At 37.7% G+C, this 238,197-nt stretch overlaps 3 protein-coding genes across 8 annotated transcripts; 2 read left to right on the top strand and 1 right to left on the bottom strand.

The window, feature by feature from the left end:
* The first annotated feature begins 6,108 nt into the window (after positions 1 to 6,108).
* LOC5574153 lies at positions 6,109 to 13,168 on the top strand. The gene is made up of 6 exons (XM_001655010.2): positions 6,109 to 6,264; positions 6,321 to 6,479; positions 6,534 to 6,621; positions 10,502 to 10,985; positions 11,045 to 11,219; positions 12,981 to 13,168. Exons 1-6 carry the CDS (start codon positions 6,147 to 6,149, stop codon positions 13,100 to 13,102), a joined length of 1,146 nt encoding a protein of 381 aa, XP_001655060.1. The 5' UTR covers positions 6,109 to 6,146; the 3' UTR covers positions 13,103 to 13,168.
* A 4,150-nt stretch (positions 13,169 to 17,318) lies between these two features.
* Positions 17,319 to 72,432, top strand: LOC5564093 (cubilin homolog). The gene is made up of 14 exons (XM_021842746.1): positions 17,319 to 17,503; positions 29,888 to 30,154; positions 30,214 to 30,901; positions 30,956 to 31,186; positions 40,800 to 41,195; positions 41,257 to 42,847; positions 42,906 to 44,303; positions 44,367 to 44,710; positions 44,770 to 45,130; positions 63,543 to 63,875; positions 63,933 to 64,117; positions 64,177 to 68,547; positions 68,605 to 68,691; positions 71,404 to 72,432. Exons 1-14 carry the CDS (start codon positions 17,430 to 17,432, stop codon positions 72,265 to 72,267), a joined length of 11,190 nt encoding a protein of 3,729 aa, XP_021698438.1. The 5' UTR covers positions 17,319 to 17,429; the 3' UTR covers positions 72,268 to 72,432.
* Positions 72,433 to 72,445: 13 nt separating this feature from the next.
* Positions 72,446 to 228,732, bottom strand: LOC5564094 (tetraspanin-18). 6 transcript variants are annotated; one of them, XM_021842748.1, is made up of 8 exons: positions 228,443 to 228,732; positions 220,630 to 220,740; positions 136,954 to 136,989; positions 98,291 to 98,451; positions 96,698 to 96,796; positions 80,673 to 80,801; positions 79,096 to 79,458; positions 72,446 to 73,008 (listed from the first exon to the last, which is right to left on the bottom strand). In XM_021842748.1, the coding sequence occupies exons 4-8, from the start codon at positions 98,354 to 98,356 to the stop codon at positions 72,856 to 72,858; spliced, it is 810 nt and encodes a 269-aa protein (XP_021698440.1). In that variant the 5' UTR covers positions 98,357 to 98,451; positions 136,954 to 136,989; positions 220,630 to 220,740; positions 228,443 to 228,732; the 3' UTR covers positions 72,446 to 72,855. The 6 variants fall into 6 exon arrangements, with proteins under 6 accessions (XP_021698440.1, XP_021698442.1, XP_021698443.1 ...); XM_021842750.1 differs by having other exon boundaries at positions 220,630 to 220,765; XM_021842751.1 differs by having other exon boundaries at positions 228,360 to 228,732.
* Between the last annotated feature and the right edge of the window lie 9,465 nt (positions 228,733 to 238,197).

Below are 238,197 nucleotides of genomic sequence, written 5' to 3' on the forward strand. Positions count from 1 at the left end.
AACAGTCTACCCAAATATGGGTAAAGTTTACCCATAATCGCCAAAAAGTGCACACACTCATTTTATGGGTAAAGTATGTTTACCCATAAATAGGTAAACTGACAAAACCCATATATGGGTATATCAGCACGGAAGCAATTATTTGAAAAATACGCAAAAATGAGTAGTTTAGTAGACTTTTTCACTCGCTTAATTGATTTTCATAATAATTTTAAAAATAATTCATTTTTTTTATTAACATACAAATCCAAACTTTATTCAGAAACAAAGCTAATAAGATGGACTAATATCACTGTCATCCAAAAGTTATAAAGTGTATCGTGACACATCGCATTTTAAATAAACTAAATCTGCCACCACCAAACGATTTTATACAGAAATGCCATTCTATGGAGTTGCTGTCTCCCAGTTTTGAAATTACAGCCATTTAGCAGGCCCGACATTTCCAGTTGTTTTGGCGCCGTGACGAAAAATATTGACAGCATATTTATATAAGTTATAAAACTGGAATTAAAAAATACATAGTTATAATTTCGGTTTCTGGCAAGGCTCTGTATATGACTGCATAAAACCTACTCACCTCCGACAGAAATCAATATTTTTCTTCAGGGTTTCAAATCAATTTATCTAAACTGCTTAAAAAAAGAAATTCTATGTTGTTTGTCGCACTATCTATGACTGTTCACAATTCAATTTTTCATCCAAATATGGGTAATCTCAATTACCCATATTTAGGTAAATCCACTTAAACAATAATATGGGTGAAATTTACCAATTTTTATTGGTATATTTTACTCATATTATACGTTTTATAACTAAAACTCATAAATGGGTAAATCAACTACCTATTTATGGGTAATCTGATCTTAGCGTGTAGGTCCATTGTATACAACAAAGCACATCGAGAATATTCTATGCAAGTACAATGGACCTTTGCATGGGTTCACTATTTGACGTTTTAGCGGTGCCGTGTTATTTACGTGACTATGGCAACGAGTGAATTCGGCACCGCTAAAACGTCAAATAGTGAACTCGTGCATCGGTCCATAGGGTAGAGGACTATAAATACAACATCATGTAATATACCAAGTCAGTCTGAAATAAACCGTGAATTCGAACGTATCTCTCTTCGTATTATCTATTCCCTACCGGATCGTATCCGCGGGAACAACACCTCTGAGAGTTAATTTCCTTCTCGGATTTTAATCTAGTTTTTTTTTTTTTCTGAATGAGCATCAGCATCTACTGCAGAATAAAGATTTTATTCTCCCGGATAGAATTCCTTCAAAGATTCAATTATTTTTCAAGGATAGCTTTGTAACCTTCTTTAACCTCTAATTTACCTTTCGTGGGATTCAAGAATGTTTTGAAGATACCCTTCTCAACTCCCAGTTTATTTATCGAGGAATTTTAGGTGGATTCTTTGTAGTATCTTAAGCACATATAACAAAGTATACTATGAGTAATACCTGAAAAGGAACTGCTCAATAAATTACTGTTTTCCATAGGAATTCTTTAAATAAATGTTTGAAATCCCAGCAACAATTCCATGAGGAATTTTTCAAGGATTTCCCAGGAGAACTTCAAAAGAATCTTTTAGAAGAAATTGTTAGAAAAAAAAACGCTATCTTTGCTAACGTCTAGCATCGTTTTGAGAAACTAATGCATGAAATTATAGATCATAAAGTAATTGCTGGATGGATCCGGAAAGCAACGACTGGAAAAATATTCAAAAGATATCCCTTTTGAAATTCCCACAAGCTTCTTTCAGGGTATGCATGGATGAATTTCTATGGGAATATTTAAAAATATAATAGGCAAATTCTTGCAAAAATGTTCGTAGTATTTTGAGATTTGAGAAATTCAAGAAAGAATACTTGAAAAATCTCTGACAAAGGAAATGCTCAAAGGAATCCTTTGTTGTACTCCAGGAATTTTTTTTTGAAGATTTCTTTGAAAATACGTCTCTAGTTCAGCCTGTCAAATGCTCTCAAGTAATTCCATAAACAAAATAAGTGGTATTTATGAAGGAATCTCTAAAAGACCTGTTTAGGAATATTCCTCGGAGTTATCTGTAATTACATTTCATCAGAATTTTTTTGAATTTTTTTTTCTTGATATGAATTTTTGGAAAGGTCTCCCTAGAAGAAGTTTTTGAAAACAATTCCCAGAGTAATTACAAGGAGCTATTTAAAATGAAATGTGTTATGGAAAAAATCAAGATATTTAATTGAATAACTAGCAGCTAGCAGAAGGTTTTAAAAAATGTTCGAGAATTTGTCGAATTTGTTGTTGTGTTAGTCAAGTCATATTTTTTCATATACAATCAATAATGTCTAGATGAATTTTTGTAGGATGTTTTAGATAATTTCCTTTATTCTCCTTCGTAAAAAAAAAACAAAAAAATCTTGGATAAATTCAAACAAAGCTCTTTGTAAGGTTATTTCTGTGAAATTATCTAATTTAAACTAAATACTCTCTGCAGAAGATTTGTTGACTATTCCATCATCCATCCTTTCTAAATGATTTTTTTTAATAACTGATAGCTTTATCACTTTCCGAATACGCCCTTGGAGATGGCTATTAAAATTGTTACTAGAATATACAATTCCGAGTGGAATATGTTAAGTCGGTGTACCAATAGCTGCACAGCTAACAGCAAATATTCGTATAAAATCGCCAGCGGAATTTTTTTTTGTGTCATCAAAAATATTTGTATCTTGGTTTTGCGAGAAAAATATAAAAACTACAAAAAACATTTTTATGTATTTAATATCGCTTGAGTCACTTTAAGAACACATACACCTATAGTAGCTCAATTTACGGTGTAGGCAAAACAAATTTCTAAATCGTGTTTTTACAAAACTTTAATTCATTTGTTCAATAAAAAAAAACAGTAGTTCGCCTATAGGGATAATAGGGCAAGGCAGCTTCAATTTTAATCAAAACTATTTATTTCGATCATATTTTGGACAAAATCGAGCTTTGAATCAATGGTCTTAAGACAAATAGTTACAGATCTTCATGTCAACAAATATTTTGCAACGATTTATAGCAAAACGGTTTTAAAAAGTCACTTGTGCAACTATATGGGATTATTCACTAAAGGTACACTAACTCTAACTAATTAATCAATTCTTTAATAAATACAACAACAAATCAAAAATAAAATTACATATAATGACGTTAAAGTAGGTTAGTACGGATTGCACGTCTAAGCGTGTTGTTGTTTTTTTCTATCTCCATGTAATTTTAAGATCAAATGGAATATTATGTGAAATGCCTCAATTCTTTTATGTGCAACTGAAACCCAATTTTAATGAATATATCATATTTTCAATACATTTAATGGTATATAACAATAAAAAATATAACATCTACCGAAAACTGAATATTACATATACTTTGCAATTGGATTAAATGAACAAATTGATGTGGAACTTGCGAAAAAGTTTCCCATCTAAACACAACGCTTTCTATATTCTAATGCCTAGCCGAGAGCGTACTATTTATTAGGCATTGCATATACAATAGAAAGCGTTGTGATTGGAAGGGCATCTAATTCTTCCTAAAGAGGTGCGCTTTGCGAAAGAGGACTACGTGATTATTGAGCTGAAATCGAATTCAGATTAACTTCTGCGTCCATGAGGGCTGGTCTCGCTATCTACTGAACAGGGAGTCGTGAGTTCGATTCTCACCGAGAAGACGTGTAACTTTTTCGTAAATTTCACATCAATTTGACCATTAAATTCAATTGCAAAGTATATTATATGTTTAGTTTTTCGGTTTTGTTAAAATTTCTACTCAGCTGAATAGCCGTAAAACCACGAATGATAGTTACAAAGAATAAAAGATATGGTAAATGAACAGGAAAAAAATAAATTTCGTTCTACAGAAAATCTATTGGAAAATGTGGTACTATTACAATAAAACCTATTTAAATGTTTTATATTTCATTGAAAAAAATATTAGAAATGCTATGAAAAATGATTCTTTTAGTAAAGATTATGTGATACAGGCCATTAACCCCTTAAAAACGTATATTGAACCATTTTCCCCTATTTTCATTGTGCGACTCTTCGCCCTTGGCAGAGACTTCCTAATTGTACGCGTGCCGAAGCAGTGAAAGTGTGAATTTGGAGTGCGTGTATAAACAAAAATCGGAAGAAATAAATTGCACAATATCTACAACGTGACTGAAATTTAATTGATCTCGAACGGGGAGATTTTTCGTCACGTCGTCTTTGAAATGTTGTAACAGTGTTTTTACGAAGCTCCGTTTGATAAGCTTTAATCTTGAAAATATCTCAAACGTGTAAATAAAGCTCATTTTTAATTTATAAGATTTAACCGTTGCATGAATAATGGTAAAGCTCATTGAAATTGATTCACTAGACAGGGCTATGAGTATAATTCTTTTACATTTCGGAATCCCAGCAGGCCACTGCGTTTTATCATGTCGATTTTGTGCGCTTTTTGAATAGCACCCAAGCCGTTTATTCTAGCGATATAGTTTGTTCGGAGTATTGCAACGCTCATTTCAAATCGACATCCAGCGGTGGTGGTAGAGCGCAGATAATATACGCGCAATTATCAAAATTCAAGTAGGCTCAAAATTCAAGTTATTACCAAATTTGCTAAATCTGAATCATTTGGAGATTTTTATTAGCATTTGATGGTTTATCAACATTTTCAGATAATCGCATTCCGTGGATTTTTCTTGCCTTTCCATACAATTTAACTATCAAATAAGTAAGCCTTATGAAACCGAAATTGACCGATAATTTCTTTACTTTAAGAAATAGGGGAAGGGGTGGTAAAATGAACACCATATGGATATCATTTTGTTTCTGATAAAAAAAGAGAAATTTGTATAGTTCTATCGCACAACGTCAAAAATAGGGTTTCAATTATAGCAACGACATGAATTCAGACTTAAATAGCTAAATTTTCACATATATTTATGGCTCCACTATGCACTATGTGGGTAAAATGAACAGCTGTTGGTGGTTAAATGAACATCATGCAAAAAACGTGAGCAAAACAAATATTTCTGAAAATTTTCATTGCATTACCGAAAATATATTTATTAATAATTAAAGAATTCTGAAGGTATCAGATTTGACATCATATCATAACGTTATTCACCTCACTAAAAAAACCTACAAAAATCAGAACTTAAAGTTACGTCAGTTCTAATTTTCAAACATGGTTTTCTAAAATCTTAGTTTTCGTTGATATTTTCATTTCAATTGATCTCCGTATCAACCCGAACACTCCCATTTATGCTCTAAATCGTCCGTGCATGATTAAAATTCATCGAAATTTGTTTTTCTTGGTAAACGCATGTTTTAAGATATCCAACAACTTTTTAGAAAACATGAAAAATGTAGAAATTTTAGTAAAAAGTTATGAACAATAATGATTTCCAACGAGATTTTTTCATACACTTTTGGCACATTTTGTTAAAAATATCATAACTCTCTAAAAAAATTATATGTTTTTCAAGTCCTATACATTTGAAAGTTGTGAAAATATCTTTTCTTACCTTTGAAATCGCTTTTTCGGTATGATCTTGAATTACTGATCTCCTAGCGTCGAAAGCCACTTAAAGGTTGAGAAATGCTTCTGTTTTTCACGCAATTAGTAACCAAGTATCAATTATCATACTTAGCTTTCGAAAATTAGGCGTAAAAAATGTGACAATGCAAATTACAGATATAAATAGGTGGTTTTAGGCATCTACAGAACGAAGAAAACGTGTAGATTTCCAGCCTTTAATAGAATGAATGAATCAATGGTTGTGAATGATCCTTATAAGTATGTTAATCGTATGGGAATTCCCATTTCATTCTTTTATTTTTGCTTAACGTACAGCCGGTTATTTAGCTGTTAAGGCGAAATTTATATTTCGGTACTAAACACACATTTCGAAACAATTGTTGACTCTTCATTGACCCGCATGGGTAACATTTGACGGGTTAAGCCTCAGCAAATTCGCGTTATCTTACAATTAACACAACCACGGATATTGCTTTCAAACTTTCACCCGACGGTAATCGTAAGTTTGATGAAAAGGCATTCATTCAGTTGTATGTTTCAGTTTGTCACAGTCACACAGTCAGTGTTTAGCATTTGAGGGAAATATGGAGAGTGTCCTGAAAAATCTGCTACTAGTGTTAGTCCTGAGAATTATCGTGTGTCTCGGTTTGGAAAGTGAAAATATTTCTAATAGAACATCCCCAAACCATCGACAAGGAAGAGGTATTCGGTTGTGATCGAAAATCAAGCTTGTTAAGTCCTACATTTGAATTTTACAGAATTTCCATTCTTCACAATTGGGCGTATTGCAAACACGCAGTGTACGGGAGTGAACGGTTTGTTGGGAACCTGTCAGGTTCGAGGTGAATGTGATGCTAACGGAGGAATTGCAATGGGGGCTTGCAGCACTTTAACCAGTCAAGCAGTTTGCTGCATTTGTAAGTGGAATGCGTTTTACTAGATTTCTGGTGTTAACGAATGATAATTTATAGTTAAGAGTACCTGTGGTGGTTCTGGATCGAACAATGTTACCTATTTCCAAAATAGCGGCTTTCCAAATCCGTACAATGGAGGTGGCAGGTAAGAACTGTAGAATTTAAAGACACAGCGTGACCAAAGTCTATATCCCTATCTACTTTTACTTTACTTTCGTAAGATTTTGATAAATAGGTTTATATATTATACGACAACTTTACTTCGTTAAATATTTTATTGGGTATTTTTACACTTTTAACTTATTGTTAGATTTGGCTTCTAGTTCGGGATGAAATCTGGTGAAGTGCAAATAGGGGAACTTACGTATTCTTGGCTGTCTAAGCCTATGTCGCGCTTCTTTTGTATTGCAGCCAAATTACATATTTGTTTGTTTACATTCATGCCCTACTCAATCATCTATCGATTCACACCGATAGACTTGTTGATATCTCTTTGGAAACGCTTTTACAACGCTGCGAACATATCTTGTCAGTGTGACTATTGTCGGCAGCTTCATTCTCTTCGGCAACTTTCTCATAAGCGCTGCAGGCGAATTTGTTCGGCAGCTCCAAATCAGTCGCATTTTGAAGCTTGTTCATTTGAATTGAGGACATCTCTAGTAACATTGTTTGTTCCGTCTCGGAAATCTCGTCAGCAAGAAGCTGACAGAGCAAAGTATCATCTGAATATTTTCATTGGTGTGTTTTGACATTAAAATACTGTGTATTTGGCGTTTGAAATTTGATTGCCGATAATAGTCGAATGATGCCGAATCCGTAAGTCTCCCTAACTGGGATTCCAAAAAAACTAAATTGTTTTTTTTTTGACATGACGTCTGCATTATTGGAATAGAGCCTGCTTCTTTACCTTTATGAGTACATGCACAGTTATTACAGTTAATTTGTATCGCGTACATGCAAGCCGGGTAAATGGTTTCCCGTAGCTTATGAAATTTCAACTTATTAGTTCTAACTGGTTCCTTACCGTAAACATTATAATGTGTGTTAATAGCTGGTAGCTTACATTTTAAAAAAGATAACCAGTTAGTTTAAATCCAGCAAGCTGCTGGTCTTCGTTTAGGCCAGTGTTTCTCCCCCTGACAACGTAGTTTCTGATCCAGGGGCGTGAAAGCTTGTAAAACTGATAGTAGGGTAAATGTTTCAATAGTGTAGGTACTAAGCACGAATCAACTTCATTTAACCGCTGAAAATTCAAAATGTGCCATAAATGTACATATTATTGTTGTAGCGGGAAGTAAAGGGCGAACACGAAATTATTGCGGCACAGAAAATGTCGTGCCAATTTTCTTATAATGTTTACATGAAAAAAAAAATCTGTGGTATAAATTACTATTTTAGCTGACTACGCCCATTCTTGAAACTACCATGGAATTCCGGATCAATTTACTATGTTTACGGCACATCCCACAAAATTACTGGTACATTTGACAGAAATAATTTACAACAATCTGATTTCGACTACAGACATGGTAAAATCAAGTGCATTTCTGGTCTGCTGAAAACTGCCGGTGCGTGCGCTTAAGTTAACCCCTTAAAATGGTAATTTTTACCGCACAATTTTTTTGCGTGTAGAATCAAACCAAAATTTTATGGTAGTTTTATGCATATATTTACTTCAAAAATCAAAAGAAAAGTTAATCGATGGAGCCTTGAGTGTAAAATTGAAGGCATTTTCGCTTGATGCCCTCCATCAATGTCTTTACAGTGTCATCCGGTACCAGTTTCTTAGTTTTTTTCCATTTTTTTAACATGTACTTCTCGTCTTTGATTGTCATCTTGCACTTCCGAAGTTCCCGCTTCATTATTGCCCAGTACTGCTCCACCGGGCGCAGCTCCGGACAGTTTGACGGATTCATGTCCTTTGGAACAAAATGGACAGAATTGGCCTCATACCACTCCAGGACACTTTTAGAATAGTGGCATGATGTCAAATCTAATATGATCGTAAAACCAGAAAATAATTTGAAAAAGTTAAATGTCAAAATGGTTTTACATTGTTGCTCTATTGCTACACATCTGCTTCATATCCCAGTAAATTCCCCATTTGTTTGAATTTGCAATATTGAAAAAAGCCCCATGGCTAACCTCGGAAGCATTTCTTGTCAGTACGGTTCGTATCTTCATATTTTCTACATTGTTCAACTACCCCTTTCAAATTTCCCTATAACTGCACAACTGAAAAAAAATGCTTGTCTTCTACGAAAGAAATGAGAAAACCATGAAGGGAACGGAATATTGAAACCAAAATAAATTTGGTTCTATAGGAAAAGTATACCAAGAGAAAAACCCATCCTGGTTACGCCTTTGGCATTAAAATTACATTATACACATATATTTATGTATGTTATAATCACTACCATAATAATAAATACTGAAAAACAAATCTTGTCATATTTTCGCTTAACTCCATAATATTATATACGAACAAAATTTCCCTTTTCAGAGCTCCTCCTGACTATACCACTGGTCTTTCCTTGTTAGAACGTAGAAGTCGAATGCTTATGTCGGAATTCAAACTGTCCAATAGGTTCAATAGCAAAAATAGATTCTCGTTAGTGTGAACCACAATTATGTTCAAACTTTCTTTTTCATAACGCTTACTGATAGAGGAAAGCAATCCAATTGAATGATAGCTAAAAGCTTAGATGATATAATTTAATGCTCGCAAGTGTTGAGGTTTTTCAATGGTGAATATCGTAATGATGTGATTTGGAACTAGCCTTTAGAACATTTTACGAATGGGTTTTATTCATTTATATTTGTACTTCCAGGAACGCGATAATTTTTTTTAGAAATATTTGTATTGCTCACGTTTTTTTTTCTATGGTGTTCATTTTACAAACAGTTGTTTCATTTTATCTGCATAGTACAGGTAAAATGGACATTTCCACATATTTTGAGAACGATAAAATATGTAAATATTTAGTTGTGTTGCGGCGTTAGATATCTATTCAAATTCATCGTTTCTATATTAGAAGCAAGATGGCATCCTTAAGATGTTCATTTCACCGCCCCTTTCCCTAATACTCCAAGTAAAGCATTTGTCAAATATATCAACTAAGAATGATAAACTACTTTTTGGAAGCTTCTTGATGAGCATGTAAGAAATCACATCTTCATTATTGGCTATCAAATTTTTGATATTTATTTTGAATTAATAGTTCAATAAATCATCCAAATCGATCTCCCAAAAAGTGCCGAAAACTGAGAATTGTTTCTTAATTCGACGCAATGAGACAAGGGGGAAACTAGGGCCCCAAGTAGCCGTAGCGGAAAACACGCAGCTACTTATTAAGCAACAATTAGTTGAGAGTCGTAGGTTTGAATCCCACCGGGTTGGAAATTTTCTCGACTTCCCAGGGCATATAGTATCTTCGTTGCACACGGTATATACATGAAAAAATGGTCTATTAACATAGAAAGTTCTCAGTGCTCATAAGAACACTAAACTGAGAAACAGGGTCTGTCCCAGTTGGGACGTAACGCCAGAAAGAAAAAGATAAAGAATGAGACCTAAATTAATATTGGGCGTAACTGTGGTGTGAGTTTTGGGGTTCATTACTTTTGGCTAATAGTAATTTGTTTTCAACTCTTTTTATTTATATTCTTTGGCTTTGAATCTTCAAGCCAGCTTCAATTTTGAGATTTTATCTTTAAAACATTAATTAATCAATTCAGCAATTCTTCGTGTTCTGTGATAGAATTTGTTAATGTTTCGAGAGTATTGCTATATCAAATTTCATTTGAGAAGAAATGTTTACCTAAGAATGATTCCTTTCGATGTTTGTTTTAAATGTATTCCAATCAGTTCCTTAATAATTGAAGGTATCGCTGATACGACAGAGAACCGCTTAGTAGCCTATTTTTCTTTCATTGTTGAATATGTCTTAATTATAATTATGTTTTTATAAGTTTTCATTTCCAGTGAATTAGAATTATTCTCTAAAATAACCTATTTTCGTCAGTTGCACATATACAGTGATTCCACCAGATAACACCATCTGCCAGCTACGAATCGATTTTGGAGCGTTCACAGTCTCACAACCGAACGCTGATGGACTATGTACGGTGGATAACATTCAGATAACTGGCGGCAGTGCTCGAATTCCGGTGATATGTGGCGACAATAATGGCCAGCACGTATATGTTCCATTTAGTGGCACCAACCCAATTCAAGTCAAGATTTCGACAACTGGATCGGTACCATTCAACAGAGTATGGAATCTGCAGTTGAGCTTGATCGCGTGTTCCAGTACCTACAAAGCGCCTGCAGGCTGTTTGCAATATTTCCTGGGCAGCAGCGGGAGTGTGCAGAGCTTTAACTATGGACGGGGAACTAATGCAGCTTTGAATGCGAATAGTATGACCGGTACACGACAAATGGCCAACCTCAATTATGGTATTTGTATCCGGAAAGGCGTCGGGATATGTTCAGTCACCTATAGAGTGGTGCGTATAAATACTTACAACATAATTTTGGAAAGATTTCCAACATTTTTTTCCAATAGCCTTCAGGGGACCCTTTCTCATTTACCGTATCGGGCGACGTAGGAACAACAACACCCGGTAGTGCTGCAGCCAGCATAGTAGGAAATGCATGTAATACGGACTATCTTATTATTCCAAATCCTACTGGCGTTACGACGGACAGGTTTTGTGGATTGGCCTTTCCGACGACAACAAGTATGTATCAAACTTATTACCAATGGATTTTTATTTAGTTAACACATACAGCAGGGTGGCCCATAATGATCAAACTACATACATACCTCAGAATCTACTGTGAAAGTTTGAGCGGAATCCGTCAATCCTAAGGAGTTGTAAGGCTAAATGAGCATGATTTTTTATGGAGAAAATGATTCAGGGAAAAAAGGTCAAACGAAAAAACGTAGAAAGGAAAATGGGTCGTAAAACAAAAGGTCGAAATTGATTTGCTAGCTGGTAAAGTTGTCCTACTTTAAGAAACAGATTTTCGACCTTTTGTTCTTTCGTTCGTGACTTGATGATTAACTTTTCCATAGAAAGTTTGGTCAATAATTTATTTTTAATCGCGAATTTATGAATTATTGTTTATAATTTTTCTAGTTTTATTTTTGAACATCCCTATCCTTTTTCATTTTTCTTAAATCCTCTTCTGGTTACTGATTTTGACAATTATAAAAATTTGGTTTTTAACTGTACTTTAGGGGGCGGACTTGGTGTAGTAGTTAGAACACACGCCTTTCAGGAACGAATCGAATCCTACCCCGAGATAGTCTTTTAACATTATCCCAAGAAATGACATTTAAGAGAAAAATAACCATCATCGTTTTTCAAATTTTCAAAACAAGTTTTCTCGCTCAAAATCGAAGCAGTTTTCATGATAATCTATCATTGCATTGCACTCACTATCTGTAATGCAATGATAGATTTACATGAGGATATCTTTAAATTTAAAAGATAAAACTGGTTTTTAGTTTTCGATGATTGCTGATGATTGAATGATGGATTCTTGAGCCTTAACGTTGCCAAAATATGATATTTTGTAATTCGGCTCTTGGCTGTTTTCAAAACCTTTAAGGTGAAGATAAATCGAAGCCAAACTTCAAATTTTCAAAAGCACGGATCTGAAGAACGAAACATCCGTTTAAGCTGAAAACTTAATCGATTGGTCACTAACTGGTGGTGACCAATCGATTTTCAGCTCAAACGGATGTTTCGTTCTCCAGATCCGTGCTCTTGAAAATTTGAACTTTGGCTTCGATTTATCTTCACCTTAAGAGCCAAAATATGAAGTCAAACTTTTGTGGCTGCAAAACTAGCTTCATTGTCAACAGAGTTGCTCGTTTCACTCTCTCTATGTGCATAAGAGTGGAAGCATTCCGCTCAAACATTCACAGTAGCTCCAAATGTACACAACATAGAGCGGTTTAAAATACTAAAAAAATCTAATATTCTATATCTTTCTTGAGAGTCGTTTATTGAGTACGTTATTGGGGAGAATAGAGGGGTTCATCAAAGCGTTACGATTCATACAAATGTTTTAAATGTTTCAGCATTGCCAATTTTTGCGCAACGTACTCGTAACTATCATTCTTCATAAAGATTGTTCTGGGGTTTATAACAATCTCTATGATCGGAATGAAAGTTTCGTAAAATTTGCAGCAAGTCTTTTGGGCCGCCATCAAATCCTCACCAAAAAGGTTGCAAATTTAACAGAACTCCAATTTTATGATGAGAATTATTAAAAAATAAAGGAGATTGAGTTTTCAAACTTTTTGGCAATTTGAACTGCTTCACCGTACATTAGGGTGATTCAACTATCAAAAGAGTTCTATAATATCATCTCTCACATCTTCATCTATGGTAAAAGTAGAGTCTTGATTTTTCAGCCATTTTGGTGAGGATTTTAAGGTGACTGGTACTTCATTCATTATACTTTTGCATTGTTTTATTCTTTTATAGGTAATACACCAGTTTTCGTTATGTATTATATCACCGATGGCAGCGACACAGCAGACGTAGGAAACAGAGGATTCAGTTTGCTGTATGCAACGACTGCATGTGCGGTAGCATCAGGGAAATAATTAATTAATGGCTATGATTGGAAGTTGAAGGACATGTATGGAAATGGATATGTTGAACATGATGACCAATAATAAACAAGAATTTTTAATTTTATATATGACTGTTTCTTTATTTATAGAACTATGACTTCCCTTTTATAATTTTGTGACCACCGCGATCGTTCTTGAAAAGTTTTAGTTGATATTTTAGATGCTAACTATCCATATAGTGAAAGATCCCTAAAATTATAAAATCCTAAATCATAGGATTTATTTATTCACTGTTGATACTACTCCATAGTATACTGAATATGTGGACCATGATCTGTTTCTAAGAACAAATGAAAATCATGAACTGTCGCATGCAGGCAACTAATAAAATCCAGGTGAAAAACGGTACTGACTCAATGGTACTGAATGGTCTTCCTCAAATATTTTCTTCTCAAAGAAAATCATGACAAAATCATGATATCTTTTGTAGTTGAAAACGAAAATTCCTTCTGCCATCGAAATCATTCTAAAGCTGGCGACAAATTGGCCAAAAATAGCTTTTTTTTTCGTAAATCGAGGGAGTCGAGAAAATTTCCAAACCTAAACGACCTCGACCAAACCTCGACTGATGGGAGCTTGGTCTTGCTAAATAGCTGCACGTTTGCCGCTACGACTAGTTTTGTTATTGGTTCGTTATTGTTATAGGAAAAATAAGTTATTCTTGAGTTTTATGTCACAGTAAGAAAAATGGGAGGCTCAAAAAGGCCCAAAATAAGAATACAGTGCCTTCCCGATTTTGGCAACACCCGCTTTTGTCTACCTCCGATTTTGGCAACACCCGTTTTTGGCAACAATTTCTTCCCGGTTTTGGCAACACATTGAAACATATTTTCAATTGATTATTAAGTACTGAAACCAAATATTGTGAGTTTAAACAAAATGAAAATAAGTCAAAATGAAAATGTTGGTGACCATTACGAGCTAAGAAAGCTAATGTTGAACGTACTTATGAGTAAAACGCATTCCTTTTAAAGTTATTGTTTAACGTATAGGAGAATTCTCATAAAGCAGGCAAGCTGTATAAATAATTGCTACATTATTTAAAAGGCATAATGAGCAATTCTCGCTGAAACCAGGCCGCCATCGGCACCCATCGTTAGAATTCCAATTTTATGTCACTGATCGCTAGTTTTCGATAAAACTTAAGGGTGGTTCTTTCTGTTTTCTCAAATTGGTGGACCCCTCGTACACCAGCTAGCTAAACAGTTTGCGAAAAAACCCATTTTTTGTTGAATCTTGGGTATTTCTTCACTGGATATGTCTCATATTTCGCTTGGAACACATAGCAAACTTAGTGGCATCGTATAGAGAAAGGACATAGCTTTCATTTAAACTTGAAAAAAATTTGGCGGCCATTTTGAATTTGGCCGCCATCTTGAATTTTGTTAGAGAAATCGATTTTTCACCAATAGCGCACCGCTAGTTTTGAATTCTGCGATCACCATCAGAAAGCTGAGGAAAAATTGCGTAAGATAGGCTACAAAATCTAGGTGAGCAAAGGTATTTACCCTATGATATGAACGATTTTCTAAATCATGTTTTACTATTTTGACGTATATGGCGAGTGCAATCAATGCAAACATAATTCTTTGTACAACAAAGAAACAAGTTTTCAAACGTTGGTGTATTATGATGAAGAATAGGAGTATTAATTTGAGTGAAAAAATCTGGCGGCCATCTTGGATTTTGACGCCATCTTGGTTTTAAGTAGTAGAATGAGTTTTCACCTTGTTAGCACTCAACATGTTGAATTTCAATGCTACCGTTACACTTATTCTTCTTCTTGTTCTTCTTTCTCCTCACGTTACGTCCCTACTGGAACAGAGCCAGCCCTTCAGCTTAACTAGTTTTAAAAACAAATTATCAAATAGGATTTTTTTAACGCTTATTTGCTACCTGAATGATTCTTCTGCATATCTTCGAGTTGTAAAATAGCATTATTTCTTTCATTTATTTGGTCTAAAACCATTGATACAAATGAACAATCAGTTGAACAGCTGAGATAAGATAAGAAAGATAGAATCTGATTGTTTTTAAACGGAGGCTTTATAATCCAACATGATGATCACTGAGATGGTAAAAAAACATGCAACTGCTAAAAACCAAGATGGCGTCGAAAGCCAAGATGGTCGCCAGTTTTTCTAACCTCGAAATTATACACCTGCCTTTCGGCATTACGTCCACATTAGAACAAAACCTGCTTCTCATCATTCAATTTCGCTATTTTTCACATGCATGTTGGGCGGTACTAAAAACGATACTTTATTACTTAGAAAATCAAGGATGTTTTTTGCTTCAAAATTTAAGACTTTCATTATAAATTAATGCACTTTTGTCAATGTTTTACGTTAGCACTACAGATATTACCACAAGGCTTACTAATGTCCCGACACGCAATCTATAAACTTCATAAAATTAACAACAATGCATAGGGTAAAAAAATGTTTGTTTAATACAATCAATGTTTTTTGACGGTTTTCATTTATTGAATTTATTTATTCATTATTACTGAATTCAAAGATATGTCGAAGAATTATTCTGTTGTCAGAAATCGCATTAAAAAGAAAATTTCTGTTTAATGACCTGGATTTATAACTAATAAAGCTGAGTATCAGGCTCGGTTCCAGTAGGGACGTAACGTCAGTAAAATGAAGAATAATAAGAAGAAGAGTACACGTTACCTTTTTTGATTGGTAGCCTCTAAATTCGACATGCTGAATGCTATCAAGGTGAAAAATTAATTCTACTACCTAAAATCAAGATGGCTTCAAAATCCAAGATGGCCGCCAGATTTTTTCACTAAAAATAATATTCTTATTCTTTACTCGACTCGAATAAAACACCAAAGGTTGAAAACTTGTTTCTTTGTTGTACAAAAAATGATGTTTGTATTGATTGCACTCGCCATATACGTCAAAATCGTATAACATGATTTAGAAAATCGTTCATTTGATTGGGTAAATACCATTGCTCACCTAGTTTCTGTAGCCTATCTTACGCAATTTTTACTCAGCTTTCTGATGGTGATCTCAGAATTCAAAACTAGCGGTGCGCTAATGGTGAAAAATCGATTTTTCTAACAAAATTCAAGATGGCCGCCAATTTTTTTTTCAAGTTTAAATGATAGCTATACCCTTTCTCTATACGATACCACTAAGTTTGCTATGTGTTCCAAGCAAAATATGAGACATATCCCGTGAAGAAATACCCAAGATTTATCAAAAAATGGGCTTTTTCGCAAACTGTTCAGCTAGCTGGCGTACGAGGGGTCCACCAATTTGAGAAAACAGAAAGGACCACCCTTAAGTTTTATCGAAAACTAGCGATCAGTGACATAAAATTGGAATTCCAACGATGGGTGCCGATGGCGGCCTGGTTTCAGCGAGAATTGCTCAATATTTTAATCTTTAAAATATTTTATTGAATAATTGATGAGTGATTTCTATAGGTAGTTTTGTAGTCATTTTAGTAACTGTTGTTGAGGAAAACATCAAGAAAGTTTGTTCATAACACTAGATGACAATTTGGGAAAATTGTTGAGAATGGGTTTTGAAGTAGTTCCGCGCTGTAGAACAGTCGCAAATCGTTACTGAAAGTTATACCACGCTTGTACTGTGTACAACAAGTGTGCTTTTCAGATTGTGCAAATAATCAGTACATGATGTTTCTGCTTTTGAATCAAAAGCTGAACTGGAGAAGGCTCCCAGACATTTTTCACATCATTCGTAGTAATTGCCATGCATTTTATGATACTTTTAGAGATTAGAATGATAAAAACATAAGCATTTCAAAATTCCCGAATTTGGCAACATCCCCATTTTGGCAACATAAAAATCGAGCCTTGTTGCCAAAATCGGTAAGACACTGTATTTAGATTACAGAAAACTTTCCCTTACTCGATATTTCGTATCTCGATATCGAGGTACCGAACCAAAGTAAAAGTTGGTTCGCATTTGCACTGGATTTTGTGTTCTGTTACTCGATATTTCGCTAGCTTGATGGTTCCTTCAATATCGAGTTATAAAGAGTTGACTGTAGTTGAAAGTTTTCTACTATGGTTTATTCATACTCAGTCGACTACTATCGAAAAAAGGGGTGTTTTGTCCAGACATCAAATGGGCGGCTCAAAAAATTGATAACACCAACAACCGGCAATGGGCTATATAAGCCAGCGAATTATCCTCTGGGAACTCAGTGAGCAAATTTCGGTTTTGGTTAAACACGCGCTTGAAATTCGGAGTGCACCATTATACAAGTTGCAGTTTCTCTTCAGTACAAGATGACCATGAACTGATGTATGATGAACAATATAGTGATTTTAGCAGTGATCCTTAGCCTTTTGGCTCAAGTGTTTTGTTACTTTGAGAATCAGTAAGTTTCTTTGGTAGGAAAAAGGGAAGACATTGTGCATTTGTGCTAAACCATTTCACGAAAAGGAAAATATGTACATACAGTGTAGTGTAACTTGACTAAAGTTGTTTAGGAAAATAAAAGTGGAACTAAGAAAACGATTATGCAAACATAATTCAGTGATATGTATGACTAATACAATATTTAGAGCAAAAAATCAAGAGTGAAATAATGAAATAGTAGTATTAATATTGATGTATGTTCAACGTCATTGTGTGCTTATTATTAAATTATGAATGTGGAAGGAAACCGAAACATAAGAACATGTTAGATTTTCAATTGGTTCTTAGGAAGCATCACGGTAGAGAGCAACATCCAGTGGTTCAGTGGAATATATACGTAAAGTTTTAGAGTACAACTAATTCGAAAATTATGTTGGATCGATTGTGATGGCATTTACCGGAATATTTCAGCTTCGCAGTTTCATATTATTTGAACAAATTATTTTATCTTGTCGTTGTTTTCATACCAGTTTTTAGTAATGATCATATTTTTTTTTAATAATTTTGTTTGTTATATATTCAAGTATAAATGAGTTGGATTCAGATAGAACATCTCAATAAAACAACTATTAGGACTTCTGTTAGAATGAGTTCTATTGTAGTATTTATTAGACGTTTTGATTTTTATTGCAAGGATTCTTCTGGAAATTTTTTCATAAATTCTCATTCACTTCCTGAATTTCTGCTGCATTTTTTTCGTGCTTCAAACTAACCCCCAGGAATATTTTAATGCACTCGAAGCTTGTTTTTAAAATTCTGACAACATTTATCAGTAATCAAATGAAGAACTCACTTATAAATGACAAAAACCATTGCTTTATCTAGCAGACAGGCATTTTTCGTCTGTGACTTACATACTTTTTCAGTGTCGAGTGCTCGACTTTGTGTGATTAGACGAGTTTTTCTGTGCAAGGGAGTTTTTTAATTTCTTACGGAGATACAGATTTTATTTATTTTCCACTTTTTGCTGCAGCAAATTTCCCAATTTTATTTGAAGAGATTCCTCTTGAGATGCTTGAAAAATTCCTTCCAACTGATATTTCTGAAGAATGTTCCAACAAATTGTTCAGGAATTTTTGCAGGAGAAGTTTTCGAACGGATTTCCAGAGGCAAAAAACCTTTGTGTGCTTTGAAAAGTTATATTTGCTGGGAACACAAATATACAAAAATATCTTTACGGTATATTCATAGGCATAGGCATAGAGTGAAATTTCTTGGAAGAACTTATATATTTCTGATTTCTGAGAAAATATGTAATATTCGTTTTTGTTTTTATTTTTTTTTGTGAAATTTTAGGATCCCATATCGTTGTAAATGGGTTTTGAAAATTTGGATTGAAATGATTCGTACCATACAATGGGACTACAGCGATCAGTGGATTAAACAATATTCAATCAACTATTGTTGTGTGCGTGAAAACCAAATTTTGTCTTTGTGAAAAATTAATTCAATTTCGTCGTGTACTTGTCATTTATTTGAATTATTGATTCGCTATGAATGTCCGTGTGAAACATAATGATGTAAAACATAAAGTCGGTGTTGTTATTTTACTAAATCGAGTATTGCTGAACACAATTTCGCCATATTTTTTGTATGTTTCTTTCAGCAAAGTAATCGAACCACTTGATAAATCAAAGAGCTTTTTTACGGAACAGCCTACATTTAGATGTATTCTAGTGATATTGAAAATTCATAAAAAAACATGAAACTTAACTAAAAATAATCACCAAGAAATTGGCACTAATATCTGGATTAACGAGGTAATAATAATTTTTGAAATAGATTTCAAATTATATAAAACTATTGATAGGTTATACTGATTAATTGTGACCATAAAATTATCAGTTTAAGTCACTGTTAAGTTCCCTTTATTTATTTTCCGAAAATTTGAAGGGAAAGTAAATTATTTTTCATCAAGGTTCAAGATTTTTCATCAATATGGTTCAAGATAAAATATTCAATTTTTTTTGTTACACAATTTATGTTTCGATTATTTTTTTGTATTTTCGGACGTTTTATGTACAGTTTCAAAGGCACACTATTCTACAAAATTGTTCGCTCAGTCGTCCGAATGAAAAAACAATAAAATTTCTGAACGATAATAGGTATGCCTTTTCAAAATATTTCCGATGCTGAATTGTTTTAGTTTAATCCTTAAATAGAGCAGCATATTCAATCAACGAAAGAATATCTTTACATATTGGAATCAAGTCTCGCGTTCAGTATCATAAGGGCGTAACTGCAATGATCGATTTCTCTTCATTGGTTTTCTCTTTAGCTAATTACTTGAACAGGCGACTGAGTTTGACTGCTATTTTCAATTCAAAAAAAGCTCGTCGTCCTCTGTCATGCTAAACCGTAAAATGTTACCGAAATCTATTGAACTTCGTGTACTAATCCAAAGAGAAAATCGACTAAGAGAAATCAATGACTGCAGATACGTCTATATGATACTAAACGCGAGAAGTGTTCGAAAAAAATAAAATAAAAAATATATAAAGATATAGGGTAATTCGCTAATTGTTGAACGCTACCCAAATGTTCAACGATCTGTAGAAACCATGTTAAAACAGGAAATTGAAACGTTTTCAAACAGTTTCAATAAATTATACAGATTATATTGTAAGTTAGCTGTACTACTGAACACAATAAATTTGATAAGCACATTAATTTCTGAAACAAAATATATATTGAAAATTTTTATCGGTAGGTGCAACGAAAATTTCAATTCTCTTAAAAAATAACTTAAGCTGCTATGAAATAAGCTTAAAAAATAACTTAGGCTGCTATGAAATAAGCTGTGTGGTAAAACATACTACGTATATTGGGTTAAGCACATATTCACGATATCAGTAAAAGTCTACTTTAGTTATTTGCTAAACATCCGTACAATTTACTCGTACCTATTAATTGCATAAAAACATTTTCAATTGCGCTTTCGTTTCACGTACATTTTCCATTTGTTGAACACTAGCATAACCTGAAAGTCTTGGTTTCATCAACAGTATTGCCAGATTTTTTCTTTTCGTACCAAACACCTATATTGAAATGGAATATTGCATTACACAATATAGTATTGTTTGTTTATTGCTTTAAATATCTGTTGAAGAATTATTAAAAAAAATCCTATAATGGTGTCTGTTGCAATGGTGAAAAACGCGATTCAGTAAAGTATAATTAATTGCATCCCTGGCTATATTCTGATTCTTTTTTTGAATTTCACTATCTTCACTATGGCATCAATGCCATCACCGTTTGTTTGTTTACATCATGATTGAAATTACGCATCGGCTGTCGATTTATCCGGAGTACCGTAAAATCGGGTGTAATTGATCAGTAGGGTGAAATTGATCATCGTATCACACGATTCTATTTATTCGTAATGGAGCACAAATATCAATGTAAGTTGCAGTAAATGAACGTTGCTTGTCGTAACTATTGTCGAATTGTGTGTTGTGAAGTTTTTTGCATTAAAGAATGTTTTTTACTATGAAAATAACGTAAAACTTCAAAATCATGCACGGTGCAGTATTGACAAACACCTATGAACTTCTATTAATAAGCAAGGATTTGAACATGGTATAAACCTGAAAGTTTGTGAGGATGCTTGAGATATATCCCCAAACCAGATTTCATCACCAAAACTCGTACCAATTAGCTCATATGGTTGAAATAATTGAATTTCTGTTAGATATCATTGAATTCCTTAGGAAATTGCATACATTTAGGCGTTTTCCGCGTTATTCTTGAAATTTAACTATTCGTTATTTATATAAATATTGCATTGTTAAGAATTTCACAAGCATATTCGGATTCAGGGAGCTCAAATTTATCATATAGAGTTGTTTTGGAAACTAACAATAATGGTATTGACAAGTGATCAATTTCACCCCGAAATGAGTTCCTCTGATTTTTTATTTTAGATGTATTTGTTAACACTTAAATGACATTTGTTAGAAAATTTCGGTACATAAGTCGATGAGGCTCACCTTCGTACTTGTTTTCCTGCATTTAGTTGTTTGGCATTGTTAACATTATAGAAAACAGACTAGAAGAACCGTGAAAAATGATCAATTTCACCCGAAATTACGGTATAACCTCAATTTCGCGATTGATGCTGTAATGTCGAAAATAATGTACATTAGGAGAAGCCGCTAAAGTCTATGGAGTGCCGAAGGGGACGATTCACTTCCGTTTCAGCCCAAAGTGGTCAGGGAAAAAGCTTCGCGGGCCTAACTCTGCCCTCACAACCGACGAGGAGCGCGAACTTGCAAATTTAATTAATGCGGGAGTAAAACGGTCAACATTTAGCGACAATCGTTCAACATTAGGATAAGATGGGTTATGTATGTGTTCAACAATTGGGTATAGAACTATCTTTTTAAATATATATTTTTTCAATTAAAAATGGACATTACAGTGCCAAAAATGCAACATAAATAATGTTAAACAATCGTCTACGATGATGAATGCTTTTTTAGCAACCTTTCTATCAGAATTTTCATGAAAATCAAATAACAAAATAACGTCTATCTTAACCGTTCAATATTTGGCGATTTACCCTAAGTACCGTAAAACGGGGTAACTTTGTAACAGAAAAACTATGAAGATAATCTGAATGTTTCTGCATTCTGATTTCAGGATTTTTAGTTTACATATTTTAAACAAGTACTGGTATCTTAGTTAATAATTATAGTTGAAAGATTTCGTAACGTTTTGTTTTGAATGTACCTATAATTTTTCATATAATCGAATGTCAATTTTCGGTATTGGAGTAACTTTGAAAAGGAGTCATGTACACATTATGTCACGCTACGAGGGGGGTCAAGCCAAGCATGACAAGGCTTACAAGGTTTACAAGGCGGAGGACTCATACAAAAAACGTGGCAAAGGGGGGGTTGAAATTAAGCGTGATATAATTTGTGTACCATCCCTAATGGGTAGATAAACAGATGAAAATCAATAACCAAACTTATTTTTGACATTATTGCAGTTGAAACTGGATTGGATAATTTTAATAAAGAACGTGAATTATTATAATTATTAATAGATGTACAGAATAATTGGGTCCTAAAATGTTTGGTAAAATCTTGTTTTTATTCAACAACACGAAAGAGCATGTTATTTCAACTACTTTAGCAATTTTTCCCGCTCAAATAACGGCTGTATCATGTTTAAACATTAATTTTAAAATTGGATCCATAAATGAACCTTGACACTTGAGATCATGTTTGACGTTCGCTTAGTCGACAAAAACACCACAGGGGTTTTAGTTTTAGGGTTTGTTCACAAATTTCATAACGCAAAAAATGGCCATTTTTGGCACCCACCCACCCCCTCGTAACGCGTTTTGTATGAATATTATCCAAATTTTGTATGAGCCGTAACATAACGAGGACACCCACCCACCCCCTTCAGCGTTATGAAATTTGTGAATGGGCCCTTAACACTGGGGTTGTTCCTATCTGACATTTCGGAAGGGACACGGAAGGGACATGTATAGACTTTTATAAAAGCTATGCCACGATTTCAATTATCACAACTTCTGAGTTGTGGCACTACCTGATAGCTACTCTTGATTTTCATAAATTCGGTTTAGCATTCAAGGTAATTATTTCATGTAAAAACAGATTTTTTAGGAAATGTTTCATGAACTGTTGAAGGGTTCTTCTTCAAACAATCGACTTTTTCCACGGCTATACAAAGCTACAGTTTTAATAAACTGTTTCATACATTCCAGATATGTTTTGTGTACCCAGTTTCTAATTCGTATTGAGGATACAAATTCTTATTTTAGAGAAAAAATGATCTTTTTGCAAGAGGGTTGCTAACTTCAAAGAAAATTGCCTACCTTCAGGCGTTTAATGTGGTGTAATCTGTAATTCACAACTTTCAATTAAAACATTACCCGATTTATCAATAAGTTGTAAGTTGTCTTTATTTTAGGAAACCTATCGCAGTAATTGATCAACTTCACCCCGGAATCAAAAACATCACTTTTTGATCTCCAAAAATTGTTTTTGTTATTACGAGAACAATTCATCCAAATTTCGTTTGTAGAATTCGTTAAACATTCAACCAGTACAGGTTTTTAAAATATTTGGTTGATAATACATGCATCCCACTAGGAATTATAGCACAGAATCGCTCAAAAGTGATCAACTTCCCCCCAGTTTACGGTACACAATTTATAGGAAAAATCACCTTCAAAAGTGTTTTCAATTAAAACATAATGATACATACCATTATAAGTTGATAATAATTCGAACATATTATAAATCAATCGTTTTGGGCCTATTAGTCAGTATATTTTGAGCAAAATCCAATGAACTCTGTGATGAATATAAAGCTTTGCATTCCTCTAGGCGTTTAACGTTATACAGAAATTTTTGACCTTGATTACACAAATGGTACAAATTTATAAAACTCCTTTTCGCTATGAGATTTTAGACCGAATTCATGTTCTATTATCATCAATAAGGTTATAAATATTTGGTGACGAACGTATTGAAACTTCATCAAATATTAATCGTAGAACAGATTTTTTGTGAGCGTTTCGAAAATGTTAAAAACGCATCAATTTTCAAAATTCGAATATGAAGGCTATGTTCTGAGAATGGCACTATGTTCTCGATTTCACCAAAAATAGCTCTGTCAAGAAGTGTCATACTAATAATCTTTTCTATTGTATTCAGTTTGCTTTACTGATCAACAACATTTATGTTACTTCGTTTAGTATGTTGTGGGTCCCGCACTATCAATAGATTACATTATTATAGATACTTCGTTTAACGGTAACGACAAAGTTACTTATCTATATTCGTTGAAACTATTGGACCTGTCAGCGTGACTGATTTATTCAGGATTTTGAACTGAGTTGCGATGATGAACAGGTGTCCCACGCAACAATTTAATTATAAAAAGTGCTCCGCGAGCAAAAATTTCTGTAAATCTCTGCACGGTGCCCCGACAGACCGTTATTATGAAAAAAAAAAGTTCATCAAATCTGAGAACAGGGTTTGACTCCTGAGGTTATTTTGCAGCTCTGTGCCAATTAAAAAAATCTTAGGATTAATCTCGAGAAATCTTGTTTTGAATTTTTTGACTTAAAAATTCAATGTAAAATTTAATTGTTCAATTTCAACTAAATTACATCTAAAATGAAAGTTGAAGTTGTATTTTGCATGCCTGATAGATAAGAACACAAAAAAAATGTTTGGTAAAACATACTTAAAATTTTATATAAACATCAATAAAACCAGTGTTTCATTCAATTTTGGTGAACTGTAGCTAAATTGCGACGCAGGCTTTGGAAAATTTAACGATCATTGACACACAAGCCATTATTTCATCCCATTTATTCGCCTGCATTCATACAACACGCGTGACATTTATCGTTCGTGGAAAATAACGAGCCTTGAACGAAAACAAGAAAGACACACACCACCCACTGCACAGTATTTCGATCGGCCGAAATCGTGAACTTAATTCTGTAGCACCTTTCAACGTGATTTTTTCGGAATGGTGTCTTCGGACGAAAATTCTCTAAAAATATAGCGCATATATTGACGGTAAATGTTAGTTCGCAACTTTGCCACGGGCGGCGCTGTGAAAATATTTTTTTCTTTAAATGACGATCTTTAAATATGATGTCTTCGGCAAAGTTGTAGATAATTCAAATACAAACAACTTTGCCAAAGACACCTAGTGTGTATTCAGCCGCATTTCCAAAATACGGGAGTATTTTATGAACGACCCCCTAAAACTATTTTTTCTCGTATATTTTGAAAATGTGAATTTTCCGGTAGCAACAATGTTCTACAAAATTGTGTAAACAGTCAAAATGAATCATTCTCTGGAAGACACCAGGTTTCTAAAGACCAAGGAAAAGCAGTTATAACCATTTAAGTGCAAAAATCAGTCATTTTTGGGGTCCGTGTATTTATTCGGGTGGCAGCTGGTGGCAGATGAAACCTAGTAGGGTTAAAAATACACCATTAGTAGTTGTAAATGTCGATAGTGTCATTAGTATCCACGAGTATCCCTTTTACTTAGAGGAAGTTTCATCAATGACTCTTATTACCCTGAAGTACTTAGTTATGTGATGGGTAGAGGGCTATGTGACTCCAAACTTCTTCTTTTTCTTCTCCTTGACACATTTTTCATTTTTATACACACACACACTCAATAGGTTACTTTATACTTTTATGAAGAAAGTTCTCAATTAGTCTTTACAAAATGACTCGCCATACAACTATTTTTCGCTTGCAGTTTTAGCTATTTTTCGTACATAGACACTATAGTAAGTGCAAGCTATGCAAATTTGGTGAAATATTCTGTTGAGAAAAGAATAAATCATTGAATCACTATTCTGTGAATCAAATCAGTGTTTAAATGTTAACGCAGTTCTTATGGCTGCGACACTCATTTACAAAATGATCTGATATTGAGGCACTTGCCTGATTTTGGATTTGAATTTGATACATCACTTAATTTGCTACTCACCGCATCGTTCTTGCACGTGTCATGTAGTAAACACTAGCCTGCTAGTTTATCTTTTTGGTCTTTTAGTGCTATTATTCGACCAATTAAGCGTGTCAGCTGTATAATGCTAGCACGCAGAGTTAATTAAAATGTTACTTGGGATGTATGAAAAAACGCAAAAATTTCAAGTGAAAAATAGTTGTAGGGCGAGTCATTTCGTAAAGCGTCTTTTCAGGAGATTGAGAACCTTCTTCAAAAATGTATTCGGAACCTATTGGTTGTGCGTAATGATGAAGAATGTGTCAAAAAGAAGAAAAAGAAGAAGTATGGAGCCACATAGCCCTCTACCCATCATATAACTAAGTACTACAGGGTAATAAGAGTCATTGATGAAACTTCCTCTAAGTAAAAGGGATACTCGTGGATACTAATGACACTATCGACATTTACAACTACGAATGATGTATTTTGAATCCTACTAGGTTTCATCTGCCACCAGCTGCCACCCGAATATATACACGGACCCCAAAAATGACTGATTTTTGCACTTAAACGGTTATAACTGCTTTTCCTTGATCTTTAGAAGACTAGTGTCTTCCAGAGAATGATTCATTTGACCTGTTTACATAATTTTGTAGAACATTGTTGCTACCGGAAACTTTGTATTTTCAAAATATCGAATAAAAACTAGTTTTAGGGGGTCGTTCATAAAATACTCCTGTATTTTGGAAATGCGGCTGAATACACACTAGGTGTCTTTGGCAAAGTTGTTTGTATTTGAATTATCTACAACTTTGCCGAAGACATCATATTTAAAGATCGTCATTTAAAAAAAAATATTTTCGCAGCGCCGCCCGTGGCAAAGTTGCGAACTAACATTTACCGCCAATATATGCGCTATATTTTTAGAAAATTTTCGTTCGAAGACACCATTCCGAAAAAATCACGTTTTAAGGTGCTACAGAATTAAGTTCACGATTTCGGCCGATCGAAATACTGTGCACTGTTTGGCGCCGATCACTGTGTGTCAGCACTTGTATCATTCGCTTACCCACCCTCATTCTGATCACGAAATAGAGGGGAATATTTTTCATTTTCTGTGCAATGTTTGCAACCAAAGGGGTGTTCGATGATCCAATAGGTTATAATTAACAAATAGATTGTTAACAAACATAGAGGTATCGTATAGAGAAAGCATATAGCTTTCATTTGAAGTTAAACACATTTTAATTCTGAGATCTGCATCAGAAAGCTGAGGAAAAATTGCGTAAGATAAGCTACAAAAACTAGGTGAGCAATGGTATTTACCCAATGAAATGAACGATTTTCTAAATCATGTTCTACGATTCTGACGTATATGGCGAGTGCAATCAATGCACACATTATTTTTTGTACAACAAAGAAACAACTTTTCAATCGTTGGTATGTTATTCGAGTCGAGTGAAGAATAAGAGAATTATTATGAGTGAAAAAATCTGGCGGCCATCTTGGATTTTGACGCCAACTTGGTTTCAAGTAGTAGGATTAATTTTTCACCTTGTGCTACACGGCGAAACACGTTTTTGTCTCAAGCACCGAAATTGCTGTTTAACTTGTTAAGGGATGCTGAATCCATTGCCGTTTTCAGAAATATCATAGCACATTTAGGTTTTGAGATATTGGCTGTTGAAAATGCTAAATATGACTATTTTAGCCAACTTGCATGCACGTTTGTCAGCTTAAATGGCCATTTATTTGCTAAATTTGCCACAGAATTCAAACTTCATGTGTATAACAATACTTATCAACAAAGTTCATAATGTGTGCGATGCTCAAAAATTACTTTTTGATGGTTTAGAAAATTATTGTATTTTGCCGTATAAGAGAGACGTAGAATTTTGCATGGAGTCTGCAAGCATAATGAAATAATCTATTAAATCTAAATTTAATCGTGAAATTTCAACCAAATTATTACTAAAATAAAAGTCAAAGTCTTATTTTGCTCAATGATTGCTCCAAAAATAACTTAATATTTTGCAGCAGGCTTTTGATTGATGATGCTTTCGTAATATAAGCCTTTTTTGAAAATAAAAAAAAGATAGTCGAATTTTCTAGAAAATGTCTAATAATCTTTGATTTTGATAACCTCCAAAAATCAATCGTTATAAACAATGTGCCGTCTTCGTGTGAAATTTAATTATTTTGATGGCTTTTTAATTATCACAATATTGTACAATTACTCTAACGATGACAGAAAACTGATTGCGATTTTATTAATCTATATAAATAAAAATGGAATATTGTTTGTATGTCACGAAATAACTTGGAAACGAGTCAATGGATTTACCTGATTCTTTCACAGTTAGATTCTTGAAGTGTTCCGACGTGTTTGTATGTTAAAAAATACTCCAAATATACCCCGAGAAAGTCGAAAAAATGAGAGTGAATATAACTGTCATTTTATATAAGACGTCACATGGAGTTTTTCAACAGCCTACTTGATGGCAAGACGAAGTTTGCCGGGACCACTCGTATGTAAATAAAAAAGATATTACATGTACAACGTATCCACTTTATAGAACAGTCCTTCTTCTTCTTTCTGGCGTTACATCCTCACTGGGACAGAGCCTGCTTCTCAGCTTAGTGTTCTTATGAGCACTTCCACAGTTATTAACTGAGAGCTTACTAAGCCAATGGCCATTTTTGCATGTGATTATCGTGTGGCAGGTACGATTATACTCTATGCCCTGGAAGGTCGAGAAAATTTCCAACCCGAAAAGATTCTCGACCGGTGGGATTCGAACCCACGACCCTCAGCTTGGTCATGCTGAATAGCTGCGCGTTTACCGCTACGGCTATCTGGGCCCCTTACGGTACTGCAATTCAAACAATAGATCCTGCAAACAAAAAAAATCAAAGGTCTTTTATGTATCTCAATGCCCATTAGAGTGATGCAAATTTTGAAATGTTTGCTCCCCTATGCTTAAACGATTTTAATTATGGTGAATAGCATCCTCCCAAAGTTTGAAGTGATTCAGAAGAAATTTGACTGTGCACACGCCATTTGAAGTTTATATGGAGATTACTATGGAAAACGCCAATCTTTTGTGTTCAGCCCTCTATCTCTTCATCATAATATTTTCTGGAAAAGTGAATAAATTTATCTAATGTGAAATCCTCCCAGCTACAACTTTGCCGAAGACCACTTTTAATCTGGACCTCAGGATAAATTGTTATTCATCATCATAAAGTTGGTTTGCATGTAGCATGCTTCACCAGCTGTTCGGCAGGCAACAGTGGTGCTCCTGGCGGGTAGAATAGATCAAAGTAATCCAGGCTACTATGTTCTACAGCAAAACAGCAGTGTTGCTCCGAAAGTAATTGAATGATCATCTCAGCATGATTTAGACTTTGTTATCAATAATACCAAATTATCCTTACGTCTCATTGAAATGTGGTCTTCGGCAAAGTTGTAGCTGGGAAGTTTTCACATGAGATGAGTGTGTTCACTTTTCCATAGATTATTATGACGAGCAGTTAGAGGACTGAACACAAAAAGTTTGCCTGCTCCATAGTAATTTCCATATAAATTTCAAATAGCGTGTGCACAACCAAATTTCTTCCGAATCACTTAAAATTTTGGGAGGATCATTTTCATCATAATTGACATCGTTTAAGCATAGGGGAGCAAAAACTTCAAAATTTGCATCAGTCTAATGCCCATACATTTCTGTAGGTGCCAAAGTTTTGTAAAACGTGCTCAGGATAGCTGAGGTATAGTGGGTTGGATTTAACGTTCCAACTGATTTTGGGGCTCAGTCCTCGGTATGTTGAAAAGCTAGAGGAATTATTTGAAACGCATCATCACATTATTTTTCAGGCCCAAACTTCTCTCCAACGATGGACATCTCATCATTGAATCGGCAGTGGATAGGAATATTACCGTGATATTGAAGGGCAACAGTTTCTTCAATGTTGGCGACGTAAGTCTAGGCAAGCTGATCCAAGGGCTGGCAAACGTATCATCTTCAACGGTGGTACCGCCCGATTCGAGCATTCCGGATGGGTCCAATCAACTTCAGTTCCTGATGAATGTTGTGAGTGGCCCTTACGGTCTACAGAAACGGGTTGCTCTGCTGGAGAATGGGTAGGTTGAAGAGATGAAGGATATATTACGGGATAGGTTTTATTTCAACGGTATTTCAGAACTAGAGATATGGGCGAGGGACGAGGCCGTGGAAGAATCAACAACATCAATCGACGTTTGACGGCACTTGAGCGGAAGGTAGGAAATTTAATGACGAAGCTGAAGGAGAACAACTGTAAAACAAGTCCTTGCCAAAATGGAGGAACATGCATCAATTTGTACGATTCTTTCATTTGCCTTTGTCCGAGGAACTGGGAGGGACCAACTTGTGCCACCGATGTCAACGAATGCTCTGAGTTTGTGGGAACCGATCTGGGTTGTCAAAATGGTGCAACATGTAAAAATACGCCAGGTGGTTATAGTTGCATTTGCGCTAGTGGATGGCAGGGAATTCATTGCAACAGTAAAACGAAGGACTGCATGTCGTCAGGCAGCGAACTGTGTGGACATGGAACGTGCGTTCAAACGAAGGAGGAACCAGGATATAAATGCATCTGTGATCAGGGATGGAAGAACAATGGTGTAACGCCGGCATGTTCAGTGGATGTAGACGAATGTGCAGAGTTTAAACCACACTGTTCAAAAGATCCGGAAGTCAGCTGTTTAAATCTACCGGGGTCATTTGCATGCGGAAGTTGCCCAGCAGGATACACCGGGAATGGGTTTTATTGTGTGGATATCGATGAGTGTCAAACGAATAACGGTGGGTGCAGTACATCTCCATCTGTGCCATGTATCAACTCGAGGGTATGGTTGACTATTTTCTTGAAGAATTATGTAATTAAGTCCGATTGATTTTAGGGCTCCTACAAATGTGGAAATTGTCCTCTAGGATACACAGGAGACGGAAAGACTTGTACGCTGAGAGGAAATCGTTGCACGCCAAGCCTTTGCCATCCTATGGCACGTTGTATGGATTTTGCCAGTGGAGTGGTATCATGCATATGTCCACCGGGTTATCAAGGCTCTGGATATGGACCCACGGGATGCATCAGAATGCCAATGAACCCATGTACATTCAATCCATGCAAGGTATGTTTTTAGGGTAATTTATAGATTATGTTCTGTTTTTTCAAAAAATTTATGAACTTCATAAATTCGTAATTTGCTTTTGACACTGTTCTAGCACTATTGGATTACTATGGTTGACTAATTTTTTGAAGGCCAATGATTTTTTTGGGAAGTGGTACTCCGGTCTCGAGTTATTCCGATGGTTCACTGGGTATGATCTCTCTATTTCGTCAATATTCAACCATCTAATTAGTATTTGGTTCAAAGTCAACTTGCTTTTATAGTTTCGACAGTACAGTTTTGTGAGAACTGAATTAGACAATTCTTTGCTGACGACTTTACGTTGTCTGTAGTGTACATAACCTCCGAATTTTGAGTAGTGTATTGTCCGTTGAATTTTATCCTAGCTCCTGTGGGGCGAGCGATGAAATCCAGATCAATAGTGTCCGGTTCGCAAATCTGTTAGAAAGTATCTGTTATCTGTGTAATTTAATTTCATATATTTAGTTAACATCTAAACAGATAACATTGAATCAATAATTTCACGCTACAATAAATACTCGATTTGTGGCCGCATCTCTTCATCCTCGGTCCTGCGCCACGCTCGCCAAATCGACGCGTATTTGATCCGCCCACCTAGCTCGCTGCGCTCAACGCCTTCTTGTTCCAACCGGATCCGACAAGAACACCATCTTTGCAGTGTCGCTGTCCGGCATTCTTGCAACATGCCCTGCCCATCGTATCCTTCTAGCTGGACACCTTCTGGATACTGGGTTCGCCGTAGAGTTGGGCGAGCTCGTGGTTCATCCTTCGCCGCCACACACCGTTTTCCTGCACACCGCCAACGATCGTCCTGAGCACCTAACGTTCGAAGACTCTCAGTGCTTGCAGGTCCTCCTCGAGCATCGTCCAAGTTTCATACCCGTAGAGGACTACCGGCCTCATGAGTGTTTTGTGCATGCGCATGCATTTCTTCACAAGCATCAGATTGCTTTGCGGTCTTCGGCAATGTTGTTCATCGTAGAAATACCTATCGAGATCAGTGTGCAGAATCTAAATTTTTCATATAACCGTGTCCCAGGCTAGTGTACAGGCTATCCACCATTTCACATGTTCGACCGACAATGTCCATATCTTCCGCGAAGCAAACAAGTTGACTGGATCTCGTAACAATCGTATCGCGGCTGTTGAGCCAGGCTTTAACACTTTCTAGCGCAATATTGAACAACAGGCACGAAAGCCCATCACCTTGCCGTAAACCCCAGAGGGATTTAAACAAACTGGAATGTTCGCCTGAAATCTTCACACCATTTTGCACATCTCCCACCGTTGCTCTTATCAATCTCGTGAGATTCCCGGAAAAGATGTTCCCGTCTACGCACTAGATACTATTGTATGCCGCCTTGAAATTGATGAAATGGTGATGCGTTGGGACCTGGTATTTACGACATTTTTGGAGGATTCGCCCCTCTTGCAGATGGGGCATATTAACCCTTCCTTCCTACCCGGCAGAACATGGAACGTTATAGACGAAACGGTAACAGCAAACCCGCCTCTTTCGGGAGAAGAAACGCCGCCTAGAGGACTCCGCGAGGAGATGAAAGAGCTGTGCCGGTCTCAACATACAAGTAAGTTCTATACGAAGCTCAACGCATCCCGCGACGGCATTGTGCTGCAGGACGAGATATGGAAACAGAACCGCTACGGGAGGAGGCGGCGTTTCTTCTCCCGAAAGAGGCGGGTTTGCTGTTGCCGTTTCGTCTATAACGTTCCATGTTCTGCCGGGTCCCTTGCTGCAACATGACCGCCCGCGCTGCATTCTTCTCCTCCAGAATCTACGTACATTCCTCGTCGAATCAATCGTTCCGTCGACTCCGTCGAAGTGCTGCGCGTATGCAGTTGTGACATCCGGTTGCTTAAGCTGCTATAGGTCATACCTGGGCAGTCGACGGTACCGTACGTTGTTAACGATGGAGGGCGCAATTTAACCATCACCAGATAGTGGTCAGAGTCGATGTTAGCACCACAATAGGTCCTGACGTCGATAATGTCAAAGAAGTGCCATCCATCAATCAGAACGTGGTCGATCTGTCATTCTGTAAGCTGTGGTGATCTCCAGGTGAGCGCTTAGAACTCCTATGATGATTTTGACGTCGTGGCTTGGGCAGCTGTCATACTAGCGTTAGAGGTGCGCGCTTAAACCGTCTTTATCATCATCAGTGCTTCCGTAGTGAGGGCTGTGCACATTTATTATGCTGTTGTTGAAGAACCGGCCTTTGATCCTCAACTTGCAACATGCGTTGCTTGATTTTTTACGACTGGCTTGCAGGGCCTGACACCAACCCCCTAGGTTTCCAGAGGACCATTAGCCCTAAATGTACGGACAGCCATATTGAAAAATTTAGCTTAAGGTGAAGATGAATCGAAGCCAAACCTCAAATCTTCAAGCGCACAAATCTGGAGAACCGAATATCCGTTTGAGCTGAAAACTTAATCGATTGGTTACCTTCAGCTTGTGACCAATCGATTGAGTTTTCAGCTCAAACGGATGTTAGGATCTCCAGATTTGTGCTCTTGAAAATTTGAGGTTTGGCTTCGATTCATCTTCACTTTAAAGCACTCGGACAATGATCAGCCGCCTCTGACATTAGGAACAGACGCTGTTGGAAGAAACTCCTATCATGGAGTACAGACGCTCCAGGTTTGCAGAAGCAAACCCCCGGTTCCCTGTCAGCATACGTCCAAAGCTCCCACCGGGATTGATTACCCGATCTTCCCTAAGGTTGCTCGTACCTCGGAAGGTACCGCGTCCCACAATCTTTCTAGTTCAATATACCACACCATATCTCTATTCCTATTCCTCAGCCGAATCGACCACCCGTGCGTTCATGTGGGGATAATAGACCTGTTCATATTTAAAAAAATGTCTGGAAATCTACCGGTCAAGCAGTATTCGGAATTCTCATGCTAAGAACAATGTCTGGTCAAATTTTCAGCTCATTTGATAAAGATTTCAGTATGCTTCAAGTTGAAAATGTGTTTTTGGGCTTATTTCAAGGTTTGAAAAATCATAACTAGCATGTGGAAAATCAAAACCACTTGCTATTAACACTATTTGAAAGCTAATTCTATTCTGTTAAAGTTTGTCGAACACGCCAACAAGATTAAATTGAGTTTTAACATTGTTTGATACAAATTTCTACTCCGCTGTACCCAGAAATTACAGTTTTCTCAATATACATGGTATATAAAACATGCATTGGTATTATTTTTTCAGGCCCTAGTCAACGGGAATCAAACATAATACATTTATGAATTCATTGACCATCAACAGATTACATGTTGCTAAAGGCAATAAATTACAATAAATGCCCAAAGATCGAGCACCGCATCGCAACCTGATGATAGTTAAATCATGCATGACACATGTATCGGAAACGAATGAATTGAACAAGTTAGCATTGCTTTTTCTTTCCGAGTGATGATTGTTTTGACCGCATTTCACTGATCATTTAGAACGATTTGAAAACAACCATCATCATCGACTGAGAAAAGGCAGTGCTAACGTGTTCATTTTTTGTATTCATTGAAGCTCACGGTGGTGCTCTTGGCTCACCCACAGTGGATTTACAAATGTGCTTCAAAATTACCTATTTTTTACAATTTATTTTCGTAAGATAAATGGTTACTTTGAACGGGATTGACTTTTAGATATGCATTGTCATCATGTCTGAAAATTAAAAATCCGAAATTTTCATGCAGGCATGCTGTTCAGTGAAAACAATTCCCGAAAAAAGAGATTTTCAAGAACCTCGAGATACAAACCTCAACCAAACTATGTTAAAACTTGCTCCAATCATAAAATTGTGTTCGGCAAAAGTTCGTAGAATTGGATAAACTACTATGTAGAAGTATTTTCGATAAATTTTGATGCTTCGTTCGGTAGTTATGATTTTTTAAAGCTTGAAAATAGCCCAAAAACACATAATTGATTTGAAGCACAACTAAATTTACTCTAAATTGAGTGAAATTTTGGCCAGAAGTTCATTTCGCAATGAAAAATCAAAGTATTGGTTGACTGGGGACTGAAAATATGAATAGGTCTAGGGGATATAGGTACAATAGTGTTGCGTTTTCTCACACAACTGCATTCAATGCCGGCAGATAGAGATATGGTGAGGGATAAGTGTGGTATATTGGACTAGAAAGATTGTGGGGCTTGGGGATGCTACAAAGGTCATTAACCAAATTCTTCAGTTTACCGTAGCGTAGCTGTAGTATAATTGGCAATGCGTCCGTAAGATCACGTTGAGGGTGACAGATTCAAATCCAACGATCGAGGGCATAGAGTATGTTTGTGCTTGCAACTCGACATACTTATGCAAAAATGATTAATTGACGAAGCTAACTCTCAGCTAATAACTTTGAAAGAGCGCGTGAGAAGCTGAAAAGCTGGCATTGTTACAGCAAGGATTTTTCTTTGTCGATTGACCATTTTTAAATATAGTGTAACAGGTACCAAGATACTCTCATCGTACGGTGCGATTCGAACCAAAGTCTGCTGCTTGGACACGTCATCAATATTAACCTTCTTTTCCCGAGTAGCCTAGATAGCCGCGTAGTGTCGGTAGCGGTTGTTTCAATTGGTCAAGAATTAACACTACGCACTGCCTGTTCCGGTGGTAAAAGTTCACCTCACAGGTGACACCTAATTTATGGTGTGATGTACCGTGTCGTGCCTAGTAATGAATGGTTTGGGGGGTCTAAATAAAACCTAACCGCTAACGGAGCCTGTGGAGTACCAGGGCGCCCTCTGCAGTTTTGTGCCCTTCTTGTGCTACCCGGAGCAATGGCGCAGGTGACCTTGTGTTTCTCCGAGATAATCGGCTGCCCTTCTTTAGTCTCTCATCTGAGGCTAAATAAGGGGGGAATATGAATATGTTGCTATTTAATTTAATTTATCACCTATATGATTTCACATTTTGCGTTTACACAGTGTATTCTGTGCTTTCTTGCCTTGGGCGACTCTCAATAGATACCAATCTGTTTTTTTCGCTGCTGGTCTTTTTCGTGCTGAGATTGCAAAAAGTTTAATCCTACCTAGTTTGGATAGAAGCTACGGTTAGGATAGCTCAGATCAATCTTCAGCATAAAAATGGTACAGCTCAAGTGGCGCTAGTTCAAGAACCTTTCGTAAGGGGTACTTTTATCTAGTTAACCTTGTGGTCCCAGTTTTTGCTACTTTCAGCAAACTTGAAATGGCAAACTCGCGCTCCATGCCCGCGTGTGTGTGCTCGTTAATAACGCAATCGTTGATACACTCATTTCTGAGTTAACTACCAGAGATGTATGTGCTATCACAATCGATGTTTCTGTTGGTGGCCTTAATAGGAAATACCGTAAAACGGGGTAACTTTGATAATGCGGGTAACTTTGATAGTGCGAGACCCCCAACATACCAAACGAAATAACGAAGTTTCTGTCAATTAGTTAAGAAAAACGAATGCAAAAGTAAAGAGTATTAATATGACACTTCATGTCAAAGCTGTTTTCGTTGAAATAAAGTGCATTTGAGAATTTTTATGCAAATATTAAAAATTTACAAGATTTTAGCATTTTTGCAACGCTTACAAACAATCTGTTCTACGACCACTATTTGATGGAGTCATAATGAGTTCGTCACTTACCCATGATAGCCTAGTTATAGTAAAACATGAATTCGGTCTCAAATCTCTTAGCGAAACCCATTTTTACAAACTGGGACCATTTTTGTAATCTAAGTCAGAAATTTCCATATAACGTTAAACGCCTAGAGGTATGCAACGCCCTATAAATGTTCCGTAATTCATTCAATCTTGTTCGATTTATACTCTATTATCAAAGTTACCCCAAAACAGAAAACCGACTTTCGATTATATGAAAAATAATATATCTATTCAGAATAAACCTTTTGGCAATCTATCAAGTGCAATCGATAGCTAGGATGTCAGTACTTGTTTTTAAAATATAAATTGTAATTCTTTGAAACAGCATGCATAAATATTGAAGTTTTCTTCAAAAAAAACTATCAAAGTTACCCCGTTTTACGGTACGGCTATTGTTTGGTATATTTACCACATGATGAACCATCCCCAACGGGTGATTTCAAATGAGTTATCGTACACTGCGTAACAAAAGGCCTTCCGCTGATTGTGGGCAGTGATGCCATGCTCATCACATCATCTGGTTCAGCTCAGATATCAATTCGAAAGGCTTCAGCCTGATGGAATACTTAAGTAGTACAGATCTTGGATTACTTAACATAGGTAATCGCCCAACCTTCATGGTATCTACTAGAGAAGAAGTGTTAGGCATAAAGCTCTGCTCGAATAGAATCAGTCACGAATTGACGAATTGGCTTGTATCAGATGAGGAATCATTATCTGATCATCGCTACATCTTTGTTGAACACTCAAATTTAATTGCGCAGACTTTGCGTTTTAGAAATCCCCGATCAACAAACTGGGAATTCTATATTGAATTGGTTGCGACCAAATTTCATGAATATTCTCCGTCCATTTAAAATCCAAGTGATTTGGATGATGCCGTTGATACTACAACATCCTACATTATGGAAGCTTTTGAAGAAGCATGTCCTCTGTGGTCTTTGAAGACTCTACAAGAGGGACCCCATGGTGGAATTCCGATCTGACTAAACTCAGGAAACAATGTAGAAGGAGTTGGAACCGCCGCCGTTCAGCTGGATCAGAGTCGTTCAAGTCGGCTCGCAAGGCTTACAAGAAGGCTCTTCGTTCTGCTGAACGATATGGCTGTAAAAACCTTTGTGCAAATGTTTCCAGTTTGAGTGAAGTCAGTCGGCTGAAGAACATCCTTGCAAAAACTAAGGATTTCCAAGTGAACCAAATTTGCTTACCTAATGGAGGTTTTACTTCTTCTGATGAAGAAGTTTTAGAATGTTTATTCAACACACACTTCCCCGGCTATGTGTGGGCATACCATCTACGGAAGAACCAAATGTCTTTTCATTTAGTTACGAGTCTCTGGCCTCGGCTCGCAGTATCGTATCTACTGAATCGATTCAATGGGCACTTAATAGTTTTGCTCCTTTCAAATCTCCAGGAGCGGATGGGATTTATCCTGCTCTGCTCCAAAAGGAATTCGAGTTTATCAAACATGTTTTGAAAAACCTACTTGTAAGCAGTTTTGCTTCCGGGTATATTCCCAGATCCTGGCGTGATATTACTGTAAAGTTTATCCCGAAAGGAGGACGTGCGTCGTATGAAGAAGCGAAGAGTTTTAAACCAATCAGTCTGACCTTTTTTTCTGAAATGTCTGGAACGCATTATCGATCATTACATCCGTCATGTTTATTTGGCAAACATGCCTTTTTATGTGAATCAACATGCTTATCAATCTGGAAATTCCACTGTGATTCTTTTACGCAAAGTTGTATACGATATCGAGAAAGCATTCGCTCAGTTGCTTGGATGTTTTCTTGAATATTGAGGGTGCCTTTGATAACGTGTCTTTCGATGCCATATTGGAAGTCACACGAAACCATGGGCTACCTCCAATGATTACCAATTGGATTCATCCATAGCTCAAAAACCAACACCTCTTCTCGAAATTGCGTCAAGCAGCGATTCGAAATTTGAATGTTTGCGGATACCCCCAAGGAGGAGTCTTGCCACCACTATTATGGAATCTCGTAGCAGATACGCTTTTGAGGCAACTCAATAAAAGTGGTTTTCCAACTTATGGATTTGCCGACGACTATCTAGCTTTGATAGTTGGTATGTGCATAAGCACCCTATTCGACCTGATGCAAAGTGCTCTTCAGGTAGTCGAGAGTTGGTGTCGCCAATATGGCCTTTCGGTTAACCCGAGTAAAACATCTATTGTTCTTTTTACGGTAAGACGAAACCACAATGGAATTCGACATTTACGTCTTTTTGGCACTGAGATTAATGTCAGGTAAAGTATGTCGGAGTCGTTCTAGATTCCAAACTTTCTTGGACACTTCACATTGATGTCAGAGTCAAAAAAGCTTGCATGGCCTTCGGTCAATGCCGACGAACCTTTGGTAAAACTTGGGAAATGGATTTACACAACAGTTGTTCGACCAATTTTGGCATATGGATGTCTTGTGTGGTGACAAAAGGGCCAAGTGAGAACAATCCAATCAAAATTGGACCATCTCCAAAGGATATGCTTGATGGCGATGTCTGGTGCGTTCTCTACAACTCCCACAGCAGTGGTCGGGGTCCTTTTCAACGTTGCGCCACTACACATTCATCTTAAACAAGAAACATTTTCTTGCCTATATCGTTTATGAGTACTGAATCTACTAGAGAAAAATCCAGTGAATCGTAGATCTACACACACTTCGTTGTTTCCACTTTTGGTGAATTGGGACAAAATGGTCCTTGCTCCAAGTGGTCTCACAATTGCTTGTAACTTTGCTTACAGGACATTTACCACACAATTCCTTTCACGGGAGGAATGGACGTCTGGCTATTTGGAAAGAAGTATATCAAACAATATAGTTTTGAATCATGAAGGTTGAGCTGGTGCAGGTGTATATTCTCGTAAGCTAAGGCTGAATCAGTTCACTCACTTAGTAGAAACCGCACCGTCTTTCAGGCGGAAATATTTGCTCTTATGTGTGGGGTGTAAAGGTAAAGTTATATACTTCTGTTCAGATAGTCAGGCTGCTATAAAAGCTCTTGCTTCGGTCAACTCAAGGTCGAAGCTTGTTATCGCATGTAGAACTCAAATTGAGGAACTGAATTCAGTCAACTCTGTAAACCTTGTATGGGTACCTGTCCATTCTTCCATCGCTGGAAATGAATTGGCTGATGAGCTAGCTCGCGATGGAGCATCGCATGACTTCATTGACCCTGAGCCGGCTATTTCAATTTCGAAGTGCTGGGTGAAGCTTCAGATAAACTCTTGGGCGGCAACTCAGCAAAAGCAATATTGGAATAGTTTGGAGTGGTGTCTTTAAACAAAATTGTGCATTACTGAGTAGCGAAGTATTTAACAAATCTGTCAAAGTAGGTCGTATCTCTCATCGGGTAGATGATGAAATAGGCTCAAATATGGCGATGGCACAAATCTCCCAACTAGTGGGGAACGTGCCTTTGGAGCCGGCCTTCTGATACCTGATAATCTTTTCGTTCATATGAATCAATAAAACCAGAGACGGGCAAAAAACCGTTTCCCTACGCTTCCATTTTTCCATCGTTATAGCACGCTTCTTTTACGCCTGATACAAAGGCAGTCAACTAACAAAGATCAAGTCTGTTTGCCAAAAAATATCCCTACCCAAAAAAAATATCCAAAAAATATCCCGGTTGAACTGGCGTGGATGCAGGGGTACATCCGGTTTACTGTTGGCCTGATTTAAATTCCCTTCTTTCTCATCATTAGTGTGCCTTCTGACGTGGCAGGTGCCATTGTTGCTAAAACAATGAAGATCATCAGCACTTACACACTGAAGGTGTCTGTGCAGCTGATCAGACGATACTGGAATAGTGACCGCGGGCGGCCAATCAAGCTCAAACTCATATATTTACAGATTCTCAAACTAGATTTTATCTCCGAGTTTTACTAAATATTTTTTCATTTACAGAACGGAGGCACCTGCACTGCAAATGGAAATAACTACACCTGTGCTTGCCCGCCAGGTACTGCACTACCGAACTGTGCCAGGCTAATATCTCCATGCGCTATCAATCCCTGTCAACACGGAGGAACCTGTACGCCTTTCATCGATCGATACGTGTGCAGCTGTCCGCCAGGTTACACGGGAATGCGCTGCCAGAGTGTACAACGGTCTTGCGGAGGTGTTCTGGATTCCTTAACTGGTGACTTAACATACCCGGTTGGCAACGGTACTTACAATCATAATGCAAGATGTGCATGGTTAATATTGACCAATCACACCAAGGTGCTGAACGTTACGTTCACGAAGTTTAACTTGGAAAACCCTCTGCAGAATAGGGAATGCAAATACGATTGGCTTCAAGTAAGTAATGCTTTTAACTCGTTGGTATCTATCAATAAATTTTTTTGTTGGAACTCCTTAGATTCACGATGGAAAAACATCAGCTGCGCATAACATCGGTAGATTCTGTGGTAACACTTTACCGAAAGGAGGAAATATCATGTCTACCCATAACTTCTTGTATCTCTGGTTCCGATCGGATAACAGTACAGCTCATGATGGGTTTTCTTTGCATTGGGATAGCATTGATCCTATATGCGGCGGGGAGCTGTCAGTAAAAAGTCACGGAGTAATAGCGTCTCCTGGTTCACCCGGGAAATATCCACCTAATCGGGATTGCAAGTGGTATTTGAGTGCACCGGCTGGCAAACGATTACAGTTCCATTTCTTCACGATGCAGTTGGAAGCCCATGACTCATGCGAGTATGACTTTGTCCAAATCAGTGATGGTTTACAGGAAGAAGCGCCTGTGCTGAAGAAGTATTGCAATACCTCACATCCAGAACCGTTGGTCACACCAGGTAATGAAGCAACGGTGTATTTCCACTCTGATGAGGATGGCACTGATTCCGGGTTCCAGATAAGCTTTTCCGTCATCGAAGGTATTCCGGGATGTGGCGGTGTTTTCACAAAGACAGAAGGCGAAATCAGTTCGCCAAGGCGTTATGAGGATAACAAGTACCCAAATAATTTGATCTGTGAATATCTGATCAACCTTCCAGAGGGAAGCCGCATCAATGTTCAGTTCAACAGGTTCCAATTAGAGAGCAGCGAAACATGCAAATTCGACTACGTGGAAATGTTTGATGGGAGAACTGTGGATGATCCATCTCTTGGCAAGTATTGCGGAGAGCGTTCACCATTACCTTTCCGTACTAGTTCAAATAATTTGTTGATAAAATTCCATACGGATTGGTCACATTCACAAGGTGGTTTCTCGCTCAACTATAAGCTATTGTGTGGGGGAGTCTATACAGATCCGAGCGTCGAGATAACTAGCCCAGGGTATCCGAAAACGTATGGCCTGAATCAAAGATGTGACTACGTAATCCAAGCCCCGCTTGGAAAGGCAATCATGTTGGATTTCCAGGACTTTGATGTTGAGGGAAATTCTTATCCAAACTGTGATTTGGATTTCGTTGAGATATACGACGGTATTGAGGCTACTAACACTTCCTTCATAGGACGTTACTGTAGTGCTAAAATCCCCCCAACTGCCATTTCGTCATTGAATGCGATGTTGATGCGGTTTGTATCGGACGCTTCTATTGGAGGCAAAGGATTCCGGGCCAACTTCACGTTCATCAACGTGACTTGTGGAGGGGTGATTACTTCGGAGGACGTTACGATAAGGCCGCCGACATTGGCGGATCAGGAGAGCTACATACCGGATGCTGAATGTCGGTGGGTCATTGTTGCTCCTAAGACGCATGCCATCCAGTTGACGTGGAATAGTTTTGAGTTGGAGAAGAGTAGTAACTGTGTGTATGACTATGTGGAAATTTACGACAACTCGTCAGTCTCGAAGCCGCTTGTGGGAAGGTATTGTGGAATGACAAAACCACCAGCTCTGACAAGCTCAGGAAACATTGTTACGATTATTTTCAAGAGTGATAGCTCCAGTTCAAAGGATGGGTTCAGCTTGTCGTTTTTATTCCGGGATGTATCAAAGTGTAAGTTTTGAATTGATTAAATGTTTCTTTTTCATTTGATATTAGATCTTTTTTACAGTATGTGATGGAAATTTCTTCACGTCAACTGGCGTTATCAAATCGCCCAATTATCCCCAAGATTACCCGGCCAACAAGATATGTGAATGGGTGATCACAGTACCAATTGGTCAGCAAATTGAGCTGAATGTGAAAAATTTTACCATGGAGAAGCATACTGCATGTCGTTTTGACGGGTTAGAAATTCGTAACGGAGGAACATCCAGTGCACCATTGATAGGAAAGTTTTGCGGAACAGATGACTTCAACGGAACAATCTCTTTCAGCAACAGGATGTACTTGAAGTTTTATTCAGACGCGTCACGTAATTATGGAGGATTTTACATTGAGTGGGATGGTACATCTACAGGATGTGGTGGTGTGCTCACTTCACCAAGAGGATCGATAATATCTCCTAACTATCCCGAATCCTATGGTAACAACGCACAATGTGGTTGGCGAATAACAGTCAGTGCTGGATCTGCGATTCATATAGTATTCATAGACATCGACATGGAAAGTGTACCCAACTGTCGGTATGATCATCTGGAAGTATTCGATGGTCGAGATGTAGCTGGCAAAAGTTTGGGCAAATTCTGTACAGTCGACACCGATCCGATTCAACTCAACACCGAGGACAATCATGCTTTCATAAAAATGAGAAGTGATGACACTAATCAAGGCAGAGGCTTCCACCTGAAATACAACATTCTCTGCAAACGAAACATCACTGGATTCGGCGGAGTTATTGAGTCTCCCAATTTCCCTGAAAAATACCCGGGCGGGTCAGAGTGCCTTTGGACCATATCCGTTCCACTCGGAAATAAGATCGATATTGAATTCTCTCATTTTGAATTGGAAAATGGCATGATCTTCAACAGTGATAAGACTCACGTTTGTCATTTTGATTATTTAGAAATCAGTGAACCAGATGATGAGCAGAATGTTCCGAAAAAGTATTGCAATCATATGCCCGCCAAAATGACATCAAAAGGATCGACTGTCCAAATTGGTTTCAAGTCGGATACTAGCGGCGAGAGCTTTGGGTTCCGGCTTGAATGGCAACTGAATGGTTGCGGAGGTGCTCTGACAAGGCCTTTTGGATCGTTCAACACTCCAAATTACCCGAATGAGTATCCCATTAACACGCATTGTCTCTGGACAATTTCTGTGTCTCCAGGAAGTGTGATAGAACTGACGGTTTCTAATTTTAATATGGAATCATCGAGTAACTGCCGATACGATGGGCTATCGATTTCAAATAGCGAAGATTTCAGTCAAGTAATTAGTACCTTCTGTCACACTCAGAAAGAACCGGTCAAACTAACAAGTGCAGGCCACAAATTGTATGTTAAGTTTTTCAGTGACCAAACTTACACATATAAAGGTTTTACTGCATATTACAAAACTGTTGCAGCTAGTAAGTGTTTTAAGACTGAGTCACGTAAAACATAGTTTACTTACAAAGTTATTATCCTTACAGAATGCGGTGGACTCCTGACAGCTCATCAAGGGTTCTTGTATTCTCCCAACTATCCGAAAAACTATCCTGGCAATCAGTCCTGCGAATGGATAATTCAAACTGAACCAGCTTACACGCTGCAGTTCAACCTGGAGGACATCGGTATTGTGAAAAGCCCAAATTGTACGCAGGATTATCTGCAGGTGTATGATGGTATGGCTCGTGACGAAAAAAAGCTTCTCATGAAGGTTTGCGATAGTGAGACCAATGTTACGTCCGTGGTATCTCTAAGTAATAAACTGCTGGTCACATTCACATCCGATGCAGCATTCGAAGCGAAAGGTTTTAGAGCCAATTACTCGATTGTAAGTTATATTTTTTTTCTTGGCTTTATTCAGTAACTTACATTTATTTTTAATATCAGAACTGTGGAGGCAGATTGAACGTAACGCAAAACGGGATAATTTCCTTGGAAAACACGTTCCGAATCAAATCGGAAAATTGCACATGGATTTTGGTGGCAGATCAACCGATGAGACACATAACTCTACAAGTGATGCACATGAACATAGTTGAAGTGGAAGGTGCTTGTTTGGCCAATTTGACGGTGCACGATGGTGAAGACATTTATGCACCGATAAGGTATACCGGGTGTGGAAGTAAAACTCCATCGGCCATTGTTAGCAACGGATACGCTTTGACAGTGCACATTACATCGGAAGACTTCAATCTGTACAATTTGCTGGGGATGCAGTTTGTCGCGAGTTATTCTATTTTGGATAATGGTACGTATGATTGTTTTTTAACGATTAAGTCCGATGAGAAACTTGTGTGTTGAGTAGAGTTACTGTGCACGTGCTGTAGCCTTAAGCTGTGATTACACAGTGCGTGCAATGCTTAGTTGTTTAGTGGGAATTATTCTTTCGCCATAGATTGATAAATAATAACATTGGTGTCGGAAAGCAGACTTCAAAGATTTCTCCACGATTTGTTTCGAACATTTCTCCAGGGATTCTACCTGAAATTCCTCCAAGATAATCTCGACAGACATACAGCGTTTTTTCCAGGGAATTTTGCAGAGATTCCTTCAAGAAGAACTTTCATTTGCAGCCCGATTTATTCAGACCGGCTCAGATGTGGCTCCAGGAGTACGTTAAACAATTCCTCAAGGAATTCTATTAGGAGTTCCTCCTGGATTTCACCAAGAATTATTCCAATGGTTCTCTAGCGAGGAGGAGCTCCTGCAGGAATTAATCCATCGATTCCGCTATAGATTGCTCCGACAATATTTTTATTGAGATTCATCCAAGAATTTCTTCAGCAGCTGGTACAGAGATTCCCCCATAGATTTTTTCCAAGGATTTTTCAGATATCTCTAGTTTTTTTCTGGAGATTACTCGAAAGATTCCTCTTGAAAAATCTCTGTAGAGATTCTTGCAAAGTTGCCACAACACATTTCTCCAGCAATTCCTACAGCTTCTTAGGATTATAAAAGATATTTCTCTAGAAATTCCTCCAGGGCTACTTGCAGGGAGGTTCCTAGGTAGCACTCTCGAAATTACTCCATGAATAATTCCGTAGATTTCTTCATGAATTCATGCAGGGATTGTTCCAAACATTGTTCCAGAAATTTAAGCCAGGATTTCTCCAACGATTATGCAAGTAATTACTTAACGAATTTCTCAATATTTTTCTTCATGAATTGTCACAGAAGAATTACTCCAAGGATTATCGAGGTACCTATTCCTTTAGGGATTCACCCAGAAATCTTTCGAGAGAATTGTTCTGAATATCCATTATTCCGAGGATTTCTCCAAGAATTCCTCTAGAAATTCCTCCGGAGGTGTCCCCATGAATTCTTCCATTTATTGCATCAGAAATAACCTCAAGAATTTATCTAGGGATTTCTCCCAGATATTTGATATTTTTTAAAGATTTTTTGGAGACAAATCTGGATAATTTCCTAAAAAATACCTGGATGGACTCTTGAGGCAATTCCCGTCTAGAGGAACCTCTAGAAAATAGTACTCTCGAAATTACTCCATGAATAAATCCGTAGATTTCTTCATGAATTCATGCAGGGATTGTTCCAAGCATTGTTCCAGAAATTTATGCCAGGATTTCTCCAACGATTATGCAAGTAATTACTTAACGAATTTCTCAATATTTTTCTTCATGAATTGTCACAGAAGAATTACTCCAAGGATTATCGAGGTACCTATTCCTTTAGGGATTCACCCAGAAATCTTTCGAGAGAATTGTTCTGAATATCCATTTTTCCGAGGATTCCTCCAAGAATTCCTCTAGAAATTCCTCCGGAGGTTTCCCCATGAATTCTTCCATTTATTGCATCAGAAATAACCTCAAGAATTTATTTAGGGAATTCTCCTAGATATTTGATAATTTTTAAAGATTTTTTGGAGATAAATCTGGATTATTTCCTTAAAAAATACCTGGATGGACTCTTGAGGCAATTCCCGTCTAGAGGAACCTCTAGAAAAAATATTCGAATCACTGGAGTAATTTATGAAGAAACCTTTGGAGATATTCCTGAAGAAATCTCACGACTTCTTTAATGCATTAGGTTTAAAAAAGTTTTTAAAGTGTTTGGTGGAATAGATACTCTTGTGGTAAAGAATTTCAGAAAGAGTTTCCGCAATAATTGGTACTGAAATACTTGTAATTTTGATAATTTTTATTAGTAGCACTTGTCAAGTGTTGCTTTTCATTTATTTACAATCGAAACAATACAAGAGAATTTTGATAACTTATTTGTAAGGAACTAAACGAGTTTTTAAAAATAAATCTTCGAGCTGTTCAGTGCAATACCTATAAATAATACTCATATAATATACATAATACTAATAATCAAGGCCCTATTATTATAATATCTATATCTAACAATCTTTCTACAAACTGTTTGTAGGTGATTGATGAATTATTACCCCTTGGATTATGAAGTAGACTACAACAAAAGTATTCCACTTTCTAGCTAGAACTCTAAATTTCTTGAATGGTAAGGTACAACTTAGGGTACAACAGTCACCACGCGTAGGAGGGTATTCTAATAAAAAAGTTTTTACTACAATTTCGTAAAATAAAATAGGGGTAGGTGTTATTACATATTAGATATAGAAACACCACACTCTTAAAAATAAAGAAAATTATCGTGGATGAAATTCTCGTTATTACTGAATGACACATGATGTAAGCGGTGAAACGTGCCCTTGAAGATGTACGAAACAAAAATGTAATTTTGAATCTATGACATTTGATCGAACGACATTTAGTCGAATGACGTTTGGTCGAAAATGTTTAATTGCAACAGAAAGCATATGGACAGAACAAGTAGTTGTATCTAAATAGTATGGAAATAAGGTATAACATTTGATCCGATTATCTTCGAGATTAGCAGTTTGCCACTAATACACAAAGGGATTGAAGAATTCAAAAATCAACCATTTTACCTACAATCTATACGCAGTTAGCGATTTTTTTTTTAATTTCATGGACCTTATTTTACCAACATATTAATCAACCTCTTGCGTTTTTGATGTGTCATGCTGCTTTTCATCCAGGCTTGTTCTGCGAGTCGAGATAAGCTGATTTTAAGGCTCAAGAATCGATCATTCAATCATCAAAAATGAAAACCCAGTTTTTTGTTCAAACTTTAAGATATCCTCATGAAAATCTATCACTGCATTATAGATAGCAAGTTCAATGCTTTCGGCTTTGAGCAAAAAAACTGGTTTTGAAAATTTGTAAAACAATGATGGTTATTTTCCTCTTAAATGGAAGCAAGCCGACTTTCGTCACCTCAGTCAATTCGACTTCCCTTACCCGGTACATAGAATAAGCACAATTTTCTTGTTTAATTTTTTTTTATCAAACTACACCTCATCGTATATATTCAAAGAACCTACCAAATCGTATATATTCAAAGATTCTACCACATCGTGGATCTTTCCGAGAATTCCTCTAGAAATTCTTCCAGAAATTCCAACGTGAATTCCTCCAGGAATTTCTTCGGAAATAATCCCAAAAATTTTTCCAGGGTTTCCTTCAAGCATTTTTCCAGAAACTACTTCCATGAAGATTGGAGAAATCCGTAGATAAATTCCTACAGAAATACTTGGAAAAAATCCAGGAACCTGTAGCAAAAATATTAAGAAATCCCTGTAGTATTTTATGGAGGAATTCCTAGAGGAAATTCTTTGAAAATATTTGGTCAAATCTCTGGAAAAATCCAAGGAGAATTTATTGCCGGAATTTTTGAAGGAATACCAGGAAAAATCTCTAGAGAAATTCTAGAAAGAAAAAACCCTTAGAACAACTTGTGGAGAAACCATAAAAAGGGTTTTCTGGAGTAATCTCTGGAGACGAAAAACAACATAAAACTTCGAGTCCTTGATAAAGGTCCAATAAGGACCAAAACGTTGGAGAAAGAAACCAAACAGTTGTTTTAAATTCTTAAAATAGACTGAAAAGCCAGAAATTTTTTCCAAAAGTAATCTCTAGAGAAATTCCTGAATCTCGGAAAATCTCGGAAGCATTGCCTGGATAAATTGCAGAAGAAGTCCTTGGAGACATATCTAGACTCATCTTTGTAGAAATCCCTGGGGAAATTGCCTTGAATAATTACTGTAGATGTTTTGCTGAAGAATGCTGTGTCTATATTTTTCTGCAAAAATCCCTTAACTTAAACTATTAACGATTTATCGCATCATCGTATTGATTGAATGGAGTCTGCAATCAAATTTATTACGGAATTATTTGACTGAACAATTTTAATGCTAACCAAAGCTCCAAAACATCAATACTTTGCATTTATATTATGAAATTATCTATTATCATCACAAAACTGCAGTTTTATTACAAAATTTGTAAAATATTTTGTCCAAGAAAATTATTCCGCTTTTGTCACGGTTCCGTTTTTGTCAACTGAAAATTGCCTATCGTGTTGATAAAAACGGAACATACCTGTACCTGCATTTTTCCTAGGGAATTTTTTCCAGAACAAATAGCAAATCCCTGTAAGTTTTCATTGAAGAAGCCAATTGCAGGATTCTCTGGAGGGATTCCTAAAATATCCTTTGAACATTTTTTGGAGGATCCTACGTAGAGATTTTTGTGAAGTAATCTCTGGAGAAATTTAAATAGAGGAATCTCTGGAAATATTCCTGTTGAAATTTCGATAAATTGCAGATGGAATCCATGCAGACATCTCTGGAGTAAACGAATAGGGCCCTATCGAAACTGATATTGAAATGCGGTTGCGATCGAAAGTTTTTTTTTTTTTAGAAGAATCGCTAGAGAAATTGTTGTAGAAATTCCTGATGATAGTCTGGGAGGAATCCCTGGTTATATCTATGAATAAATCTCTGAAGGAATTTGTGGAGTAATCGTTTGACACATCTCTGTAGAAAGCTCTGAGCAATTCGAAATCCTTGAAGGCATTCCTGGAGGAATCCCAGAAGGTTTTCTTTGAGCCCTAGCTGACCCAAACCCAAAACTGCAGTTGTGGTTGAGTTTTTGAAAAAAAGTAGAGTTAAAATATCTTTTTACTTTAAGTAAAATTTATGAATTATGATTCATGGAATGATACCAATTGATTTTATAATCAAAATTAAATAATTTGGCTGTTTTGAAAACAATTCCGGGTATCCTGATATAAAAAATGTATGTGTGATATTTGCCATGGCGTCTTTTTAAATCTGTATAAAATATCATGAATTTTGAGCTATCGTTTTATTTCAGTATAAGACGGTTTGAAAATGGTCACACCTTATAGAAACCGGTTGCGGAGTATTCCGGCTAAATCTAACTGTTGTAAGAGGACCACTCTTGATCCTTTTGTACATTTGAATAAATAATCATGAAACTTGATCCGTCGTATCATTGCGTATGAATTTTTTTGAATATGATAACTACCAGTTCCCTCTAAAATAAATTTCAGGTACCAGTGCGCCCATTAAAAAAAATATAAACAATCTTAATGTTTGTTGAAGTACCCTAATGAAAATTTGAAGGTACATATGTGTAGAGGAAACCATTAGGAAATTTCTGGAAACAATTCTGGAAGAAAATCTAAAGCAATGTCTGAAATAGTTTTTGAAAAAAAAAACCTGTAGACATTTTTAACGAAAACATTCAAAAAAAAAAAAAAAACTAAGAACTTCAAATTGTTCAGATATGAAATTATTTGGGGATTTTCTTGATAATTATAATCTGTTCTAGTAGTTGATTGTATAATTCATTTACATAAAAATATGAAAGTTTCCAGTAAGTAATTACTGGCTTCCTTCAAACATACTTTTTAATATTCCTTCTTAAGCAGATTTTTAAGGAAAAGATTTTTAAGGAAATTTCTTAAAATTTCCTTTGGATTTTTTTCCGGTATAACTGCAAGAAGCCATTCAGCATATTTTTCTCAGATTTCATTAGATTTAACTCAAAATTAAAAACAATCAAGGAAAATAAAATATAAAAACAATCTTGATGATTGCTGGTAGTTTTCAGGTAATTCACGACGAATCCCACCAGGACATTTTCTTTTAATTTCTTATACTGCCGTGAATCGCAAGTCAGTCCCATCTGCATTATCGTCAAAATTGAGTTGAGTTCAGTTTTCAACATATCTTTCAATGCTCTTTCAGCTGCACTAATGAGATAATATGATTTGTTCGGAAAAATTACGAATAAACAGCAAGTCAAATAGTCCCATAACGAAAAGTAACCGCATATCAGTCCCACCACAGATTTTCGCACCGTGTAACCCAAAAATGAACCGTCTTTTGATCATCTTTTTTAATTTTCTCGGAAGGATATCGTAGTGATAAGCAAATTGTGAAAGTTTCATCAAGATTTGAACAAGTTCAAATTCTCTAAAATTGTTTTAATATTCGTATGGAAAACGAGTTCAGAAACTTCACAGCCATTTTTTTCAATGCCTACTTTTTACAGATGGGACTGACTTGCGATTCACGGCAGTATAGTATTCATCTACGAGTTTCAGGAGTTCTAACAGATTTTTTCTTTGTATTTTCTCAAACAAAATCTAGGAGGATAACTCCAGAAATTTATTATGGGTCCTTCCTAAAAGACTTCTCCAACTCTGATTTATTCATCTAGGAATTTAAAACAAAAAAACATCTAATAATTATTAGGATTGGAAAAATTCATCTTTTATGTGCCAGGAAACATTGCTTGAGGAAACTCGAGAAACTGTTTAAAATCTTCAAAGATTGTATAGAATTATTTGTTGAGAAAGTGGTGAAAGAATTCCTGGAAGTACTAATGAAACGAAGAATTCCCCATAGGTTTCCACGAAAAAATTGTTGTTTTTTTCCGGGGAAATATATATTGAAAAATTTATAGAGTATTATTTTTGAATCAGAACAAATACTTTTTCAAACTTATGAAGAAGTGCTTCAAGGAAGTTTTCTTCATAATATCATAAAAAAAAATCTATATCAGCAATATTGATTCTCTATTCCAAATACAAATTACATTTTTGAACAGAAGCCTGATAAAGGTATTAAAATAATCGTAGAACAAAATCTTAAAGTAAAAGCTAGAAAAATTAAAAAATATACGAAAAATGTTTAATGAGTAATTTCTGAAGAAACGATTCCTGAATTCCTGAAAGATTGTCATAAATATGTAAATTCCCCAGTAAAACCTGGAAACGCTGATAAAATTGAGTAAGCAATCTGTATACGGTAATGGGAGGATATGTTGCAACATTGACGATGTCCTCAAGGAATTTCTATGAATCGTGAAGTTCTTGAGTTTCCGATGAAGTCTTATCCTTGTATTTCTATTGGGTGATTCCTAAAAACAATCCAGTACATTCTTGCATGGATCTTTGGAAGGATTTGTATTCATCTTATGATGGGAGAATTCCTCGAAAATACTCCTGGAAAGATGACTTATATATTCTTGAGAAATATTTTCAATTCATATCTGAAAATAAAGAAAGTTTAGTTGATGGAAATCGTTTATAATAATATACTTTAATAACAGCAACATCAGCAGTGACATTTTGCTACGACCATCAGATATGGAACCAAAGACTTGTTTGTTCGAACCGTGTAATGTGAGATTTTTTTTGGTGCGCCTCATTTTTCTGGAGATGTGTCTCACTGCGGTCTCATGTGCTCCATCACATGTGCTGTTTAAAATTCAGCGCAATAATTGATGTGATTACAAAAGATTTCAACGAGGATCGAAATTGTAACTCTTGGATCGCGAGTCTTCAACCATATCATGTAAGCCATCTAGACACCTGCATAATGAGACGAAACTAGTTGTAGAGGCTCATCGTTACTAAGCAGTTGTTTCACAACTTGGATACCGACGGCGAGCCGTATCGCCGAGTAGCGCATGAGACGAGTCTCCCCGAGAGCACATCACCTAGCGCGCGCTTTCAGAATTTTCGTGAGCCTCCGTTTAGCGCAGCACACTAGGATTCCGATGAGCTGAGAGTAGAGTTACATATTTCTCAGGAGCACATAAATGTACTGACGAGCCTCCAACCAAACCGTCTCTCGGCTCATCGGAATCCTAGTGTGCTGCGCTAGACGGAGGCTCACGAAAATTCTAAAAGCGCGCGCTAGGTGATGTGCTCTCGGGGAGACTCGTCTCATGCGCTGTTCGGCGCTACGGCTCGCCATCGGTATCCAAGTTGTGTAACAACTGCTTAGAAACGAAAAGCCTCTACAAGTATTTTCGCTTTATTATGCAGGTGTCTAGGTGACCTACATGATATGGTCGAAGACTCGCGATCCAAGAGTTACAATTTCGATCCTCATTGAAAACTTTTGTAATCACTTCAATTATTGCGCTAAATTATAAACAGCACATGTGACGGAGCGCATGAGACCGCAGTGAGACACATCTCAAGAAAAATGAGGCGCACCAAAAAAGGTCTCACAATGTACAGCGCTCCCGTGTGCTTGCAAGCAATGAGGCTCCTGCACCTAAGGCTACAGCACGTGCACAGTAACTCTAGCTGAGAGACGGTTTGGTTAGAGGCTCGTCAGTACATTTATGTGCTTCTGACAAATATGTAACTCTTGTGTTGAGTTTCAATCGTTAGATCGTTCTAAAATTTTAAATAATTTCCAGAAGGATTAAGAGTCAGGATCAAATTGTAAGATATCTTTTGTTGCGGGAGACGTTACGGCCGCTCACGCTTCAGCAAAATGCTCCACAGGGATGCTGCGGATCTGAATCTATGACAAAAGGTCGAAAGGACAGAAGGTCGAAAGACAAAAGGTCGAAAGGACAAAAGGTCAAAGAACAAAAATGAAGGAACAAAAGGTCGAAAATCTTTTTTCAAAGAAGGAAAAATTTCCCACCAAGCAAATCACTTTCGACTTTTTGTCCTTCCGACCTCTTGTCTTTCGACCTTTTGTCCTTTCGACGTTTTGTCTTTCGACCTTTTGAGTAGTGCTTGTGAGTTTACATGCAAAATTGATGTTTATACGAAACAAACATTAAAATTACTAAACTATTCCTATTTTTAGGTTAGAACTCATGCATTATTTCTATACATAATCTAACTATGATGAATTACAATTGAATTACATCTTAAACTATATCTTAACATACGAAACTGTAAGTAAACTTACATTCTAACGTTTGACTTAAGACTAAGACACAAAAATCGACTCAAACAGGTATACCGACTAGATAAATCACAGGACGGTATCAAGGACATAGACGTCGTGAAACTAGAGTTACTGATATGTGAGTACTGTTGAACATGATTTATAGTTTGGTACACGAAATCAAAATTTATTTTTTAGCTTTAAAGCGCTATGGGGCTCTGCACAAAAATCATTCTCTATCTTTCACTCTTATATAAAATAAGTAAACAGCAAGGCCAGTAAACGTCAAAACCCCATACAAAATCAAAACAGTGCAGAGGCCTTTTGCTAAAAATACTGTGACTCGTTTATTCTACGTCTTCCGCCGCGCCAACATTCTTTAAAGATTTCAACTCGTTGAGCCTGTGCTGCTGAGTCAACACCGATTGGTTCGTAGAGATAACGCAAAGGACGAATCCATGATTCCCACTACCACCCGGGCTGCGGCGAAAGCCAGTGCTGAAGGGCCTCAGTGCATTTGCGAGAAATGCAAAATCTCGAACCACGTAGCAAATATGGTAGCTTGCGATCGATGTCGTCGTTGGTACCATCGTACGTGTGCAGGGGTAACTGAGAGTCTCAACAGAAAGTGGAAATGCAAAGATTGCGTTTTGGTGGTGACTATCAGCGAAGCCTCGATTTTGGGAAGGACTAGCAGCACATCTCGTTCAACACGGGTTCAGTTGCAACTCATGCGACTTGAAGAGGAGAAAAAAGCTCAGGAGAAACTGATCCTTGAACAGCAGGAGCAGGGCCGGATTCGTTAAGAAAAGGCCCTGGCAGCGAAAGCTGCGCTAGATAAGAGGTATCTCGACGAGAAATATGCACTGTTGATCGCTGAGGCGGACGATGGAGAATCTAGCAGTCAAAGTAATCGTCGTAGTCGATTGAGCCGAAATTGTCAGGTTCAGGAATGGATCCAGGATGTCGATGAAGCGGTCGGAGGTGTTGAGAACGTCGAAGATTTCGGTTTGCATCGAGGTCAATGTGTCCGTTGGAGGAATGGTTGCGAAGTACACTGGAACAGTTCACAAAGTCCCATCGAATCCGTTGATTGTTGGAGTGAGTGAGGGAGAAGCACATCCTTCATCCAGACGTATACAACCAGTTTTAACACAATCAGTGTATACGCAGTCGATGATGGTATGTACAACCAATGCAGCCTCTATTCATACGACCGAAATTGGTTCCACGGCCGCATCTACCAACATTTTTGTTTGCAGAGCCAATATCAAGGCCAACAGCTGATCAATCACGTGATTCCCTACCAACAATAAGAGAATCACCACCTCGAGCGTTGGACAGCGTGCAGAGACGAGTCAGTTGCTTTCTACAACAAAACAACCACAAGCCCCCCGCACCTAGGTGCCGCCGCCTTCGCAGCCACCGCCGATATCGCAGTCGTCGATCAACCCATCAATCCAATCCAACGAGCAGATATCGAGCATGCAACTACCACCAACATCTCAAGCGTCGTTCTCTCAGACATCGTTCCAGCAGCACCCACATACACTCGCATGCCAACAAGCGGCGATGTGCGATGAATTAAAGAAACAATCGCAATTCCATCTGTATTGCGAGAATCAGTATCGTTTACCCCACAAACACAGCATTCGCACGAGTCGGAGATATCGCTACAACAAAGAGCAGAGCCGTATGTTACCCAGCTACAACAGATGCAATCCCAACAGGCAATGTGGGGACAATTTCAGCAACAATTGTCCGCCAGGCAGGAAGTTTAGTATTTTCCGGTAGTCCCGAGGAATGGCCTCTTTTTTGTGAGTAGTTACCGCAATTCCACTGCTATGTGTGGCTATTCTCAGTCCGAGAACTTGATGAGGCTACATAAATGCCTTAAAGGCAAAGCGTTAGAGACTGTTCGGAGTTGGTTAATTTCGGACTCGTTGTCCAGAATCTGGTTGGCTACCTCAAGGCTGTCAATAAACAAGCTGACCTCACCAATCCAACTCATCCAACTCTGCTGCAGGAGCTGGTGGATAAGTTGCCCCCACACATTCGTTTGGATTGGGCTTTGTATAAAAAGAACTTAGGACGAGTCGATTTGGGGACGTTTTGAGAATATATGAGCGCTATCACGTCGGCCGCAAGTGACGTAGCCCGCTTTACTGATTTTGACGGTGCTCATTCTGGTGGGCATGAAAAGCAGAGAAAGGAGATGGTGGTGATGAATGCTCATGTTTCTGTCGAACCGTGGAAATTCGACCAGAAGGCGAAGAAGACGAAAAACCAGGCTATGTCTGCCAGAGCATCAGGCATCGAATCAAGGTCTGTAACAAGTTCAAGTCCTTGCCCATCGAAGACCGTATGAAGGTGGTAGAAACTCACCAACTCTGCATGATTCAGTTGACAGTCTTTCTTCGTACTCAGCAGACGTGTTTACTTTGTATCGCGAGCTTTGTTTCGACTAAAATGAGTATTATCAGGAAAAATACTCTGGTAGTAGATTTGAGCGTTCTTCCAGCGAGACCTGAAGCTGGGAAGGTTCATCAATTTCTGGTTAACGAAATCAAGCTGCAACTTTCGGATGTGAAAAGTATACAGCTGCACAACACACGAAAGTGTGTATTTTTGGAAATGGTGAACAATGAGACCGCGCTGCGTTATGAAAAAGCGCACAATATAAAGCGCGTTTTTGTGTGGAACAACAAGGAATTCAAGATTCCTGTATACGTCGACAGTGAGGCAGTTACCGTGAGGGTACATGATCTCCCTCCTTCTGTACCTCTCAAAACCGTCGGCGATTTTATGGCCAAGTTTGGAGAAGTCATATCGATCCAAAGCGAGCGATGGAGACAGTATTTTCCGGGCATACCCAACGGGGTAAGAGTGCTGCAAATGCGACTAAGGGGCTCGATTCCGTCCTACATTAACATCGAGAACGAGGTCTGCTTCGTTGAGCACAAAAACCAGCAGAGGACATGCAAGTGGTGCTCCAGGGCGGTTCATCCCAAGCAGAAATGCTTGGAGGTAACCGCAGCTGAAAACGAAAAAACACCACATCAACCACTCCACAATCACCAACCGAAACCATGTTCTGCGACGCTGATTTCCCCCCGATCAGCAGTGACGGACTCGTCGAAATAATAAACTCACTTGATGATCCAGATACACACAACAACGAAGCATCAACCGAGTCAACACCGATAGTACTACCTACGGATGCAAAACAACCGACGATCAGGGTCGATGATGACGATGACAACGGGAGCGACTCTTCTTCACCATATGAATTAGGCGATTCTACCAGCAAGCGGAGGCTGTCAGCTCGGCGCAAGAAAGAGAGTAAAAAAATATGTGCAATTCAGGGTACGCAAATCAGTTGTGATCCCAAATAGTGTGTTTATTTTCATGTAAATGTATCATACGTATCGGCCCCGTTAAGCTTAATGGCGTTTGGGCCTACCAAATAAACGAATTAGAAAAAAAAAAACTCTGCATGATTTGTCTGATGCCGCATAGAAAGTGGTCCTGCAAATCAACACGCACCTGTGGAGTTGGCGATTGTACGAAGAGACATCATTCCTCGCTACACACAGGTCAACAAACCGCCTCCGACTGTTTTGGAACACGACAGAAATCCGAAGCCGTCATCAACATGCATCATCGAATTGAAAGCTCTACAATATTCCGTATAGTACCAGTTGTATTGTATGAAGGTTCATCGTCGACACTGATCGATAAGGAAGTTGCGGATTTGTTGAACCTCGAAGGCAAACTGCAACCATTGTGTTTGACTTGGACCTCGAAAGTTTCCCGTCACGAAGTTGGTTCCTGGGTGGTTTCACTGAGGATTTCGGAGCACCAAAGCAGCGAAAGTTTCCCTTCAATAGATGTTGATACCGTCAGTCAATTGGATCTTGGATTGGATGTGGACCCGAAACAGAAAATGATCGCCGATCAAAGCAGATTCTTCGACAAACGACAATCAAGCGTGCTGACGGTCATTATTAAACCGGATGTTGTGGCGGTACGATGTTGTGGAGTTGCCATCCAGCTATGGTATGGCTGAACGTCGCTTGCTCTGCCTAGAGTGAAAGCTGCGGTCTAACCCGGAACTACAGGCGGGCTTGGAAAAGCAGATTTCTGAATACCAGGCCAAAGGGTACGCTCACAAAGCAACGCCTTGGAAGTTGGCGGAAAGAGATCCGCACCGCACCTGGTACCCTCCACTTGGGGTAGTATCGAACCCTCGTAAGCCAGGGAAGATTCGCATCATTTGGGACGCAGTCGCAAAAGCGAATGGTGTGTCTCTAAATGACGTACTGATGAAAGGCCCGGACCTGCTAACATCGTTGCCGGCAATTATGTGTTGTTTACGGCATCGAGAAGTACAGCGCTTTCTCTACCGAAGTGATCTATCGAAAAAAACCGGTAATCTTTGTCATGACCCGATCTTCGGGTCGACTTGCTCACCCGGCTCCGCCAATTTCGTGAAGTAAACAAATATACTGGAATGGAAGGAAAAATTGCCAGAAGCTGCTGCAGCGGTGACTATGTGGACGATTACCTTGACAGTCGAGATATAGATACGGAAATGGCAATACTGGTTTCAGATGTGCGGAGGGTTCAGGCAGAGGCAGGTTTCGAATTACGAAATTGGCGTTCCAACTCTAAGAAGGTGTTGCAGGTCCTCGGAGAAGACGCAGCAATCTCGAGGAAGGTCTTCAGCATCGACAAGAAAAGTCAGGCAGAACGTGTCCTTGGAATGGCATGGTTACCACAAGAAGATGTATTTGTGTACTTTGTCAAGATACCAAATGGTGGTGAGTGCTCAGGATCGTCAAATGAGGTCACGAAGCGCAGTATTCTGAGGTTTGCCATGAGCGTCTTTGATCCACTTGGGTTGACATCAAACGTGCTCGTTCACGGGAAGGTGATAATCCAAGACCTTTGGAGAGCTCAAGTTGGTTGAGATGATGCTATTCCATAGAATATCCTGGAGAATTGGGACCGGTAGATCGAGTAGCTCATCAAATTAGATCACTTTAGGATTCCACGGTGCTATTTTTCCGGATACAATCCGGATACTTATCGGACGCTTCAGCTTCATGTTTTTGTGGATGCAAGTGAGTCTGCTTTCGCTTGTGTCGCCTACTTTCGCATCATAGATCACGGTCTGCAACGATGCACTTAAGTAGCTTCAAAGGCCAAGGTAGCTCCATTGAAGCCGCTGTCAATCCCCAGATTGGAGCTGCAAGCGGCAGTTATTGGGAGTCGATTGGCGAAATCCGTTGAAGGGTATCATACGCTACCTGTGAGCCGCAGATTTTTCTTGAGCGACTCTAAAACTGTTATATCCTGGATTGGCTCGGATGCACGGAAGTATCGCCAGTACGAATTGGCGAAATTTTGGACGAATCGGAGGCTGAAGAGTGGCGCTGGGTACCCACCAAGCTGAACGTTGTGGACGAGGCCACTAAATGGGGTAAAGGACCTGCCGCTGGTTCACGGGACCAAACTACCTCTTCTACCTGGAGAATGAATGGCCACAGCAACGGGTGACATTAGTTGATACGGAAGAAGAGATACGAATCGTACACGTACATCGCCCAAAGCTCATGAAATCTTTCATCGAGTATGATCGATTTTCCACGTGGGAACGAATGCTTTGAACCACTGCGTACGCGTATTCGTTTATGGTCCGTTACTTGGCTTTCGGCAAGCAAGGAGCTTCACAAGATAAACGAACGTTGAAGCAATAAGATTTATAGCGGGCGAAAAGGGCATTGTGGCGACTTTCTCAAGCAGAAAGGATGCAATGCCGTTGAAATTGCAGTTCTACAGAAAGGATCGACGGAAATCGATCGTCGAAACTTGAAAAAAGCAGCTCAAAAAGCAAATTATCGCCGTTTCTAGCTGACTACGGTTCGTATGGCAGTTAGGACTGAGGCATGGTACTGAAAAACTTTGCAGAAGACGCCATCTTTCTAGGAGGTCAGGCTAAAAATACATTACAAACATACATTAATGTCAATTCTGTTCATTACTATCGTAATAAATACTGAGACAAATCCTTTTGACAAATTTTCAATTGACTCAACATTATTATATTCGTACAAAGTCGACCCTTTCTGAGCCCCTCCTGGCTACACCACTGGTCCATCACCCGAAAGGCTTTGGGGTTTTTCATATTTCGACATGTAGAATCTAACATAAATAGTCCGGTTGAAAACCCCGTGTAACACCATCGTGACCTTCCCTTGTGAGCTATCCGCAAAACAAAAATTCAATGCTCACAAACGCCGCCTGGTGGCGTAATTCCGCATCAGAATGACCACCGCATGTTAGCCCTTGAGCTACTGAACAACTTTTCCGAAGACACCAACCTTCCAAAACATCAGAATCTAGAGATATCATATGTAACAAATTTTGCATTCCTATCCCTCATGATTGATATAGTGCAAGTTCTCAACTAAAATGATGATCCTCAACTCCTAAAGGTAGATCGTAATGAGTTCCGGAGCTCCGCCGAAGACAGCATTGTGTGATCTCTTAACGCATACGAGACATTCAACAACACCCTCAAACTGATAAAATTCCATAAGCAGGGTCTCCTATAACGCTCTAGTGTGTCTTATAGGAGTGCGCGTAATAGGAATGCCCGTTACAGGAATGCGTTCAATAGGAAACCTGGCTGTATTTCGAAGACCATCCGCGCTTTGTTTCATGGATGGCTGGCGTGTTGTTCCTTGATCGGGCTACTGGGCCGGGGACGGTTTGGGTTGCTGTCTGTTATGCTGGGATTTCTGCTTAATGAAATTCATCATTTGCTCAATTTTCTCATGTTTTTTCCTACTTTCTTCTTGCAATCTGGTCTTTCTGCAACATGGCTGCTTCCAGCTCCTTCAGATTTTTTTTTTCGAATTTATTTTGTTGTTTCGCTACCTGATCATAACTTAATCCAACTTGTAACTCTGCGCGTTTCCTTGCCTCTGGGAATAACACATTGTCACGGACTTATACTTTTATCACCTCGACTTCTTTTTTGTCCATCGGACATTGGCAGTTGGTTCGTCGGTTATCTTCCTTCCTGCAAAGTGGTATCTCGTCACATTCTTCACCGTTGAAGTTGTTTGAACAATTGGTGTGTTTCGGCCCTGGACATCGAATTCATGTGTGGCCTTAGCTGAAACAATTGTAGCATAGCACAATTACTTTGGATGAATCTAGTTTTAATGTATCATATCGAAAACCTTGAAAGTAAGATATGCCACTTTTAAGGTTTCGTTCAAAATCTAACTTTATGGTTGATGAACACTATTTATTGTGAATGTACGCTTCATGGGATATTTGAAACATAACAGAAACAAGATCAGAGTAAAAATCTGCGTAAGTAACCAGAAAAGATTTCCGCAAGTCAGTTTGAAGCAAATAAATTAGCTGCCAGTGATATGAAAAGGCAAATAGGCAGTTATGAAAGTATATTTACCTTACTGTTTTTTAACAGAACCCCCAAGGTTTCCAAAACTTTGGTTTTAAATTACGACTTTTTTCGTATATTTTTTTATTGTTTTATAATACAGACTTTCAACCCAGCTGGTTCATCTCTGATATGAACAATGTTGATGTTTTATACACCTTTGAATGATGATAGCACCACGTGCTTCATCCAGTCAATCATTACGATAAACAAAAATCATTTTTTAAGTTTGAATCCAGGTTCAAATATGTTTCAGTAATAAATGCAATATGTTTGTTATTAACTGTTAGAAAATTAAACAGCTCGTTGTCATAACCATTCAAAAAACGAGCATTCTAATTAAAAATATTTAAAAAAATGTTTGGATCCATTAGAGCAAGGTTATCCAATCAAAATTTAATTAGTTAATTTTACTCCAACTTGGACTGCTTCAGCCATAGTGGTGGTGCATCAATCATTTTATTCAATTGTTTAGTAAAAAAATCAAAATCAGAGAGATTTATATTACTAGAACTAGGTACATTTTCTGTTTGGATTTTCCGTTGAAGAGAAGGCGGAATATAAGTTACCTGCGGTGGCATAAGCATGGGTGTTTTCATTTGATTTGAAACAATTAGAACGGTCACCTGTAGGATGAAAATTTGAAGGAGAGGAACTGAAATTATCTGCGACAACATCGACATAGGCTTTTCTATTCGAAATTAATAGTATCGAACGGTTTCCCAACGGAAGATAATTAGCTTGTTAATGAGCATGATTATAATTTACCTGGTGGGTTTGATTAAGCAAGCGATCGTTAACTGAAAAATTTGAATTATTTATAGGAGATTCTGCCTAGGGAATTCCAGCTACGAAAAACGTTGCCGCTCATCTGCCTGCTTCGAGCCTCAATGATTCGTTGAAGGGCAATCCAAAAAGTTAGACTTAGGATTGCCCCCGCAATTTGCGCTTCCTTTTTTTTTGGTATCTTCTTCCATAGGACAGACATCCTTAACGTGAGAAGGTGCAATTAAATCATGCATTCAGCAACCATGCGGCAATGTTTGGTACCATGACCTCACTTTGGCACCGACGGAGTGGAGTTCTGGAAAATTTCTTCCAAGTTTCTGGAAATGTTCCCATGCCACACGAACATCGAACATCAGTCTTGTATTGCGGAGGCTCTAATATTATTTAGATTACTTTTGTTAAAATGAACTAAATAATATTCTTAAGAACTTTCTTTCTGACGAACGTCAGATTGGGTCTATTTTTTCAGAATGATTACTTGGACTGGAGAAAATCCAAGTAAATCATTTATTCCATTTTCGATCTCTTCAGGTAACTTCAAGTCCCTTGAGAGACCTTTCAAGACGGCCTTGAACAAACATTAAATTTTGTCGTCATAAGTATTTTTTGTGCGTCTTCTCTTCAAGATGCTTGAGAAGAAGTTCACGATCTTTCAGCGCTTCCTACAAAACGTTACAGTCTCCTTTCTTTGCAAACCTTGATTCTCCTAATGGAGTTCGAGATCTCCTGTCTAAATCCTCCATATTCGGAACAACTGACCACGATAGGCGGCGATCCTCACTTGAATCAAAGAGCCTGGGCTAGAGGCTGCTTCGATCTAGAAGAGCATCGAATTGATTGCTCATTTCGTTGCAATTATCAACATTAACCATTTCACCCTTGGAAGAAAGTGCGCATTCCAGAGAAACGTCCTTTCTTTCATTATTGCCACGTTTCGTCACAGTTTTTAATCCCGTTTTTTTTTTGGAAGGAAGTTGTGAATTCAGAGAGAAAGGGTGAATTTTTTTCGCGGTTGCAACCATGTTCAGTGAACAAAATAAAGACTGAAAAGAACATCTAAGAGGTGTTTTTCCAAGACGGTGTCCGGGAAGGACTACCGGGAAGGACTACGGGTCCAACGAAAAATCGAAAGGATCGTATAGGGATCAATAGGAGAAAAATAGTACTGAAAAGTTCTGTTTTTGTAGCACTGAGAAGCGCTGGTCTATTGCTTTAATTATGTTTTAAGAACTTCCAAAAGAAGGGAGAAAATTCACGTAGCCCAGCACGAGGTACGATGCGCACTGATCAAGCGTATTTCCTATTTTCTTCCAGCATGCGGCGGTGAGCTGACGTCCTTTTCCGGTGAATTCGCGTCGCCCCAGTATCCTAACATGTACCCAATGAATGTCGAATGCATCTGGACTGTGAAGGCATCCCCGGGAAATACGGTTCAGTTGTATTTCCGATCATTGGATTTGTTGCTGTCAGAGGACTGCAACGTAGATTACCTAGAAATTCGGGAAGCTTCCGGCAGCGGCAAGCTGATCGGTGATTTTTGTGGCCAAAATCTTCCGATGAACTTGACGTCGTCTAACAGCTTTTGGATTAAGTTCCAAACTGGCAATCAGGGCATAGCAAAGGGTTTCCTAGCTGAGTACTCGTACGGTAAGTGGTGGATGGTTGATCGATGGTGTTGAATTTTATTGGCGTTTGTAATTACAGACATGTTTAGCGAACTAAGCGGAAGCAGCGGAGTTGTTACATCTCCCATGTTCCCTCGAGATTATGCAAGGAATGAGGTACATACATGGAGAATTATGGTTGATATGGGGTCTGTTATCTCGATGAAGTTCGGCATTTTTGAAATCGATGCCAAATTTTTGGACACTTGCGAAGGCCAGTTAGAGGTATTCCAAAGCACGAGTCGTTGCTGTACTTGTAATAAATAAATTATTTTCATTTTCAGATCTACGATGGCTTCGACGACACTGCTGAGCCTTTGAAAGGAGAATTATGTGGGTTGACACCTCCGGAACCGTTCAAGTCCTCATCAAACGTGGTATTCATTCGTCTTGATCATTCGGATGCCAGTGGTCCTTCAAGGTTCTCATTGAGTTGGGAGCAAATCGGAAAACAAGATGAACCTGTAACAGTGAAGGACGCCGATGATTACTTCTGCGGAGGCCCCCATGTAGTTGTGCTGTCCAAAAACGCTTCATCGTTCAACCTAACGTCTCCAGGTTATCCCGTCGGATACCGAACGAATTTGAACTGTAGTTGGGTTTTCCAGCCAGAATTGTCTACAGACCACGCCTTTCTTCAGTTGACCTACGTGGATTTGGAAGAAACGGATGCCTGCCTTTCAGATTATTTGGAAATTTCCACATCCTCAGATATGTTTTCGTGGTCTAAGCCGGAAAGAATTTGTACTTTCGGATATCGCGTGAAATCCATGTTTCACGGGAAGCCTTTCCTGAAAGTAGAATTCCGATCGGATTACTATAGTAATCGGACAGGATTTACTGGAATCGCATCGCTCCGATGTGGTGGTGTCATGACGGAGTCGAATGGAGTGATCGAAATCCAACCAACGCAAATAAATGAAACAACCAGAATTATTGATTCGCAATGTATGTGGAATATAACGGTGCGTCCAGGCCGAACAATTGAATTCCAGTTTGAATCGATAAAGCTTCAGAAAACTGATGCTTGTGACTCTTCTGTGTCCATTAAAAATGGAATAGATGAATATTCTCCTCTATTGGGTTCATACTGCGGCAACGAAATCCCCGGAAAAGTGAACACCTCTAGCAATAGAGCGTTTGTTAAGTACAACTCTGGTCATATAACAACCAATCAATTCAGACTCACATATCGTGAAGTTGGTATGGAATGCGGAGGACGAATTAATTTACGAAAAAATAACTCGCCGCTAACAATTACCACACCCAACTTCCCGGAAATGCCTCATCCGCACAGTGAGTGCACTTGGACCATCATGGCTCCAGCTGGCGAGACTATCAAATACGAATTCAAGCCGTTTATGCTAAAATACTCACACAACTGTGTGAATGAATACGTTGAGGTTAGAGATGGTGGCACTACAAGTTCTAGTGTACTGTTGAAGGCTTGCACTCAGGACACAGTACCGTCAAGACTTACCACTTCCAATATGTTGCGAGTGCGGTACTTCACTGACAGTTCTGACCCTGGAAATGGCTTCAAGTTGAACGTATCAATAGCGAAGTGTGGTGGATCCATACATACTCGGAAAGGAACTGTCCAATCTAAAAACTACCCTGTCCTTGGTGGATACCCTGCCAAATCAGTATGCGAATATCTCATTTATGGAAGCATGAACACTGTCTTGAATTTAACCTTCGAGGACATAAACTTGCCGACTGCAGTGAACTGTTCTAGTGATAACTTGAAAATCTACAATGTCATACCTGGAGAGAATGTAACTGAGTTACTGATCGGAACATATTGTGGATCGCAGATTCCAACATCAGTCCTAACGTATGGAAATCAAGCTAAACTAGTATTCACCACATTTGCAATGCAGAGCAGTTATCGTGGCTTCAAAATCGCATTCAATTCCGTGGATGATCAGTGTGGAGGTGAAATCAATGCGGCCTCTGGGGATGTGACCAGCCCTGGGTATCCAGATGGAGGAGGACTGAGATTCAGACGATTCTGTGAGTGGAGAATCACCGTTCCAGAAGGTCGTCGAGTTAAAGTAGAGTTTGTAGACTTGGATCTGTCGACGGTCAGTGCCAGTTACATGCAGCGCATAGGGTTCTACCACGGATTTGACTATTCGGCACGGATACGGTTCGTCACGGGCGGTTCGTATAACAATAAACCGATACACTCCAGTAACAATAAGATGATGATAAACTTCTGGTCGAGGATTTCCTCCGATAACAGAGGGTTCAAGTTACACTTCAGCAGTGACGAGCCGTCTATGTGCGTTGGAAATTTAGATGGAAACGAAGGAATTATCGCCACTCCAATCAACCAGACAAGCTTTATGTGCGAGTATAGACGTTCAACGGGAGTATTCTCAGTGGGAGAAAATGGCAGGAAAACCGGTACAATGGCCCTGTACTTCAACGAAATGAAGGCCGGACTGTACAACAATGCATGCGCATTGAGCACCAGGGGTATATTTATCTTAAGGAACACAGTAGGAGGCGGCCAACCAGGAGTTTTGAAAAAGTATTGCGGAAATGGAACTAGCAGCGATTTGATTAGATCCCCATTCCCGGATATGTACATCTTAGCACGTCAAGGTTTATTCTTGGGCGAAGTGCAGTTCAAGTTGCGCTATCAAATCAACGAATGTGGCGGAATGTTTGGAAGTGAATTGAAGAATATCTCAAGTACTACCTTGGCAAGGAGTAATGGCCCGCTGGACTGTGCGTGGTATATCGATTACCCGGATAACACGTTGATCAGTATCGACTTTACTAGTTTCAGCTTGAATGATTCCTGCGAGAATGAGTACCTTTCCATTTACAACGGTCCCAACTCCAATAGTCCACTGTTGGGAAAATTCTGCAAAGGAATTGGTGTTGAATCGATCATCACACAGGGCCATTACGCATTCATAGAATACCACTCGGAGAAAGCCAATGCTAGGGGTGATTTTGAACTGAAGCTTGCTGAAATGACTTCCGGGTGCGGTGGAACTCTACATAAGAACTCAGACACGTTTGGTTCACCGAACGTAGGAGGTAAATATGCACCAAACATGGAATGCATATGGACGATTAGAGCGGACGTTGGGTATCACGTAGGAATAAGTTTCATTAACCGATTCAATCTGGAAAAGAGTGAAAACTGCTCTAAGGATTACATCGAGTTCTTTGATCGCATAAACGACAGTTGGACTAGCTTGGGACGCGTTTGTGGAAAGAATACGCCAAAAGGTTTCAATTCTACAGGATCACTGATGAGAGTGAAATTCAGGTCAGATTCCAGTGTGGAAGCCGACGGGTTCACCCTTAAGTGGGAGCAAAATTGTGGTGGAATTTATAACGTGGATGAAAATACGGGCGTCATGATGAGTCCAAACTATCCGATGAATTATGATCGAATGGTAACTTGTAACTATACGTTTGTAGCTAACGATCCGAACTCATACGTCAACTTGAACTTCCTGGACTTCGCTCTCGAGGACGGACCACAAACATCGATTTGCATTTATGATAACATAACCTTGTATAAGCCAATGGAATACCAGGTTCCAATTCAATGGGAAAAAGTCGGAACTTACTGTAAGAAAAACTCTCCTGGTCGGATGAGGTTCAAGAACAGAGTTGCTGTCATATTCCGATCGGATAGGTGGCTGGAATCGAGAGGATTCAAATTTGAGTACAAACTTGACAGTTGCGGAGGCTTAATCACACAATCCACTCGAATAGAAAGTCCTGATACTAGTGCAAAGGTTAATGGCTATGGAAACAGCTTATATTGTACATGGAATATAACAATTCCCGATGGTAAGAAGGTCATTGTACGATTTGAAGACGTTGAGCTTGAACACTCCGATGGATGCTATTTCGAAAGCATTGAAGTTTATAAAGGTCTTGAAAAGAAATCCGATCAAAAACTAGCGACACTTTGTGGGAATCTGACGGCGCATGCCCCGGCAATAAGCATCAAGGGAAATCACGGTGTTGTCTACTACAAGTCTGAGCAATTTGCTTCAAGCAATCATCATTTTTCAGCTTTGGTTTTGTTTGTAAATGACTGTGACCTACAGGTAAATCTTGAAAGAAATTCGCAACCTTATAACCTCAACATTCTGAACAACGATCCAACAATGCGGGACTGTCAGTACACGATCAAAGCTCCGACAGGATATGGTTTGCAGCTATCCTTCAAGAAATTCCTTCTGGGCTCCTCCCGGAATACTACGGATTGTTCGGGTAACTTTTTGGAGGCCCGTGATGGATCGGGTCCATTTGCCGATCTAATTGGAAGGTACTGTGGCTATGTGCTACCAGCGCCTGCAACGACATACAGTGAGTCATTATTCATGCGATTGGCGACCGATTCAACAGGACAAGGTTCTGGTTTCAATGCAACCGTATCTCTCGTGGAATCTCCTTGCGGTAGAAGCTATTACAATCTATCTGATGGTCAAGTGGAAATTTTGAAGAGTCCAAACTTTGGAAAAGGAAACTATCCACCAAACACCAAGTGTCTGTGGCTTCTGGAGGTTCCAGTTGGAAAAACGATCAATATCGAGTTCAATGATTTTAAACTGCAAAACTACAGTGATGATTTGGAAGTGTGTCGGGACAAACTGGAGCTTTTTGACGCAAGCGTATGTTTTAAATAATTGTTTTGCGGTAAAATGATACCTAATAATCTTATGTTGCAGGTGAAAGCGTTCATTTATGAGGGGTTAGGAGAAGATGTGGTGTTCCGAGGAAAATCGTCCCATGCACAGAAGTCTTCATTTTACCATGTAAGTATTTTAGTGGTGGTTTAGCCACACATTAGCACCCTTCGTGTGGTTATTCTAAATATTTGCATGAAACATAATAGTTACTGCGTAGGACGTGAACCCTTCAAATTGGAGAAAAAATGAGAGCTAATTCATTTTCTTGATAGAGTAACGAGTTTGGCTACCAGTATCAATGACTGACGAATAAGTCCCAGTCAGTTAGAGCCTAAAAAAAAAAAATAGGTGTATCTGTAGAATAAGTTACTCCGGCGTTTCTTCTAGTAATAATTTCACTATTTTTGCAGGCATTTCATCTGCGGATTCTTTGAAGATTCCTTCAGAAATTCTTGCAGATGTTTTTCCAGGAACAGGAGAGTCCCCGAAAAAAAAACTCAGTCCTTTTTCAGTGCGCATAGTACCTTCGTGCTGTGCAAAAACGAATTCTCCCTGCTCTTGGAAAAAACTTCTCTCTGCTTTCATAAAAACTGCCTAAAGCAATACAACAGTACTTTTAAGTACTATTTTTGTTCTACTATTGAACCCTTTACGATCCTAGTTTGGACCCGTGCCTTCGATTTTTCGTTGGACCCGCTAGCTGAAAGTGGAATAAAATCGAGGACAGCTGACCCTGTGAAGGCCCGGAAGGTGTTGGATTATTTCAAGCGTAATCCGAACCTTTCGATTCGCGACGCGGCTCTGAAGGCCAAGTGTTCCGCCTGGATCGTTCAGAGAACCATGAGACGAAATGGGCTCAGTGTATTCATGGTCCGGAAGGCACCGAACCGGCGTGATCAACAAAACACGGCGGCCAAATCCCGCGCAAGGAAGCTGTATTGAGAGTGGTTAACGAAACCGAAATGTGTGGTTATGGATGACGAAACCTACATCAAGACAAACGCAAAGCAGATACCGGGGCTAGAGTTCTACGTTGGAAGAAAGAAAGAAATTAACAAATTTGCCAAAAAAATACTTGCTGTGGCAGGCCATATACCAATGCGGTAAACTGTGTAAACCGTACATTACAACGGGTACCATCAACAACGAAATTTACCGCTTCGAGTGCCTCCAGAAGCGTCTGTTGCTTTTTGTGCGGTCTCACAAAGGCGAGACATTATTTTGGTCGGATCAGGCATCATACCATTACGCGCGATCGACATAGGATTGGTACAGAGACAATAACGTTGTTTTGGTACCAAAAACAGAGTTGCTTGTTGTCACTATTAACGCCTAAAATTTGCTGATTTGTACAGATCGACTGCGATACAATTCGAATCAATCTATATAACATCAACATCATGCTGTCTACTTTATCACAAGTGCATTGATTGCGATAAACTATGGATATCACTGATGGGTTAAGTCTAGCCTTAAACAAGGCCTTAAATTAAGCAGTTAAAATAGAAATTCATCAGTACGATATTTTTGACAGTGTTACAGATAGAATGAAATTATTTGTTGGTCACTGAAAAACAGTAGTAGTATGGATAATTACCACGTGATCACTCATTCCGCAGTGATTATGATCTAGAATGCGATGTCGCATCACTGCTGATGGTTGTCAAATCAAAGTGATATTGCTAGCTCGCAAGTGACAGTGATAGTTTTAGACCATCAGCCATCAGCTGATATGATTGATATTAAGCAACTCTGACTAAAAACCGCCAACCCCCAAATTCACCAGAAATTCGTCCGGTGGAAAGATTTTGGGCTATAATGAAGGCCAAAGTTCAAAAATGGTCCAAGGTGTTTGAAAACGAACTGGAATTGAAGAAAGCATGGATGAAAGTCACCAATAAGGTTGGCTCCATTGCACACAATACTGTAATGAGGGGTGTTAAGGGAAAGGTGCGGGCTTTCAGCGAAGGAAAGGACATTGAATAAAGTAATTATGTCGAAATATAATCCATATGTATTAGTTCATTCCCTGGAAGTTTCAATAAAATCCGACGTAAAATAAATTTTTGGCGAACACTTTTGCCTGGTGCATTTTTTTGAGTACAGGCCTTAATTCTACCAAACTACCGAGAAACCATTGCTTTGTGAGTATACTGTAGAAATATAAAACGATTAATCAAACAGATGAGCTAACTCATACATGATTTAAAAAAAAATTCAATCGTGAGTTATGAGAATATGAGATTGCCACAACACTGCTCCTGACAATACCCGTGGCTGAATTCTGAAGAATTTCACAATAATGTATGGTACTTTTTTGCCAGTTACGTTGGTATTTCTTGACAAAATCTTTGAATGATGATAATATATCTTCGAGCTGTTCTCTGGAATAACTTTCAGCAATGAAAACCGAATTTAATACTGTATTATTTATCTTCTCAAGAGTTAGCCCTAGTGGAATTAAATGCTATAGAACTAAATTTGGTTTTCATTTACTGATTTCAATGATATCTGGTATGTCTTTTTTTCCTAGACTCCAAACCTTTATGTGGGCTTCGTAGACATGCGATTAGTGTTACCAAGCTTTTAGTCGCATCGAGTCAAGAAGTGTGGGTGCGACTCCCGCTTCAGTCCTTCAGGAAAACTTGTCGTCAGGAACGTATTTCGACTGTGGCACTGGGCGTTGCATGCTAGTCCGTTGTCTAGTGTGGTGCTACCTTCAAAGAGCAAATCGTCCACTAGAAGCATTAACGTACCGTTTTTTTTGAATTTATTATGATGCAAAATGAAGCAAACTAGCTTAAAAAACTCTTATTGTTCAATTTTCAATCGTTCCAGGGTACGAGAAGTCCAAACTCTCATCACATATACTGCGGATCTGGAAGCCTCCCGGCCACCTATCATTCTCACTCGAGCAAACTCTACGTTAAGTTTGAGAGCAACGAACGCATAGAAGATAAAGGATTTCAGTTGTCCGTTCAGCAGAACAATTACTGTGCTCAGAACTATACTCGACTGCAAGGACGCATCAATAGCAATTATGTAGTGAGGAAAGAGCACTGCACTGTCACGATCCAGGTTCCGGAGAACTATACCATAGCGTTGTATTTTGCGATATTCTACACTCATGCTCCGGACTGTGAAAAGGAGGGCATTCGGATCTACGATGGCCTGGGAACGGACAAACAGCTGGAACTTCTGTGCAGTTATGCGACGCCGAATCCTGTGTTCTCGGAAAGTAATGCGTTGAGGATAGAAATTCCGGCTTCACAGGGAGAGCACGTTTCCACTATGATTGATGCTTCGTATGTGGCCACGGACCAAGGACGGGGATGTGGAGGAGAGATGTTCAACTATGGAGGAACATTCAGTAGTCCGTTGTACCCGAACAATAATCGCACCCGGAAGGAATGTGTTTGGACAGTGACGGTTCCCTTTAATATGCGTATTGCATTGAAGTTCGATGCTTTCGAAATGGGTAGTATTACTACATGTGGCACAGATTACGTTCAATTCATAGAAGTCAAAGGTGAAGAGAAAAGGGTTGTTCGGAAGCATTGTGGAGGAGAAAAACCATCGACTTATATTAGTGAAAATAATGTGATGCAAGTACTTTACAAGCAGACTCAGAACTTTGGAGGTACAGGATGGCTAGCAAAATATATGGCAGTTGAAAAGGGTGCTCTAGTGAATGACTGGTAGATACACGGTACCAATAGTATTAAATTATTTTATTTATTTCTACATATAAACAAAAAAAAAACATTTGATAATCGTAACTATAAAATCGAATATTCGAATTTATACTACACAACCTATCATAGAGTTTAGATAATGTCTCAATAAAGCATGATGTGTAAAAATCGACGTTTCAACTACACAAATTTTACTCGAAGCCGCTCAGCGAAACAAAAATAAAATCAAAACCGAAACTTTTCTTCGCCTCACGAAAACCTTACCGCTATGTTTGTGAATGACTGTCTCGAGTGTTTGCTTCGACCAGCGGTACCTATACTCTTATTTTAGTTGTGTAAAGTAAAAGTGCACTTGTACGTTCGATCACCTTCCACGCGGATCGAACATCAATTTCTTATCTAAATACACGATGGGAGTCTAATGATACACAGCTTTTGAACATAAAATTCCACGATACTTGGCTCCCGAGATTCAAATCTCTCTCTTCAGTTGTAGCTCGGAAATGTGTGAAGTTGCTCGATAGTCGAATGATTGCATCTTTTGGACCTCTGTTTTGTGATGTGCTCCTCGGAAATGACCCTGTACTGTACCGGTTTACAGTCTCATTCCTCGATACTTTTCGATTGATTTGCATAAACAGAATGATAGGAATATCGCCAACAGTTGCACCAAACCGACGCCGATGGCCACGATGATCACCAGATTCCGGTTGTACATTATCCAATCGATCAGTGCGTTGTAGCAGCCCTGGAAGAAACAAACAGATCGTTATTGTTGGTTCTGATTATGTTATCTTTTTTTAATGATTGTGCACGTTAAAATTGAAACACAAACTACAAAACTCCAAAAAATCATCTTACGGATATTCCGGATTATCCGCTGGAGAACCACGTTGTTTACTATCGAAGCCACGTATTCCACAACATGTAAGATACTATTCCTGCACTAAAAGGCACCTGTCTGAAAAGATTTGGGTCACTAGCCAACGAGTTCATTATAAAACCAGAGCTATTTGATCAGATTCTAGTGAAAAACAAGAGAATACAGACGTACCCACATCTCACAAAAATGGGGAGGGTTTTAGCGGGGTAGCACCAACGCTGAAAGCAAGTTTATCTATTTCCTTCTACTAAAAATCAAAAATTTCGAAAATCGGTTGTAGCATTGCTGAGAACGAGCATTATGAAATTTATAGTTTCATCCTGAAAATTTACAGTTAAAATTAACGTAATGCGACACCATTATTTTGGACCTAGTGTAACTTTTAGAAGAATGGTCCGATTTTAAATATTTTTTATGGAAACACGTATCTTGACAAGTAGGAAGAGAATCCAAAATATAAGAGTTCTATAAGAAGTATTTATTTTACAATGTCAACAATTAGGCAATTTTCGTAACGCGACACCATAATAATGTGACTATTTGAAAAAATACGTTTTCAAAGAACCAATAATTCGTTTGAAAAAATTAAACACACACATAACAATGTCATCTAATACCCTTCTAGTTAACGGAAGAGATAGACATATTACACTTGATAAACTATTATACAGGGCTTTTAAAAAAATGTTGTAAAATGTCTCAATTATAATAAATTATATAAACTTTATATAACTTTTCAGATATGTTTTTTACTGTATTTTCAATCAATTATGTTTTTTATACAATTCAACATATTGTCTTTCATGTTCTGCATAGTTTTTAAAATTTTTCAGAGTTTGAATTTTTGATATCTTGGCGTAGATGTGCGTGGAATGTGTCAGATGATATTGGGCAAAGTTCAAGCATGGGAACTTTCCAAAATGGCCATTCAAATTTTCATATTCTGGTTATAGATGGCAACACTGCTCGATCGTTATCAAAAGAGACAATTATATGGGGCAGATAACAATAAATTTTAAAGAGACGAAACCGAATGTTCATCAAAGTTGAACGAAGTGTTGCATGCTATACAGTCGGCCGAAGCACAAATGTTCATGTGGCTGGCAACACTGTTTAAAAACAATTAAGATAAGATCAAAACCATAAAACTTGTGCGGAATAGTAAAATAGAATGCTTAACAACAAAGCAATACTGTTTAATTTTAATCCAGTTTGAAAGGTTTAAAATTTTGTCGTACTTAGCAACACTGCTCAAGTAAAATTCTGCTACCAGGCAGTGCTAGTGTGCATGAAACTCTTGTTTTGCAGATATTTCAAGATTCTGATCACTTAGAATGATGGTGTCTTCGGCAAAGTTGTTCAGTAGCTCAAGGACTATCATTATTCTAGTCAACAGATTCGAGATTTTGTCACCAGGCGGTGCTAATGAGCACGATTTTTTTGTTTTGTGGATATCTCAGGATCCTGACCACTTAGAAAAATGTGGTCTCCGGAAAAAAAATGTTTATTTCATCCAAGAGGTTCAAGATTTTGCCACCAGGTGGCGCAAGTGAGCATAAAACTTTTTATTTTTGCAAATATCTTAAGTTCCTGACTACTTAGGAAGATGGCGCCTTTGGCAAACTTTTCCAATAAGTCAAGGGTTATCGTTGTTCGAGCCATGCAATTCAATAATTTGCCCCCAGACTGCACTAGTGAGTATGATTTTTGCCAAAAATCTCGAACCTCTTGACTGGAATAAACATTTTTTATGAAGACGCCATCTTTCTAAATAGTAAAGTTCACGAGATATTATCAAAATAAAAGTTTCCTGCTCACAAGTATCACCTAGTGTAAAAACCTCCGATCTCTGTGGTAGAATAATTGTAGATCTTGAGCTACTGGAAAGCTTTGCAAAAATGTCATCTCGGCAAAATCTAGAATTTTATGGCTCAAACAATGATATTTCTGCTGCTGAATAATTTTGCCGAAGGCGCCATATTCCTAAGCGGTCAGGATGCTGAGATAACCGCAAAACAAAAGATAATGCTTACTAACTCAACCTGGCGACAAAATCTCGAATCTCGAAATTATTCCTGAGATTTCCTCCAGGAGTTCTATCAGGAATTCTTCCGGAGATTCCACCAGACATTCATCTACGGATTCTATAAGAAATAACTTCATCAATTCCTACATGGATGCCTCGAGAGTTTCCTTCAGGAATACTCGCAGGGATTCACGAAAATCGCTACATAAATTATTCTTAGGGTTTTTCCAAATAATCCTCCAGGGATCTCCCTTGATTTTTTTCCAACAGCAATCTTCCGGGGATTCCTCCAAGAATTTCTCGAGAAATTCATACAGAGATTCGTCCATGAATTCTTCCAGGGATATCATCAAAAAGAATAGGGTTTCTTCTACGATTTTTTCTAGAGATTCCTCCAGGAAGTTTTCGAGAAATCCCTGAAGTAGTTTCTGGAGGGATACCTGAAGCAATCCCTAGAAAAAAAAATAGAGGAATCCCTGGAGGAATCCTTGGTTTGGTGAAGATGCATCGAAGACAAACCGCGAATTTTCAAGAGCACAAATCTAGAGAACCTGACAACCGTTCGCGCTTAAAATTCTTTCGATTGGTCACCACCAGCGAGTTGTCTGGTACTCTAGATTTGTGCTCTTGAAAATTTGTGGTTTGGCTTCGATGCCTTAACCTTCAACTCCTGAAAGAATTCCTGGAGAAATTCTTGCAGGAGCCAATAGAGGAGTTCCAGAGAAAATCGCTGGAGGAATTTTTAGAGAAATTCTTGGAACATCTAAAATGATTTCTGGCTACGCAGCCTTCATATTTTTAACGATTAATGAAGACTGCGAAGACAAAAAGCACATTTAATTTCATTCAAACAGCACAACAAACAGTCGATTCTCTACCAGCTCATCCCTTGGACAATTGTAGAAATTTTTGAGCCATGTAGAAATTTTTCTTGAGCAATCCTTGGAAAAATTCCTGAAGAAAAACTGAAGAAATCTCTGCAGGAATCCTGTAGAGTTTCCTAGAGAAATCCCTAAAACGTCTCTGGAGAAACTCCTATGGGAATCCCTGTAGGTGTCCTAGAAAGAATCATTGTAGCGGTTTTACTGGTGGAATCCGTAGAGAAACTCCTGAAAATGAACTCCGGTAGAGATTTTTCTGGAGAAATCCCTGCGATAATCCTTGGAGGAATTCATGCAGAAATTTCTGGTGAAATCCCAGGAGAAATCTCTGCAGGAATCCATAACAAGATTTTCCACAAGGAATTTATGTAGATATTTTTCTTATCCTTGGAGAAATTATTAGAACAATTTCCGAAGAAATTACTTTAGGAATTCATGGGACAATTTTTGGAGGAGTTTCAAAAGGAGCTCTTGGAGGAATCCTTCGAGGATTATTGGAGGCCAAGAATGAACCCCGGAGAAATTCCTGGGGAATATTTGGAGATTCCCTAAATAATTATCTAAAGAAATCCTTTGAGAGAGTCATGTAACGTTTTTCCAGGTGGTAACTCCTAGCAGAAATGCTTGAGGAATCTCTTGAAAGAAAGCTTGGAGGAATGGCTGATGAAATCCCTGGAGAAATTGCTGGTAGAATCCCAGGAGTGGTTCGTGGAGGAGTACCGGTAGGAATCCCTGGAGAAACTCTTAGTATAATTTCTGATGAAACTTTCCTGGGGAATCCCTGGAGGATAATGTGGATAAATCCTTGGAGAAAGTCGTGTAGCGATTTTTCTGGTGGTTCGCTGGGAGAATTTCCGAAAATTCCTTAAGGAATTCCTGGTAGAATATCTGGGGCGATCCGTGGAGGAATCCCATAACAAAATCTCCAGAATAATTCCTGGACGAATCTAGAGAAGACTACTTGTGGATATCTTTGTATGTATCCGTGGAGTAATCCTTGGAGGAAATTCTAGGTAAATATTTTGAATAATCCTAGAAGCGATTGTCCAAGTGTAACTCCTGGAGAAATTTCAGGGGAAAGCCTTCAAGATATCTCTGCAAAAATCCTTGTAGAGATTTTCCAGAAGAATCCTTGGAGAAGTATTTGGAAGATTTTCTAGTCGAATCTATGAACGAATACTATTAAAAATCGCTTGGAAAATCCATGGAGGAACCTCCGGAGCATTCCTCTAAGAATTTCTGAAACAGATCCTGGAAGAATCTTTGGAGAAATTCCTGGAAGAATCTCAGTAAAGATTTTATTGGAAGAATCTATGAAGGAATCACTGGATACAGAAACTCCTTGCAAAATCTTTTTTGCAGATACTTTCTTGAAGGAATCCCTTGTCAAATCCCTAGAGGAATCCCTGGAGGAATTTCTGGAGAAATTACTAAGATGTTTCTGGATCCCTATCGGAGCCGATCAGGAATGTTAAGGGCGGTTAAAAATTAAAAAAAGTTTGAAAATCCAATCTCCCATATCCTCCTTACTATCCTTACCATTAAAATAGTGTTCTGTAAAATTTTCAGTTTTCTAGGTGGTCATTTGAAGAATTAAAGTTGCCCAAAGACGATGTAGATTCAGATGGATATTACCATGGAGAAATTTTGAAAAATGTTCTACACTGTTTAGTAATGGAATATGAAATATGAAATATGAAACTCATTCTTCAAACCATCATACCGAAATATGCTGAAGGGAGCAATTCAATCCGACGGATAGGAGAAGAGATATTGCTATTATTTAGCTTCATATGGGATTATATCCCTATAAACATCTACAAAAATCCCAAACAAAATTAGCTCAAAAGGGATTTGTTTCTTCAGCAACATCTTTCATTAAGGTTTGAAAAAGGAGTTTTTGCAATTTTTCATCGTAATAGGTCTGTCATGAAACGGCCTACTTTCTTTCACTGAAATATGCAGTGCGGGAATAGTCATTATGCAACGCTTTTTCATCACGCAACTGTTGCATAATGAATCATAACACAACAATTTTTCAGAAATTGCAAAATAATTGTGAATGCATTCCGATATAATTTCTGATACCCTCGAGTGGTCTTCTACAGAATTGCAAAAAATGTTGTACGTAACTCGTTGCAGAACTCGATTTTTACAGCACTCGTAGTAATTATCGGCAAACCTCGTAGGATTAATTTACGAAAATCATCATTCTGCAACTTGTTGTATAAACTACATTTCACTATGGGATGATAAGTCTTTACTTACAAGACGATACTAATGTGTTTGGAACATTATTCTACATTTCTCCATAGTAATTTCCATACATTGTCTTTGGGTTACCTTTGAATCATCACCATTCCAGGCTGCTCGTAAAAAATTGAATGTGGAGGTGATAGGATTGCGAATCGCAGCATGGGATATTTGAAATGTAACAGAGACATGATCAGAATGAAAATCAGAGTGAGTAACCAGTTGACTACAACGCTGACTAGAGTTGGTAGAGTAAATCAATCGTAGGAGGGTTTCTAGAAGTGCAAATACAAGTAGAGCTATAAGGGTATTGAATTGAGAAGTATTCAGAAGAGCACTCGTCAAATAAAATTCTGCCGTTGGAATTGATTTGCCAATTATTCCATGAGCGATGTTTGGTATTAGAGTTGCCAATGACAAAACATGTTTACTTATTGCAAGTCGATTTCTGCAAGTCAGTTTGATGCAAATTTACTCGATGAAAACTGCATTAAAAAGACAAATCCCTGTATTTACCAAACAGTGTTTCAACAGAAACAACCAAAGTTTCAAAAACTATGGTTTCAAATGACGAAAACAGTTGACGTTCTCTACGCCTTTAAATGATGATAGCAACTCCTCCTGCATGCTCCATCCAATCAATCATTACGAGAAACAAAAAAGTTTGGATCTCTTTTGAGGTTTGGAACCAGCTTTCAAATTAGTAATAGTTTTTCTTTTGTTCTTGTATGTATTCTATTATTATGTGAAACCTCTATGCATTTCAAGATGACCAAATCCAAAGAATCTTACCTTCTTATAGTAGCTGTTGCTTTCCGAGGGTGAAACGGGACAATTTTTGTCCAATAGTTCGAACAGAGACGTCTGCATGCAGCACGCCTCCGGGATGAGCCGGTTGCCCTTGCTCTCGTTCCACTTGTCCGACAGATTAAAGTCCCGATAGTCATCGACCCCGCAGCAGTGCATCTCGGACATCAGATAGTTCCACATCAACGTGACAGCATCGGACTGGTTGCGATCGTTGCTCGAGTAGTATTTGGAAATGGTCGTCTGCAAGTAGTTTTTCGTTTCCGTCTTGGCGCTCTCCTTGTAGGCAGCCGCCAGGCCACAGGCTGTTACCTCTAGAATCAGTATCACTATCAGAAACAGTCCATACTAGAAGAAGAAGAAAATGAAGGAAAAGATACCACATGAGAAGATAAATACACCACATCGACATGTTACTCGAAATTCTGCAAGCTGAATTACATAACGAGCAGCATTTTCGGGTAGTTAACAGACGTTGCTCAAAACGGTTCCAACTCGGTGAGTTTGCTGTTTTTCTAGTGCTGCGTTGTGTGCCTCTGGTAGCTAGAGTTATTTTTCCAATAGATCCAATTTATATGATTTAGTTCAAATTTGTAAAATATAATAAGCCAAATTGTATGCATCTGTCTTTGTCAAATTTATTAATTTTAAAACTATTTCCCTCCTATTATTAATCTTATAAAAGTTTTATAAATCAGGGAGCTTCAATCTCATTCGTGGCTATTTAAAACGCATTTCGGGAAAGAATGCTATACCTTCAAGCATTAACCATGTCTGTGGTACTTACTTTTCAGATTCAGTTGGCGTAAAAACGCTCCAAGCACGTGCTTGCTCGAGAGCAATGTTTGTGAACAACTTGCATGCATGTCTCTTGCAACTCGAATTTGAATTGAGGGGAAAATGTAGCGATAAAATGCTCAGATTTGGACAAATAGACAAACGTGTACCGTGGCTTAGGTTCTCTGTTGCTGATGCCAGAGCTGACTTGGGAGATTGGGACAAATTTATTGGAGGAAACTATTTCTTAATAGCCAGTTTATGTTGCAACAAGTTGCACTACTTGTCACAATTGGAACCATTTATACTGCTTGGAATAATGAGCTTGTAGAATCTGTGCACGATAGATGTTCTCACTTATTTTTAGATTTGAGTAGTATTGTCTCAAATATTGTTTGGATTTAATTTGAAATGATGAACAGACGCACAAATGAGTTTGATTCTTGTAATTATACCAAAACATTTTGAGTTTCCAAAGCGAATATTGTAAAAATTGATTATGAAACTCAAATTTTTAACTCTAATTTTCTCTGTATGTGACTTCTGTTACCTAAAAAGTTTTCATATATTGGTCTAGATTCAATTTGTTTATATCTCTCTTTCTCCAACCTTATGGTTTCCTTTAGTTATTTTCTTATTATTCATATGAATAGTATTCATTACATTTTTCGCATTTTTATTTTTTTTATACGTTTAGTTTCCTTCATCTATAGCATCAACGTATTAGATTATTGATCTTTTATTAATTTCACATAACCCAAAATAATAAAAGAAGAAATACTCACCGTGGTCAGGAGGCACTGGCTTTCTCGTATCGCCCCGCAGTACCCGAGAAAGCTGAGGAAAAACATGATCGCACCGATGGCTATCAGGAAATACGCCAATTGTTCTATCACCGCTGGTTGCGTAAAGTGCTGAAACAGAAACAAGAAGTCAAAGATGTGGTCATGGCAATCAATGAAAATGAACAACTCCAGGGCAATGATGATGACGAAGCACGCGACATGATCGTTTGACATAGTTGATACATTTCGTAATCCGAACAAAGTGTGCAACCGTTTGTGGAGAAGCATCGAACAAGTGGCTGGTTTCGTCTGATTTTGAACTCACGTCTGTACATATTGCACTTGAGTGTCGTGGGTCGATGGCGTGAGGCATGATGTGTGATTGAGCGTGGTGGTTAGGGTGGTTCAAAATACAATCAAGTTTGAAAGTCACATCTCATATATACAATCATGACCAAAGAAAAAGGGCCCACTTGCTTGTAATCACGCAAATTGATGAAAATCTTTCGTCAAAACGGGACATATTTTCAGGCACATATAACACTAAAGCAATCGTGTTTAAATTTAGATTGCAATTAGATTAGAATTATTTTTGTACATTTAGGGTAGGTGTACCAGTTATGGACATAGTGGTTCCCTATTTTGCCATACGGGATTACTGGAATGTCTTCACATTTTGAAAGGTTTTTTTGTGTTCTAAAAGTAAGATTCAGTATATATCTTGGTGTTTAAACATTCAAAAATATTTGAAATGTGAAAGTTATAGAAATTTGACGTATGGCCAAATAGGGAACCTCTATGGCCATAACTGGTACACTTTCCCTATATTGTTTTTGAAAATTCTCATCGTAACAGGCTATTTTTCATCATGCCAAACTTCATGATACGGCCTACTTTCGTGCACTGAAGTATACAGTGCGGGAATAGTCATTACGCAACTGAAACAAGTGCTGTAATGATTCATTACGCAGCGGTTTCTCATTACGCAACTGTTTTGAATTGCATAAGGAAATCATTACTCAACAATTTCTCATAAATTATTAAATGATGGTGTATGAATTCCGATATAATTTCTGATACCCTCAAGTGGTCCTCTACAAAATTGCAAAAAATGTTGTACGTAATTTGTTGCAGAACTCGATTTTTACACCACTCGTCGTAATTATCCGACTCGTGCTGTAAAAACCATCATTCTGCAACTTGTTCCGTAAACTACTATTTTCTATTATTTAAAACCGATTCAGAAGTAAATTGTGCATTTTTACGATTTCATTACTCTGTGTTAATTCCGTTCTCGAATACAAGAGTTCAGTTTGTCAGGATTGATCAATTTATATCACTCTTATCATAATATGCGACTGGTTTGCCAAATGCCATGACCTGTGATGATGAAAAAATAAATTTCATAATCCAACATGGCCAGATAGATGACATTTATAGATGGACCCGGATGGATGCTGGAGTAGTCTCAAAGCAGCCATAAACAACGCAGCGGAAGGTGCCATTGGCTTCGTGGAAGCAAATCGACGAGGAGTGTCAGAGATTTTGGACGAGAAGAATGCTGCAGCAAGGCACTCGTCAAAACGTGGAACGATACAAACAGAAGCGAAGACAGCAAACCCATCTATTCCGGGATAAAAAGCGCCGCCTGAAGGAGTTGGAGTGCGAAGAGATGGAGCAGCTGTATCGTTCTCAAGAAACGCGTAAGTTCTGCAAGAAACTAAATGCATCCCGCAAAGGCTTTGTGCCGCGAGCCGAAATGTACCGGGATAAGGATGGAGGTATCTTGACGGACGAACGTGAGGTGATTGAAAGGTGGAAGCAGCACTATGATGAACACCAAAACGGCGCAGAGGAGGAAGATCACAATAGGTGAAGTTAAGGATGCTATCAAACAGCTCAAGAACAACAAAGCAGCTGGAAAGGATGGTATTGGAGCGGAACTTATCAAAATGGGCCCGGACAGGTTGGCCACTTGTCTGCACCGATTTATAGCCAGGATCTGGGATACAGAACAGCTACCGGAGGAGTGGAAGGAGGGAATAATATACCCAATATACAAAAAGGGTGACAAGTTAAAATTTGAGAACTATCGAGCGATCACCATTCTTAATGCAGCTTATAAAGTGCTTTCCCAGATCATTTTCCGTCGTCTATCGCCATTGGCAAGCAGATTTGTGGGAAGTTATCAAGCCGGTTTTGTGGACGGGCGATCGACGACATCTTTATGTTGCGGCAGATCCTCCAAAAGTGTCGCAAATATCAAGTCCCTACGCACCACCTATTGATCGATTTCAAAGCGGCCTATGATATCGACCGCGAAGAGCTATGGAAGATTATGGACGAGAATGGATTTCCCGGGAAACTGACTAGACTGATCAAAGCAACGATGGATAGTGTACAGTACAGTGTGAACATATCGGGTGCGTTATCGGACCCGTTTGAAACACGCAAAGGACTTCGACAAGGCGATGGGCTTCAACATGCGGGGCACGATCTTCAATAAATCCAACCAGTTCATCTGCTTTGCTGACGACGTGGACATTGTTGGAAGAACGTTCCAGGTGGTTTCTGAACAGTATACCAGGCTGAAACGTGAAGCAGATCGGGTTGGATTGAAGGTAAATACGTCGAAGACGAAATATCTGCTGGCTGGAGGAACCGAACGCGATAAAGCTCGCATAGGCAGACGCGTGACGATCGACAGGGATGAGTTCGAGGTGGTGGACGAATTTGTCTACCTCGGATCATTGATAACGTCGGGTAACAACTGCAGCAGAGAAATTCGACGACGTATCATTGCCGGAAGTTGTGCTTACTATGGACTCCACAAGACCTTGCGGTCTGGTAAACTTCACTTCCGTACTAAGTGTACCATGTTTAAGACGCTAATAAGGCCGGTAGTCCTCTACGGGCATGAGGCGTGGACAATGCTCGAAGAGGACCTGCAAGCGCTAGAAGTTTTTGAACGACGTGTGCTTAGGACGATCTTCGGCGGAGTATGTGAGCACGGCGTATGGAGGAGAAGAATGAACCACGAGCTTGCGCAACTCTACGGTGAACCCAGTATCACGAAAGTCGCCAAAGCTGAAAGGGTACGATGGGCGGGACACGTTGTGAGAATGCCGGACAACTATCCCGCATATATGGTGTTCACCTTAAATCCGGTCGGAACAAGACGAAGGGGAGCGCAACGAGCTAGGTGGTTTGACCAAGTGGAGCTGGATCTTGGAAGTGTGGGGCGATCGAGGAATTAGAGGTTAGCAGTTAGGTTTCTCGCCATTGCGGGATAGCGTGATCAAACGCGCTCTGCTCAGCACCAGTCGTTCAAGTGCACGTGTTAAAGCTCGCTCTTTCAAACTCTCTTCTGCTCTTCATCTCTGTAGTGTTGCCAAACGCTGAATGTATTTGAAAACTTGACTCTCGCCGTTTTATCTTACACTGACAGGAATAATGACCTAACTTTTATTCGTATACGCTAATTAATGTTTAACGCTATGTTTTTACATTGATTCAATTAATAGATTTTATTTATTCTTATATTCACACTTATTACTCCTACACTATGGACCCAGTTAGTTGGCGTAACATTGTGGCGCAGGTCATGTCTTGAAGGACGTAGAGCCAGCAAAAGTAAAGTAAGTAAGATGGACCCGGTTGTGCTACTTTTCTCCGAATGTCGGTTCCCCGAATAACCCACTTCCCCTAAAAGTTTTTGGCACTCTCATTTGTCGAAACTTTAAACATTAAAAGGTGGTGAACGTACTGGTCATCTGATATACATCTTTCTTTATTTGATTGTCGGTTCTTATGAGCTTTACCGTCCTCAGCATTTTTGGTAACATGTGTATAGTCGAGAATGACCAAATACGTCATTCTTTTGATTACTTATCATTCTTTCTGATTCACCATCCTGCCCATGAAAACTGTTATTGTACCTATTTGAACTGCTCTACTTTTCGGGGAAACGGGTCATTTGGGGAACTGGCGTTCGGGAAACCGACATTCGGAGAAACAACGTTTGTGGAAAAGTAGCACAATCATGGATCCATATGTCAACTGAACTGTTCATCTCTTTACGACTTTATCTGATTCTATCTCTTTACGACTTTATCTATTCTATCTATTTTAATCCCTTATTAGATTCGAAATGATACTGAGAAACATAAACGTATAATGATCCATTTGTCGGAAAATATAATTCATTAGCATCTCTGACGATTGTCCAACATTTCACCAAAAACCATTTCCCCGAATGTAATTTCCTCGAATGACGTTTTCCCGAATGAACTATTTCCCCAAAAACTATTTTCCCGAATGTACCATTTCCCCGAAAAAATCGTAATGTAATTGGTATACTGAAAGCTACTCATGATCCTGCTGTCAAAAACTATTTAACGTGCTAGCTGATGTTAGATTAGATAAAAATTGATTAATTTGTTATAAAATCCACGTGTTTTAAGTATAGATGTCCAATATAATGTGTCACGTGCATTTGGGTCAAAGCAACTTAGGTTTTTTGTGACATGATTGAAAATGATGAAAATGTAATAGGTTGACGTTGGATAACGTTAGCTTCTTCTATTTCCTGGCTTGAGACTTTGGTTGGCTTCGACTGAACAGGATAGAATAAAAAAGAGTAAGAAGAAGACCGAAAGGGGCGTTTCCCTTCGAATGACGAAAGTGGCGCGCAATGATGTCTGTGTTAGGAATACAGAAGAATAATTTGCTTTTCTTTTATTTATTTATTTTTTATTTATTTATTTATTGTGAAAATAATGTAACGTAAGACTTAAGTCTTTTTTAGTGTTACAAATAGAAGATTTTAGTAGAAACAAAGCGCCATGAAACTGTTGAAAAAATGCTATTCTTAAATATACAATACTACTATTTATATATATATACTACTTTTACAATTAAATTCTACTTGAAATGCTCTCTACATCCCCTCTTAAATGCCATTGACGAGTTTTCATTGGAAAGATGATTGGGTAGCGAATTCCAGTGCACTACACCTCGCACAAAAAATGTATTCCCATACTTCGTCGTATTGTATCTAGGCAGTATGAATTTTTTGTAACGGTTGCTTCTTGCTAATTTTAACTTGTTGTGTAGATAGTCGGGTTGTCCTGTGCTGGAAATTTTATGCAAAAGAAGACAACAGCGAAATTGACTAAAGTTCACTAAACGACATCCTATAAGTAAGTGTTGTAGCTGAGAAACGCTAGAATATCTATTTAAATTAAAAACATATCGCACGCATGCATTTAAAGCAACTTTAAGCTTGTTAAATGTAAGAACAGATATAGAATCAAGTAAAAAATCACATGACATGAAATAAGGAAGAATAAGACTTTTAAACAATTTTAACTTTGTAGTACTAGACAAAAATGTTGATGTTTTGAAAAGCATTCGTAAACAAGCATAAATTTTTCCGCATTGCGATATGGCATGGTTATCCCATTCAAAATTTGACTCAATGTGGAGGCCTAGGCTGGTTGCGGTATTAACAAAGTTTATAGTTTCATTGTTCAGTTTCAACTTAGGTTTCAAGAAGTTTTGGAAAGAGTTGTTTGAAATGAAAATAGCATTCGTTTTCTTAGCATTCAAAGTTAACCTATTTTTATGTGACCATTCATTGATACGCCGCAAGTCCTCATTAACATCTCGTGTAATTTTTTCAACAGAGTTTGCCAGGCATGCATAATACAGTTGAGCATCATCTGCAAAAAGATGAATTTCACATTTCTTCACTACTGTAGGAAGGTCGTTTATATAGAGAGAGAATAAAATAGGTCCTAATATAGAACCTTGGGGAATTCCTGATACTATTGAGACAAATTTTGATAAACTACCATTGCTATAAACTGCTTGCGATCTAGAGCTCAAATAAGAATTGATGAGATGAGTAGCATGATCCGAAAAAGCAAACATAGTTTTTAATTTGTAGCAGAGCATTGCATGAGAAACAGTATCAAATGCTTTTGAAAAATCCAAAAGAATTAACACCACCGGTCGTCCATTGTCAATCACTACTCCAATATCATCGATTATTTTCAGCATTGCAGTTTTCGTGCTGCGTTTTGATCGATAACCCGATTGAAATTGTGTTAGCAGATTGTGTCGATTTATATAATGACAAATATCAGATTTAATCACTTTTTCGAAAACTTTAGACAATGCGCATAGGATACTGATAGGCCTCAAATTATCCAAAGAGTTCAAATTAGATTTTTTCTTTATGGGTACAATTTTAGATTTCTTCCATTCATCTGGAAAAACGCTAGTGTTTATGATAAAATTAAATAAGTGTGTGATTGGCTCAATCAAAATTGGACAAATAGCTTTTAAGAATTTCATGGGCAACATGTCCAAGCCAAGTGCATTTGACTTTATTGAGTTCATAGCAAATATAACGTCAATTTCGCTTATTCTGCTGAAGTAAAATGGTTCGCGTTCAACAGAAACTGTTGCACTTTGAATGTTTATATCGGTAGTAGCAGCGTCCGTAAAATTATTTCGAAAAGAATTATTGATTTCGTCAGCAGAGAAATTACCAATGGTTTGAGTTTCTTTTGAATTAATTCCAAGTGTTTTAACATGCTTCCACAACTCTTTAGCTGAGAGGTTTTGATCAAACTTTGAATTAAAGTGAGTCTGTTTAGCTGCTCTTATAAGGTTATTAAAATAGTTGCGCGATGTCTTGAAAGCTAGTAAATCATTCGGGTTCCTAGAGCACTTCCACTTTTTATATAGCAAATCACGATCAATAATAGCTCTGCCAATAACAGGATTGAACCATGGATTGGAATTCTTTTGACTACGAAAAGTACGAATAGGAACAAACATATTGTGTAAATAAATTAATAAAGAGTTAAAAAATTCCAACTGTTCATTTGTGTCATTCGAACGATAGAATGATGCCCAATCTGCTGAATAAAAAGCATTTACAAGAGGATCAACTTGAATAGGAAAATAAAACATGCCTCGATATTTAACAAATTTTTCAATAGTTTAGTCATGAAAATCAATAATTTTCATTATTGGAGTCGATTTGTAGAAAGATTTCTAATCGATTGGTGCAAGAATCTTGAAAATCTATCCGGGCGTTAGTAAGTTATTAACAGTCTAACCACTTCTCGTGACTTAGGAATTTAGCTAATAATATTTCAATTTAAATTTTCCATTCATTTAGCAGTAGGCTGTTCTTTCGCATTGTTCGCATTTTTACGCAAATAAGTCTTATTCGACCAAACGTCCTCATGCCAGATGTCCACTAGGTTAAACGAAATTTCATTATAGTTAGTGAGTCCATTGATCCTTAGAATCTTCTTCGAGTCTTTTCCCCAGAAACTTGCTTCTTTATTGACAATGAATAACAGTTTTCCAGATTAAAATCTTTTTTATGTCTGAGATAGAAACAATTGAATGAATGCCGAATGTCAATTTTTCTGAAATGTCCTAAAATGGGTCATCTAGTCGAGAACGTCAAAAACAGTAAGTACCGTCAAGCTACCATTCACCGTGCATTTAAGAAAAATTTTCACTTCAAAAAATTATATAACTTTTCCAAATAATTTGATGCGTACTAGAATACCACTACGTAGCGTGCAATTATATAATAAATCAAGGAAAAATCTAAAACTAGTGATGCATAACAAAAAAATACTCAAAAATTATGTTTGAAAATGTCATGTTAAGGTCCCCTCGTACCGTTCTATGTCACCATTTACCGTGCACACTAGTGCACCATTCACCGTGCGTATAGTTTTCGTCTTGATTTAATTTTATATTTTGAAGAAACGTTGTTGATGGAGTAATTATGTTGCTAGTAGTGTGCGCACTCATTTTTAAGAGTATTCAAATCTTCATTTACAATAAAAACCATAAAAAGTTTAAAAATACGCTAAATAATTATTTTTTCATTAAAACCGTGATAGGAGGTTTGACTGTATTGTCCAAACCATTCCATATTCACTGTAAAACTAAATATGAAGTAGTTGAATGACGACATAACAATAAATCTAATAATAAATCTTCGAGCTGTTTAGTAGAATACCTATAAATCTAATATTACCGAATAATTTCATGCCTTTTACACTAATGCACGGTAATAGGAACCATATATATTGAAAAGGATCCATTCACCGTGCATTTGGATTTCGACTGAAATACAATAAAAATTTTAATTTGCATAAAATCTCATTGCTCATATGATGAAATACATCTTACTAATAGTATCCACAGTGAAAACTTGTTGAAATTTTGAAAATTTTCATACTCTATCGTTAAAATGAATAATGTGAATATTTGGCGTTTCTACTAAGAGTGTTGAAAAATCTCATTATCAAACAGAATTCACATGATTTTGACTACATAAACTAGGTTTTTCAAAATGTTTTGTGACAAGAACTACTTCATTTCATCAGTTTTATCTTATTTTGCTGACAAAAAAATGATTTGTGAAAATTGTATGAATATTCTGTAGGCATTTGTATATGTGCACGGTGAATGGTGGCCGCACGGTGACTGGTGACATAACGGTATGTCAATAATGAATACTTGAAATGCTTACAATCACTAATTATATAGAAAAAATGCCCATTGTAAAAAGAAATTAAAAGAAGATCGAAGGCATTTGAAGTAATAGCATATCAATACCAGAAAAAAACTAATTAAAGTTTCAGTAGCTCTGTTAGTTTTATTGACGTAGGGTAATTTACGTATTCTCGGCAGACTAAATCGATGCCGCCCTTCTTTTGTAATTTTCTCGGACATCAGCAGACAAATTCCGTGTTTGTCTGTTTACATTTATGCGTTGCTCAATCCTCAATCGATTCACGCCGACAAACTTGTCGAAATGCTTTTAGAATAGTTTTCACAACGCAGCAAACATCTCTTGTCAGTGTGACTAAATACTGTCGGCAGCCTCATTCTCTTCGGCAACTTTCCCATAAGATCTGCTGGTGAATCTCTTCGGCAGCTCCAAATCAGTCGCATTTTTAGGCGTGTTCATTTGAATTGATGGTATCTCTGGCGATATTGTTTGTTCAGTTTCGGAAATCTCAGCGGGAAGCGGACAGAACAAAGAATCATTTGAATGGTTTCATTGATGTGTTTTGGTAGAAAAATATTGTGTATTTGGCATTTGAAATTTGGTTGTCGATTACAGTCTAATGGTGCCGAAGCCGTCTCCCTATTAATCTATGAAGAACAGCATTCTATTAAAAGAAGGGCAGATTTCTGATGAAATCAGTGATTGTTACAAGCAGAACAATATTAGTACAGAAAAGCTTCAAAGAACTGTTTACGATGATGAAAGGGCGAGATTTGCTTTTAAATTTTTAACTTGTCTGATGTCAATTATTATAAGACCATATAAGACCATTATAAGGAAGAACAATCTATATTCTAAAGAAGGGATATTTATAAAATGGAAAACAAGCCTTTTTTACATCATCAATTGCATTCAAAAAAAAAAAAAATCTGCTTACGTTTCAGGAAACAAAAAACTACTATAATGCGGAAGTAATGATCGAATGACAGTCTGGACGCGGTGTGCTGAACTGTCAGATGCCGCTCAAATCAATTTAATCCATTTAGTTTTTAGTCACATCTTCAAATCTCAAAAACTGTTTTCCACCAGCCAAGCTTTATTTCATAATTCAGCCGTTGTCCATTCTGCCAGTTGTCATTGAGATAAATTATGTTCGAACAAACGACATTAGGCATTAGATTTGTTCATCTCTTGAATATTCTTTCAAAACCTAGCTTCTACATTTTATGCATTTTTATTACGATGCTTAGCATAATAAAATTCAAATACCGAACTTAATTTGTATAAAATATTTCTAAATGCATACCTGCCAGAAAATATTGCCATTGATTTCCTATCTGGTTATTCGAATCAAAATATTCATAAGAAAATCATTCGTTTGAAGCGATTATCAAACTGGTTGAATATTACACCAATTATTACACTATTACACCGATATTAAAAAAAATGTCTTTGTGAAAAGCTTCCGGTGAAACAATACATTCGGGGAAACAGTTCATTCGGGGAAATGTTTTCGGGAGAAAATCCTTCGGGAAAGAATCATAAATGGTTTTCGAGGAAAAGTCGGATAATCTATCTGACAGCTCATATACATATCAATATAGGATTCGGATAAAGTTTATCTAGATATATGATTTTGATTGTTCATTGTCTGGATTGATGAGCTCTTTTGTTCATTGGATTTGTGCTCTCGAAAATTTACAGGTGATGTTATTGCTGTTTGCGTTTGACGTGAAAAGCTTGTCGATTGAGGTTTAAAACGTGGTAACACAAAGTTATCAAAGGTACTAAGCAACCGATTAATATCAACGCCAACCTAGGAAAAAAAATGGATCTTTGAGTTCGGCTTCCTTGTGAAAAATCTTACCGCGTTTAGTGTTCCCCACATGTGATATGTATTTGTATTTCAAACGCACACAGCAATATTGTATCTTCCCTTTATGATATTATTATTGTAATTGTTATGGCAGATGATGAAACACAGTTTTTACGAGACCTATACAAAATTAGAAATATTTCACGTGTTTTACAATTTGAACTTTTGGTTGACTCATTCAAACACATTAATTAGTGCTTAAAAATATTTCACTACTGAAACTCGTTAATAATAGATTGTTAGCCATTACCTGGAACATAAAAAAAAGTTCTGTAGATTTTGTGTGACCTAATTTTGATTAAGGTTTTTGCGAAAGATTAGTAGACTTTATGTAGTACTTCAGCTAAAATCAGATTATAAATTAATAGACATATTTTCGACTATTAGTCAGATTAAATTGCTCTCTCCAGTGGCTTTTTTATAATTTCAGGGATTAGTTTTGAATTATAGATGAAAGTTTTTGATTTGTGCATGTAAACAAAACTACTGTGTATAGAACATTTTTTTTAATTTGTCCAAAGCAACTCCCTTGCAAAGGTTTGGATTTACTCCCTAAAAAACATATAAAAGTGTTTTGTCACTAATTCTGCGATTATACGTCTAATTGAAACTCTTTAGACGTGAACTCACAGATATATGGACAAAACACTTTTCTATTCTCTTGAGGGGGTGAACGCGAAATTTGGCACGGTAGTGTATACTTATAAAATTTGAACCACCCTAGTGTTTATTCGTCATATTTTTCGCCATATGCATGCATGCGATACATTCTTAAGTGACGAAGTTAAGCCGTTTCTCCACTAGCGCATATAGGCAGTTGGGAAGTAGTGTTTTATTTTGCCCAAGAACAGCAGCACAGCTCGTTATGTGGAGGATGTTGTGAATGTTCGCTTCTATAAACAACCAACAAAAAACATTCAATTAGAGAGCCGGTCTGTCTGTCGGAGTCGGAGCGCGTTTGTTACCATAATAAAACTATTCTTTTATTGACACACTTTACTGGTTCTAAAAGGCTGTGCCATTCTTATTCTTAAGTTATTGATGAAAGTTTCGTAATGAACTGTCGTATTTATAATTGAAAAGTGATTTTCTTGGCTGTAAAATATATATTTTCTTTCAATTTTATCGGTTTCATGAGAAGCGAATGCCACGGTGTGCCAGAAACCGTTATTAATAGAAAAAAATGTCCATGAATTCGGCACCTACCATTCGAAAGATATAGTATTCAAGCATCTTCTCCGTGAATTTGAAAATATTCTAACGAGGGAATCGAAAGTTATAGTGATTTGAAGGTTTTAAGCTATTTTGCAAGGGTATTCACATGCTTATAAATATTCCTCAACGGTGCATCATTATTAACTTGTAAACAAGCCAAGTAACCATCAACTTTGCATTAAGCATTCAAAACATGTGCTATCCAAGCATCTTCCCTGTAAATTTGATATCATAACGTCGAGAAAATCTGAAGTTACAGTGATTTGTATATTTACCATTATTTCTATGAAGTCTAAATTAGAGCTTTTTTATGGCTTTTTTATATTAGTGCACAGAATTTACAAATAAAACTGTCTACATGACTGACACTCGGCATTCAAAAGATGATTATTCAAGCCTCTTTGCAGCTAGTCTGAGAATACTTTATCTAGAGACAACACTACTAAAGTACTTTGAAGTTTTGGACCTATAATAAAGTAATTTTGAGTATTGAATTACCACGTTCAATGTTTTTACCACTACTAATTGCAACAAAATATTATCAATATGTTGATCAATCTGATTTCATAGCGTGATTGACCATTTATTGTTGCTTCTCCGTTATTACAAGAGCAACTATACATGCACAAGGAACCAACGGATGTTACTTAGGATTAGTCGCAGCACTCTCAGTGTGTAAGTAATGGAATTCTCATTCCTTGTACTAAGCAATACCGCGTCCTGCTGCGTCCGAATACATGTCAATTGGGGTTATGGAATAAGTATTTACGTGATACTATCTTTGAGGAAGCCGTTGGAATCCTCTGCACTTCCACGAGAAGTAAATGGGAGTTTGGAAAACTGGAAGTGGTTATATTACAGATTCGTCATGGTAAACAAAACGCTTAATTACAATAGTCCTTGGGATCATCACATCATTTTCACTGGTTATATCCTGTTATACCTATCTTAAAACATAATGAAGTCATCAACAACATGAATAAAATAACATAAATAGTAATCCTTTTATATGCACAAAACATGACTGATTCAATGGATAAGCGATACCTTCGATGACGAACTATTAAAAGATTTCGCATGATGCAAATCATGTAGCATCAATCCAAAAAGTAATCAAAAAAATATAAGGATTGTTGCTTTTACATAATTGGCAAAACAAGAAACAAAGGTAATTTCTACAATAAACTCCTACTAACTATTAATTGAACAAACACATATATAAACGTATCCCCTTCGCTGTCATGAACAAGATGTGAACCATCATATTTAACTTATTTAAAACACTAGCATAAAATGATCTCACTAGTTGATAATCCAACCTCGACTGAGCAACATGGTGCCACTTTCAAATTGTTCAGGTTCGCCAATATGCTTATTTGGGCCATAATGAAACACTGCCCCACAAAACGCGCAGAAATGAAACAAAATTTACAAAAACGAACCCATTTGCTTATGGTTTAACGAAACACTGCATTTCTTCACTGTAAGATATAAATTGAATGCAAATCTGTTAAGATAATATGTGTCGAAATTATTAAATGCGTGTTGCGAACACTATTTTAGACGATTGAAAAAAAATCTTAATGACTCCGAAACTTCAAAGTACTCTAGTTATGTTGTTTTTTGATAAAATAATCTCAAACTAACTTCGAAGATAATTGACTACTATATTTTTTGAATGCCGATGGTCAGTCCTATAGACATTTTAATTTGCAACTTACGGACACTTTCATAACAAAGGCATATAAATCAGCCCTAATTTAAACTTCATAGAAATAATCATAAAATACAAATCACTGTAACTTCAGATTTCCTTGACGAAATGATTTCAAATTTACAGAAAAGCTGCTTGGATATCACATGTTTTGAATGCTTAATGCAAAGCTGATGATAACTTGGCTGGTTTACAAGATAATAATGATGCACCGTTGGGAAATATTTATAAGCATGTGAATTTCCCTTCCAAAATAGCTCAAAACTTTCAAATCACTATAACTTTCGATTCCCTCGTTAGAATATTTTCAAATTCACGGAGAAGATGCTTGAATACTATATCTTTCGAATGGTAGGTGCCGAATTCATGGACATTTTTTTCTGTTAATAACGGTTTCTGGCACACCGTGAATGCATTTTCGTATTTTCACTGTGCCAGATGGTCTTGTTCTATGTGGAAGGGTGCAAGTTAGGCTCAGACGTTTGTCAATTTAAAATTTATGACAGCCGCTAGTTCTCTAGCACAAATGGACTTTATGCTTACCAAAGGTGAACAACATTTCCTCAGTGCTAGTCTGGCGTGGGTCAAACCAAGAGACCTGTTCCATTGTAATTCTTTTCCTTGATAGGCAACTTGCAGCGTTGGTTGGACGGGAGGTGTGGTTAGGGGTCAATTATGAGTGCTCTCTTTACCGTTTCATGCTTCTTAGGCAAAGTTCTTACTCCAAATATGCCCTTAGGGAGTTTGATTTTGATTGAATCGATGAAAACTTGTACATGGAACGAGCGACACAGAAAATCTGTAGGCTTGAAAATAGAACAGACTCAGAGAAAAAGCCTGTTTCATTATGTTGTTTTTTGCACCACTTCCGAAGTGTTGTCGTAAAGCACTGGTTGTGCAAAGAATGCAACCCGTAAACGACTTCAAATTTAAATTGCATGTTCATGATTAGATATGCAAATAGGGCATTTTGTAAGCCAGTTGAAAACGTGACATGAAAAAGTTCTTTGACCTACGGGTACATATATAGGGGAATTAACGTATTCTCAGCAGTTTGAGCGGATGCCCCAATTCCTTCGTAGTTTTCTCGGACATATGCACAAAAATTACATGTCTTTCTGCTTTCATTTAGGCGCTATTCAATCCTTAATCGATTCACACCAACAGAGTTTGTAGCGAACTTTTTAAAAACGTTTTTTCCAACGCTTAGAGCTTCTCAGGTCATTATTACTATTGCCGTCAGCCTCGTTTTCTTCGGCAGCATTCCCCATAAGAACTGATGGCAAATCCGTTCGGCATCTCCAAATCAGTCGCATTTTCAGGTGTATTCATATGAATCAATGACATCTCTTGCAAAATTTTTTGAAATTGAAATTTGAAATTTCATCAGGAAGAAGCTAATCGAACAAATAATCATCTGAATCATTGGTATGGTTTAATAGAAAAATACTGCGGGTTTGGCGTTTTAATTTGATTTTTCGATAATAGTTGAATGATGGCGAGGCCGTCAATTGCTCTACAAACTATGCGTAAGATTCTACTTAACGTTCAAAGATGTGTAATCGAAATCATAGTCATCATTGAAACTTCAACAGCAGTTATTCTGTTCAGTTATGGCGTGAAATTGTTAATTCAGTGCAATCTGTTTAGATGTTAACTAAATAAATGAAATTAATGTTTGTAAGGGAGTAAACACAATCTTTTGCACGGGAGAGTTTGTCCCAAAAATGAAATCTTGTTAACAACTCCCCATTTTCTCATTCTAACATGGCAAAGCAATAGTCTTTTTTTTGCTATTTCAAATTTACATCTAAAGTACATGCATTATAGTCAAATTTATTAGCAATAATTCGATGGAAGGGCCCAGATAGCCATAGAGGTAAACGCGCAGCTATTCAGCAAGAGCAAGCTGAGGGTCGTGGGTTCGAATCCCACCGGTCGAGGATCTTTTCGGGTTGGAAATTTTCTCGACTTCCCAGGGCATAGAGTATCTTCGTACCTGCCACACGATTATGCATGCAAAAATGGTCATTGGCATACATAGTAAGCTCACAGTTAATAACTGTGGAAGTGCTCATAGAAAACTAAGCTGAGAAGCAGGCTCTGTCCCAGTAGGGACGTAACGCCAGAAAGAAGAAGAAGAAGAAGAATTCGATGGAAATGTATTTTAGTTGCAAAAAGATGTTATTTGTAAAACTTGTAATAGCCCATTAGCAAACTGCCTACTTCATGGAACCTCCATCAACGCCAGTCAAAAACGTGATCAAGCTTTGCAAAAAAGGTGCAGCAATTATGCATAAATACGCAATAATTCAAACCAATGTATTGATCCATGTGTAAATTGTTGAAACAAATATGGATCTGTCGTACAATTTGCTCGACACCCCTACGCAGTGAACTATATACTGACTATATACATCGGTGACTGCTTTGAACCTTAATTGAACGCATCAGATGCAGTAACTGCTGTTGTCATCAACTCGTACTTACATAGTGTCTCCCACACATAGTGCTTGTAATCGATCGTATTGGGACGATTACCTCTAAAACCGTCCATTGAAATACTTTTATGATTATATTTAAATGAAATTTTTCAAACTATGGTCAAACGATGGTCGCCGTAATGAAGCTTCTGAACCCAAGATTCCCAACCTGGTACTTACCTCTAGCTGATCACTTTCAACCATTTTCAATAGCGCTATGAATGATGATTTGTCTGCCACGAGCCATATTCCCACACCTAGAACAATCGATCCGAGAACCTACGGGTGGAAGATATAGGGAAATTACTCATCGTGAACCTTGGATATCGTGAGTGCAAACCGTAGCTGCGGATGGGTCTCTTTGTCTATTTGCTTTTGGGTCAGTATCGCACCACGGTGTGTCTGAAATCAGTTTTAACGAAAAAAATGTCCACCGATTCGGCACAATTCTATATTTAATTTGAACATCAAAATATTTCAGCGAGGGAAACAAATGTGCTTGTGACTCATATTCCGAACAGTGGTAATTTCAAAGGTAAGAACTCATCTTGAATTTGGAAATGATTCTGAAGCTTCCTCCCTGGTATATTTCTAATGAGTTACATATAAATTCCAATGTTGAAACATTGGAAAAAATGTCAAATAGAATAATTAATAATTTTAGACAAAAATCGTTGCAATCTTCTATTGCCACGATTAATGCGTTATATATTTAGGACAAGTTAAGTTAAGTAAATTGAAAACTCTTTTTTTCTCATATAAGGAGGTGATACCAACTCACCTGTAAAAGATCTGAACTGCTACGGCAAATGAAATGCAATATGTTGTTAACCAAATGTTAGTAAAAGCTTAATTTTGTTTTACCAATTTAGGATGATAGTGTTGTCTAACACAGAACACCTAGATATAAGAAATGAAAGTAATGTTTGGAATGATACTAATAAAAAAAATAAAAAAGGTAAGAAATCATAAACTGACACTTATATTGAGCTATTCGGTAATCCAATCCGCATGGTTATTAAATTAATTAACTCATTACGCGTGGTAAAGATGGACAAATTATGGGTGAAATTATGAATTATGAAATTATAATTTAATAACCATGCGGATTGGATTACCGAATAGCTCAATATAAGTGTCAGTTTATATTAGAGTGTACTGCCTCTCTGTAGTAGTCATGTCGTCACTTGAGTGAGAACGACACGTTGATAGCCTTCCCACATCTTTACTCTTCCACAATACAGTTGTTGTGGAAGCGATGTAGGTACGATAGGCAAACAGTTTCAACACTAAACAAATCGCACTCGCTCGCTCCGCGTGTGTAGGAACATGAGATGGATGGATATTGGTTATGAAAGGGGTCCGCGTGGTCTGTAGGGATTTGAATTCTAAACTTGTAACCAACTCAGTTATTGGGTCACCAAGTGGCTCGGTAGCTTAGTTGGTAAAGCGCTCGTCTAGCATACAAGAGTCCTGGGTTCAAATCCCAGCCGAGCACGTGGATTTTTTTCATAATTTCACCCATAATTTGTCCATCTTTACCACGCGTAATGAGTTAATTAATTTAAGAAATCATATTTATACAATTTTGTAATGCAGGAAGGTGCTTGGTTATCATACCTTCTGAATGCTCAATGCCAATCAATGGGTGCCGAAATGGTAGAAATAACATTTTTTTCTTCGTCAAAATCATTTTCAGATACACCATGACACGCCTAAAAGGTCGTCATCTCGTCTCGAGTAAGAGTGAAGGATGCCGTGTCCGATACTTACGAAGAACACAAAATTGAACACTGATAGCAGCGTTTTAGCTATGCATGATTCACAGTCGCACCCCATGGTGCGGAAAAGTGGGCGGTTTTTCCGCTGCTGATGATGGCAATGCTGCTGCTATTCGCGGCACCGAGACGGCAGCAATGATGTTGCACTTTAATCTGTGAATGTGAAAAAGAAAAGCGAAAGGTTCATGATTAGAAACGATGAGCAATTAGTGGCCTTTGGCAGTGGGTTTCTAATTAATTAACGTGATCTAGAGATAAGAGATAAATTGAATTACAGTAGAAAAGGCAGCAAACATAAATGGCACCTTACGGAAGGTTTGGTGGATATTATATATATGTATATATATATGTAGTAGAAAAGGCAGCAAACATAAATGGCACCTTACGGAAGGTTTGGTATATAATATATATATGTATATATATATATATATATATATATATATATATATATATATATATATATATATATATATATATATATATATATATATATATATATATATATATATATATATATATATATATATATATATATATATATATATATATATATATATATATATATATATAGATATATGTTACATTTTTAAAGAATATCCTCAATTTTACGACTATAGTGCTACTTCAAAATTGCAAATATTATAAGTTGAGTTTGGAAAGCACTAGAAGTAATTTTTAAGTGTTTTTTTTCATAGAAGAGAGTATCTAAATAATATCCGAAACCATTGATCTTTTTTAATTCTTGTGTCTTCTATCCAACATGCCCATTAGGATACGGCTTATTCTTCTGAAGTAAAAATAAATAAACTAGTGTAATCAAAAGTTCGCCTGCTCTTCTGAATTCAAACACATAAAAAGAGAAACCTCAATGTTTGAGTCAATGTCCAAATGTCCAATGATATTTATTCTATCGCTTGTATTTTCTTGCGATGTGAAGTTGTACAATAGTTTGCTTCGCAACTTTATCGCTAGGATGCGCTAGAGAACATGCAAAATTGAGCATTTTAAGCATGTTCTATCTTGTATGTAGATTACATAGATAGTTCAAGTCTTCGACAAAGTTGTTCAATAGTGTAAAATTGAACATTTCAAGCAAGTTCTATCTCGTGATCCATATGAAATAGAAAGTTCAAGTCTTCAAGGTTATTCAGAATGTCAAGGACATCCGGAAAACAGGTAATTTGTTTCAAAATTTAGCCGCTAGGTAGGCAACCTGGAAATAGTTTTTCAATAGGATTAATTCAATAAATCTGTCATGCATTCATCATCATTCAATGTCGATAGTTCCAGTAATGATTTCTCCAGGAACTGTTGAAGATATTCCTTCAGAATAAAGTGGCCAGATGTGTCCCGGAAAAATCCGAGGCGCTATGGCAGACCTCATCCCCAGTGAAGCGCTGCCCATATTGGAGGTGCAATTCACATTCATATTCAATCTAAGGCATCTACTAAATACGAAATTAATTGGAATAAAAAGAATTAACGCTGTTCTGTCAGATTGAAAATTGCTCTGTCCTGGATAATCCGGGACGTCTGGTCACTTCACTCCAGAAACTTAAGACTCTTCTAGCAAAAAGAGTATTCAGGCATTGCTAGTCAAAACACATGGAGTTACTTCAATATTTTTCAAGAGCTTAAGCAAATATTCCTCCTTAAATTACTTGAGGGATGAATTTAAGATTGTTTCGAGTTTCTTCCAGAATTCATCAATCTTTTATCTTGAGATAATCTCCGTATATTTCTTCAGACATTGTTTTTTCTATGTTTTTTTTAAGATTCTGTCTAGAGTCGTCATGGATTCCACCACGAATTCCTTTCCTGAAGAATTTTTCAAGATTTTTCAAAATTTTATCAGAAAGTTCATCCTCTGATACTTCTGAGAACACTTTCAAGAGTTGATTCAATATTTCTTTCTTGAATTATGTCCTACAAAATAACTGCTGTTTCTTAATATTTCTCCAAGATCATACAATTCTTCCAAATATTGAGGCTTTTTCAGTAGTTCCTTTTGAAATTTCTTGAGGCATCTATCCAGAAATTCCATCAGAGATTTCTACATGAAGAAATTTTCATTTGGTAGCTTTTCCCAAAACGGAGTACCGTAAGGACACCATTCACCGCTCATTTAACAGCATTTCAACATGTTAAATTTTGTTAAAAATCGGCTGTTCGATATTTTTCACAACTTTCTGCACTAGACGCAAGATAAAACATTTGTTCTTGTGCGGGCTGTGCACCATAGTTAAACTTATGTTTACCCCCTAAAACAGCCTAAAATTATTTTTTATAAATAATCTACAATATAAAATCATATGAATTTCATTCCGATACAATCCATTTTGGTATACTAATACATGCTGATAACTTTTACAGCAAAAAATTGTTTAGATTTTTCAAAATAATTCAATGAGCGGTGAATGGAGCATGAACGATGAATGGCGTCCTAACGGTACTTGGTTTCAAACAAAGAAAGAGGTAGGCCGAGTGGTGTTGAGCATGAGCATGAGCAATCAGCATAGATGACCGTAAAATTCGTAGTTGCTACTCCGTGATTGACCAGAGTAATCGAAGTTGCACAGAGATGTAATGAATGGGACTAGCTTTCCATTCTCAATGTTCACAAATCGAGAGCTCAAATTTTAAAAGTCAAAAACGACGCCGGCCACGCAATTACGATCATCGGGGAAGGGAAAGAATGTTAGTTAGACAGCCATTGCTACTAGAGCCGGAAAATCTTCTGTATCTCCACAGTTGTTATGGAAAGGATATTGGGTTAGTGAGATAAGGAAAGAATCTGGGAGTCACCTATGATTGGTAATGCGATCGTATATTCACGCTAAACCGGATTCGCGATACTTCTCGATAAACGCTTTGTACGACTAACAAGTGTTAATCGCTCGCCCCCGCAGGAGCAAGCGACGTGATCAATAGATCAAATACTAAAACGCTAAAATAGGGCTTTATGAGGATGTGTTTAAGGCTGTTGGAAATTTTTGTATACCAATGCAAATGCTCCTAAGTGTTGTCACCGAAAGTCGTTTTAAATGTTAATTCAAAAGTGTGTTTAGATAATACTTTAAAATCTCATGAGATTGAATATTTAAAAACCTTATTTCCAAATAACAATAAAAATGATAAATAGTTCGGCTCATTCCTATTTCTATTTACCCATTCGGTCGCTATCTCTGGAGTGCACTGCTCTTCCGGCTGACGACAGATGGGTGGAACCTGTCGGCAGTCCAATTAGTAGCACCGCTGCCAACTAATTGCATCCCATCGTTCCTTTCCGTGATAGTTGTCTCTATTGAAAATTGTTTTTTTTTCTGTCCGGAAAGGCATCAACTCGATTGCAGTCGAGCAGATAGTTGATGGCTATTTTTCGTATCTTGAAACGTTGACACATTTTACACATCACCAGCGATATATAAAAGGTCGTGTAAAGACGATTTGCACAACAGATAATGTTGTGTTGTTTCATGTGAGCAATAGAGTGGAACAATTTCGAGGTAGATGTGTGGATCTTTTTAAATGAGATAACCGTTCGTCAAAACAATTGCATGTTGAAATTATAGTTGAAACACTTTATAGATTTTTTATAATGGTAGCTTGTGCAAGTTAGAACCAATATATTGCTGGGCAGTGCAAAGGCGCAGAGCTCTTAATTGGTAAATTGTTCTGATAATATTGACCATAGTTGAGGTTCGGTGACATCAAGGTTACTACATCGTATTCATCAGAAGTAGAGCGATTGCCGTTGATTTAAATGAGTAAGATCAAAGATCAACAAACACATCGTTGTGTATCCACTAAGTTATGATGACAAACTTTACGCAAGGGAGGTTGCATCCTTATCTCTTTAACTTAATTTGCTTGGTTATGCCATAAACTGCGCTCTACATGACTCACTAAGATAAGAAAGCAGTTTATGATGCCGATGGCTGATAGGGAGTCGATGCCGGTTGTGGACCCTTTGCGTATTATGGACCCCCTACAGAAAAACATAAAATTAACACTCAAAGCAACTTTATTCCTATGAAAATCCACCGGGGGAACTTCGATTACATTGTTAGTCAGCAGTTTCAGGCAAAATATTTGGTTTGAGACGCATAAATACAGATATTTGAACAGTTTTGTAAATGAAACCGCAATAGAGGGTCCATAATACGCATTTCCAGGTGGGTCCATAATAGGCTCGTCGGCAGCGAGCCGGATTACATGGGAATCAAATGGAGGGTCCATAATACGCAACGTCAAATTTGTAAACAATCCTATTATGGACCCCGGGAGGGTCCATAATAGGCATTCGGGCAACAGTTTTTCAAATGCATATTTCGCTGGAAAAATCAAATGATTTTGTATGTTTCATAGACGTACTATGAAGTAAAGACATTGAATTTGTTGTTAGGCTCCACAAAACGTATATGCGTTTGAAATATCATTGCGGGAGAGCGTCTAGAATGAATTTAAGCTACTAAGGGGTCCATTACTAGCATTGAAACCCTAGTTACCGCGCGCGCAGGAGGAAGTAGACTAAACGGATTGAGTTTTTTTTTCCTTTGGTGCTTTGCTTCAGCATTGCACGTGTGATCAAAATGTATGTAATCAGTTTGTTGTGCGCTGCATGAGAGCATGAGGGGCTGTGAATTTGAGCGGAGGTATTCAACAATTGCGCACATGATGAGCACAATTATGAGATTAATTTGATTAGGTGTTCATGGTACGTTTTAGTGAGAAAATTAAGTCGTTATCAAAAGCTTGGATGTTTGATACAAAGGAAATCATTAGTACGGTTTAATTGAAAATTCGACAAGTAAGAAAATTAATGATCAAGTTGTAGGCAATTCCCGCCTAAGGAATCTTGCTGTTATAAAGTTTTGATGTTTTGAAGTCCTCCCTGTCATTCTTTCATGACATTTGTAAACAACAATGCCAGTAAAAGTCAAAATCCCATACAATATCAAAACAGTGCAGAGGCCTATAGGGGCTCTGCAATGTTTTGATTTTGTATGGGACTTTGACGTTTACTGGCCTTCTTGTTTACAAATTTTATGGTAAAGTGAAAGAGAGATGATTATTTGTGTGCAGTGACACATAATGTTTGTCCATATGCCTATGTGGCCTAATAGTATGCTTGTACTGTTAGATTGTTAAGATTAGATCCAGACACGCTGTAACTGACATAAATCAGTTTGATTTTTTGGACCGCCCTAGTAAAAATTTTACTTTGGCGAAGCTGTTCATTGAGATAATTTTGACATTCATGCTCTATTATAAATGCAAATGGCGCTTTTCGTCACTTTATGAAAAATATAATAAAAAAATAACAATTATATTGCAATGAAAGTGTGTGAATATATTTTGCCATCTAGTTTACAAACTACTCATTTACAAAACAAGTAGACAACATTTGTTCGTAGGGGGTCCGTAGACTTGAGGTTACGCATTCGCTTCATAAGCGGATGGTCATGGGTTCGATTCCCAGCCCCTCCACAAGAAACCCGTCCAGCCACCAGAAGACGCCGCACGGAGGACCGTGCTTTGGGGAGCACATCGATCCTCCGTCAGTATCAGATGGTGACTGAGACAAACTGACCCTCTTGGAAGGCGGCTAGCCTCCAAACGATTCAGGAACACGGCAGAATAAAACCAGTGAAAGAGAAATGGACGGCTTATATGGAATTTGATTGCCTTTCAAAGAAACATAAGGATTGAAAAAATAATTCATATGTCATGCTAGTTTTTTGAACAACAACAAAGCGCGGTCCGCTGCAACACGTCATTTGAACGTCTCGTAAAATGACATATAAATATAGTTTTTGTCAATACGACTTTTTAAGGACATAATCTTTATTATCACCATAAAATAAGAGTGAGACTACGTGGAGCTCCATTGTTAAAAGAGTTATTAATGCGATCAAACTGAAATTTCGCGGCTTTGTCGTGGCTTTATACTTTTGATTATATTTTACTTAAAATAAAGGTGTTCCAAGCAAATATTATTCGAATGTTTAAATTTATCGCATTTCATTCAAATTAAATTATTTTTTTTAAGACATCGACACGTTAATACTTCCAGCAGACGATTTGCCCTTTAAGAAAGCACCACGCCTAGTGGCACAGTCGAAATACGTAACCGACAAAAAAAATTTCCGAACTGAAGCGGGAATCAAATCCACACTTCTTGACTCGATGCGGCCTAATGCTTCGTAACACTTACCGCACGAAGCCCACAAGCTAAAGCTGAAGCTGAAACCGATATAAAAAATATCATAAACAAAATGCAAAAATTTACAGCAATTGGGTCCTAAAATTTTTAATGAAATCTTGTTTTTATTTAATAACACGAAAGAGCATGTTACTGTAACTACTTTAGCAATTTTTCCCGCTCAAATAATGGCTATATCATGTTTAAACTTTAATTTAAAAATTTCGTCCATAAATGAACCTTGACACTTTTGATCATGTTTGACGTTCGATTAGTCGACAAAAACACCACAGGGGTTTTAGTTCGACCACTGGGATTGTTCCTATCTGACATTTCGTAAGGGACACGGAAAACAAAATACACTTAAAATTTGAGTTTAAGCCAAAGGATGTGACAAAACATAAAAAATGTTTTTTGGGCTTAAACCAACGGAAAACATTAGAAAATTGAGTAAACATGTGTTTTTGGCCTAAACTTAAGCGTTTGGCACTAAAATTGGGACAGGGCTTTAGGACCCTATTGTCATACAAATTTCGCTGCTTTTCTAAAGTCACAAAATCTCTAGGAGCTTCAGAGCCAAAGCGTTGCCTCGTAGCGTCCCTATTTTTTTTTTTCATAAAACAAGTTCACGTTAAACATACCTTAAAAATTCCAAATGGTTTCTTGTTGAAATTCTTTATAAACTCATCACCAAAATACTGAAGAAGCATCGTGCTTAAGCTTTACTTTTGGCTCATATTTGAAAATTAATGTACTGTTGATTAAACATTAACAAAAATGTTAAATTTGTATTTATACTGTCTGAGATTTATGCTGCCGTTATACGCATAACTGTCCCATGTTCCAAAATATGCAATCGAGAAAAACGCGTTTGAAGATTTTAACACATTTAGGCCTCGTATTGACCAGGTGTGTGGTAAATTCAATTCAAATCATTACAATAGTATAAAGAATAGTGTGTTCATTAGAGTCAAGAGTTTGGATTATGGAAATAAAGTAAATTTAGCTACGAAATTCAAAGTGGGACTGTTATGCCTAGAAATACGAGGTTTTTGGCAAATTTCTACGCATAACAGTCCCACTGAAAGTAGTGACTAATTATGTGCTAAGCATACTGCTGTAGATTACCGTTCTTACGTATATATTGTACCAAATGTAGAGGACGTATAACCTCAGGACTATGTTAAGGCATCTAATGAAGGCTCAAGTGACATGTGCCAAAAGGAGCCACGTGTGGGGAAGTGAAGAAATACGATTTTATAGTATGGGATGGAAAGCAAAGTTTTCTGGATGTGTGATAATGAGAAAATGTATGAGTTAGTGATAGAAAGAGTGGATGTGTAAGTTAGAAAGTTTCTTCTTCTTCTTTCTGGCGTTACGTCCCCACTGGGACAGAGGCTGCTACTCAGCTAAGTGTTCTATGAGCACTTCCACAGTTATTAACTGAGAGCTTACTATGCCAGTGACCATTTTTGCATGTGTATATCGTGTGGCAAGTACGAAGATACTCTATGCCCTGGAAAGTCGAGCAAATTTCCAACCCGAAAAGATCCTCGACCGGTGGGATTCGAACCCACGACCTTCAGCTTGGTCTTGCTGAATAGCTGCGCGTTTACCGCTACGGCTATGTGGGCCCCTTAAATTAGAGAGTTTATAAGATGTAATAAATTCCTATATCGACTCTTCCAGCAACAGGCTTGACAGAAACTCATCTGCGAATTCAAGGTTATTCTGCGGAATTATTATTTAACTCAAAATTCACGATACAAATCATCACACGATTTGACATTTCTTTGGACTTGGTTTGCAAAATCATGATATTTGATACATCGCAAATTAAGTTTAAGAACCGCCAACATATTTGCCACTTTCACCGAAGAACCAGTTATCCGTAATAACCCAGTATGTGGTCAGGTCATCTAAAACCTCTTGAACTATTCTTCATTTGATTTGCAAATTCATCATGTTTGATATGTCGCAAGTCTCAGATCCGCCAATATAATAGCCACTTTCTCTGGGGAACAGGGTATCCAAAACAACCTGGCATGTTATCAAGTCATCTAAGAACCTTTGGGTTACACTTCTTTAGCCTTGATATGGGAATTTATGAAGTTTAATGTTGCCAGTTAGGTTTCAGAACCGACAGTTTAGTGGCCCTTTTCCCCAGGGAACCGGGATTTCGGAACAATCCGACATGTGGTCAAGTCATTCAAATACATTTGAACCACCTTAAGACTTTATTTGATCCACCTTTGACATTGATATGTCGCAAGCCAGGTTTCAGATTCGCCAATATAATGGCTACTTCCACCAGTGAACCGGTATTCGGAACAACCCAGCATGTGACCAAGTCATCCAATGTCGGTCAAACTATTTTTATTTAGACTTCGTTTGCTAAATCATGAAGTTGGTTTGTCGCGAGCCAGCCACTCGAAATTAAAGTAGTTACTGATTCTTCAAGTGGGATTATTTCAGTACTTCCCGTGATGAATCCAAAGTAACGATAAATTTCTAATCGATGACCGAGCTTCCAAAAACTAGAAGAATTTTATGATTGATCCTGAAAATTCAACTGAAATTCATTGAAAAACGGATGGGAAATAATATTTTGATATTGAAATTTCAATCAAATTTGACGTCAGCCTCGCATGAATGATGAATGCATCCCGATAATTCGAACACTTAAAACGGGTTGTGTTCCACATGGGATGTAAAGCAGACATAAAAAAATGTTCAAAACGATTTTCCCAAACACCAGCTAATTCAAAACTGCTTACTGAATATTTTGCTCGAGTTCAACGCAGCGAATTGTATAGTGTGACAGTTATGCGTAGAAATACAGTAGTGGGACAGTTATGCGTGGAAATTCAACAATGGGACAAAATGACTTGGCTTGCTTTTCATTGAGTTTCCGAACAAAGTTAATTTTTGGTGGGTGTTTTCTAAAACTATACGTAAAAATAAACTGTTTAATGACAAAAAGTCAAAATGCACAAAAAGTAACATGGGACAATTTGCGTATAACGGCAGTATGTTAGTAATACATTTTTCCATAAAATGACATGAAAAAAAAACCTGCAGAAACGTGAGCAAATTTTAGAGGTATTCTTCTTCAGATTTTGCTCAATGTTGTTGGATTATTTTCGTCTTTGAAAAATTTGGAGACATTCTTCAGTTGAAACAGTTCAACTCTAATGAAATTCTCATCAAAAAATATTTGTTTCAGAAAATGAAAGCCTTTAAACATTTTTGGCATATATTCATAACAAATCTTAAAAAAATTAAATATAATTTTCGAATATTTTTTAAAAAGTTTGTCAAAATTAGTCCTTCTATTCCTTAATTTTCTTGAAGTTAAAGTTACAAATGACAATTTTAGAATGATTTTATTGAATTATTTGAATAATTTTAGATTTGTTTGTCAAACTCAGCCATTTTTATTCCATAATTAGTCAAAATTAATGCAAAACATTCAGGATTCTGAAGATAAACTTATCAGGACCTTTAGTAGGGGCCAAAGCAAAGCCATGCTGAAGGTGTCTGGGTTCGAATCCTGGTCGGTCCAGGATCTTTTCGTAATGGAAATTTTCTTGACTTCCCTGGGCATAGAGTATCATCGTACCTGTCACATGATATACGAATGCAAAAATGGCAACTTTGGCAAAGAAAGCTCTCAGTTAATAACTGTGGAAGTGCTCATAAGAACACTAAGCTGAGAAGCAGGCTCTGTCCCAGTGAGGACGTAAATGCCAAGAAGAAGAAGAAGACCCTTAGTTTTATCTACCGTCAGAAAATTCTTTGAAAACTGCGACCACCCGACTAGAGGCTTGTAACAAAAATATAATAAAATTTTATCAGAATATGATATGCATATCATATTATGATATAATTTTGTTGGGCTCCGTTATCCTCAGAACACATTATGTATAGCAAAAATATAACATAATGTGTTTTATTTCTCTTGAATATATTTTTGTTCATTATTAACAACTTTATAACGAAATTAAATACATACTTATGCATTATAATAATATACAATATTTGAATCTTTTTCTTTTAGACGATTATTTGATATTATAATGTATTCAATCCATTAAATTTGAGGTTTTGATTTGCAAAGCGAAATATATTTTATTGTGTGTCCTTGAACACCATTCTTCATTATTTTAACATATACACAAAATCTAAATCTATATCTTTGCTGATCAGATCATGTAATCTTTTGATAAATATTAACTACATGAAGATAAAAATGAGCTATGTTTCATTTGGGAAGAATGAATATAAATCTCTTGGATTTGCCAAACTATCAAAGCATTCACAAAATGTTTATATAAAAATGAAATTTTTCAATACTAGTTCAATACCTCCAGCAGTCCTCAATAGCTGTCGAATACCAAAATGAAGTATTTTTAATTGTTTTAAACATTTTTTTCAAATACCATTATTATACCAGAATGAGGTATCGATAACTGAACAATACCTCATTGTGGTTTGATACCAAAATATGGTTTGCATAAATTATTGGCGAGTTATTCTTTCCTCCTCGGGAAATCATACGTTTTACAGTCGAATGCAACAAGTACATATTATCCTTTGTTTGTAATGACAAATAATTTATCAAAAAGCTTGTAACAAAATGAGTTACCCCGTATATTAGATAGTATTATAAATTTGGTACTTTGTATCAAACATTATAGCATGGTTTGATATGTTTTTGATACAATTAAAACACATTTGGTTATGTTTATGTTACTATTCATAAAGTTTTTGTTATAATTTTAGTTATTTCAACAACATCCTGCATCAAGTTTGTTTGTTCCTATGCTCGAAAAAAACCTTATAACATAATAAAATGTGCTGATATAATTTTGTTATGTACCCTTAGTCGAGCAGTACTATTTCATGGTCAGTCAAGATTCTCCACAGAATAATATCCAGAATTCCATCAGAAATATACTGACTAGTATGCTATCCAAAAGATACTAAGTATTATGTTAATATCACGGTGGCAAAATCAAGTAGATGACATTATTGAAGAACATGACTTCGATAACTTTTATTGAGGTACATGACTCCGATATGTTTACGAAATGTTCACCATTTGAACTAAGATTTTGTATTTGGATGTTTGAAAAATATTTTGCCAGTAAAAATTTCCCCATGCATTTTTTTTTTGACACTGTTTGTTGCAAAACTGGTTGTTCTTGAATTTAGTATGAAATAATCTTTTAAGTTGAATAAATCCAATTTTCCCTGGCAAAATGTATTATAATTTTCGACATGTAAATTTTTCGTTGGGGTACTTATTTTCGCCGAAGAAAATCAGCGGTACATCCGATTTCGATATAGAAATGTGTCTACGATTTTTTAATAAGGGTGACTACGGCATGATATTTTCGACAGCTTTGATCTTTTCGTCATGGACCCAATAGACTCGAAATTTGTATTGAATTTCTTCGCATAAAACTTCACGCTCAAATCAATGTCAGAATTTTGGACATGCAAAAACTGTTCATTCAAAGAGTAAAAACTGCAAAAAATACACAAATTTCCCTATCTCTCCGATTGTGTGACAATTCTGTTCATAATACTGTGTTATCCTGCAGAGCAACAATCCTTGCTAATTTTGTGGAAAACTTGCTTAAGATAATGTAAGAAACTCTGCTCAAGACTGTGTAATTACAGTTTCCCTAGTTATGCAGTTTTTTTTCTCAGATTTCTTTAACCGTGTTTCAATAGATTTGTATTCAAGATTATTTGAATTTATTTTAAGGAATTTTTGAGTACAGAACTTGGTTTATTAGAAACTAGTGGTCCCGGCAAACATCATTTTGCCGTCAAGTAGGCTGTTGTAAAACGCCATGAAACGTTCCATACAAAATGACAGTTCCATCCACTCTCGTTTTTCCTACTCTCTCGTTGAATATCCTGAGCTTTTTATATACACAAACACGTCGGAGCACTTCAGGAACATAACTATGCAAGAATTTTCAGAATTCGATAGCCCGTTCTCTAGCCATTTCGTGACATACAAACACACTTCCATTTTTATTTATTAGAGAAGAAATACAGTTCAGTATGTTAAGCAGCCTAACAAATTAAGTGTATATCGTAATACTTATTTTTTGATAATTAAAAAAAAATATTGAAAAGAAAAAATGATAAGAATCTGGCAGCTTAACATACTCGTACGCAAAATTTGAAAAGAAAATTAAAAACCTTAGGTAAATTAAAATTTAATAAATGTTACGATTACCATTGATAATCTCAAAAACTTCTCTCTAGAATTTTCAAATAATGAATGCTGCAATCTTCTGAGATGCTTTTTACACATATTGGTAAATAAATTAGGAATGCTTTAAATTTTGCACTATGAAACTGGTACTTATTATATAAGTATTTTCCAAAATTTAGTTCAGTACGACTTTTTGATGCCCCCAATGGGTAGGCATCCTTGGTGGAATTCAACCTGGCCACGCTACGACACTGGGAAGCATATCCAGATCGTCCTGCTTAGACGCATTTGATCGATGACTAAGAAGCTTTTCTCAGATTCTTTACAAGCTTTGCCTAAAATCATAAAAAATGATGTTTTTAATACATCTTTGCAAAATCAAATGCTTCTTGACACCCTCAAGCGCATCAACCGAAATTTCCAAATTCAACCTCCTCTTCTCTCCCTCCATTATCTGACGTAGACCTCTGCGAGGTCATAAGTGTTTTAACGCGCTGTTGAAAATCAATATTCCCAAACTATATCAACGCTCTGTCTAATCTAATCACACATAGACCTTTGTAAGGACATTAATCTAAATTATGTTGTTGTATCAACGCCCTTGTGAATTTTGACCTTATCTTGAGTCTATTAACGCCCATTAGGACATCAATCTCAATTTCTTAACTGTATCAGCTATGTTGCTCTTTTCTCACGTAGATCTTTGCGAAGTCAAACATATATTAACAAACTGTTGGATATTAATAGAAATTTCTTCCTGTACCAGCGCCCCCTGATTGTCAATTCAAATTTTCTAGCTGAATCAACGCCTTGGTGAATTTTGATCTTATCTCACGTAGATTTTTGCGAAGTTTGCGTGCTAATGCTTTGTAGGACATCGACCTAGATTTTCTAGCTGTATCAACGTCCTGGAGTGATTTTAGCCAGTGTTGTGAAAAACTCAATTTCTCATAACTCACGCTTGATATATTTCATGCGTGAGTTATCAATCACGCAACTCAGCAGTCAAAAAATCATGGATGAGTTGACTCACCTTTTTGACTCATTGTCTCGTTTTCCACAGTTTACTCACACACGGCAATAATTTCTTGTTAGTCTGGTAAAATTATAGTAATCCTTTCTAACGTAAACAACAACATTCGTTTTTCACGAGTTTTTGCCGGGTTTTGCGACTGAATCTTTTTTTACGGTTTGAGTTGATTGAGTTGATTTTGCACCGAAATCTCAAGCGTGAGATTTGCGATGCAGATCTCTAATGAGTTTGCTCTCACGGGAGAGCGTATTGATTGAGATTTGAGTGTGAGTCTATCAACACTGATTTTAGCTTGTCTCACGTAGATATTTGCGAAGTCATGAGCATGTTATTGCCCTATTTGACTTCAATCAAAATTTCATAACTGTATCAACGGTTTGGAAAATTTTAGCCTAGATTTTCGCAAGGCCATGAGCATTTTAACGTCCTGCAGGATATAAATCTAATATTTTAGCTGTACCAGCGACCTGGAGTAATACGAACTAATCATAAGTAGATCTTTGCAAGGTCATAAGCATGTTAATGGTATATTTGACTTCAATCGAAGTTACCTAGCTGTATCAACCCCCTAGTAAATTCCGACCTTATCTCACGTAGATTTTTGCGAAGTCAATGGCATGTTAATGCCCTATAGGACGTTGATCTTAATTTTCTGGCTGTATAAGTGTAAGTGATTTGAACTTTGCGAAGTCATGAGTATGTTAACGTCCTATAGGATACGTATTAAATTTGTTTAGCTGTATTAGCGCTCTGCAATGAGTTGACCTTATCGGTCAGTAGTGTTTGTTCCGTTGAATCTGTTGCATGCTCCTTTGAGGGTGAGCGGCGGAATCCGGATCAATTGTGTCCAATTCGCGTTTTTCGGAAGAAAAAAACGAAAACAAAGTGTGCGAGTGAAAAAAAAAATCGACGCGTCAGTAGTGTTTGATCCGTTGAATCTGTTGCATGCTCCTTTGTGGGTGAGCGACGGAATCCGGATCGTGTCCGGTTCGCATAGTAACCGCACTATCGGTATCGATCATTCGTGTATATGTTCACGTATTCATTTAAAAATATATCTTTATCGTTTACCAAAACGAATCCTTTCCCATATCCAAACTCCCAGTGTTTTCTTGTGGAAGTGCAAACGACTCCTCGGCTTCCATAAAGCAAGTAACACGTCAACATTTCCCCCCCATTCCCAAATTTACCTGCATTCGGACGCAGCCGGCGCCGGTATTGTTTGTTATAATAATGAGAGCACCAGTACTTACACATTGAAGATGCTACTGATCCTGAGTAGCATCTGTTGGTTCCCTGTGTAAGTACAGCTGTTCTTGAAATAATGGAGTAGCAACTGCGGGCGGTCAATCATGCTCATGCTCTGCAATGAGTTGACCTTATCTCACGTAGGTCTTTAAGAGGTTATAAGCATTTTAGCGCCCTGTAGGACGTTAATCGAATGTTTCTGGCTATATCAATGCTCTTGTGAATTTTGACCTTATCCAACGTAGATTTGCGAAGTCATGAGCGTAAGACATCACATCTAATTATCTGACTGTTTAAGCGCTGTCAACCAACAGGGTTATCATAATCACTAGTTTGTCCGTCGAAATCTGCGATCTGCCCCTGTGTAAGCAAAGCAATTTTTTTTCGCTATGATAAGCATTCAACCATAGTGATCTACAACAATTGTGTCAGTATATCTGTTGAACTTCTCGAAGACTCAATGAACTTGGTTGAATCTTCTTCTTTTTTCTGGCTTTATGTTGCAACTGGGTCATTGCCAGTTTTCTACTCTTTTTTTGATTCATTTGAACTCTTCCACAGTTAACACCTGAGAGCTTGATTGAATATCGATAGTTTCTTGGATTCAGCAAGATCAAGCTGAGGGTCAAGGGTTCGAATCCCACCGGTCGAGGATCTTTTCGGGTTGGAAATTTTCTCGACTTCCTAGGGCATAAAGTATCATCGTACCTACACGATATACGCATGCAAAAATGGTCATTGGCATAGTAAGATCTCAGTTAATAACTGTGGAAGTGCTCATAAGAACACTAAGCTGAGAAGCAGGCTCTGTCTCAGTGGGGACGTAACGCCAGAAAGAAGAAGAAGACGAAGAAGAAGAAGAAGTTTCTTGGATTGCAAAAAAATGATACTATTTTTATGCTTTGCGTCTTCTATACTCCAGGACAGTGTGAATAACATAGAACATCGCATATAAAGTGTACCGTAACATTATATAGAGAAAACTACCATTATTATGGCAGTATATATTTTGTTCTAAAGTCTAAGATAATTTGAATGACCTACAACGGCCCAAAGAGATAAATAAACCTTTTACAATGCTTTTAATATTTTTCTTCACCGAATAGATGTACTGCTGTATTGTACATTAAATTTTCTAAACTACACGACAATTTGGGTAACATAGAACATCCCATATATGGACGAAGAACATATGTCACAAAATGTATATTGAGCTTCCCAAAGACTTAATCAACTTGTTCGAGTTCTTATCGACACATTTTATAGTGAAAATGTTAACTATTCCAACAGCAGATCTTACATTCTGAAACTCAAAAGAGTTTGGGTGATCTAGAGCCAGATAATCCTAAAATGTCGTTCAGCATACTAAACGAATATGCTGGTGTCCATATCATTATTTTCTCAAAAAACGGAAAACTCATAGTAACGATTACAAAACATAAATTCTGAACTTCAAGACAGTCTGCCAAAGAAAAAAATAAACTTTTATGGTAATTTCTATGTTATTGCGCAAAATCGACCATATTGCAACACCAATAACCAATAACCATCTAACCATGTTTAGAAAAGTCGCGCCGAAATGGAGACTACTAGGACATCCCCTGGTACCGAATAGCACCTAATACCGAACACCGTCGAGAAATTTAGAAATCAAGGTGCTATCAAGATGATGCATTAGTAGAAAAAAAAACTATTATGTAGAGTAGACTGGCCTAGCTCAGTGTGGGAGAAAAATAAAGTTGTATAATTTCACGGGGCACCCCAAAGATTGTTTCTTAGGGTTAGAGAAAGACTTCCTGAAAATTTCAGCTCATTTGGCCGTTCCATGAGCTGGTGCATTTGAATTGAAGGTTATATGGGATTTCCAGCTCAAACACATGGAAAACAGCACATCATCTACTCTTTGGTTCAGAAAAATTGTTGATCGCGTTCAGTTAAACCCAGAATGTCAAAAACACTACTTGACACCATAACGAACAATGTTGTAGAAGGTTGTATCATGATTAAAATTGATAAAGTTGGTGTTTTAACTATCTGAAGTAGATCTGCAATACTGCTATGTATTTCTTCAACATAGCATGATCGTTATCATTTGGCGCATCATAGCCACCTATGACGCTGGCCATGCTGCTGCGTAAGGCGCATGCATATATGTGGTTGTACGGGAGTGCTGATCTATGCCTACTTTCAACAACTGAAATGTTAATGAAAATGAACTTAAATCCAGATACAACCTTCTGCAATTATGTTCATTAGGGTATCAACTAGTGTTTTGTCATTCTGGGCTCAATTGAATGTGATTGACTAGTATATGGAACGAAACAGTGACCTAGGGTCAATTTTCAATATATTTGAAACGAATATCCTATACAAACATAGAATAGAATGCGCCAGCTGGGGGAGCAACCAAATGAGTTGAAATTTTGAGAGACCTTTTTTCTTACCCTAAGGCACATCTAAGGGGTGCCCCGTTGAGTTTTACAAGTTTTTTGTTCAAGGGTCAGTCTAATGTAGAGTAGTGGTTTGCGTAGTACGACACATTCTTGAAATATGCACGACTTTTACGAAAAAAAAAACAAAGAGATGTTTGAAAACCGATAAGAAGTTAACGTCTCGTCTTAAATTTGAACATAATTATAAATGTATTTCAATATGAAAAAGAAAAAAAACATGGATTTATTGGGGGTTGCGACTGGAAGTTGAAAACGTAAATTCTTGGTTGTCGGCTATCTCAGTCTTAATCAGCGAACGTTTTAATTTAATTTGCCCGACGTTTCGGCCATTTGTTGTGGCCTTTTTCAAGGAAAAAATGGCCTTTTTCAAGGACAAAAACGATAGACCATTTTTTCCTTGATAAAGGCCACAACAAATAGCCGAAACGTCGGTCAAAATAAATTGAAACGTTCGCTGATTAAGACTGAGATAGCCGACAACCAAGAATTTACGAAAAAAAAAAAACTAATGTGAATGTTGCATATGCATTGAATTGGCAGTAAAATACTATTCCTGGAGTACCTAAAAACATTCAATGAACTACAAATTTACAGAATTCAGGGCATTTCAAGATTGTGTCTTCAAAATGCAATGTTGAAATTCGTATTTATATTTTCAAATTTATTTTTGTACGCTACAATAATATTAATACTTATCAGAAAAAAAACAGTATTTTGGAATTATTAACTTAGCGGCTTAGGTGACCGGTACTGGGGGATCTCCCAGTATAATATCATTTAACAAAATGAATTGTAATTTTACTAAGAATCGATAAAAAATATCCTTTCATTCACATATTTTCCTTCAATCCTTTTGAAACATAAAGCATTTATTACAATCGCCACCAAACGGCATTGAGCTAGAATCCCGGATGTCAGTGGGCCATTTATTGGAAAAAGTCGTTTGATATCCACACCTGTAACATGCGACCGGTGCATATCATGATTTTAGCCGCTAATGCATCGCTGACGTGTCACCATTATCCCAACTGTGTCAATTCACATGCACTTCGTTGACACTGCAGCCCGCACCTACACTACGTGTGTGTCGCATCAAAGTGTGTCAACGGTAAATTTTTAATTTGCCTACCCACGGGAGCTTGCCTATACCATCCCATTCCACACATCTTTAGAGGAGCCTGGCATCGATGCTAGAGCAGTATAATTTATTCAATTATCTGTGCAGCAGCGAAAGGCTGCGCTGAACGGTGGCTCTATTCAACATCAATTGAAACTGAAAGTGCCACGGCCTTCTTTCGCCAAGGGACCGGTTAAAAGTTGGAACCCGCCAACTGACCATCGACGATGCATGCAAGCGATGAGGGGGGAGACAAGATAGTAGCGTCACCAACTGAAAGTGAAATTGTGTGCCGGTGTTCAATCGCTAGATGCATGTAGATATGCAGACACTGGTTCCACTAGATTCGACAAAATAAAAACTAAAAAACTACTGTCCCTTTCCTTTGAGCAGTGCCGTAGCATGCGGTTGGAAAGATTGACCCCCGCCAAATGTGTCAGACTTTAAGGGCGCCACAATTAGTGACGCACTTAATGAAGTTTTTTAAAAGGCTTATAGAATAAGCGTGCTGAACGAGCACTGCTCATTAGAGCGATTCAAAATTAAAAAATGTTTGAAAATCCTATCTCCTATATCTTTCTTACTATCCTTACCATAAAAATAGTGTTCTGTGAAATTTTCAGCTTTTTGGGTGGTGATTTAAAAGTGGTCCAAAGACAATGTAGGTTTATATAAAAATTAGTATGAAGAAATCTCCATAACCCTTTTTTATTGAAATTTTTAAATATTTGTGATAGCCGTAACGTTTGAGCCTACTCCCTCCTCCCCCTAGAGTGTTACGTAATTCGTGGATGGCAATACTTTTTGATGTTTTCAATGATAAATTCATGACCTTTTTCTGGGATGTTTACGTGAAACATCGTTGAATCATGTAAAAAACTGTAAAGCTTTGTATAAGGGGCTGTTCAAATGCAGGCTCTCTAAGGGCGCCATCAAGCCACGATACGGCTCTGCCACTGAGTCGCCTTTACACCGTTCACCTATTTGCCTGTAGGCATAACCTAATTTAGAAAGTCCGGAAAAGTTGTAACCTGGCGGTCGCTTTTTACTCTCAAGCTCGGCCTCTCCATTCTCGTCTTGATCCATGCAGACCATGCGGCCATGTGTTCAATGAACTCGAAACTTTTATCGAGGTTATAGATAAATCGCGATGTAACTTGCAATTAATCGCCGCGCCGCCGAGAGACTCTGGATAGTATTAGAATTGGTACGTCTTTCACGCTCGAATGCAAAGTACTCCCATATGCACTTGTGAGCTGATTTAGTTTTTATTTCATTCATGGCAGGAGTAAGTCTCAAAGAGATGGTGAATGCAATCAACCGGTTTCCGCAATCGTAAATCTTAATAACTTATCGATGCACACTAGGCCACCCGTGGCCAATCTTATGAAGTGTGGCTGGCTGCTTTTTAGTTCGTGCGGTGAAGGAGAAAAAAGTGCATCTGTTGCATAATAGCGACCGACAAATTTGCCCTGAAGACCGCAAAGACGGCTGCGGAATGCTAACTCGGTGCGAAACGAAGCGGCTCTTCAATAATGATCATTTCATCGTGATTTTCAGCGTGGCCATGGAAGTATGGCGATAAATTGACTGTGCCTAAACTTTTTATTGAATATTTTGATCGTGTTATCTGGCGATCTTTTGTCTATAATGTTGAATAGTTTGGAGGTAAGTTTTGAAAAAAAGGCGATGGAATAAAGTAGGCGTTGAGCGATTAGGCAGCTTCCACATATTACGTAACGCTAAAATTGGAAATTGTTGACCCCCTCCCCCCTCCGTAACGCTTTTTGTATGTAAAATTTCAAAGTTTTGTATGTAATTTGTGGATGCCGCCTTATGAGTGAAGTAAAGCTAAGTTTACATGCAAAATAGAACCTAAATCTTTATTTGAAACAAGGTTTGGTTAAATTTTCCCATTTCAATACGGATTTAACCGTTATGGTTACATGATCCAAACGAAATTCGTCTTTTTTTATTATGGCTAGATAGGAAATGTCTCCTAATCATAAAAAATGCCCTTTTTAGCAACAAAAGTACTGATTTGTATTCTTTCGCAACTGCAAACTGATATCTGTAGTGGATCAAGTACATGAACCAGCATACAAACTGATAAACTTGCATACAGTTCGACTGAATGTTGTTTACCCCGATAATGATGCAATTCAAAAATGTACACAAATAGCCTTCAGTGACCGGGTGGTGAACTAGGGAGAATGAGCAATTAAAAGAAGGGATTATATGGTCATTCTCTACTAAACACTATTGTCTAACATGCCGAGGACGGTGAAAGTAGAAAGAAACGCCGTTCAAATTAACAAGGGTGTATATCAGTTCACCACTTTGAAATGTTACAGTTACGACAATTATGAGTACCATTTTTTTATTTCTGGGAAAGAACTATTCGGAAAATCGATGTTGTATGTATATCCCCTCCACCATTGTACTCTTATATCCTATCATATACGATCGCGTGTTTAGAAGAACCGAACCGGTCGTGTGTTAAGAAGAATCGAAGCCATTTGAGGTAGGCTTCGAGAGCACTTCGCTGATGGTGATCAATCGATTCAGTTTTCAGCTCGAACCGCTGGGTGGTATGAATAAAAATCGCTTAACTTTAATACATGCAGCATCTACTCAAAAACAAAATGTACAGAGTTTACTACACTTTTGGTATGAATAAAAAACCATTCGAACATGTAGTACGTACTACTTTCGAACATAACCGTTTACTACATACGTGTAGCAGTGAGCTGTCGGTTGATGGTACCCAAAAAGAAAACTCCTTGTTAGATGCCATAATTGTTGCATATTTACAAACACTACAAATCATGTCAAATTATAATACTAACATGTATATTTCCTCTCTGAATCGCGTAATCAATAGATTACGCGACAATTTGCACAAATTAATGAAGATGCCGTAAGTTGACAAGAATTGTAGCTTTGTACTGTAATTTTGCGACAAATTTGGCATTCGCCTTATGAGCATTATTTTTAATGATTTTACAGCAAAGATATTTCTTGGTGGTTTTTGTTCCTGGCCAGCGCCAGTGTTTAACGAATTTCAGAATTTTAGCTTGAAATCTGTATCCTATGAAGAGATCTTGAAATTATAGCTATCTAACTAGGTATCACATTATTCTTATCATTTTTGAGACTACTACTGAGATTATGGCGCAATTGCGGTAGAATGTTGAGGATCCCTGTGAGTTTTCTTAATAGCATGCTGAAATTCTAAGTATTGCTGTGATATTCTATTTATTCCGATAGGATTCCTGGTAGTACCATTGGGATTCCTAGGATTAAAATATAAGAATTGAGGAAGGATTGTTTGGAACTCTGGGAGGAATCTCTGTTAACAATATTTGTGAGTCCAGTAAAACAGCTGAGTATCTTGTTTGTTATATTTTTTAACTCTTGTATTTCACTCAAAAAAAAATAAAAAAAATCAGTCGATTGGTCGTAATCTTGTAACCAATTCGATCTGGTGGGCATTCTGAAATCCAGGTGGAAATGTTGATATTTTTATGGGAATTGTAGTAACTGTGGTAATCGTTAGAACTCAATGAAGATTTTCCCATAAATACTTGTGCTCTCATCGAAATTATTAGGATTTTTTTCGAAATCGCAAAAAAAACCCATCGGAATCCAAAGACATTTACCAATGTTCAAAAGGTTTATATTAAAGTTTTGCTTTGAAAGATTCAAACCAGATTTCGCAGGAATCCCACCTAAATCTAATAAGTTCTTACAGAAATACCGTCTCACAGATACCCACCAAATTTCCACCATTCCCACCCAAATTTACCCAAATTTCGAATATTTCTATAATATTACTAGAACGAGTAAATGAGAAACCAAATTTAGTACTTCAGTATTTCTCATTATCTTATAGGTATTTCACTAAACGGCTCGAAGATTTATTATCATTACTAGAAAGGTTTGTAAAATTCCATAATTAGCATAACAAATCAAGAATTCCTATAGGAATCCAAAAATTACTACTGGCTTCCGGAATTTCAGAAGAAACCTATGAATCCAGGATGACAGAATTTACACGTAAAGTGAATACCTGTGTTGACATGGACAAAACAAATTCCTACCTTTATTTATACCAACGCGTTGTTTCTATCAGTTCAACTCCCAATTATTTAACATCTGATTGATAGTACTTCCGGCGTAAACAGTTCTTTTATAAATGATACTCGGTATCCATAGTGCCCCAGAATTCCATTGCTGAAGTAAGGGTTGTTGCGACACCAAAATTGTAAGTGAAATACGAATTGAGATTCGCTCAGCGCAACTCAACATTATCGACTAATAACTGGCGTTTCAAACGTGAGGAGCGATCCTGCTGTAAGAATTGTATAGTAAAATATGTAAAATATTAAAAAAAAAGTTTTATTGAATTGAGAAATAAGGTGTCATAAGTGTAATTGAGAATCATGTTATTTAGATTTCATTTAGAAATTAAAAAAATATGAAAACCCTTGGCAATTTGCTACATCCTTTGCTAGATAGTTACCATTCTAGGTAAACATATTTAAAAAATGTTTTCAGTTGATACATTTAAAAAAGTATTAGAATTGTGCAAATCTTAAAACTGAACATATATTATGATGGTTTGGTTCTACCATCGATTGTAGCAAGGTATATGCCTATAGCCCTGGAATAATCTGAAAAGCGATTTGATCTATTGTTTGTAAGCAGTCAGTCTCCTGTATGAAGAGCCAAAATTGGATGTGTGGACCCGCAAGCAGAGACACTTGCACGAAACCCGCGTCAAGGGAAGAGGATCTCCTGCCAGAAACAAAATTTCACGAACTACTGTAGAATCAAGCTCTCGATTGACATAATAATACTCCCAATCAGGCATTGCAGAATTCGCTCTCATTTGAGTATGAAGCACGATCAAAGCAAGCAAAGAAAAACATCCCATCTGTTGTGGTCCACGATCGTCATTGTATTGCAAGGTGTAACAAGTCTGATAAATGGAAGCAGCGAGCGAGAGCCCCAAAGAGAGAGCGATGATAAAATCCATTTTTCTCGCTTGTTTACCGTTGGGGATAGGTGTTTTTCTTTACTGGCACGATAAACAATCCACAAACTTCCAATAGCAATAGTGTCCCCCAGGCTAGGAGCATGTTTAGAGGGGTTTTATCATGCACTGCTATCCCCCCAATCTGATCAAAGTTGTAGCAGTATACGATAAACAGTCTCTCATAATGTGCAGCATGTTATGATAGTTACAGAGAGCGATACGTGAGAGATTCTCTCAATTTTCTCAGGATTCAATCCCTGCTCCCAATAGATGAGGTCAAAGAGCCTGCCCTCAATCCGCACTATGTTAACAACAGGAAGGAGGCAGTCTTAAACTACCTGTCCAAATCGCTTCATTCGGGTACCCAAAATACGTATAATAATAGAAATATAAAAAATATAATTCATCATGAAAGGATCTCACCACTTTTGTGTAAAGTTGAGAACAATTTTGAGTACATACTTCAAACTCTTGCTTGCTTGGATCAAATACCGCGCAAATCGAATATGTGCATTATAGTGACGCAAAAAAGAAAAACGGACTCGCTTGCTTTATTAATTACTAGGGACAATGGAAATTCGCGATTTTGCGGAAGCCGCGAAATCCGCGAAATTTAGCCTTCGTCGCGAAATTCAGAAAATCCCGAAAAATGCCGCGAAATAAGTTAAATTTTGTGAATTTATATGAAAATCACAGTGAATTCCAGTTTTTTGCTTATGAAAATGGTTTATTCATCTTGAAGTGGAATTTCCATCAAAAATTTTATAATCGTTTAGTTTAACTTGGACGTCATTCTGGCTTATTACTATCGTTCTAAATTTTGCATTCCCTTTCTAATACCAAATTTATTATAAAATTTGTAAAATCAAAACTATATTTAATGAAATTCCGCGAAATTTACACATATAAGGACTATTTTCACCGAAAATGTATATTTTGTTGTAAAATATGGCCAAAATTATGAGACCGCGACGAAGCCGTGAAATTTTGAATTTATTGCTTTGGTCACTCGCGAAATATCAAGAATTTTGTCGCGAATTTCCACTGTCCCTATTAATTACTTATCACTACCGAGCAATGGCCGGATAAAAACAATCGACGATTTTATTTTGTTTTATTCGTCGATTGTTTTTATCCGGCTGTTCGTTGGCAAAGATTAAGGCTTTTTCCGGTCTGCCCATTATTTGGTAGTTTCATACAAAATCGACGAAGCCTCATAGCAGTAGCGCTAGTACTCGCGGTCAAAAGCATCGTATGAGAATAATGCACTTTCCGACGCGAATTTCAATTTTGCATTTGAAACTTCACTTGGTTTTGCTGCACCGGCACAACATCTATGTTTTCACTTTTTGCACGGTTTTGGCATAGTTTGCCACCGGAATTTGTGATATTTTCACGGATCTCTACTCGTTTGACACTTTGGGTGTGTAACTTATTTTCTAACATCATTTTAAAACCGAACAAATATGCTGTCAAAACTAGATGCTTTCATCCAATCAGCTTGCTTCCCGTTATCAGTGAACTTTCTGAATAAGTTTTTGTGAACAGAATCATAGTTCACACCAAAGAAAATTTAATAGTTAAGGTTCCGCAAGAAACATCCGACCACTTATCAACTATTACATACAATGAATTTTCGTTTCAACAAATCTGAATGATATGTTTTAATCTTCTAAGTCTCTAACCAGAAGGAACATTTGTTTCTTTCTTGAAAGATATTCAACTGGTTTTGCTCTTCCAGACTTAGAAAAAACATTCGATAGTTTTTGGCATGAACGTTTGATTGTAATAAAAACTATAGGTTTCCATTACAGAGGCGCGTCCATGGGTAGAACAAACGTTGACAAATATTTTGTGCACAGTGAAGCAAAGAAAAATGTTAACCCTGTGGAATCCTAGGATGGAAATTGTAGGTTACCATATTTCAGGGGCAGAAACGCAAAGGGTGCCATTCGTTACCGCAAGAATAAGAAAGCTTTTTGTCTTTACGAGGCTGGTAGGAACTGAGGATCTTAAAAATAGGAAATTAGAGAACCCTTGCCTGAAAAAAATCCAAAAAGAACCAGAGAGATGCCGAAAAAAACACACATGAATCACGAAACAAAACGACACCTAATAGGAGCGTTTGATGCTTCTTATCATTAGGACGGATTTTTTTCTGAGATATAGTATTTTTTTAAATTTTTCGTGATATTACAACAAGTATTACTGCACGTATTGAGTATGTTGTTTTTCATGATCTTCTCTAGGAGTTTCTTCAGAAACTATTTCAGGTATGTTCAGATATTACTCCAGAAATTTCTAAAGGGGTATAGTAAAGTAGAGTAATCAATTCCCAATGAAATTCTCTACGAATATTTATAGGGAATTTCCCTAAGAATTTTGTTTCAGATACCTCAAGAACTCAACCTGGATTTTCCCAAGGAGCATCACAGAAAAGGATTCCTAAGATTATTTCAGAAATCGTCGGAATTCTTTCAAAAATTCTTTAAGAATTTTTTAAAAAAGTCCTAATTATTCCAAGATTGAATCCAGCGATTCAACCATCGATTTCCCTGGAATATCCTCCAAGATTCCAGGGCAAAACATCTTCTGAAATGCAGTCAAAAACTTCTCCAGACTGAATCAAAAAAATACAATTTAGGGATTCAACCACTTTCATAAGTAGGACGACCCTCGCATGGATCGGATGTCCTAGATAAAGTTTCAAATTTTTACCTAAGGGATGATATCAGTCGGCCATTTCCTGGCTTGAAAGATACCATATCCGTTAAGTTACCCAATGGAGTGCGCCAAAATTTCCAAAAACGTCTTTTGATTGACCCTTTGGATACTTTATATAAACAATATTTGGAATCCTGTAAGTGTGAACAGGAATCTGTCTCATTCACATCTTTCTGGAAACTTAAACCAAAACAATGTGTTTATACAAAGGATTCATCGGCCACGAATGTATGTGTTTGCATGATACATGAGAATATGAAATTCATGGTTGATGCATTGAAAAAAAAAAAAATTGTTTTGAAGTTCATAATACAGATAAGAAACTTAACACCTTTTTGACTAGTCAAATTAATTGTCCAAACAGTACAGATGATTGTTACTTGAGGTCCTGTGAGGATTGTAAATTAAAGAAATTAGATTTTGTTGCCAATCGTTTAGATGAAAATAGCGTTGATGAAGTTAAGTATTGTATTTGGATTATTTCTCCTCGTTGTGAAATTATCAATGAAGAGGAACATGTAAATGATTTTATTTAAAACTTGCAAAATCTGACCGAGAAGTTTCTTGTGCATCAATTTAAAGTAGAAAAACAAAATAAATTTATAAGATCTAAAAAGGAATCACTTGTAGAAAAAAAAAGAAATAATGTGCCAGATGGATTTCGCGGAAAATTATTCGTGCGTGATACAAGATTCCATTCAAAGCCATTACTTCGTAAGACCTCAAGTAACAATACATCCATTTGTAATTTATTACAAAGACAAATCTTTGATCAAAGTCTTAAATTTTGTTGTAATTGCTGACATTGAAAAGCATAACACGACATCACTTTATGCTTTTCAAACAACACTAATTTCAAGATTGAAAAACAAATTTCCGGAGCTTGAAAAAATCATTTATCTTTCTGATGGTTGCGGAGAGCAATACAAAAATAAATCAAATTTCAAAAATGTATGCAACCATGAAAATGATTTTAAAATTAAAGCAGAATGGCACTTTTTCCCAACCTCACAAGGAAAAGTTCCTTGTGATGGTATCGGTGGCAACATTAAGCGAATGGCTAGAGATGCTAGTATTGGAAAGTCAGCAGAAATTAATAACGCCAAACAATTTTTCGACTGGGCTGTGTCACAAAAGGTGAAAAATCAATTTAAAAAAGATTGGGAATTTATCTATGGAACTGAAAATGACTATTCAGAGACTGAAAAATTTCTTCAGGAAAGATTTTCTAACCTTGTTCCAATTCCTGAAACATAAAAATATCATTCATTTATACCAAAAGACGAACGAAGCATTTTTGCTAGTGAATTCTTAGATGCACATGAAAACCAAGAAAATACAGCATGCTTTGTTCTTAATAATACAAAGAAACGAATATCTTCTGGTGGTAGCAACCAAAGACAATCTTCCCGGTTGAAAAAATAGATAGTATTAAGATGAAAATGTAAGTTATATACTGAATAATTGAATAAATAAAATTAAAAAATAATAATAATAATCTTATTTGTTCCATAGAAAAGAAAGAATCCCTTTTCAGTGTAATGAAAAATTGAGGCAGAAACAGTTTTTTTTTCAGTTTTTCTTAGCGGTGTAATTTTTTATGAAAAATATCATCCATTCCGACTTATACTTCATTTAAATCAATCCCATATCTTTTTTTCAGATGTTTTAGAAAATTTGCAATTGCTTTGATAAAAAATCTTTGTTTTTCCGATGCTTCGATTGAAATATGGGTTTTCAAAGAAAAGGCTTATACGGTCATTTTCCACAAAATTGGCCATAACTCAAAAACGAAAAAAAAGTACATTTCAAAAATTTCAGCGATTAAAGCTTATGAAATTACCTTCTCAAAAATATATTTTTGAAAGTTTTCCACTGATTGGAACATAGTTTTTCCGGCTTTTCTTTACGAATTTTCTCAACGGTGGAAAATTTTATGGATAACTGTTTCCAGTTAATATTTGTTTTTTATTCCTGAGAAAATTTGCTTTCATTTTAATAAAAAAAAACTTTGTTTCTACGATGCTTCTTTCTTGAGTTATGATTTTTCAAAGAAAAGGCTCAAAATGGCACATTTGCACAATTTATACAAAAACGAAAAATAAATACCATTTCAAAAATTTCAGCGATTAAAGCTTATGAAATTATCTTCTCAAAAATAATTTTTTGAAAATTTTCCACGAGTTGGAGCATAGTTTTTCTGGATTTTCTTTACGACTTTTCTCAACGGTGGAAAATTTTGTGGAAAACTGTTTCCAGTTATTTTTTTTTATTCCTTAGAAAATTTGCTTCCAATTTCATAAAAAAAAACTTTGTTTCTACGATGCTTCGTTCTAAAGTTATAATTTTTCAATGTAAGTAGTGTCAGAGGAAAACAAAAAAAATCCAACTGAGTTTTCCGGGAAAATAAGCGACTCTGAATTTTTCTCATTTTTTTTATTCGTATATTGATGAGCCCTGCCTGTGGAAAAAGTTTCATGAAAATATGAGACCTTTCGGCCCACTTTGTACGAGAATAAAAAAAATCCCCTTATCTGACTTTAAAGATCCATTATTTTGTTAACAACTTCACTAAAACACCTCGCAATCCTCGCAACACTGAAAAGTGTTTTGAAAACTAAAGCAGTTTTTAATAATAATGTAAAGAGAGCAACGATTAATGCAAGCTTGCCTAAATGAAACATCATTGTCAATTTTCCCTGTATAAAACGCTTATTCTCGGCTCTCTTAGCACATTTATTTAAGAACAGAAGCGAAAACTATACAGCGAATAAAATAGCCAAACTTCAGTGAGCTGGTCATTTAGTGCGAATGCCGGAAAAGCTGTAAATATAAGATATATTATATTAACTGTAACAATGTTATACTAGTTGAGAACAGTTTGGCCAAATTTTTGAACGTTTTTGTAGGTTTTTTCAGTGATTTTGCAAAATTTTAATATGCATAATATTGAAATTTTCAGTCAAAAACTTCAAATCGAGATTTCTCGAAATTCCTCCTAGGGATTATTTTTTAAATTGTTCCAGAGGTGCAGAACGACCCCAGGAATCGAGCCCTGTACTCAGATTTGATGGACAATTTATTTGCATAATAACAGTCTGTCGGGGCACCGTGTATTAGTTCAAAATCACCACTCAAGGGAATATGGAAAAAAATCATGAATAGTGTATTGAATTATCTGTGTTTCTTTCATCGCAATTCCCTTACAAATTATGTCACAATTTTCATCCAAATGAGCTCCAAATTTTTGGAGGACACTCAAAATTTGATCTACAAGAAAGAAGTATTATTTCGAAAGGACTGTATTTTATTTTGAACAAGTGGTCCCGGCAAGCTTCGTCTTGCCATCAAGTAGGCTGTTGGAAGATGTAAATGATACCTCCCATACAAAATGACATATTAGTACTCTCCCGTTTTACCAAATTTCCCGAAAACTTCTCTAAACTTTTTCGTCGCACGAACTCGTCGGAACCCTTCAAGAAAACAACAGTGAAAGAATTGTGTAAATCGGTTGTCCCGTTCTCAAGCCATTTCGTGACATACAAACACCACTCCATTTTTATTTATATAGATAGAGATAGGTACTTCTGCAAGGGATTGGCAATCAAATTCCAATATTTTTAGCATACTGTTTAAATGAATTGAATAATGTTTTGCAATATTATTATGTAATGTATTGAGTAAGATAGAGGATTGGCTGGAAATCAACTATTATAAAATATCTTCCTAATAAAAAACAGGTTTTCGCTTATCAGGATTCAAAGAATAATCATACTATTTAATTATTGACATGTTTTTGTCCATATAATTTACCTGTTGCAAACAACATCCGAAGAAGCCCACAACTACAAAGCACCTACAGTAATGACAGCGGTTAGAATCGACTCCAACCACACTTTGAAGCATCTGCGATGAGAGAAGCACCAAACCACACTCTGTGCTGGAGCAAAGTACACCGCGCAAAAAGTGCTCCGTTAGGTGCTACGACATTTCACATTTATCTTTCACCGCGTTTTCGCGATTGAAGCCTCGTCGTGATTCCTCTAACCAGCGACCAGAGAGACAGTCGATTTTCGGCGTCTCTTCTTTGTGTTCCCACCTGTGTGTAATCACTGACAATGACCGCCAAAGTGGGAGTGAGCGCAAAACCCTTTCGCCAAGATGGAGGAGGAGATAGTTTTTTTTTGGGTTCAACTAACCACTTTAGGGGAGACCGGGGAAATTTGTTTCTCCTTTCATAATGCAGCTGAATCAAAATTTCCCTGGGGATCAAGTCTACCCAGTATCTCCTACTGCTTGTGCTGTCCTTCCGTATAAGAGAATGTTTTGAAGTATTAGCTACGGTTTCAGCAAGATCATTATTGCTATGCTTCTTGCGCTGTCGGGAATGCCTGTGAATTGAATAGAGAGAACGTAATAAAACAAATGGCCTGGTGTCACTTTATTTCCATTAGAGCAATACGGATAGGATGAGTTTGACCTGAATGTTCCTATATATAATTGAGTGTTAGCAATTTTCTACTTATTTCGAGTAGGAATGATAGAAACTCCCACTATGGACGTTTATCTCAGACAAAATCCGTAAAGTATTTAACAATTGCTTTCTTGGTGATTTTCTGTTATGTCCTTGATGAGCTACTGGGTAGACAGATTATTCAAAATACACTGCGCAGAATAAATATAAGGATTTGATTCGAGTAGTGCAAATGTTACCCTTGTGCTGAGGGTATACAAATTGTTTCTGCTCTCGGAAGTTTTTTAAACCACCTACAGAAATAAAACTTTTAAGTGCTACAAAAAACAGTGCTTTTCAGTACTATTTTTCTACTTTTGAACCCTTTTCGATCCATGGACCCGTTAGCGAATGCTAACCCAAGCTCAACAAAGAGTGCCGCATATCGTGATCAGTTGTTCTGAATTCAGATGATTTAGGCAGGAGATCTTGAACTCCATTAGAGGGATCAAGGTTTCTTTCAAAATCGCAAAGAAAGGAGACTGTCGCATCTCGCCGGAAAATCTTAACGTTCGAAGTTCTTCTCATACATCTTGAAGAAAAGAAGCACATTTTTTCACTTGTGACGACAAAACTCTACGTTTGTCTGAGGTCGTCTTAAGGGGGCAGGATCCGTCAATGATTTCAAAATTTTCAAATGCAGTTTTTTCGTTCAAAATCAAGAAAATTTACAAGAAAATGTGTTTACTGTATTCTATTCTCCAACCGAAACACGATGAACACATATTCGAATTATTTTCAGTTTTGGACAGAAAAACTGCTTTTGAAATTTCGATGATGACGATGATTACAACGTTAAAAGGTCTCTCTATAAGTCACCTGAAGAGATCAAAAATGATTTACTTGGATTTCCCCCACTCCAAGTAAGCATTATGAAAAAGAGAACCCAATCTGGCATTGTTCGGAAATGGCTTTCGCAAGAATATTATTTAATTCACTTTAACAAAAAGATCTAAATAATATTGAAGCTTTAGAAAAAGCAAGACTTATGTTCGATGTCCGTGTGACATGGGAACATTTCCAGAATCCTGGAGGAAATTTCCAGAACCCCACTCAGTGCCGACGGTGGCAAAAGTGGGGTCATGGTACAAAACATTGCCGTATGGATACTAAATGCATGGTTTCCGGAGGTTCTTCTCATGCCAAGGACGTCTATCCAGTTTAGGAAGATACCGATAAGTTCATATGCGCGATTGCGGGGGCAATCACAAGTCAACTTTTTGGGCTTACCCTTCGCGTAGGCGAGTCGTCGAGGCTCGAGCCAGACAGACTGGCTTGCATAATTGTCGTAACTTTATACATTTCAGGGTGGTGAACGAACTGGCCATTTAATATGCAATCTTCTTTATTTAATTGGCGGTTCTTTCGAGTTTCATCGTCCTCAGCATTTTTGCCAACATGTGTATAGCCGAAAATGACAGAATACCTCCTTCTTTTGATTGCTTATCGTTCTTTCTTGTTCACCATCCAGTTAATGAGGGCTATTATAGCACCTATTTAAACTGCACCACTTTTTGGGGAAAAGGGTTATTCGGGGAACCGGAACACAAGATCGCCTTTTGAGATATGCTGGAAAAAAATATTATTTCAATCACAAATATCAAAATTCCTTCTTTTGATAATAGACAGCGTTTTTGATGTACACTTTTAAAATTAAAATTTATATTGAATCGTCCAAAAGTTTTGCTACAAATGATAATGAATCTTCGAGCTGTTTAGTAGAATACTTATAAGTAGATGAAAAACCGAATTTAGTACTATACCATTTAATTCCACTAGAGTTTGTAACCTTTGACAGATAGGCGTATTTCGACCTCAACTGTAAGGCTGTCTTCAGTGTCGTGTACTAGACTCGGAAGTCGAGTCTAGTACACGACACTGAAGACGGCCTTACAGTTGAGGTCGAAATACGCGTATCTGTCAAAGGATACAAACTCTAGTGGAATTAAATGGTATAGTAATACATTCGGTTTTTCATCTACTTTGCTACAAATATTTTCGATTTTTTTTTTTTGGAAAATGTGTTGTTCGTTTAAGTTATGTTGTGAGAAGATATTTTGCCTAAGAACCTTAAAATATTTTAAACGAGAAATAATCTGCTCTCGTACTTAGGCTATTTTTGCAGTATGTTGCAATAATAGATCTATGGATAAGAGCTTTTAAAATTTCCTTTTAAATTTTCCCATCTTCTACGAAGTAATTTTTATCAATTGTTACGTCCAAACTGGGACATAGCTAGATCTCCAGAGAAATATTCTATGCGCGTTCCCTTTATTAATATATGCGATCTTTCTTTGTCAATTTATTATTTTCATATCAGCCATTCCATGAAAAACCGATCTAGTGGGTCTCCGAATTCCGTGCAAATTTGCTATTTTGTTCCTTATCCGAAATAAGGATACACGTATTTTTGGATTTTTTGATTAGGGCGTCCATTTCCAAAATAGGGTGACCAAAAAAAATCGCGATTTTGCAAAATTTTTATTTTTAAAAAAATTATAACTTTTGAACCGTTCGACCGATTTTTAATCTTTTTGGACGAAATGAAGGCTAAAGATTTTGACTTTTCAGAAAAATATAAAATTTCACAAAAATTGTGTTTTTCACATGAAAAAACTCAATAGTTTCCGTTTTTTCGTGTTTTGAAGGCCTCGGGGCCAAAGAGGCTATCGCTGTTCTCATTTTTTCCTGAAAGTTCAGAAAATTTTACGTATACTGTCAAATTTTCAGCGATGTATGTTTTTTAGTTTTTGAGATATATTTTTTTGAAAATAAAAAATCAGTCATTTTTTATCGGCACACACTACTGTAGGTCTCAGCGCATTAGATTTGTAATGTTTAAAAAAAATTATAACTTTTGAACAGCTTAACCGATTTCCAATCTTTTTGTATGGAATGAAAGCTTAAAATTTCAACTATTCAGCAAAATTGAAAAATTTGATAAAAATATGTTTGAACGTGAAAAAATATAATAATTTCTATATTATATATACTATATTATCATGAATTTTAGTGGAAAAAATAACTTTTCAAAGTTTTTTATTTTTTCTGAAAAGTTGAGACCTTAAGCTTTAATTCCATAAAAAAGATTGGAAATCGGTTGAGCTGTTCAAAAGTTATGATTTTTTTTTAACATTACAAATCTAATGCGCTGCGATCTACAGTGTGTGCCGATGAAAAATGACTGCTTTTTTATTTTCAAAAAAATATATCTCATAAAAATCCAAAAATATGTGTATCCTTATTTCGGATAAGGAACAAAATAGCAAACTTGCACGGAATTCGGAGACCCACTAGATCGGTTTTTCATGGAATGGCTGTATATGTATATCGCAACAAGCTCAACGATACTCTATGTTCTGGGATGTTGAGAAAATTATTATTCCAAAAAGATCTTCCACCAGACCCGTCACGAGTTTTATTTAGTTATGCTCTCTACAATTTTTGACATTCATGCCTTGGAATATCCCTGATTTTTTGCTATGGGGTCGATGGTGTTGATCTCAGTCAATCATTATCAAAACGGTCATTATGGCAAATGACCATTATGCTAAATGGACATAATGCCAAACGGGGTACAATGGAAAAAAAACCCTGCCGCCACAGGAAATTTCTACACCGCCTCTTCGTCTAACAAAAATTCTAACGGAAAATCATCAGATAATGTACCTACTTCCAAGGCTGGTTCATTGTACTCTGTAGCCAGAGTGAGGTTATCTGACTTGGCGAAAGTGGCTAGGAGGCCATCTTTAACTTGTTGGCCGTTTTGTTTACAAACATTACTGCCTGGCCTGGATAACGCTCAAACTGAAACTAACCGTGCTGCCAATAGTGCGAATGAAATAGTTAAAAAGAGAAATAAAAGTAGAGTACGCTACGCGCAGATGCGGCTGAATTAAAATATTTTTTGACAACACTTTGGTCCAACCAATCAGAAGTCATTACTGCCTGGCTCGCAAGATGCTGAAACTAAAACTAACCGTGCTGCCAAAAGTGTGGATAAAATTTTAGAAAAGAGAGAAAAAAGAATAGAGCATGCATGGAGCAGGTGCGACCTTATTAGAATAATTATTGATAACACTGTTTCTCCAACCAATCAGTAGTCAATTGTCCGACTACCTGTGTTAGATGTTTGTAAATAAAACGGCCAGCCCTTCCTCACCTACACTTCCTGGTTTTCTCCACAAAGTGAGCATAATGTATCACCTTAGGAGGAGCTGAACCCGCCTTGCCTACTTCAAGTGTCTACCTCTGATTTTAATTTTCTAGCTGAACAATTGAATCTAATGATTGATGCAATGTTCAAAGCCATCACTATGACTGAAGCAGTCCAAGTCGGTGTAAAATTTACAAATCAAATTGTTATTGGATTACGTTTTTCTAATGGATCCAAATAATACAATAAATATTTTAAATTGGAATGCGAGAGAGGACGAGCTGTTTAATTTTCTTACAGCTAATAACGTGCATATAGCAGTTATTACTGAAAAATATATAAAACCTGGATCCAAACTTAAAAAAGATCCTAACTTTATTGTTTATCGTAATGATCGACTTGATGGGGCATGTGGGGGAGTTGCAATTATAATTCATAGGCGTATAAAACATTAACTGTTTTCGTCATATTGAGTTTTTGAAACTTTAGGTGTTTCTGTTGAAACACAGCTTGGTAAAATATTCTCATAGCTGCCTATTTGCGTTTTCAATTCTCTGCGCAGCAAGTTAATTTGCTCCAAACGGTCTTGCGAAAATGGACTCGCAATAAGTCATTGTTTTGTCATTGGTGACTTTAATGCCAAACATCTCTCATGGAATATTTCGCAAAGTAACTGCAACGGCAGAATTTTATTTGATGAGTGCTCTTCAGGATATTTATCCTTTCAATACCCTGATAGCCCTATGACTCTAATCTTGATGTTACCATTTCTTTAGAAACTAAACTTGATATTGACAATGCTCTTGAAACTTTAACAAATTCCATTGTTGAAGCCAGGAGCATTGCAGTTCCAAAATGTGAAAATTTGAATCCGTAATTATAGATCTCAAGCTTATGATCCGTCTTAAAAACGTGAGGAAAAGGCAATTTCAACGCACTCGCGATCCTGCTATGAAAATTATATGGCAGGATCTGCAGAAAGAAATCAAGAAACGTTTTGCACAATTAATAAACAAAAATTTTGAAAATAAGATTTCTCAATTGGACCCTGGCTCTAAGCCCTTTTGGAAATTATCTAAAATTTTGAAAAAACCTCAGAAGCCAATACCGGCATTGAAAGAGTTTCCAAATTATTACTAACTAATTGCGAAAAAGTTCAAAAACTTGCTATGCAGTTTGAAAGCGCGCACAATTTTAATTTAGGACTTACTAGTCCAATTAAAAATCGAATTACTCAGGACTTAGAAAATATTCTCAATCAAGAGAAAGTTTTCAAAAATTCCTTGGAGACTGATTTGGAAGAGCTGTTATGAAAAAAAACCAAAAATATGAAAGCTCCTGGCAATGATGGAATTTTCTACATCCTCATCAAGAAACTTCCAGGAAGTAGCTCATCATTCTTAGTTTCTTAGCTCTTAGTATATTCAACAAATGTTTTTAATTAACATATTTTCCTGACACATGGAAAAGTGCTAAGGTTGTACCAATTTCAAAACCAGACAAAAATCCTGCAGAAGCTTCTAGCTATCATCCAATCAGTTTGATTTCCTCCATCAGTAAACTTTTTGAAAAGGTTATTTTGAACAGAATGATGGTCCACATCAACGAAATTTCAATTTTTGCCAATGAACAGTTCGGATTCCGCCATGGACATTCGACCACTCATCAACTTTTACGTGTAACAAATTTGACCCGTTCCAACAAATCTGAAGCATTCGACAGTGTTTAGCATGAAGGCTTGATCGTAAAATTAAAAAACTTAAATTTTCCAACGTACATTGTTAGAATAATTCAAAGTTATCTGTCAAATCGTACACTTCAGGTTAATTATCAGAATTCCAGATCTGAAGACTTCCTGTAAGATCTGGTGTTCCCCAAGGCATCATTTTGGGACCAATATTATACAATATTTTCACATCTGACTTACCTGAGTTACTTCAGGGATGTCAAAAATCCTTGTTTGCGGATGACACAGGCCTTTCCGTCAAAGGACGAAGTCTGCGTGTCATATGTAGTCGATTGCAAAAAAGTTTTGATATTGTTTCTTCATACTTGCAAAAATGGAAGATTTCTCCTAATGCTAACAAAACTCAAAAAATATCTAATATCTAAGTATCTAAGAAGATTTATAATATTTCAGGTTGTTTTTGGTGTAAAATATGTTAAATTTATACAATACTCTAATAGAGCGTGATATAATGTAACAACAATATCGAGAAATTTTCCTATCTATTTTGCGGTTAATAGATTTCGATTTCCTGATTTCACGCGTTTTGAACTGGTTTAGTTTTCAGTGATTGATTATGTGTTTAAATAGTCACCAACATCTACCAAACGGAAAAAGGGCCCTATTCTATGCTTCAAGCATAATCAATCTGAACTACTTCCAATGCGACGAGATATGACTAGGAGAAAACCTTTCACAAGGTAAAACTTGCATCACATCTGCATATGGAGGATCCATCAGTAACTTGGTGCCCACTGTCGGCGATCAGCCCTATCACGGCGGGATTTCGTTGTCTCCACGGCTGGCCGTCGATGTCGATCCTATGGTTCGATTTTAGAAAGTCACCTCGCAACGCCACCAGGCGGACTCAAAGTCGGCATCTAGGGAGGGCCCACGGAGTGAAATAAGTAGAGAGTATGTAATTGTAACGTGAGTTGTAATTTAAAACCCAAACCTCGGCTACACTCACGTTCAGGTTATGGAGGGTATCTTCCTATCGGCGTGGTCACTTGTACCCCGTTGCACAGTGGTCGCACTCCATACAAATATTAGCCTAAAAGAACAAATCGTTCACAAATCTTAAATTCATTGACAAAATATGGGGTTTGAAGACATTTTGATGGTATATTGGTCGTTGAAACAGGAAATTTATATATTAGGTACATTTGAAATAATCAGTTAAAACAATTATGCATATCAACACCAAATTTTATTGACATTATTTTTTTTTGCTCACCTAAGAGCGTTTCTGAGATATATTACACAAGCCTTGAAAAATAAGCTTTTTTAAAGGAGTTCCATGTTAAACACTTGTTGGCTTTCTTAAATAGTAAACATGACAAAAACGACTCGAAATATTTACAATCCAAAGAACAAAATCTAGTATTTTGAACAAAACCGGTTGAGCTAGATTTGGTTGAGGATTTGTTCAGAAAGAGCGTTTTTAGTGGAACAAAATCTACGAAATTTGATAAATTTAAAATGGTCAATTTTAGCTGACACCTCTACAATTCACATGATGTAAAAAATCTAAATATACACCAATCGATTTTTTTATTAATAACTTCTCAATGCTAAGGAATGCCAGAAAAATATCAATGAAAAAAGTAGCAAATTTCAATATTTTCACTTTTGACCACCTAAGGACCACTGTGCGTTGGTTGAGCACGTCTTTGAGCCAGAGCAGGCATGAACGAGAAAGTTGTAAAGTGTGCGCCCATATGCTAATTGTACAAATCAATAGGTTCCACTGTTGGTATGCCTGCTTGAGGTGAATCTACGGAAGGGTAGCACACCGGAGTCAGGTGTTAGCTCTCTTTGCTTTGAACCCTTTCAATGGAGCACTTGGGGGTGCTGCATTCGGAGAGGGCTTGTCTCGTAAGGTATACAAGTAAACAGGAGATGCCGATAGATGATACCGAAAGATAATCGCACCCAAGTAGGTACATTCCAGATTGACAGAGTATCCTCCGAATAGAAACGCACCATGCATACAGATTATGTCAAAGTTAAATTCGATGATTGGATGTCGTACTTGCTTTGTTGCTCAGAGACTCTCTGAATAGCAAACATCTACAAATTACTTAAGATCTTGTGATACTACCGATGCGTTGTTATACCAGAGAAAGGTGACTTGTTGAATAGTAAGCAAGTTTATATAACATTTGAAGACAAGGAAAGATATGCAAATAGCTACTTACGATCGAGAAGGCACTATGACTGCAACGTAGAAAAATCTGAAAAAGAGAAATGGCAATATTTAGGATTACTGTGAATTCATTTCAACAAAATTATAATTCAGTTGAACACATTGTTAAATGCATTTTTTCCATTTTATGAAGGCAATTTGAAAAGCTTTCTGAAGAATTTAGTTCATATATTATCAAACTATCTTCTTCTTCTTCTTGGCATTAACGTCCTCACTGGGACAAAGCCTGCTTCTCAGCGTAGTGTTCTTTATGAGCACTTCCACAGTTATTAACTGAGAGCTTTCTTTGCCAAAGTTGCCATTTTCGCATTCGTATATCGTGTGGCAGGTACGATTATACTCTATGCCCAGGGAAGTCAAGGAAATTTCCTTTACGAAAAGATCCTGGACCGACCGGGAATTGAACCCGGACACCTTCAGCATGGCTTTGCTTTGTAGCCGCGGACTCTAACCGCTCGGCTAAGGAAGGCCCCTATTATCAAACTATAATAAAACATAATATTTCTTATCTTATCTTCCTTATGCTATGTTAGAAAAGTACATCATTTTTATCTGATTTATTTTATCTAGCATGAGCCATAGATAATTGATTTCACCTAACCTTTTTTTTTTTGAAAACTTACACTTCGTGACGATATGCCTACTTGAAGGTTTCAAATATAGAGATTTTGAATTATGTGGGAATATTATAAGTTGTGTTTTGGATGTGTGTGATTTGTTTAATTCAAAATATAATTATATTTTTGTTTAAATTTTGTTAAATGTGGTTAGTTTTAACACTAATTAGCCAAAATTATAACATACTTAGAAAATATGTGCTGTTTGAGTAACAAATTTTGTAACAATGCTGTTGAAATCCATTGGTCGGGATATGTTGCATGCTTGGTTAGTATGGAATTCTATAACTAGGAGGCGCTAGTGATAGCCGTAGCGGTAAACGCGCAGCTATTCAGCAAGACCAAGCTGAGGGTCGTGGGTTCGAATCGCACCGGTCGAGGAGCTTTTCGGGTTGGAAATTTTCTCGACATCCCAGGGCATAGAGTATCTTCGTACCAGCCACACGATATACACATGCAAAAATGGTCATTGGCATAGTAAGCTCTATGTTAATAACTGTGGAAATGCTCATAAGAACACTAAGCTGAGAAGCAGGCTCTGTCCAAGTGGGGACGTAACGCCAGAAAGAAGAAGAATGACCCCAAGGAACAGATAACGCGTCACGCTATGTCTGAACTAGACGATTATAAAAATCGAATGTACATCGGATTTTTTCTCGCTAGAGATCATTATTTGATCCATATTTTCATAATCGGAAGGTTTTAAAATATTCTATCGGTGAAATTTTGATTTTTTACACTTTTCAGCTATTTTTCATACTAAAACCCATGAAAACCTCGTTTTTCGGCGCATTTCAGTCCATACAAAATGTATGGAAAAATTTCACCGATAGAATATTTTAAAACTTTCCGATTATGAAAATATGGATCAAATACTGATCTCTAGCGAGAAAAAATCCGATGTACATTCGATTCTTATAATCGTCTGGTTCAGACATAGCGTGCGCGTTTCAATGTTGCAACGTACGATTTCCATGAAAATTACTCCAAAAAACTCAAGATATTTTTTTTTAATCTTGCTCATACAGTCAAACCTCCATGAGCCGATATCTCAAGGGACCATCGACTCATGGAAATATCGAGTCGTGGAAACAAATGCCTTGGAAAGCCGTTTGAGGGGACCATATATGTTTTTAATATGTTTCCATGAGTCGATATTGAGTCATGGAACATCGACTCATGGAGGTATCACTGTATAAAAAAACTCGCGCAAACGCCCCAGCGCAACGTGTGCAATAGTTCTACAAATCTGTTCTCTAACAAAAATGTTACAGCTCTTCAAAGAGATCTGGTATCATATTTACCTCAAACACAGACAAGGGGTTAATACACTTTTGCATACTGTCAATGGGTTAAACAAATGTTTTCAATCATTTTTTAGTAAGAAAAGTATAAGAAACTATCACCAACTAAATCTTTATATTGGCTTGGCGGCAAATTGACGATAACATGAACGAGTATTCACCATGTTTTAAATTTATGCTATATGTGTTGATTTCTCTTATGACATGTGGTGTATTCAGGAACAGGGACGGGAAAACTACTGTAGCAAACATTTACCACCTCTACATTCACATGCTTTTTTCAATGTGCCATGAACCTCCAAAACTGTAATATTTTTTATTCTCAAATGTTTTGCAAATCCGAATGCGAAATGACTCGAACATAATTTTGCTTGGTAAAACAAAATAAAAATGAACTTATTTACATGTATCGCAACTGAATGCTTGTACTTTTGCTGTTAGCACTAATAGATTTCAATTAATTAGAAACACAAGCAAAATATAAGCGATTGAATTTTTCAACATTTTTTCAATAAATCGTCTAAATCTGCCTAAAAAAGATCATCGTGAAGAGAAAAGAAATCAAGCCGTGTGTGAGCCATTGGGAGCGTAACGCCTGATGGTATTGATGCTGCTGCTGCTTTGTGTTTTGGTTGACTGGCAAAATCGATGAACTGTGGTAAAATGTGATCACAGTTCCCATCCCTGCTCTGGAACACCATGACAAAATAAGGGGATAAAGAGCATTTTAGGAAAAACGTTTTTTTTTCTTATTTTCTCAGTAAACTGAGACTTTTTTAAATTTTTTCAAAGTGATTCAATGAATACTTAACGATTCATGTGTATGTAGGTATATAATCCAGGGTGACGAATACTGGTGTTATGGCGAATACCTTTACAACTACCTAATAAGAAAAAAGGATGGATCTTTTTTTAGTTTGAATCCAGGTTTTTGATAGCTTTCAGTAATATCAGCAATATGTATGTTATTAATAGTTAGAAAATTAGACAGTTCGTTCTATGTACCGAAAACGAGCATCAAAATGTTCAAAAGCTTATGAGGATCCGTAATAATTTTGTTTTGTATAGTTCACGCAAGCATGGACAGCTTGAATCGTAGTTGCGGATTTGGACATTGCGTTAGTTATTTGTTGCAGTTGTTCAGTTGAGATACTATAGATAAATACCAGAATACTAAGGACATACAGGAAAACCGAATGTTGCAGTCTTATTATACTTAAATTTTCTTGAAACACCAGGGTTGAGTTATTCTTGGGATTTAATATTTCATTTAAAACCTTTTTTCACATCAATATAGATTCAAAGCTAGTCACCGTCAATATTTTGTTAGTTAGCACTCTCTGGAAGTATACACAATCAAAGAGCGCAAATCGGTGAAGTATAGTAGTTTCACTCAACATTTTTTTAAGTTTTACCATTGGAGGCCAAATGAGTTAAAAAAGTGTTTTCTGATCATATGTTAATTGCATTACACTAGCATTCGAAAACAGTATTTAAACTATATACAGTATTGGACAATACATTTGCAACTCTTTCGATTTTTCATACAAAATGCTCAATTTATGAGGCTTAAATCTCAGTTATTCATAAACCGATTGAATGAAATTTACACCGCATGACAGTCATAACTTAATTTTCAACATAAATTAATGAGAGATTACTTCAATCACGAGCTTGAAAGCAATAACGTTTTGACTGAATTGTTTTTTTTTTATTTTTAACAATTGACGTAACTCAAAAAATTGAAGGAATATTTCTATGGTATCTTCAGCAATGTTGTAGATTTAAAAAAGATAAACCAGTTCGCTGACAAAAAAATCTATCGAAACAAAATAAAATAAATTTGTTCAAGTATGTTGTGCACCAAAGAGTTTATTAACTATTCGCATGCTATTTATAAAATATCAAAAGATACTTCAAATGAACAAGATTTTCTAATTTCAAAGGGTTTTCTATTGAACGGTTTTTGAATAGAGCGTATATGAACCATTGTGCAAATTAAATATTTAGCTCCTAACCTCTCACAATTTTCAATTTTTATTCATTACTGAACCAAGATCAGGCTATACTGTTTGCTGACTGCTAATCAGTACAATACATTTTGAAACATTTGGTGTTGTTGGATTATCAAATCTAATAATAAGAGCTGCTAAAAATTTGGATTTATTGTAGTGTTTAATTACTTTGTTTATTATTTTTATGATTTTATTGAGCGGATCACACCTGAATCTGGAGGTACCAGGCGCCTCATGGACTCCCCTTATTTACACCAATATTCAATTTGATTATACTCCAATATGGAGTATTACATAATCATGTTTATTAATGAACTCTGAATTCCGACTAGTTCTGATCACAGACTTCACATGGTTATAAACATTTCTTCACGTGGTACAATTATGTACTGCGAACTAGTTTAGGCGCTACGGTAACAGCATCAGTTGTGTCGCATGGCATCTTCAAGCCTGATGAGTTACGGCAACGTGTTGATACTAGGTTGTAGGGAAACGGAAAGTGAATGCACTAGCTGTGACAAACAGGTGATCATTTTGCAATTGTTAGACTACATAAACGAAAAAAAAATGTTTCCAACTAGGTACTGTTAACGGTCTCCCCGGGTTGTCGTTCATGCTGTGGATTTATGGTGATTTGATCGTTCCTTTTTCGCTTTCTTTACGACCAAGTTGTGGTTCAAAGTGTGCAACTCTTCGCCGGCTAGCAAAACTCAACATCGTTTAGCTCAGGTCTGCTCAAACATGCAGCTGCTGAGCGTGGATTTTTCGCCAACAATCATTGGCGTAGATAAGGGGTGGGAAGATGGGTCTGGTCATCCCAAAACTTTAGCTTAACCGTCTCACTAGAAACTATTGAGGAAAAGGGGCTGGTGATAACATACGCCTATGCCAACTATTGCACCCTATAAGCAGCGATCAGTCCCAAGGAATCGTTTGATGAGTGAAACGACGACACGACGGACGTTGACAACGACTAATGCTAAATGGTGGCTCAGGGAGAGGAACAGTTGATGGCCGTTTTACTGTTTTCCACAAGCCCTCTTCACAAATACCCGCTGCCATTTGTACCCTTTGCTCAGGTTGCGGTTTTCTAGGAAAGTAAAAGAGAAAGTCCTGTCAAGAATGGCATACCTACTGCAGCATCCACAAGGTGCAACGTGATTGACTGTAATGTGACATCGGTTTTCAATCAATTTGATGAAGTATCTTTAATGTTGCCAAAGCATACTTACAATGCACAGTGGTCCAGAAATCAGTTTTACGCGGAAAGATGCATTTTGAGCTCTAGAATGAAACATTAGACAAAAACGGTCTTCTACAAAGTTGTTTGTATTAGTTAAGCCCTTTGTTTGGTGTTATTGAAAATTAGGGTGGACCACATTTTCATAGAAATTGTGTAACTAACTTTCTAGAAATTTTATTTCGTAGAAATTATATTATACATGCTTCAGCAAAGATATAGACCATTCAATTTCAAGCAACTTTGCCAAAAAAAGTTTTTTGTGTCTCTTAAATTGACCGATTTAGAGCTTTTTTCCTGCAGTGACATAGGGTGGTCCGAACAAAACTGGTTTTCTGGCTCTAGAGTTTTCAATTCAAATTTCTCATCAAAGTAGTCTATGAAACATTTTTAGAGCTTTAAAAAATGCGTAATTTGGTGAGTGAAGAAACTCGCTATCTCCTTCCATTTAGGAGTTATTGTTGTTTTTCTCTCAAAAACATGCCTACTTTGATTGTGAATATCTCTGATTGGGGCAAACATTAAAGATATCTTTTGACGGCGTTCAAAAGACAAAATAAAATTGTATATTATATCAAAATTCAATGATATACCAATCTCGCGCAAGAAGCATCATACTACAGTGCAATTTCTATTTCAGCTTTGTGCACTAGCAGAAAGCTGAAAATAAGAAGATCTTCTTTGTACATTCTTTGTTACAGCAGATTTGTGCATTATAAATTGCGAGTAGGTGCACAAACCTTAAGTAGACCTCAATTCGCTAATCAGACTGGTCGACACTATTGGCTCTTCATTCCCTGGTTTTGAATATTGAAAAAACTTTCGACACTAAGGAAATACTACTGGCTGCTTTTCTCGATGTCGAAGGCGCGTGAGAATTGTTGATGACCTACTTTTAAAGCTAAAGCATCAAGGATTGGAAATAATTGGGTTTGCAGATGATATTGTTATTATAGTCCGCGGTGAATTCGATAAAACTGTTTCCGAGCGAATGCAACCAGCACTAAACTTAACTTTAGCATGGTACAATAATGAAGGATTTAGATAAATCCTGGAAAAAAAAAACTGCTATAGTACCGTTTTCAAGAAGACGCAAAATCTGCATTTCAGCTCTAAAATTTGTCCACAAATATTTTCCATATAAACCTACATTGTCTTTGGGTCACCTTTAAATCATCACCTGGAAAACTGAAAATTTCACAGAACACTATTTTTATGGTAAGGATAGTAAGGAGCATATGCGAGATGGGATTTTCAATCATATTTAAAATTTGAATCACCCTAATATTACATAGGTTCTAGTAGGTCGTCCTCAGGCAGGAGCGTAAGTTGAAATTTTTGGTGTGTAAATAGAGTGAGCGTAAGTTTCGAGCGTTAAGGCTCCCTTTAATCAACCCGATGTTTTTCAACGACAGAGACGAAAAATCGCCGAGACTTCGATATTGTGTCGTTGCAAGCACTGTTGTATGAAACTATATTATGTATGTAAAATATCAAAACTGAGCTCAAACCAAATCTCGTTTGTCAATATAGGCCACCAGAACCAGTTTCGGCCAGAGATTAAACTTTGGTTCCTAAATTGGCTAATCACATTGATTACTCAGGTGAGTGGCTTAATTAGGAGTACCCTGGCCAAATTGGGTGTGTGGCAGTACAAATTTTAAGGAAAATTAGTTGTTTTTCTTATGTTTTGAATTAATTCGGACGAGTAAATGAATGTAGCTTCATCATGGGGATGTGATATTCTGAACACAAAAAGTTTTATGCTGATTGGCTATATAAAACGATGTATAATCCACTATGGCTACAATAGGCGTATGGTTTAAACCGGTGCTTCTACCCTAGTTAGTTGTAGGATGTCATAAAAACTTTTTGCAAGAAACTCCTGTACTCTTAGAGAAATTTTCTTGGATTCCCTGGAAATGTTGAAAGGTTGATTGGAAACATTTCTTATATGCAAGAACTTTGTAAGGACTCTCTGATAACATAATTCGAGAAAAATTTTCAGGCGGAATCTCTGAAGCAATTTTTGTAGGATTTCTTAGAGAAAATACTAGAGCAATCACTTACATTATAGATGGTGATATTCTTATAGCATTAGCTTGAAGAATATCTGGAAATTTGGCTAGAGTATATTCGGATGAACTCTGTAGAAAACGATTCTAAGAAACAATTTCTGGAAGAATGCCTGAATATATTTTGAGGAATATTTGAAAAAAACTGTAAAGGAATTTTGGAATCCTTTTGAAACTCTCGAGCGCACCTTTTTTAAAGGAAATAAAAACAAAGTATAACTTGGGTAAGAGATATAAAAATGAATTGGTATCATATGTTATGTGATGAAAATTGCAACTTCAAATGAAGTTTTGAACACATGGGTCTGTTTTATAAACTAAATATAAGAGCATAACCAAAGAAAAGCTAGAAACTTTAATTTAATCTTATTGCGTTTAAAAGAGAATAATAGTGATAATATTAGAATACCAGTTGTGCGACAACTGCAGAATGATATTGGCTTTTCCTATGAGCGTACCGACGGAAGCGAAATTTCGGAAAGTCTTCAGTTAATAAAATAGGTTTATAATTAGAATGTGATTAAATCTCACGATTTAATTCTCTTTTATACAGCTATAAATTCATAAGTAATCTGAACCAATCAGGAACAAGCTAAAACGATGGTATTTCAGCAAATTTGGCCATGAATGGATAAATCTCTAAAGTGACTCAATGACGGAGATTGGTGGGTTATTAAAGGTGGGTTAAGCTCTACCTTCAGTAGAACAGTAAGGGATACCAACATTAGTTTTTTCATAAACATTAAGATTTATGCGAAAACAATGTTTAACTTTAACAAAAAGTTTTTCCTTAGAATTTTTGAGAAAAATAACTTTTTAGTTCTTTATCTAGAAGCATTTTGTTAGATCTTAAACTTTCATAACATCGTGGAATACTAGTTAAACGATGCATAGAAACGATTACGATTTGTTGCAATTGAGTGTGTTGGGGGTGGAAAGAAGCCCGACACAGCTCCGACTAGCTGAATGAATTTCCCAAAACTGAACAAATACCAATGAAGTTGTGTTATCTGATCATATTTTCTTACACTTGCTTACAGGGAGCGGCCGTAATATCTATAGCACATTTGGTGCTCGCTAACTCCTATCATTATTTCCCTATCTATTTCTATGCTTAGCGTCTACTCACATACATGCACATCTCTTCTTCGCGGTGCGGGGCCCCGGGTTACTCGCAGCCTACGCCTTTGCGCTGTCCTGCTGTGCTGCTCTTCATGCTGACCCAAATCTTCGAACCTCCGGTTGGCTTAGGTTGCTCGCACTCGAACAAGAACTGTCCGCCTTCGCGAACCCGGGGTGCGGCCGATGCCACCGTTGTTCCGCTTGCCGCACCCGATCGCTTGGAAGTGGGCCCGTACACTGAGCCAGTCACGTACCGTCTTGGACGACCCTTGTTCGCAATCCTGCCGGATACGATCTCCCGGATGAGGTGAATCCTGATTAGGGAAGAAGAACCAAAAGAAAGAGCCCTAAGGGCAACGCCAATTAGCCACTGCCATCGCCAAAGCACCGTCTTCCAACTCACCCGGTAATGGGGCTCTTTTCGTACGTGTGATGCGGAATCCTGTGGGATTTTGGTTCCGAAATGTACCTCCAACCGTGAAATCCGTAGGGGCTTTCTTCTCCCTGTCTAGCGGTCGTACGTGGTTGTAAACCTGCGGTAACATGGCAAATTAGGCTACAGTTAGGCTCCCATCGATGGATTATTACCTTCGTGAGTCGGTGTTGGTTCCCCAATCCGGTTTCCAAACGGAGTCGTTCATCCACACGTAGAATCGTGTTTATCCTCTCTCAAAAGTGCACGTGCGTGGACCTGTGGTACGATGGTGAGGTTAGGTTATGGCTGTATCGGACTGCAATGCGCTGTTACCTTCTTAGACCTGTCGCAACTATCCTGTCCAGGGAAGAGCGCACCTTCCGGACCTGTCCTTGTCCTCCAGGTGGAATCGTATCGGGTTGCGTATCGGAGTTGCTTCGGCGGCCAGTGAACTTTCCCCGCAATCTTGAAGAATGCCTATCCAGGGCAGGCAATCGTCAGATTCGTCACATTGCGATGACGAAATAAAAAAAGACATCGTCATCCAGTATAATAACTCTGGCAGGTCGTCGTCTCTTCATCGACGAAAGAATGCACGACTAACTTCAATCCAAAATCGTCAACGAGCAAATTTTTCTTCATCCCGCTTGCTACCCTTACTCACAAGAAGAAGACGTTTACTGTATATTCGCTTGCTTCGCACCAACCAACGAATGCCATCACATAATTGCTTGTATTGGCAAATGAACCCGCTTCCCTCATGATTCTAAAATAGCTTGGTTGGTAAGCGCGTGGTGTTGACGATTCGGAGATCGTTTGTTCGATTCCAGTCGTGTTTTGTTATTTTCTTTTTGTTTTATTTTTTCAAAAAATGCTCTCAATCTGTCGAAGACACGATTCATATTTTTAGTCGGCTCAGTGCTCCTGAACGAAGATTCACCCGTAACGAAGGAATCGTATTTGTTCGTCATGACGCCGAGCCTCTGCGCCGGATCTCTGCGGCAAATCGTCATCCGACGCTACTTGAGTGACGATGACGATGCTTCTTTTAGTTTCGTCGCCGACTTTTTCCATTTGAAGGTGACGATTGACTGCCCTGTGCCTATCTATCCGCCGGGCAGTTGGAAATCGCACGAAAGCCGTTTTTTCCTGAACCGATCGGACTAATTCCCGTAGGAATTTTCGCCCTCACCAGCTACCGCAATGTTGCACTCCAGTGGGACTCAGGCCAAATTCGGCATCCACGCAGTGTCACTTCTGTTCACTTTATGAGCAATCCTGTGGCTGATGTGCCGTTTCTCTTTTCTTCCGTTCGTTTGCAAGTGACAACAGTTGCCAGTATGACGTTTTGACGTCAGTGCGGTGTAGCTGTTGCTTAACGCCTTTTCGTTTCGTCGCAGTTGATAGGGATGTGCATATTGTATGTTCTTTCGATATTATTTTTATTTCTTCACTTACATTTAATTGAGCTATGTGCATGAGTAGAACTTTATCATTATGGCCAAACAAATCTAAACGTAACACAACTCTACCGTAGCGGTAGAATTTTTCATAAATCGATGATCAAACGATTTTTGAAAAATTCACAAAATCTTCAATCATCCTCCTAGGATGATGGTCAGAGACAAGTCGGTCAACTAAACTCTTGAGCAGACCTCAAGTTATCTCAGGTTCCAAGACCTTATGCAGCATAACTAAACTCCTATACGCAAGCCTGGGTTGCTTGCCAAATCAAATCTCCACATTCTTCCAAACAGCCTGATCTTAATCCTAAACTCAATATCATGCCAGCCACGCCTGGCAGAATCTTCGACCTCTCAAATCGTCTCTGACCAACGTCCTTGTCCAGCTTCCGCAAATCCGAGCAAACTACGGCAAAACATTCAAATCGGATTCTAGCATATTATATTGACTAAAATAGGCTTAATCGCACACTAAACATAGTAGCTATATTTACAGACTTTTTACAAGGACTAAGTTGGTTTGTGTTGGTTTGTGCATAAAAACTGAGAAAAGAAGCATTTCCGCGACTAAATCGTAATGAGCCCGAGAATGGAGTTTTACCGCGCCCCTGGTCGCGTTACCTTGGGATGAAGATTTCATGACGACCCCCAGATTCTTAACCCTTGGCCACGCATTTGAATTGACTGGAAACACTTGAGCGTTTGTGTGCACTCATCCAGTCTTGGATGTGCTTGGATTACCGAGATCGTGTTTTGTGTCTTTGTAGTAGTGCCTCTCATAGCTCTGTGTAGTGGGTTGTCGAATCTTGATGGTGGGCTCGATTTATCTCGTTCGGCAAACGGCATGACCACTTGGTGTGTTTGAGTGTCGGGTTTCCTCTACTTGGTTGGCAGCTCGCTGCGGACATGGTCTACGATGCGCTTTGCTCGTTGTCTGGTTCTGATATCTGGAGTCTCCCTATTGTGGACTTCGGGGTCACAGTCTCCCATGCCTGACGTAGGCTACGTACTTCTTCTGCTCTATCTGATGGTATTTGGAGCCTCCCTACTCACAATAGTTTTCAGGGTTCCAATCTCCCGTGCCTTCCGTAGGCTGCTTGCGATTGCGTTTCTTCGAAGTGGTATTTGGAGCCTCCCTACTCACGGCTGTTTTCAGGGTTCCAATCTCCCGTGCCTTCCGTAGGCTGCTTACGATTGCGTTTCTTCGAAGTGGTATTTGGAGCCTCCCTACTCACGGCTGTTTTCAGGGTTCCAATCTCCCGTGCCTTCCGTAGGCTGCTTGCTTTTCTGCTTCTTCGTGATGGTATTTGGAGTCTCCCTACTCACGATGGTTTTCGGGGTTCCAATCTCCCATGCCCTTCGTAGGCCTCAGCCACGTCCTCCTCCTTTCAATGCCCTCCAGTTGCTGTCTCACTGCGCCCGATAGTGGCCGTAAGCTTCAACTCCGCGTCGAACCGATTTTTGGTCGTCGATCTCCGGGTCTCCACTCCTCCTATCAGAGCATACATCTGGTGCATTTCCGAGATCCCTACTCCCCGTTTCCAGTGACGTAGGGTGCGATTTCTCCCGCTTCGTGAACGGCGCACGGTACACCTCCTGGCGCGATGGAAGTGTTTGGGTACCGCATGTTGGATCTCCTCGCTGCTTGATGTGGTCGCAAATCGTGTTCAAGGTTTTTTTTTTTTAGGCGTGGATCGTGGTCTATAATGAACCTGATGAATCGTCGAGGTGGAGAGGTAGTCATTAAGAAGTTGTTGCTCATCACACCTGACTTTTGTCATTTTCCCGCTTGGTACGTGTTTTTGGAGTATGGTACTAATGGTTGACAGGCTTTGCCTGTGGACATAGCTTTATCGTTGTGGAACCTCGCTCGGATGACGGAAATCCTTGCCAGTCTTGGTTAGGGTTGCTGAGCTGGAGCGTGTTGTAGCGGGATCTCACTCTCAGCATACGTGGTCAAATCTCCCAGTGATTGGTGTTTTCGACTGCTACTGATACTGGTTAACAGGCACCGCCTGTGTACATAGCTCGAACGTTTCGGAACCTCGTTCGTTTGAACGGAAATCCTTACAGAAATCTCCTAATCGGTATAGCTGAGGCGAAGCAGAATTGTGGATACTGTGCTCGCCTCTGCTCGTTGTCACTGCTCCCATTTGGTGTTTTTGTCAGCTTTCGCTTCTTGGTTGACAGGCACTGCCTGCGTACATAGCTTTACACGTCGGAATCTCCATCTTGCGGATGAAAATCCTGGATGATGTAGTTTTTGATTGTTATCACAGAGATGCAGATGGAGTTGAATGATGTTTATCTGCTCCCTGGTTCGCTGTAGTTGTTCCCATTGGTGTTTTTGACAGCGTTTGCTGTATAGTCGACAGGCATCGCCTGTTCGCATAGCTTGAACCTTTACGCTTAGTCTGCTTTGATGTCCTTCGCGTGGAATCTTCCTTTTTTGCCGCTCAGAACATCTTCCAACAGATACAGGTTCGTCCCGAGGATGTCCTTCACGATGGCCGGAACGAATTTCGGCTCTAGCTTACTGGTAATCTGATCCACTTTTGAGGAGAGTACGAATGTACGGCGCCACACCAGATCTCCCACCTTGAACGCTACCGATCTTGTACGAAGATTGTACCGCTGCTTCGCCCGCTGGTGGCTGTTCTTGATTCGCTCGATTATGAGCTTCTGGATTCGGCGAATTGCCGATAGCCTGAGATCTTGTGCTACCTTCGGGTCGTCTGGTGTGTTGAGTTCTTGCTGCGTATAGAGGTCCGTGTGCAAAAGCAGATTTCGTCCAAAGTTTGCTTCGTGAGGGCTCACTCCCGTTGCTTCATGCTTCGCTCCGTTTATCGCTGCAGTGATTGCCGGCAGCTTTTCGTCCCACTCACGGTGATCGCCATCTAGCAACGCTCGGATGCATGTTATTACGACGCGGTTTACGCGCTCGGCATTATTGACCTGTGGACAGTAGAATGCTGTTTTCATGTGGCCAATCTTGTGTTTCGCTAGCCAGGATTTAAATGCCATCGATTCGAACTGCTTCCCGTTGTCGGACAATATCAGCCTTGGACGAGAAAACCTTAGACACACTTCTTTTTCTAGAAACTCCACCATCTTCTGTGAATCTGCTGCGCGCATAGGCTTGACGATCACATACTTACTGACCCAGTCTACTACCACCAATAGCACTGTGTTTCCTCGCTTGGAACGTGTGAGCGGACCGACAAAGTCCACCGATATCATCTCCCACGGAGTTTTCGCTGGCTTGGGGTTTCCCATCTGCGGCATCATCTTCTTCCCTGGCGCTTTGCATGCCTTGCAGGTTACACAGTTCCTCACGTAATCGCCAATCTCTTGCTGCATTTGTGGCCAGTAGTAGTGGGCTTGAATTTTGTGCCAGGTCTTGTAAAAGCCAAGGTGCGCTGCTGCGGGTTCGTCGTGGTATCTACGGATCAGCTGCACCCTCTCCTCTCTCGGAACGACTTGCTTCCATTTGTGTGATACAGCTCCAACTTCGTCCTTGCAGCGACAGTTCTTGTACAAGATGTCGTTCGCCATGCGGAAGTCCGGGAACTGATCGCCCTCGCTCTTCACTTTTTCTACCAGCTTTCTATACCACGGATCTTGCACCTGGTCTACCGCGAAAACTGCTTCGGCTACCGTTCGTGAGAGTGCGTCCGGAACTATGTTGATCGATCCCTTTCTGTACCGGATCTCGAAGTCGAACGCGTTTAACCGCAACAGCCATCGGCTCATCAAAGCGGTCGGATTCTTCATAGACTTTAGGTAGCTGAGCGCCGCATGGTCGCAATAGACGATGAACCTGATTCCTTCCACGTATCCTCTAAACTTCTCTATCGCTCGGATCACTGCGAGACACTCTCGTTCCGTGACCGAATATTTCTTCTCAGACGCTGACAGTTTCTGCGAGAAGTAGCTGATCGGATGTTCTTCGCCGTTGTTGTCCTGCGTGAGTACTGCTCCGATTGCTGTGTCGCTAGCATCGCACGCTATAGCGAACGGTCTGCTATAGTCCGGCATCGCTAGCACCGGTGCCGAGACCAGAGCTGCCTTTAGCTTGAGGAAAGCTTCTTCGGCGATGGGATTCCAACGGAACTTGGTCTTGCCAGACGTCAAGTTTGTCAACGGTGCCGCTAGCTGTGAAAATCCGGCGATGAAGCGACGGTACCAATTACAAACGCCAAGGAATCGCTGAACTTCTTTTCGTGTTGTTGGAGTCGGAAACTGTACTATTGCTTGGATCTTCTCTTCATCTACTCGCCAGCCTTGTTCGTCAATCACGTAGCCGAGGTACTTCATGTTCTTTCGGCAGAACTTGGATTTCTCCGACGATATCGTGAGATTCGCCTGTCGCAGTCGGCGTGCCACTTCTTCCAGCAGAGCGATATGCTCCTCGAAGGTTTCCGAGCAGATGATAATGTCGTCCAGGTAATGGAATACCAACGGCTCCAAATCGGCGAACAGATGAGTCATGAGTCTTGCTAGGGCTTGGCTCGCTGTACACAGTCCAAAAGGCACAACTTTGAACTGGAAGTGGCCTCTGGATGGCACTGTGAGCGCGGTCAATGGTCTTGAGGTCTGATGAAGTGGCAACTGCCAGAAAGCGTCCTTGAGATCGATCGACGAGATGTATTTGCTGCTTCGAAGATTGTTTGTAATCGCTGCTATCTGCGGGATTGGATATCCCTCGTTCACCATGATGGAGTTGAGGTGACGAGCGTCCAAGCAGACGCGATACTGACCGGTCTTCTTCTTGACAGCAACCAATGGGTTGTTCCATGGAGAGAACTGTGCCTCCTCGATGACGTCGAGGGCGATCATCCGGTCGATCTCCTTGTTTACCTCCTGCAGAACATACGGTAACATTGGATAATGCCGTTGCTTGCGAGGTGGTGCGTTGCCCACATCGATGCGATGCTCATACAGCTTCGTACGGCCTAGTTTGCCCTCTACCGCTTTTGGGAACTTCCGGATCGCTTGTTCTAGTCGCTTCTTCTGTTCGGTCGACAGTTGCTTCATCTCATGATCCTCGACGACTTCTTCGTCTTGCTTTGCTTCAATTGTGCAGCACACAGCCTTCACTCCAAACTTGTCCCAGAAGTTCATTCCTAGGATGATGCAATCCGGGATCGAGGGTACCAGCAGTACTGGAAGCACTTCGTTGCGGTTGTTGTACACGATGGGAAGATAGACGAAATTGGTGATTTCATGCTTCGTGCCGTCCGCCGTTTTTATTCCGCCCTTGACGGTTCTTTTTTGCAGACCGCATTGCTCTGCCAGTCCCGCTCTTTTTCCTCCGAGCAACGAGCAGTTTGCTCCACTGTCCAGCAAAGCGGTCAATTCCTTTCCTAGCACCGATATGACGGCGTGCGGTCGGTTGTCGCTTCCGGGATTTATGATGATTGAGTCAAGGTTCTTGAATTCTGGATTCTCGGAGGGGTGTCCGAGAGTTGGCGAAGAGCCGCTCCCCTCTAAAGCTGGTTCTCCGCGGGGTAGTTTCCCGTGTCGGTGCGACACGTGAAACAGCTACGTAGCGAGTAACCCTTCCGTCCACACCGATAGCAGAAAAGAATTGCTTGCGGTTTGGGACAATCCATGAACCTGTGACCTTCCTCATCGCAGTTCCAGCAGGCCATCGCCAGACGCTGATGGTTCGCCGTTTCTTGCCGTTCCTCATAACGCCTTTCAACCTGCCTTTCTGGTTCTTGCTGCAGCTGCGGAAGATTGTTACGCTGATTGCTGTCGGTCCACTCTTCCACCGAGCTCGGCATCCATCTGCGCGCTTGCCAGCCTTGCATCCTCTGCGGATCCCGCTGCTGCTGCTGGTACGGCTGACGCTGCTGGTTTGGTCCAGGTTGCGGTCGGTACTGCTGTGTGGGAATTTGTTGTGTGGTCCTGCTCTGCTGACGATACTGTTGAGGAACCTCTTCCTCGGATCGGTTGACCACATCTGGAATTCTCGGCTGCCTCTCGTTACGTATAGCGAAGCTCGGCCGTGCGGTCTTCTTCTCCAAGCTCATTTTCAGTGCGTTGACTTGTTCAACGAGGTCGTCGAAGCAGTGTTGCCAGCTATCTTCCAGTGCTTCAACTGCTTCGCCTTCTGGAGAATTTTCCTCCACTTCCACTGCGTGGACTCGGCTGAAACGATATGGTGGTTGCTGTTGCTGAATTGGTGCCGGTCTGTTGGTCGTTACTGGCGTCGCGAAGTTTGGCTCGAGTAGCGCACTGTGCGGAACCGGAATTCTGCGCTGTCTGTTCAGAAGCATCTTCGTTTCATCGTATCCGGTACAAACTTCGACCATCTCTTCCAACGTTCGTGGCCTTGCTGCCGTTACGATGGAGGCGTAGCTCTCGTTCATGTTCTTCTTCACCAGGAAGAACTTTTCGTCCTCCGGGATCGGCGGGTCTACGAAGCGAAAGAGTGCTGAAATGTCGCGGTAGTACTTCGCAAACGACTCGTCCCTTCCTTGGAATCTAAAGCAGGTTTCTAGACGGAGAATCTGCGAGTATCCGCTTGGCAAGAATTCTCGGCGAATCTGTCGCTTAAAGTCGTCCCATGTAAGAAGCAGTCGCTGCGAAGTTGCACGGGCGTACCAGTCGATAGCGTCTTCTTGCAGCAAGTGCTTGATGGAACTGAGAAGCGTCGCATCGCTCATGCCTTCCGACCTCGCGAACGTCTCCACCCGGTCGAGGAAGACGTTGAGTGAAGTGGTATCCTTCTCGCCACGAAACTTGAACGGCCAGTTGTGTACCGCCTTCTGCATCCTCCTTTCGTCGGCTCGCTCCGGTGCTGGTCGTTCTCGCCGGATCAGCCGCTCCAGTTCTTCTCGCATCCTGTAGCATTCTTCTCGCATCCGCTCTTCTCTCTCCTGCATCTGCCTGATTCTCACTTCCAGCGCTTCTTGCGATGGGGTTTCTCTTGCCTGTTGATTCCATCCTGCATACTCCCGAGAAAGATAGGGAGGAGGTGGTGAACTTCTTCGCCGTCTCGATTCCGCTTGTCGGCAGTCTTCGTGGTCGCCTGCTTGGAACGAGCTAGAGAACAACAGCCCTCTTCCGTGTCCACCCGAAAACGATGGCACCAGAGGTGGCTGCACAGCTGGCGGTGGTGTGGTTTCTTGAATGGAGTTGCTGCCCACAGGGATTGTGGCATCTACTACTCCTCCAACAGCTCCTTCCGACTCGTTGTTGCTCCTCCTCCTCACAGCGCCAGTTGATGTTGTATCTCTGACTTCACTTTCCCCCATTTGTGCACCATTTACTACACTTGTTCCGTTCACTTTGTTTAACAACACGTTAACATGCATGGATAACATTGCGTGTGTTTCCTGCAGCTCGACCGGAGAGCGGATTAATTGCAAACGGTCGCGATAATGATTGAGACGTGTTCGGATTTTATTTAAGGCTGCACTATCGTTAGTGCGAATTGCCGCTTCAGTGCTGATGTGCAACTGCTGTATTTGAGTTTCACAGTGCTCAATGTTTGACTGTGAACTCATTACATGGCATGAGCTAGTGGGCTGGTTGTCTCGCAAGGACTCCTCTTGCATGAGTGCCTTGAGACGTAAGACCTTGCCTCTATGGGTGGTAGGTCCTAAATTTACTACATGACGTAGGGCCAACTCATACGTGACCTCTTCGTCCGTCAAATGTGTGTAATCCATTTCTTATTTCTATGCGTAAGGGTTAAAATTATTTGTTGATTATTATAAGCCGAATAATCAAACGCACAAAACCAAATGTCTGAATCACAAACCAAAAAAAAAATTGCTATCGGTAGCTAATGTATTGTGGATTTTCAGTTGGGCGCCAGTGTTGCAATTGAGTGTGTTGGGGGTGGAAAGAAGCCCGACACAGCTCCGACTAGCTGAATGAATTTCCCAAAACTGAACAAATACCAATGAAGTTGTGTTATCTGATCATATTTTCTTACACTTGCTTACAGGGAGCGGCCGTAATATCTATAGCACATTTGGTGCTCGCTAACTCCTATCATTCTTTCCCTATCTATTTCTATGCTTAGCGTCTACTCACATACATGCACATCTCTTCTTCGCGGTGCGGGTTACTCGCAGCCTACGCCTTTGCGCTGTCCTGCTGTGCTGCTCTTCATGCTGACCCAAATCTTCGAACCTCCGGTTGGCTTAGGTTGCTCGCACTCGAACAAGAACTGTCCGCCTTCGCGAACCCGGGGTGCGGCCGATGCCACCGTTGTTCCGCTTGCCGCACCCGATCGCTTGGAAGTGGGCCCGTACACTGAGCCAGTCACGTACCGTCTTGGACGACCCTTGTTCGCAATCCTGCCGAATACGATCTCCCGGATGAGGTGAATCCTGATTAGGGAAGAAGAACCAAAAGAAAGAGCCCTAAGGGCAACGCCAATTAGCCACTGCCATCGCCAAAGCACCGTCTTCCAACTCACCCGGTAATGGGGCTCTTTTCGTACGTGTGATGCGGAATCCTGTGGGATTTTGGTTCCGAAATGTACCTCCAACCGTGAAATCCGTGGGGGCTTTCTTCTCCCTGTCTAGCGGTCGTACGTGGTTGTAAACCTGCGGTAACATGGCAAATTAGGCTACAGTTAGGCTCCCATCGATGGATTATTACCTTCGTGAGTCGGTGTTGGTTCCCCAATCCGGTTTCCAAACGGAGTCGTTCATCCACACGTAGAATCGTGTTTATCCTCTCTCAAAAGTGCACGTGCGTGGACCTGTGGTACGATGGTGAGGTTAGGTTATGGCTGTATCGGACTGCAATGCGCTGTTACCTTCTTAGACCTGTCGCAACTATCCTGTCCAGGGAAGAGCGCTCCTTCCGGACCTGTCCTTGTCCTCCAGGTGGAATCGTATCGGGTTGCGTATCGGAGTTGCTTCGGCGGCCAGTGAACTTTCCCCGCAATCTTGAAGAATGCCTATCTATCCGCCGGGCAGTTGGAAATCGCACGAAAGCCGTTTTTTCCTGAACCGATCGGACTAATTCCCGTAGGAATTTTCGCCCTCACCAGCTACCGCAATGTTGCACTCCAGTGGGACTCAGGCCAAATTCGGCATCCACGCAGTGTCACTTCTGTTCACTTTATGAGCAATCCTGTGGCTGATGTGCCGTTTCTCTTTTCTTCCGTTCGTTTGCAAGTGACAACAGTTGCCAGTATGACGTTTTGACGTCAGTGCGGTGTAGCTGTTGCTTAACGCCTTTTCGTTTCGTCGCAGTTGATAGGGATGTGCATATTGTATGTTCTTTCGATATTATTTTTATTTCTTCACTTACATTTAATTGAGCTATGTGCATGAGTAGAACTTTATCATTATGGCCAAACAAATCTAAACGTAACAGATTTCATAAATAAATAAAAAAGATGTAGCATAAACAAAGTGTCAACTTTATAAAATGAAAAGTTCTTTCAAGCAAAACCAGTTGCCGTTTTATTTGTTTTTCTATGTCAAAATATATAACAATATTTCCAAGAAAATTTCTACAAAGATATTTTCAGACATCTTCACAAAAACCTACATGGAAATCTTTACAGAGTTCTTCTCAGCATATATTCAGAACATCCACAAAGGTATACAAAAATGACTACTCAAAAGTCTCCTCAGAGATCTCTATATAGGTCTTCTCATAGGCTTTCACAGAGACCTCCACAAAGTTCCCCAACAAGGTGTCTACATAAATTTCTAAGGTTTTTTTTTTTCAATATGTTTATTATTGACAACGTAAATCCAAACGCCTATATTCCAGGAAGTTGTTGGATGATGAAGAGTGTCCATTGAATTAAACCATTCATCCAGTTTAACTTTATGAATCTACGGTGCAAATGTCAAATAAAATAATAAATAATTTCAGGCAAAAATCGTTACAATCTTCTATTGCCACGATTAATGTTTAGGTTATATGTTTAGGTTAAGTTAGGTTAAGTATATTTAAAGCGTTTTTTTTTTCTCTTATAAGCAGGTGAAATCAACTCACCTGTAAAAAATCTGAACTGCTACGGGAAATGAAATGTTACATGTTGTTAACAATATGTTAATAAAATCTTAAATTTGTTTTACCAAATTAGGATGATAGTGTTGTCTTATAACACAGAACACCTAGATATAAGAAATGAATGTAATGTTTGGAATGATACTAATAAAGAAATTTAAAAAAAAAAAAAAAGTCTAGAACACCTCATGGCAGCTTTAAGGGGGCAGGATCCGTCATCGATTTTGGAATTTTCAAAAGCAGTTTTTTCGTTCAATATCAAGAAAGTTGACAGGAAAATGTGTTCACTGTATTCTATCCTCCAACCGAAACACAGTGAACACATTTTCATCGAATAATTTGTAGTTTTGAACAGAAAAACTGCTTTTGAAGCTTCGATGATGACGATGATTATGATGACGTATTTTTCAAAGTTGAGGTCTTCAGTTCAGTTCAGTTATTAGATTACCTAGAACAAATCATGTTCGAAGATTTGAAGATCGATATTCCAAGAAGTTCTTGGATTACTCAAGATGTCCAAGATATTGTTTTTATCCAAATTGATTTAATGGCCATCCCGGGTGTTTATTGCATTTCATTGAATATAGCATAATTTGTGATAATGCTTTTAGACTTAACGATCTATATTCTAGGAAGTTCTTGAAAAATCCGGAATATAAACCTAATAAAATATTTGATGCCACTCATTTCTTTGATCCAACACATTTCTTTACATATACACTGATAGGCAAAATAAAGTGCCCTCCTCACCAGTTTTCAAATTTCTCTCATTGATTTGGTTCAAATTAAAGTTAACACACTAAAATCTTTTTTGGTATTTTATTTTTGATATTCTTTTCAAGTTGCACTTACGAAATTTTGATAAAAAAAAATAATTTTACTCAAAGAAAAAAAAATCAATTTGTATTGAAAAAAATAGTGACAAAATAAAGTGCCCACTTCCTTCTTGGCCCCAGAAAAGATGATTTAAGAAAAATAAAAAGCAATTTAATAGTTAATGTGTCCTCCTTTGGCCTAAAGGACTTGCTGGAGGCGCTTCGGCATGCTTTTCACCAGGTTTTGTAGGTGTTGTGGTTCTAGTTCTTCCCAGGCGCGCTCCAAGGACTCAAAATAATTATTTTTGTTGGTAACACCAGTTTTGTCAACCCTGGCATCAAGAATCGTCCATAAATTCTCGATGGGGTTGAGGTCTGGGCTTTGTGGAGGCCATTCCAGTGGTTTAATCCAACAAGACCGGAAGAAAGACTTGGTCTTCGTGGCAGTATGCTTCGGGTCGTTGTTCTAGATAAATATGAATTTCTCTTCAAGGCCCGTCTGGATCAGCGAAACCTCCAGATTTTCCCGCAAGATGTTGATGTAGGAATCTGCCGTCATTATTCCGTCGATTTTTACAAGGCTTCCTACTCCACTCCATGAAAAACACCCCCAGACCATCACATTTCATCACATCACACCTTCATGCGTCACCGTTCCTTGGATGTAGCGCTCCTGAAGCTCGAGTTGTTTAATAGAGATGGTCGGGTCTCGGGTTTTCAAACCCGAAACCCGACCCGAACCCGAACCCGACGGGTTCGGGTCGGGTTCGGGTTTGAAAATTTAAAATTTTTCGGGTTTGAATGCTACAAAATAATCGAATATGAAGAGAAATTCATATTTATCTAGAACAACGACCCGAAGCATACTGCCACGAAGACCAAGTCTTTCTTCCGGTCTTGTTGGATTAAACCACTGGAATGGCCTCCACAAAGCATAGACCTCAACCCCATCGAGAATTTATAGACGATTCTTGATGCCAGGGTTGACAAAACTGGTGACACCAACAAAAATAATTATTTTGAGTCCTTGGAGCGCGCCTGGGAAGAACTAGAACCACAGCACCTACAAAACCTGGTGAAAAGCATGCCGAAGCGCCTCCAGCAAGTCCTTTAGGCCAAAGGAGGACACATTAACTATTAAATTGCTTTTTATTTTTCTTAAATCATCTTTTCTGGGGCCAAGAAGGAAGTGGGCACTTTATTTTGTCACTATTTTTTTTTTCAATACAAATTGATTTTTTTTTTCTTTGAGTAAAATTCTTTTTTTTATCAAAATTTCGTAAGTGCAACTTGAAAAGAATATCAAAAATAAAATACAAAAAAAGATTTAAGTGTATTAACTTAAATTTGAACCAAATAAATGAGAGAAATTCGAAAACTGGTGAGGTGGGCACTTTATTTTGCCTATCAGTGTATAATTTACAGAAAAAAAAGTTTTACAAATAAAGAAATTTGTATTCCAGGAAAATCACAATTTTACGGTACAGAATTTAAATCAAATTTCACTTGGGTCTTACTTTGATTTGCGAACTACGAAAAAAGTAACGTGAACACGATTTATGTGAATACACAATATTCCGTATATAGACATGTGCGGGTATTCATAATAATAATAATTATCATAACCATAAGTACATCTGGTTCTGCTATTCTCATAATTAAATTCAAAGTTTCAGTCTTCCAAAATAAAAACAATCTTCCAAAACATAGCCTCATGGCATACCGGAACAAAGAAACTTGTTTCGGTTCGCCTAATGTTTATTTATATCCACTTATGCCAAATGGTGACCAAACAGCCTGCCGATGGCGAAGGTCATTGTAAATGATTCTCCGCAAATGCCGCACAAGCCCCTAGTTGAAGAATTCGAACGGTGGAAGCAATGAGACCGTAGGTCGAGCAAAATCTATTGAAAACTTGCATCCAAATGTGTGCCTTTTGGTCGTTGGATGGCAGTCGAGGCGCACCATATGGGCATTGCTATAGCATCACCAAATAGCGTAGGGCGTATGTGATGCTAAATATTCATCAAAATATTTATTATTCTCATGTAAAAGCTGTCCGAGTAAACATGTGTAAGCTAGACATCTTTACAGCTTACTGTAAGGCGTGCACTTAAAGATGATGTGTATTCTACGCGGTTGAGGCATGTGAAACTTAAAACAATGGCTTCTCAAAAGCATTACTGGGTGATGGAAAGCCGGTGAGTTGTGCTTAAAATGCATGGACATAGTGTGTTCCTATCGTAGCTCAACATTCTTGGTAGCCTTATGAATAGTGTTGTCAGATCGTAAAAGACTCAAGCTATTTAATTAAAGTTGTTTAAAGTTTAAGAACACAAATGCGTTTGGAATAACACTGCTATCAATTTAACTTTGCGGATCTAGTTAGATCAAATTTGAAAGTTAAAACACCCAGTAAACCCAATTAATTTACGAGTTGCCTGCCTAAGGCAAAGGTTCAGCTCTCCTCGGTCAGGGTTAATCACTTACGCACTATTGTTCATCAGTGTGAAACAATAATTGCCGTGCGCATGCCTCTACCGAGTGAATTGCAATAATTTACCCTTCATGTGCATCCATCATACGCGTACCTCTAGGTGGTACTTAACCACTTTTTTCACCTGTCGGCAAATTTTCTCGACTTAATCATTTAATGGGATGCTTTGGAACTACCTTTCCTCGTTGATTTCATCCCGCTTTGACTGGCTCTAACTTAGCATCTGCGTATTTCCGAATGATGTAACTATCGACCCACGGTGAACAATCAATCAATAAATTTCCACGCACCTCCTCCAGCTTCCAGCTAAATACAGGCTTGTAAAGGGGTTGGCACTTCGGCCTACGCCCGCAATGAATCAGAACAGCCATCACCGAAAGGCTGTATATTACTATCATGCTGCCGCCAAAGCATGTCATTGAGGCAGCGATGCATCTCATTCAACAAGTTGTATGGTTGTATGATTTTGATTATGGTGCGCATTACCAGAGGCACATATACACAAATAGTAAGAACCAGAAAATCTAGAACGAAAAAGGGAAGAGTCTATTGGCGTATGAACACTAGGGTGTCCCAAAATTTCACAGGAAAATAGGGGGCAAAATTCCAAATGATAGCCGAGAATGTAAAATCCAAACTGGGGAGAACTTGAAGTGATGACGTTTAGAGGTTGCCCGGTTGAACTTTTGAAAAAAATATTATTTTTGTGCCATTTATTAAACACAAAAGTACTATTCATTTTTTGCAGATTTCTCGATCTGAACTATTTAGAAAAAATACACACTGTATGTTTTCAGTAGAGTGTCCATTTCCCGACCATTTTACTTGGGATTCGGGACAAAAATCTAAGCTTGTGCCGGGAAATCTTTGGATGCCGGGATTTCTCAGATTTTCATTAGAACAGTATTTTGACTGAACTGGAAGTATAAATTCTACAATATAATGTTTTTACAATGACATAAAAATATAATGCTATTACCCAATGTTAAATATTAATTATAAAATCTTATCTTATGTGTGACATTGTTATTCTGATGAAATAACTAAACAAAGCTAAGCTTGAAAGATTTTGTTTTATATTCTCTACACTGCCGTGTTTCGCAAGCCAATCCTAACTATTAAAAGTAGGTATTAAGAAAACGAGAAAGGTTGCAAACTTGTTTTCAATTGAAATATTTAAGAAATTTTTACATTTTTGATTTTTATTCCGGGAATAGAAAACAAGCAATTCTTTCATTATGGAACAGTTCGACTTGGTGTTTTTTTTCCTAATTTCACCAAACGAAAAGTCTTGTTAGTAAAGCCAAATGATTATTAGAAAACATGTAAAAAACTGACTCACGATTCACGGCAGTAATATTATGATTTTCATTATCTTTATTAAGGAGATTTTTTGCCCTTTGGCTGATTCATCTCCGTGTATAATATTAATAAATGAAAGTGTGGTGAAGATATAAGTAATAAAAATAAAACAATTGGCTACAGATATTTGAACAGTCACCAAAACTTTGCCACAAAAGAATCAATTATAGATCATTGAAGGTAATGTAAGGGATCATACTAAAACATAATTACTGAATATTATTGACTGAAGTTTATGTGTACTTTCAGATTTGTTTTCTCAGGCTGGGCTCATAATAATGATGTTATAGGAAAAGCATTATATAAACTTTGCAACAAGACAAATAAAAATATTTGTTTCTTATTTGGAAAACCGGTCTTTTAATAAAAAAGTTACATATTTATAATTTTGAATGATACTTACCTATTTTATCGAATAAGGATTTATTCTGAGAAAAAAAAGATTTTTTTTAAGTTTTTTTAATTCATATTCAGTTACTTTCATCAAACTTTACGTTTATTTCGGGAATCCCGGGTTGTCATAACTTATATACCGGGGAACGGTAAATCCAGAAATTTGTCTAGTTCCGGGATTTTTTGTCCTGGGATTTCCCAGGATGGACACTCTAGTTTTCAGGAAGCTCGACGAGCGGATTAGCGAAATCAACGAGAACCAACCTCAGCGATCTGTGGGAGTCAGTCCACGGAGCGGTGAGCACAGTAGCGCAGAATGACGGAGGAGAAGAAGTCGGATGTTGGTGTATGGTATCCGTTAGAGCAGAGAGCGGTACAAGAGAGCAAGGGCAATTGAAAAACGGATCCATCGCAGAAAGAAAATGGAGCATGAAGAGGCAGTGACTGCCAGGTGCAAGAAACTTTGGAATAGAACGACATGCAATGGATCCACGAATCTGTCAATGCTTTGCGGAGAAAAACAGCGCCGTCTCACGCCATGTGTAACGACCATGTTAGACACTTGCTAACGGATAAAACAATGATGGCCGCCAGGAGGAAAGAGTACTTCGAATCATTGTTAAACGGAGATAACGGAAGTGACTCTGGTAGCAGAATTCAAATCGATGGACAGGTTGTGGTAAAGAGAACTATTTATGGGCTAAAAAAGAACAAGGCTGGTGGGAAGGACGAGCTCCCGGCCAAACTTTTTAAACGCGGAAGTGAGCAGCTTGCTACACAAACTCCTTCCCCATTTAGAAGATATGGGTGGAAGAACAAACTAGTAGGCAGCTGCAAGGCAGGTTCAGCCCCTGGCTACAGAGTACAATGAACCCGCCTTGGGCAGCTAGTTGGGTGGTCTCATTTACCCTCTGTACAAGAGAGGGCATTAACTGGAGTGCACCAATTACCGAGTTATAACACTCCTTATTTCGGCGCACAAAATCATGTATGGAATTCTGCTTAACAGATTAATTCCGAATGAGGAGTCCTTATGTCGGTGAATACCAAGCTGATTTTCGAGAGGGCCGATCTATGACGGACCAAATGTTTACCCTGCGTCAAATAAAGATAAGTTCAGGAAGTACAACTTACAGACTCATCATCTGTTTTGTAGATTTAAAAGTAGCGTATGATTCAGTGAAGAGAAATGAGTTGTGGCAAATTATGTCCGAACATGGCTTTCCGGCGGAGCTGATTAGACTGATTCGTGCAACACTTGAAGGATTGAAATCATGTTTGTGGGTGGTGGACGAGATTTCGTCATCGTAACCTTTAATGGATTGAAACAAGGTGATGCTCTTTCCAACTTGCTATCTAACAGAGCGCCTGAAGGTGCTATCTGGAAAGCCGTTGCGCAGATAAGAGGTACCACTATCACACGTTCTCATATGCTCCTTGGCTTTGCAGACGATATCGACATAATCGGGATTGACCGTCGACCAGTGGAAGAGGCGTTCGTGCATTTCAAGAAAAAGCTAGCGAGGATCTGGCTGACGGTCAACACCACAAATACGAAGTACATGATAGCTGATGGTCAAGGCGTCGGACCATTTGGCCGAATGCTGTTTGGCCGAATTACGAACAAATAATTGATTAAATTGTTACAATGCTGATGTGTATGATTTATAAGTGCGACCCAATGACTGCTCAGCGGTTTAGTTTGTGCATTTTTTTATGATGTTACCGGATGTCATGTTTGTCACTGTATAGAGCACCAAGATAAAGATAAAAGCGAACTGTACATATGGGACGAGTCTTTGAATTCCGCACATGGTTGCGAGACTGTTTGTGGTAGCGTAATGGTGTTATTAACGAATAGTTCAAATGCGTTAGATTAAGAGTGGAAGATAGAAGCAAGTGAAGGATACAACTACAAAGTACGAGGAGAGGGACAGGCCCGTGATGAACTCATTACCTTCTGAACCACCATTAGACAATCAACCCCTTCCTTACATAAAGAAAAAAAGGTTGAACAATAAAAAAACTTCTCAAGAAACAATTTGAAAATAATTAAAACAAACAACAACAACTTATTACAGGTTAAAAATATATGCGTGCTCTATTTCTAAGAAATGTTATCTTGTGCATCGGTTATCAATTCCACCCTACCAATCTATTTCAGTCGGATTTATGATACCTACGACGAAAATTTTAGGATTAGATTTGTTTAAATCGCTTTTTTCTCCAAAAACTTTTTCGACGACTTTTAAACGTGATTTCTCAGAGTTCTCTCTATACAAAAGTTTGTCCGTATCATCCTTAGCTAACAGTCCCAAGTTTTCTGACAAAGTTAAATTTTAGGACACCCTAATAAGCAAATGTGTTTCATCTTGTTACAGCATCAATGGTATTGGTACGTGAAATTGAACTAATGTTGACGCTTCAGCGATGAACCCTTTTCAAATGTTGTTCATGAAATAGACAAATCTGTGTCACGTCGAGAGCGATAAACAGACAGAACCTGTTGCGCAAGCTAGCTAGTTGATGCTGGATGATGAACACAATTTCAACACAAAAAAGTGCTGTCTAGCGTATGCACGTAGGTAACGTAGCTTCAGAGCAATCAAAGAATTAATCGTGAAGTCATCATTATCGTTTAGTTTTTTCACGATGTGTACCGGTCAAGCTGTTGTTTATAATGGCATGGTCATTCTGACAGGCACTAGTTTCTTTAGTAATTTTTGATAATGCATCTCCCTTATCTTCAAAACTATTGGAACTAGTGATATGATTATTTCTCAATTTAACTGCATTTTACAGAAGCAATGCCATACATGGACGCTATGTCATCGAAGTGAATCGAACCTCAAGCCATAGTATATGACCTATGTGCATCCACCAATCGTGACCTATCAGCTTTTATAAGTGATGATTTTTTTCCATTATCTACGGGTGGGGGATTAAATAACTTGGTTCCCCAGCTGGTCATGGTCAGGTTGCGTTTGGCGGCAAGTATGAAGCAAAAGACCCACTTGTTGCGCACCGGTAATCACTGGCTGCTCTGCTGCGCCGCTGAGAATACAAACTTGAAACCTTCACGCTCGGTGGGTTCTTCACGGTAGCGAAAGGGAAAATTTGGTGCATTATTAGCTTTATTTCGAACACATTTGGGGTCTTCGAGTAAATTTATTAAAACCTTCAGTTCCATTCCAGCGGTTTTCGCTGATCTAATCGTTCTCGGAATTAATTTGAATTATTAAAAAATACGTTTTATAACAAAAAGACGTGTGTGAGTGTGTAAAAGCACTATAATGCAGCTGTATGTTTTGGGTGGTCATGTAAAATTTTCTAATAATGTTCGTAACTTCTCAATGCTTCTGAAGAACAAGGTTCTAACCGAAGAAAAATCAGGAATTTACCAAATCCCGCCTATAAGATCATAAAAATACCGATGAGCTTGAAAAAATAAACGATTCTAATGTGGCAGTGCATGCGGTAGCGGTAAATCACGTCATAGATTGACAGAAGGCGCAGTTAATAAAAATATTAGAAAATCATCATATCTGAACACATAGGAAACGATGATCGTCCACGTTCTAAATGATAGACGGCACTTTTCTAACATCTTCGACGTCAGAATCTGTCGTGGCTCTAAAATCGATTTTAATAACTATCTGGTTAAACTGTGCCAAAAACTGTCCGTCATCAACAAAGCTTGGTGCCAACGGCAGCCTCGGTATAACCTACAAAAAACTAATGTAGTACCTAACTCGAGGCTGAGCTACTAGAAGAGAATGAGCCCCATGGAGCATCACTTAAGGACTGCTGATTCTAGTGGAGAAATGCATCGAATGTGATCGAAAGGTGGAGGTGTCATTCCAATGAACACCTGAATTCTGTTGACAGCGAAGGAAATGAAAGTCATGGCAGCGAAGAAACACGTCAGTACTGCGAACGATGAAAACCAACCCATCCCCTCAAGTTGAATCAGAGTACGAATGACATCCAACAGCTCAAGAATAATAATGCTGCAGGTAAGGATGGTGGAAGAGCTGTAGTCATCATGGTGGGCCCGGAAAACCTGGTCATTATTCTAATCCGACTGCCTGCACATCTAAGCTTTGTGCCATCAGGTGAGGCCTTAAATATTGATATCCCAGATTTTATTCTATCGTCTGTGATCTGTAGCAAACGGATTCGTGGCAAATTCGAGTTGGCTTCGATTAGTGAGAATGGTGTGCAATATTGTGTGAAAATTTCAGATGAACGCTGGAGACTACAACAGGGTGATGGATTATTTTCTCAGAAATCTAGAAGGATTCTGCTCAGAATTCTGAGAGGTCTCCGTCAAAATTCTGAGAGCATTTTGAAAACAATTCTTCAATTAGTTTGATAACAATCCAGATATGATTCTCATAAGAACCCAGAGAGAATTCTTTTGAGATTCCATAGAGAATTGATTCTATTGATAATTCTGAGAGCGTTCTCAAGAAAACCTTTGGCATTATTATAATTTCTAAAATCAAACAAAACATTCATATGGCAGTACTCACTATCAATCGATAACTTTCTTGCACTTAAGAAAGCTGGAAACATACCTGGAAGAAGAAAAAAAAAGTAATTTAGTATAACTGTTCAAAGGATATTTATTGAGTGATTAAAATACTAATATTGTATTTAAAAACTGTTGGGCTGAAATTTTCCTAAACGGCTCATCTTATTTCGTCTTTCTTATAAAACAGATAAAGAAGTATTTTCGAGCCACGATTGTCATGTAGATCAATGACTATTCTACATAATCAATAACAAGGACGTGACAACTTATAATTTAGACTTTTCTATACAATTTTGACAATGTTGGTAGAATAGAGACAGACTGAAACAAGAGATAGTAAAAGTCGGACTGGTGGAGATACTAAAAAGACAAAGTACACGATAGTAAGGAAAGCGACGATGTTATAAGGACTTTTTTCAGAATAGACATCCTGTTTATCTCAATCGATTTTCTATACATTGTTCAATTAGAAAATTTACAACTTTGTATACTAAACTTTTACCTGAATTTGCAACATTGAAAAAAACACACTGAAAAAATATGACTAACTTTCTCGACTTCAATTTTAATTCAATGCGTCATTAGAAACGTAATCTTATATTCTTTGAAGAGCACTCGCGAAATTTTGGGGAGAAATATGAAAAATATTCAAAATCATTGAAACAGTAATCGTTTGGTCACAAGATTCACTTAGCTTAGCTTAGCTTAGCTTAGACTGACTACACATATCAATGGTTGCTATTCCGTGATTGACCGAAGTCAGTGAAAATGCACAAAGAATCAACTAGAAGTTCAGCTGGGATTGGCCATAATCTTCTTCAGTGTGCATAATTCAGTGCCTCTATTTATACAAGGTCAATAACGGCGCCGGCCACGTCCTTGCAGTCAGGTGGGATTGAGGGAAGGAATGTTAGTGTGTAACCTTTGCTATTTGGAGACCGTGTTTGCCTCTGCATCTCCACAAAGGTTACTGGGAGGGATGTTTGTCAATGGGGAGGATCGTTGGGTCAAAGGATTCACTTTGATAAGCGATTAGACCATGATAAACAATGATTTGTGAGATATATACATGCTTATACGTAAATATAATTGTTCATATAATTTCTATGTAGAGGAAAATTATGCCGACACTTGAGGTGACGAACCATTCAAAGTTTGTTGGACAAATACCTAAATGTAACATTGCTACAGCTGTCAGTACGAAAGCATGTGTTATTATATTTTACTCATTTGAAAAGAAACAAAAAACTTGATTGGGTGGGACATCATCAGAAGGCCGGCTCCAAAGGCACGTTCCCCACCAGTTGGGAGATTTGTGAATAAAGTGAACCTTTCGCAAGTCTACACTTGTAGTGTCGAACCATTCAAAGTTTTTTTAATTACAAAAATAAAGGTATATAAGGGGTGTTCTGACAAAAAATGTTAAACATAAATAAATCATGAATCAGAGTTTGTGTCGACACTCACAGTGACGAACCATCCATAGTTTGTTGAAACATCATATTTACATCCCACCATTGTAACGATTAAATGTGCAGTCATACATTTTATAGATTAGAAATAGTAGCATGAAACGAGCTCACCAATTGATCCGTTATCCTTGACTGAGCAGCCACAATCCACTTTCAGCTTCACTCGTTTGCTCGGCTAGCACTCAGAAAAAAAAAATAAAAAAATAGGCGCGTGACCCGAAAAAAAACACGGACGACAGCTCGGGCTTTCTTGACGCACTGCCCAGGAGCAAGCGTCAAGGTCGTCGAAAGATCAAAATGAACGAACCGATCGCGGCACTTTTTAACTTACTCCAACCGAACTCCCCGATCACGCCACTTTTTCACTTACGAGATCGACGCGCGACATGTTTGATCCTGCCCTCGTCGCTCGCTCCGGCAAAAGCAAGCGTCAAGGTCGAAAGATCAAACAGAACTCCCCAGCAAAACGCGCGAAAACGAAACACAAACCCCGGCGTCCCGAGAACAAACTGTCTTGCTTGGGCTTTCCGAAACACTGCCCAGCAAAACGCGCGAGAACGAAATACAAACTCCCGGCGTCCCGCAAACGCGCGAAACTAAAAACAAAAACAAACTCCTGGCGTCCTGAAAACAAACTGTCTTGCTTTGGCTCTTCCAAGCACTGCCCAGCAAAACGTGCGAGAACGAAACACAAACTCCCGGCGTCCCGAAAACAAACTGTCTTGCTTGGGCTTTCCGAAACACTGCCCAGCAAAACGCGCGAGAACGAAATACAAACTCCCGGCGTCCCGCAAACGCGCGAAACTAAAAACAAAAACAAACTCCTGGCGTCCTGAAAACAAACTGTCTTGCTTGGGCTCTCCGAAGCACTGCCCAGCAAAACGCGCGAAAACGAAACACAAACTCCCGGCGTCCCGAAAACAAACTGTCTTGCTTGGGCTTTCCGAAACACTGCCCAGCAAAACACGCGAAAACGAAATACAAACCCCCGGCGTCCCGCAAACGCGCGAAACTAAAAACAAAAACAAACTCCCGGCGTCCCGAAAACAAACTGTCTTGCTTTGGCTCTTCCAAGCACTGCCCAGCAAAACGTGCGAGAACGAAACACAAACTCCCGGCGTCCCGAAAACAAACTGTCTTGCTTGGGCTTTCCGAAACACTGCCCAGCAAAACACGCGAAAACGAAATACAAACTCCCGGCGTCCCGCAAACGCGCGAAACTAAAAACAAAAACAAACTCCTGGCGTCCCGAAAACAAACCGTCTTGCTTGGGCTCTCCGAAGCACTCCATAATCGTTTGGTCACAAGATTCACTTTGATAAACGGTTAGACCATGATAAACAATTGTTTGAGAAAAATAAACATGCTTATTAATTTAAAATTAATAACTAACATTGGACAACGGACACACAGATCGACCAGTGGACCAGTGAAGCATTTTTCGTTGACGAAAAGTTTTCTCCGACTGGGACGGAAATCGAACCCAAACTCCATAGCACAATACGCCTAAACGGCTGAAGCCGCTAACTGCACGTCTACGAAACCCACAAAAGTAAAAGAAAATAATGTCGACACAGGAAGTGACGAGCTTTTCAAAGTGTGTTGAACAAATAGCTTAAAACAACATTCCCACTGCTGTCAGGACAAAAGCATGTGTTAACATATTTTACTCATATGAAAATTAAAGTGGCGAACCATTTCAAGTTTGTTAAATAAATTAAACCTTTTGCAAGTCTACTCTTATAGTGTTTAACCATTCAAAGATTTTTTCAATAACAAAAATAAAGGTAAAAAAAAGAAATATTTACAATAAGAGTTTATGCCGACACTCACAGTGACGAACCATTCATAGTTTGATGAAACATCATATTTATGGTTGAATGCGTAGCCATACATATTTTACATATTTGAAATAAAACCATGAAATGAGCTCACCAATTGGTCCTGCATCCTTGACTGAGCAGCCACAATTCTATTTTAGCTTCACTTAACGCATACAGACAGCTTGAGCCTTCGCCCAGCACTGACCAGAAACACGATCTGTATCAAAAGATCCGCCTGTAAGATACATTTTCTTACTCTTACATATTGAACTATTGAACTTCCAGCAAAACATGTAGCTTTGATAACGGATTCGATGACTTCGATTGATAAAAAGTCCATAATTAATGCAATCGAAGATAATCAAACAATATAATTGTGTTTATCCTGTGTATCGCGTGAGGTGAGACGAGTTAACCTAGGAGACAAATGTTGAATAGGGTCCTAAAGTCTCGTCCCATTTTAAGTGCCAAACGCTCAAGTTTAGGCCAAAAACAAATGTATACTAATTTGTTTTAATGTTTTTTCGTTTCACGCTATGTCTGAACTAGACGATTATAAAAATCGAATGTACATCGGTTTTATTCTCGCTAGAGATCATTATTTGGTCTAACTTTCATAATCGGAAGGTTTAAAATGTTCTATCGGTGAATTTTTTCCATACATTTTGTATGGGCTGAAATGCGTCGAATAACGGGATTTTCATGAGTTTTAGTATGAAACATAGCTAAAATGTGGAAAAATAAATCAAAATTTCGCCAATGAAATATTTTAAAACCTTCCGATTTTGAAAATATAACCCAAATACTTAACTCTAGTGATAAAAAAACCGATGTAAATTTGATTTTTATAATCGTCTGATTCAGACGTAGCGTGCGTTTCTTTAAGTCAAAAAAAAAATATTTTTTTTTCTCTGTTTTTTAGATTTTGTCACACCTCTCGTCTTAATCTCAAATTTTGCGTATATTTTGTTTTCCATGTCTCTTCCCAAATGTCAGATAGGAACAACCCCAGTGTAAAAACTAAAACCACTGTGGTGTTTTTGTCGACTACGCGAACGTCAAACACGATCATAAATGTCAAGCATGTACCCAATTTTGAAATTAAAGTTTAAATATGAGATAGCCGTTATTTGAACGGGAGAAATTGCTTAAGTAGTTGCAGTCACATGGTCTTTCGTGTTATTGAATAAAAACAAAATTTCATTAAACATTTTAAATGAGAAGAAAAATGACATCAAATAACTTCAACCACGCAAGCAGTCAATCGGTTTTGTGAGGGAGTCTCGGTGATCAACCTGAATTGCAAAATATCGCATATTGAAGCCTTGAAGTTTGTTCGAGAAATACCAGTAGGGGAAGATGGCCCAGATGCTTTATAGAAGCCGAGAAATCCTCTGCACTTCCACAAGAAAACACTGGGAGTTTGGATATGGGAAAGGATTCGTTATGATAAATGATAAAGATATAATTAGATCACGGATGATCGATACCGATAGTGCGGTTATTGCGTGGGTCGGACACAATCCGAATTCCGTCGCTAGCCCACAAAGGAGCATGCTGCAGATTCAATGGACCAAACACTACTGACGCGTTGTTGCTTGTTTTCACCCGAACGCTTTGTTTTCATTTTTCGTTTGCACAACGCGAACCGGACACAACTGATCCAGATTCCGTCGCACGCCCACAAATGAGCTTGCAACAGATTCAACGGACCAAACACTACTCGCTTTTCCGATGATTTTATTAACGAATAAGCGTTTCCATGTCACAGAGCAAACTCATGGGGAAGCATGGTTGCTGACTCTTCGATCTCCATACTAAACGGCATTCTACCTCAACCATTTAGTCATTTTGAACCCCCATTTTTCATGCAACTTTTCGACACGAATTTAAACCGCAAAAACAAAAATTTGGGAAATGTTTTTATTATGGTAGCCATCAAATATTGTAAAGTTACTTTTAGGACTTCGAATGGCCTTCAATTGTGGATCTTATTACAAGAAAACGACACAAATCCTTAAAATGGCAGTTTGGACCATTTTACCCTACACCAATTCATATTTCTTGCACTCTATCATGCTGTTCTAGCATATGAAACCTCCAGTAATATCATCTACAATAGCGTTTTGCAAATTTGAGCTAAACATCGATGTTACTGGATTCATATTCGATAAGTCGAATCGATTTTGAAATTCACCGATTTCAAAATCAAGCACTCAAATTAATACCAAACGCTTTGGGATTCGATTTTTGATTCAAACTGTTTTATCGTCCCTCAGAAATGAAAAATTACACATTAAACCCTTCAGATTTGATTCGAAGTGAGGTTTGTTGTTCAGCATTTAATTGGAAAATTTCATTGGAATACATGGTCACGCTCCGTCATCGGAATCATCGTCATCATCGAAACTTCAAGAGCAGTTTTTCTATTCAAAACTAAAAGTTATTCGATGAAAATGTGTTCCCTGTGTTTCAGTTAGAGAATACAGTGAACACATTTTCGTTTACATTTTCTTGATTTTGAACGAAAAAACTGTTTTGAAAAATTCCGAAATCAATGACGGATTCTGCCTTCTTAAACTTGTTTAGTATTGTTTTAACGTAAAAGTATGGAACAACATTTTGATTCAAATGCCCTACACTGTGTTCATTAATGTCTTATATTCCGAACGCCTTGATTCAAATTGCGAGCGGCACGAATAAATCGTATTCAAATGCATAATTCCGCAAATTAATTTATCTGAGCTAGTTTCACTGGTCTCGAACTAGAGAATCATCACTTCTTCCGAGGAATAAAATAGATTAGAAAATGAATAGATTTAATTGTAATTGACTGTAATTTCCTGGTAATTTGATGATATATTTGTGGGACCTTCCTTGGCCAAGTGGTTAGAGTCCGTGGCTACAATGGAAATTTCCTACACTTCCCTGGGCATAGAGTATCATCGTACCTGCCACACGATATACGAATGCGAAAATGGCAACTTTGGCAAGGAAAGCTCTCAGTTAATAACTGTGGAAGTGCTCATAAGAACACTAAGCTGAGAAGCAGGCTCTGTCCCTGTGACGTAATTCCAAGAAGAAGAAGTTGATGATATGTATATCAGCGAAACATTTCAACCTCATCGCCATACAAAAAACCGAGTGTTCGAAATTTGAGACAAAACGTCTGTAAAAAGCTTTACTTACATTTACTTTGTACTTGCTGTTTGGCAAATGAGAAAAGGACATATTTTTTATTTCTTTTCATTTTTCAACTATTTACAGACACATGGCTACATTTCCTACACGAACGTCTGGACAAGATAGCCGGAAACTGGTTCACATGGTTGACGATCTCTCTACCGTCTCCCCAGACGACCATGCATTGCCTGTCCATTTTGGTACCGGATCGCCATAACGCATAGCATAATTGTTATATTACTATTTTGCTTATTTGGTTTTCTCTCACGTCACCCGTAAATAACATCGCGCGCCAAGCACCGCCGGGACTGGGCCAAACAGGCCCATAGCGAGGGATGGCTTCCATGATTACGAGTCAAGTTGCGTCTTTTGGTCGTGAGGAAAGTTTCGTCGGTTGGCCGTTTCTTGGTAAGTTCCATTACACGGCGGAGCATATTTTTAGTCTCAAGCCCCAAAAGCTGCTATTTACTCATTTTAGGGTTGATGAGTTTATAACCGTTGCGCGTGTAATTTTTGAGATATTGGAAGTTATAAATCTATTATTTAACGATTGAAGTCAAGTTCACCAGTTAATATGGTGATTTAATTAATAATTTAATGTTAATGAATACTTCTCAACATCTTAGTTCATACTACTTTCGATGCTCAAAAGTTATTTTTATGCTTAACGAAAGTATTGTATCTTGCCATAAAAGAGAATGATGTTATTTTTGTTACCCAGTGTTATCTACCGAGTTTTCGATCGACTATGTTGCGATGGATCTTCGCTGATCGCTGCCTAGTTATTGGAAGTAATAACCAAATAGGTGGGCAGTGGAGAAGGTGAATGGACAGGTCTTTATCAACCAAGTAAGAGGTTTGCTCTACCCGTCACCACAATCTATGGACTATGGAATGAATAAAAGTTCGCTTCGAACAGGTTGGCGAACACTTTCGATGATGACTCACCAAGGCGCCATAATAGACTTTATTGTCATATTGAAACAATAACTCATGCTGAAGCAGCAGGAGATTGCTTGATAGATAGAGGTCGTGAATTCGATGTTTGAATACCTTGGGGACCTAATTAGGTATTCTTAACGCGTTATAGTCACTTTGCTATCTAGTTATGTTTTGAGGCTGAAAGAAAACGGGTAAAGTAATCCTAAAGTAATCCTAAAGTAATTGTAGAAATTGGAATATAGTAAAGTGAGTAGACGTCCCGAATTGCGCTGAACAGTACCAGATTTGAGCAATCTGTCCAGCATCACCAAAAGTCCCGGAAAACGTCCCGGATTGAAGAGACAATCAAAAATAATGGAATTTTTACTTGGAATATAAACAATAAAATGTTATGCATTGTTATATGAAAATTCTGGTCCGGTTTCTCCATGGATCAACAAGATTCTAATCAAGATATTAACAGGATCCAGAACTACAACATTTACGTTGAAATCTTCGCAAACTATTATTGGAATCCTTTCATCCTTCTGTTCGCAAGTTTATGAAATGCACAAATTTACCCATAGTCTAAATTCTAACATAATTCTGGTAAAAATCTGAATTTTCACACTATTCACAGGTGGATTTTTCACAATATTTTAGCCGAAGGCTTGTCAAAAACCTTACAGGGTACGGAACAGCATTTAGGGACCATGTTTTGGTTCAGAATCTTCTCATCTAGAATCTTCCAATAATTTGCATTGGTTCTGTTCTCAAAACATTTATATGTTCCTGTAAAGATTTTTCTCAGAATCAAGTCTGAGCCCTGACGATTTTTTAAGCATACAAACTCACCGGATACAGCTTATAACCCTTCTAGACATAGGATTCAGTTTGAAATACTATAAACTTTTGCTTTAGTATTCCGTCATCGATTTGAAAAGCTTACAAAATTTTGATTGGAACTCTGTTACCGTTTCTAGTACAACCTACCCTCGAGGATATGCTCGACGCACCAAGAAGGGGGAACGTCCTAAGCCTCAGGTTACTGGTCTAAGGCCAACGGCAACCTACGGGGCGGGCACACGAGGCCTCTTTTGGTTCTCGAGTCCCAGGGTCCTTGTAGGTTATGGGTAGGTTTTCGGACCTTGATTGTGGTCAAAGTTCAGCAATAAATTTAAACACTTTATTACTAAACATGTGCTATATATGCCATTTTACGCATAATTGCCCCAAGTTACTGGTGGCGAGTGGCTTGACGGCGTGTGGCCGACGGAGTATGGGATTCTCAGCAACGGCGGCGGTGCCTTGGGGGCGAGCGGTAGAAATAGTCGATGAGGCACGTGGCCAATGGCTTGCAGTTGCGGGCAACCAGGAATACGCACTGTCGACTGCTATCGATTGGTATGTTTTCTCTTTGGACCCTTCTAGCAAAGGGATGGAGATCCGCAGAACTCTTCGTCCTTAGCGATTAGCGGATGGTGTGTCGCATCGCTGAAGCTTCAGAGAGGGTTTTTCTCTTTTCCAGATAGCCACGACGATTTGGAGCCCTGCAGCTCGAGACCGGTGCGTTATAACCGATCCTTGGCGTTCAACCTGCTGGGTGGTGATCGGGACTTATTAATCGGTTGGACCGTCCCAACGGCCTACTATCAAATTTGTTAGAGAAACTCTTAAGCACTAGGCTTCGTGGACTGTGAACCACCACGGGCACAACTTAAGAAAGTTGGGGGGTCTGTAGCCTTCAGGTTACGCTTTCGCTTCATAAGCGGAAGGTCATGGGTTCGATTACCAGCCCCTCCACAAAAAAAAAACCCCGTCCAGTCACCAGAAGACGCCTCACGGAGGACCGTGCTTTGGGGAGCACATCCATCCTCCGTCAGTATCAGATGGTGACTGAGACAAACTGACCCTCTTCGCAGGCAGCTAGCCTCACTAACAACAGAGCTCTCTCCTACCTGCTCGGTGTGAGAGTTAAAGAGTAGGAGAGAGTGAAAATAAGATGTAAATATAGATAAGTTGAAAATAAGATCTGTAGATCTGTATCGGTAAAGAAGAAGCTACAGATCAACTGATTCCGGCACAGTAGTGGCCACGAGCACAAAGTGCCTTAAAAAAAAAAAAAACTTAAGAAAGTCAGATTTCCTTTTCAAGGTTCTGCCATTGCTTCACCCGTGAATAGGATTCTAAAGTTTACGTTACATATTGGACAACTAGCAAGATGGTGGAGTCGCTCGCCTCGTGCATATTCTCGAGGGCTAAGAGGCCGTACCAGAAAAGGTGACAACTCCTTAAATATTCTAGTTCGATATTGAAAACTCTGTTCAATATTGAAAACTCGATCCCTTCTTTAAATCGAAGGCTGTTCTTTCTAGTTGTATTTCGCAGCGGTTATTGTGGGCTTCTAGGTTCATTAGAACCATCGGTTATTTTCGGCCTAACGATCCTTTCGGCCTAACGACCCTTTCGGCCTAACGGCATTCGGCCTAAAGACATTCGGCCTAACGGGATAGAACCACGAATAACCCTCGCACTAATTTTCAAAAGTTTACAAATTGTGTCGTGCATAGAAGCCAAACTTGTCAGGCCAGTTTAGAACATAGTCGACATAATTGTAGATTAATACTCTATAACAGGTCTGCCCAAACTTTTTGAACTGTGGATCAAATCGCAGAAAGAATTATGTGTGGCGAGCCACATTTTTATGTACAAATTTATTCGCATGAAATCTAAAAAATTCTGTGCCCATGTTATCCGGAAAAGTCGTGTCCCGAATTCGTCGAGAATCCTGGTCAAGATTTTGTGAAAGGTCTGTTTCTTTTTATCCTGCCAAAGGTTCTGTGCAAAACATTACCAGGTTTTACCAACGCCAGTTCCAGTATTCTATGAGAATATTAGCCTGTTATTCAATGAAATTATATTTTCAAATTTAAATACTACTCAACGTGTGTACCAAATACACAAGCTACGAGCAACAATTTCAGCTATGTGTGTTTGTTTAATAACGCAATCCGCGCTTCTGAAAATATAAGTTATATCATAGGCTGCCGTTTTTTAATTCGATCCTTATCGTCTGGTATCTTGAACCAAGGCACCTGCTGAATTCTTGGTGAAGTCATTAGACATTTCCTTGGGATATTTTTTTCGATTCTTGACATTTTTCTCCCGATGTTATTTGTTAAAATTGACAAACCATTATTGTTTTTCTCTCGGTCATATCAGCATATGCAGGTCACAATCCGGTCTCATTGAGAGATTTTTGGTGGATTCCTTGCAAGGTTTGCTCCAATGATACCACTTAATTTTATGGACCATACCTGGTAAATACTTTTGCTACCCAGACAACCAGAATGTACGTATAACGAAATCAACTTTTGCGTTATGCGATGCTTATATGCGCAAATTTTCACGTATAAGATGTTGCTAAAAGGCCTTATACGTAAAAAGTGGAGGCGATATACGTGCATATTTTATATGATGAAAAATAACATGTAATTCGAGTATGTAAATTTTATTGCGAACTAGTCTGTACTCTTAAGCGACTTAATTTGTGATAACAATGTTGATTTGATAGCTGCTACTGATTGATCCGACGTACTTTGTACGAGTATACGGAACGAAACGAAATGTACGTATGAACTCATAAAATAACGTTTTATGCGACGAAACTCATCGGTCGAACGATATCATCCACCATGTAGTGCGGGTGTGATGAAATTTGTGTAACTAAACGACTTTGTTCGTTAACTGTTTGGCGACTTCTGGTTGTCTGGGTAATCACTGAAAGCTTCCTTTGCGTATTCCGGAAAGATCTAGGATGACTTTTTTTTATAACTTTCAAACGAATGCCGGACTCGTGGCATAATCTTTTAAAAATTCATGACAATAGCAACACATATGAATGGGTAAATCTTTGATAAAACATTTGGAAAATTAAGCACACTCCAGGCAAGACATCCCCTGTTCTCAGAGGATATTTTAACATGATATTATCTTAATATTTCGGCAATTATTTGTTTGAGAAGTTCCTTGGCAAAATTATAGCATCATGTCCATTTAATTTGATTCTTTTTTTGGCTTGACTTGACCCAATAGTTTTATTTTGTATATGCCATACAAATATTATTTTTTTAAATAGGGGCACTTACGTATTCTCGGCAGTCTAAGCCGATGCCGCGCTTCTTTTATGACTTTCTAGGACATCAGCAGACAAATTACGTGTTTGTCTGTTTACATTTATGCGCTGCTCAATCCTCTATCGATTCACACCGACAGACCTGTTAAAATCTTTTTGGAAACGTTTTTACAACGCTGCGAACATCACTTGTCAGTGTGACTATTGTCGACAGCCTCATTCTCTTCGGCAACTTTCCCATAAGAACTACTGGTGAATCTCTTCGGCAGCTCCAAATCAGTCGCTTTTTGAGGCGTGTTCATTTGAATTGATGACATCTCTGGCGTTATTGTTTGCTCAGTCTCGGAAATATCGTCAGTGGGAAGTGGACAGAACAAAGAATCATCTGAATGTTTTCATTGACGTGTTTTGATAGAATTATACTGTGAATTTGGCGTGTGAAATTTGATTGCCGATAATAATCAAATGGTGCCGAAGCCGTAAGTCTCCCTAATCGAAAATCGGTTTTCTGTTTTGGGGTAACTTTTTCAATTTCTGTTTTTCCTTCAGTTCATTGCACATTAAGAACGCAACACTACAAATCATAAGATAGAACAACACTCTCCTACACTCCTCATCTTTGAAAGCGATACGAAGGGCGTAGGGCATCAGTTCACTGCACATAGAAGAGCATAGGGCAAACGCTTATTTTGTGCCACTCCGTCCTTACTCTTTAATCATCGACCAACAGCTTTCACGATAGTACCCACTAGTTCTATCTCAATCCTCTTAGCAGTAACTCAATACGGTAACACAGTCATTTTCCGGAATTAACGCCACTACATATCTGTTGAGCACTCTACGGCATCATTGTCCACCATGACACGACAAAAGCCGAAATAAACGGAAATGATCACATTTAGCTATAGAGAGTGGCGAAGTGCACACACTTGGACACCTCACTTCTTCGGTTCTGCAGCGAGAGCGCCTTTCTTCCGTTGCGCAGTGGTCCAGATTTATGAAAGCATGGCTAAAATGCCACGTTCTTAACATTTTACAAGTTTTGATAATGTTGTGGAACATGTTCCAGGGCTGTAGACTCAATTTTGGGCATGGTCACTTTTTTTTATTTTAAAAACAAAGTCAGATTTTAAGGTGAAACAACTTACACAGACAGCCAAAATTTAAGTATAATAAAATCACCTTTTGCCTCATAAGATGGTTTTATATGTAACATTTCACGTATAAGATGTCATCAGCTTTTTAGAAAACCTAGACTTCTGCGCGTCATGCGTCTGCATTTGTAGTCTACACACTGTAGCAAGCAACAGGGGCTGGATCAGTTAGCAGATAGGGCTGGCGATATGAGGAGAACGACGACGAATGATTCGGTTTCATGTTTCGATGTGTGGCAAGTGAGCTGTACGTTAATGGTGAAACGAACCGGAGAGGGGAAGGGCCGGTAGTCACACAAGTGTGCTACATACTACTATTGTACAAATATTGCCTCATTTGACAATTAGTGTAAGTGTTTTGTTTTACAATTGCATTTTGTCAGGTTTCAGTGCACGGCAGCGAGCAAACGCACCGAAAGCAGCGAATGGGATTTTCAACGGTCAAATAGTTTAACTAAGCCGTTTTCCTGTTGCTAGAGTGCTTCTAAGAAAACAAAAACAAAAACAAACGGAAACACCACTTTTGATGCTTGATGGCCTATGCCATGAAAGATGACCAAATGTTTGCAACGATGTGCAAAAGCACATAAAGGTCAAAATATAATGGTAATGAAATATAGGAATACCTTAAGCATTCAAGAATCTTTAATTCGTTGATCAATAATTGAAAAATAATAATTGAAAAGATAGTTTTCCAAAAAAGAAGTTTTTCCAAAAGACTTTACTTGTATGTTATTTGAAAATAAGTGAAACAGATTGCCATAACATTACTCAAATTTTAAAATTTTATTTAAATTTTTGAATTTTTGAAAACAATTTGAAATTTTGAATTTTGAAATATGAAAACCATTGAGTTAAGTTTTGTTAATAAATAGAGCTAAGTTAATAAGTAGATGAAAAAAAACCAAATTTAGTACTACTAGAGTTTGTATCCTTTGACAGATACGCGTATTTCGACCTCAACTGTAAGGCCGTCTGCAGTGTCATATACTAGACTCGACTTAATGCCTGGAAATGTAATTTTCCGCAGAAAAGTTAATTGAATAATTCTTTCGTGTTTCAAATGGCACCTCATCCGCATAACTTTCCCAACATTCTGAACTCATGTTCAATTTAAAACTGCCATCAGTTCACATCTCAAATCCGATTCCAAATCCCGCACGCCACAACATAATTTGTGTGTTTTTGTACCTAAACAGGAAACCTTCCCGAATGTGTCACACAAAGCTGGATTATTTCTTTTCTCCTCAAGCGCCAACCATCAACAACGGGGCCAATGAACTTGGGAATGGTTCCATATTTTCCCCCTAAAATACCCGGTGTAATAATTATGTTTGTTATGGTGCACCTTCAACTCCCCACTGCTTGCGAATGGGGAATTCTGGGGGGCGACCCGAGCATAAAGTAGGAAACGTCGTTTTTTTTCTGGGGACCTGATCGGTGCCAACTGTTCCCCTTTTCTTGTGTTGATTTTATCTGGTGGTTTCCAGCGGGAGCTATTGCATGATATTTATATGCCTATTGGTCTAGCCTGAGGTGAAAGAGGGGAATATGTAGTGGACACAACACATAATTTTCAGACGATGGGACTCGTTTGAAATATATGTGAAGCAATACTTTCACTTGTACTTTGTTTTCATTGTACAAAATCAATAATAGGAATGCAGGTTTTACTTTTCATATTGATCATATTGGCGTAGAAATTTTTAAATAGATTTAGATTTGGCCTCCAAGTACAAGTCTTTGGACTTGAACTTGGACTTGGACTTGGACTTGGACTTGGACTTGGACTTGGACTTGGACTTGGACTTGGACTTGGACTTGAATTTGGACTTGGACTTGGACTTGGACTTGGACTTGGACTTGGACTTGGGCTTGGACTTGGACTTGGACTTGGACTTGGATTTGGATTCCTGTCAGTCCAAGAGGAGGTTGCTCAGGACATGGCAGGGTTTCAATGCAGGGCTTTGTTGAACTCCTTCAAAAACCCACAGGTCCGCAAGCACATCACTGTATAAGCGAACCGCCATCCGGCGCATTAGCATCCGGACCAGCGAGAGCCTGATTATATGGAAGACTGACAACATTAGAACATTGGACACGAGGATGGACCACACACAGGAATCACGCTACAGAGCTGACAGCCGTGCTATTCTGCACCATTAGTAAGGATGGATGACACCTCCCTGAAAAGGCGAGTGGGTTAATGGTACGGTTGCTCCTGTACCGTTAACACTTTGGCAGGCCTTCAAGTATGTTCTAAAGCCGTTACCTTAGCTGGAAGAAGGCTCAGTTGAACCTTTACTGACATGCGCCAATCTGGCTCTGAACTTGGCACCCCATAAGCGGCCAGGTAAATCCTAGCATGGCGGCACTGCTAGCAGCGGCCGACAAACTTAGAACTCCGAATGTGACAAACCTACGAAGAAGCGAGACAGAGAGTCACGGAAACGATGACGGATGGCAAACCGTCGTCAACGCCAAAGAAGCACAGAGAGAATGTGGAGAAGAAAAACGACGAGAAGAAAAAAGCGAACAGACGCTCGCAGCGTGAGTGGTCGAAAAAGGAAGCCATACTTGTTAGAGCAAACGACCAAACAACGTACGCAGATATTCTTCGAAAAGTTAAGAACGATCCGAACCTGAAGGACCTCGAAGAAAACGTGGTTAACACGCGACGCACCCAGAAAGGGGAGATGCTGTTTAAGCTGAAGAGCGTCCCAGCGATCATGAGCTTCCATGAGGAGCTAGTCGCGAAATCTTTGGCGAACGAGGCGGACAGAACAGCACTTACTCAGGAAGCAGTTGTTGAGTGCGGATATCTGGACGAAATAACAACCGTTTACGAGGTGAGTGAGGAGCTGCGTAAGCAATGCAGCCTTGGAGAGGAGGCCATGGCAATCGATCTGAGGAAGTCGTACGACGGCACACTGTCAGCGACGATTCGATTACCAGTTGACACGGCGAAAAAACTGGTGGAGAAAGGCAAGATGACAATTGGCTGGTCGTTATGTCCACTAAGACTCGTCACGCGAGCAGATAGGCCACCGATACGATGCTTCAAGTACATGGACTTCGGACAACCGGTGGCGTGCTGTAAAGGTACGGTCAGAACCGAAATGTGCAGGAATTGTGAAGAAAGAGGTCACTCTGGGAAAGATTGCAAGAATCGATCAAGGTGCTTGCAACACCCATTCGACGGGCAGCTTCAATTGCCGTGCGTTCCAAAAGGCGATCGCAGCCCAACAGAAACGGAGGTAACGCAGATCAACCTGAATCACTGTGACACCGCACAGAAACTGCTGTGGCAGTCGACAACAGAAACAAAGTGCGACGTTGCGATTATAGCTGGACCGTATCGAGTACCACACAATAACGCCAATTTGGTGGTGGATAGCACAGGCGCAGCGGCGATACGATTGACGGGTAGGTTTCTTATCCAGGAAGTGGTTGCCAGCTTAAACGCGGGTTCGTGATTGCTAAAATCAACGGAACTTACATATGCAGCTGCTACGCGCCTGCAAGATGGGCACTCGAAGAATTTATTCGGATGTTGGAAGAGTTGACTGGTTGGTCGAAAACCATTGGCCGTGGAGAGGGATAGCAGGGTAACCAATGCCAGAAGTTACAACCACCTGGAGGCTCACCGCTAGACATACGATTGAGCAAGGAAGGCACCGTCAGCACATTTCGGAAAGACGGACGGGAATTGATCATCGACCTAACATTTTGTAGCCCATCACTGACGAGCAATAAGCGAAGGGTAAGCGAAGAGTACACCCATAGCGATCACCCGGCGTTTCGCTACAGGATTGGCCAGCGCAACTCTGGGGCAGTACAGAGGAACAAAATTGGCGACCGGCAGTGGAAGAAGAAGGCTTTTCGATAAAGATCTCTTCGTTGAGTCACTTTGCACCGATAGCGATGCCCTGAACTTGGATGCGGTAGGGCTGACAACAGCGGTGGCAAGGGCATGTGACACAACGATGCCACGAAAACGGGAGCCCCGCAACGATCAACGTCCCGCGTAGTGGTGGAACGAGGCACTCTACGCCTTGCCTTAAAGCCAGGAGGCGTTACCAGAGAGCAAGGAACTAAGATGTTAAAGAGGAGCGAAAGGTCGTATTTGAAGAAGCCAGAGCTGCCTTTAAACGCGAGATAACGCTGAGCGAGTCTGAGTGCTACAAGGAGTTGTGCCGAGCAGGTGACGCCAACCCCTTGGGGACGCTCATCGAGTGGTCATGGCGAAAGTCATGGGTATTGATGGACCCGGTGGAAACGTGTGTTGCAAAGGGTTATTGTCGAGGGTCTCTTCGCAACGCATGATCTGACACCGTGGCCACCCACACCATATGACGACAAGGAAGACGCGAACGATGAAGATCGAGATTGTTGCATTGAAGGTGAAAAAGATCCCTAGACCGGATGAAATACCGAATGTGGCACTTAAAGCGGCGATCCTAGTGTACCTAGGGTATGTTCCGGAAGGTGGTGCAGAAATGGTCACTTGCCAGATATATGCAAGATCTTCCGCAAGGGTCCATACTGGTTTTGACGCTATGGAATGGGATGAACGACGGGGTCCTATCACTTGCGTTAAACATGAGCGTCGAGGAGGAAGTTGAAGTGCTTGCTTCGGAGACGACGCTCCCGTAGGACTTCCTCTGGTATATCCTGTAGGAATTCTTACAGTAGTTCCTCCAGGAGTTTGTGTAGAAACTCCTTCGGATGGTACTGCATAATAACTACGCTAACGCTAACGCTAACGCTAAACTCCTTCGGATGGTACTGCATAAATTCCCTGGAAGTTACTGAAGAATTTCCTTCGGAAGTTCCAGTAGCTATTCATCGAAGAGATCCTACAGAAGTACCTCTAGGATTTTTCTGGAAGTTACCCTAGGAGATCCTACAGAGTGCTTCAGAAAGTTGCAGTAGTGTTAATTTCCGACAGTTTATCTTTGGAACCTTCTGGATATTCCCCATGAAATTCGTCCGGAAGTTTCCGGTATGTTTCCTTCAAAGTTCCACCGCAAGTTTCCCTAGGGTTTGTTCCAGAACTTGCTCTAGGAGTTTCTCTAGAAGTTACCCTATGAGATCATCGTCATGATTTGCTAGGATTTTGGAAGTTTGTCAAGCTGTTTTTCTAGAAGTTTCAACATTTCTGGAGATCCTTCAGAAGTTTTTTCAGAATTTCTCCTGGAAGTTTCTATAGGAGTTCCTCCGAAAGGTCTCCTAAGAGTTCCACTGCACGAACCCCGTTGTCAGTGGATATTTTGGTGATATTGTTCGACAGCTGATATAATGGTTTTAACTCTCCACCTCCTTATCTAATATCAATGTTTTATCAAAATCCTTCAACTGCTGACGGCCCTTTTTAAAATTTCGACGTATGTTTAAAATTTAGTGGTATCTGAGAAAATTCTTCTCGAAACTCGTTCCGAGGAAGTTTCTCCTCGAATTCCTCCGAAAGTTATTTCTGCAATTCCTTCGGAACCTTCTCTTGGAATTCTTCCGGAAGCTAATCTAAAAATTCTTTGGAAATTATCATAGGAGCTCTTCTGGCAGTTCCGCTAGGAGTTCCACTAGAAGGAGTTCTCCTGGAAGGAGTTCCTCTGGAAATTTATCCTAGTTTTGCTCAAGGAGTTCTTTGGAAGGTTATCTGAAAGTTCTTCCGTAAGTTCCTTTCGTAAGATCTTCTAGAATTTCTCTCAAAAGTTGCCTAGGGAGCTCGTGCAGAAGTTACCGTAGCAGTTCATTCGAATGTTTCTGTATGAAATCCTCCAGAAGTTTCTGTAGGAGTTCCCCCGAAAGTTCCTGTAGGAATTCCCCCGAAAGTTCCTGTAGGAATTCCTCTGGAAGTTCCTATAGAAATTCTTCCAGAAAGTCTTGAATGAGTCGCTCTAGAAGTTCCTGTAGGAGTTTTTTTTCCGGAAGAGTCTGTCCTGTAAGGCAGCATCTTAAAATTTTGACCACACTCCCGTTCCTGTTGAAATTACTTTTCTGAAGCTCCTGTAGAAGTACCTCCGGAAGTCCCCGTAGTAATTTCTTTGGAATTTCCCGTAGGATTTCCTCTGGAAGTTACCGTAGGAATTCCTCCAAAAATTCCTGTAGGAGTTCTTGCATTAGTTTCTTCAGAAGTTCGTGAAGAACTCTGGAAAGTCCTGGAATTCCTTCGGAAGTTACTGCAAATGTTCCCTGGAAGCTACTGCAGAATTTCCTCTGGATGTTCCTGTAGCAATTCATTTAAAAGTTTTTCCAGAAGTTCCTCTAATACTGAAAATCTTCTAGTATTTTTCTGGAAGCTCCCCTAGGAAATCCTCCGTAAAGTTCTTCTGAAGGATGTGGTTGTGTTTATCCCGAAAGTTTATCACCGAAATCATCCGGAAGTTCCTCTTGAAGTTTATCAGGAAGTTATGTAACGGGAGGTTATGTAAAAGTTCCTACAAATGTTCCTGCCTTGTAAGGCAGCATCCATTAATTACGTAACGCCTTAACTGAAATTTTTGACCACACTTATGTTCCTGTAGGAGTTACTTCAGAAGTTCCTGTTGGAGTTTCTCTGGAAGTTCCTGAAGGAGTTCCTCCGGATGTTGTTGTTTGAGTTCGTCCGGAAGTTCCTGTAGAAGTACCTCCGGAAGTCACCCTAGTGCCTCTGGAAGTTCCCGTAGGAATTTCTTCGGAAATTACTGTTTCAGTTCTTGCAGTAGTTCCTGTATACAGGGTGTCCGCAAATTATCCGTATAAACTTTGAAGACATATCTCTATACAATCAAGCATAATAAATTCAAAATTCTTGCATTGTTTTAACCAATGGCTCGTTAGATTCTTAAGAAGTAAGTTTGACACATTTCCGAATTCAAATATTTGTAGAACCAAGCGAAATGTGTTGAGGTGTCTTAAAGAGAGCTGTTTTTCGAGCTTTATAACGGAAGAGACAAGTCCATAGAACTCATTAGATTTGAACCGTATAATTTTCTATTTCCAGTCTAACTTGAAGCCACTAAACTGTAGGTTACTTCAAATAATAATAGGACATTTGAACTCATCTCTTTTTGATTTTAGGGATAACACATCTCCAGTTTGACTAGCGGCCCTCAGGAAACTCGTCTCCGAAAAAAATAAATTTGACTTTCTCAGTAACGAGCAACCAGTTCGAAATTATTTAAAGTTGTATTTTGTGTTTGCATATAGATGTATTATAAAAGGTACATGAACATTGATTATACATTGTTTTCAATGCGAGATCATCTTTCCCATATTTAGCTGTTCGGATAATTTGCGGACACCCTGTACGTTCCAGTAGAAATTCCTTCGGAAGTTACAGCAGAATTTGCTCGGAAGTTACTGCAGAATTTCTTCCGGAAGTTCCTGTAGCAATTCATGTAAAAGTTCCTCCAGAAGCACCTCTAGGAGCTGTTCCGAAATTCTTCTAGGATTTTTTGGACGTTCCCCTAGGAGATTCTCCACAGAGTTCTTCTGAAAGTTGCAGTAGTGTTTATCCCGAAAGTTTATCTCCGAAATTTCCGAAAGTTCGTCGGGAAATTCCTCTAGGATTCCTTTTGGAATTTTCTTCTGAAGTTTCTCTAGAAATTTCTTCGCTCCTTCGTCCGGAAACTCCTTTAGTTCCACAAAGAAACCCTCCAGAAGTAGTTGTAGAAGTTCCTTCAGAAATTTCTCTGAGCTCCGCAACAAATTCCTCTGGAAGTTCGCCAAGAAGTTCTTCTAGAAGTACACCAGTTGTGGAGTTCCTCCGAAAGTTTGTTTAGGATTTCTTCCTACTGAAGTTGCTCTAGAAGTTCGTTTGGAGACTCCTCTGAACTGGGAAAGTCTAAAAACAATGCTGAAGGAATTCCCAGAGTAATTTCCAGAGCAACGCAAAGAAAGTATCGAGGAAAATTGCTGTAGGAACTTCCAAAAAAGATGATTGCAATATTGTTAGAATAAAATTCCAGCGCATTCACTACAGAAATTACTTCGAGAGAATTCCTTATAAATTTCCCGAGAGGAATTTTGAAAGAATTCACAGATAAGTTCGCGAAGAATACTTGGAAGAAATCTTGGAGCAATATTTGAAAAAAAAAACATCTTGAAGAATTCTGAAAGAAATTCCTTGATAAATAAGCCAAGTATGTAGTTCCTTGAAGCATTCCCGTAGTAATCCCTGAAGGAATTTCCGAAGAACATTCAGCAGTTCCTACGGAAGTTGCTCTAGGAGTTCGTTTGGAAATTCTTCTAGAAGTTGCTCCGAAATTTCGTGTGATTTCCTCCATGATGTTCAGCTGAAGAATTTCTCAGACGAATCTTTGTACTAAATTCCAGGTTATTTCCAAACGAATGTATAGGGAATTCTGGAATTAATTCACATATAAATTCCCTAAGAATTTCCCGCATAATGTTCACTACTATAAAAAACCTTCAGAATTCTAGGATGAATTTTGAGAATAATTCCCTGAAGATCTTTTGGAGTAGTTTTCTACAGGAATTTCTAAAGTAATGTCCTATGGAACTTCTGATGTAAAGCCCTGAAATGCCCTAAAATAATTTACTGAGAATTTTAAAGAGAAAACGCTGAAGAAATTCACAAGAGAGTTCATAGAGAAATGCACAGAAAAAATCGTTGTTAATTATAATAGAAACTATGCCTTAGCTTCAGGACATGATATTATTGGAAGACCAAAACATGCACAAAGTTTGGACTGATGAAGATCAATGAAAGTCAAAGGAAAGCATTGAAAAAATCTATCTTAAACTGCGTATCTAAAACACTAATTTGTCTGGGTACCTCATTACTTGAAATGAAAAGCCTGGATCTTCTGCAGGAATTCCGAATAAATCGGCCGATGCTCCGTCTTAAGAGTTCCGAAAACGGTTTTTTTCCCTTTTGTATTCATGCAACTCGTTCAACCAATATGCAAATTATGTTGGGCTAACATGTATGTATACGGACGATGGAGGAGCGATCACTTTCATAAGCACTTGCCCATTTTATTTTCAGCGCCAACGAAGCGTGATTTCTAGGGATGTTCCATTGAAAAGAGTGCCGTTGCTCATAAATTCAAACTAGCTCAACGATGAATCAGTCTCCTCACATAAAGCATTCTGAGCGTCCCTTATAATTCCACGTGTGTAGCATGTTCGTGCTAGCCGAAACCGATGGAGGCAAAAGGGAGTCATTATTTCAATCGTCATATGTAGCAACTAGAATACAATAAGAAAAGCAGGGGGAACAGCCAGTAGTGATTCAACCTGCTGCATCGTTGAACAAACACTACGTTAGGCACCTCCGTATAGTAGATTCTCGAATTTATCAATTCTCAGTTTCTTCTTGTTTAATTAAATCACAATTGATTTAAGGACGGTTTTCTTTTCACAATTCAACGGTTAGTGTATGAATTTTATAGATTGCTCATTGAAGGACAACGCAAAAACAGTCAATATATTCCCACTTTATCACCCGAGCAGGAACGAATTACGAATAAATCAACCAAATAGTTCGATATTCTGCAGCATTTTTTTTTATCTGCTCATATATGAACGTGCATTTCATTTGATTCACTCGAGCATTGCTTCATTTTAATAGTATTCAGTAGAAAACCTGTACTAAAAAGGCCAAAATTATGTAGATCCGTGACATAATCGAGAACCTACTGTACCCCCATTGATCCACCGGACACATTCGTCGGGGCAAGGTGTATCCATAGGTTTTTTTCACATGACACGGCCAGAATACGTAAATAGATCGTCGATTGGTTGGTTGGCTGGGCCGAAGGGTTCTCAGATTTTCAACTGAGTTCATTCTCGGGGACTGTCTCGGATACCTGCTGCGGCACAATTGCCCTGAAACGATCACCTCCGATCAATGAGCATGACGATGACGATGACGGCATGCTGCCGGGCCGGGGAAGTTAATGTGCGTGGGATTGTAATGAATTGGTGTAATAAAATACTACAATGGAAAATCTTGACGTTCGAAGTGATAGAAGCGATAGGTGACTTAGGGGGAATAACTTTTTTAAAGATATTACTGTAGGATGTGAATGAAACCTGTCTACTAGAACTTTACCAAATGATATTGTGAAGAAGCTCAATAGGTTACAAAACAGGTAAACTTCAATACATATTCAAATATGATGTAGGGTAAACATGAGATGTTTTTTGAACTCAATAAACCCGGTACATAGTGTGCAGAGCGCCTTGGGCACTTCCACTTTGTCATGGGGAGTTTTTGTCGGCCGAATTGTCTGAAACTAGAGGGTCTTGCCCGGGATTTCCCGGACAAAAATTTCGGGAATTCCCAAAACATCGAAAAGAACATTATCAGCTCGTACAAATTTTTAAGTGTTGAGAACTGCTCTGACTGGTTGGTAAATGGCTGGGCATGGCGTACCATTGGTACCTCGCGTACCTGAAGGAATAAAATAGACCCCTTTGTGCGGTCCTTAGCCTCTTGCCCAGCAACTCCTATCCCTACCTCCTCGCGGTACTGGCCGGGGTACGAGTAACCTTAGGGAAGATCGGGTAACCAACCCCCGGTGGGAACTTTGGTCGTATGCTGACAGGGAAGGGGGGGTTTGCTTTTGCTTTTGCTTCTGCAAACCTTGAGCGTCTGTACTCCATGTTAGGAGCAGCTCACAACAGCGTCTGTTCCCCATGTCAGGGGCGGCTGATCATCGTCCGAGTGCCAGAGAAGGACTCTAAGCTAAACTGCGCACTATGGTCCTCCGAACATTTAGGGGGAATGGTCCTCCGGAAATCTAGGGGGTTGGTGTCAGGCCCTGCAAGCCAGGCGTAAAAAAATCAAGCAACGAATAATCAACGAGAGAATACGAACCGGGACAATCGGCGAAGACCACAGCGACGTAAAGGGACTAGCGATTGGAAGCTCGGTACGTGGAACTGTAAATCTCTCAACTTCATCGGGAGCACACGCATACTCGCCGACTTGCTGAAGGACCGTGGATTCGGCATCGTAGCGTTGCAGGAAGTGTGTTGGAAGGGATCAATGGTGCGAACGTTTAGAGGTAACCATACCATCTACCAGAGCTGCGGCAATACACATGAGCTGGGAACAGCTTTTATAGTGATGGGTGATATGCAGAGGCGCGTGATCGGGTGGTGGCCGATCAATGAGAGAATGTGCAAGTTGAGGATCAAAGGCCGGTTCTTCAAATTCAGCATAATAAACGTGCACAGCCCTCACTCCGGAAGCACTGATGATGATAAAGACGCTTTTTACGCGCAGCTTGAACGCGAGTACGACAGTTGCCCAAGCCACGACGTCAAAATCATCATAGGAGATCTAAACGCTCAGGTTGGCCAGGAGGAGGAATTCAGATCGACGATTGGAAAGTTCAGCGCCCACCGGCTGACGAACGAAAACGGCCTACGACTAATTGATTTTGCCGCCTCCAAGAATTTGGCCATTCGTAGCACCTACTTCCAGCACAGCCTTCCGTACCGATACACTTGGAGATCACCACAGCAGACAGAATCGCAAATCGACCACGTTCTGATTGATGGCCGGCACTTCTCCGACATAATCGACGTCAGGACCTATCGTGGCGCTAACATCGACTCTGACCACTATCTGGTGATGGTCAAACTGCGCCCAAAACTCTCCGTCGTTAACAACGTACGGTACCGACGGTCGCCCTGGTATGACCTAGAGCGGCTCAAGCAACCGGATGTCGCAGCGGCATACGCGCAGCAACTCGAGGCTGCATTACCGGATGAGGGTGAGCTGGACGAAGCCCCTCTTGAGGACTGCTGGAGAACAGTAAAAGCAGCCATCAACGATGCAGCTGAGAGCAACGTCGGGTATGTGGGACGGAGTTGACGGAACGATTGGTTCGACGAGGAGTGCCAGGAGGTTTTGAAGGAGAAGAATGCAGCGCGGGCGGTCATGCTGCAGCAAGGGACCCGGCAGAACGTGGAACGCTATAAACAGAAACGGCAACAGCAGACCCGCCTCTTTCGGGAGAAAAAACGCCGCCTGGAGGAGACGGACTGCGAGGAGATGGAACAACTGTGCCGGTCTCAGGAAACGCGTAGGTTCTATCAGAAGCTCAACGCATCCCGCAACGGCTTCGTGCCGCGAGCCGAGATGTGCAGGGATAAGGATGGGAGCATTCTGAAAGGTGGAAGCAGCACTTCGACGAGCACCTGAATGGTGCTGAGAGCACAGGCAATGAAGGACGGGACAACGGAGGAAATGCCTTCGTCAGTACTGCGGAAGATGGAAACCAACCAGCCCCCACTTTGAGGGAGGTTAAGGATGCCATTCACCAGCTCAAGAACAATAAAGCTGCTGGTAAGGATGGTATCGGAGCTGAACTCATAAAGATGGGTCCGGAAAGGCTGGCCATTTGTCTGCACCGGCTGATAGGCACAATCTGGGAAACAGAACAGCTACCGGAGGAGTGGAAGGAAGGGGTAATCTGCCCCATCTACAAGAAAGGCGGCAAGTTAGACTGCGAGAACTTTCGAGCGATCACCATTCGAAATGCGGCTTACAAAGTATTATCCCAGATCATCTTCCGTCGTTTGTCACCCGTAGTAAACGAGTTCGTGGGAAGTTATCAAGCCGGCTTCGTTGACGGCCGATCGACAACGGACCAGATCTTTACTGTACGGCAAATCCTCCAAAAATGTCGTGAATACCAGGTCCCAACGCATCACCTTTTCATCGATTTCAAGGCGGCATACGACAGTATCGACCGCGTAGAGCTATGGAAAATCATGGACGAGAACAGCTTTCCCGGGAAGCTCACGAGACTGATAAGAGCGACGATGGAAGGTGTGCAAAATTGTGTGAAGGTTTCAGGCGAACACTCCAGTTCGTTTGGATCCCACCGGGGACTACGACAAGGTGATGGACTTTCGTGCCTGTTGTTCAATATTGCGCTAGAAGGTGTTATGCGGAGAGCCGGGCTTAACAGCCGGGGTACGATTTTTACGAGATCCAGTTAATTTGTTTGCTTCGCGGATGATATGGACATCGTCGGCCGAACATTTGAAAAGGTGGCAGACCTGTACACCCGCCTGAAACGCGAGGCAGCAAAAGTTGGACTGGTGGTGAATGCGGCCAAGACAAAGTACATGCTAGCTGGTGGGGCCGAGCGCGACAGGGCTCGCCTAGGTAGCAGTGTTACGATAGACGGGGATACGTTCGAGGTGGTCGACGAGTTCGTCTACCTTGGATCCTTGCTGACGGCTGACAATAACGTTAGCCGTGAAATACGGAGGCGCATCATCAGTGGAAGTCGGGCCTACTATGGCCTCCAGAAGAAGCTGCGGTCAAAAAAGATTCACGCCCGCACCAAATGTACCATGTACAAAACGCTTATAAGGCCGGTAGTCCTCTACGGGCATGAAACGTGGACGATGCTCGAGGAGGACCTGCAAGCACTTGGAGTCTTCGAACGTCGGGTGCTTAGGACGATCTTCGACGGTGTGCAGGAGAACGGTGTGTGGCGGCGAAGGATGAACCACGAGCTCGCCCAACTCTACGGCGAACCCAGTATCCAGAAGGTGGCCAAAGCTGGAAGGATACGATGGGCAGGGCATGTTGCAAGAATGCCGGACAGCAACCCTGCAAAGATGGTGTTCGCTTCGGATCCGGTTGGTACAAGAAGGCGTGGAGCGCAGCGAGCTAGGTGGGCGGATCAAGTGCGTATCGATTTGGCGAGCGTGGGGCAGAACCGAGGATGGAGAGATACGGCCACGAACCGAGTATTGTGGCGTGAAATTGTTAATTCAGTGTTATCTGTGTAGATGTTAACTACATAAATGAATGAACTGCTCTGACTCTTGTTTGTGATCTATGAGTAATGGGAAGATTATTGGTTGGATGGCTTGCAGATGGATTTTGTTCCCTTGAGTTGCCACATTGCCACTAAACTAGACTTATCTTTTTTTTGCAGTCTTTAATGAAAAGAAACCTATCAATATATTTGTCATTGACAAACGAACAAGTGGGCCAGCGGGGCCAGAACCATCCCCCAACCCCCCTCCTCTAGAATGTTGATGATAATGAATTCAAAAATATTTTTTTAACATCCCAGTTGCAAAAAATAACATAATCAAAAAAGACTCAATATCTGGTGATAGTGAGTTCCGTCATAATAATTCGCTAAAGCAATCCATACTTTAACTCGTATAATGTCCGACAAAACTAATAGAATAAGTAGGCGAAATTATCTTAAACAATAGATATAGGGAATTTTTGACGAAAAATGTGGATTTATTCATTCCATATCTTTTCGAGGAATTTCAACCTGGCTAAGTTTTCTCTAGATGGATGGCAGGAATCTAACCTAGTGTGAAGAAGTCCAACAAAATCGCCCATAGTTTTTTTTTATTAAATCAATAAATTCTTTCTTTGATTTTGTTTCAATATTCAGAGTACATTCGCATGAATAAACTTTTTACTTGAATTCTAAACTATATTTAAAAAAAAATATTATGTTTTTAATTCTTCATGAATTCCAAAAATAATTCGAATTAGTTCTAAAAGATTTGTATCAACATTTTTGATATTTCCTGAAAAATGATATTAATTTCCCAAAGAATAACAAAGGGTGACTTTGGAACTTTTGCTTCAAACTTCTTGGGAATGAGGCAAATAATATTGTGAGATTTTTTTTTACATTTTCAACGTGAACTCCTTCTGAACGACAATTTTTCCTTCTATGACTGCTTATGATCCACAAATTGATTTTGGAATATGTTTCCGGATTGAAACATATAAGTTAACGTTTCAAAAGCTCAAACTTTTCCCTCACAATTCCCAAAAAAAAAAAACAGTGATTATGCTAAATCTTATAATGAGATATTTTGCTGAAAGTAATACCGGAATAGTTTTCCCAAAAAATGTATAACAATTTTTTCTTCAAATGCCTGGATTATACGAAAAATATTTTTGAAATATCGCGTTCCTACGAATCTTAAGAGCTAATCGGTTGAAAAACTTCAGGAATGATTTTTTTTATTTCTTTATTAGTATCATTCCAAACATTACATTCATTTCTTATATCTAGACAACATTATCATCCTAATTTGGTAAACTAAATTTAAGATTTTATTAACATTTTGTTCACAACATATTATATTTCATTTGCCGTAGCAGTTCAGATTTTTTACAGGTGAGTTGATTTCACCTGCTAATAAGAGAAACAGGAATGAATTTGTTTCTGAAATCAGCATAGTGGTAAAGGAATCGATGGAGAAATATTGACCTTCGGGCTGTCGCGCTGTGATTAATATGCTACCATTTCACACTGACACCAAACAAAAATGTACTCCTTAAGAATCTTCTTGAGAACAATACTGAACGAATTTTGTTTACAGTTGGCCCTTTTAATCAATCAAATAATTAACGCACTATATACGGTTCGAGTACTACAGTTTGAAATCGATGTATCTCAAAATCCAAATAATTTCGAAACATGGGATCTTCAGTAGAGTTGTTCTGAAGGTGGAGCACTATCTGATGGTACCTCATTTAATTCGGCATTTGACCGCTAGGTGGCACTAGAGTGCATGAACCATTTTCTTTTGTATTGCAGATATCTCAGGAGCCTGTTCGTTTAGAAGCGTGGCGTTTTCGACAAAGTTATTCAGTAACTCAAGGGCCATCATTGTTCTAGCAAGTTGATTCACAAATTTGCTACCAGGCGGTATTAGTGAGCATGAAACTTTTGTTTAGCAGATATTTCTGGAGCCTGACCTCTTAGAAAGATGGCGTCTTCGGCATAGTTGTTTAGTAGCACAAGGGCTAACAATATTTGAGCCAAGAGATTCGAGATTTTGCCACCATGCGGCGCTAGTGGGCATGAAATTTCGCGAAAATCTCAGGATTCTGACCATTGAGTTAGATGGCATCTTCTGCAAAGTTGTTCAGTAGCTCAAGGGCTATCAGTATTTAAAGTCAGTCTCCAAATTTTAGGCCTAAATAAAGATAGCCATTGAGCTACTGAACAACTCTGCCGAAGGCGTCATCTTTCTAAGTGATCGGGTTGCTGAGATATCTGCATATCAAAAGTTTCATGCTTAGCAGCCTGGTGGCAAAATATCGAATCTTTTGGCTCAAAAGTTTCATACTCAGTAGTGCTGCCTCTATCAATGATAGTCCTTGAGTTACTTTACAACTTTGCCGAAGACGCTATCTTCTAAGTGGTCAGGCTCCTGAGATATCCGCTTAACAGTTTCAGGTGCACTTGTGCCACCTGGAGGCAAAATTTATAATTTTTTTGTCACAAATAATGATAGCCCTTGATCTCCTAAACAACTTTGTCGAAGATGATTTTTCTATATTAAATCTAGATCGCGAGGTATTTTATGTCGAACATGAAAAACCCAGGGTGTTGAACAAAGTACAACGCGAGACTACTCACGTTACAAAAATACGCGCGACAACCGAAAGGTTAAGCAAAATAACTGGAAAAGGGGAATATTCATGCTATCATTTATTCATTAGAGAGGTTATAAGTATCCTGTAATCATTCACCTTTTGAAGAAAGATTATAAATAATCACTTATCTTTCATTCTTCCGTTGTGTATCTGTTAGATCAAAATGTTGCAGTGCCTCCTTGATTCGCATCACCTCGAGGAACTTCGTACAAAAATCTTTTTATACTCCAAAAAGCAACAATTTAAAGAATCTAAAGAAAGTATGTAAATTGTAGGAGTTTTTGAAAATTACAGAATGTTTATACGTATGGTTTCTTATTTCCAAAAGTCCATCTGAAATCCCTCAGAAAATGTTTAAAGTAAGGCAGAAATTTTCTCCAAGATTTAAATTCAGTATAATCTTACATTACGAACTATACCATCAGGTATATTTGGCAAAGTTCTTTAAACACTGCCAATTTTTTTCTTAAAAACTTTTTAAGTCACAATAATAAAAAAATAGTCCACCAAAAAATTTTGTTTGGAATTCCTGCAATTAGGAAAACAATGACTCTTTTTAATGTATCCGAATCCTCTGAGCAGAATCTCAAAAAAATTAAAAGTTGATTGGAGTACCTTGTATCTTTTTAATTCCGCACTTAATGCTTATATTTGTCAGATACGCGTATCTGCAAGTGGTAGTCGAAATATGCGTATCTGTCAAAGATAAGCATTTAGGGTGTAATTAAAAGGTACAAGGTACTCCTATCTACTTTTTTGTTTCTCTAAAAAAATGGTTTGTACATCAATCCGTTTGCCATAGTATCATGAAACGTCGGAGTTTATGCAAAACATTTTCTTATATGTAAGATATAAATAGCTTTAATAAAAATTCCAGCCCATGCCAATCATTTTAAAAGGCGAAGAAACAACAACAAGATCTTTTTTTGTAGTAAATTTTACAAAAACTACTCAAGCTCTTCTGTGAGGTATATCATCGGAAATTTCGTCCACAAGTTTCAGAAATTGTACGGCGATTTCTTGAATTTTTGAATTGAAATTCAGTGATTTTTTTCTAATTTAATTAAATCTGAAATTTAGAATTTCGTAAAGATTTGTTTTTTGCATGTGTTACTTTAGAAATCTGATATAAATAGGATACATGTGCATATCCTATTTATATCAGATTTCTAAAGTGGATTGTAAAGAATTCCCTTCAAAAATATAGTGATTTTCCTGGAGCGCTTTTTGAACCAAAAAATTAATAGTGGATAGATTTCTATTTGCTATTTATGGAAGAATCCCGGGATCAGCATTCGAAAAAATATGAAGTAATTTTTAGACCGTTTATGAAATTTATGGAGAAATTTCTAGATAAGTTCAATAATTAATTGCTATTTCTTTTAATAAATCTACAACACCAGAAATAATTTATGGAGAAATTCCCGTTGGATTTTTTCGTGGAATCTCCTAAAAGCAAATGGTTGAATACATGAAAACATCGCGGACGAATCACAAGGGATATTCCTCGTAACTAAGTACGTAGGAGGATGAATTTTTGAAGGATTTTTTAACTGGATTAAGCGGACAACAAATATTTTCCGTAGTGAATTGAAATTTACAATACAGTCGACTCTCCACATCTCGATGTTCTACATCTCGATATCTCTCCCTATGTCGATGATTGCTTCGGTCCCTTCGTTCTGCATATATTTTCACTCTCCATATCTCGATATACTCCTTATTGCGATATCTCCCTATCTCGATGGGATTTTCTCTCCGTATGTCGATATGCCCCACATTGCGGCAGAATCGAAAAAAACGCGGAAACAACCTGTAGTTCTTCGGAATGACGAGATAGACGTTTGATGTCTTCTGCGAAAATGATCCTTTCAATGAGGCCTATGTTTTGAGATGAAGTGTTATTCTTAAGTGTTATTCGCATAAATGACCCATATGCCATTTCGGTCAAATGGCAGTTTAGGTGTATGGTTTCTTCGGCAACGTTGATTGTTATTTTATGCTGAAAATAATTGCTGAAGACGTCAAATTTCCAAGGCCTTCTATTTTTGAAATATTGGCATTTTTCATAAAAATGTGCTTAAAATCGAAATTATATCACACCATTTCGGTTGAATTGAAATATAGATATATCATTTCTTCGGCAAAGTCAATCATTATTTTAAGTTAAAACAATAGCTGAAGATGTCAAATTGCCATCTTTGAAAATGTGACATCTACAGCAATTGTTTGCAGCTTAAAATAACGATCGACTTTCCGAAGAAATCATATACCTAAATTAACATTCGACCGAAGTGGTTTTGAAATAATGAGTCTGGCGCTTAAGGCGTTTTTGCGAATAGCAAATATACAAGCGAATAGATAAGTACATTTAGCTACCAGTACACTGCAAGAATACCCATAATTATGTTGAACTTTTGTTTTTATTGGAAAACTATTACATTGTCAAGTAAAACAATTGTTAACCTCTTTATAAACTTAGCATACTTCCAGATCACATAGAAAAAATAAATATCATATCCTTGAAAAAATAAGTAACGAATATTCTGACCTTTCGTAAGTGGATGGCGATGAAAACACCTGCCCGAACTTGCCCGATCGCAAGAATGGACTATACGCAATATACCTGTTTTTTGAAAATGTTACTAAAAAAATCAAACAAAATATTATTTTTACCATCAAATTTTCACCAGACTTGCTATATGTTGATTAATGAGATAATCATAGGTGATATATGATATTTTAATTGAGAAAATACAAGCAAAACTAAAAAAACGGTTTTTAGCACATTTTTATGAAAAATGCCTATACTTCAAAAATAGTAGGCCTTGGAAATTTGACGTCTTCAGCAATTATTTTCAGCATAAAATAACGATCAACTTTGCCGAAGAAACCATACACCTAAACTGCCATTTGACCGAAATGGCATATAAGTCATTTATGCGAATAACACTCAAAAATAAGACTTCATCTCAAAACATCGGCCTCATTGAAAGGATCATTTTCGCAAAAGACATCAAACGTCTATTTCTTCATTCCGAAGAACTACAGGTTGTTTCCGCGTTTTTTCGATTCTGCCCCAGTTTGTGCCCATTATCAAAGGTAACTAGACTAGATTTTAGGAATTCAAAACAATTTGCGAAGACAAAATGACGTCTGTTTGTTTTTGATTCTAGTATTCACTAAAAAAAATGTTCTATGTCTCGATCTCTCCTTATCTCGATGGTCCCTTCGATATCGAGATGTGGAAAGGCGACTGTATTTCTGATGTGCAGCGATATGAAACAAAATCAAAAACGAATTAAAAAACAAAGCTATAGCATGTCAAAGTTGACAACTTAGTAATAAAATTGACAAATGGTGCAATTATTCTATTCAACAGCACATTGCAGTTGGTTTCGAAAATCAACGAACGATCAATTGATTAAATAAGATTCGTCGGATTTTTATATTACAGATAATTTCCACCACAAGAACTTTGTACGGTATTCGTCCATTTAAAAGTAAGATTTTTATGGCACCCTCAAAAGTGGCAATTTAAAAAGCTTTTTTTTCAAGCTTTTTCCAGTGGTTTAAAATAAAAATTGCTGCTGGCTCCCATAACTAATTTTGGCGGTAACTGTTGATAGTTGTAACGAATAGCTCATTTAAATGTCACCTCTGATGATGGTATTTAAAGAACCTTAGGCTTCTTTTATGGACCAATGCACGAGTTCATTATGTTGATGATAATGAATTCAAAAATATTTTTTTAACATCCCAGTTGCAAAAAATAACATAATCAAAAAAGACTCAATATCTGGTGATAGTGAGTTCCGTCATAATAATTCGCTAAAGCAATCCATACTTTAACTCGTATAATGTCCGACAAAACTAATAGAATAAGTAGGCGAAATTATCTTAAACAATAGATATAGGGAATTTTTGACGAAAAATGTGGATTTATTCATTCCATATCTTTTCGAGGAATTTCAACCTGGCTAAGTTTTCTCTAGATGGATGGCAGGAATCTAACCTAGTGTGAAGAAGTCCAACAAAATCGCCCATAGTTTTTTTTTATTAAATCAATAAATTCTTTCTTTGATTTTGTTTCAATATTCAGAGTACATTCGCATGAATAAACTTTTTACTTGAATTCTAAACTATATTTAAAAAAAATATTATGTTTTTAATTCTTCATGAATTCCAAAAATAATTCGAATTAGTTCTAAAAGATTTGTATCAACATTTTTGATATTTCCTGAAAAATGATATTAATTTCCCAAAGAATAACAAAGGGTGACTTTGGAACTTTTGCTTCAAACTTCTTGGGAATGAGGCAAATAATATTGTGAGATTTTTTTTTACATTTTCAACGTGAACTCCTTCTGAACGACAATTTTTCCTTCTATGACTGCTTATGATCCACAAATTGATTTTGGAATATGTTTCCGGATTGAAACATATAAGTTAACGTTTCAAAAGCTCAAACTTTTCCCTCACAATTCCCAAAAAAAAAAAACAGTGATTATGCTAAATCTTATAATGAGATATTTTGCTGAAAGTAATACCGGAATAGTTTTCCCAAAAAATGTATAACAATTTTTTCTTCAAATGCCTGGATTATACGAAAAATATTTTTGAAATATCGCGTTCCTACGAATCTTAAGAGCTAATCGGTTGAAAAACTTCAGGAATGATTTTTTTTATTTCTTTATTAGTATCATTCCAAACATTACATTCATTTCTTATATCTAGACAACATTATCATCCTAATTTGGTAAACTAAATTTAAGATTTTATTAACATTTTGTTCACAACATATTATATTTCATTTGCCGTAGCAGTTCAGATTTTTTACAGGTGAGTTGATTTCACCTGCTAATAAGAGAAACAGGAATGAATTTGTTTCTGAAATCAGCATAGTGGTAAAGGAATCGATGGAGAAATATTGACCTTCGGGCTGTCGCGCTGTGATTAATATGCTACCATTTCACACTGACACCAAACAAAAATGTACTCCTTAAGAATCTTCTTGAGAACAATACTGAACGAATTTTGTTTACAGTTGGCCCTTTTAATCAATCAAATAATTAACGCACTATATACGGTTCGAGTACTACAGTTTGAAATCGATGTATCTCAAAATCCAAATAATTTCGAAACATGGGATCTTCAGTAGAGTTGTTCTGAAGGTGGAGCACTATCTGATGGTACCTCATTTAATTCGGCATTTGACCGCTAGGTGGCACTAGAGTGCATGAACCATTTTCTTTTGTATTGCAGATATCTCAGGAGCCTGTTCGTTTAGAAGCGTGGCGTTTTCGACAAAGTTATTCAGTAACTCAAGGGCCATCATTGTTCTAGCAAGTTGATTCACAAATTTGCTACCAGGCGGTATTAGTGAGCATGAAACTTTTGTTTAGCAGATATTTCTGGAGCCTGACCTCTTAGAAAGATGGCGTCTTCGGCATAGTTGTTTAGTAGCACAAGGGCTAACAATATTTGAGCCAAGAGATTCGAGATTTTGCCACCATGCGGCGCTAGTGGGCATGAAATTTCGCGAAAATCTCAGGATTCTGACCATTGAGTTAGATGGCATCTTCTGCAAAGTTGTTCAGTAGCTCAAGGGCTATCAGTATTTAAAGTCAGTCTCCAAATTTTAGGCCTAAATAAAGATAGCCATTGAGCTACTGAACAACTCTGCCGAAGGCGTCATCTTTCTAAGTGATCGGGTTGCTGAGATATCTGCATATCAAAAGTTTCATGCTTAGCAGCCTGGTGGCAAAATATCGAATCTTTTGGCTCAAAAGTTTCATACTCAGTAGTGCTGCCTCTATCAATGATAGTCCTTGAGTTACTTTACAACTTTGCCGAAGACGCTATCTTCTAAGTGGTCAGGCTCCTGAGATATCCGCTTAACAGTTTCAGGTGCACTTGTGCCACCTGGAGGCAAAATTTATAATTTTTTTGTCACAAATAATGATAGCCCTTGATCTCCTAAACAACTTTGTCGAAGATGATTTTTCTATATTAAATCTAGATCGCGAGGTATTTTATGTCGAACATGAAAAACCCAGGGTGTTGAACAAAGTACAACGCGAGACTACTCACGTTACAAAAATACGCGCGACAACCGAAAGGTTAAGCAAAATAACTGGAAAAGGGGAATATTCATGCTATCATTTATTCATTAGAGAGGTTATAAGTATCCTGTAATCATTCACCTTTTGAAGAAAGATTATAAATAATCACTTATCTTTCATTCTTCCGTTGTGTATCTGTTAGATCAAAATGTTGCAGTGCCTCCTTGATTCGCATCACCTCGAGGAACTTCGTACAAAAATCTTTTTATACTCCAAAAAGCAACAATTTAAAGAATCTAAAGAAAGTATGTAAATTGTAGGAGTTTTTGAAAATTACAGAATGTTTATACGTATGGTTTCTTATTTCCAAAAGTCCATCTGAAATCCCTCAGAAAATGTTTAAAGTAAGGCAGAAATTTTCTCCAAGATTTAAATTCAGTATAATCTTACATTACGAACTATACCATCAGGTATATTTGGCAAAGTTCTTTAAACACTGCCAATTTTTTTCTTAAAAACTTTTTAAGTCACAATAATAAAAAAATAGTCCACCAAAAAATTTTGTTTGGAATTCCTGCAATTAGGAAAACAATGACTCTTTTTAATGTATCCGAATCCTCTGAGCAGAATCTCAAAAAAATTAAAAGTTGATTGGAGTACCTTGTATCTTTTTAATTCCGCACTTAATGCTTATATTTGTCAGATACGCGTATCTGCAAGTGGTAGTCGAAATATGCGTATCTGTCAAAGATAAGCATTTAGGGTGTAATTAAAAGGTACAAGGTACTCCTATCTACTTTTTTGTTTCTCTAAAAAAATGGTTTGTACATCAATCCGTTTGCCATAGTATCATGAAACGTCGGAGTTTATGCAAAACATTTTCTTATATGTAAGATATAAATAGCTTTAATAAAAATTCCAGCCCATGCCAATCATTTTAAAAGGCGAAGAAACAACAACAAGATCTTTTTTTGTAGTAAATTTTACAAAAACTACTCAAGCTCTTCTGTGAGGTATATCATCGGAAATTTCGTCCACAAGTTTCAGAAATTGTACGGCGATTTCTTGAATTTTTGAATTGAAATTCAGTGATTTTTTTCTAATTTAATTAAATCTGAAATTTAGAATTTCGTAAAGATTTGTTTTTTGCATGTGTTACTTTAGAAATCTGATATAAATAGGATACATGTGCATATCCTATTTATATCAGATTTCTAAAGTGGATTGTAAAGAATTCCCTTCAAAAATATAGTGATTTTCCTGGAGCGCTTTTTGAACCAAAAAATTAATAGTGGATAGATTTCTATTTGCTATTTATGGAAGAATCCCGGGATCAGCATTCGAAAAAATATGAAGTAATTTTTAGACCGTTTATGAAATTTATGGAGAAATTTCTAGATAAGTTCAATAATTAATTGCTATTTCTTTTAATAAATCTACAACACCAGAAATAATTTATGGAGAAATTCCCGTTGGATTTTTTCGTGGAATCTCCTAAAAGCAAATGGTTGAATACATGAAAACATCGCGGACGAATCACAAGGGATATTCCTCGTAACTAAGTACGTAGGAGGATGAATTTTTGAAGGATTTTTTAACTGGATTAAGCGGACAACAAATATTTTCCGTAGTGAATTGAAATTTACAATACAGTCGACTCTCCACATCTCGATGTTCTACATCTCGATATCTCTCCCTATGTCGATGATTGCTTCGGTCCCTTCGTTCTGCATATATTTTCACTCTCCATATCTCGATATACTCCTTATTGCGATATCTCCCTATCTCGATGGGATTTTCTCTCCGTATGTCGATATGCCCCACATTGCGGCAGAATCGAAAAAAACGCGGAAACAACCTGTAGTTCTTCGGAATGACGAGATAGACGTTTGATGTCTTCTGCGAAAATGATCCTTTCAATGAGGCCTATGTTTTGAGATGAAGTGTTATTCTTAAGTGTTATTCGCATAAATGACCCATATGCCATTTCGGTCAAATGGCAGTTTAGGTGTATGGTTTCTTCGGCAACGTTGATTGTTATTTTATGCTGAAAATAATTGCTGAAGACGTCAAATTTCCAAGGCCTTCTATTTTTGAAATATTGGCATTTTTCATAAAAATGTGCTTAAAATCGAAATTATATCACACCATTTCGGTTGAATTGAAATATAGATATATCATTTCTTCGGCAAAGTCAATCATTATTTTAAGTTAAAACAATAGCTGAAGATGTCAAATTGCCATCTTTGAAAATGTGACATCTACAGCAATTGTTTGCAGCTTAAAATAACGATCGACTTTCCGAAGAAATCATATACCTAAATTAACATTCGACCGAAGTGGTTTTGAAATAATGAGTCTGGCGCTTAAGGCGTTTTTGCGAATAGCAAATATACAAGCGAATAGATAAGTACATTTAGCTACCAGTACACTGCAAGAATACCCATAATTATGTTGAACTTTTGTTTTTATTGGAAAACTATTACATTGTCAAGTAAAACAATTGTTAACCTCTTTATAAACTTAGCATACTTCCAGATCACATAGAAAAAATAAATATCATATCCTTGAAAAAATAAGTAACGAATATTCTGACCTTTCGTAAGTGGATGGCGATGAAAACACCTGCCCGAACTTGCCCGATCGCAAGAATGGACTATACGCAATATACCTGTTTTTTGAAAATGTTACTAAAAAAATCAAACAAAATATTATTTTTACCATCAAATTTTCACCAGACTTGCTATATGTTGATTAATGAGATAATCATAGGTGATATATGATATTTTAATTGAGAAAATACAAGCAAAACTAAAAAAACGGTTTTTAGCACATTTTTATGAAAAATGCCTATACTTCAAAAATAGTAGGCCTTGGAAATTTGACGTCTTCAGCAATTATTTTCAGCATAAAATAACGATCAACTTTGCCGAAGAAACCATACACCTAAACTGCCATTTGACCGAAATGGCATATAAGTCATTTATGCGAATAACACTCAAAAATAAGACTTCATCTCAAAACATCGGCCTCATTGAAAGGATCATTTTCGCAAAAGACATCAAACGTCTATTTCTTCATTCCGAAGAACTACAGGTTGTTTCCGCGTTTTTTCGATTCTGCCCCAGTTTGTGCCCATTATCAAAGGTAACTAGACTAGATTTTAGGAATTCAAAACAATTTGCGAAGACAAAATGACGTCTGTTTGTTTTTGATTCTAGTATTCACTAAAAAAAATGTTCTATGTCTCGATCTCTCCTTATCTCGATGGTCCCTTCGATATCGAGATGTGGAAAGGCGACTGTATTTCTGATGTGCAGCGATATGAAACAAAATCAAAAACGAATTAAAAAACAAAGCTATAGCATGTCAAAGTTGACAACTTAGTAATAAAATTGACAAATGGTGCAATTATTCTATTCAACAGCACATTGCAGTTGGTTTCGAAAATCAACGAACGATCAATTGATTAAATAAGATTCGTCGGATTTTTATATTACAGATAATTTCCACCACAAGAACTTTGTACGGTATTCGTCCATTTAAAAGTAAGATTTTTATGGCACCCTCAAAAGTGGCAATTTAAAAAGCTTTTTTTTCAAGCTTTTTCCAGTGGTTTAAAATAAAAATTGCTGCTGGCTCCCATAACTAATTTTGGCGGTAACTGTTGATAGTTGTAACGAATAGCTCATTTAAATGTCACCTCTGATGATGGTATTTAAAGAACCTTAGGCTTCTTTTATGGACCAATGCACGAGTTCATTATTTGACGCTTGAGCGATGCCGTGTTATTTATGTGACCATGGCAACGAGTGAATTCCGCACCGTCAAATTAGTGAACTCGTGCATTGATCCATTGTGTACCTTCGATCTTTCTGGACAAACTTGGAAACAAAAATATGTTTTGATCAATTACGCGCTTTTATCAAGTTTGTCCATTCTTCAAGATCTGGGCTCAAATTGACAGTTCGTGACAGCAGAATCTCGGCTCACTATGACGTACATAAATTTTATATCGGTTTCTCCCTCCCAGATGTTCACAGATGGGGCCCAGATAGCCGTAGCGGTAAACGCGCAGCTATTCAGCAAGACTATGCTGAGGGTCGTGGGTTCGAATCCCGCTGGTCGAGGAAATTTTCTCGATTCCCAGGGCATAGAGTATCTTCGTACCTGCCACACGATATACACATGCAAAAATGGTCAATCGGCAAAGAAAGCTCTCAGTTAATAACTGTGGAAGTGCTCATAAGAACACTAATCTGAGTAGCAGGCTCTGTCCCAGTGGCGACGTAACGCCAGAAAGAAGAAGAAGATGTTCACTAACCACAAAGATGTTAAGGGGCAGGATCCGTCATTGATTTCAAAATTTTCAAAAGCAGTTTTTTCGTTTAAAATCAACAAAATTTACAGGAAAATGTGTTCACTGTATTCTATTCTTTAACCGAAAAACAGTGAACATATTTTCATCGAATATTTTTTTGGAATTGAACAGAAAAACTGGTTTTGAAATTTCGATAATGACGATGATTACGATGACGGAGCGTTGAACGTTAAGCCCTATCGAAACGAGCTTCGTTTGTTACATTAATATATCGAACCTTTTTAAATGTGATGCTCTTGCCTTCGTAAAAGGAAACCTATTGAACAGTACCAATTACCACAGTAAAGTATACAGAGCCTCAAAAGATTTGATTCATTCAATGATCATCATTGCCCACCAAATTACCATTACATCGCTTGCATTTGCAAACCTCACAGATCAATTCGATTTATTACCGCAGTTGGGTTTACAACTCTCATCACCCAATATCATATCACAGCTCTGTAAAGAAAAAAAAGAAAGAGCACCTAAGGAAGCAGCAGCGAGCAGCCCATTATTTTTGATGTTATACTTCCGGTGGAAGCGACTTCTTGTGGCTTTTTTGTTTTCGAGCAATGATCGATTTTATGCGGTTTTTACCTATCTCCGAGCTTTCCTTCTCCGAAGCTGCTGTAAGGGAGAGCGGGTAGACTTGATCTTATCCTATTCACTCGGAATCGAAATAAGTTTTATTATGAGTAATTTTATTAAACACTTCATCTATACGAAAGACAATGTGATAGCTGGAACATCATCATATGGTATGTATCATGCTCTAAAAGGAATTTGTTTGAATTAACTCAAATAAAGGAAAATCGAGATCTTTTGAGCGGATTAGTAAATATTATTAAATTTGCGTATATATTAACAGAACGTCTAAAATTTTCAGAATTTGTAGATTTAAGTAAGTAAAATCAAACGCTAAACATTGAACTGTCTTGTCAAATATATGTTTCTCTTCACTATGATTTGATTTGTAAGGTCAGGATCATTTGGTTCCAATACATATTTTTGATGCATCAAAAATCTATTTGGAAACTTCAATTTTCTCAGAATTGTGATATGTATGCATGATATGTAAAATGTGTTATAAAACAAGTACTTCGCTTGGTTTTAGTCTTTAAAAAAACAATATATACGTGGTTGAGAATTTGGAACGAATCATTATTTTTAAATTGTCTACTTTAATTTGAAGTCTCAATGGTATAAAAACAAAATTACGATTTAGGTTAGGCACTTTTTCATTAGTTGATGTATTCAGAAAGGGACCAAGTTCAACATAACTGTTTTAAACCTTTACGCAATTTCGAGCTACAACATAATGTATGCTCTTGCAAAATATGTTTTCTTGCAAGCCCTGCAGAATTACAGCCGCATTAAGAAAAAGGGGTTCATGTGTCCCCAGTATCTCCTAATGGTTGGTCGGATGTCGCCATAGCTAGAGTTCGGCAGACCCAGCGTGTGTCGTTCGCTAGTGCTGGTGGGGATTTAATCAAACTTCAATCTAATCTCCCCGTCGTCATCGTCGTTGTTCACACTTCATTGGCTTTGCCGGCTTAGCTGGTGGTGATGTAATAAAGATAGTGTTTCATTTCAGGAAGTTTCAGTGGTGAAAAAATGGTGGTGATGGAGGGAAAAAACCTTGCGACCGAAAAATGATTCAATCTCCCCGATTATCAGCTCTGCACAGCGGAGTTGGTCGAGAATCGTACCTTGTAGTCGATGTTCAGGTTCCATCACCACTCGTTTTGAGAGATGCTCTTTTGATCTTTTTTTTTCGGAAAACCTTGTTCACCTCATTAATTTCAGCAATCCGGTTGAACGAGCCGTCAACAGGTTTTGTCAGTTACTTCTGATGGCAATTGTCAACGAAGATTTTTATAAAGTGACTGTTCAAGAGTATGACCTATTTACGCCCACATTACGTTTATACAGAGGTTAGTCAAAATTGATGAAGTTGGATGCATCTGGCAAAGTTGATCTAGTTTCAGTAATTTGCTTGACCTTATGCATATTGGTCACCGGACATGTCACCGTATTTATGTGGTATAATGTTCTATTGATGTTTATAATTTTCCTAGAAACTAGAACTGAATTTTGAATACCGGTGAAAAATTGTTGCAAAACTTCCAAAATATGGCCAAACTGGTTCCGGAATATATAGTTAATCATGGTTGCGTTTCCAATCATTTAGAGCAGGCCTGCCCAACGTACGTACGAAACGAATCCGGCCCGCGACCTCATTTTGTACGGCCCGCGGAAGATTCGAAGATTCTTCTCATATTTGGCCCGTAAACTATTCTACCTACCCGAAGGAAGAACATTCAATTTAGTTCAAGCTAATATTTTTGCCCGATAATTATTTAAATCGTTTTTGCGAATCTTATTGAATCTTGGTATTATGAATGATCCATATTCTTAATTTTATATTTAGGGCGTTTTGCAGCTAAATTTTGAGCACTGTCGATGGCAGTTTTAATAACGGTTAAAATTGTTCTACGCATAAATCTGACATGAGAAAATTGATTTAAGGTTCATTATGAGAAAAAGCTTAGATATTAATTTTGCTAGAATTACAACAACAATGATTGTATCATGGCTTCCTACAACATTTAATAGATGAAACCTGCACAAAACTCATTGCCAAAAGGCTAAATTTCAAACATAATTTAACTGAATTATAAGCTAATACTCACACAGAATCCTGTAAATAAATTTTTGCAATTCCGTTGCGAATCAATCAACTTTTCATTGAGAAGTTGATCAACATAACGGCCTACTTTTCCTACCAAAAGAAACAGTGTTGAAAAGTGCTACTTTTCAGCACTCTTTTCGGTGCTGAAAAGTAGCACTTTTCAGTACTGTTTTGGTAGGCGTCAACCGAATAACCCAGTGTCCCAGTCTCTTCATGCCATGCTTATTCTGGGCGGCGTGTGAGTCGAGACGAGTCGTTCTCACCTCGGGTGACGTGAGGCGACTAATGTTAATCAAATAGAAACGAGTCCACATCTCACCGACTCGTCTTGGCTTACATGCCACACAGGATAAGCACAATTGCATCTGATCCTTGAGTTTTTTCTACATCTGGCGTGAGGTGAGGATTGTCGGTGTCCTATAGCGAGGTGATAATTCTCGACTCGAGCGAAGTGTCTTTCCATTTGGTTTACACGGCGAGTCACTTCACTAGAGTCGACATTCGTTATGTGATCAGGTTCCGACACAGGTTGGCGATTCTGATGTGGGATCGGATCGTCCAGCATTTTCTTACCTGTTCATTCCTCTAATAGGGAAGATTTGCATGATACCCATGGGAGCGAGAAAATTTGTGTCATTCTTGGGTACTACTGTCACAGCCTACGTGATTGAAAAATACTGAATTGAAACTACGCATGGCTGTATGCCCATGTGGGTTCTCTTGAAATGTTTGCTTGTGCTTTTAGTGTTCATCCAGTTGAAACGGCATTTTTCGATATAGCAAAAAATGTTGTATGCAACTCGTTGCAAAACTCGATTTTTTCAGCACTCGTTGTATTTATCCAACTCGGCGAGCCTCGTTGGATAAATGTACAACTCGTGCTGAAAAAATCATCATTTTGCAACTTGCATAAATAACTATTTACCAACACTTGGTCGTGACTCCCGCAGAATCCTTGGGTAGATTATAAAAAAGACTTTTCACAAAATCATGAATAGGATTTTTGAAGAATTCATTAGTCATGTTACGGGTAACATGGCTTTTCAAAGAATCTTCAACTGGATTCTATAGACTTATAGTCAGGATTTTTATCGAATTCAATACGTAATTTTCTTAAATCTTGGGACAGGTTACAATATATCCTATTGAGGATTTTGACAGAATCTTAAACGAATTCATAATATAATTTTAAGCAGGTTCATTTTGAAATACTGGTTAGCATTCTCAAAGATTAGAATTTTGTAATGATTATTGTTCCCAATGAATCCTAGGCACAATTCTTGTAAAATTTTGGACATTCTGACCAAGATTTTCGTAACAGCTCGATAAGGATTTTGACACTTTCTGGGTAATTCTAATACTAATAGGTCGGATTATAATAGAATTCGTAGTTTTATTTTTATAAAATAGTAGACATCATGCTCACAGGGTCAAAAAATTCTGAGGTAGATTCTTCAGAATATTCTGGACTAGATTATTATATAATTTTGGAAGGGAGTCCTTCAAGGGACTCTCGCAATAATCAGCAGGATGCTTTGCACCAATGATCTGTTTTTAGCATTCTTCAAATTAAATTTTCTAAATTCACTGACATTTGTCAAATTTCATGAACTTCATTTACCTATTTTTTTAAAACTTTATGCGAATGTTTGTGCATTTGGAAATGTGGCCCGCCACACAAAGTTGTTCCTGCGATTTGGCCCGCGTTGCAAAAAGGTTGGGCAGGCCTGATTTAGAGTACTACAAGGTTATCCATAAAGTTGTGTTTTCAGTTGTTCTGATCTTATATTTAAAAGTTGGTCAACAAGAGTTTTAATGGTAAAATTCGATGTGTATTTTAAAACGGGGTAATTTTTAAAGCTTTTGGGTGAAAATCTAATTATTTTTGCATTCAGTTTTAAAGATATTTGTTTTAAAAACAAGTACTGGTATCACAACTACCGAAAAGCTAAACATTACATATAATTTGCAATTGGATTAGATGGACAAATTGATGTGCAGATTTGTGAAAAAGTTACACGTCTTCTCAGTGAAGCCTGATTTGCTGCTGAACAGGAATCGCTAAGAAAATTTCTCGCCGATTCCTTGCAGAAATTTCCTACAGCAACTCCCGTTTGAACTGACGTTTCTTTTCAACTGCGTACTGCGATCAGAAAAAAGCGCTTCTTTGATCAAATCCTTGCAGGAATTTCCCATGCATCAAGATAGGCCAAGAAATTACTTGTCAGCAGCGAATTAGGCTTGAGAATCGAACTCACGACTCCCCACCACTACGCCAGTACTGGTATCTTAATTATCGATCGCAGTTGAAAGATTGCATTCCGATTCATATTCAATAGTAGAAGCATTAGCCAATGAGGCCAATGTCGCGACTGTTCGTGTGACCAACATCTAGTTTGCCACGCTCTGACAGTCTGAGTACCGGGTCTATAAGTGTCAAATCAAATCTTTCAACCATAATAAAACATTCTCTACAACATGGCACTAAACAAACAATCAAAACCTTCAATAGTAAGTATTAAAAAAATAATTCTATTTTGTGATAACAGCGCCACTAGCGTTCTACTACTTATATTTCTAGTTATTGAATGCACCTATATTTTTTCATATAATCGAAAGTCTATTTTCGGTTTTGGGCAGTGAATCAAATTGTCATGAAAAAAGACGAAAAACAAACCATAAAGCAAGCGCGCTTACAACCGTTTGTCCCAACTTTTGCGGATTGGGACAAACGGTTGAAAAAATTATCTCAGGGGGCAGGCTTGCAGCAACCTTTTTAACTTGCGATTAATCAGTTATTTGACATACAAAATCAAATTTGATTTTTTGATGCTGTTTGATGATAAGGGAATGTTTACTTACACGGAGAAATTTTTCAAAAATTGCAATGCAAAACCTAATAAATCGCTGTGTACGGATGAGCGATCATCGTCATATTTTTTTTAATAATGGTAAACTGTTGTTGCGGAATAAAATTGTTGCAATAAGAATATGAGAGGACAATGTGTTTGCTGCTGTGTGTTGGTTGGCAATTTATTCACTGGTTTTGGGAAAACTTTGATAATGGGTTTGTGAGCACATGGTGATACACATTCAATCAACTGGTTGATATCATTGTTGTTGGACCTGGCGAATATTAATAAACAACGTGCATTAGATTCCATGCAACAAAAAAACAGAATTTCTAGCGAAAATCATTCAAAAAGGTTTTCAAAGTTGATACACATATGACAAACATCAGCATTCAGCCATTCCATGAAATACCGATCTAGTGGGTCACCGAATCCCGTATTAATTTGCTATTTTGTTCCTTATTCGAAATAAGGATACACGTGTTTTTGTTTTTTTTTATTAGGGTGACCATTTCCAAAATAAGGTGATCAGAAAAATCGTGATTTAGCAAAATTTTTATTTTTTTAAAAAACCAAATTTTGAAACGCTTGACCGATTTTATATTTTCTTGGATGAAATGAAAGATAAAGATTTTGACTTTTCAAATTCCACTCAAAATGGTTATTAACATAAAAAATCTAAAATTTTCATTTTTTCGTGGTTTGAAGACTTTGGGACATAATGGGCTATTGCTGTTCTCATTTTTTCTTGAAAGTTCAAAAAAATATACGTTTACTGTCAAATTTTCAGCGATGTATGTTTTTTGGTTTTGAGATAATTTTTTTTTGAAAATAAAAAAACAGTCATTTTTTAGCGACACACACTGTAGGTCTCAGCGCATTAGATTTTTTATTTTAAAAAAATCATAACTTTTAAACAGCTCAACCGATTTCCTATTCTTTTTTTATGGAATGAAAGCTTAAGATTTCAACTTTTCAGAAAATATATAAAACTTTAAAAAAAAATTACATGAAAGTATATATATGATTTTTTTTTTTTTTTTTCAAAAAATATATCACAAAACTAAAAAACATGCATCGCTGAAAATTTGACAGTAAACGTAAAATTTTCTGAACTGTTTTTTTTTAATGTTAAAACGATTTCACCCGAATTTATGGTACCGTAATCTGGGGGCAAATTGATCACTACTTTAAAACTGTATGTTATGTTTTTGTTTGGAATTCAAATATTGCCAAATTAATTCTGGCTAAATCAGTACTTCATTGATTATTATCAATCTATGTAATCGATGTTTTATGACATAACATTTAACATTTCATAAAACTAATAAAAACATCGAAAATTGAAAATTACACACTGGGGTGAATTTAATCACCATATAACAAAGCAAGTTAAGAAATAAAATACTTCCCTATCTACTTATTTTGGGACTCCTGAATCTAAAAATGATATCAAAATTCTTATAACGCGTGTATTTAATCATTTTATTGCAAAACTAAACATTGTAAATCTGCATAATACGCTTAATATAGGCAATTTTCCTTGAAAAAAGCACGTTATTCGATAATAAACGGATTTATGACCAAAAAACTATGCTGATGATGTCAACAATTAGATCAGCTTACACAACATTTTGAACACTCGAAGTTAGCATGTTAGCTTAGCACCACTGAAGTGTACTGGTAGCTTTAGCACCGTCATTTCCAACAGGCTTGCTTACTCCTTCAAAAAATATAAATACTTATATGCAAAACTGACTTTCATGAAAATGAAATATAGTCAACGCTTCATAACTATCAAGATATTGAATTGAGAAATATCCTAAAGAATTGTTCCACGAACGATGTTTGACATTGAAGTTCAATGACAAAAAAGGCTTGTTGCAAGTCAAATCAGTTAGAACTGCATTGAAAATGCAAATAGGCAGCAATGAAATAATATTTATCAGTCCATGTTTCAATGGAAACACTCAAAGTTTCAAGCAACTTTGGTTTGAAATGACAAAAAAGTTGACATTGTATACGCGATGATGATAGCAACTCCACAGCAAACTCCATCCAGGCGATTATTTTGATAAACGAAACAATATGGATCAGATTTCAAATGACTTTCAATAATATCTGATATACGTGTGCTAGAAGAAGACCCGATGGACTGTGCGTTTGCCTCTACAGCTATTCAGCAAAAACAAGGTGAGGCTTATGGGTTTGAATCCGCCGGTCGTGGATCTCTTTATAACGGAAATCTTATCAACTCTCCAGCGCAAAAAGTATCTTCGCAAGAAGGAAATGTTTGCTAGAAAGCTGAACAGTTCGTAATGGTAAAACGAGAGAACTAATATTCCAAACAAGATTTTAGATCCATAAGAAAAACGTTATACAATAACAACTTTATTAATACATTATAATGTATATAGTTGTCTATAGTTGTCCCGACAAACTTCGTCTTGCCATCAAGTAGGCTGTTGTAAGATGTCCTGTAACCCCCTATACAAAATGATGCATCACGGTGTACTATATTAAGAAGGTGATATATTCCGAAAACTGACAGCTACTTGACGACGTCATTCCTATCCACCTCGAACAAATTAGCGAAAAAAATGATCTAGTGGTCCGGAAGGTATATGGTACGATAGGAGTGACGTCACATGTTTACAATCAAACTTGATATTTACATCAGTAAAGAGACTGCCTTGTTAATTTTTATGCCCTGTGATGCATTAGTCTTCTCTAGTTTTCCTGATTATTTCGGAGTTTTTTCCGAACTTTCTCCTCGCACGATCTCGTCGCATCCCTTGTCGAGTGCTATAGTGAATAACTAACGTCAATACGTCGATCCGTTTTCAAGCCATTTCGTGACATACAAACATCATTTCATTTTTATTCATATAGATAGATAGAAGAAGATTTCGATAAAATAAAATAACGTTAAATTGTATGTGGTTTGAATGCTTAGTCTACACAATAAACTTTTTTCACGAGCTCGACTGGTTCAGATGTAGGTTTTTTTTTTTAATTTTGACGATTTACTGATAGGTACTCAGCTTTTATTTCCTGAAATCTCATGATAAAAGTTTGCCTACTAGCCGAAATTCGGCATTCTAAACAAAAGTGTGTATATCAACCTGAGAGCTCCTATTTCTAAACTTCGACGCAAGCGTGAATCATAGCGGCAGATAAAATTTGTCAGAACAGAACAATTCCATCTCCTTAATAAAACCAATTTATCGTTTAACACTATACGTTGCACTTCCCAACAGCAGCGATGTGATCTGCCACGCCGAACTAACACATGGAAACTTGAACATCCATGCAATCTTCAAAGTGCTGCATATCAATGCACGACTCTGAGGTCATCGTTGATTTCTACGACCAATCGGCTCACTTATATGAAATGCACTTGCTGATCCCGCACCGTGTCGTCGCCATGAAACCGACCGAACCTGAAACCAATTCGGAGTCATAATTTGAAGTCCCGCCGGGTTGACCGACATTTAGGTGGTGCTACTTTTTGTATGGCTCTTTGTTCTTTCTCGGTCACATATGGATTGGACAGGTTGATCGTGCGCGGAGAACTGACAGAGGGCGCAGTTCTGCTTGGGTCTGCTGTGGGGCAGGAAAGTGCATTTCAATTCCAAAACGAATGCATATGACGAATTCCATGCAGAATGAGTCGAAAAAAATAAATCGAAAAAAATAATCGTGCTCGATAGTCTTCGATTTGGATTGAATTTTGCACATGATTTTGGTATGGTAGAATAAGTGTTTTCCATAGAAAAATTGATCATTTTGACTCAAGTGGAACTTTTGAAAATGGCCTATGAATTTTTGCATGCAACTTATTTGAAAAATTCTAACTCCGAAACTGTTGATTTTAGAGAAAAATGTTCTATAAAGAAGTTGTAGTGAACCGTTTGGAATATAAGAAAAAAATATACACTGAAAAAATATTTTATTAATTTTCATAAACAATTCAAAAATAAAACTTAAATTTTAAATTACACAAAAACCCCATTTTTATTATTTTTTAAATTTTCACCATATAATCTTGATAGTAAAAAGAGTTTTGGGACAAAGTTTCATGATGGAGAAATTTTTAATAAAAAAGTTTTTCTAAGAACAACTTTTGGACGATTTTCAAAATTTTGATGTTTTGTCAAAATAAATACGTTCTGATGATACAGTAAGCAACTTGAAATGATTCTAAGCCATAATGATTATATGAATAATTTCTCTAGAAGTAGCCATTTGTGAATTATATCGAGTTTAATGCAAAAAATATTATTTAAATATTAAAATAGGCCATTTTCATTAGTTATTCGTGATTCTCCATCAAGGAAAATAAGTAAATGTTAAGAAATATGGTCTTTACTCTCGAAAACGAATTATTAATTATGGAGAAACGCGAATAACTAATGAAAATGGCCTATTTTAATATTTAAACAATATTTTTTGCATTAAACTCGAAATAATTCGAAAATGGCTACTTCTAGAGAAATTATTTATATAATCATTATGGCTTAGAATCATTTCAAGATGCTTACTGTATCATCAGAACGTATTTATTTTGACAAAAAAAATCAAAATTTTGAAAATCGTCCAAAAGTTGTTCTTAGAAAAACTTTTTTATTAAAAATTTCTCCATCATGAAACTTTGTCCCAAACCTGTTTTTACTATCAAGATTATATGGTGAAAATTTAAAAAATATTAAAAATGGGGTTTTTGTGTAATTTAAAATTTAAGTTTAATATTTGAATTTTGTATGAAAATAAATGAAATATTTTTCCAGTGTATATTTTTTTCTTATAGTCCAAACGGTTCACTACAACTTCTTCATAGAACATTTTTCTCTAAAATCAACAGTTTCGGAGTTAGAATTTTTCAAATAAGTTGCATGCAAACATTTATAGGCCATTTTCAAAAGTTACGCTTGAGTCAAAATGATCAATTTTTCTATGGAAAACACTTATTCTACCATACCAAAAACATGTGCAAAATTCAATCCAAATCGAAGATGGTCGAGTTCTGTGACTGACCGATTTGACATGGAATCCGTCATATGCTTTCAACGGGTGAACGAAATGGTCAACTTCGGTTTCGTCACATAAAAGGAACAGGTTTCGTTTTTTAATGAGAAAGGGGTCTGAAACTTATTAACCTCGTGATTGGTATAGCGAATTGTGCAACATTTCAGTGACGTGGAAAATAATCTATACAGCTTTTTTTTTTTTGTTGGGTAGGTTAAGCCACTGCGTCCATTGGATTGAACTTTTGTGGCATATCTATACAGCTTAATTATAAACGAATAAGTATTTATTTACTTTACGAGCTTCAAGTATGATTTCGGAAGAGAGGGAGGGGTTTGTCAAAATGAGCAAAATTCAATCATCCACCTCTTAAATCTAGAATCAGTATGGTCTAATACGAACAAGTGTAGGAACATGTTTCGTATGTTCACTTCACGCATACATTAATGCGAGTATGTTGTAAAAAAATGAAGCAATTTGGTGCAGCCGTCTTTGAGGAATGAGCATTTATGTTTCTGGTACCACCCTGAACAAATAAAGATTTTGGAAACTCTAAAAAACCTCATATCGTAATTATCAGATTTCTCCAAGAATACTGAACCGATTTGCATTTTTTTTTCAGAGTAGCTCCTTATTACCTGGCATTGTAGAGCACACATTTTATTTCGATAAATTGACCAAAAACAAAATGACCGCCAAAGAAATTTGATATGGAGAATGTCGGTCGAAACAAATAAGTTATCGCGCTAAGCTTCCTTTTCGACTTGATGGATGGATTTCACTCAAACTTTCACATTAGCTTCTACACACCAAAAAAATCTTAGATTTACACGTAACGTAATTTTAGGCTCAATCATGCAAAGCCATTTCTCATGTATTATTCAATGATAAAACCTATAAACACATCTATTATATACAACATAATATTGAACGCGAAACGTCTTCTCTCGAAGAATGCAAAACGGCTCGGTTTACATGATTTTCACGCTGAAAATTCAATCATAAATAATGCACATGACATGACAAGCCGTCGATCCATCCATGTACATTATTTTTGACAGAATATTCAGTGTAGAATCATGTAAACCGAGTATTCTTGTTTGCAATTTCACTTTCAAGATGCAAGAAAGCATGCAGTATTGGCGAATGTTGGATGCAAGATCATGAAATTTTTCAATTTCACTCAAGATTGCAAGCATATTCGAATGCAATGAGACAGTGTACATTAATTATTATCGTTGAATGTTCAGTTGCAACTCCTTTTACATGATTATCATTTAAGTGCCATGTAAATTTGAGAGTTTTTTGCTGTGTAGGGGTCCACATAAACTAACTAAATGTTACTTACTTACTCGTATCCATGGATACGAGTAACTAACACTGAAGAAGACTGCAAGTGGTAGTCGAAATACGGGTATCTGTCACAGATAAGCATTTAGAAGCGGAATTAAAAGGTACACGGTACACACCAAAAAAATCTTAGATTTACACGTAACGTAATTTTAGCTTTAATAATGCAAAGCCGTTTCTCATGTTTTATTCAATGATAAAACCTACAAACACATCTATTATATCCACACACCAAAAAAATTTTAGATTTACACGTAACGTAATTTTAGCTTCAATCATGCAAAGCCATTTCTCATGTGTAATTCAATGATAAAACACATAAACAGATCTGTTTTATCCAACATTGTTACCAAAATCCTTAATATTGAACAAGAATCGTCTTCTCCAAAAGAATGTCGCATGCAAAACGGCTCGGTTTACATGATTTTCACGCTGAAAATTCAATCATAAATAATGCACATGGAATGACAAGCCGTTGATCCATCCATGTGCATTATTTTTCACAGAATATTCAGCGTAGAATCATGGAAACCTAGCATTCTTGTTTGCAATTTCACTTTCAAGATGCAAGAAAGCATGCAACATTGGCGAATGTTGGATGTAAGATCATGAAATGTTTCAGTTTCACTCAAGATTGCAAGCATTTTTGAATACAATGAGAAGGTTTACATTATTTGTCGTTGAATATTCAGTTAAAATTCGTTTTACATGAAAAACATAGAAAATTACGTGCCATGTAAATTTGAGAATTTTTTGCTGTGCAACATTGCTAGCAAAATCCATAATATTGGACACGAAACATCTTCTCTTAAAGAATGTTTTATGCAAAACGGCTCGGTTTACATGATTTTTACACTGAAAATTCAATCATAAATAATGCACATCAAATGACAAACCGTCGATTCATTCATGTGCATTATATATGCCAGAATATTCTGCGTAGAATCATGTAAAACGAGCATTCTTGTTTGCAATTTCACTTTCTAGATGCAAAAAAGCATTCAATATTGGCGAATGTTGGATAGAAGATCATGAAATGTTTTAGTTTCATTCAAGATTGCAAGCATTTTCGAATGCAATGAGACAGTTTACATTATTTATCGTTGAATATTCAGTTACCATGCCCACACAGTTACGGATCACCCACAGTGACGGATCACTTTGGCGTTCAACATCGGATAACTCGCTCAAAACATAAACGTTGACGTAAAACATATTTTTCCCATGTTATACTATTTGTCTTCTACCATTTGTAATGTTAAGCATAACATTCAACCGCTAAATAACAGTGTTTTTGACAAATGTTTAGTTGGTACCACACAGCTATCATTATATGGTCGTTTTCTGTAAGAAGTGCCGTCAGCATTCATAAGCTCCCACAGGTGGTAAAATTCAAATGCTATAGCATGTTTTATGCTCGTTCGCTTCGATTTAGTATGAATTCATCTTTGGAAAACATTCTACTTGAATTTTGATTCAAAATACCGAATATTAGCACTTCTTACTAGTGATCCATAATATGGACCAGGAAATGATTGTTTACCACGGTTATGGATCACTTCCAAAGAATGTAGATTTCTGCTATTTTATGCATTGGATTCGACATTTTTAGACAACAGCACTAAGGATAAAACTAATAAAACATCAAGGTTTGTAAATTTCATATTTTAGCAGACAAAAATGGGTGGAAAACTTGGTGTGGAGCGGAAACAGTTCATGTCTCAGTTACTACAATGCAGTATCACAATAAAAAGGACATTTTACCCTTGTTTCCAGCTCTAACACTGCTATTTTTTGCATTAATATATGACACATTGTTAACTTTTGCCATACCATGCAATACAGATGCATTGAGTGGAAAATCTCTTGATTTTGCGCACTGATCCATAATATGTCACAATTTGATCCATAATATGAAAATTGATCCATAATATGGTTTTCAGGAACCGACACAATTTTTAATTTTTATGCAATCCTATGTAAATATTAAACTCAAAACAGTTTACTAACCGAAGTTCCAATTTAGAACGATTCGATTCGTGCTTTTAAATTACAATTTTACGTTTTCCATGTCGTTTTATTGAATTTCATAGGTTGGACTCCACACTATTTGATCCATAACTGTGGGGTCATGGTATAATTCGTTTTACATTATTATCATTAAAGTTTACGTGTCACATAAATTTAAGATTTTTTGCTGTGTACTCCATCTACTTTAAGTTTCTCTAAAACTTATTTAAATAGGTGTCTGGATTTTGATCTTAAAATATTAAATGAATAGAATTAAAAATAACGCAGGCGGAAGGCGGAAACCTCTGAATATAATCAAATAAAACTAAACATAAATCAACTGGTGATTACTTACCTATTGCACTTGTTCGGGACGGAGTAGTTATCAGCACACTGCCTTTATTTTGTTATGGTGTCACGTTTCAACACTGTTCTATCTACTGCTTTCTGTGGCTATTCTCTGACACTAAACATAAATTTTATTATAACAGCTGTTAAGAATGAACATCTCGTATATATTTTTTACTTCACTATCACAAGCGGGAATATGTGTGGATAAGTGGTTGCTTTTGAATAAGATTTTTGAATCGTTGTTTTTCTCGGTTGTAGATATGAAAAATAGATTTAAACATTTGAAATGCTGACTGATTTCAATCAAAGTATAACGTCAAATTTGTACAGAAATAAAACCGTCTTCAAAGCAATCACTTGCACACATGCGTTCGATTCCCAACAAATCTGTCATTTATTCTGTGCAAATGCACCACACACAGTACAGTTTGGATTGCCTAATTCGTTAATCGTCCGGTTATCCAACAATAACGACCGATCGATCGAGTTTCAATTCAAACCACGAGTTCGTTTCACTTTGCATTTCGCTCGCTGTATATCTTAATTCGATTGCCAATAGTATATCACTATAGATCCATTTCGTTTGCTTCTCTCCAACGGATGATGGTTTGTTTTATTTCGTTCGTATTTACATTACTTCGTTGATTTAATTTCCTTCTTCTCTTTCTTATGCACGTTTGCGGATTCGTTGGGAATAATTACGCCCGGTCCAAACTCGTCTCCGGCTTGAAAACTGATCGCACAAACAAACGAGCGAGATTCCAAGAGCATCTATGATGCTCCGAATACTAATCGGTATCTCGTGTTATTCTTCTCTGTTTCAGCGTATTATCAAGAACCTTCCTTCACTGCGCCAGTCACTCGTTTGCACACTTTTAGCGGTACAACCATACAGTAATTGTCAAAATTAAATATCCACTTGCTTTTTTCACGGAAATTGGCAAAAACCAGGTGTTAAAACGGGAACAGGTTCACATGTAACATTTGATCTCTTTTAAAAATTAAGTGTCCACTTTGTGTTCTCTTCACTAAGTAATATTTTACTCCGATTTGTCCAAAGTTTTTCATCCCAACTATACTGATTTAGCTATTTATGACTTTTGAGAAACTTTTTTGAAGAAGTTTCTTATATTTTAGGGAATTGTTCGGTCGAAGCCTGTTCCCTTGTGCTGTTATATGGCGTAAATACTTTTTAATTGATTGTATTGGAAAATTCACCAAGTAAATCCGGTCAAAACAGTATTATTGTGTAAACACGACATATATAAGTGCTTGATTTTCCATTTGATTTGAATGGCTTATCAAGAAAACATAGATATTTATATACGGAGAACTCTCAGGAAGCACTTATTTCAATCGTGTTTAGATTATTCTATACAAGAATACTGATTGGAGCATTTTCCCAGTATAAACTGTTGAAATACGTTTACGAAATACAGCAGCACACGTTGTGTCTAATACCGTTATTAGCGAAAATAAATGACCATCAATTCTGCAATGACTATTCGAAAGATATCCTTGCATCCTCTCCGTGAATTTGGCAATGCTTCATGGATTGAAATGAAAGTTATAGTAAATTGAATAATTTGAGCGATTTCCAAAGGATATTTTTGTTTAAAAAAATCTTGTGCGCTGCTTCATTTACCATTCAATAACGAATTGAACAACCATCAAATTTAAATTGAACATTCAAAAGGTGTGCTATCTTTTGATATTTCCTGTAATTTTGAAGACATTTCGTTGATGTTATAGGGGTTTGTATGTTAAGTAGCATATTCTTATGATTTATTTTAAGGATAACTTCTTAATAAACCTAGACATTAGGGAGCGGCTCAGTTTTTCGATATCTTTCCAAGCCACAAATAATTTAAAACTTGAAAATTCACCTTCAAGTTGCTAGTGCCACCTTAATATGTTCTTATCTTAATATGTTTGACTCAAATTTTGAGGTTAATTTTTTATGTGATACAAATTCAGAAGAGTACAAATTTGTATCGCATGAAAAAATTAACCTCAAAATTTGAGTCAAACATATTAAGATAAGAACATATTAAGGTGGCACTAGCAACTTGAAGGTGAATTTTCAAGTTTTAAAATATGAACTTTAGTGAAGTCTTCAAAACTTTGATATTTTCTAACCAACATTGAAGCTTTGAGCATCATTCTCTTCAAATTTAAATTTATGAAAAGTTGGAGAACATATTTGTATTTCTCAAATGAGAACAAATGTTAGTTAAAGGTTGTTTTCTTCAAATTATTCCTCATTTTATAAAAAAAAAAATCATCCTTGTTTGACCATACTTTCATGAATACTCTATCGATTCTAGAGCCTTTTCCATGATTTTAAAGCCGGTTGATTTGTTTTTGAACTGTATACAGAACACATATAATTGAAAAACTGTCTTGAATTAGTTATTCAACGAGAACTACAGTATTGGACAAAACATTTGCAACTTTTTCGATTTTCCATACAACTTTAAAGAGTTATATCTGAGTCATTTATGGGCCGATTTGAATGGAGTTTACACAGTTTCTCAGAAATAACTTGAATTTCACCATATATTTTTAGTGATTTTTCCAGTCACGAGTTCAAAAGCAGTAATGGTTTGACTAAAGTAAATGTTTTGACGATTTTTAATAGTTGACATAACTAATAATATTGAAGTAATAGCTTCATGGTATCCTCAGCAAAGTTGTAGATTTTGACGAGACGAATTCCATGCAAAATAAATCGAAAAAATCAAAAATCGTTCTCTATAGTCTTCGATTTGGTTTAAATGTGGTACATGTTTTTGGTTTGGTAGAATAAGTGTTTTTCATAGAAAAATTTATAATTTTGACTCGAGAATAACTTAAAAAAGGCCTAAAAATGTTTGCATGCAACTTATTTGAAAAATTCAAACTCCGAAACTGTTGATTTTAGATATTAACGTGTTATGAAAAAGCCGTTTGGACTATAAGGAAAAAAATATACACTGAAAAAATATGTTATTTATTTTCATAAAAAAATCAAAAATAACTTGTTTTAATTATGAATCGTGGTTTTACGGCCAACCAGCCGAGTGGAAGTTTAACAACTACCGAAAAGCTAAACATTACATATAATTTGCAATTGGATTAGATGGACAAATTGATGTGAAGATTTGCGAAAAAGTTACACGTCTTCTCAGTGAGAATCGAACTCACGACTCCCCGATCTCTAGTTGGGGCGCGTTAACCACTACGCCATGAGAGGACTCATGAACGCAGAAGTTAACCTGAATTCGATTTCAGCTCAATAATCACGTGGTCCTCTTTCGCAAAGTGCACCTCTTTCGGAAGAATTAGATGCCCATCCAAACACAACGCTTTCTATATATATCCAATGCCTAGCCCGAGAGCGCATTGTTTTTTAGATATAGGAATAGCACACTACACTAGCCAGCAACTGCGCTGGCTGAGGTTTCTATTGTGTGGGCTTCCAATGGGTCGCGACGTTCTCAAACGACCGGTTACGGAACATGAGTCCGTTGCTCGATAAATACTTGTTTTAATTATGAATCGTGGTTTTACGGCCAACCAGCCGAGTGGAAGTTTAACAACTACCGAAAAGCTAAACATTACATATAATTTGCAATTGGATTAGATGGACAAATTGATGTGAAGATTTGCGAAAAAGTTACACGTCTTCTCAGTGAGAATCGAACTCACGACTCCCCGATCTCTAGTTGGGGCGCGTTAACCACTACGCCATGAGAGGACTCATGAACGCAGAAGTTAACCTGAATTCGATTTCAGCTCAATAATCACGTGGTCCTCTTTCGCAAAGTGCACCTCTTTCGGAAGAATTAGATGCCCATCCAAACACAACGCTTTCTATATATATCCAATGCCTAGCCCGAGAGCGCATTGTTTTTTAGATATAGGAATAGCACACTACACTAGCCAGCAAGTCGGGGGCAAGCCAGGGGAGTCGTGAGTTCGATTCTCACTGAGAAGACGTGTAACTTTTTCGCAAATCTTCACATCAATTTGTCCATCTAATCCAATTGCAAATTATATGTAATGTTTAGCTTTTCGGTAGTTATCAAAAATAAGTTAAATTTCATATTACACAAAATCTCATTTTTAATATTTTTTTTAATTTTCACCATAGAATCTTAATAGTGAATAGATGTTTTGGACAAAGTTTCATGGTGGAGAAATTTTTAATAAAAAGGTTTTTCTACACAGCAAAAAATTCTCAAATTTACATGGCACGTAATTTTTTATGATAATCATGTAAAACGAGTTGCAACTGAACATTCAACGATAATTAATGTAAACTGTCTCATTGCATTCGATAATGCTTGCAAACTTGAGTGAAACTGAAACATTTCATGATCTTCCATCCAACATTCTCCAATGTTGCATGCTTTCTTGCATCTTGAAAGTGAAATTGCAAACAAAAATTCTCGGTTTACATGATTCTACGCTGAATATTCTGTCAAAAATAATGCACATGGATGGATCGACGGCTTGTCATTCCATGTACATTATTTATGATTGAATTTTCAGCGTGAAAATCATGTAAACCGTGCCGTTTTGCATGCAACATGCTTCGAGAGAAGACGTTTCGCGTTCAATATTAAGGATTTTGGTAACAATGTTGTATATAATAGATGTGTTTATAGGTTTTATCATTGAATAATACATGAGAAATGGCTTTGCATGATTGAGGCTAAAATTACGTTACGTGTAAATCTAAGATTTTTTTGGTGTGTAGGAACAACTTTTGGCCGATTTTCAAAATTTTGAATTTTTGTCAAAATAAATACGTTCTGATGATACAATAGGAATCTTGAAATTATTCCGAATAATATTTTTGCATAAAACTTTATATAATTTGAAAATGGCTACTTCTAGAGAAATTATTCGTATATTCAAGATACTTATTGTATCATCAGAACGTATTTATTTTGACAAAAAAAAAACAACAAAATTAAGAAAATCGACCAAAAGTTATTCTTAGAAAAACTTTTTTATTAAAAAATTCATGAAACTTTGTCCCAAACATCTATTTACTATCAAAATTCTATAGTGAAAATATAAAAATAATAAAAATGGGGTTTTTGTGTTATTTAAAATTTAAGTTTTAAATTTGATTTTTTCTAACAAAATCATAAATTTTTTTTTTCAGTTTGTATTTGTTTCTTGTAGGCCAAAAGGTTCACTACAACTTCGTCATAGAAGATTTTTCTCTAAAATCAACAGTTTCGGAGTTTTTTCAAATAAGTTACATGCAAAAATTTATAGGCCATTTTGAAAAGTTATTCTCGAGTCCGAATGATGCCAAAAACATGTGCAAAATTTACTCCAATTCGAAGATGGTTGAGTTCTGTGACTGACCGATTTGACATGGATTTCGTCACGAGATGAACAAGTTTGCTGAAGACAGTTTTTGAGTAAGCTGTCAGAATTTGAGATGAATTGTTTTGAATAAAAAGTTGTAAAAGTTTTGTCCATTACTGTATTAAACACCGTTTTTTCCTTAAAAAGTCGATTTTTTGTTTTTGCCGGAATTTACAAGCTTACTATTGAACTAGAGTTTTAGAAGCATGTTGTTCTACGTAGTTATACGAGTTAAAAAGTGCACATAGTTTGTAATGAACATAAACATGATGACAAACAAAAACTTTAAAAAAATTTGTATTCACGTTTTCGAGCCGTTTTTGTTAAATAACTTAGTCGAAACATGTTTTTTTTAACCTGTTGCCAACAAAGTTAAAAAGCAACTCAAATTGCTACAAAAGCATGTAAAATAAATGTAATCGTCAAATGGTCAAATAAAGATGACTTTATTGATAAAATGAGGGAAAATTATGAAGAAAACTACTTGTAACTAAGGCTTATTTTCGAATTTAGACTATTTTGATGTTCCACAAACTTTTCAAAATTCAAAATTAGTTTTGAAGAGAATGCCAAAAATTTCAAAGTTGGTTTAAAAATAACAAAGTTATGGAGACTTCACTGAAGATCATATTTTACAACTTGAGTATTCACCTTCAAATCACTCGCCTCTAAATTTGAATATTTTATGTTATGTTATTCGAATTCAGAAGCGCACACGAATCATTGGTTTCAAGAACTTCCGCACCCCAATGGAAATCTATGTGAAAGAAAACACCAGTTTAGGCACATCAGACTACAGTTCAATATTAGACTCTTTGGTTTTAATATTAAGCTTCCAGCACTTTTTTTTATTTTGTTCTTAAAGAAAACAGATTTTCAATAATGTTGCTTGAAAAACCTTTTCGGTAGAATATTTAATCAAAATATTGAACAAACTTTGATGGAAAACTTGCCTGTTATATCATTTAAAAATGGCCCAATTCAGTTATATGATTCATTGAAGTTTATGCTTACTTCTATATTTTACTTTAAATAATGTCATACTTTTCTTTTGAATTTTGTCGAAGTAAATAGTTATATGAATGATTTGGTTCAACTTTTTATGTTTTATGTTTTAAACACAAGCAAATTAATGGAAAATAAAAAACTTTGCTACGTACAGCTGATTATGAAATTAATGTGGTGCCATAAATGCATTTCAAAATTATAAAAAGCCTCTGATTTTATGTCTACAGGTGCAATTCTCCGTAATGTACCCGTTACTCAATTTAATGTTAGCCATTCCATGGAGAATATATTAGAAAAGAAAGCCATTTAAGTCAAGAGTGTCATATTTATAATTCTCTGTGTACACTTATGCAGGGGGTGTGCAGCATGGTTTGCAGTCTATTTGAAAGCGCTCCGATTATATTTGATATTGGCCGGTCCTCGAAACACCTAACACTTGAGAAAAATCTACGCTTGTTCAAATAAACTTTACAACTGAAACCATGAGTTATCTATCGATTAAAGGTAAATTTTTTTAAATATTTTGGTTTCAAAATTTCAAATCAAACTCTCCTCCGATAAAATATTGTCAAATTTTCATAAACGTGCTAAAATACTGTTTTGTTTGAATGCCCAGTAAAAATCATGTTAAAATACATATGTCTATTAAAGAGCCCTAAAATAAATCAAATGGAATGTTAAATACTCAAACCAACAAAATTTGCGATTCCGTCAAAGAAAAGACTTCAAATTCACTAGAAAGATGCTTAAATATTATTTCTTTTGAATGTTGAATGTGAACCTGATGCTTGTTTTATTTGTGTTAGAATAATGATGTCGTCTAGGTTCATTTTCGAACAATAAAATATTCCTTGAAATAGGTATTGATTTTTAAAATCACTATAACTTGAATTTCCCTCGATGGAACCTTTTTTAAATTCGCGAAGTTGATGCTACGATACTATATCTTTCGAATTGTGGATGCAGAATAAATGGTATTTTTTTCAATTTTTTTTCATTCGGTTTTAGACACACCGTAACAGTACAACCGAACTGATATTAACTAGAAACTTGCATAATCTAACACAACTAACTTCAAAACGCTTCCCAAAAGTCTTGAATATCTAAAACGGCACGTTGTGATAAAAAACTATGAACAAGTAGGGGTAAGATATTGCTAGGTCGATGAAACGCCAAGTGGACACTTAATTTTGACACATCTCTTTGGATACATTTGTTTCTTCTTTGTAGAATCCAAACAGAAATCAAATAAGTACAAGCATTTTAATTACATTATTTCATGCTTTACACAATATTTTCGCCTACTTCCGTGATTATAAGCAAGTGAGCACTTTATTCCAGCGTTGACTGTATTACCGAAAAACAATACTTCTACCCGAAAAGAAAACAAAAACACCCAGCAAACAATACTCCGGAGCGAAAGGAGAAATGACCCAAACCTGTTTATCCGTCGAAAGCAACGCTCTCCTCTGCATATGACCAATAAACACCACGACACGATCGTCCCTACACCAAAAACCGACCGACCGACCGGTGGAGTCAAAAAGGGGTATCCGTTCCGATCCGATCACCAAACCGCCAAAAAACGCAACGAACCAGAAGCAAGTCAAACAGAAAAGAGCCCGCGCGCGTGTTCTGTCGTATGAAAAGCGTTTCGACCGAACGAATGGCTACAGAGCTACACAACCTCACTCGAAGATCACACCCAACTGACTGAACGCGCGCGCTGGGGATAGCATAAATGTTGCTCACGGAGGGGGGCTCCTACAAGTGCAAATAATGCAGCTGGTGAGAGGAGTGAGCAGAGTTTTAGGCTGGTGAAATGATGTGATTTTGGATGCAAATGATAGTTGTTTTCAAATAAAGGTAAAATTGACAAGCATTTTGAAACGGTGGATACTCTGTGTGACAATAATTTGAACTTTGTTCTAAGCACGATTAAGCTCCATTTAAACGTTTAAAATTCAAAAAGCGTAACGAATGTACTTATAATCGTTGTAACGGAAAGAAATGACCATATACCTTATGATAAAAATGATTTCAGTGAAAAATAATACCTTCATCGGTACAATGTTCCTTTATTTGAGGTAAGGTACAATGGAGGGATGGGGACCCAGATAGCCGTAGCGGTAAACGCGCAGCTATTCAGCATGACCAAGCTGAGGGTCGTGGGTTCGAATCCACCGGTCGAGGATCTTTTCGGGTTGGAAATTTTCTCGACTTCCCAGGGCATAGAGTATCTTCGTACCTGCCACACGATATACTACACATGCAAAAATGGTCATCGGCATAGTAAGCTCTCAGTTAATAACTCTGGAAGTGCTCATAAGAACACTAAGCTGAGAAGCAGGCTCTGTCCCAGTGGGGACGTAAACGCCAGAAAGAAGAAGAAGACAATGGAGGAAGTGTATCAGTGGGGTAAGTGGATCATTAGTCCATATTAAGCATAAATACTTGAATATGTTGAATGTTTTCGCACCATTGCTTCGTTTTAGGTTATATTCTTACGGCTACACTAATACTATTGCAAAACTGGAAATACACGTACACTAACACGAGCAAACTTGTTAGCTGCAAAAATCAATTAATTGCAAAATTATTTTCTATCAATCAAAAATCCATTATATGTCTGTCTAAAATCGAATACTATTAGGTTTTTCAACACATGGTGAGCATTTCAGTTCTAATTGAGTGAATCACAATGAAAAATAGCTTAGCTGAGCTTAGCTTAGACTGACTACACATATCAATGGTTGCTATTCCGTGATTGACCGAAGTCAGTGAAAATGCACAAAGAATCAACTAGAAATTTGGCTGGGATTGGCCATAATCTTCTTCAATGTGCATAATTCAGTGCCTCTATTTATACAGGGTCAATAACGGCGCCGGCCACGTCCTTGCAGTCAGGTGGGATTGGGGGAAGGAATGTTAGTGTGTAACCTTTGCTATTTGGAGACCGTGTTTGCCTCTGCATCTCCACAAAGGTTACTGGGAGGGATGTTTGTTAATGGGAAGGATCGTTGGGTCACAAGATTCACTTTGATAAGCGATTAGACCATGATAAATAATGATTTGTGAGATATATACATGCTTATTTGTAAATATAATATTTTCATTTGATATGAACAATTTCTATGTAGTGGAAAATTATGCCGACACTTGAGGTGACGAACCATTCAAAGTTTGTTGAACAAATACCTAAATGTAACATTCCTACAGCTGTCAGGACGAAAGCATGTGTTATTATATTTTACTTATTTGAAAAGAAACAAAAAACTTGAGTGGTTGGAACATCATAGAACACTCTTATTCTTATGCCGACACTTACAGTGGCGAACCATCCAAAGTTTGTTGAATAAAGTGAACTTTTCGCAAGTCTACACTTGTGGTGTCGAACCATTCAAAGTTTTTTTTTAATTACAAAAATAAAGGTAAAAAGGGGTGTTCTGAAAATAAAAAAAAATGTGAAACATAAATAATTCATGAATCAGAGTTTGTGTCGACACTCACAGTGACGAACAATTCATAGTTTGTTGAAAATTCATATTTACGTCCCACAATTGTAACGATTAAATGTGCAGTCATACATATTTTATAGATTAGAAATAGTAGCATGAAACGAGCTCACCAATCGATCCTTTATCCTTCACTGTGCAGCCACAATCCACTCTCAGCCTCACTCGTTTGCTCGGCTATATAAAAGCACTCAGAAAAAAAAGCGCGCGACCCGAAAAGGAAAAAAAACTTGGCTTTCTTGACGCACTGCCCAGCAGCAAGCGCCAAGGTCAAAGGATCAAAAAGAACTAACCGATCACGCCAATTTTTCACTTACTAGACCGACGCGCGACATGTTTGATCCTGCCTCCGTCGCTCGCCCCCGTAGGAGCAAGCGTCAAGGTCGATAGTTCAAACAGAACTAACTGATCGCGACACTTTTCACTTACTCTAAACGAACTAACCGATCACGCCACTTTTTCACTTACTAAACCGACGCGCGACATGTTTGATCCTGCCTCCGTCGCTCGTCCCCGTAGGAGCAAGCGTCAAGGTCGAAAGATCAAACAGAACTAACCGATCGCGGCACTTTTCCTGAGTGAATCACAATGAAAAATATGTGATTTAGTTTGAATATCCTCAAATGTTGTTTTCCTTCATCTTTTTTTTCACTCCTAGCTTAAATTTGTCAAAGTGCCATAGAAAGTTTGAATTTATCCACTTAAAAGCATTTTGAATCTTTCTGGTATTAAATATATAAAAGAATGAATATTGCAAAATTCAAACAAAACTATTCGTGGTTTATCTACGCTGAATTACGAAATAGCAAAATTAACAAATTTTCCAATTGAAAGCAGGTTATCGTACCTTATTTGACGATATAAATTGTTCTAGACAGATGGTACAATTATATTCATAAATAGAATAAAAAGATTTCAGTTTGTTAAACAAAAGTAAATGTACCTAATATTTTTAAACTACGAGTGTTTCCTGAAAAATCACTAGGAATAGTCCTACAATACGTCTAGTTATACAGACGAATATAATGTATGAATTTTCTCCAAATTATTCTAGTTACAATATTTGGTTTAGTGTGAATTAATGTATACCGTAAAATGGGGTGTTAAGGACTCGTGGGGTTTTAAGTGATTGATCTTTTCCATCAAGTTTGACAATTCACAAAAACGACGAATGTCGATATATCAGTCATCTGAAATGCTTGATTTGTTTGGAGGATTGTGAGCTGCATTGTGTGATAGGGGATGTCTATTAAAATAAACTATTGTGGAGTCTAGACATTGAAAACGATTCAAAACATTTTTTTCGAATTTTATAGGCAAAATACATTCAACTACAAGACTATGAAACATTATTGAGAAAAATATGTGAGTAACTTAGAACATAAGTATATTTAATTAAGATCACAACGCAGACAAAAACTTTTGAAAATTTTATCTAGATTTCGAGTTTTAATCATTCTTATGGAAAAAGTCTCTTTTTGAAAATAAGTGGGGTGTTAGAGGATTATCTTTTCTACTTTTTCCAAGCAACGAAACTCATTCGATTTAAACCGTAATATATTCCAGTATACTTTTGGCTTGTTCCGTGAAGTAAAACTGAATTGTAAAAGTTAAGGAATTTATTTTGTTTGTTACTGAATATCACAAAAATCTCTAATCTCGAAAATCGGTTAAACTGGTAGGAAAATCTTGATAACAACGTATTGAAGTAAATATGAGATTTTTATTGATAATATTTACAAAACTAGTTCGACCACACTGGTGAAACGTTTGGAAAGTTTGAATGATTCATTTATTAAGAAATGGTTTTGAAGCCATTGATCCTTTTAGTGGTAATCCTATGATATGGGTTATAATAATAATATTTTGTCATTTCTCAGAGTCTATACATAAAGAGTTGCGTGAAGAGTGAAATCAAATCTACCTATCGAACTGTCAAACCGTCTGTCCACCTATCGAGCAGATCAGCAAAAATATGGTCTATTTTCGAAGACGAAGGAAAACAATCATTCAAAGAAGTCTCTTCGTGCAACTCTCTTTATATAGACTCTGTCATTTCTGAGCTCTTTTGAGAAACTTCGCGGCCTCGTTGGGCACTAAACGCATTGTGTTATAGAGTAAGCGTTGGATTTTCGCTCCATACTGGAACATTTTTCTTCTTCAGATTTTTTTTTACCATGTCACTGAGAGTTGCATGCAAATACTTTGTTTAGTGTTGTGTTTTATTCACAGGGCGAATTGGCCGTTTCCCCTATTAAAACTAAAAGCTTGTTGAAATATTATAGATTATTTATATAGTTTCTCTGCATTAGATCTATTCATATTTTCAAAAATGTCTGGAAACTCCCCAGTCAACCAATACTATGATTTTACATGTCGAAACGAACTTCTGGTCAAAATTTCACTCAATTTGGAGTAGATTTAGGTGTGCTTCAAATCAATTATGTATTTTTGGGCTATTTTCAAGCTTTAAAAAATCATAACTACCAAAAGGAACGCCAAAACTTATCGAAAATACCTCTACAGAGTAGTTTATCCAATTCTACGAACTTTCGTCGAACACGATTTTATGATTGGAGCAAATTTTAACATAGTTTGGTCGAGGTTTGTGTCTCGAGGTTCTTGAAAATCTCTATTTTCGGGGAGTGTTTTCTCTGATATGCATACCTGTATGAAAATTTAGGATTTTTAATTTCCGGACATTGTGACTATGCATATCTAAACATCAATCCCGTTCAAAGTTACTATTTATCTTACGAAAATAAATTGTAAAAATAGGTAAATATAAAGAACAGTTGTAAAACCGCTGCGAATGACCCAAAAGCTTCAAAGAACATATCAAATGAACACGTTAGCACTGCCTTTTCTCAGTCGATGATGATGATTGTTTTCAAATCGTTCTAAATGGTCAGTGAAATGCGATCAAAACAATCATCAACTGCAAATAAAAACTTGTTCAATGCATTCATTTGTCGGTACATGTGTCACGCACGATTTAACTTTCAGCAGGTTGCGATGCTGTGTTCGATCTTTGGGCATTTTTTTGTAATTTATTGCCTCAAGTAACATGTAAGCAGTTGATGGTCAAGGAATTCATAGATTTATTATGTTTGATTCCCGTTGTATAGGGCTTGAAGAAATAATATCAATGTGTGTTTTCTATACCATATATATTGAGAAAACTGTGATTTCTGGGTACAGTGACGAACAAATCTAGATCAAAAAATGTTAAAACTCAATTTAATCTTATTAGCATCTTCGACAAACTTTAACAAAATACAATTAGCTTTCAAATAGTGGTAATAGCAAGTGGTTTTGATTTCCTACATGCTAGCTATGATTTTTCAAACCTTGAAATAAGCCCAAAAACACATTTTTAACTTGAAGCATAACGTAATCTTTATCAAATGAGCTGAACATTTGACCAGATGTTGTTCTTAGCATGAGAATTCAGAATACTGCTTGACCGGAAGATTTAGAGACATTTTTTCAAATATGAACAGGTCTAGTGGGTAGTGTATATGGGTATTACCTGAGAGAGACTCGCGAAGAGGAAAAATATCAACGTCATATGCAGCCCAGATTCCCCTCTCACGAAACGTCAAATGCAGCCCACCGTTTTTATGGCTGAAAAAGTGAAAAGTATTGTGTTCAAAGTAAACTGTTATTAAAAACCTCAATCGGCGGAGCAGTTTTTTCCAAAGTTGCTGATAAATTTAAGCAGAAGATTAATTATTTCTAATGTCTGCTACGTTTGCTGGCATGAAATTTCACTCAAACGGCTATTTATGATTCGATGTGATGCAAACTCAATCATTTTTTGCTGAGAGCTTCATGTGAGGGTTTGAACGGCTTGCGCATAATTGGTATAAACACAAAGTAGAATAAGAAAAAAACTCAGCAATCACAGAAAAAGAAGACCGTCTTCGCGAGTCTCGTCTCAGGGTATAACTATGGCAAAAGCAAGCAAATCATTTAATCGGTCATAGTGTTTGACCATGTGCTCTTGGGGATTAGAGCTACATTGATATTGTAAGATACATTCATCAGCTACAACTTTTTCCGAAGACCGTTTATGGTGAATCGCATTCTTCTACAGTGCTCATTTATCTTCTGAACAGGCAACATTGCTACATCTGGCGCGAAAGATAGCACACATAAATCATGGCTACGGGCAATAATGTAATAATGTACTGCTGTTGTATTACATGTTCGAAACCCAACTTCTCAATAGCTAAAAAGCATTCGACAAGCATCAGTAGTGGATAGCCAAGCAGAAGCTTTCAAAAGATTGCAAGCACAAGCTTAATGATTCGCCCGTTTTTGTTCATGGTAGAAGCTTTTCGCCCAAGCTTGTTGCCACGGCCCACGATTTGGTTCGAATGAAATTCTATTCATAAATAGAGTGTTTAGATTCTATGATTCTATGATTATAAAACAAATAAAGAGATAAAACAGGCATGACGAATATATCATTTGTTGCAGTAATAAGAGTTGGAATTCATTTTGTTGTAGTAATTAAAGTTGTAATTCAAGTAGTGTTTGATCCGTTGAATCTGTTGCAGGCTCTTTTGTGGGCGAGCAACGGAATCCGGATCTTTTTTGTTTTTAATTTGTTTATTAGTATCATTTCAAACATTACATTCATTTTTTATATCTAGGTGTTCTGTGTTATTAGACAACACTATTATCCTAATTTGGTAAAACAAATTTAAAATTTTATTAACATTTTGTTAACAACATATTAGATTTCATTTGCCGTAGCAGTTCAGATTTTTTTACAGGTGAGTTGATTTCACCTGCTTATAAGAGAAAAAAAAAACGCTTTTAATATACTTAACCTAACTTTACCTAAACATATAACGCATTAATCGTGGCAATAGAAGATTGTACCGACTTTTGCCAGAAATTATTGATTATTCTATTTGACATTTGTTCTAATGTTTAAACATTGGATATTCTATGTACATTGGTACTATACCAGGGAGGAAGCTTCAGAATCATTTTCAAAATTTTATTTTGAATTCTCTGCAGAGCTTTTTTCCTGGTATTACAACAGCTAGTCCATATTGGTACAGAATACAACATGGCTGGCCTGAAAATTTGTTTGAATATTAATAGCTTGTTCTTAAGACAAAGTTTTGATTTTATATTAATAAGGGGATAGAGACATTTTACATATTTATTACATTTGGCTTGAATGCCCTCAATGTGATTTTTGAAAGTTATATTCTTTTTCAGCATGAGCCCTAGATATTTAACTTCATCTGACCAATTTATTGGAACCCCTCTCATCGAGATAACATGTTAACTTGAAGGTTTCAAATAAATAGCTTTGGGTTTATGTGGGAATATTATTAGTTGAGTTTTGGAAGCATTAGGTGAAATCTTCCATTTTTTGCAAGTATGAAGAGAAAATATCCAAACTTTTTGCAATCGACTACAGATGACACGCAGGCTTCGTCCTTTGGCGGAGAGGCCTGTGTCATCCGCAAACAAAGATTTTTGACATCCCTGAGGTAACTCAGGTAAGTCAGATGTGATAATATTGTATAATATTGGTCCCAAAATGCTGCCATGAGAAACACCAGCTCTTACAGGAAGTTTTTCAGATCTGGAGTTCTGATAATTAACCTGAAGGGTATGATTTGACAGATAACTTTGAATTATTCTAACAATGTATGTTGGTAAATTATTATTTTTTTTTTAATTTTACGATCAAACCTCCATGCCAAGCACTGTCGAATGCTTTTTCTATGTCTAGAAGAGCAAGACCAGTAGAATAGCCTTCAGATTTGTTGGAACGGATCAAATTTGTTACACATGAGAGTTGATGAGTGGTCGAATGTCCATGGCGGAATCCGAACTGTTCATTTACAATAAATGAATTTTCGTTGATGTGGGCCATCATTCTGTTCAAAATGGCCTTTTCAAAAAGTTTACTGACGGAGGAAAGCAAACTGATTGGACGATAGCTAGAAGCTTCTGCAAGATTTTTGTCTGGTTTTAAAATTGGAACAACCTTAGCATTTTTCCATTTGTCAGGGAAATATGCTAACTTAAAACATTTGTTGAATATCATATATCCTTTTCTTTGAAAAGTCTATCAATGTTTCATAACCACTCACACAAATAGATATCGCCAGTAGCAAAGAATGGTACAATATGCATTATGCAATCGACTGGGAAATTAGACTTAAGGCTCTCCCAAATCTACGCGACTTTTTACGGCGACAGCGACAAAAAATCGTCGCGATTTCGTTGTTGTGTCGCTGCAAGCACTTTTCTATGAAACCATCTTGACTGACACGACGCGAATCGCTGCAAAATCGCGTCGCTGTGGCTTATATGCGCTTATCAAACAGTGCATGCAGCGAAACATCATCGAAATCTCGACTATTTTTTGTCGCTGTCGCCGTCAAAAGTCGCTTAGATCTGGGGGAGCCTTTACACGCATCATCGTGCGACAAATCCTACAGGACACTTTCGTAACCTACCATGCGTTTCCATGAGTACAATTTGGCCTCAAATTGCAAACAGCGGGTATTTCAATAGTTATAATCCGAGTTATAATTATTATTTATAAATCGTTTCAATGAATCGGACTTGTAGCGTAAAATAATTGTTTATTTTGTGAATAAATGTGAGTGATTTACTTTACCATTCAGAGAACGAGCATTCCAATTTAAAATATTTAAATTATTATTTGGATTCATTAGAAAAACGTAATCCAATAACAATTTGATTTGTAAATTTTACACCTACTTGGACTGCTTTAGTCATAGTGGTGGCTTTGAACATTGCATCAATCATTAGATTCAATTGTTCAGTTAGAAAATTAAAATCAGTGGCAGACATATCACTTGAAGTGGGTACATTGTTTTTATTTTATTTTTTCTTTAAAGCTAAGTATGCTGTTTCGCTCAAGAAAAGTAAAGATATTCCTTGACTGAAAGGGTCAAGAAATTTCCTACAGAGAGCCCCCTTTGAAGTGACATTTCTTCTCAACTGCGTACTGCGATCAGAAAAAAGTGATTTTCTTGACCATTTCTTGGGAGAAATTTTCCACGCATCGAGATAGGCGATTCCTTTTCTTGTCAGTAGCAAACCGGCCTTAAGCCTGATTTGCTGCTGAACAGGAATCGCTAAAGAAATTTCTCGCCAATTCCTTGCAGAAATTTTCTACAGCGACTCCCGTTTGAACTGACATCTCTTTTAAACTGCGTACTGCGATCAGAAAAAAGCGCTTCCTTGATCGATTCCTTGCAGGAATTTCCCATGCATCAAGATAGGCCAAGAAATTACTTGTCAGCAGCGAATCAGGCTTTAAGGCTGGTTTGCTACTGACAAGAAAAGGAATCGCCTATCTCGATGCGTGGAAAATTTCTTCCCAGAAATGGTTCAGAAAATCACATTTTTCTGATCGCAGCACGCTGTTGAGAAGAAATGTCACTTCAAAGGGGACCCTCTGTAGGAAATTTCTTGACCCATTCAGTCAAGGAATTTCTTTACTTTTCTTGAGCGAAACAGCATACTTAGCTTTAAACAGCAAATCAACATGACCAAGTAGGCAACGTCCAATGGACGTCTTACGTCAAAAACTTCAAGAGCAATGTCAACTGTAGTGCCGTTCTGTTTCGAAAGTGTTCGTCAACCGTTCTTAGTTTGCGTCACCGTGC

This window comes from Aedes aegypti, chromosome 2, assembly GCF_002204515.2.
Source record: "Aedes aegypti strain LVP_AGWG chromosome 2, AaegL5.0 Primary Assembly, whole genome shotgun sequence".
Taxonomy (NCBI): Eukaryota; Metazoa; Arthropoda; class Insecta; order Diptera; family Culicidae; genus Aedes; species Aedes aegypti.

What these genes read in the sequence shown, in the direction of transcription:
- LOC5574153 (XM_001655010.2), top strand. Translation starts at nt 6,147, where the DNA reads ATGGAGAGTGTCCTGAAAAATCTGCTACTAGTGTTAGTCCTGAGAATT. An exon ending in GTTCAGTCACCTATAGAGTG is followed by an intron (nt 10,986 to 11,044) that starts GTGCGTATAAAT and finishes TTTTTCCAATAG; the next exon opens with CCTTCAGGGGACCCTTTCTC. An exon ending in GGCCTTTCCGACGACAACAA is followed by an intron (nt 11,220 to 12,980) that starts GTATGTATCAAA and finishes ATTCTTTTATAG; the next exon opens with GTAATACACCAGTTTTCGTT.
- LOC5564093 (XM_021842746.1), top strand. Translation starts at nt 17,430, where the DNA reads ATGATGAACAATATAGTGATTTTAGCAGTGATCCTTAGCCTTTTGGCT. An exon ending in TGCCATGTATCAACTCGAGG is followed by an intron (nt 30,902 to 30,955) that starts GTATGGTTGACT and finishes GATTGATTTTAG; the next exon opens with GGCTCCTACAAATGTGGAAA. An exon ending in CCTAGCTGAGTACTCGTACG is followed by an intron (nt 63,876 to 63,932) that starts GTAAGTGGTGGA and finishes TTGTAATTACAG; the next exon opens with ACATGTTTAGCGAACTAAGC.
- LOC5564094 (XM_021842749.1), bottom strand. Translation starts at nt 98,356, where the DNA reads ATGGGGTGCGACTGTGAATCATGCATAGCTAAAACGCTGCTATCAGTG. An exon ending in TTGAAAGTGATCAGCTAGAG is followed by an intron (nt 80,802 to 96,697) that starts GTAAGTACCAGG and finishes TTTCTGTTTCAG; the next exon opens with CACTTTACGCAACCAGCGGT. An exon ending in GCCAGTGCCTCCTGACCACG is followed by an intron (nt 79,459 to 80,672) that starts GTGAGTATTTCT and finishes TTCTTCTTCTAG; the next exon opens with TATGGACTGTTTCTGATAGT.